The following is a 288358-nucleotide window of genomic DNA, read 5'->3' on the forward strand; positions in this document are numbered from 1 at the left end:
CACAGTGTTCACATTTCCCTTTGCAGATAATGTACATGCGGATTCAGTACATAGAAGTGGTTTATATATGTATAAAGTGATGTACTTATTATGTTCTGCTATCCGGAGGTTGTAAAGAGTTAACAAAACAGCCCTGCTTTCCATATATGGCCATAAGGTTATATGGTTAGACCACATGACCTGGTCCTGGGCTTGTTAGAGAATGAGGCTGCGTGCCCACTATGTGGCTTTCAAGCATTTTTGCCGCGGAATTTCTGCAGCGAAAACGCTTAAAAATGCTTGATAATACGTGTCCCATGGTCCCCACTGATAATCCGCATGTGCTGTGCACATGCTGCGGAAGATTATCATTGCGGAAAAATACGCAGCATGTCCATTAATTTTGCGGACACGAAGAGTAATTTCCGCCATTGACTTGCATTGAATCACATAATATCCGCATGGGCACATATGCCCATCCGGATATCATGCGGTTCAATGCGCGGATGGTACCCAGGTCTGGAGAAGAGGAGACTCTCCTCCAGACCCAGGTACCATATTACCTGTTAAAAAAAGAATTTAAAATAAAAAATAAAGATTATACTTACCTTCAGATGGCCCCCGGTGTTTTCTCCGCTACGTCTGGTCTGTTGTACGTCTCGCGATGGTCTAAAAGGACCTGCGGTGAAGTCAATTAGTCTGATGTCGGCTGATGTCGGCGGTCGCGTGACCTGTCACAAGACTAAATGAAGTCATGGCAGGTCCTTTCACACCACCGCGACCCATACAACAGACCGGACATAGCGCACTTACTGGGAAGGACCGCCTAACCACAAACACGTGGACAGGTGAATGTGGCCATGAACGGTACGGAGCCAGTCCACAACTTTTTTTGCTGACTGTTGTATTTAGCTCGGTGAAAGCACTGGCATAGAGGGAAACCCTATCTAGCCTGCATGTCATTTCTCCCAGGAAGTCCTGTAAAGATGCTTTCACTTGAAATGTGGCCTTTTAGGCTCGTGGAGGCGGAAGCTTTTCACAACCACATGCCTCATGCCTCGTGGCCGTACTCGGTCCCCAACCGTCACTATTTCTCCCAGTGTTGTCTCCGTCTTCTACAAGCGCGGGTCCCTGAACATTACTGCTGGTACTTTTCTGTGGGAATTTGCTTGCCTCCTACCAGCCTGGAATATTTCCAGCAAACTATGGTACGACGCCATGGTATTAGCACTGCCCCCAGTACCAGTAGCGAAGCCATCCCCAATTTCCTTCTCAGGAATTTTATTTGGTAGACTGAGTGGCTGCCCAAATACACTTTCTCACCAAGGAGCTGAAGATAGAGTAGCAGCAGGTGCAAGTTTCTCCAGCCTGTTAGATATTAGAGGGTGAACGGCAGCACATTGGATCAGTGGTTAGCACTGAAGACTTGCAGCGCTGGGATCCTGGGTTCAAATCCCAGCAAGGACAACATCTGCAAGGCCTTTGTATGTTCTCCCTGTGTTTGCATGGGTTTCCACCTCAGTAAAAAAAACAGCCATAGAGTGTCCGGGAACCTTTCCAGGACTGCTTCTCGGCAGGGTTGGACGGTCCCACCAGAAAATCCTGTGGTGTGCCTTGGCTTCTACCTCAGGAGAGTTCATGATAGCGCTAACTTTGCAGCTGCTATGGGGCTCTTGAGCGGGGGAGAAAGGTTATCCCTCAGAATCAAATCCTCTGGTGGGCACAATGTTTTTCAATCTGAAACAGCTTCTGAGTGGGAGTTGTATTTCACCACAGCCATATTCTTTAGCTCTGTGAAAGGACTGGCATAGAGGGAAACCGTATCTACCCCGGCTGTCATTTCTCCATCACCAGGTTTCACCCATTGTCACACACGACCATGCCTGGCTGTATGTTCAGCGGTGAGAGCCACAGATCAGGCTGCTGTGTTACAGCTTTCAACAACTCTGCAGTGCTGGGAGGTTTGTCAATTAAGCATTAAGCATGTTATCTTCAGCACAGCCTGTTGCCACTTGGCCAAGGCAGTGCTGCAGTGCTGTCAGCTTGTGCTTGATGTGGTCATTTCGAAGATGGAGGAGGAGGTGCATGAGCTGAGCAATGTGATTACATTGTTGTTAATTTGGTGACGCTGTTTTTTATACTAAAAAAAGATCCTATTGTTTTTTTTTTTTTACGTTTTTTAAGACAAATGCATTCACCTTGAAATGTCATTTTAACATTTTACAACCTTAGCTGGCGATGATGACATCGATCGCTCCAATCAGAGTACATGAACACAGGTGACACGGCGTTCACAGGGCGGTGACCGGCTTGTGACCTGCCTGTCACCTCCCTGTAACCCCCTGTGGTGCGTGCCCAGGCCCCAGCCATCTCTGATTGGTGCGATCAATGTCATCATCAATCACACCAATCAGAGTACCTGACCGGGTGGTGACCGGCCTGTGACCTGCCTGTCACCACCCTGTCACCCCCCTGTGACCGCCCTGCAGATCCTCACACTTGGTGAGGATTTCTACAGAGTGTTCACGTCTGATCACTCTGTGCTGGGCCTTGTAGTTCCACAATCTTCTGTGACACTACAAGACCTCCTCCTACCTGCTCCAGTTGCTGCTGCCGCTCTCCAGGGTCCTGGATCTCTTGCTCCAGCATCTGCTGAGCAGTTCAGGCTGCTGGATCTTCAGCTTCGGTGTCCGGCTGCTTTCCAGCGTCCTGGATCTCCGGCTCCTGTCTCCTGGGTCGTCGGTCTCCAGCTTCTTATCCTGCGGATCCTGCTCCTGAGCCTCTTCCAGAACCTGCTAATGATCCTGCTGAAAGAAGAACAGAGAAGACTTTGGTAAGTGCATCTCTGTTCTCCCCTCATCCACCCCTCTCCCCCCTCCTCCCCCCCCTCTTCCTTTTACCAATTTTTTTTTTCGTGCGTCCTGCAGCGGCCGAGCGCTGAGCAGTGTCTACGTCATTGATCAACGTCCGTGCTCGCTGCTTTTCACGACTTTTTTTTTTTTTTTTTCTTTCTTTTCTTTCTCTTCTTTTTCTTGTCCCTGTCAATCCCCCCCCCCCCACCTTTGCACCACATCCGCGCACACAGCCAGCAGCTGCCGAGAGTTGATTGGTGACATAGTTCACCGATCCGCACTCGTGCTCGCTGTTTGAACCACCTACGGTAGTTCTTTTTTTTCTCTTTCTTTTTTCAGGAAAAAAAAGTTCACACCAAGCACACTTTGATCGTCTTTTCAAAGTTCGGCCGGTCATCGAGCACTTCAACAACAAGTTTGGTAACGTGTACGTGCCCCAAAGGGACATCTGCGTGGATGAGTCCTTAATTTCTTTCAAGGGGCGGCTTGGATTCCGGCAGTACCTGCCCAGTAAAAGGTCCAGGTACGGGATCAAGCTGTATAAACTTTGTGAGAGTACCTCAGGGTACACTCACAAGTTTAGAGTTTATGAAGGGAAGGACTCCCGAATTGAACCCCCTGAATGCCCCCCTGTTCTGGGAGTGAGTGGGAAAATTGTGTGGGACTTGGTGCACCCACTGCTGGATAAAGGTTATCACCTGTACGTGGATAACTTTTATACAAGTATCCCACTCTTCAAGTCTCTCTCTGTGCGACATACCGCAGCTTGCGGTACTGTCCGCAAAAATCAGAAAGGCCTCCCAAAGACGCTAATTGGGCAGCTGCTCAGAAGGGGTGAGAGCAGAGCCCAATGTAGCGACCACCTGTTAGTGGTCAAGTACAAGGACAAGAGGGATGTCCTTCTCTTGACCACCATACATGGTGATGGCTGCACCCTCAGCACTGTAAGAGGTTCCACTACACAGGTCGCCAAACCAGACTGTGTAGTGGGGTACAACAAGTACATGGGGGGAGTTGATCTCTCTGATCAAGTCCTCCAGCCGTACAGTGCTTTGAGAAAGGCCAAGGTATGGTATAAGAAGCTGGCCGTGCACATTGTTCAGATGGCAATGCATAACGCTTTCCTTCTGTCTCAATGTGCAGGCCAGACTTCTGCGTCGTATCTTCACTTTCAGGAGACAGTTATCAAGGCCTTGATATTTGACAGTGGTGGCGGAGCGGGTCCCACTACTTCTGGAACTGAAGGACCTCGAATTGTACCGGGCCAGCATTTCCTGGGGCAGATCCCTCACAGCGGAAAAAAGGGTAAGTCACAAAAGAAGTGCCGAGTGTGCTACCAAAGAGGAATACGCAAGGACACCATTTACCAATGTGACACCTGCCCCGACAAACCTGGCCTCTGCATGAAAGACTGCTTCATAAGATACCATACCTCCATGGACTATTGAATTAATTTCTGACATATGAGAACCCGACGAACACTACACAGCTGACGTAGTGTTCGTCAGGTTGTCATACTTCAGTTGTGTAGTGTTTGTCAGGTTGTAATACACAACTGGCATATAACACTACATTATAAAATTGACAAATCAGGAATCCGTTCCAAAAAGGGGGCACTTGTTGGGCATTTCACTGTTTAGGCACATCAGGGGCTCTGAGAACATGACATGACGCCCGCAGACCATTCCATCAAAGTCTGCGTTCAAAAGCGTCACTCCTTCCCTTCCGAGTCCTTACATGCGCCCAAACAGTAGTTTTTTCCAACACATGGGGTATATGCGTACTCAGGAGAAATTGCACAACAACTTATGGGGTGCAATTTCTCCTGGTACCCTTGTGAAAATATTTTTTTTTGCATTTTTGTGGAAAAAATGTTTTTTTTTTATTTTCACAAGTCAACATTATGATTTTCTGTGAAGCACCTGGGGGTTCAATGGGCTCACCACACACCTATATAAGTTCCCTGGGGGGGTCTAGTTTCCAAAATGGGGTCACTTGTGGGGGAGCTCCAATGTTTAGACACACAGGGGCTCTCCAAACGCGACATGGTTCCAATTTGTTAGGGGACACCATGTTGCGTTTGGAGAGCCCCTGTGTGCCCAAACATTGGAGCTCCCCCACAAGTGACCCCATTTTGGAAACTAGACCCCTCAAGGCACCTATCTAGATGCATAGTGAGCACTTGGAACCCCCAGGTGCTTCACAAATTGATCCATAAAAATGAAAAAGTGTTTTTTTTTCACTTTTTCATTTTTACGAATCAATTTGTGAAGCACCTGGGGGTTCCAAGTGCTCACTATGCATCTAGATAGGTGCATTGGGGGGTCTAGTTTCCAAAATGGGGTCACTTGTGGGGGAGCTCCAATGTTTAGACACACAGGGGCTCTCCAAACGCGACATGGTTCCAGTTTGTTAGGGGACACCATGTTGCGTTTGGAGAGCCCCTGTGTGTCTAAAAATTGGAGCTCACCCACAAGTGACCCCATTTTGGAAACTAGACCCCCCAAGGCACCTATCTAGATGCATAGTGAGCACTTGGAACCCCCAGGTGCTTCACAAATTGTTCCATAAAAATGAAAAAGTTTTTTTTTTTCACTTTTTCATTTTTACGAATCAATTTGTGAAGCACCTGGGGGTTCCAACTGCTCACTATGCATCTAGATAGGTGCCTTGGGGGGTCTAGTTTCCAAAATGGGGTCACTTGTTGGGGAGCTCCAATGTTTGGGCACACAGGGACTCTCCAAATGCAACATGGTGTCCGCTAACAAATTGAATGGAAAATCGGCTCAAATTGTTAGCGGACACCATGTTGCGTTTGGAGAGCCCCTGTGTGCCCAAACAAATTTTAGTTCCCCCACAAGTGACCCCATTTTGGAAACTAGACCCCTCAAGGCACCTATCTAGATGCATAGTGAGCACTTGGAACCCCCAGGTGCTTCACAAATTGATCCATAAAAATGAAAAAGTGTTTTTTTTTTTCACTTTTTCATTTTTACGAAACAACAAGCAAATGGCGCAGAAAAACGGTGTTCTCTGGATTGCTTTTTAACCAAATTCTGAGGATTAAGATGAAAAAAAAAATATTCCTGGCCCCTGAGACCTGGGCCTATTTCTAGAAATATAACATCAGCAGAAGGCAGAATTGGAATGGAGCCTCTTGTCCTATGTGCACTGCAGTCTGTTATATACCCTGCCTGCCTATATACACTGTCTGCCTGATAGCTCTGCAGATGGATTAGTCCTCAGAGGGACTGTTTGTTAAGATGGATATGTGTAATGTATGTTTTTTCTCCCTACACTACCTAATACACGATTAAATCTCTCCCTGACACAGCAGCAGCTCTCCCTACACTGTCTGATCCGGAGTGACTGTGACGAGCATGGCGGCGCCAGGTCTGATATAGACCTGATGACGCTGTGCGGCCAGCCAATCACTGTAATGCCCACAACCAACATGGCTACGTCATTACAGTGCATGGCAGGCAATCCCTGCATGTTCATTGGCTCTCTAAAGAGCACCAAACATGCAGGGAGGGGACCCGAGTTCCCGCCCGAGCAACATGGAAATACTCGCCGAGCGCCGAGCTTGTCGAGCACCATGATGCTCGGGCGAGTACCGAGTAGTGGCGAGCGCGTTTGCTCATCACTAAAGAAGAATCATCACCGCCGCTCCATCAATGACCAGTATATTACAGTTGTCCCTGCGTGTCAGCAGCTTTTCTGTATATCACTAGTACACTGGTCTTTTCTCTGATCAGAGCATATTCAGTCTGATCACAGTGCAGAGCAGTGTGACAACAGAGGATAATGAAGCTGCAGACAGGCAAGGAAAAGTCTACTAATAAAGCTTCAATATGTTCCAGGGAGCAGTGTCCTTCCAGTGTCTCTACCTGCATGTGGGTATTAGAAACATGTGTGGCACAGAGAGATCAGTGAGAAGTCGTTACATTCACAAGATGTCAGAGCGCTTCCGTTGAAAAAATATAAAAAACAAAGGTTTTTAGGTAGATACTGACTTTCATAGCAGTCATTATCTTTCTAAAATAAGTAATCACATACATATAATCATAGTTTTTGGTGATAGATCCTCTTCAAATGCTCCTCTCTACCCCCTTCCCTCCCCATATAAAATTATGTATCCAAAAGCACAGCAGGTGCAATATATCTGCCGAATACAGATTGTACCTTAATGAAAAGTCAGTTCAGTGCTCTAGGAACTCAAATCCTTCTGCTTTGTACCGAGGCTTATTCCATGTATATACTCTAACTCACTATATAATAAATATAATATATATACAGTGGGGAAAAAAAGTATTTAGTCAGCCACCAATTGTGCAAGTTCTCCCACTTAAAAAGATGACAGAGGCCTGTAATTGACATCATAGGTAGACCTCAACTATAAGAGACAAAATTAGAAAACAAATCCTGAAAATCACATTGTCTGATTTGGAAACTAATTTTTTTAAAATTTTGGTGGAAAATAAGTATTTGGTCAATTACAAACAAGCAAGATTTCTGGCTCTCACAGACCTGTAACTTCTTCTTTAAGGGGCGCCTCTGTCCTCCACTCATTACCTGTAGTACTGGCATCTGTTTGAACTTGTTATCAGTATAAAAGACACCTGTCCGCAACCACAAACAGTCACTCCAAACTCCACTATGGTGAAGACCAAAGAGCTGTCGAAGGACACCAGAAACAAAATTGTAGCCCTGCACTAGGCTGGGAAGACTGAATCTGCAATAGGCAAGCAGCTTGGTGTGAAGAAATCAACTGTGGGAGCAATAATTAGAAAATGGGAGACATACACCACTGATAATCTCCCGCGATCTGGGGCTCCACACAAGATCTCATCCCGTGGGGTCAAAATGATCTCAAGAACGGTGAGCAAAAATCCGAGAACCACATGGGGGGACCTAGTGAATGAACTGCAGAGAGCTGGGACCAACGTTACACAGGCTACCATCAGTAACACACTATGCCACCAGGGACTCAGACCCTGCAGTGCCAGATGTGTCCCCCTGCTTAAGCCAATAGATGTCCGGGCCCGTCTGAAGTTTGCTAGAGAGCATTTGGATGATCCAGAAGAGTATTGGGAGAATGTCATATGGTCAGATGAAACCAAAGTAGAAGTGTTTGGTAGAAAAACAACTCGTCGTGTTTGGAGGAGAAAGAATGCTGAATTGCATCCAAAGAACACCATACCTACTGTGAAGCATGGGAGTGGCAACATCATGCTTTGGGGCTGTTTCTCTGCCAAGGGACCAGGACGACTGATCCGTGTACATGAAAGAATGAATGGGGCCATGTATCGTGAGATTTTGAGTGCAAACCTCCTTCCATCAGCAAGGGCATTGAAGGTGAAAGGTGGCTGGGTCTTTCAGCATGACAATGATCCCAAGCACATCGCCAGGGCAATGAGGGAGTGGCTTCGTAAAAAGCATTTCAAGGTCCTGGAGTGGCCTAGCCAGTCTCCTGATCTAAACCCTATAGAAAACCTTTGGAGGGAGTTGAAAGTCCGTGTTGCCCAACGACAGCCCCAAAACATCACTGCTCTAGAGGAGATCTGCATGGAGGAATGGGCCAACAAACCAGCAACAGTGTGTGCCAACCTTGTGAAGAAAACATTTGACCTCTGTCATTGCCAACAAAGGATATATAACAAAGTATTGAGATGAACTTTTGTAATTCACCAAATACTTGTTTTCCACCAAAATTTGAATTTTTTTTTCCAAATCAGACAATGTGATTTTAGGATTTGTTTTCTCATTTTGTCTCTCATAGTTGAGGTCTACCTATGATGTCAATTACAGGCCTCTCTCATCTTTTTAAGTGGGAGAACTTGCACAATTGGTGGCTGACTAAATACTTTTTTCCCCATTGAATATATCATATACAGTACAGACCAAAAGTTTGGACACACCTTCTCATTTAAAGATTTTTCTGTATTTTCATGACTATGAAAATTGTACATTCACACTGAAGGCATCAAAACCTAACACATGTGAAATTATATACTTAAGAAAAAAGTGTGAAACAACTGAAAATATGTCTTATATTCTAGGTTCTTCAAAGTAGCCACCTTTTGCTTTGATGACTGATTTGCACACTCTTGGCATTCTCTTGATGAGCTTCAAGAGGTTGTCACCCGAAATGGTCTTCCAACAATCTTGAAGGAGTTCCCAGAGATGCTTAGCACTTGTTGGCCCTTTTGCCTTCACTCTGCGGTCCAGCTCACCCCAAACCATCTCGATTGGTTCTGGTCTGGTGACTGTGGAGGCCAGGTCATATATATATATATATATATATATATATATATATATATATATATATATATATATATATATACATATATATATACATATATATATAGTATGCTCTATTTTTATATACAGTTTAAACCAGAAGTTTACATACACTATATAAAAAGACACATATGCATGTTTTTCTCAATATCTCACAGGAAATCTGAATAAACCTTTCCCGTGTTAGGTCAATTTGGATTACCAGAATTTTTAATATTTGCCAAATGCCAGAATAATGAGAGAGAGAGAATGTTTTAAGGCATTTTTACTACTTACTGCAAAGTCAAAAGTTTACATACATTGAAGAGGCAACAACTGTTGGCTCAATTATTAGAACAAGGAAGAAACAAAAGATGACTGTCAATCTTCCTCGGTCTGGGTCTCCAGGCAAGATCTCATTTCGTGGTATAAGCATGATTCTGAGAAAGGTCAAGAATCAGCCTACAGCTACTTGTGAGGACCTGGTCAATGACTTGAAGAGAGCTGGGACCACAGTCTCAAACATTAACACTCTGCGCCGTCATGGCGCCAAACCTGGAGAGCACGCAAGGTCCCCACATGTCTAGTTCCATTTGAAGTTTGCCAATGACCATCTGGATGATCCAGAGGAGGTATGGGAGAAAGTCATTTGGTCAGATGAGACCGAAATAGACCTTTTTGGGATCAACTCCACTCTCCATGTTTGGAGGAAGAAGAAGGATGAGTACAACCCCAAGAACACCATCACAACTGTGAAGCATGGTTGGGAAAATATCACATTTTAGGGGTGTTTTTCTGCAAAGGGTGTAAAGAATTGTGCTAGCAGGAACCAAATGGGGCTAACAGACTTGCAGGTGGAGAGACTTTGTGTGCTGGACCTGATCAGGTGACCTAGAGGGCTTCCTGGGTATAAAGGCCCTATGTGCCAGATTGCAGGGGGCATTTGGCACCAAGAGAGTGCAAGGTGTGTATGTGCACCGGAGATGACGCTGCAGACAGATATTTGGCGCCAGACTGTAGAGTGGAGCAGACGTGCTTCAGAGGGACAGCAGAGCCCAGCATGACAGGTCTCAGCCGGAGGGCTTTGCTGCACCAGAGTTGGACATCGCCTGAGAGGCTCCGGACTCCTCACAGAAGTGCCTTGAGCCCTGCGCATGTTGGTCAGAGTCAGGACCTGCGCCCCACACTGAGTAAGTTCCCGGGATCTGATGCCTGTGAAGAGCCGAGGTTTGGACCCCCTTACTCCAAGCTTGAGAGATTACCTTCGACGGTCAAGCCGAGAAAAGATGAGAGAGGACTGCGACAGCGGAGACGCACCAGCAGCAGCGGACAGTTGGGATTAGGATCTCAGGTTTGGTGGGGGCCATTTGGTGCGTGGGAGGCTAAACAGGATCTGATAAACTTTATCAAGAAGAGACTTAAGGCCTAGCGGGAAGAACCGGTGACTCCCGCTAGGGCCATATAAAGAGAAAGATAACTCATGCCTGACTCCCACGACTGGGTGCATCACACTTTTGCAAAGAACTTTACCGCTATTCAATGAAACTATTTGTTACTGTTATTCCAAGTTGTTGTTTATTATCCCTGTTACTAACCCCCTTGCATAATACTTATTATACATATAAAGTGGTTTTATCAATCCCTGACTGTTCCCGCCTTGTGTCTCTGTGCGTTGCATTCCGACACCTGTTTTACAAGGGGACAAGATGACTGCACCAAATTGAAGGGTGGATGGATAGGGTCATGTATCGAAAGATTTTGGCCAACAACCCCCTTCCCTCAGTAAGAGCATTGAAGATGGGTCATGGCTGGGTCTTCCAGCATGACAATGATCCGAAATACACAGCCAGGACAACTAAAGAATGGTTCCGTAAGAAGCATTTCAAGGTCCTGGAGTGGCCTAGCCAATTTCCAAACCTGAACCCAATAGAAAATATTTGGAGGAAGCTGAAACTCAATGTTGTCCTGCGACAGCACCGAAACCTGAAAGGTCTGGAGAAGATCTGTATGAAGGAGTGGGCCAAAATCCCTGCTGCAGTGTGTGCAAACTTGGTCAGGAACTATAAGAAACATCTGACCTCTGTAATTGCAAACAAAGGTTTCTGTATCAAATATTAAGTTCTGTTTTTCTATTGTATCAAACACTTATTTCATGCAATAAAAGGCAAATTAAGTATGTAAAAATTATACAATGTGATTTTCTGGATTGTTTTTATATTCTGTCTCTCACAGTTGAAAAATACCTACAATAAAAATTACAGACCTCTCCATTCTTTGTAGGTGGGAAAACTTGCAAAAATGTCAGTGTCAAAAAACAATTTTCCCTACTTTGTATGCTGTTACTGCAATATATCACAGATCAATAAATTCAGTCACATTGAGTGACTATACAGCTACATAACTGTATATCACGTGAATCTTAGATTTCTAATCACAGACTGAAAATCACATTAGACCTTTTTCTATCTCTATCCTTTGTGCATAAAATGGCCAGGCCTTATCTTTTATACTGGATATCATGGGTTAGATCTTGTGATCTGATTTCTGAGTTTTTTGCTTTAAGCAGTTGCATATGAATGTAGGGTGTGTCCCAAAGATTCTTATGGTAATTTGTTCCAGAACAAATAGTAGTACTGGGTGTAACAAGGGACCCCAGAGAAGCAGACAAGTCTGAGGACGGAAACTATATACATTTCTGAAGACAATATAAAGAGGTGAGAAAAAATATGTTTTTTTTTAAGTTCTTTAAGTTTTTCATGGAACTCCTAGGTCCAAGACAACCTTTAGTCTCCATTCTGTCTAGTAGGTGTCAATGGGTGCTGTTATTTGATCTGTAAACAGCGTGCTCTGCCAAAATCATTATTCTGTCTGTTAAGCCATGACATTTGCTTGTTGTTTGTTGCTCCTTGTAGAAGATAGTTTTCAATCATGAATGCACATAATGCTGCGTTCACACATCCCTGCATAATCACTTACTCTCGCAGGGAAATGGCTGTGTCACCTAAAAAGACACGAGTCCATTACAATCGTCTTCTTCAAATGAAACAGCTGTTTTCCAGCTAAATAAAGCTATTGTGCAGGGGGGATACAGTGTAATGACCACAGAAGCATTGGGCTTTTGCAGTTAAAAGCCACAGCATGACCACGACGTGTGAACTTAGCTTAAGGCTGTGTGCCCAATATGCGTTTTTTAAGCGTTTCCGCAGCAGCAATTCCGCTTCAGAAATGCTTAAAAAATGCTTGGTAGAAGGTCTGCCATGTTCCCCAATGATAATCCGCATGTGCTGTGCACATGCTGTGGAAATTTCCGCTGCGGATTATCATTGCAGACAAATACGCAGCACTACCAATTATTTTGCGGAAGCGCGGCGTTTTCGCCACCATTGACTTGCATTGGAACACATGAAATCCGCATCACTGTATATGTAGATGCGGAATCCATGCGTTTCAATGTGCGGATGGTACCCGGGTTTGGAGAAGAGGAGACTCTCCTCCAGACCCAGGTACCATTGAACCTGTAAAAAACTAATAAAATAAAAAATATACATTATACTCACCTTCTGATGGCCCCCGGTGTCTTTGTCCAGGCTTGCCGGCAGCTCGCAGTAGACTAAAGGACCTGCGGTGACGTCATTTAGTCATGTGACGGGTCGGCAGGTCCTTAAAGTCTACCGTGAGCTACCGGCAAGCTGAGACGCATCGGATAAAGACTCCGGGGGCCATCAGAAGGTGAGTATAATATATATATATATATTTTTTTACCAGTCTTTCGGTCACACTATATAAATCCATGCTGTTTGCATGGATTTATATACACCGTGTGCAGAATTATTAGGCAAATGTGTATTTTGATCACTTTGATACTTTTTATACATGTTGTCCTACTCCAAGCTGCATAGGCTTGAGAGCCAACTACTAATTAAGTAAATCTGGTGATGTGCATCTCTGTAATGAGGAGGGGTGTTGTCTAATGACATCAACACCCTATATAAGGTGTGCTTAATTATTAGGCAACTTCCTTTCCTTTGGCAAAATGGGTCAGAAGAGAGATTTGAGGGGCTCTGAAAAGCCCAAAATTGTGAGATGTCTTGCAGAGGGATGCAGAAGTCTTGAAATTTCCAAACTTTTGAAGCGTGATCACCGAACAATCAAGTGTTTCATGGCAAATAACAAAATAACTGCCCATGAATTGAGGAAAATCAAGCATGAAGCTGCAAAGATGCCATTCGCCACCAGTTTTGCCATATATCAGAGCTGCAACGTTACTGGAATGTGTGCGATACTCAGGGACATGGCCAAGGTAAGGAAGGCTGAAAAATGACCACCTTTGAACAAGAAACATAAGATAAAAAGTCAAGAATGGGCCAAGAAATATCTTAAGACTGATTTTTCAAAGGTTTTATGGACTGATGAAATGAGAGTGGCTCTTGATGGGCCAGATGGATTGGCCAGAGGCTGGATCCATAAAGGGCAGAGAGCTCCACTCCGACTCAGACGCCAGCAAGGTGGAGGTGGGGTACTAGTATGGGCTGGTATCATCAAAGATGAACTTGTGGGACCTTTTCGGGTTGAGTATGGAGTGAAACTCAAATCCCAGACCTACTGCCAGTTTCTGGAAGACAACTTCTTCAAGCAGTGGTACAGGAAGAAGTCGGTATTGTTCAAGAAAAACATGATTTTCATGCAGGACAATGCTCCATCACATGCATCCAAATACTTCACAGCGTGGTTGGCCAGTAAAGGTCTAAAAGAAGAAAAAATAATGACATGGTCCCCTTGTTCACCTGATCTGAACCCCATAGAGAACCTGTGGTCCATCATAAAATGTGAGATCTACAGGAAGGGAAAACAGTACACCTCTCGGAACAGTATCTGGGAGGCTGTGGTGACTGTTGCACGCAATGTTGATCGAAAACAGATCAAGCAACTGACAGAATCTATGGATGGAAGGCTGTTGAGTGTCATCATAAAGAAAGGTGGCTATAGTGATCACTAATTTTTTTGGTTTTTGTTTTTGCATGTCAGAAATGTTTATTTCTAAATTTTATGCACTGATATTGGTTTACCTGGTGAAAATAAACAAGTGAGATGGGATTATATTTGGTTTTTATTAAGTTGCCTAATAATTCTGCACAGTAATAGTTACCTGCACAAACAGATATCCTCCTAAGATAGCCAAATCTAAAAAAAACCCACTCCAACTTCCAAAAATATTTAGCTTGGATATTTATGAGTCTTTAGGGTTGATTACTGTTAGTTGTTGATCAATAATAAAAATAATCCTCTAAAATACAACTTGCCTAATAATTATGCACACAGTGTAGTGTGACCAAGTTGTCAAGCACTTTCCAAGTAATGCTAAAATCGCTTGGAAAGCGCTTGACAACCCACATGCGGAAATGCAAGTGAAGAACGCTTCACTTCCGCTTGTCCCTGGCAGGAAAAAAGCATGTACAATCCGCATGTACAATCCGCATGCGTTTTTTCTGCCAGGGAGATGCAGAAACGCTCAGGAAAAAATCCAGAGCATTTCTGCATCGTGGGCACATAGCCTAATACAGATTAATTACACTGTTCAAAAAAATAAAGGGAACACTTAAACAACAGAATATAACTCCAAGTAAATCAAACTTCTGTGAAATCAAACTGTCCACTTAGGAAGCAACACTGATTGACAATCAATTATTCGGTACGGAGCATTATATGGGGCCCATTATTCTGTACAGAGTATTATATGGGGTCCATTATTCTGTATGGAGCATTATATGGGGTTCACTATTCTGTATGGAGCATTATATGGGGTCCATTCTGTATGGAGAATTATGTGGCGTCCATTATTTTGCATGGACCATTGTATGGGGTCCATTATTCTGTATGGAGGACTATGTGGTGCCTATAATACTGTATGGAGGACGATGTGGTGCCCATAATACTGTATGGAGGACTATGTGGTGCCTATAATACTGTATGCATTACTATGTAGTCCCCATTATACTGTATGGAAGACTATGTGGACTAAGACTAATATTATATGGAGGACTATGTGGTGCCCATAATACTGTATGGAGGACTATGTGGTGCCCATAATACTGTATGGAGGATTATACTGCCGGTTTAAAATGAAAACTTTTGACTTCCCCCAGGACACGCACTGTGCGCTGTGAGGATTCGCCGGTTTATGAGCAATTGTAGAATTTACAATAGTTATCACTCATGTAATGTAAGCAGTCAGTGAAATCTTTGTCCTTGTACTATTCTTATATTTATCTGCCGTATCTGTGCATCATGAATGAATGTGTTAAAGGAGCCCACTGAGACTCTTTTGCTGGCTTTGTGAGAGATGGTGGTAGGGACAATGGCAGTGGTAATAGTTACTTATGATCGGCAAAGCAAATCACGCTCCATGCATGGCCCACATCCTGAATTTAACTGTGCAATATTTCTTTCACAAATATACCAGGTTGAGGAAAGTGATGGTTATGACCACAAAAGTGTCAGCTCATTTCAAACTATCTTATATAGCAAAATGAGCTCACATTGCTTTGCAAAGAAAAAAACGGTTTGCCAGAGTGCCATTTGGTTTGTGACTTTGCAACCTGCTGTAGATTTTGCAGTGACTGTATGAGCAGTATAAAGCGGAAAAGGACTACATCATGCAACAGGCAAACGGAAGTGTGGATTACTTCGAGATTTGAGATTGGCAGCTGATGAGGGATGTATGTTGTCTATTAACCCCTTCACAACATTTGACATAAGTCTACATCATGGTTGGGAAAGGGTTCCCGCCAAATTACGTAAATTTACAGAAGCTGTGCCTGCTTGATTGCCACCACAAGTTCAGCTTAAGTGAAAGCCAAGCCTTGGGTGTCAAAACCAGCAACAAACGGAGAAACTTCTCATCTTCGAGATGCTTACGAATCCGAGGTCCAATTGTAATGCCCCAAAGTTGTTGTGTATGTGCCTTTAAGAAGTAGCAGAGCTAGCAGCTACCTCATTATGTTTGCACAGTGTTCACATTTCCCTTTGCAGATAATGTACATGCGGATTCAGTACATAGAAGTGGTTTATATATGTATAAAGTGATGTACTTATTATGCTCTGCTATCTGAAGGTTGTAAAGAGTTAACAAAGCAGCCCTATGGCCATAAGGTCACATGGTTTGACCAAATGACCTGGTCCTGGGCTTGTTAGAGAATGAGACATTTTGTGTGCAGGAGTGTGCTTTCTAGGAAAGCTGGAGGAACAGGTAGGAAAGTCAGACCTCCTGTATATGAGAGGCAACAGCCTCAGCTGCAGTCAGCTGTGTGATAAAGACTGTACATATAAGCAGACGTTGGAGCTCAGGAATCACTGCACCATTGATATATCTGCATGAGTATACCGGAAAGTAACTGTGATTGCAGCACTGGGATTGCATCTCTGTTAAATCATAGTTTATCTGGGTGTACCTGTGTATTCGTGCAACAAGTAAAGTTTATCAATAGCCTATCTGGCCTCCCTGTTTTCTGGACTATTTGGAGTGCACCACATTACATCACACTATCAGGAAACAGAGGTTAATTAAGTGCACCCTGGCATTACAAACTTTATTTTCTTTTATTTTTTTCTCTGCCATAGCATAGTGGTAATATCCGCACACCACATGGTGCGTGACCTATGGCATAGAAGTGCATTATGGCATTACACAATATAGACTCCTTTCTTTATCCTTGCTTCACTCAACCTTGGGAATTTATCAATGAGATACTTGAATGCTTTTGTATTTTCATCCATTGCCTTTACAAAGTTCTTCATTAGGCCCAACTTGATATGCACTGGTGCTTACAAAATCTTATGTGGGTCAAAAAATGCTGGATGCACAATATTTTTACTCCATGGCTGAAGTGAATGTCGGAGAGTCCAGTCTCTTATTTTAGTGATATTCTCTTGCATGACTATCCCATTCACACAGAAAGCAGCAGTACTTTATGCATCCTGGAGACCAAGTAAGAGGGTATTCACCTTTAAGTCACCACAGAGGAGTCACAAATGTTGGTCATAGTTCAGGCACCTCAATAGCTGTCTCATTTTGTCATAGGTTTCTATCATGTGGACTCCATAACCAACTGGTATTGAAGGTAATGCATTGCTATTATGCAGCAAGATGGCTTTTAGGCTTGTTTTGGATGAATCAATGAAAAACCTCTATTCCTCTGAATTATCACTTTTCTTCTGAGCTTCCGTTAAACTGTTGATCTTGTTGCATGCCACAAGATCGCCCTCCATGAAGTATTGGACAAGATCATTATCACAGTTGCGGAACAAAGAAATCTGAAAATCACCCGCTAGGAGATTCCATTGCTGTAGCCTAGAACCTAGGAGTGATAAAGACTGTACATATAAGCAGACGTTGGAGCTCAGGAATCACTGCACCATTGATATATCTGCATGAGTATACCGGAAAGTAACTGTCTTACTTTTAGGCAGATCCAAATCTCTAACCAAATCTTTCAGTTCATTTTGTTTTATAAGGTGTAGTTCAGTTTAGTTAGAACCTAGGAGCTCAGCCTTAAGGCCCCATCACACTAAGCAACGCTACAGCGATATCGACAACGATATACGACCTGTCAGGGATCATTGCTGCATCGTTATGTGGTTGCTGGTGAGATGTCAAGCAGTCAGATCTTACCAACGATGCAGCAACGATGCGGCGACCCGTAACGATCTGTATAACGATGCACGCCTATGTGTTTCATGCACGCCTATGTGTTTCTGTGTCTGAGTCATCAACAAGGTCGTTGGTAAGGTGTCAACACACCGATGCATGCTACCCAGCGGGGCCTCAATGATAAAAGAAATGTCCAGACCATTCCGACACGACCAGCGATCTCACAGCAGGGACCTGGTCGCTGCTAAGTGTCAAACGTAGCGAGATCGATACTGAGGTCGCTGTTGCGTCACAAAACTTGTGACTCAGCAGCAATCTCGCTAGCGATCTCGCTTAGTGTGACAGGGCCTTTACTTTTAGGCAGATCCAAATCTCTAACAAAATCATTCAGTTCATTTTGTTTTATAAGGTGTGGTTCAGTTTAGTTTGCTGACAGAAAGTCTGGGTCATGAGAGGAAGGTGCTTCATGACACCAAGCGTCCTCTTCTTCCTCAGTTGACTCAAATGAAATAGTTTCTGGTACTTTTGGAACTGGCAGTTCATCTGTATGTGGTACTGGGCGTATCGCAGTTTGAATGTTTGGATACTGTCAAGTCCACTTCTTCCTTGAAACTCCTTTCCTAATTGGGGGCATCATGCAGAAATAGCAATTGGTAGTGTGATCAGTTGGCTCTCTCCAGATCATTGGGACTGCAAAAGGCATAGATTTCCTCTTTACATGCACATGTATTGCAGCATACGTGTGGACCCCAACTCTTGTCCTGATCTCCTATTCTGCATCGAAAATACAGGTTGTAGGTCTTCCTTATCATGGTAGTCAAGTTTCACCTTTGTGATGCAAAAGACACTTCTCCACATATGTAGCAAAAACTATCTGCTTTGTTAATATATGAATGAGGCATATCTGAAAAATATATAGAAACATGTCATTATGCTAGGAAACTAAGCTAAGAAATTCTAAAACTGCATACCTTACACAGAGAGCATTTATAAAAGTAAGTGATGCAACTGTAATTGGGATTATATCATTGGAGCTGCTTTTTTTAATTGGTCACCCAAAGATGATAGAATACTGAAGGCTCAATAGACTAAATAAATGATGTAATAGACTAGCTACTAACAATGCAATAATGATGTTAACATAATAAAGACTAAATTTTTCTATAAGCCTGCATGAAAGGTGTCATCAATAGTTGTAACGTCCTTTGAATCTTGAAAATTAGAGCCAATCAGCAAATTTAAGCATCATATTCGTTTTCAGCAGCACAAAATTCGTTGAGTTCAACTGTTTCTGTTTCTGAACCAATTTGGCTGTAGAACAATGTTATCACACACGCAGCTCCCAGGGACATCGCTGCCCTTTCCAGGAAGACTCATCACCGCCGCTCCATCAACAACAAGTATATTGCAGTTGTCCCTGCGTGTCAGCAGCTTTTCTGCATATCACTAGTACACTGGTCTTTTCTCTGATCAGAGCATATTCAGTCTGATCACAGCACAGAGCAGTGTGACAACAGGGGATAATGAAGCTGCAGACAGGCAAGGAAAAGTCTACTATCGGGTGAAGGGTCAGGCTGTGGAAGGGTACCGGATTCCCAAGTTGGTGGAGGTAAATCATCCCTCAGCCAAAAACCGGAGGTTGTGATCATTTATTGGTGCGACCCCCCGCCAAACCTGCTAGGAAGGCGCCATATAGGATAGCAGGAAGCGGAGGCCAACGCTTACCCGACACGGTCCGCGGTAGCTGGACAGAAGTTTGGTCACTGGTGGGGCACGAGAGGCCAGAGAAAGGACAGAAGGGGGTCCTGTGCCATGCTCCTGAGTTGCCTGGGGGTTGACCGAGCCCCTCACCTGGTGGACGCAGCACGGCTTGGGCAGTCATTGCTGACAGAAGTGACTTGGATAACAACTGTGAGTAAAAGACCCTGGACTGCATCATTGGACTCTGTGTGATTTCTGCTGCGCCGGCACCATCACCCCCAGCATCCACCTACACTGCCCTGTGCTGCACACCAACACCAGCCTCAGCGGTCTGCCTCGCAGCGGCAGTTATCTCTGACCGCAATCCACGGGTGGCGTAGTCGGACATTCAAAACACTGATAAATAGACTGCCACAATTTGGTCTGACCACCCTAAGCCACGGGATCGGGTTGCCACTACTACCCCCATCAGCACAGTACACCAGAAGGCCCGGATCCGGGTACTCCACTGCTCAGGGGGCGAGTCACAAGTTTTCCCACTTAAAAAAGATGAGAGAGGCCTGTAATGGATATCATAGCTAGACCTCAACTATAAGAGACAAAATGAGAAAACAAATCCTGAAAATCCCATTGTTTGATTTGGAAAGAAATTTTTTTCAAATTTTGGTGGAAAATAAGTATTTGGTCAGTTACAAACAAGCAAGATTTCTGGCCGTCACAGACCTGTAACTTCTTCTTTAAGAGGTGCCTCTATCCTCCACTCATTACCTGTAGTACTGGCACCTGTTTGTATTTGTTATCAGTATAAAAGACACCTGTCCGCAACCTCAAACAGTCAAACTCAAAACTCCACTATGGTGAAGACCAAAGAGCTGTCAAAGGACACCAGAAACAAAATTGTAACCCTGCACCAGGCTGGGAAGACTGAATCTGCAATAGGCAAGCAGCTTGGTGTGAAGAAATCAACTGTGGGAGCAATAATTAGAAAATGGGAGACATACAAAACCACTGATAATCTCCCTTGATCTGGGGCTCCACACAAGATCTCACCCTGTGGGGTCAAAATGATCTCAAGAACGGTGAGCAAAAATCCGAGAATCACATGGGGGGACCTAGTGAATGACCAGCTGGGACCAACGTTACACAGGCTACCATCAGTAACACACTACGCTACCAGGGACTCAGACCCAGCAGTGCCAGATGTGTCCCCCTGCTTAAGCCATTACATGTCCGGACCCGTCTGAAGTTTGCTAGAGAGCATTTGGATGATCCAGAAGAGTATTGGGAGAATGTCATATGGTCAGATGAAACCAAAGTAGAACTGTTGGGTAGAAACACAACTAGTCGTGTTTGGAGGATAAAGAATGCTGAGTTGCATCCAAAGAACACCATACCTACTGTGAAGCATGGGGATGGCAACATCATGCTTTGGGGCTGTTTCTCTGCCAAGGGACCAGGACGACTGATCCGTGTACATGAAAGAATGAATGGGGCCATGTATCGTGAGATTTTGAGTGCAAACCTTCCATCAGCAAGGGCATTGAAGATGAAATGTGGCTGGGTCTTTCAGTATGACAATGGTCCCAAGCACACCGCCAGGGCAATGAAGGAGTGGCTTCGTAAGAAGCATTTCAAGGTCCTGGAGTGGCCTAGCCAGTCTCCAGATCTAAACCCTATAGAAAACCTTTGGAGGGAGTCGAAAGTCCGTGTTGCCCAGCCACAGCCCCAAAACATCACTGCTCTAGAGGAGTTCTGCATGGAGGAATGGGCCAACATACCAGCAACAGTGTGTGCCAACCTTGTGAAGACTTACAGAAAATGTTTGACCTCTGTCATTGCCAACAAAGGATATATACCAAAGTATTGAGATGAACTTTTGTAATTCACCAAATACTTATTTTCCACCAAAATTAGAATTTTTTTTTTCCAAATCAGACAATGTGATTTCAGGATTTGCTTTCTCATTTTGTCTCTCATAATTGAGGTCTACCTATTATGTAAATTACAGGCCTCTCTCATCTTTTTAAGTGGGACAACTTGCACAATTGGTGGCTGACTAAATACTTTTTTTCCCCACTGAATATATCATATATAGAGGTGAGCGGTGTTGGACTCGAACTGCTCGCCAATCTCAAATTCGAGCTACTTTGGGCGGTGTTCGAGTTGTTCGACGAACTCGAACGATTTGCAAAAAATTCAGCCGTTCGAGGTTATGTTCGATAACTGTTCGTGCACCAAAAGCGTAACTGGATTTTTTCACAGTAATACTGTTAATCAATGTTAATAAACAGTTTCAGTGTAGAGTGGGCGGGGGGGAGGGGCAGGGGATGGATCTCTGCAGAAATAATGCCGATCTCCATTTTTTTATCTTTCCCGCATTTACAGTGGGGCGGTGCAGTCTGTCAGCCTATCAGCAGCGCACACACGCAGCGAAGTGCTTTTTATTCACACAAGCAAGGGCATGTGTCATTGGCTGTGTATGTCACATGTCCTTGCCCTATAAAACCCAGCCATTTTCCCCATCGCCACCATTTTCTCACTGCTGCAGCTGAGTGTTAGACGGCCCCGCTGCTGCTGTGGGCGCTATACAGTATAACTGTGTGAATTGCGAGTGAATTTCCAGTTACCTAGAGAGATAGTTTTAGGGAGTAGGGACTAGTCCTAATTGCAGCCCTTTTGAGGGCTAGGTTACAGCAGTTCATAGCACTTTTTGCCAGGCAGGTCTGTGCCAGTGTTTTTCACAGCATTTGGCAAAATGTAGCTCAGCCAATCATTTTGGGCCTGTAGCAGTGTCTGTTAGTCATTGGAGTAGCCTATCTGTGTTGCAAGCTACACCACCTATGTATCTAATACCAATTTTTTACTGCATCTAAGCCAGCCAATCCTTTTGGGCCTGTAGCAGTGTCTGGTAGTCAGTGGAGTAGCCCATCTGAAGCAAGCTACACCACCTGTGTATCTAATAACAATTTTTTACTGAATCTAACCCAGTAAATCCTTTTGGGCATAGTAGCAGTGTCTCGTAGTCAGCGGAGTAGCCCACCTGTGAAGGAAGCTACACCGCCTGTGTATCTAATTCTAATTTTTTACTGCATCTAACCCAGGAAATCTTTTTGGGCCTAGTAGCAGTGTCTGGTAGTCAGTGGAGTAGCCCACCTGTGAAGGAAGCTATACCGCCTGTGTATCTAATTCTAATTTTTTACTGCATCTAACCCAGGAAATCTTTTTAGGCCTAGTAGCAGTGACTGGTAGTCAGCGGGGTAGCCCACCTGTAAAGGAAGCTACACCACCTGTGTATCTAATTCTAATTTTTTACTGCATCTAACCCAGGAAATCCTTTTGGGCCTAGTAGCAGTGTCTGGTCGTCAGTGGAGTAGCCCATCTGAAGCAAGCTACACCACCTGTGTATCTAATAACAATTTTTTACTGCATCTAACCCAGTAAATCCTTTTGGGCATAGTAGCAGTGTCTCGTAGTCAGCAGAGTAGCCCACCTGTGAAGGAAGCTACACTGCCTGTGTATCTAATTCTAATTTTTTACTGCATCTAATGCAGGAAATCATTTTGGGCCTAGTAGTAGTGTCTGGTAGTCAGCGGAGTAGCTCACCTGTGAAGGAAGCTACACCGCCTGTGCATCTAATTCTAATTTTTTACTGCATCTAACTCAGGAAATCCTTTTGGGCCTAGTAGCAGTGTCTGGTAGTCAGTAGAGTAGCCCATCTGAAGCAACCTACACCACCTGTGTATCTAATAACAATTTTTTACTGCATCTAACCCAGTAAATCCTTTTGGGCATAGTAGCAGTGTCTTATAGTCAGCGGAGTAGCCCACCTGTGAAGGAAGCTACACCGCCTGTGTATCTAATTCTAATTTTTTACTGCATCTAACCCAGGAAATCTTATTGGGCCTAGTAGCAGTGTCTGGTAGTCAGCGGAGTAGCCCACCTGTGAAGGAAGCTGCACCGCCTGTGTATCTAATTCTAATTTTTTACTGCATCTAATGCAGGAAATCATTTTGGGCCTAGTAGTAGTGTCTGGTAGTCAGCGGAGTAGCTCACCTGTGAAGGAAGCTACACCGCCTGTGCATCTAATTCTAATTTTTTACTGCATCTAATGCAGGAAATCCTTTTGGGCCTAGTAGCAGTGTCTGGTAGTCAGTAGAGTAGCCCATCTGAAGCAACCTACACCACCTGTGTATCTAATAACAATTTTTTACTGCATCTAACCCAGTAAATCCTTTTGGGCATAGTAGCAGTGTCTTATAGTCAGCGGAGTAGCCCACCTGTGAAGGAAGCTACACCGCCTGTGTATCTAATTCTAATTTTTTACTGCATCTAACCCAGGAAATCTTATTGGGCCTAGTAGCAGTGTCTGGTAGTCAGCGGAGTAGCCCACCTGTGAAGGAAGCTGCACCGCCTGTGTATCTAATTCTAATTTTTTACTGCATCTAACCCAGGAAATCTTTTTGGGCCTAGTAGCAGTGTCTCGTAGTCAGCGGAGTAGCCCACCTGTGAAGGAAGCTACACCACCTGTGTATCTAATTCTAATTTTTTACTACATCTAACCCAGGAAATCCATTTGGGCCTAGTAGCAGTGTCTGGTAGTCAGTGGAGTAGCCCATCTGAAGCAAGCTACACCACCTGTGTATCTAATAACAATTTTTTACTGCATCTAACCCAGTAAATCCTTTTGGGCATAGTAGCAGTATCTCGTAGTCAGCGGAGTAGCCCACCTGTGAAGGAAGCTACACCGCCTGTGTATCTAATTCTAATTTTTTACTGCATCTACCCAAGGAAATCATTTTGGGCCTAGCAGCAGTGACTGGTAGTCAGCTGAGTAGCCCACCTGTGAAGGAAGCTACACCGCCTGTGTTCTAATTCTAATTTTTTACTGCATCTAACCCAGGAAATCTTTTCGGGCCTAGTAGCAGTGTCTGGTAGTCAGCGGAGTAGCCCACCTGTGAATGAAGCTACACCGCCTGTGTATCTAATTCTAATTTTTTACTGCATCTAACCCAGGAAATCTTTTTGGGCTAGTAGCAGTGTCTCGTAGTCAGCGGAGTAGCCCACCTGTGAAGGAAGCTACACCGCTTGTATATCTAATTCTGATTTTTTACTGCATCTAACCCAGGAAATCCTTTTGGGCCTAGCAGCAGTGTCTGGTAGTCAGTGGAGTAGCCCATCTGAAGCAAGCTACACCACCTGTGTATCTAATAACAATTTTTTACTGCATCTAACCCAGTAAATCCTTTTGGGCATAGTAGCAGTGTCTCGTAGTCAGCGGAGTAGCCCACCTGTGAAGGAAGCTACACCACCTGTGTATCTAATTCTAATTTTTTACTGCATCTAACCCAGGAAATCCTTTTGGACCTAGTAGCAGAGTCTGGTAGTCAGTGGAGTAGCCCATCTGAAGCAAGCTACACCACCTGTGTATCTAATAACAATTTTTTACTGCATCTAACCTAGTAAATCCTTTTGGGCATAGTAGCAGTGCCTCGTAGTCAGCGGAGTAGCCCACCTGTGAAGGAAGCTACACCACCTGTGTATCTAATTCTAATTTTTTACTGCATCTAACCCAGGAAATCCTTTTGGGCCTAGTAGCAGTGTCTGATAGTCATTGGAGTAGCCCAGCTGTGAAGCAAGCTACACCGCCTGTGTATCTAATAAAATTGTTTTACTGCATCTAATCCAGCCAATCATTTTGGGCTACTACCTAGTACCACAGTTTGGCCACTCAGCTCTGCTCGGTTTCCATCCATCATTTTTTGTGCAAGCAACTACAGAGTTGCCAATTAGTTAACCACCAAAATGAGTGGCAAAAGGCCTGCTGCTGGTGGAAAGGGGAATAGGCATGTTGGAAAGGGAAAAAAAGGTTGTGTCCGTGGGGTAGGTGGTAAAGCAACAGTAACATCTGCAGAAGAAAGACCATCTTCCAGCCAAACTAAGATGATCCCTATGTTATGGACACGCCCATCACTACAAATTCCAGATGAGGCACAAAAACAGCAGGTGCTTCAACGGATATCAAGTGCTCCTTCAAGTGGGCCCTCCTCCACCTCAACTTCAACATCACAAATACTCCAGTCCTCAGAGGTGTCACCCCAATCGCACTTGCTTCCTCACAGCTCCCAAGTCTCCAGCTGCCCGTCTGAGTATGGGGTAACACAGATGGTTGAGTCTGCAGAGCTGTTTACTCATACTATAGCCTGGGAATCAAAGGTCTGCTCCAGAGCTTCTGTGAATCCTGACAAGGAAATGATCAGCACTGATGCCCAGAATATTTATGAGTCGGATCCAGGCCCAGATGAAGAAGGTTCTGAGCATAATGTAGACCCTCGTTCCCAAACTGTAACTCCTGTTGGTGGAGACAATGAGGAAGATGATGATGAGACTCAGATACCTGATTGGAGCGACAACTTGACTTTTCGGTCAGGGAAGGAAGAGGTTGGTTCTGAGGACGACGGGTGTGAGAACACACAAGGTGATGATGACGAGGTTGGAGATCCCACTTACTGTCAACCCACAGTCAGCCAGTCGATGAGGTCAGCAGAGGAGGTGGAGGAGGATGCTAGTGACGACGAGGTTAGATTGCGCCTTCCTGGACAAAGACGGAGTACTGGAAGCACGTCAACAACTGCATCCTCAACCACAACTCTGCCTCTGACCACAAGTCGTGGTGGCTCTTCAGGCCGCATGGGCTCTAAGCCTTGCATAGCCTGGGCATTTTTTGAGATCACAAAGGATGACCCAACTCATGTTATCTGTAACATTTGTCACCAAAAGCTAAGTAGAGGCCAAAAAATCCATAGTTTGAGTACTTCATTCATGAACCGTCACATGGATATGAAGCATAAGTTTCAGTGGGAAGCTCACTGTGCTACAATGCGGCCTAGCGGGCCGGGCCAACCACTGTCTGCCCCATCTTGTGCATCCGTGGCCTCTTCATCCTCTGTGACTGGGGGGACAGCAGTCACACATGTTTTTGGACGCAGACCTGCCACCTCTTTACCCGCAACAGCCAGTGTGATTGGCAGGTTGTCAGTTCATTTGGAAGTGGAAACACCTGCTGGTGTTGAGCGCTCTCCGATATCGAGAGCACCACCTTTGGATCAAGGCAACATAACATCTGCATGCATCTTCCTCACAGACCAGCAGTTTGCCGGGACACCCTACTCAACTCAACCCCGTCTAAGCACAACAGCCAGCCCTCGGTCCCTCAGATGTGGACAAGTAAAAGAGCATTTCCTCCTAGCCATGACAAAGCTAAGAGGTTGAATTTCACCATCTGCAAGCTCTTGGCTACAGAAATGCTGCCTTTCTGCCTGGTGGACACAGAGGATTTTCGAGACCTTATGTCCGTCGCAGTGCCCCAGTACCAGATGCCCAGTCGCCACTACTTCTCAAAGAAAGCTGTGCCTGCGCTACACCAGCATGTCACACACAACATCACCGCTTCCTTGAGAAACTCTTTGTGTGACAGGGTGCATTTCACCACAGACACTTGGACGAGTAGGCATGGACAGGGGCGTTACATGTCGCTGACTGGACACTGGGTAACTATGGTGACATCAGGACAAGGGGCTGCTGTCCAAGTCTTGCCGTCCCCACGTGTTGTGCGTCAGTCCTCTTTATCTAGAAGTTCCTCCACTGCTTCTGCCTCCTCAACCTCCACCTGCACCCAAAGCCTGTCTGGTAATGCCACCCGCGTTCTATCTGCGCAGAAGGAATCCTGCACACCTCCTTACTATGCTGGCAGCAGGGCTCAACAGCATCAGGCGGTGTTTACTTTGAAATGTCTGGGAAATGTGAGTCACACAGCTGAGGAGTCGTGGTCAGCTCTGGAGACCGAGTTTCATGAATGGTTGTCTCCACTGAACCTGCAGCCAGGGAAGGCAGTGTGCGACAATGCTGCAAACCTGGGTGCGGCCCTTCGCTGGGGCAATGTCACACACGTGCCTTGTATGGCTCATGTGTTGAACCTGGTTGTCCAGCAATTTTTAGCCCACTATCCCGGACTAGATGGCCTTCTGCAGAGGACACGGTCGCTGTGTGCTCACTTCCACCGTTCGCATCCCGCAGCTCAATGACTTACATCTCTACAGAAGTCGTTGGGCCTGCCAGTTCACCGGCTGAATTGCGATGTGCCGACACGATAGAATTCAACTCTTCACATGTTGCAGCGACTGTGGCAGCACCGACGAGCCCTGGTGCAATACGTTATGACGTATAGCCTGGGCCAACGAAATCCAGAGGTGGGGCAAATCATGCTGCAGGAGTGGTCTCAGATCAGCAACCTATGCACCCTTCTGCACAGTTTTGAAATGGCAACGAAGATGTTTAGTGCTGACGATGCCATTATCAGCATGACTATTTCTGTCATTTACATGCTGGAGCACACTTTAAACAGTATTCGGAGTCAGGTGGTGGGACAAGAGGAGGGGGAGGAAGTAGAGGAGGAGTCGTATGCGGAAGGGATAGCATCTCCAAGGTCCAGACGGTCGGCAGCACCAAGGCGGCAGGCATGGGAGGAAGGTGGAGAGGGATTAACAAGGGCGCATGGTAGCAGCCAAACTGTTGAGGAAGGTGCAGGAGCCGAGGAAGAAGTGGAGGACGAACTGGCGATGGGCATGGAAGACTCATCAGATGAGGGAGAACTTGATCACATTTCTGCTGTGCGAGGTTGGGGGTGAGGGCAGAGGAAGGAAGCATGATTCTTACCTCGCCACCAACACAACAAGGACTTGGTCCTCCTGGATGCGCAAGACACATGAGTGCCTTCTTGCTGCACTACCTGCAACATGACCCTCGGATTGTCAGAATTCGAAGTGATCCCGACTACTGGGTTGCCACACTCTTAGATCCCCGGTAGAAAAGTAAATTTGCCGAAATAATTCCTGCCATAGAAAGGGATTCACGCATGCAGGAGTATCAGCAGAGGCTGTTACAGAATCTTACATCTGCTTTTTCACAAAACACCAGTGGTGCACGTTGTGAATCTCACAGTTCTAACTTGCCAACCGTGGGACTGTCGATTCAAACCGTAACAGTAACACCGTATCTGCTGGTAACAGCAATTTTGTGGAATCGTTTCACCAATTTTTTAGACCATCCTTTGCAAGGCCACAGGAGACAAGAAGTCTGACACATAGTCAACGCCTAGAGAGGATGGTACAGGAGTATCTCCAAGTGAACATCGAAGCCATGACTGTGTCACTGGACCCTTGCTCATTTTTGGCTTCCAATCTGGAAAAATGGCCTGAGCTCGCCACTCACGCCTTGGAGATCTTGCCGTGCCCTGCAGTCGGCGTTCTCTCTGAACGTGTGTTCAGATAAGCGCACGCGGCTGTCCACTGAGAATGTAGACAGACTCAAGTTCATAAAGATGAACAAATCATGGATCCGCAAGGACTTTTCTACCCCTGTGTCATCCTGGGGAGACTAAAAGCTTGAGGATTTTGGAAAATCACCTCACCAACCATTTTAAGCAACTCTGGGGCAATTGATGCCACTTAAGTGGTGTCTGTGCCACAATTTTGGGAAAAAATGGAGACTCTTTTTGGAGTCCCCTTGCTGTGTTTTACATGATGTTGGCATAGTCAATTCCAGGTGGGTCGGGTCGCCCCCCGCCTTTTAACCGTAAGAAACTACATACACTATGGCTTGGGGTAACACAGATGGTTGAGTCTGCAGAGCTGTTTACTCATACTATAGCCTGGGAATCAGAGGTCTGCTCCAAAGCTTTAGTGTCTGCTAGTCAGTGTAGTAGCCCAGCTGTGAAGCAAGCTACACCGCCTGTGTATCTAATAACAATTTTTTACTGCATCTAACCCAGCCAATTATTTTGGGCTAGTAGCAGTGTCTCGTAGTCAGCGGAGTAGCCCATCTAAAGCAAGCGACACCGCCTTTGTATCTAATAACAATTTTTAACTGCATCTAGCCCAGGCAATACTTTGGGCCTAGTAGCAGTGTCTGCTAGTCAGCGGAGTAGCCCAGCTGTTAAGCAAACTACACCACCTGTGCTTTGGACACTTAATTTTTTCAAAGGTAACGCTTCGGGCCCCAGGGACACTAAGTCAAGAGCATTGGGGAGGCGCCCCAAGGCAAAGGGGCTGGGACTGGCGATAGCACGTCTTGCGGCGGACCGCCAAGCTTGATCCTTATAAAAGCTTTTTAACTGCAGCAGCTTTAGTAGATGCTACTGGAGCTGGAATTCTATTTTATTATAAATGTAAAAACACAAACTAGTACAAGTAACGAAAACAATTTCCAGCAATATAACCAATACATAAACAATGTATATACAAGGAACCCCACCTGCTTGACAACCACCATACAACCACAGCCTATCCAAACATACCTCAAACTTCCTCCAGACTTACACCTGATTCTGCTGTGACAGAAACCAGAGAGGCAGAAGCAAAATACATATAACAAAATATAAACCACATAAACCATATGAAATAACACACAACACTTAAATCATGAGTAACACATAATAACACATAATAACACATACACTACCCCAACTCTCACTATACCCCCAACCCGAACTCTAAGTTCCGAAAAAGTCCTTCCGGACTTAGGGCGAACCCCGACAGTTTTGGGCCCGGGCCAGTCCAAGTTCATGCCTAACCCCCCTCAAAACTCCCACCCCACCTAACTAACATCCAAAGTAAAAGAACAATAAGACAACAATAATAATAACAACAACAAGAACAATAACAAAAATACCATCCGCACCAGTTCATGATACCATTCTCAAAACAAAAAGCTACGGTGAGAACTTAGCCCACCACCAGGAGGCTTGGAGCAATCCAGAACTAAGGCACCTGGAAGGAGAAACCCCTCCAGAGACGGGAGGCCCCCGATGCACCCAGCCTTTCATACTCCAAGGAGCGCACCTTCACCAGGTCACCAAGGATGTTGCTACATACCTCACCCACTGGGAGGATTTTACTGCCCGTCGACACTAAACACCGTGCATTCCATGTGAAAAACCTAACCACTAGGCTAACTAGAAAAAGAGTGCAGTGGTTCCGTCCTCCAAGGTCTCTGAACGTCCCATAGGCCCACTCAGCGTAGGAGAGGCCCGCCAGCCAATGGAAGCGCCCACCCTGTTGCATACCTCTGCATTAAAGGGACACTGAAGCAGGAAGTGCTCCATGCTCTCAAGCGTGTCAGCACAACTCTCATGAGGACAAGTCCTATCCTCGGAGTTCCTGTACTTCAAGTTGTCCCTCACATACAGCTTACCCTGAAAGCAGTGCCTTGGGCAGTCCCTGAGGGCCAGTGGCTTTTGAAAATGGGTCGATAAGATCCTCTCCTCGAGAAGTTTCCTCGTGAGAGTCCTCACCTCCCACACTCCCAAACCCCACCGGTGTATTACTTTCAAAACCGGGGTAACATAAGCCGGGAGATGCCCGTGCGGTGTGCGAAGATCCTTCACACGCCCTCCTGTCTCCCATTCCTGGAAGAAGGACTGCAACCATCCCCTACAGGAGAATACCCACAGAGGAGCCCTCTCTTTCCAGAGGTTTGATACATTTAGCTTAAGAAAGGTGCAAGCCAAGAACACCACGGGGTTGACCATATTCAACCCCCCTAGTCTCCTCGTACAGTAAGTAACCTCCCGCTTGACTAGGTTCAGCCTGTTTCCCCATAACAGTTGGAAAAACAGGCTGTAGACCCGCGTCCAGAGAGGCTCTGGCAAAATACAAATGCTGCCTAGATACATTAACAATGGGAGCAGGAAACCTTTGCACAAGCTCACCCTTTCCCTCAGGGTCAAAGACCAACCCTTCCACTGGTCCACTCTCTGGGCGGCAGTTTTAAGTCTACCTTCCCAGTTTTTGGTTGGGTAATCACCCTGGCCAAATTCAACGCCTAGGATCTTGGCATACTCTTGGGGCTCTGGGAGGGTGTCTGGGATATCAAACCTGGGATCTCCTCCCCCCAGCCAGAGACTCCCACACTTGTTCTGATTGACCATGGAACCAGAGGCCCTGAAGTAGACCTCAGACATCACTGCCCGCACCTCCTCTTCCGAGTAGACAAAAACAGAGACATCATCAGCATAGGCCACTACCTTCAGGGCGGCTTCCCGTTCGCCCGCCTGTTCCATCCTCACCCCCGCTATTGGTCCACGATCCACCCTCCTTATGAAGCTATCAATCGCAAACACATACAGCAGGGGACTGAGAGAACATCCCTGACGAACCCCAGAGCCCACCGCAAAGGCCTGTCCAATCCAACTGTTCACAAGTGGGAAACTCTCCGCCCCTCTGTACAATCTCTTCAGCCAGTCCACAAACCTCCCTGGCAGACCATACCTCAGAAGAACGGACCACAGGTACTTGTGATCAACCCAGTCAAAGACTTTTGCCTGATCCAAGGACAGCAGATACCCCTTCCAGAGGCCAGCCATACCCTGCTCCACAGCCTCCTGGACACCGAGAACAGCACTAAAAGTGCTACGGCCAGGAACACAGCAGTGCTGGGACTCCAAAAGGAGCCGTGGCGCAAACTTCACCAACCTGTTTAACAGTACTTTAGCCAAAACCTTCCTGTCCACATTGAGAAGCGCTATTGGCCTCAAGTTCTCAATGTGCGACGGATCCTTCCACTTAGAAAGAAGGATCAAAGCTGACCTCATTGATCTCGGAAGAGTGCCCGAGGAGAGACACTCATTAAAAACCTGAGTCAATAAGGGGACCAAAAGGTCCTTAAAGGTCTTGTAGAACCCCGACGTTAAGCCGTCCGGACCTGGCGATTTTTTGAGCTGGAGCCCGTCAATCGCCAGTCTAACTTCCTCCTCTTTTATCTCATCCACCAAGACATCAAGCGAGGGGTCTACCCCTGATTCAGGAATGGCCTCCGCCAGGAAAGCCGACGTCTCATCTTGATCCAGCTCCTTCCTCCCCAAGAGATGTGAGTAAAAGGATCTGATGACCTCCAAGATCCCTGATCTGGACCTGGTCAGGGATCCTGTACTGTCCCTCAGACCCGCCACTATCTTACTACTCACTGACATCTTGCAGTTTCTGTAAGGGTCGGGCGAGCGATACTTCCCGAAGTCCCTCTCAAAAACCAAACATGAGTGCCTATCATACTGACATCTCTTGAGTAAGGCTTTCACCCTGGTGATGTCCTCATGGCCACCCCCAGTCGAGACAAGTTCCTCGAGTTTCCTCCTCAGGCCCTGATACAGGAGATCCTTGTTCAGGCTTCTGAGGTTAGAAAGCTGGCGGAAGAATCTCGCCACCCGATGTTTGAAGATCTCCCACTACTCTGACTTAGTGTTACCAAGGCCCAGTAGCGGTACCTGACTTTGAAAGAAATCCTCAAAGGACTGTCTTACAGCTACTTCCTTCAGGAGTGACGAATTCAGCTTCCAAAACCCTCTTCCCATCCGAGGAGTCTCTGTAACATTCAGAGAAAACATAATCAGACAGTGGTCGGAGAATTCAACCTCTACCACCGATAAAGGTGAAGAGACTGCCTCCTCCTTCAAATAAAACCTGTCTATTCTAGACCTACTCTGACTACCTCTGAAATAAGTGTAACCCGCGTGGCCCGTGGTGTTCCGGATGTGGACATCCACTAGACGAGGCTCACTAACTATGCTATTCAAGGCGATGCTGTCGTAGGCCAACCTCCTCTGTCTTGGGGCCTCGAGACATTGTTGAAGTCCCCTCCAAAGACCACATGTCGGCTACAAAACAAAAAGGGTTTAATACTCATAAAGAGACACTTGTGGTCCCACTTAGTCTGGGGACCATAGATGTTTATGAGCCGAAGCTCTTGTCCCCTTATGAACACATCCAAGATCAAGCACCTCCCCATTTCCAACTCAATAACCCATCGGCATACTACATCTGCGGTCTTGAAAGGGACTGGCACCCCGCTATACTGCTCAGCCGCAAGAGACCAATAGGAAGTCCCGTGTACCCACTCCCTCTTAGCTTTTTTAAGGGACATGAGATCGGCCAACCTGGTCTCCTGCAAAAACAAAATGTCGGCGTCAAGCTGGCCGAGAAAATGAAAGGCCGTGAACCTAGCCGCATCAGACTTTATGCTGGTAACATTAATGGTCGCCAGCGTCAACGCTGTGAGTGCCGCCATCATGAGTGATCAAGTTGGACAGCGACCTTCTTCCCACCCCCCTTACCCTTTACATGTGTTCCATTTTCCTCCTATAGCACGCTTCAGGCACACCGACACATCCATACCTGCTGTTCCAGACACAACTTTAATGGGCACAACTGTTTCAGGCGCACCCTTGCCCTTGTCAGGAGGCCCTGAGTCAACCCCCCCCACCAGAGGCCCGGTTTCCCCGACCCCCGATGTTGCGGGCCTGGTGCCCCCTTTAGCCCCTACATCCTTGTCTGCAACCCCCAGCACCAGACCCCCCTCCTCCCCCCCATCCAAAGACAAGGGAGACTCGCTTAGGGCCTGGTACTGGTTGGAGAGCTCCACCGGAGGAAGGGAGGAAGAGCCTTCCTTTGGCACCTGGCCCCGGGTGGCCTTCTCCTTCGAGTTACCCTTCTTCCTCACCCTTTTCTTCTCCCTCTTCTTTTGCTGTTGCCACTCTTCATTCCCCCTCTCATCCACACCTTCGCTGGATGAGGATAAGGGAGCGGTGGCCCCATCTTCCCTGACCATCCTCCTGACCTCTTCGTCTATCTCACTGTCCAGGACCTCAGCTGCAAGCTCCCCCGAACTAGGGACCAGAGGCAGGGACATAACCCCCAGGTCCCTCTCCACCACTCTCCTCGGACGCTGCTCTTTCCCTCCCGCCTCAGGGGGAGGTCTGCTCCTCACCAGTCCCTTACTTCCTACGCCACCGCTAGTTCCTTCACCGGCTGGTCTGGTCCTCGCCTCCTCCCAACATTGGAATAGGAGCGTGGACAGCGACTAAACGAGTGTCCCAAGACACCACACAGGTTACACCGAATGTCCCTACAGGTTGCAGCCAGATGACCCACCCACCCACCCATCGCGCACTTCTCCACCTTGCACCCCGCGCTGAAGTGAGAGGGGCTGCCGCACCTATGGCACAACTTCGGCTGCCCCTGGTAAAAGATCAGGATTCGGTCCCTTCCCAAGAATGTTGAAGTGGGAATGTGGGTAACCGAGTAACCCGAGACCTTCAGTTTTACCATAAAGGTCCAGGCCCCCGACCAGATGCCATGCTTGTCCAGATTCTTTTTGGGAATCTGGACCACCTCCCCATACCTGCTCAGCCAGGTCATAATGTCCATCTCAGAAAGTTACTCGTTACTGGTGAGCACGGTCACTTTCTTCACTGAATTTTGGCGAGAGATAGCCTGGACTATAAACCCTCGCCATTCAGGGCAAATCCGAGCCAGCTCATACTGAGACCAGAAGAGCTCTAGGCCCTCCGATCTCACAAAGCTGACGTCGAAAAAGGTGGCACCATAGGGATGAATCAGTGCATAGATGTCATCAGCCCTGAAGCCCATCCCCAGGAAAAGCTCCACCACCTTGTCCCTAGAGGGGCATGCTTCACTGCCTTCCCACCGGAGACGGATCACATTCCTACGGACGCCACCCTGCCCTGCTGTCGGCAGAGACCACCTAACGTTCTCTGCCCCTAACTCTCGGAAGGCGGACAGACCATGTCGGTCAATCCAGAATGCTAACTCTACCTCCCTACCCTCCACTGTAATGGACTGCTCTCCCCTCTTCAGGGCGTCCAGGAGACGCCATTGCAAGAAACCTTGCCCAGAGTCCCCTGACAAGGACCCTCCACTACCCGCGGCAGCGGCCACCGCAAAGGTGCGGACATGCGAACCGCCCTCTAACGAGGCCGCTAACGAACCGGGATTCCTTGGCCTCACACTCGGCCCCTCATTCACACTCACACTCTGCCTCACAGCCTCACCTACCGCCCCTGCACCACTACCATCACCACCAGCCGTACCACTCATCACTTCTATACCTGCATCCTCACCTACATCCTCACCTTCTTCATGTACCCCATTCATCCCCACTTCATGCACCCCATCCATGCCAGCCAGAACAGGTGGGGTACTATCGGCTTTACCCAAGGTCCCGGCATCACTGGGGGGGGTGTTTCAGGACACTCACCACATCCGCAGCAATGTCCTTACTCCCCTTCTCCCCCTTTGCCACCTTGGACCCTCCAATATTCATGCGCTGGGTATCACAGGGGCCGGGATTTTGGGTGCCGGGTTTTACCAACCTCACAGGTGCAGACACCCCAGCCGGTTTACTCCCAGCACCCTTGTCCCCAGCATGCGGCCCCTCAACCGTCTGGCCAAATACGGAAGCAGTGGCTCTCTCCTCCCCCACCATCCTCCGGACCTCAGCCAAGATCTCTGAAAAAGCCGCTCCAGCTCCACCGCCACAACCCCCACCTCCCTCTGCCCGAGACCCAGAGGCCATGGGAGACAGAGACGGGAACTCCACCACACTGAATATGTCTGGCGCCACCACCAGCGATGACCATTTGCCACCCCTACTGTCCTCCGTAGGGATTGTCACACCATCACCACTCGCCTTACATTTGCCTTTACTCTCCCCACCGGACCTGCGCCGTGGACCAACATCATGATCAGGGTGCCCTTGACCAGCGGGGGTTACACAGGAGACAGCAGCAGCATCAATATCATCATTAAACACGTAATGCATACTCACCGTCTCCTGTGCCTTCTTCTTGCGTCCCTTCTTCTCCATTCCGGGTCCCGGATCTTCGTCCCCGAAACAAAAATGCTGGAGGTTCTCCAGGGACTCCAGCAACCGGATGGCCGCCATGAGCCCCCCGGACCCCGAAGACGCCTCCATGTCCTCCTCCTCTGATTTGCTGGAGGCAGGCAGCGCCACCTGCTCAGGACGCAGACCGGAAGATTTAGGAGGCTCCCCGGTAATGCTGGCAGGCTGCTTGACCGGGGTTACTGTCACCTCCTGGGACCCTGTTCCTGGATCTGCCTCTATCTTCCCTGCTGTCTTTCCAGCTGTCTTCCCTGCTGCCTCCCTCCCAGCCGCAGGTTTCTTCTGGGCAACTCCAGGTGCTGCGGTGGGCAGGACGAGGGGTGGGGCACCGGCGCAAGGCTTGCTGAGCCTTGTGGTATTATAAGTTTTGCTAGCTGTTTTTACTTTCATGTCCCTCCTGTCTCCCTCCTTCCCTCCACCCACAGACTGTACAGAGGCAGCGCCGAGAGCTGCGGTGGGTGGGACTAGGGGCGGACCGGCAGACCGGGAACTGCTGGGCTCTGCAGTTCCACTCGTGGCTTTCATGGTGGCCGCACCGAGCACCGAGGTGGGAGGGGCAAGGGGCGGGCTGACAGACTGGGGGCCGCTGGGCTCTGCAGTTCCATGTGTGTCTCTCATGGTGGCCGCGCCGAGCGCTGAGGTGGGCGGGGCAAGGGGCGGGCCGCCGGACCGGGGACCGCTGGGCTCTGCAGTTCCTCCTATGGCTCTCATAGCCGCTGCGCCGAGCTCCGAGGTGGGTGGGACAAGGGGCGGAGCCCAGGACCGCGATCCCCCGGCCTCTGTGCCCACACCCACACTATCCTCTGCTCTCACTAACAGCTCGCCTCTTCCTCCACCATGGCTGGGGAAACCCCTGGGGCAGCACCCAGTGCTGCGGTGGGTGGGACAGGGGGCAGGGCTCCAGACAAAGGTTCCTTTCCAGGCTCCTGGCTGCCATGCATAGTCCTGGGTGGGCCTTTACTGGCCGGCAGGCCCCCTTCATACGCCCCCCTTCCTTGCTGCGTGGTTAACCCCTCCTGGCCCGAGAACCGCCGATCGTTAGAGAATTTCTCAAGAAAGGGACCCCCAGCCCTCTCTATTTCCGCCTGCCTCTGCTCCACCTCGGCAATCCTATCCTTAACCCTCTGTATTTGTGTGGCGATCGCCGGGCGCTTCCTCTGGGCTGCTGCATTATATAGCGCCTTGGCCTGCCGCAGCTCCAGTAGGAGTTTCGCCAGTGCCACCTTCCCCTTCTCGTGGCACCGCAGCATCTCCACCACCCGCTGGGAGAAAGCCTCCGCCGACTCATCGGGGTCCCTCTCGGACCATGGGGCACTCCCCTTGCCTCCCTTGGGCTTGCCAGTCCCCTTGTTAGCCGATGCCGGCAGACTTTGTGTGCTGGACCTGATCAGTTGACCCAGAGGGTTTCCTGGGTATAAAGTCCCTGTGTGCCAGATTGTAGGGGGCTTTTGGCACCAAGAGAGCGCAAGGTGTGTATGTGCACCGGAGATAACGCTGCAGCCAGATATTTGGCGCCAGACTGTAGAGTGGAGCAGACGTGCTCCAGAGGGACAGCAGAGCCCAGCACGACAGGCCTCAGCCGGAGGGCTTTGCTGCACCAGAGTTGGACATCGCCTAAGAGGCTCCGGACTCCTCACAGAAGCGCCTTGAGCCCTGCACATGTTGGTCAGAGTCAGGACCTGCGCCCCACACTGAGTAAGTTCCCAGGATCTGATACCTGTCAAGAGCTGATGTCTGGACCCTGTTGCCCCAAGCATGAGAGATTACCTTCGACGGCCAAGCCAAGAAAAGCTGAGAGAGGACTGCGACAGGGGAGATGCGCCAGCAGCAGTGGAAGAACCAACTCTTACCTACGGTACCGGGGACAGTTGGGATTAGGATCTCAGGTTTGGTGGGGGCCTATTGGTGCGTGAGAGGCTAAACAGGATCTGATAAACTTTATCTGGAAGAGACTTGCGGCCTAGCAGGAAGAACTGGTGACTCCCGCTAGGGCCATACAAAGAGAAAGAGAACTCATGCCTGACTCCCACGACTGGGTGCATCACACTTTTGCAAAGAACTTTACCGCTATTCACTGAAACTATTTCTTATTGTTATTCCAAGTTGTTGTTTATTATCCCTGTTACTAACCTCCTTGCGTAATACTTGTTATACATATAAAGTGGTTTTATCAATCCCTGACTGTTCCCGCCTTGTGTCTCTGTGCGTTGCACTCTGGCACCTGTGTTACAAGGGGACAAGATGACTGCACCAAATTGAAGGGAGGATGGGTAGGGTCATGTATTGTAAGATTTTGGCCAACAACCTCCTTCCCTCAGTAAGAGCATTGAAGATGAGTCATATCTTCCAGCATGACAATGATCCAAAATACACAGCCAGGACAAGTAAAGAATGGTTCCGTAAGAAGCATTTCAAGGTCCTGGAGTGGCCTAGCCAGTTTCCAAACCTGAACCCAAAAGAAAATATTTGGAAGCTGAAACTCAATGTTGCCCAGCGACAGCCCCGAAGCCTGAAAGGTCTGGAGAAGATCTGTATGAAGGAGTGGGCCAAAATCCCAGCTGCAGTGAGTGCTAACTTGGTCAGGAACTATAAGAAACATCTGACCTCTGTAATTGCAAACAAAGGTTTCTGTATCAAATATTAAGTTCTGTTTTTCTATTGTATCAAACACTTATTTCATGCAATAAAATGCAAATTAAGTATGTAAAAATTATACAATGTGATTTTCTGGATTGTTTTTAAGATTCTGTCTCTCACAGTTGAAAAATACCTACAATAAAAATGACAGACCTCTCCATTCTTTGTAGGTGGGAAAACTTGCGAAATCGGCAGTGTGTCAAAAAACACTTTTTCCTACTGTGTATGCTGTTACTGCAATATATCACAGATCAATAAATTCAGTCACACTGAGTGACTATACAGCTACATAACTGTATATCACGTGAATCTTAGATTTCTAATCACAGACTGAAAATCCCATTTTCAATCTGGTACATCATCAGTAAAGTAATTCACTAAAATCATATTAGGCCTTTTTCTATCTCTATCCTTTGTGCTCTGATTGCCTTTCCTTACACAGTACAGGCATAAAATGGCCAGCCCCTATCTTTTATACTGGATATCATGGGTTAGATCTTGTGATCTGATTTCTGCAGGGCATTATGTGAAGTGCGTTCAGCCACGCCTGATGTTATTAGCACGTTCACTGAGTCTTGAGTCGTGTATGAGATGGTGCCGGGAATTTTTTTTGCTGGTCCTTCTGAGTCGAATCACAGATTGTTTGCATTCACATAGAACAGAAAATTTGATTCAAATACTATCCTCCGCCGATCGATTCACTCATCTCTAATAGAGATCTTAAGTAGGTTGGAAGATGAGATAGAACAGAAGTAGACAGATGGAGATATCATTAGAACACTATCCCAAGGAGAGACTGAGATCATATAACAGCTTAGCACTATAAAGCCACAAAAACGTAGGGCTCGATTCATCAAAATCAGCGTTTTTCTCGCTGGTCTTCATGAGGAGATGTGCTGGAGTCAAATGCTCCTGATTCATGAAGAGGGGTACACCTCTTCATGAATCAGGAGCATCAGATGAGTGGCGTGCACCTCTGTGCCCAATTCACCACAAATCCTACTTTAGTTCCTGCTAGAGTTAGATATGCGGCGTAGCATATGCCACCGCTTGTTATAAATTTGACGAGTAGCGGTCGCCATGCCCTGTTCCACCCACTTTGTTGGAGCTGGGTTAAAAATCGATTCAAAATTGTGCGACTTTTAAAAATCTTTTTACGCCAGCGTACAAGGTTTGATGAATCGGGCCCTTAATATTGAAATAAATCTGTAATGCTTTATTTTGCTTTTAGATTTTAGCACCACTCTCATTTGTAAGCCTGTGAAAGCCTATTATTAAATGTAGTGGCATGTCTGGGCAAACCAGTTCATTTTGCTCCAAATAGTGAAGTTGATGCATGAAGATAATGTCTAGTGACAGAACCAGAATGAGTGAAACAAGTTGGTCATTATCCTGAGGTGAGCTTAAAGACAAGTTATTTCCTTTAAGCAGTTGCATATGAATGTAGGGTGTGTCCCAAAGGTTCTTACGGTAATTTGCTCCAAGGAGAACATAAGAAGTGCTGGGTGTAACAAGGGACCCCAGAGAAGCAGACAAGTCTGAGGACGGAAACTATATACATTTCTGAAGACAATATAAAGGGGTGAGAAACAATATGTTTTTTTTAAGTTCTTTAAGTTTTTCATGGGACTCCTAGGTCCAAGACAACCTTTAGTCTCCATTCTGTCTAGTAGGTGTCAATGGGTGCTGTTATTTGATCTGTAAACAGCGTGCTCTGCCAAAATCATTATTCTGTCTGTTAAGCCATGACATTTGCTTGTTGTTTGTTGCTCCTTGTAGAAGATAGTTTTCAATTATGAATGTACATAATGCTGCGTTCACACATCCCTGCATAATCACTTAATCTCGCAGGGAAATGGCTGTGTCACCTGAAAAGCCACGAGTCCATTACAATCGTCTTCTTCAAATGAAACAGCTGTTTTCCAGCGAAATTAAGCTATTGTGCAGGGGGGATACAGTGTAATGATCCCAGAAGCATTGGGCTTTTGCAGTTAAAAGCCACAGCATGACCACGGCGTGTGAACTTAGCCTAATACAGATTAATTACACTGGTCAAAAAAGTAAAAGGAACACTTAAACAACAGAATATAACTCCAAGTAAATCAAACTTCTGTGAAATCAAACTGTCCACTTAGGAAGCAACACTGATTGACAATCAATTTCACATGCTGTAGTGCAAATGGAATAGACAATAGATGGAAATTAATGGCAATTATCAAGACCCCCTCAATAAAGGAGTGGTTCTGCAGGTGGGGACCACAGACCACATCTCAGTACCAATGCTTTCTGGCTTATGTTTTGGTCACTTTTGAATGTTGGTTGTGCTTTCAAACTCGTGGTAGCATGAGATGGATTCTACAACCCACAGAAGTTGCTCAGGTAGTGCAGCTCATCCAGGATGGCACATCAATGCAAGCTGTGGCAAGAAGGTTTGCTATGTCTGTCAGCGTAGTGTCCAGAGGCTGGAGGCGCTACCTGGAGACAGGCCAGTACACCAGGAGATGTGGAGGGGGCAACAACCCAGCAGCAGGACCGCTACCTCTGCCTTTGTGCAAGGAGGAACAGGAGGGGCACTGCCAGAGCCCTGCAAAATGACCTCCAGGAGGCCACAAATGTGCATGTGTCTGCACAAACGGTTAGAAACCGACTCCATGAGGGTGGTATGAGGGTCCAATGTCCACAGATGGGGGTTGTGCTCACAGCCCAACAACATGCAGGACGCTTGGCATTTGCCACAGAACACCAGGATTGGCAAAGTCGCCACTGGTGCCCTGTGCTCTTCACAGATGAAAGCAGGTTCACACTGAGCACATGTGACAGATGTGACAGAGTCTGGAGATGCCGTGGAGAGCGATCTGCTGCCTGCAACATCCTTCAGACCGGTTTGGCAGTGGATCAGTAATGGTGTGGGGAGGCATTTCTTTGGAGGGCCGCACAGCCCTCCATGTGCTCGCCAGAGGTAGCCTGACTGCCATTAGGTACCGAGATGAGATCCTCAGACCCCTTCTGAGACCATATGCTGGTGCGATTGGCCCTGGGTTCCTCCTAATGCAGGACAATGCCAGACCTCATGTGGCTGGAGTGTGTCAGCAGTTCCTGCAAGATGAAGGCATTGAAGCTATGGACTGGCCCGTCCGTTCCTCAGACCTGAATACGATTGAGCACATCTGGGACATCATGTCTCACTCCATCCACCACCGTCACGTTGCACCACAGACTGTCCAGGAGTTTGCAGATGCTTTAGTCCAGGTCTGGGAGGAGATCCCACAGGAGACCATCCGCAACCTCATCAGGAGCAAGCCCAGGTGTTGTAGGGAGGCCATACAGGCATGTGGAGGCCACACAATACTGAGCCTCATTTTGACTTGTTTTAAGGACATTACATCAAAGTTGGATCAGCCTATAATGTGTTTTTCCACTTTAATTTTGGAGGTGACTCCAAATCCAGGCCTCCATTGGTTAATAAATTTGACTTCCATTGATGATTTTTGTGTGATTTTGTTGTCATCACATTCAACTTTGTACAGAGCAAAGTATTCAATGAGAATATTTCATTCATTCAGATCTGGGATGTGTTATTTGAGTGTTCCCTTTATTTTTTTGAGCAGTGTAGTTAGAGAAAACAATTCAATATATAAACTAGTACTATTAAAGCAAACCTGTCATCTGGATTTTGCTAAGTAAATTACAGTAATTGTCAAGTTGGCGCTGTTACACTGATTAAAATACTACCAGATTTCTTCAATCCAGGTATCATTTTAATCAGTGTAATAACGCTGTAGCTTACTTATCAAAATCCACATGACAGGTTTCCTTTAAAAAAATAAATCTTTTATTATCAGAAGAACTATTCCATTTCCAAAAGATGCAACATGCTACAACTAAAATATTTTAGCTGATTGAGCACAATTCAATGACTGCTAAAAGTAGAGATATAAAATTTCCTTTGAAGCATAAAATAAGTGTATTCATAAGCTGAAGCTGTTTCATGTAGAATATACTGAGACTCGGCAGTGTGAGTTAGGGGACGGCAGATTTATTCCACTGATGCCTGGCTGCCCTTCTTGGTTGGCAGACTAACTGTCATAAAATATAAATATTTACTGTATATTAGTTCAATCTTTAAAATTTAAATTCACTTTAACTCATTCTGTTCTTAGTACTACTTTGCCATTGTACGCTGTGATTGCAACATCTCTGTTTCAACACACAAAATAATAGAAGCAGATCATGCAGCCGCTATGGGGCCCATGAGGCGGGGTGGGCATGGTGCCACCTGGCATTACACTTTCAACTGTATCGGCATCCTGGGGGCCATTACACTGTTTGGTGGGCTCTGTGAGATCCATTATGCTATGTGGGGGCCATTATACTGTTGCAGGGCTATATGGGGCCCATTAGACTGTTTGGGGGAATAATAGGGTCCATTGCACTGTATGCGAGCCATTATACAATGTGGAGGGTTGTGTAGGGGCCATTTTACTGTGTTGGGGTCACTGTGGGGGTATTATAGTTTGCAGGGTTGGAGTAATGTAGGGTTATCAAACTATGCGTCTGGAGGTATTCACTGTGGGAGTATCATACTGTGTTCGGGGGCACTTTTGTTGGCAACATACTTTATGGGGGCCATGAAAGGGGTATCTTAACATTAAGTGGCTTCAATATGAGAAAAATTACTTTATAAGGTCTGCAAAGTTGTGAGACATTCTCTTCTGCGACCCAGCCGAATATTATTTTTTTTCTTTTCTTGCTGAAGGGGTGGGGGGTGGCAAATGGGACTTCTGCTATGGGGCCCCATAATTTCTATGTACACCCTTGGTACAAAGTACTCCACTCTCATTATCTGGTACATAAGATATCTATAGCATTACTTATGACTGGGATTTGTCTTCTCTGGGTTCTTATTACCCATTTCTCAATTCTTCTTTGTCTGCACGAGTATGATTCTACATGAAATTGTCTCCTCTGGACCCCATCTCACTAGGGCCTTTTGTTGGTGTTTTTACAGTACACTATTGGTGAGGCACTCTCCAAGGGTACCTGTGAGATCCTTTTCGGTGTTGGATTCTGTACTCCTTTTCCTGATCCGCCAGGTGATCTACATGCCCAGTATGCACATGGGGCATCTTTCTCTTTGACAATGACCTCCTGGTACATCCCCTATTAGGGGTGAGACCCACAACACTTATTCAAAATCTACTAATCTCCACCTATGGTATAGTTTCTTGGCTTTGTTCACATTAGAGAGAGCTCATCGTATCCCTACCCAGCCATTGCCCCAAAAGGTTCTGCCTCACACCTTCATTGCAAAATTCTTGAAAATTGGGGACAGAGACATAATTCTTCATTTTGTCGCAATAAAAAGGCCCTATCCAGTTTGAGAATGCCCAGATCCATGTGAACCCAAACTTCTTGGTTGACTTACAGTTCAAGAAAACTAAATTTACTTCTGACAAGAAACTACTTAAGAAACTCAACCTTAAATACACAAGGTTGTATCCATTTTACTTTAATTTCATTGCTGACAATTGATCCTACTTCTTTGAAACTCCACAGGAGGTGCATGATTGGCTGGAGTTGAGGTGTCTGGGTAGAGTCTCACCTCGCCAGTGACTTTGAGTCCGGTTGGTACTCTTCCATTTAGGGGGTCTTTAACCCCTCAAGCTTTTCCTTGACCATACCCTGGCAGACACTATATTTTGTTATAAAACAAGTTATGCTTGGATGCAACTGTGTTATGATTGACCTCTTTTTTTCACCATTACAGGTGGACTTTAGCAGCATGAACTTATTTCAGGATTATCATTAATATTTTTGTTTTGTTGTACTCCGTTTTGTTATATGTTTAGGATGAGGGTCTCGCAGTGTTTGTGGAGTGAGAAAGGGTGGGTTGGGAACTGTGTTCTTATCTCTATTAATACTGCTGTGTGTTTTGCTCCATTTATGGATATACTGTATATAAAGGTGTTGTTTTGGATGTAATCCCTATCTTATCTGTACCTGCACTTGTCTATCCCCAAGAGTAATGCATTAATATCTACTCAAGCGGTCCTGGGTGGGTTACATTTCTATTTTCTGGAATTTTTGGAGACTGTGAGTGAAGACCAGTTTCTCTTGAAATGCAGAAACTGTCCTTTTGGGATTTGTCTTTTGAGGCCACTAGGGTGATAGCAGTCCTATAGGAGTTAGCAGTGGTTGTTTTAGGATAAGTTATGGTAGGTAATATACCAGTCTGATCCCTCTGTATGTTGATGTCCAAAAAGGAATTTTCCGTCATTTAAGATGTGTGCTCCAGCAGTGAAGGGCACACCACAGGGAACCTTCTTCTTTTATGATCCCTAAGGAGGTGACATCATTATGTCATCACTTCTGCTTCCATTGTCCATCATTAAAGATGTGCCCTCAAGTAGTGATGCCCACTACATAAAAAAAAATACTGTATACCATTGTAGGCTTTGAAATAGGTCTCCTGATGAACCTGCACATGTTCAAGAGCAAATGCATCAGGACGTGACACACTCTAGCAAAGAGATACGTATATTGTTTACTTGTGTCTTTTATTTCTCTTGGTCTTGTAAGAACAGAGCAATACCTATTATTGGATTTCTCTTCTTTCTACGTCTGTTTTATAATCAGCATGCATAAGGGTTTCATTGTGATAAGATGTTGTTGAATGGGAACATCATATCAAATAACATTAGGGTGCCAACCTCCATTGTCATGTATGGAACCAATGTAGGGAATACTAGGGAAAGATTGTTCTTCCCTTTGTGTTCATTACTATATTATTATTAGTGTTGAGCCACCCCCGTAGTGTTCGAGTTCGGTTCGGTTCGTCGAACACCCGTGTGTTCGCCGAACTGTTCGTCGAACTGTTCGTCGAACACCTTCGAACACCGTTAAAACCAATGGCAGGCAAACAAAAACACATAGAAACACATAGAAAACACCTTCAAAGGTGTCCAAAAGCTGACAAACTGCTCAGAAGACATAACTAACACATGGAAAAGTGACAAGTACATATAGTCATGCGAAAAGAAAAGAGGTGGAGGAGTAAAAGGAGGGGGAGACACAGATATAGGCATGTCATGCCCTTCTAAAATCCAAAAAGTGAGAAGCCGACACGGCCAGTCCGCTCTTGCCCGTGCCACCTCCGTGTCGCCGGGTTTGTGCCAGAGCCGCGGTGAACCCTGACGGCCAGCCCCCCTCTCCCAATACTGGTGCCTGTCCGCTGGTGGGTCGAGCGAGCCCCCCTGTGGTGGAGGCAGCTCTAAGCTTTTTAATTTAAATTGTCTCTCTAATTTGAATGAATACACTTTAAATCCATTTACAAGGATCTATTGGAGGGCAAGTCTCATGCCAGCAGCCGCGGTAATTCCAGCTCCAGTAGCGTCCACTAAAGCTGCTGCAGTTAAAAAGCTTTTATAAGGATCGAGCTCGGCTGTCCACCGCAAGGCATCCTACTGCCAGTCCCAGCCCCTATGCCTTGGGGTGCCTCCTGATGCTCTTCACTAAGTATCCCATGGTCCCGAAGCATTTCCTTTGAAAAAATTAAGTGTCTAAACTACAGGTGGTGTAGCTTGCTTAACAGCCGGGATAATCCGCTGACTAGCAGACACTGCTACTAGGCACAAAGTATTTCCTGGGCTAGATGCAGTTAAAAATTTGTAATTAGATACTCTCGTTGGATGCTGAGAAAGCATTCCATAGAGTCTCCTGGCACGCCATATATGATTCTCTTAAAAAGCTTGGGGTAGGGGTCTAGGGGACCCTTTTATAGCCAAAATCACGGCCCTGTATCGCAATACATCACCTAGGCTGAAGATAAATGGAACTGTAGCACCCTGAGGGCTCGGTTGCTACAGACGTATTGCACCTCACCCAGAGGTGTGATATCTCACTCTCAGGTAAGGATGGAGTGTGGATCAGGACCCGACACCTGCATGCATTACACCACATTGCCGTGGGGCAGGGCGACCAATATGCCCCTGAGATGGGCACGACAGTCCCTGTCCCTGGCTGGAGTGGGGGGAGGGAACACTGAGGAAGGGGAACCCTGTAGTGCAGGAGCAGGGAGGAAGCAGTTCCTGGGTGCATTGAGAAGGGAGTATAAAAGGTGGGCACCATCTTAGTTTAGTGCAGAGAAGTCTGAGCAGAAGTGGCAGGGAGCAGGGGCTCTGCATGAGCTCTGCTCCGGAGGCGGGCCTAGTAACAGAGGCCCAGGCCTGGAAGAGGGAGAAGGAAGGAAGAGGAGCGGAGAAGGCTCCAGGAACGAGGAATGAAGGGATCCCAGGGGTGCGGACGGGCGAGTCGCCACCGCACGCCCGAATCCACCTGCGTGGAGGGGTCAGGCCAAAGGGGGAGACCGGTCCCCGAACTAGTGGAGGCAGGAAACGACCCTCAGCTAGAAACCGGAGGCTCTGACATTTTATGTGGCGCAGCCCCTCGCTACACCCGCTAGGAAGGCACCACATAGGGTCAGGGAAACTGGCGCCAAGTTTACCAAGAGGAGGCCCGAGGCAGCCGGACAGAAGTGTTGGTAAGAAAGGCCAGACAAAGGACACACAAAGGGGGTCCTGTGAAGTGCTCCAAAGTTATCTGGGAGTTGTCTGAGCCCCTCACCTGGTGAGCACAGTACGACGTGGGCAGCCGTTACCTGCAGACGTGGTCTGGATAATAAGAACTGTGAGTAAAGGCCCTGGACTGCATCACTGACTCCGTGTCGTTACTGCTGCTGCCCTGCACCATCACCCCCATCCTCCGCATACACTGCCCTGAGGCTATACTCCTCCCGTGGGGAGTTATGCTACGCTCTGCTGCACCCACAACACCAGCCTCAGCGGTCTGCCCTGTAGCGGCGGTTCACTCTGACCGCAATCCACGGGTGGCGTAGTCGGACATTTAAACATCAAAACCACATAAATAGTTCCGCCACTGGTTTGACCGCCCTGAGCCACGGAACCGGGTCGCCGCCACGAAGACTACAACCACCAGCATCCACCAAAAAGGGTCCGGCTCCGGGTGTCCCAAGGCCCAGGGGGTGCGTCAGAACATTTTCATCACCTTTCACAATCACCAATGGGACAAGGCAGGGATGTCCTCTGTCCCCTCTCTTATACATCCTAGTGACGGAGCACCTGCTCTCATCAATTCGCCATAACCCTAATATTAGGTGGATTGAGGTGGGAGGCACCGAGTACAAGTGCTCTCTATTTGCTGATGATGTCCTAGTATATATCACTCAATCACATATATCCATCCCTGCTGTTATGGCTGAAATAGATCACTTTGTTACATGGTAAAATTTTAAAATCAATGCAGCGAAGTCTGAGGCCCTCGATGTCTCCCTCCCCAAATCCATATAGGATTCCATCCAGTCCAACTTTCCCTTTGCCTGGCCCTCACAGGGTATCAAATACTTAGGAATTCCTATTCATAGAGACCTCTCCCATCTATGTTATCTTAATTTTGGGCCCTTTATTGAACAATTCCATACAGACCACGGTTGGCAAGTTAGAACTGTAAGATTCACTACGTGAACCACTGGTGTTTTGTGGAAAAGCACATGTACACTGCGTTCCAAATTATTATGCAAAAAGTGTTTAGGAGTGATAAGGGAAGAATTTGTTTGTTTGTCAGTTAAACTCATTGATGGTGATGTGTGTCAGGGCTCTTTATATCACTGTAAGCAATTGCAGACACCTGTGCTAATTAGTTTGGCAGGTGTGTCCAATGAAAGGCAAGACTACTTAAGAAGGCTCTCTCACATTATTAAGCAGCCAACATTTTCTGCCAAAATGGGAAAGAAAAAGGATGTGTCGGCTGCTGAGAAGCAACAAATTGTGGAGTGTTTAGGTCAAGGCATGACTACAATCAACATTGTGCGATGATCAGGATGAAGTGTCTTGGCAATCAAGAAGTATGTAGCTGATTCACAGTACACACGTGTGCGTGCTGATAAGGGCAAATTGAGGACTCTTTCCTACAGGCAATTACGTCAGGTTGAAAGAGCAGCGGCAAAAAAGCCTTGTCATAGCAGCAGACAAGTTTTTGAAGCTGCTTGTGCCTCCAACGTCCCCCGAACCACAAGATGCAGGGTCCTTCAGAGGTTTGCAGCTGTGCATACGCCATCCTGTCGACCTCCTCTATCCACTTCACACAAGCAGAAACGGCTCCAGTGGGCCAAACATTACATGAAGACTGATTTTAAAACTGTTTTGTTCACGGATGAGTGCCGTGCAGCGCTCGATGGTCCAGATGGATGGAGTGGAGGATGGCTGGTTGATGGACACCCCACGCAAACATGGCTACAGCGCCAACAAGGAGGAGGTGGAGTAATGTTTTGGGCTGGAATCATGGGGAGAGAGATTGTCGGCCCCTTTAGGATCCCTGAAGGCGCTAAAGATGAACTCCATAATGTATGTGGATTTTCTCAAACAGCACTTCCTGCCATGGTTCAAGAAGAAGAACCGTGTATTTCACAGCAAGATCATTTTTCTGCATGATAATGCACCATCTCATGCTGCACATAAAACATCTGCATCTCTGGCTGATATGGGCATAAAAGGGGGCAAACTTATGGTGTGACCCCCATGCTCCCCTGACCTCTACCCCATTCAGAACCTTTGGAGCATCATTAAAAGGAGTGTCTATGATGGCGGGAGGCAGTTCACATCTAAGCAACAGCTCTGGGAGGGTATTCTGTCCTCATGCAAAACAATTGAAGCAGAAACCATCCAAAACCTGACAAATTCAATGGACGAGAGAGTTCAGAAGCTCCTTTCGAACAAGGGGTCCTATGTGAAAATGTAACATCACCTAGAATAAAGTTTTGAATTGAAAACTGTTTGATTTCAGTTTCTAACAACCTGCTAATGCTTATAATTTCAAAAATGACCATTTTTTTGGTCTTTATTAAAATGAAAAGGTTGATCGAAAAGTTTGGGGGATCTAAGAGTGTGGCAACCCAGTAGTCATGATTACTTCGAATTCTGACAATATGAGGGTCATGCTGCAGGTAGTGCAGCAAGAAGGCACTTATGTGTCTTGCGCATCTCGGAGCCCCAAAATTATTTTCCGGGCTAGATGCAGCTAAAAATTATTTTTAATTTTAAATCTGGTGGAGCTTATTATAGATGGCCTAATAGGATCAGTGCTGCACACTGCTACAAAGCCCAAATTATTTTCCAGTCAAGATACAGATAAACATGATTAGTAATTTGAAAGCTTAAAACGGTTGGTAGGGTGATTTTAACCAATCATCAAGCTTTTACTCTCCCCAGGATGACACAGGGGTAGAAAAGTCGTTTCGGATCCATGATTTGTTCATCTTTATGAACGTGAGTCTGTCTACATTATCAGTGGAGAGCCGCGTGCGCTTATCTGTCAGCACACCACCAGCAGCGCTGAACACACGCTCAGACAGAACGCTGGCTGCGGGGCATGACAAGATCTCCAAGGCGTAAGTGGCTAGCTCCGGCCATTTATCCAGATTGGAAGCCCAAAAAGAGCAAGGGTCCAGTGACACAGTCGTGGCTTCAATGTTTACTTGGAGATACTCCTGTACCATCGTCTCTAGGCGTTGACTATGTGTCAGACTTCTTGTCTTCTGTGGCCTTGCAAAGGATGGGCTAAAAAAGTGGTGAAATGATTCCGCAAAATTGATGTTACCAGCAGATACTGTGGTTCTGTTACGGCTTGAGTGCTGAACACTTGACGGTCCCACGGTTGACAAGTTGGAACTGTGAGATTCACTACGTGCACCACTGGTGTTTTGTGGAAAAGCACATGTAAGATTCTGCAACAGTCTCTGCTGATACTCCTGCATGCGTGCATCCCTTTCTATGGCAGGAATAATTTCGGCAAATTTACTTTTGTACCGGGGATCTAACAGTGTGGCAACCCAGAAGTCAGGATTATTTCTAATTCTCACAATTCGAGGGTCATGTTGCAGGTAGTGCAGCAAGAAGGCACTCATGTGTGTTGCGCATCCAGGAGCACCAAGTCCCTGTTGTGTTGGTGGCGAGGTAACAATCATGCTTCCTTCCTCTGTCCTCTCCCCCCAACCTCGCACAACAGAAATGTGATCAAGGTCTCCCTCATCTGATGAGTCTTCCATCAGTTCGTCCTCCACTTCTTCCTGGGCTCCTGCACCTTCCTCACTAGTTTGGCTGCTACCATGCGCCCTGGTAAAACCATCTCCCCCACCCTCACATGCCTGCCGCCTTGGTGCTGCCGACCGTCTGGACCTTGCAGATGTTAGCCCTTCCGCATACAACTCCTCCTCCTCTACTTCCTCCACCTCCTCTTGTGCCACCACCTGACTCCGAATTCTGTTTAACATGTGCTCCAGCATGTAAATCACCGGAATAGTCATGCTGATAATGGCATCATCAGCACTAAACATCTTCGTCGCCATTTCAAAACTGTGCAGAAGGGTGCATAGGTCCCTGATCTGAGACCACTCCTCCAGCGTGATTTGCCCCACCTCTGGATCTCGTTGGCCCAGGCTATACATCAGAACGTATTGCACCAGGGCTTGTCGGTGCTGCCACAGTCGCTGCAACATGTGCAGAGTTGAATTCCACCGGGTAGGCACATCGCATTTTAGCCGGTGAAGTGGCAGGCCCAACGACTTCTGTAGAGATGTAAGTCGCTGAGCTGCGGGATGCGAACGGCGGAAGTGAGCACACAGCGACCGTGCCCTCTGCAGAAGGCCATCTAGTCTGGGATAGTGGGCTAAAAATTGCTGGACAACCAGGTTCAACACGTGAGCCATACAAGGCACGTGTGTGACATTGCCCCGGCGAAGAGCCGCACCCAGGTTTGCAGCATTGTCGCACACGGCCTTCCCTGGTTTCAGGACCAGTGGAGACAGCCATTCATGAAATTGGTTCTCCAGAGCTGACCACAACTCCTCAGCTGTGTGACTCACATTTCCCAGACATTTCAAAGTAAAAACCGCCTGATGATGTTGAGCCCTACTGCCAGCATAGTAAGGAGGTGTGCAGGATCCCTTCTGCGCAGTTAGAAAGCTTGTGGCATGACCAGACAGGCTTTGGGTGCAGGTGGAAGACCGAGAGGAGGTTGAGGAGGCAGAAGCAGTGGAGGAACTTTGACATAAAGAGGATTGACGCACAACTCGTGGGGACGGCAAGACTTGGACAGCAGCCCCTTGTCCTGCTGTCACCATAGTTACCCAGTGCCCAGTCAGCGACATGTAACGCCCCTGTCCATGCCTACTCGTCCAAGTGTCTGTGGTGAAATGCACCCTGTCACACACAGAGTTTCTCAAAGAAGCGGTGATGTTGTGTGCGACATGCTGGTGGAGCGCAGGCACACCTTTCTTTGAGAAGTAGTGCCGACTGGGCATCTGGTACTGGGGCACTGCGACGGACATAAGGTCTCGAAAATCCTCTGTGTCCACCAGGCGGAAAGGCAGCATTTCTGTAGCCAAGAGCTTGCAGATGGTGAAATTCAACCTCTTAGCTTTCTCATGGCTACTTGTCCACATCTGAGGGACCGAGGGCTGGCTATTGTGCTTAGACGGGGTTGATAAGGGTGTCCCCGGCAAACTGCCGGTCTGTGAGGAAGATGCAGGCGGACATGTTAGGTTGCCTTGATCCAAAGGTGGTGCTATCGATGTCGGACAGCGCTCAACACCAGCTGGTGTTACCACCTCCAAAGAAAATGATGACCTGCCAATCACGCTGGCTGTTGCGGGTAAAGAGGTGGCAGGTCTGCGCCCCAAAACAGGTGTGACTGCTGTCCCCCCAGTCACAGAGGATGAAGAGGCCGCGGATGCACAAGATATGGCAGACGGTGGTTGGCCCGGCCGGCTAGGCCGCATTGTAGCACACTGAGCTTCCCACTGCAACTTATGCTTCATGTCCATGTGCCGGTTCATGCATGAAGTACTCAAACTATGTATTTTTTGGCCTCTACTTAGCTTTTGCTGACAAATGTTACAGATAACACGAGTTGGGTCATCTTTATCGATCTGAAAAAATGCCCAGGCTATGCAAGGCTTAGCACCCATGCGACCTGAAGAGCCACCACGACTTGTGGTGAGAGGCAGAGTTGTGTTTGAGGATGCAGTTGTTGACGTGCTTCCAGTACTACGTCTCTGTCCAGGAAGGCGCAACCTGACCTCGTCGTCACTAGCATCTTCCTCCACCTCCTCTGCTGACCTCATCTCTTGGCTGACTGTGGGTTGACAGTAAGTGGGATCTCCAACCTCATCATCATCACCCTGTGTGTTATCACACCCGTCGTCCTCAGAGCCAACCTGTTCCTGCCCTGACAAAAAAGTAAAGTTGTCGCTCCAATCAGGTATTTGAGTCTTATCATCGTCTTCCTCATTGTCTCCACCAACAGGAGTTACAGTTTGGGAATGAGGGTCTACATTATGGTCAGAACCTTCTGCGTCTGGTCCTGGATCCGACTCATAAAGATTCTGGGCATCAGTGCAGATCATTTCCTCGTCTGGATTCACAGAAGCGCTGGAGTCGACCTCTGATTCCCAGGCTATAGTATGAGTAAACAGCTCTGCAGACTCAACCATCTGTTCTACCTCATACTCAGACGGGCAGCTGGAGATTTGGGAGCTGTGAGGAAGCAAGTGCGATTTGGGTGACACCTTTGAGGACTGGAGTATTTGTGATGTTGAAGTTGATGTGGAGGAGAGCCCACTTAAAGGAGCACTTGATATCCGTTGAAGCACCTGCTGTTTTTGTGCCTCATATGGAATTTGTAGCGATTGGCGTGGCCGTAAGAAAGGGATCTTATCACATTGTCCGCTAAAAGAAGTAGACATTTTAGTTTGGCTGGAAGATGGTCTTTCTTCTGCAGATGTTACTGTTGCTTTAACACCTACCCCACGGACACAACCTTTTTTCCCGTTCCCAACACGCCTATTCCCCTTTCCACCAGCAGCAGGCCTTTTTCCACTCATTTTGGTGGTTAACTAATTCACAACTCTGGAGTTGTTTGCACAAAAAAACAATGGATGGTAACCGAGCAGAGCTGAGTGGCCAAACTGTGGTATTAGGCCAAAACTATTGGCTGGGTTAGATGCAGAAAAAAATTATATTCAATTTGCAACCTGATGGAGGTCAGTATAGATGGACTAATACAACAAGTCCCACACACAGCTAGAAGCCCAATATTTTTTCAGAGGTAGATGCAGAAAAAAATATATTCAGTTTGCAACCTGATGGAGGTCAGTATAGATGGACTAATACAACAAGTCCCACACACAGCTAGAAGCCCAATAATTTTTCAGAGGTAGATGCAGAAAAAAATATATTCAGTTTGCAACCTGATGGAGGTCAGTATAGATGGACTAATACAACAAGTCCCACACACAGCTAGAAGCCCAAATATTTTTTCAGAGGTACTGTAGATGCAGATAAAAATTATTTTTAATTTGCAACCTGATGGAGGTCAGTGTAGATGGACTAATAGAGAAAGTCCGACACACTACTAGAAGGCCAAATATTTTTTCAGAGCTAGATGCAGAAAAAAATTATATTCAGTTTGCAACCTGATGGAGGTCAGTATAGATGGATTAATAGAACAAGACCCACACACAGCTAGAAGCCCAATATTTTTTCAGAGGTAGATGCAGAAAAAAATATATTCAGTTTGCAACCTGATGGAGGTCAGTATAGATGGACTAACAGAGAAAGTCCCACACACTACTAGAAGGCCAAATATTTTTTCAGAGCTAGATGCAGAAAAAAATTATATTCAGTTTGCAACCTGATGGAGGTCTGTATAGATGGATTAATAGAACAAGACCCACACACAGCTAGAAGCCCAATATTTTTTCAGAGGTAGATGCAGAAAAAAATATATTCAGTTTGCAACCTGATGGAGGTCTGTATAGATGGACTAATACAACAAGTCCCACACACAGCTAGAAGCCCAATATTTTTCAGAGGTAGATGCAGAAAAAAATATATTCAGTTTGCAACCTGATGGAGGTCAGTATAGGTGGACTAATAGAACAAGTCCCACACACTGCTAGAAGCCCAATATTTTTTCAGAGCTAGATGCAGAAAAAAATTAGATTCAGTTTGCAACCTGATGGAGGTCAGTATAGATGGACTAATAGAATGATGCTATGCCCAAAAGATTTTACTTCACTAGGTGCAGTAAAAAAATTGGTATTCTATACACAGGTGGTATATCTTGCAACACAGATAGGCTACTCCACTGACTAACACACTCTGCAATAGGCCAAAAAGGATTAGCTTTGCTAGATTCAGCCAAATGCTGTGAAAAAAACTTGCACAGCACTGGCACAGACCTGCTTGGCAAAAACTGATAGGAACTGATGTAACCTAGTCCTGAAAAGGACTCCAATTACAATTAGTCTTTACTCCCACAACCTATCTATTTAAGAGCACAGACCTGCCTGATAAAAGTCGTAGGAAATGCTGTAACCTAGTCCTTAAAAGGACTGCAATCACAACTATTCCCTATTCCCAAGCTATCTGTATATTTGTGCGAAAATTGGCTTGAAATTAACAAGGTATAGCGCACACAGCAACAGCGGTGCCGTCTAACACGCAGCTGCAGCAGTGAGAAAATGGTGGCGACGGGGAAAATGGCTTGGTCTTATAGGGCAAGCACATGTGACATACACTGCCAATGACACATGCCCTTGCTTGTGTGAAAAAAAGCACTTCGCTCCGTGTGTGCGCTGCTGATAGGCTGACAGATTGCACCTCCCCACTGTAAATGCGGGAAAGAGAAAAAAAAATGGAGATCTTCATTGTTCCTGCAGAGATCCATCCCCTGCCCCTCCCCCCACCCCGCTGTACACTCAAACTGCGTATTAACATTAATTTTCATCATTACTGAGAAAAAATCCAGTTATGATTTTGGTGCACGAATAGTTATCGAACATAACCTCGAACAGCCGAATTTTTCTCAAATTGTTCGTGTTCGCCGAACGGCTCGAACACCGCCCAAAACAGCTCAAATTTGAGATTGGCGAACAGTTCGAGTAGAACAACGCTCATCTCTAATTATTATTAGATAATAAACCACTTGCAATTTTTCCAATTGAGATACACACTGTTTCTCTGATTTACTATATTGGTTACATATTTGCATGTTCACTTGTACCCCTATTAGTTATACGTCAGCTGCAGAGGCATAGGGAATTTACATCCAGCACGTATAGGACAGTGTGGGTAGTTTTTCAAACATGCTGTACTATGAAACTATGTATCTATAGATTATCCTCTCTGCAAATTTTATAGAGAGGATAGATAACAGTATCTCTTGTATGGCGATTATCTTCTGTGTACTTGGATATTTTATATATACAATTGAATACTTTTTGTGTCCTGAATCGGGTCTGCCGTGTGTAGAGGGTTGTTGCGGGTTTTATTGCCTCATTTATCTTCCGCACTGATTCCTGTATCTGTCTGATCATTTATGTATGAATTAATACATTTTGATATATACTATTTTTGCAATACTATGGACAATAATAATGTTGAAGACCATAAAGCAGTAATTTCTTGTATCGCAACTTTAAGATGGTTAAGTAGAGCATGGAAGCACTGTAATGAGAAGTAGGCGGGTAAAAAAGGGTATGTTTTTACATTCTAAGACAATTCTATAAATAAATGTCACTTGGTACTATGACCTACTCTATAAAATCTTCATTTAATTAAATTTTAAACAAAAGTATACCAATGTGTTTTAGGTTCTTTTTCTTAGATTTTGCCTTTTCTATATATTTTAGGTCTTTCTTTTAGTTTAAAGAAACAAAAATGGAGAGAGATGCAATTGAGGAAGCTCTGAAGAAATTAATGTTTGAACATAAAGGTATATATTTCGAAACTCGGCTTACATCACATCAAATTGTAGATGCTATAGAACATATGGAAGTTAGAGAAAGTGACGTGTTTCTTGTCACCTACCCAAAATCTGGTAAGTTCCACTAATGAATATTACTACATACTAATATGAATACTACTATATACAAATGAATATAGTAATAAAACCTTTGCTGCAAAAAAAAAGAAAACATTTTTTACTGTATATATATATTTTTAATAATCATGGCAGTAAAAGTGCATCATCATAGTAAAGAGAAACACTACCTACATTTGTCTTTGCAATCTAATACACTTTTGGAACACATCATCAAGGTGTTTTCATCAGAATTATGTTCTAAAGCATCTTGAAATGGTACTAAACATCTTGTTTATGGTACTAAAGTGGCATAAATCAAGCTAGAAATATTGCGCCAGCCCCTTACTTGACTAATGTTTCTGGCAAAGTTGCAAGATGCACCTAATCTATAATATAACAGGGGATGCGTTTCTCTGTCTGAAACCTTTATAGACTGCGCATGCATACGCGCAATCTGGCTCCAGACAGAAGACCGCATCCAGCCGTTACAGGTAAGAGGAGGAGTATGGCGCCAGAGATCGCAGTATGCGTAGGCACTGACCGCATACCGCGATCTCCGGCGCCATACTTACATACTTACCTGACCGGGAGGAGCATTGCCGCGGTGCCTCTCTTCGCCGGAGACTGGGGCAGGAGTGAGGCGTCGGATCGGCGCATGCGCATAGCGCTATCCGGCGGCATTTTACTGAAGACACATTTACAGTGTGTCTTCAGCAAAATGGCGCCGGACAGAACGGTGCTCTGGCGCCACACTCCTCTTGCGGCCTCCGGCAGAACAGGGCACAGCAGCGTTGGAGCACAGGTAAGAAAGGTGAGTATAAGTCTTTATTTTTTTTTATGTGTGTACAGTGTGAAAGGGATGAGGGGGCCACACATACCAGGATTGGGGGGATGAGGGGTACCACACATACCAGGATTAGAGTGAGGGGACCACGCATACCAGTATTGGGGTGAGGGGACCACGCATACCAGGATTGGGGCGAGGGGAGCATGCATACCAGAATTGGGGGATGAGGGGTACCATGCATGCCAGGATAGGGATGAGGGAGCCATGCATACCAGGATTGGGGATGAGGGGTGCCATGCCTTCCAGGATTAGGGATGAGGGTTGCCAGACATACCGGGTTAGGGATGAGGAGTACCATGCATACCAGGATTGGGGGTGAGGGGTGCCATGCATACCAGGATTGGGGGAGAGGGGTGCCACGCATACCAGGATGGGGGTGAGGGGTGCCACGCATACCAGGATTGGGGGTGAGGGGTGCCACGCATACCAAGATTGGGGCTGAGGGGTGCCATGCCTTCCAGGAATGGGATTGAGGGTTGCCATGCATACCAGGATTGGGGGTGAGGGGTACCATGCATACCAGGATTGGGGGTGAGGGGTACCATGCCTACCAGGATTGGGGGTGAGGGGTGCAATGCATACCAGGATTGGGGGTGAGGGGTGCCATGCATACCAGGATAAGATGGTGGGGACAGGATTGGGGTAGCACAAATACCAGGAGGGCGGCAGCACATACCAGCATGGGAGACCATATACCAATAAAAATGCTTGCCACCCAGGCGTAGAACGGGTTCAATAGCTAGTGTATTATAAGCACATGCCTCTTAATAAATCTTGTACATCATACTCTGGCGGTGCCTTCATTAACACTGGTGTACAAATTGCCAGTCCTAATGAATTGGGGCATTAGGGTATGCTCAGACACAGGGTCGCACTGGGGTGTCTGGGGCCCTCAGGGGGAATTGACTCTAAGGGCCCACCCTACAGCAATATGCAAGTATTTGTTATCTGTTATCAAAGTTATAGTGGAGCATCAACTGTAAAACACAGGCGGCTCATGCACATCTACTGTGCACATACTATAACTGGGATGTACAATTACGGCAGTTTGCATTAAAGGGGCTCTTTGGTTAAAACAAGTTATCACCCATCCATGGGCTCCACAGGATAGGTGATCACTTATTAATCGTTTGGGTCCGACCATTGGAAACTGCACCGATTAGAAGAATGGGGAAGTTTTATCCCTGACAGGACACATATCCCCAGTTTAAAATGGAGCTGCAGGTGGGATGTCTGACCGCAGCCTCATTCATTCTCTTGGGGGCTTCCAAAAAAGAGCAGCGCTCACAGCCACTGAGGGAATGAATGGATCAGTGGTCGAGTTGCACATGCCGCTCCAGTCTAATGGGGAGAAAAGCTCCACATTCTGCAAATCGATGCGGGTCCCAACAGTCAGACCCCCACCAATCAATAACTTATCACTTATCCTGTGGAGAGGAGATTACTTGTTTTTACCGGAGAACCCTTGTAAATGCATCTCTGCTGCTCTTGTCCAAGTATTTAATCTCTAAGGCCATGGCCCCACTATCAGTATTTGGTCAGTATTTTTTCTCAGACGTGGGAGCCAAAACCAGGTGAGGAACAATCCGAGAAAAGGTATAATAGAAACAAGTCACCAATTGTCCATTTATCACCCACTCCTGGTTTTGGCTCCCACTTGTGAGAAAAATACTGACCGAATACTGACCAAATACTGATAGTGGGGCTGTGGCCTAATGGAATTAACCTTCTCCTAGTTAACCAGCGGGAACAAATTACCGCCATACACAACACAATCCACTATACCAACATCAATAATAACACATACAAAAGGGACAAATACTGCCACACCATGACCAGATCACATATTACCATCACATAGCGACCGAATAATACCACATATAAGAACAAAAACCGAGACACCATGACCAGACCACATATTACCACTACATAGTGACCAAATACTACAATGCTGATCATGAATATAAACCAAAATACTAACACTGTTATTACCACCAGTGACATTATACATAGGAGTTCTGTATATAGTGTAAGTGTACAGATAATACAGTGATCACCGGTGAGATTATACACAGGAGTTCTGTATATAGTGTACAGGTAATACAGTGATCACCAGTGACATTATGCGCAGAAGCTCAGTATATAGTGTACATGTAATACAGTGATCACCGGTGAGATTATACACAGGAGCTCTGTATATAGTGTACAGGTAATACTGTGATCACCAGTGACATTATACACAGGAGCTCTGTATATAGTGTATAGTGTAAGTGTACATGTAATACACTGATTCACCAGTGACATCTCTAGGTGAAGTCCTTCATCTTCGCTCTTCTTCATCTCACACAGACCGCCATCACTTCTTCCAGTCAGGACTCATCTCTGCAGAAAATAACACACAGTTATCAATAACCGATCTCTTCTAGAGCACATTCCCACTTTTTCCTCGACGTCTACACTACACCGGTTGAAGAAAAAAAGTGATATAGTGCCTCTCTGCATAGTAATAGAACACCCTTTTGTCCCCCCCCCATGGAAAACGGTTTCTAAAAAAGTAAACTATATTACAGAAGTAATAAGGTCCCCAATTAGACCCTAAAGTGATAATGTTCCCCACTCGCCACCATAAACTTATAATGTATGTTCCTCAATCTGCCCCCAAACAATAATTAAGTCCCTTGTCCAGCCTGGCCCCCATGTCCCTTGTCCCGCCTGGCCCCCCTCCCCCGGATATATCCATCCTGGGTCCCCCCTCCCCCTGCATATATCCATCCTGCCCTCCCACATATATCCATCCTGCCACCCCCCGCATATATCCATCCTGCCACCCCCCATATGTCCCATGTCCTGGCCCCCATATTTCCAGTCTGGCCCCTCCATATTTTTGTCCTGGTCCCCATATGTCCAGTCTGGCCCCTCCATATATTTATCCTAGCCCACATGTATTCAGCCTGCCCCCCAATATATCCATCATGGCCCCCATGTGTCCAACCTTCCCCCCCAATATATCCATTCTGGCCCCCATGTGTCCAACCTGCCCCCCACCCAATATATCCATCCTGGCCCCCATGTGTCCAACCTGCCCCCCACCCAATATATCCATCCTGGCCCCCATGTGTCCATCCTGGCCCCAATATATCCATCCTGACCCCCATGTGTCCAGCCTGCCCACCCAATGCATCCATCCTTGCCCCATGTGTCCATCCTGTCCCCCATCTATCCTAGCCCACATGTATTCAGCTGCCCCCCCAATATATCTATCCTGGCCCCCATGTGTCCAGCCTGCCCTCCCTCAATGTATCTATCCGGGTTCCCATGTGTCCAACCTGCCCTCCCAAAATATTCATCCTGGCCCGCATGTGTCCAGCCTGCCCCCTCAATATATTAATCCTGGTCCCCATGTGTCCAGCCTGCCCTCCCCCAGTATATCCATCCTGGCCCCCATGTATCCAGCCTGCCCCTCCCAATATATCCATCCTGGCCCCCATGTGTCCAACCTGCCCCCCAATATGTCCATCCTGGCCCCATGTGTCCAACCTGCCCCCCCAATATGTCCATCCTGGCCCCATGTGTCCAGCCTGCCCCCCAATATATCCATCCTGGCCCCCATATATCCATCCTGGCCCCCATGTGTTCAGCCTGCCCCCCCCTGAAAATATCTATCCTGGTCCCCATGTGTCCAGCCTTACACCCAATATGTCCATCCTGGCCCCCATGTGTCCAGCCTGCCCTCCCCCAATGTATCCATCCTGGCCCCCATGTGCCCATCCTGCCCTCCCAATATATTTACCCTGCCCCCCATATATCCATCCTGCCCCCTATGATATATCCATCCTGCCCTCCCACATATATCCATCCTGCCACCCCCCCCCGCATATATCCATCCTGCCTTCCCCCATATGTCCCATGTCCTGGCCCCCATATTTCCAGTCTGGCCCCTCCATATATTTGTCCAGGCCCCCATATGTCCAGTCTGGCCCCTCCATATATTTATCCTAGCCAACATGTATTCAGCCTGCCCCCCCAATATATCCATCCTGGCCCCCATGTGTCCAACCTGCCCCCCCCAATATATCCATCCTTGCCCCCATGTGTCCAACCTGCCCCCCACCCAATATATCCATCCTGGCCCCCATGTGTCCATCCTGGCCCCAATATATCCATCCTGACCCCCATGTGTCCAGCCTGCCCCCCCAATACATCCATCCTTGTCCCATGTGTCCATCCTGGCCCCCATATATCCTAGCACACATGTATTCAGCCTGCACCCCCAATATATCCATCCTGGCCCCCATGTGTCCAGCCTTCCCTCCCTCAATGTATCTATCCGGGTTCCCATGTGTCCAACCTGTCCTCCCAAATATTCATCCTGGCCTGCATGTGTCCAGCTTGCCCCCTCAATATATCCATCCTGGTCCCCATGTGTCCAGCCTGCCCTCCCCCAATATATCCATCCTGGCCCCCATGTATCCAGCCTGCCCCTCCCAATATATCCATCCTGGCCCCCATGTGTCCAGCCTGCCTCCCCAATATATCTATCCTTGCCCCCATGTGTCCAGCCTGCCCCACCAATATGTCCATCCAGGCCCCAAGTGTCCAGCCTGCCCCCCAATATATCCATCCTGGCCCCCCCATATATACATCCAGGCCCCTCCATATATACATCTGGGCCCCCATGTGTCCATCCTGCCCCCCAAAATTTTCTTCCTGGTCCCATGTGTCCAGCCTGCCCCCCCATATATCCATCCAGGTCTCCCATGTGTCCAGCCTGCCTCTCCCATATTTCCTTCCTGGCCCCCATGTGTCCAGCCTGCCCTCCTCCAATGTATCCATCCTGGCCCCCATGTGCCCATCCTGCTCCCCCAATATATTTATCCTGCCACCCAAATATATCCACCCTGCCCCCCTTTATATATCCATCCTGAACCCCTTAATATATCCATCCGGACCCCCCATATATCCATTCTACCCCCCCAGTGACCAGCCTGCCCCCCATATATCCATCCTGCCCCCCATATATCCATTCTAGCTCCCATGTGTCCAGCCTGCCCCCATGTGTCCAGCCTGCCCCCCATATACCCATCCAGGCCCCCATGTGTCCAGCCTGCCCCTCCATATATCCATCCAGGTCCCCGTGTCCAACCTGCCCCCCATGTATCCATACATCCAGGCCCCCTTGTGTCCAGCCTGTCCCCCAATGTATCTATCCATCCGGGGCCGCAGGTGTCCAGCCTACCCCCCCTCCATGTATCCATCCATCCTGTCCCCCATATATTCATCCTGGCCCCCATGTGTTCAGCCTGCCCCCCCTCAATATATCTATCCTGGTCCCCATGTGTCCAGCCTTACCCCCAATATATCCATCCTGGCCCCCATGTGTCCAGCCTGCCTCTCCCATATTTCCTTCCTGGCCCCCATGTGTCCAGCCTGCCCTCCCCCAATGTATCCATCCTGGCCCCCATGTGCCCATCCTGCCCCCCCAATATATTTATCCTGCCACCCAAATATATCCACCCTGCCCCCTTTATATATCCATCCTGACCCCCCTTAATATATCCATCCTGACCCCCCATATATCCATTCTACCCCCCCAGTGACCAGCCTGCCCCCCATATATCCATCCTACCCCCATATATCCATTCTAGCTCCCATGTGTCCAGCCTGCCCCCATGTGTCCAGCCTGCCCCCAATATACCCATCCAGGCCCCATGTGTCCAGCCTGCCCCTCCATATATCCATCCAGGTCCCCGTGTCCAACCTGCCACCCATGTATCCATCCATCCAGGCCCCCATGTGTCCAGCCTGTCCCCCAATCTATCTATCTATCCGGAGCCCCAGGTGTCCAGCCTACCCCCCATCCATGTATCCATCCATCCTGGCCCCCATGTGTTCAGCCTGCCCCCCCCTCAATATATCTATCCTGGTCCCCATGTGTCCAGTCTTACCCCCAATATATCCATCCTGGCCCCATGTGTCCAGCCTGCCCTCCCCCAATGTATCCATTCTGGCCACCATGTGCCCATCCTGCCCCCCCAATATATTTATCCTGCCCCCTCATATATCCATCCTGCCCCCCTTGATATATCCATCCTGACCCCCCTTCATATATCCATCCTGACCCCCCATATATCCATTCTACCCCCCCAGTGACCATCCTGCCCCCATATATCCATCCTGCCCCCCATATATCCATCCTAGCCCCCATGTGTCCAGCCTGCCCCCATGTGTACAGCTTGGCCCCCATGTGTCCAGCCTGCCCCCCCATATATCCATCCAGGCCCCCATGTGTTCAGCCTGCCCCCCATGTATCCATCCATCCAGGCCCCTATGTGTCCAGCCTGTCCCCCCATGTATCCATTCATCCGGGGCCCCAGGTGTCCAGCCTACCCCCCCTCCAGGTATCCATCCATCCAGGCCCCCATGTATCCATCCAGCCCTCATGTGTCCAACCTGCCCCCCCATATATCCATCCAAGCCCCCATGTGTCCATCCTGCTCCCCCCATATATCCATCCAGGCCCCCCCATATATACATCCAGGCCCCTCCATATATACATATGGGCCCCCATGTGTCCATCCTGCCCCCCCAAATTTTCTTCCTGGTCCCATGTGTCCAGCCTGCCCCCCCCATATATCCATCCAGGTCTCCCATGTGTCCAGCCTGCCTCTCCCATATTTCCTTCCTGGCCCCCATGTGTCCAGCCTGCCCTCCTCCAATGTATCCATCCTGGCCCCCATGTGCCCATCCTGCCCCCCCAATATATTTATCCTGCCACCCAAATATATCCACCCTGCCCCCCTTTATATATCCATCCTGACCCCCCTTAATATATCCATCCTGACCCCCCATATATCCATTCTATCCCCCCAGTGACCAGCCTGCCCCCCATATATCCATTCTGCCCCCCATATATCCATTCTAGCTCCCATGTGTCCAGCCTGCCCCCATGTGTCCAGCCTGCCCCCCATATACCCATCCAGGCCCCCATGTGTCCAGCCTGCCTCCCCATATATCCATCCAGGTCCCCGTGTCCAACCTGCCCCCCATGTATCCATACATCCAGGCCCCCATGTGTCCAGCCTGTCCCCAATGTATCTATCCATCCGGGGCCGCAGGTGTCCAGCCTACCCCCCCTCCATGTATCCATCCATCCTGTCCCCCATATATTCATCCTGGCCCCCATGTGTTCAGCCTGCCCCCCCTCAATATATCTATCCTGGTCCCCATGTGTCCAGCCTTACCCCCAATATATCCATCCAGGTCTCCCATGTGTCCAGCCTGCCTCTCCCATATTTCCTTCCTGGCCCCCATGTGTCCAGCCTGCCCTCCCCCAATGTATCCATCCTGGCTCCCATGTGCCCATCCTGCCCCCCCAATATATTTATCCTGCCACCCAAATATATCCACCATGCCCCCTTTATATATCCATCCTGACCCCCCTTAATATATCCATCTTGACCCCCCATATATCCATTCTACCCCCCCAGTGACTAGCCTGCCCCCCATATATCCATCCTGCCCCCCATATATCCATTCTAGCTCCCATGTGTTCAGCCTGCCCCCATGTGTCCAGCCTGCCCCCCATATACCCATCCAGGCCCCCATGTGTACAGCCTGCCCGCCCATATATCCATCCAGGTCCCCGTGTCCAACCTGCCCCCCATGTATCCATCCATCCAGGCCCCCATGTGTCCAGCCTGTCCCCCAATGTATCTATCCATCCGGGGCCCCAGGTGTCCAGCCTACCCCCCATCCATGTATCCATCCATCCTGGCCCCCATATATTCTTCCTGGCCCCCATGTGTTCAGCCTGCCCCCCCTCAATATATCTATCCTGGTCCCCATGTGTCCAGCCTTACCCCCAATATATCCATCCTAGCCCCCATGTGTCCAGCCTGCCCTCCCCCAATATATCCATTCTGGCCCCCATGTGCCCAGCCTGCCCCCCCAATATATTTATCCTTCCCCCCCATATATCCATCCTGCCCCCCTTGATATATCCATCGTGACCCCCCTTCATATATCCATCCTGACCCCCATATATCCATTCTAGCCCCCAGTGACCAACCTGCCCCCCATATATCCATCCTAGGCCCCATGTGTCCAGTCTGCCCGTCATGTGTCCAGCCTGCCCACCATATGTCCAGCCTGCCCCCCGATATATATATCCAGGCCCCCATGTGTCCAGCCTGCCCCCATGTATCCATCCATCCAGGCCCCCATGTGTCCATCCTGTCCCCCCATGTATCCATTCATCCGGGGCCCCAGGTGTCCAGCCTACCCCCCCTCGATGTTTCCATCCATCCAGGTCCCCATGTATCCATCCAGCCCTAATGTGTCCAGCCTGCCCCCCATATATCCATCCAGGCCTCCATGTGTCCATCCTGCTCCCCCCATATATCCATCCAGACCCTCCCATATATACATCCAGGCCCCTCCATATATACATCCAGGCCCCCATGTGTCCATCCTGCCCCCCCAAATTTTCTTCCTGGCCCCATGTATCCAGCCTGCCCCCCCCATATATCCATCCAGGTCCCCCATGTGTCCAGCCTGCCTCTCCCATATTTCCTTCCTGGCCCCATGTGTCCAACCTGCCCTCCCCCAATGTATCCATCCTGGCCCCCCATATATCCACCCTGCCCCCCTTTATATATCCATCCTGACCCCCCTTCATATATCCATCCTGACCCCCCATATATCCATTCTACCTCCCCAGTGACCAGCCTGCCCCCCCATATATCCATCCTGCCCCCCATATATCCATCCTAGCCCCCATGTGTCTAGCCTGTCCCCATGTGTCCATCCTGCCCCCCATATACCCATCCAGGCCCCCATGTGTCCAGCCTGCCCCCCCATATATCCATCCAGGCCCCATGTGTCCAGCTTGCCCCCCATGTATCCATCCATCCAGGCCCCCATGTGTCCAGCCTGTCCCCCCATGTATCCATCCGGGGTTCCAGGTTTCCAGCCTACCCCCCCTCCATGTATCCATCCATCCAGGCCCCCATGTATCAATCCAGCCCTCATGTGTCCAGCCTGCCCCCCTATATATCCATCCAGGTCCCCCATGTGTCCAGCCTGCCTCTCCCATATTTGCTTCCTGGACCCCATGTGTCCAGCCTGCCCTCCCCCAATGTATCCATCCTGGCCCCCCATATATCCACCCTGCCCCCCTTTATATATCCATCCTGACCCCCCTTCATATATCCATCCTGACCCCCCATATATCCATTCTACCTCCCCAGTGACCAGCCTGCCCCCCCATATATCCATCCTGCCCCCCATATATCCATCCTAGCCCCCATGTGTCTAGCCTGTCCCCATGTGTCTATCATGCCCCCCATATACCCATCCAGGCCCCCATGTGTCCAGCCTGCCCCCCCATATATCCATCCAGGCCCCATGTGTCCAGCTTGCCCCCCATGTATCCATCCATCCAGGCCCCCATGTGTCCAGCCTGTCCCCCCTTGTATCCATCCGGGGTCCCAGGTTTCCAGCCTACTCCCCCCCTCCATGTATCCATCCATCCAGGCCCCCATGTATCAATCCAGGCCTCATGTGTCCAGCCTGCCCCCCCATATATCCATCCAGGTCCCCCATGTGTCCAGCCTGCCTCTCCCATATTTGCTTCCTGGCCCCCCATGTGTCCAGTCCCCCATATTTCCTTCCTGGCCCCCCATGTGTCTAGCCTGCCCCCCCCCATATACCCATCCAGGCCCCAATGTGTCCAGCCTGCCCCCCCATGTGTCCATGATCCAGGTCCCCCCATATGTCCATGATCCAGGTTCCCTCATGTGTCCATCCAGGCCCCCATCCCATTCTGCATTCACACACAGAAAAAAAAAAACATTCCTCTTACCTTCCTGCGCTGTTTGGTATCCTCCTCTGCTTAGATCCAACGCACTCGTAGCAGAGGCCAGTGGCTGACTTGCATGCGCCCTTCACAGCAGGCGCATGATGATGATGTCATACGCTAGCGACGTCGGACGCTCAGCTTCAGCGGGACGTGCACTGCAGCAGTTCAGGTAATGAACGCCATGTGCGCGCGTCCCTGCATATACTCTGCCTGCTCTTTTAAAGGGTCCGCGCACCTTAAAACCGCAAGCTTTTTTTTTTTACTCCTCTTATTCCCCCTCTCCTCTGCAGCAAGGGCCCATCGGGGATTTCCCTGTTACCCCGCCAGGCCAGTCTGACCCTGCTCAGACATCAATTGCACAATCATAAATAAAGAAAAAGTTTTTTTTCTCCTGCTCACCTGTCCCTTTGTGCCTGGCCACAATCCCAAAGAGTCCAATTCAATACGAAAAAATCCGGCACCAAAGCGATATGTTCCAAAGCTTTATTCCAAAAAATTCTTAGATGTAAAAACACAGGCAAACATTTTGGAGGTGGAGGGCTTGATACAGCAAAGTCCCAGGACACTGGTTTACGCGTTTCCGGGCTATGTGTGCCCCTTAATCATAACCTAGCTTTATGGCTGTAGCATGGGGAATTTAACCTAGCCGGACAAATATGTTCCACCTCCCTTGTCATATAACTTACAAAACCTCTGTATCAAACACATTTTAAAATGCCAATAAAAATCACATATACAAGTTTAAAAACAGATTACAATATTAAAACAAGGTGCTATAAATGGGATTAGTGAACGGTTCTAATAGAATAGAATCAAGTCCAAAGGTTTACTTAGGCCCTTGGGGTGGGCGGTCTCCATCATCAGGATCCAATGGGTTTCCCGACTCAGGAGTTTCTGTCTCCAAGCCCCACCTCTCCTAGGTTTGTTGACTCTTTCCATCACAAAAAATTGGAAACCCCTCAGATCTCCTCCATGTACTTGAAAAAAATGCTTGGATACATTGGATACGTTGGATGGATTAGAGGCTTCACCGTTCACTGAATCCCGGAGATGCTCATTGATACGCTGTCGCAATTTCCTCGTAGTGCAGTTTATGTATGAGAGATTACAGACATTGCAGGTAATTATATATATATATAACATGTGAACTATTACAGTTAATAAAGTTTTGAATTTTAACCATTTCTGGTTTCACTACCTTTTGGAACTGTTTAATGTTCACTGCAGCACTTTACATTTTGGAGGGGACTTTTACAGACAATAAAATACACGACAGAGCAACGATAATCACAAAAATCAACAGATACCAGGCGGAGAGAGTTACTGAATACTTCATCGATTCAGCTCCCCTCTGACCACACAGGTCAGCCTCCCCACACCTCCTTCTCAACAGCTTTTATATTGCTGATCTCTCCTCCCACAAGTCTCCTGCTGCCAAGGGACTTCCCCCAGCTTCCCAGCAGGAAGTTGAATCAGTGAAGTGTTCAGCAAGTGCTTTGTCTGCTCAATTGCTGCTACCAGGGCAGAGAGCAACAGTTGTGATGAGTTTGTCATCTGATTGCTACTTTGTGCACAGGGAACGGCAGAGCTAACAAAGCTCATTACACTGATAGCTTTATCATCTATGTCTATTCAGAGAGCTGCAACCAGAGACAAACTCATCAGAACTACTGCAGCACTTACTGATTCAGTATTCCTTCTCCTCCCACAGCCTCTCCATTCTTTGTATGTCCTCCCACAGCTCCCTCATTCTGTGTATGTCCTCCCACAGCGCCCCCGTTCTTTCTATGTCCTCCCACAGCTCCCACATTTATTGTTTGTTCTTCCACAGCTCCCCCATGTATTGAATGTCATCCCACAACTCCAACATTGTTTGTCCTCCCAAAACTCCCCCATTCTCTCTATGTCTTCCCATTGATCCCTGACTCCTCTCTCACTTACAATTTTGTGAGAGGAGACACAAACTCGCTGGGAGAGCTTTCCCAAGTGTAAAAGTGTCCCCTTTTTTAAAAAAAAAATAAAAAAAAATTATAATAAAACTATTTTTGAATAAACTAATATTATGAACTTTTCATTTCTACATACTTTTTCTAACCCTTGGGTTAGGACTAAGGTTAACCCTAGGGTTAAGAATAAGACTATGACGTGGGTTAGGACTGAGATTAAGACTAGGTTTAATAATTGGATGAGGGTTAAAACTATGATTAGGATGAGGATAAGGACTAGGGTTTAGACTAAGATTAGGACTAGGATGAGGGTTTGGACTAGGGCTAGGATTACAATGAGGGATAAGGAAAGGGTTTGGACCCTCATACACATTAGATTAACGTCTACCATAACTGGAGGGATTGGCTGGTAGTCTAATGTGTATAGGCACTGAGAATGTTGATTTTTCAGCCATCTTAAAAATAAATTCATCTGATGAACGTTGTTCAGATGACTGGTAGCTGGTTTAGAGGTTGATAATCAGGAAACTAGCGTTTCTAGGAATGCTTGTTCAAGATTATCAGATTGTCTAAATGTGCTCTTGGGGGAGGGGAGGCACAAAATACTTGTCATGTACCGAGTGCCTGCATTCCATGCTATGCTATTGTGTATAGGCATTTTTAACCCCTTCCCGTTGTAAGAGGGTGACCTGAGTGGTCATGCGCCTCTTCCCCCTGTGTGAATATAATGTTGTGCCCTATGTTTATATATGAGTGTTTTATATTACATAATGTCTGATGTGTTAGTTACAGGGTCAGTTTAAGACAGGTATAGATCGAGTATTAGATTAGGAATGGGAAAGTGCAGCTGTGGGCACTATAGGATAAGGAAGTATTTAGTTACAGGGTAGGAAACAGTCAAGGCATTCAGGAGCTGTTGTAGTGTAGGAGGAGCAGGACAGTGAACTTGTTGGACACTTCCTGTACACAAGTTGTAGTTAGATTCAGAGGGAGAGATATGACAGAGCAGTAGTTGGAGGTCCAGGGGGCACTAGGAGCACGGGCTGTAGCTCCTGCATCATCGGGGTTGTTAGAGGCAGGCCCTGGCTGTAACAGACAGACATCACCTGCCGAGTATAGGGCGAGCTCACCTCGTGAGCCCACTCCATACACCTGCTTCCGACTTGTGTAGCATATGTATGGCGGATGTCAGCAAAGCAATAATTCATAAAGAGCTTCTTAACACAACTGACATGGTACCGAATTTAAAATCTGCACCATATGTCAATTTACAAGTGATAAAAAGACCCAGCAATGTGTACACTATCTGCTAAGTATATACAAATGTATTTTAAGTTCATAACATATATATAATTCATATTCAAGCATAAGATGACTAAGAGTTAGACAGGGGAGTGTTTTTCATTAGTGGAATAATGATCGCCTATACCATTTTTAGAAAATAAATGGATTAATCGGAATCTGGAATGTAGGGGACTATTTGACCACTACAGTGAGGAAGGTGACTATGAAGGCAGTGATGTGGCAGCTGAGGCAATGAAGGAGAGGCAGCTGCAATAATATGGGTGGGTCTTCATCCATACACCGATGCCTCTTCCCTGTGCCAGTCATTGCACTGGTTGCCCATCCAATACAGCGTTCAATATAAACTTATCACTCTTACCCACAAAGCGCTCCATGCTTCAGCACCACCCTACATCTCCTCCCTCATTTTGGTCTACCACCCTACCCGTGCCCTCTGTTCTGTCATTGACTTAAAACTAAAATCCACCATAATCCGAACTTCCCACTTCCGTCTCCAATATTTCTCATGTGCTGTGCAAATTCTTTGGAATGCACTACCCAGGACAGTTCGATTAATTCCTAATACCCACAGTTCCTCATTTCTTTAGACTGGCCTATCGCTTCAACATATTTATCTAACTGTCCTAGTTTGGCCCATATTAAAATTTTCTTCAAAATCATGTTCATACCATCCATGCACTGAATAGCCTCTGTCTGTACTGTACACATACTGGCTGGCGACTAGTTCATATAGTGTTATGTATATACCCGATTTAGTATATTATGGCTGTATTATACAACATATGTACATGTTACCTTTTGTGCCCCCCCCTCTATTTACTGTAAGCTTGCAAGCAGGGCCCTCACTCCTTTTGATATCTGAGTTATGCTTATTCTGTAACGTTTGTATTGTCTGTACAAGTCCTCCTAAAATTGTAAAGTGCTGCGGAATATGTTGGAGCTATAAAAATAAAAATTATTATATTATTATTATCCCACAATCTCTTCTGTTTACTATGACATGAAGAGGCCACAAGCGAATCAGAGAACATATAAAAAGGTATTTTTTAATCAAGATATCCACTTTTAACATTTTTCTGTGAATATTTATACATGATTAGGAGATTTTATCAACAAAGTATGTCGTGACACTACCCCTTTAACTAGGAAATGGAATGTAATTGAATGGTGAATAGTAAATCTGCCAGAGGTGAAACAAAAAAAAGGGAGGCTATGAGCCAGAAATGGAGTGTGAGACCATAAAACCTGTATTGTGTAGGGAGCCTGAGGGATAAATATATTTGAATCATGTGAACCAACCTGTATAGCTGTAATTAGTAGTGATGAGCGAGCATGCTTGCCACTGCTCGGTACTCGCCCGAGCATCTCAGTACTCGAGATACTTTCGAGATGCTCGGGCGGGAGCTCGGGTCCCCGTCCTGCATGTTTGGCGCTATTTAGAGCACCAATCATGCAGGGATTGTCTGCCACTCACTGTAATGTCACAGCCATGGTGGTTGTGGCGTTACAGTGATTGCCCAAATCGATGGGAACAGTGCTCACAGTGAAACATGAAAAGCCGGCAATTCATCAGCGGCATACACCTGTACCTGACAATTTAGAACAGAAAGAATAGAGCATCACACATAGATTAGATAGATAGAAACATGTCAGTCACATTTATAAGAAGTACAGTGACAGTGTTGGTTACTGTACTTGTTATTTAGTGTTAAAATAAAGGATTAATTAAAAAAAAAATAATAGTGTTTTCATGCACCCGTCTCTTTAAAAAAGCCGGCCGGCAATTCTTCAGTGGCATACATCGGTACCCGACAATTTAGAACAGAAAGAATAGAACATCACACATAGATTAGATAGAAACATGTCAGTCATATATATAATAAGTAGAGTGACAGTGTTGGTTACTGTACTTGTCATTTTGTGTTAAAATAAAGGATTTATTTAAAAAAAAAATTGGCGTAGGGTTCCCCGTAATTTTAGTCTCTAGCGGAGGTTAAGCAGATGGCTGGGGCAGATGTTTGAAGCCTGGGAAGGGGGTAATACCCATGGAGCTTCCCAGGCTACTAATATCAGCCCCCAGCTGAATACCTAGCCTTTATCAGCTATTAAAATGGGGGACCCCCAAATAAAGTGACGTGGAGTCCCCCCTATTTTAATAGCTAGCAAAGGCTAGGCAGACAGCTGGGGGCTGATATTAATAGCCCAGGAAGGGTGCTATGAATATTGGCCCCCTCCAAGGCTAGAAATACCAGCCGTCAGCCGCCCCAGAAATGGCGCATCCATAGGACGCGCCAATTCTGGCACTTAGCCTCACTCTTCCCACTGCCCTGTAGTGGTGGCAGTTGGGTAATAGGGCTGGGGTTGATGTCAGCTTATAATTCCAGCTGACATCAAGCCCAGGTTAGTAATGGAGAGGCGTCTATAAGACACCCCCACTACTAACCCCATAGTCAAAGTTAAAAAAAAACACAAACACCCAGAATAAAGTCCTTTAATTGAAATAAACACACAATTTTTAATATTCTAAATTAAACCATATTTACCATCACACCAATTCCAGCTGAAGGCAATGTCTTCTGCAATAAAATTAAAATAATAAACAAACCTCATCCTTACCTTCCCATGGTTCCCAGGACGGCTCCAGCTCTGCTACATTCACATGACAGGCTGGATCGCAGCCGAAAGCTGCCATCCAGCTTGCCATGCCACAGACACTGAGAAGCGCAGGCATGCTTGCGGTCCTCAGTGTCTGACTGTGACGGCATCCAGATGAGCCGAGTTCATATCCATTGAACTCAGCTCACCTCATCCACGTCACTGACAGCGTGGGAAAATTCTCCTGCGCTTGCAGTGAGCGCAGGAGAATTCTCTCACGCTCGCCGCATGCGCAGGAGATTTCTCCCACGCTGTCAGTGACGTGAATGAGGTGAGCTGAGTTCATTGGACATGAACTCGGCTCATCTGGATGCCGTCACAGCCAGACACTGAGGACTGCAAGCATGCCTGCGCTTCTCAGTGTCTGTGGCATTAGAACATTAAAGAATTGTGTGTTTATTTCAACTAAAGGACTTTATTCTGGGTCTTTGTGTTTTTTTTTAACTTTGACTATGGGGTAAGTAATGGGGGTGTCTTATAGACGCCTCTCCATTACTAACCTGGGCTTGATATCAGCTGGAATTATAAGCTGACATCAACCCCAGCCCTATTACCCCACTGCCACCGCTACAGGGCAGTTGGAAGAGCGAGGCTAAGTGCCAGAATTGGCGCATCCTAAAATTACGGGGAACCCCACGCCAATTTTTTTTTTGTAAATCCTTTATTTTAACACTAAATGACAAGTACAGTAATCAACACTATCACTGTACTTATTATATATGTGACTGACATGTTTCTATCTATTTAATCTATGTGTGATGCTCTATTCTTTCTGTTCTAAATTGTCGGGTACCGGTGTATGCTGCTGATGAATTGCCGGCCGGCTTTTTTAAAGAGACGGGTGCATGAAAACACTATTATTATTTTTTTTAATTAATCCTTTATTTTAACACTAAATAACAAGTACAGTAACCAACACTGTCACTGTACTTATTATATACGTGACTGACATGTTTCTATCTATTTAATCTATGTGTGATGCTCTATTCTTTCTGTTCTAAATTGTCAGGTACGGGTGTATGCCGCTGATGAATTGCCGGCCGGCTTTTTTAAAGAGACGGGTGCATGAAAATCGGAGGACACTAGTGTGTTCCAAGTGCCCTGCTATGTTTTTCATGCACCCTCCTATATACCCTGCCTGTCTGCCTATATATTCTGCCTGCCTAACGTTTAATTGAGCACTGTTCCCATCGATTTGGGCAATTTTTGACCTTCTGCAGACCGCCAGGAGGGACCACCAGAAAAATGCTCGAGTTTCCCATAGACTTACATTGGGCTCGTTGCTCAGGTCGAGCACCCGAGTATTCCAATGTGCTCGACCCGAGCTTCGAGCACCCGAGCATTTTAGTGCTCTCTCATCACTAGTAATTAATGGTAAATGCATACCATTCATAGATATGTCAGTAGAAGTGAAGTTCTATGAGGAGAGAATGAGACACAAAAAGTAATGAGGCATCTGGAGAAAGGTATGGGATGAGAAAAAGGAGAATAACTTACCGGGCTGTGCTAGTTGTGTGAATGTAGGTAATCTGCGCTGTGGTATGGTAACAAGATCCTATCAGTAAATGCGCTGCACTTGCGTCAACATTAGAGTGTGTAGCCCAATGTGATGCCGCACCTTATGTATGGGTGGAGCTGGAATGACGTGGTCCGCGTCACTGTTAGCTCACAGGACGCATTGTCAGTAAGACCAGGCACATGCTTTAAAATGGGGCGTGGTTGGCTGTTCGCCTCTCAAGAGAGCCATAACCAGAATGACAATGTAGTGTGAATGCCCTGGTGTGTGATGTGAAAAGCACAAATGGAAGAGTGAAGCGTATATATAAATAGGGTGGCATGTAGCCACTCAAGTGGAGGAAATAGCCAGGTTATATTATGGGCATATGTTCTGTCAATAAAGGTGCAGGCCTTGATTGCATAGTACGATAAATGTACCGTATGTAAGGAAGTGTATGACTGATAGCAGAGGCAGTGGGTATAATATGCAAGTAAAACAATAAAGAGGAGGAATTATTGGGCTAGAAATAACGAATAATAATCAAATGTGTTGATAAATTAAATATCGCTGAAAATTCTAAAATAGAAAAAAAGAAGAGAGAGAAAAGAATACCAATATACAAATTGGTGCTCAGGTGGCGGTGCACTTTATCGATTCTGTGGAAAGAAATAAGACATGATGTTAGGGAAATGTAATGAAAGATATAATACAACTATACATATGAACATAATGTTAAGATATGGCGTAATATGCAGTCCATATAAAAACATTCACTAAATATATGACATCATTAGTAAGAGATGAATGTCCAAAGTCTGATAAACCTAGATTAGAGATTATGTAACATTCAGCAGGATCGTCCAACCAGAAATCGGGTTACAAAAACTCAGTGTATTATACTATGTTTAGGCCCTTGGGTTCAAAGGTCTGAGTGTGTAGATCCAAAATGCTTCCCTCTTTTGTAGAAGCTTTATACAATCCTGACATCTCCTGAGGGTAGGAACTTGTTCCAGGACCTGGAACCTAAGCTGAGCTATGGTGTGGTTGTGGTTATTAAAGTGGAATGGTACTGGTAAATGATTTCTTTTACACCAAACACTGGACTTGTGTTGAGAAATTCTATCAAGGACATTTCATGGCATACAGTGGCATGTAAAAGTTTGGGCACCCCTGGTCAAAATTATTGTTATTGTGAACAGTTAAGCAAGTTGAAGTTTAAATGATCTCTAAAAGGCCTAAAGTTAGATGTTCTTTTGCATACTTCTGACGATGAATTGTATGGGGAAGACTCAGGAGAGGTTTATTCTGATGACTCTTCCATGAATGCCATATTTGTGCTGGTCTCTATGAACAGTAGAACAATGTACCACAACTCCAGAGTCTGCTAAATCTTTCTGAAGGTCTTTTACAGTCAAGCGGGGGTTCTGTTTTGTCTCTCTAGCAATCCAACGAGCAGCTCTCACTGAAATTTTGCTTGGTCTTCCAGACCTTATCTTGACCCCCACTGTTCCTGTAAAGTGCCATTTCTTAATTACATTTCGAACTGAGCAAAGGGCAACTTTAAAACACTTTGCTATCTTAGCCTTCTCCTGCTTTGTGAGCCTCTACCATTTTTATAGTCAGAGTGCAGGCAGCTGGTTAGAAGAACCCACAGCTGCTGTTTTTTGGCACATAAGAGGAGGATGGGTTTTTATAAAGCTAGGAAATTTGCATCACCTGGCCTTTCCTAACGATGATAGTGAACAAGTCATAATCCTAACAGGCTAATTAAAGTCTGAAACCTTGGTCAAAGTTATCTGAGCACACAAGTATCCAAGGGTGCCAAAACTTTTGAATTGGCCAATTTTCCTTTTCGTAATTTTCAAAATGGAAAAGATGAAAATATATATATATATTTTTATGCTTAAAATACCAAGGAAATGTGTCATCTTTAACTTTAGGCCTTTTAGAAATCACTTAATCTTCAACTTGCTTAACTGTTCACAATAACAGTAATTTTGACCAGGGATGCGCAAACTTTTACATGCCACTGTATGTGTCATAAGTGGAACCACAAGTAAAAAAGCCTCTTATATAGAAAATCAGACCTGTGTGAGGATGGAAAATCCTGTCGTCCTTTAAGATGTTGCACTGTACACAATGTAAGCATAGAACAGTGCCTTTCTATTGTGTATGCAAAGATGTTTGACGAGGTACCTTGTGGCCAGGGTCCTCATCCACTTTTACTAACTTGTTACGTAGATTTGCCTTCTTAAGCAAGAAAGAAAAGGCTTTTGCAATTCCTCCACAGTACGATAACTTTTACCGACCAATGTTTATATATAGATTTATGAATACGGCATACACTTGGATGTTACGTGTGTACAAAAGGTAACCTAATTGTAGTTTTGTTGATATTATGATGCCTTGGTGGTGATGTTCTGGCTTCCCTTAGTAGTTGTGTCGGGTAGCTGTTAGAATCTATGTTGTTTTACTATCGGCCATCTTGTTGTGGTTTGCTGGCTTCTAGTCTTTTCCTCTGGTGCTGGGTTTCTTGGTCACGTGATCTCTCACTCTTTATTACCCAGCACCTGGCCCCCATTCCCTGCTGGACTTCAGTGTTGTTTCGCTCGTGCTCTGGCTAAGTAGCCTGGTTTAGTTCTTCTTGCTTTGGACTATTGTTATCCTGGGACTTCTTGTTCCACCAGTTTTGTTTCCTTTAATTTTCGTTTCTGCAACTAACTTTTCTGTTAGGAGGTCTCCTGCTTTTGCTCCCAGTCCTTAGATCTTTTAAGGACCCCTTTCCCTTTCCTACAGGTCTTCGTTTGAGGTCAGTGCAGGAGTTTCGGTGGGGCTATTCATAAGGAATAGGGCACCCACCTCAGCATAGGGTAAAGCAGAGTCTCAGTGCAGGGACAGCTTTTCCCTCCTATTCCTTAGTTCTAAGTTGTTGAACATAACAATAGCCACATTCTACGAATTTATTCCGCATATCATCAAATCTAGTTGATATTGTTCGTGTGTCAGTCACTATCCTCTCTACCTGGTGGAATTGTGACAAGGGGATGGATTTAAAAGTGGCCCTGGGGTGACAGCTGGAGAAGTATAGGAGGCTATTACAATGTCTGTCTTTTTGTGAACAGGTCGGCTGTGAGTGATCCATCTGTATTTCTAAGGATCATGGTCTCCAAAAAATGATTTTGTGTTGGTCATAATGAAGGGTAAATTGTAGCTTGGGCCATATGTTATTGAGGAAAATATGAAAAGAAATAAGGGTATCAGGTGGACCATCCCAAATGCAGAATGTCATGTATATAGCGTTTCCATTGGTTGACATGGTTGTTAAAAAGATGATTAATGTAAATAAACTGTTCTTCAAAAGATGAGATATATCTGTTGGCATATAGGGGAGCTACATTTGACCCCGTTTCTGTACCTTGTATTTGCAGATAGTATGTGTCCTGGAACAGAAAAAAGTTCTCTTCTAGAACTAGCATGAGCACGTCCATTCACATGTTTTGGCATCCTCCGTGAAATTGGTCTGTTTAAGGAGATCCCCCTGCTGCTTGAAGCCCGTTAGTGTGTCATCGTGGTGTACAGACTGTTTACATCCCATGTAACAAGTAGGCAGGAATCAGAGTGGACCTGTAGTGTGTATATGATGTTAGAAGTTGCTTGTGTCCAGTAAAAAGGAACGTGAGTTTTTGACCACGTTCGAGAAGTATTGCGAGTGGGAAAAGTACGGACTCTGTGGAAGTGTCAGGATTCCTGTTGTCCTTCTACAGTTTGACCACTAGTGGCTGCTATTGTTCACCTTAATAATTGTGCTGCAATCCCACTCCTTACCACTGGAGGCTGCTGTTGTGTTTTGCAATTGCCTTTTACTTAGATGGCAGATTCTGAACTTGTGGAATCCATATTGCTTCCTATTTGGGCCTACTTAAATCCACATGGCTCTCTCACTCATTGCTTGAGTATTGTGTGTAGCTGTTTAGTCTAGTTCCAGTCTCCAGCTCTTGGACTGTCTTACCCAGACTGTTCTCACCTATCTACAGATTGTTTTCTACAACTCCTTTGCTGTCTCCAAGAACTTCTGCTGCCGCTTGCTGTTCCTGCTTGTGCTCCTTCGGCCACTGGTTTACACCAGTGCTATACCGGTATACTATAGTTCTACCTGGTGGTTTTTGTAATCTCTTGTGGATTTTTGGAAGGACATATTGTATCGTAGTGATGGGATTATCTTTAATAAGGAAATCACTAACTGTCTGTTTAATCTTATAAGTAATCTGACTGGAGGGATCATGTGGTAAGATTTTATATCCATGTCTATCCTGGAGTTGTGTAATGATCTCATCAAGATAGTCTCTACGATCCATAACAACTTTGACGCCCCGTTTATCCTCCGGTTTAATAGTAAGATCTTTGTCTTCTATGGGGGCTTTAATGGCTCTAGATTCCAAACCCTAAGATTGCATGGGGAATGAAGCGTACCTCTTTCTTGTCTGAACCCTGCTTTATCCTTTTCTAAAAGGGCTATAAATGTCTCTACAGGGGACTGTCCTTGGGAGGCATGAAAGTTCTTTAAACTCTGAGGCATATGTCTCTGTAATTTATGGTAGTGGAGATCATGGTAGACAAACAAAGGGGATACACTTAGCTTGAGCAGACACCAGAGGAGTAATGCCAACTGTCCTCCAAGGGCACAAAGGTACAGAGAAGTATCACTGGCGATTCCCTACAGCAAACTGAGAGTTTTTAACTTCCACGCAAGGGTTGGTCAATTAACAGCAGGAGGGAGGTCGCCACTGGGTCTTAAAGGAAGAAGGATTAAGAAGGCGTCTGCATTGCCAAGCGCAGTGACCTTCTACAGCCAGATCCAGAGTGACTGTCTATAACACCTGGCACACCCATGACACATGTCTAGTTGGAAGGTGTCAAATTTGTAGGAGGGGCAGAAACTAAGATCCTTTTGTAAAAGAGAGACCTGTTTTTTACTGAGAATCGTAGAAGATATATTAACTACTAGGGAGGGTTGGGTACCTGTGTCCAGGTTGTGACAATAGGACCCCTGCTCTCTCCAGCATCGCCCTCAAGTCTCGTCCTCCTCTTGGTCATCCTCTTCATTGCGGACCTAAAAAAGGACTGAAGTCCCTGTTGTAACCAGATATGTCAATGTCCAAATTCGAGTAAGAAACATCTGGGGAGGCTTTGCGTTGTCTGTAGCGTCCTGAATAGTCTTGCCATTTATAAACATGGTTCTGGAGATAATCTGTGTCATGGAGAAATTTGAACCGTTTTTTATTTCTATCTCAAGGAGATACTGGCTTAGGGGTGAGGGCGAATGATATTTTGGTCTCAATGGTATCAAGTTGACTTAGTGATCAGAATGGATTTCTGTAAATGATCAAAGTCATTAGATCGAAAGAATACTATTCAGTATCTGCTGAAATGTCTGACAGTAATCTTAATTGTCCTGAAAAAAGGTTGGGCTTAGTAAAACCCTAAGTTCCCTAGAGATTCATTCTATATATATACATTTAGCAATAGTGGCACAATGGAGTCCTAAGTTGAGCAGACGTTGGAAAACTTGTTCATGAGCTCTTGTCTTGAATTCATCAGTCGGTATTTGTAGAAATTCACTGGAAAGGGAAACAAAAGCTACGATGTTCTCTGTGTCCGTTGTGCTATAGGAAAACACTTGTCTTGACATGCTGTCTTAAGGGTGCTCGTGTAAAGGAATCTTCAGTAAGTACATTATATACGGCACTCAGGTAGCGAGTGATGAGGTGCCCGAGTAGCATTCCAATCCATAGCATAAAATAGTAGTAAGACTCTGCACTCAATTGGATGCTATGCAAGAGTTGTGGATTTATTGAGAATCAAAAACAGTCCTTAACAAACTGCTACTTGAGGTTTTGCTCACTAATAGACCTTCATCAGAAATTTGCTGTATGAAATATAAATCCAAAAACTAGTAAAATATAAATGAAATTTAAAGAATACATATGTAACAAAAAACAAAATAAATAACTTATATGCATCATTGTAAAATGGAGCGAAGTGATGACAATACAGAGCTGTACGCTGTGAAGAAAAAATTGATATTATCAATATCGTGAATGATAGATTGAATGAATGAATGAATGAATGAAGAGATAAGAAAAAAACAGGAAAAAATCAGAAACAAATCTGAAATAAAACAACAGAAAAGATCAGAAAAAAATATTAAAATCAGAAAAAGCAAGAGCAGCTAAAAAATCAGAAGAACTCAGAATTAAATAGATGACAATCAAATTCTTAACTAGGAAATGGAATATAGTTGAATGGTGAATAGTAAATTTGTCAGGTGAAAAAAAAACAAGGGAGGCTATAAGACAAAGGAGAGCGAGACCGTAAAACCTGAAGGATAAATATGTTTGAATCGTGTGAACCAACCTGTATAGCTGAAATTAGTGGTAAATGCATACCATTCATAGATGTGTCAGTAGAAGTAAAGTTCTATGAGGAGAGAATGAGACACAAAAAGTAATGAGGCATCTGGAGCAAAGGTATGGGATGAGAAAAAGGACAATAACTTACCGGGCTGTGCTAGTTGTGTGAATGTAGGTAATCTGCACTGTGGTATGGTAACAAGATCCTATCAGTAAATGCGCTGGGGGAGACACTGCATGAGTCTTATGTAGCCACTCTAGAGGAAGTAAGTGAGGATATATTATGGAGATATGTTTTGTCAATATACAGTGGGTACGGAAAGTATTCAGACCCCTTTAAATTTTTCACAGGGGAGGTCACTGTGCTCTTAGGAACCTTGAGTAATGCAGAAATTCTTTTTAACCTTGGCCAGATCTGTGCCTTGCCACAATTCTGTCTCTGAGCTCCTTGGGCAGTTCCTTTGAGCTCATGATTCTCATTTCGTCTGACATGCACTGTGAGCTGTGAGGTCTTATATAGACAGGTGTGTGCCTTTCCAAGTCAAGTCCTATCAGTTTAATTAAACACAGCTGGACTCCAATGAAGGAGTAGAACCATCTCAAGGAGGATCACAAGGAAATGGACAGCATGTGACTTAAATGTGAGTGTCTGAGCAAAGGGTCTGAATACCATGTGATATTTCAGTTTTTGTTTTTTAATAAATTTGCAAAAATTTCTACATTTCTGTTTTTTTTCAATCAAGATGGGGTGCAGAGTGTACTTTAATGAGAAAAAATAATTAACTTTTTAGAATTTACCAAATGGCTGCAACGAAACAAAGAGTGAAAAATTTAAAGGGGTCTGAATACTTTCCATACCCACTGTAGGTTCAGCCCTTGATTGCACAGTATGATAAATGTGTGATGCATGTATGTAACGAAGTGTATGACTGATAGCAGGGGCTGGTTATCACATGCAAGTAAAACCATAAAGAGGAGGAATATATTGGGCTAGAAATAAGGAATAATAATCAAATGTGTTGGTAAATTAAACATCACTCAAAATTCTAAAACAGAAAAAGAAGAAGAGAAAGAAAAGGAAAGAGGAAATAGCTACTTATAATACTATTTATTACATACACTTCACTCTTCAATTGTGCTTTTCACACTACATTCACATTCTGCTTATGCCACTCTTGAGCGGCGAAGAGCCTTCCACGCCCCATTATGATGCGTGCGCCCGGTCTCCCTGACAATGCATCCTGAGCTCCGCCCATACTCTCCAAGGTTCCTGATGAATGGAGGGAGGTTTTTTTTTGCCACCAATCTCATTAATGATTTAAGTCCCAGAAAACTAATTTTTTGAATGTTTAATGGTATGACTATACTTTACCACATACAGTCGTTTTACATTCATATTACAATTTGGTTAGAGGGCAGTGATGTTATTTTAATAAGCAAGCTACGGGCTTTATTACAGTTCTTGTTTTATTTTTATTCCAAGCACAGAACATGTTGCTCTCCCAATACCTTTGACTTACACTGTACTCCAAGTCTTCCACCATTTGCTTTGTTTGTTTGCTCTATAGTCTAAACCAAGAGTCTTATAGTGAATGACACTGCATTTGACTTTCTCTTAATAAAAATAGAATTAAAAAAAGAGAGAATGATAGAGGAATAACTTACAAGCTACTGTTGATACTAACTATTAAAGAAATGCTTCTGGCAATACTTCTGCACTATCCCATACCTGGTGTATCTCTATAGGGGCTGTCTATAACTCAAAGATTCACTTTTTCTCTCTTTGGTGCGTACTATCATGCACTACACCCTTAGGGCTTGCTCTAGGTATAACGCCTGGTGTTTTTCCCTTGAGTGGTTATAAGGTATGACTTGACTTGTTCCCTAGGCTCCGGACATTGCAGGAATGTCCACAGGGAGTTTCATATGATCCAATACCACCAGAACAATAGGTACTTCTCGTTCCTCCAGCCCACTGCCTATGAACTTCTCGTTTCTCTGTCTTATGAGGGGTGTGTGGAGAATGTCTACTGCACTCCCCTATTGAACTGTACTGTTTTAGTAATTCTGTGTATGTTTTAGTCATCTGAAAATGTGTTATTTTTAGGTTCGGCAATTAGATGGCAGCAGAGGTACTGGTTGATACTGCATTAGCCTTAAGTCAGTGGGACACAGGGTTAACTAATTTGGGGGCCACCCTTAGTGAGGGAGGGAGCACTGGGAGTTTTGGTGTGGCCATGTTTTAGTTAGTCAGTGACAGTGAATGGTAAAGGACGTGGCAGGAGGACACAGAAACAAGTACAACAGAAGGGTGTGTGTGTGTCACCTACTGGGAGATTGTGGACAGCCTTATCTGGAAGGTGATCCGAGCAGTCTAGACAGCTGAGACAACAAGGACAGATGTACATGGAGAGGTCAATTTGGGAACTTCACTTTACGTGCCGTAACAGGACAACCTTAAAGGAAAGGTGGATCCAAGCAGGTCAGGCAGTGGGGCAGAAAATTGAGTTACCCCTAGGGCTGGCGCATTCCATGTTAATCTTCATATCCAAATCTGTGTCTATGTCTTTCATCACTGGTAAAGTGCCGCTGTATGTGAAGAAAACACAAAAAGACTGTATTACTTCTTACTCCCTGTATGTGACTGTTGCTGTTAGTAAAGAGGTTTTTACATTTTTAAGTTGGTCTGGTTTCCTCCTTCTGAAGACTAAAAGAGTCGGCACCCAGGATGGCGGGTCAGAAGTGAGTATGGATGTCTCCTCCACAGAAGCACCACAGCACACGCACACACAGGGACTCTCGGGTGAAGAGAAAGTCACTGAAACAGACGTGCCACTCGCCACTGACTACCACCCTGCCCGCTGCTACACTCTAACCCACCGAACACTAACTTAGGAAGTAGTTCCTTTTACTACTCACCATTCCCTCCTCCCAGATGTGGGGCTATTCCCAGAATATTAACTGTATATTGATTTACTGTATCCACAACCACCATCTATCTTCTTACCTAGCTTACCCTCTAAGTCACATACTAAACCTTGTCTTAAATCTAATTCTATATTTTCCTTATGCACTACACATTACTCACATTGTACAGTACCATATCACACATTAGTTGCATTACTTTGCAAGAAACGCATTACACTATTCGTATACTTTTAACGCTGTCTTCAGGGGCAGCAATAAGGCTGTCCACACCCTTACATTAACAGAATGGTTTCACAGAAGAAGAGTACAGGTGATGAACTGGCTGCCTGCAGGCCAAACCTTTCACCAATAGAAAACATTTGGCACATTATAAAATCATTTGGCACATTATGAAATTATGAAATATCTGCAAAAAAGACCCCGGACTATTGAGCAGCTATAATCCTGCAAGATGTTCTGTTATCATTGCCTTGTTCTAAAGTTGCTATCAGTCATTACATGTCTCACACTGGTAACATCCCCTTTTATTTAACCCCTTTCTGACGTCAGTCTGAATAATATGTATCTGCGCCCTGGGCCTATTGGGCCAGATACGTATTAGTATGCCCTGGCTGTGCTGGCCCGATCGCCACCGGGTCTCAGCTGATTCTAACAGCTGACATCCGGTACTATGTGCCAGGAGTGGTCCTTGCACTGCTCCGGGCACATTAACCCCCGAAATGCTGCGATCGAAGTTGATCGCAGCATTTCCAGAGCAAGCATTGGTATGAGCGCCCCTCTTACCTTGTATCCAGGGTCCTGCGCTGTGTGTGCTGGGTCTGGATTGTTGACATGGGCACCCGAGGTCATCATGATAACATCTGTGTCACCAGACATCAGTAACTTAGGTAGATCGTGCTCAGTGCACGATCTATCTAACTTGTGTATGCAGGGCTGACAGACTGCACAGCATAGGGGATGCTGCTGCATCCCTATGCTGTGCAAGTGATCAGTCTGCAAAAAATGAAAATCCATAGTGGGACAAAGTGTAAAAGTGCAAAAAAGTGCCAAAGTGAAGAAAAAAAAATTGTAAAAATATTTTTTAAAAAAATGAAAACATAATCCCCAAAAATATACTGTAAACATAAATAAATATTATTATGAAAAAAAAAAGAAAAAAAGTACAAATATTTGGTATTGCCGCATCCGTAACGACCTGACTAGTTAACTGTAACTGTCCCACTAGTTAGTTAACCCCTTTAGTGAACACGGTAAAAATAAAAAATAAAAAACGAAGCAAAAAACGATGCTTTATCATCGTACCGCCAAACAAAAAATGGAATAATTGGTATCAAAAAGACTAATGTATATGAAAAAGTTTGGGCACCCCTATTAATCTTAAGCTTAATGTTTTATAAAAATTGGTGTTTTTGCAACAGCTATTTCAGTTTGATATATGTAATAACTGTTGGACACAGTAATGTTTCTGCCTTGAAATGAGGTTTATTGTACTAACAGAAAAATGTGCAATCTGCATTCAAACAAAATTTGACAGGTGCATAAGTATGGGCACCCTTGTCATTTTCTTGTTTTAAATACTCCTACCTACTTTTTACTGACTTACTAAAGCACTTTTTTTAGTTTTGTAACCTCATTGAGCTTTGAACTTCATAGCCAGGTGTATGCAATCATGAGAAAAGCTACTTAAAGAGGCCACTTGCAAGTTGTTGTCCTGTATGAATCTCCTCTGAAGAGTGGCATCATGGGCTCCTCAAAACAACTGTCAAATGATCTGAAAACAAAGATTATTCAACTTAGTTGTTCAAGGGAAGGATACAAAAAGCTATCTCAGAGATTTAACCTGTCAGTTTCCACTGTGAGGAACATAGTAAGGAAATGGAACACAGGGACAGTTCTTGTTAAGGCCAGAAGTGGCAGGCCAAGAAAAACATCAGAAAGGCAGAGAAGAAGAATGGTGAGATCAGTCAAGGACAATCCTCAGACCACCTCCAGAGAGCTGCAGCATCAACTTGCTGCAGATGGTGTCACTGTGCATCGGTCAACTATACAACGCACTTTGCACAAGGAGAAGCTGTATGGGAGAGTGATGTGAAAGAAGCCGTTTCTGCAAGCACGCCACAAACAGAGTCGGCTGAGGTATGCAAAAGCACATTTGGAGAAGCCAATTTCTTTTTGGAAGAAGGTCCTGTGGACTGATGAAACCAAGATTGAGTTGTTTCGTCATACAAAAAGGCGTTATGCATGGCGGCAAAAAAACACAGCATTCCAAGAAAAACACTTGCTACCCACAGTAAAATTTGGTGGAGTTCCATCATGCTTTGGGGCTGTGTGGCCAATTCCGGCACTGGGAATCTTGTTAAAGTTGAGGGATGCATGGATTCCACTCAGTATCAGCAGATTCTTGACAATAATGTTCAAGAATCAGTGATAAAGTTGAAGTTACGCAGGGGATGGATCTTTCATCAAGACAATGATCCAAAACACCGCTCCAAATCTACTCAGGCATTCATGCAGAGGAACAATTACAATGTTCTGGAATGGCCATCCCAGTCCCCAGACTTGAATATCATTGAACATCTGTGGGATCATTTGAAGAGGGCTGTCCATGCTCGGCGACCATCAAACTTAACTGAACTGGAATTGTTTTGTAAAGAGGAATGGTCAAAAATACCTTCATCCAGGATCCAGGAACTCATTAAAAGCTACAGGAAGCGACTAGAGGCTGTTATTTTTGCAAAAGGAGGATCTACTAAATATTAATGTCACTTTTCTGGTGAGGTGCCCATACTTATGCACCTGTCAAATTTTGTTTGAATGCAGATTGCACATTTTCTGTTAGTACAATAAACCTCATTTCAAGGCAGAAACATTACTGTGTCCAACAGTTATTACATATATCAAACTGAAATAGCTGTTGCAAAAACACCAATTTTTATAAAACATTAAGCTTAAGATTAATAGGGGTGCCCAAACTTTTTCATATAACTGTAAATAAAAATGTTACCGCTGAAAACGTCATCTTGTCCCACAAAAAACAAGCCACTATACAGCTCCATCAGCCGAAAAATAAAAAAATTATAGCTCTCAGAATAAAGCGAAGCAAAAAAAATTATTTTTTCTATAAAATAGTAATTATGGTGTTAAAGCGCCAAAACATAAAAAAGATATAAATGTAAACATATTGACCCAAAGAATAAGGCTGCTTTATCAATTTTACCACACGCAGAACAGCATAAAAAAAATATTCCTGAATTGTTGGTTTCTGTTTATTTTGCCTCCCAAAAATCGGAATAGAAAGCGATCAAAAAATGTCAAGTGCCCGAAAATTGTACCAAGAAAAACGTCAACTTGTCCCGCAAAAACCAAGCCCTTACTTGACTCTGTCGGCCAAAATATGGAAAAATTATAGCTCTCAAAATATGGCGATGCACAAAAGGTTTTTTTTGTGTGTGACAGCTGGCAAACATAAAAACCCAATATAAATCTGGTATCGCTGTAATTGCACCGACCCGAAGAATAAAGTTGTCTAATCACTTATACAGCACAAGGAACGGTGTAAAAAATAAATGCTAGGGTTAGGATTGTGCTAGAGTTAGGGTTGTGCTAGGGTTAGGGTTGTGCTAGGCTTATGATCGTGCTAGGATTAGGGTTGTGCTAGGCTTATGATTGTGCTAGGGTTAGGGTTGTGCTAGGGCTGTGCTAGGGTTGCGGTATTGTTAGGGTTGTGCTAGGGTTAGGGCTGTGCTAGGGTTAGGGCTGTGCTAGGGCTGTGCTGGGGTTGTGCTAGGGTTAGGGTTGTGCTAGGGTTAGGGTTGTGCTAGGGTAGGTTTAGGGTTATGCTAGGGTTAGGTTTAGGGTTGTGCTAGGGTTAGGGTTGTGCTAGGGTTAGAGTTATACAGCCAAAAAAAACACACAGGGATTGCCTACCATGCATGGGCATGAAACATGCGGGGCTGGGACTCGAGCATGTCACTCGAGCACCCACGATACTTGGTGCATACCTGAAAACCCAGGTAAAGTCAAGTAGTGAGCACTTGCGCTCAAGACTAATTATGACAACTTATTCAACATGATGACCTAATGTTATCAAATTCTGTGTCGTACCTCTGGGTTTAAAATGTTCACTATACCTCTTGATAAAATCCTTGAGGGGTCTAGTTTCCAAAATAGGGTCACTTATAGGGGGTTTCCACTGTTTGGATGCATCAGGGGCTCTCCAAATGCGACATGGCCTTAGCTTTCGATTCCAGACAATTTTGCGTTCAAAAAGTCACACAGTGCTCCTTCCCTTCTGAACCCTGCCGTGTTTCTTCCCCACATATGGGGTATCGGCGTACTAAAGAGAAATTACATAGCAAATTGCATGATGCAATTTCTCCTGTTACCCTTATGAAAGTGCAAAATTGGGGGCTGAAAAACATTTTTGTGGGAAAAATGGGAAAATGTTATTTTTACGGCTGAATGTTATAAACTTCTGTGAAGCAGCTGTAGGTTCAAGGTGCTCACTACACATCTGGATAAGTTCCCTGAGGGGTCTAGTTTCCAAAATGGTGTTACTTGTGGGGGATTTCCACTGTTTAGGAACATCTGGGGCTCCTCAAACGTAACATGGCGTCCGCTAATTATTCAAGCAAATTTTACATTCAAAAAGTCAAATGGCGCTCCTTCCCTTCTGAACCCTGTCGTGTGCCCAAACAGTGGTTTTCCCCCACATATGGAATATTGGCGTGCTCAGGAGTAATTGCACAACACATTTTGGGGTCCATTTTTTCCTATTAGTGTTGCGAAAATCAAAAAATTTGGGTCTAAAGTAACATTTTTGTGAAAAAAGTTACAGTTGTGCTCAAAAGCTTACATACCTCAGCAAAATTTTTCCTTACTTGGCCTTGTTTCAGAGAATATGAATGATAACAATAAAACTTTTTCTCCACTCATGGTTATTGGTTGGGTGAAGCCATTTATTGTCAAAGTACTGTGTTTTCTCTTTTTAAATCTTAATGACAACCAAAAACCTTCAAATGACCCTGATCAAAATTTCACATACTCTGGTGATTTTGGACTGACAACATGCTCAGAATTTAACACAAATGGGTTTGAATAGCTATTAAAGGTAACATCCTCACCTATGACCTGTTTGCTTATAATCAGTGTGTGTGCATAAAAGCTGAGTGAGTTTCTTGGATCCAGACAGACTCTTGCATCTTTCATTCAGCCAGTGATGTTTCTGGATTGTGAGTCATGGGGAAAGCAAAAGAATTGTCAATGGATCTACGGGAAAAGGTAGTTGAACTGTATAACACAGGAAAGGGATACAAAAAAATATCCAAGGAATTGATAATGCCAGTCAGCAGCGTTCAAACTGTGATTAACAAATGTAAAATCAGGGGCTCTGTAAAAACCAAACCACGGTCAGGTAGACCAACAAATATTTCACCCACAACTGCCAGGAAAATTGTTCGAGATTCAAAGAAAAACCCACAAATAACATCAGCTGAAATTCAGGACTCTCTGAAAACTAGCGGTGTGGCTGTTTCAAGATGCAAAATAAGGAGACACTTGAAGAAAAATGGGTTGCATGGTCGAGTCGCAAGAAGAAAACCATTACTGAGCAAATGCCCAAAGTATCTTGCCTACAATACACCAAACAGCACAGAGACAAGCCTCAAAACTTCTGGAACAAGGTAATTTGGAGTCATGAGACCAAAACTGAACTTTTTGGCCACAACCATAAACGTTACATTTGGAGAGAGGTCAACAAGGCCTATGATGAAAGGAACACCATTCCTACTGTAAAGCACGGAGGTGGATCGCTGATGTTTTGGGGATGTGTGAGCTACAAAGGCACAGGAAACTAGAAAGAAAGTTGAAGAAAAGATGAATGCAGCACATTATCAGCAAATACTGGAGGCAAATTTGCACTCATCAGCCCAGAAACTGCGCATGGGACGTACTTGGACGTTCCAACATGACAACGATCCAAAAAACAAGGCCAAGTCGACCTGCCATTGGCTGTAGCAGAGCAAGGTGAAGGTTCTGGAGTGGCCATCTCAGTCTCCTGACCTCAATATCATAATATCATTGAGCCACTCTGGGGAGATCTCAAGCACGCAGTTCATGCTAGACAGCCCAGTAATTTACAGGAACTGGAGGCTTTTTGCCAAGAAGAATGGGCAGCTTTACCATCTGAAAAAATAAAGAACCTTATCCACAACTACCACAAAAGACTTCAAGCTGTCATTGATGTTAAAGGGGGCAATATACGGTATTAAGAACTGGGGTATGTGAACTTTTGATCAGGGTCATTTGGATGTTTTTGGTTGTCATTTAGATTTATAAAGAGAAAACACAGTAGTTTGACAATAAATGGCTTCACCCAACCAATAACCATGAGTGAAGAAAAAGTTTTTTTCTTATCATTCATATTCTCGGAAACAAGGCCAAAAAAGCAAAAATTCTGCTGGGGTATGTCAACTTTTGAGCACAACTGTAATTGTTAATTTTTTTTCTTCCAAATTCCAAAAATTCCCTTGCAGCACCTGAAGGGTTAATAAACTTCTTGAATGTGGTTTTGTGCACCTTTTAGGGGTGCAGTTTTTAGAATCGTGTCACTTTTGGGTATTTTCTGTCATAAAGGCCCCTCAAAGTCACTTTAAATGTGATGTGGTCCCTAAAAAAATGGTTTTGTAAATTTTGTTGGAAAAATGAGAAATCGCTGGTCAACTTTTAACCCTTATAACTTCCTAACAAAAAAAAAATTTGGTTCCAAAATTGTGCTGATGTAAAGTAGACATATGCGAAATGTTATTTATCAACAATTTTGTGTGACACATCTCCGATTTAAGTGCATGAAAATTAAAATTTTGAAAAGGCAAGTTATATCGAAGAAATTTTACCGCTATCATGAAGTACAATATGTCGCAAAATAAAAATCTCAAAATCAGTGGGATCCGTTGAAGCGTTCCAGAGTCATTACCTCATAGTGACCGTGGTCAAAATTGTAAAAATTGGCCTGGTCATTAATGTGCAAACCACTTTTGTTAGTAAAGGGGTTAAAATAAGCTCTGGAGATAAATTTTCGGTGAAAGTTCCTATCTGGCCTATAGATTTTAACAGCTGGTTTGCATATTAATTAAAATGTGGATTACGCTGGAATAAGTCATCGGATCAAAGATATCAAGGTATCATGTTATTCAACTTTCTACAGTTGCTTGAAAAAGTTTGGGCACCCCTGGTCAAAATTACTGTTATTGTGAACAGTGAAGCAAGTTGAAGATGAAATGATCTCTAAAAGCCATAAAGTTAAAGATGACACATTTCCTTTGTATTTTAGGCAAGGAACAAAAATATTGTAATTTTTTACATTTTAAAAATTAGAAAAAGGAAAATTGGCTGATGCAAATGTTTTGGCACCCTTGGAGATTTGTATGCTCAGATAACTTTGACCAAAGTTTCAGACCTAAATTAGCCTGTTAGGGTTATATCTTGTTCACTATCATCATTAGGAAAGGCCAGGTTATGCATGATGTGTGAAGTCCCTGCATGATGTGACATCAGTGAGGAAAGACTGACATTTAGTGAGTAAAGACTGCCATCTGCTGGCGGAAAGAAGTCAGACGAAACCAATTTGCAGCAGAAGAATTGCTGGGGAAGTGAATTATTGTGCTAGACCTAGCCAGGTGCCTTGCATGACAGAGTTCCTGTATATAAAAGCCCTGTATGTCAAATCGCAGGGGGATTTGGTGCCAAGGAGAGGAATGGTGCAGACATGGACCAGAGACTACGCTGAAGCCAATGTGACAAGTCGCAGCAGGAAGTGTGCGCCAGCGTGGTGCTGGTCACTATCAGAAGAGACCCAGAGACCCGACTACACCGGTCAAGACCCAGAGTCCAGGCTGTGCCGGTCAAGACCGGAACCTTCGACCTGCACCGGTCAAGTTTCAGAGGCCGCCGAGAGTCGGGACCCACCCCTCTCTGCCCCAGGCCTAGGAGACGCTTGCTGTCGGTCAAGCACCGAATATCTGCCAGGAGATATTGACCAGAGGAATACACCTGCGGTTACAGATAGACGGCATGAGTGAGCAGGGTCGTCACTTTCAGCCATAATGTATGGTACAGAGTTCGGCCTGGGTTAGGACAACAGGTAGGGTGAGTGCCGGTTGGGGCAGAGGAGGCTCAACGCTCCCTCATAGACTTTGTTAGAAGGATTTGCGGTCTAGCGGGAAAAAACGGTGACCCCCCTAAGGCCATTTTTGCAGAAAGTACTAACGTGGTAACTTCCAGAAATGGGTATACCACCCTTATATAAAGGACATTAGTATCGTTCTAGAAAGACTTTCTCCGCTATTTGAATTGTATTATTTCATAGTTTATTGCTGTTCGCACTGTTTCTACCAAGCTTAAAAAATGCTTGGTAGAATGTCTGCAATGTTCCCCAATGATAATCCGTGCACATGCTGCGGAAATTTCCGCTGCGGATTATTGAATCTGCAGCACTACCATTAATTTTGCGGAATCGCAGCGTTTTACCCGCCATTGACTTGCATTGGACCGCATAACATCTGCATGACTACACGTGCACATGCGGATATTATGCGGTTCAATGCGCGGATAGTACCCGGGTCTGGAGAAGAGGATATTTTCCTCCAGACCCGGGTACCATAGTACCTGTAGTTAAAAAAGTATTAAAATAAAAAAAAACGTATACTCACCTTTCCGGCGCCCCCCGTTCTCCTCTGAGTGGCGCTACTGTTTCCTTGGCTTCTGGCGGTGGTCTGCAAGGACCTTCCGTGACGTCATTTAGTCATGTGACGGTCAGCGGTCAGGTGATGGTCGCGTGACCATCACATGACTAAATAACGTCTTGGAATGTCCTTTTTAGAGCACCGGGAGCTGCCGAAGATACTGGACACATTCACATTGCTGAGGAGACCGGGCTCCATCTGAAGGTGAGTATAATGTTTTTGTTTTTTTTACTATTGATGCTGCATTTGCAGCATCGTAACTTGGTCACACTATATAAATCCATGCCGGTTGCATGGATTTGTATAGTGTGACCAAGTTGTCAAGCACTTTTCCAAGTGATGCTAAAATCGCTTGGAAGCACGCTTGACAACCCGCATGCGAAATCGCATGTTCAAAATGCTTCACTTACGCTTCTACCTGGCAGAAAAAACGCATGTAAAATCTGCATGCATTTTTTCTGCCAGGGAGATGCAGAAATGCTCAGGAAAAATCTGCAGCATTACTGCATAATGGGCACATAGCCTAACTCCAAATTACTGGAAATTTCACTGTATTTGAAAGGATTAAACTGTTCATTGACTGTACCTGCTTCGTGCATTGTGCATTGTACCTGCATTACATTTGGTGTAGTCGGCAGGATGCAACATTCAAACACAGAAATGGCAGACAAGTCAGTAACCAAACCCGCCAGGGACAATATACCCCTGGGGGCTATGCTCAGCAACCTTCCCAGGTTCATGGGAAGCAGTGTATTACTGTGGGATAGGGTAGAGAGACTGAAAAGCATGCAGCTCATGAACCCCCTGACCCTCACCTGTCAGGCCGAGTTAGCTCTCTTGACCCTTGATGGAGAGGCCCAGCAGTTGTTCATGTGCCACCCAACAAGGGACCGTGACACTGTGAACAAAGTGATAAAAATCTTAGAGGACATGCATGGTAACACTACTGACTTAGGGCACCTTCACATGCGGCAGTTTCGGCGGGACGAAGGAGAAAGTGAGACTGTATTTCAGTATGTAAATGCGTTGCAGAAGTGATCGCCCATATCACTAAGAAGACCCAAGATGGGTACAGAGAGCTGGGGCCATTGGATAAAGTGCTGCGGGACCAACTGGTGGCCTGAGAGACCCCTACCTGAGGAGGGCCTTAAAGGAGCATCTACGTATGAACATGGATCTGAGCTTTCTGGAAGTTGGAGTTGAAGGTCAGGTCCTAGAACGAGAAGCCCCTGTTCTGACAGGTGCGGTACAGAGCCATGAAGTGACCACCCCTGGACCAATACACAAGGAGCCCGATTGGGCTTGGGAGCTTTGTCAGGAAATATGGGATATCCAAGGTGAGCTGCGTATTATCAAGAGGACCCCCACTAGGGTCGTCCCACTTGTCCCCTCGGCATGATGTGAAGGAAGGTCAGAGTGGGAAAGCCGCTTCTCACATTCCCCATCACGCCGTGTTCTGAGCCCATCAGTAGAACGCGGTCCAGAATGCTGGACCTGCGGTGGAAGGGGACATATATTGAGAAACTGTCCAAACCAGGAGAGAAGGAGAGGGGGGCATTTTTAAACTAAGGCGTCCCACGGTTGAGGAGCATAACGTGGGGTTCCGAGCCCCTGAAGGAAGGGATAAAGACTCCAAAGATATTATCTGTGAGAGACCCATTACCTGGGCTGAATTTAATGGACAGCGCATCCGCTGCTTAACAGACACGGGATCTTAGGTGACCGCTATGCCTGAAGAATACTTTCAGATTCACTTTCTAGAGGTTGCTCACTGTTGGAAAGAGCCCCACATCTGATTAGTGGTGGCCAACCAATTGCCCATTCCAGTGACTGGAGTAGTGTGGATGAATGTACGGGTGTGTGGAAAAGACCTTGGCCGAAAAGGGAGAGTGCTGGTGGAGGGCTCCGGAGGAGGAGGAACCATTGTAACTCTGGGCATGAATGTGTTAAAGGAAGTAAGACAGTTCTTGGCTGATGTCCCAGACAGAAATAGCTGGACCCGTGCCACTCGTGATCCAGCCAGAAAGAAAGTGTTGCAGCTTCTTGTGTAAGTCAGCCAAATCCAGAAGTTAACCGCAGCCTCCCAGCACCTCCCAGCACCTCAGCAAAGTGCTGATACCCCCCTGGAAGCCATGGTGACACTGAAGGCAGACTGTACTCACTGTGATGATACTAGCTCATGTATCTTTGGAAGGGGTGGATGTCTAACTTGAACCAATAGAAGGGGAAGAAGCGATCTCTGCCTATTGGTTGCCCGTACCTTGGCTCTGTATGACAGAGATGCATACCTGTGCATTGTATAAACTTGAGTGGATCAAGCTTGCAGTTGACGCCCCGACAAGAAGTAGCTCAAATCCGCATAATGCCAGAAAACTTCACCAGAGCCGATGCTGTAGAATTAATGCCTGTAGGAGGAGATCCGTGGCCTTGGCGGTGTCACTCGATGGTCAAAAGGATAGAAGTGAACCATTCATCGGTCACCGGTCATCATCTCTTGAAGCAAACAGAGGCTAACCTCACAGACTTCTCCTCATAATATGTTGGGCAAATTGAATAACTACTGCAGCGATACTGAGGCGTTTGCATGACACGAGGATGACTTTGAATGTACCCAGGCTATCCAGCACGAGATCCCCACAGGAATCTCTGCTCCCATCCGGGAGAGGTATCGGCAGATCCCACCTCATATGTACCAGGAGGTGAAAGAACTGCTGTCACGCATGCTGTGCAGTGGGGTGATCTGCGAAAGCCAGAGTCCCTGGGCGACGCCTATTGTGTGTGTTTGGAAAACAGATGGTACAATGAGGTTCTGTGTGGGTTACCATCAGCTGAACACTTGCATTCCTACGCCCTACCCAGGATCGAGGAATCCCTGTCTGCTCTGAAAAAGGCTAAGTACTTCTACTCTCTTGATCTAGCCAGCAGCTACTGTCAAGTCCCAGTGGCTGATGAAGATCGCCCGAAGATGGCCTTCATCCTCTCTATGGGCCTATTGGAATTTAACCGGATGCCTTTTGGGCTGACAAATGCACTGGGAATATCCCAAAGTCTGATGGAGAGATACTTGGGGGATCTAAACTTCGTCCCTGATATATCTGGATGACATCATCATTTACTCCTCCACATTCGAAGATCATCTTATCCGGCTGGAACAAGTGTTAGAGAGGCTTCAAAGACATGGGTTAAAAGTCAATCCTCGGAAGTGTCACTTGTTTAAACAGGAGATTGAATACCTGGGACACACTGTTTACAGCTTGGGAGTATACCCAACCACAGAAAAGGTGGTTGCAGTGCAGAAGTGGCCCACTCCCACCACCCTGAGAGACATGAGAGCGTTTCTGGGACTGGCAGGATATTACCGCAGATTTATAAAACATTTAGCCAAGATCACGGCACCACTTAGTAAGTTGGTACGAGGAACGGCAGAAGGAGCCAAGTGGCAGCCAATTCAATGGGGTCCAAGGCAAGAGGAAGCTTTTCAGGCCTTGAAGATGGTGCTGAAGGACGCTCCTATCTTGGCTTGTGCTGATTTCGCTCAACCCTTCATGCTGTACACTGATGGGAGCCTGTACGGGCTAGGGTGGTACTGGCCCAGGTGCAGGAAGGAAGAGAAAGGGTGATCGCTTACGCCAGCTGGTCGCTGAGAGAGACTGAAAAGTATCCAGACAACTATAGTTCGTTCAAGCTGGAGCTGCTGGCACTGTTGTGGGCCATGACCGAAAAATTTGCAGAATATTTGTTGGGATCGGAGATACACATGCAGATGGATAACAATCCCCTGGCTCACCTGGAAAATGTGAGGATGGGTGCAGTGGAACAGAGGTGGGTTGCAAGAATGTCCAAATATCAGTACAAGTAAAAGCCTCAGAACCCACATGCAGATGCTCTATCCCGATTCACTTAAACAGGTACAAAGAGGGGGATGTGGATGAAGAGCTTGAAGGTGACGAGATTCCAGACTTCAAACAGTTTGCTACAGATGTAATAACCGCTCAGGAGTCTAGAGAAGAATCCAGGCCCACTCAGGTTCTGATTCGATCCAGAGATGAGTGGATACATCTGCAGACCCGACCAGGAGGCTAAGACTACTTTTACCTGCGAGCACCCTGCAGATCTTGGGCCAGTGGAAAAGGCTCTTTATGAAGAATGGCTTGCTGTGTTGAAGAATCCAGCTCCCTCGGGAGTTTGATGTCACCTAGCAAGTGGTGGCTCCTGAGGTATTAGTGATGCAGTTGGCTAGAGAGGCTCACGTGAGAGGTGCTCACTTTGGTGTGGAAAAGACCTTTCAATGGTTACAACATCTGGTCTATTGACCCTAACTGTGACAGATAGTCAAGGGGGTCTGCCGAAGATGTCGCCAGTGCAAGCTAAACAAACCCCTGAAACAGAGGGCCTCTATTCAGGCCATCCAAACCTCTGTGCCCTTGGAAGTGTTGATGATCGACTACTTGATGATCGGGACATCTCACAATGGCTATGAATATTGCTTGGTGATGACCAATCACTTCACCAAGTTCGCGGTGGTGTCCCCAACTACGGATCAGACAGCCGAAGCTGCAGCTAGGGCCATCTATCGGGACTTTATTCGCATATATGGGTTCCTGAAGAGGATTCATTCAGATCAAGGAGCTTTCTTCCAGGGATGAGTAATGGATGAGCTCCTTCGTCTATATGGGATCGATAAGTCTCGAACTACACCATATTACCCACAGGAGAACGGGGCCTTCAAATGCTTTTATCGGACCTTGTTGCAAATGTTGCGGACGTTGGAAAAGGAGGAGATGAATTGGCCTGAAATCATCTCTGAGTTGGTGTGGGTCAACAACAATTGAGTCCACGCGACTATGGGTTACATCTCCTATATGCTGTTACTTGGGCGGAGCAGACGAGAGATTACTGAACTGGAGCTTGACTTGGAAGACCCCTGCCAGAGCAGTAGTCCAAGTACTTGGATCCAAGAACACTGGCGCCGACTTCTTATAGTAAGGCGGTTGGTCGGGCAACCAGGTCGGCCCCTGACTTTGGACGAGCAGCTCCAGCCAGGAGACCAGGTGCCAAGTGACCTAAGAATAAGCTGGATCACCGCTGGGAAACAGTATCTTACAGGGTAGTCAGGACGATCGACCCGGATATTGCAGTTTACGAGGTCAGACCAGAAGGCGACGAGGGAGCATTACCTCAAGTGTTACACTAGACTATGTTGCAACTAGAGATGGCTGAACCCGAACAGTAAAGTTCGGGGTCCGTACCAAATACCTACTGTTCGGGCATTGACCCAAACTAGGACTTCACCAGGAAGTCCGTGTAACTGTTCAGGTTCAGGGCCCCGAACACCGGGTGTTCCTCTCGCTATCATCTGCATGTCAATACGAGAAACTCTGGCGGCTCTGATCGGTGGTAAGATTAATACCACCGGCCAGCGCTGCGGTTCCCACGCTGTCAGATGACAGCGTGGGAAAGGGGGCCTGAACATTGGGTGCTTGCCATGCTGTCATCAGCAGCTTCAATGACCGGCAGTGAACTCTATGACGTCACCGCTAGTCACTGAGGCTGAGCTTGCCGCAGCGGCAGCAGCTCATTCCTCAGTGGTTTCCAACTGGGGACAGTTGCATCTTGGCACTGACCCGGTTGAAAACTATTTATCCCAGACTTGGATTATGGCATGGGACAGAACTTCGGACAGGTGAGGGATATTTTTGTTTTTTATTTTTGTTTTCTCACAGGAGATGAGGGCATCGGGGATTAGGTGTTAGGTGAGTATAACAGTGTTATTGTTATTTTTAAATAAAAAAGTAACAGTGTTTTTGTGTTTTATTTCAAATAAAATAATTAATTCTGGGTGTTTGTCTTTAACAATTTGACTACAGGATTAGTAATGGAGAGGCATCTTACAGATGCCTCTCCATTACTAACCCATTTGGTTGATGTCACCGGACAATACAAAGGTGACATCAACCCCACAAATATTATCCAACTTGCCACAGCCACAGGGCAATGGGAAGAGCTGTGCAAAGCACCAGAATTGGCAAATCTAATGGATGTGCCGTTTCTGGGGTGGCTGCGGGCTGCTATTTTTGGCTGGGGGGCCAATATCCATGGCCCCTTACCAGCCTGAGAATACGAGCCCCCAGCTGTCTGCTTTAGCTTGGCTGATTGTCAAAAATGGGAGGTACCAAAACACTGCTTTTTTTATTATTTCTTTAAATAATTAAAAAAATGGTGTGGGACCACTCTATTCTTGATAACCAGCCTTGCTAAAGCTGACAGCTGAGGGTTGCAGCCCGCAGTTGTCAGTTTTGCCTGGCTGGTTATCAAAAATACAGGGGAACCCATGTGATTTTTTTTTTACATTTATTTATTTATAGCACAGGTGCTGGCAGATGAATACTCCCATCAGTCTCGCCTGTGCTCGCTGTTATCGACGTCAGCAGGCGCAGGCTGATGGATGTAGAGTCCCCATCTGCTGACGCCTGTGACTGGAGGTAAATTTTTACCTCCGGTCACTGCTGCGGGCTCGCAGTGTCATCTGACAGCATGGAAGCCGCAGCGCTCTCACAGGTGGTATTAATCTTACCACCGATCAGAACACTGGATGTTCGGGCCCCCCATTCATGTGAATTTGGTCTGTGTTTGGATAAGTTTTAATAATCTGTTCAGCTGCATCAGTCGGACCCGAACAGTCAGGGGTTCGCCCATCACTAGTTGCGACCCTGCTCCTCTGAAGCAGAAGAGAACGCTGAGACTAGCACTCCAACGGGATTGGTTGCGGTCCCCCAAAGGGAAGTCCCAGAAGATGAGGAAGGATGGATTACAGTGCCTTTGAGATCACCGGAGTTGCAAATGCCACCCTCAAGTGGGACAGAGAACGAATCAGGAATCGACGTACAGTCCTTGGCGACTGGGTCTTCAAGTACTTCAGAGGTGCCCATACAGAAAGAACCCTGCAGGACTGAGCGTGTCAATAACGGTTTATCCCCCCCAACCAGTCTAAGGTTATTTTGTTTGGTCACAGATACAGCAGAAAACCCGAGAGTGCACTCAACTGTTGACTGAACTTGGATGATCCTTTGAGAAACTTCGAACCTGCCATTTGCCCGAGGATGGGTAAGCTAAAAGGGAGAAATGTAAGAGAAAGCAATGATGCCTCTGAAAAGTCCCTGCATGATGTGACATCATTAAGGAAAGACTGCCATTTAGTGAGTAAAGACTGCTTTCTGCTGGATGAAGTCAGGCAGAACCAATTTGCAACAGAAGAATTGAAGGGGTAGTAAGTTCTTGTGCCGGACCTGGTCAGATGCCTTACATGACAGAATTCCTGAATATAAAAGCCCTGTGCGCCAAATCGCAGGAGAATTTGATGCCAAGGAGAGGAGTGGTGCAAACGTGGACTACACTGAAGCCAGTGTGACAGTGGAAAGTGTGCATCAGCAGGGTGCTGGTCACCGTCAGAAAAGAGCCAGAGACCGGACTACACCAGTCAAGACCCAGAGACCAGTCCTGCGCGAGTCAAGACCGGAACCTTTGCCCCACGCCGGTCAAGTTCCAGAGGCCCAATCACGGCCTCCGAGTGTCAGGACCCAGCAGGGCCGACACTTCCAGTCGTAACGTATGGTACAGGGGATGACCTGGGTTAGGACAGCAGGTGGGATGGAGGCCGTTTGAGACACAGTAAGCTCAATTCTCCTTCATAGACTTTGTTAGAAGGACTTTCAGCCTATCAGGAAAACCCGGGGACCCCCCCCCCCAGGGCCATTTTCGCCTAAAGAACTAATGTGGTAACTCCCAGGAACGGGTGTACTACCCTTTTATAAAGAACATTAGTATAATTCTAGAAAGACTTTTCCCCCTTTTTTAATTGTATTGTTTCATGGTTGCACTGTTTGATACTGTTAACTGTCCCTTAATTACTGCAAATTTCACTATATTTGAAAGGATTAAACTGTTCATTGACTGTGCCTGCTTCGTGCTTTCTGTGCATTGCATCCAGTTACCTGTATTACACTAGCAGCAACAGACCAGTGTGGAAAACAATCAATGGACAGTCAGGCAAGCAGATAAATGACAGCAACAGCAGCCCTAGCAGCAGCAGTATGGTCTAGGACTGTAATACATAAAGGGCATCCAGGAGATATGTAGTTCGCGTAAAGAACTGTAAGAACTGCCTAATAAGATCTGCCTCGCACTTTGAGAATTGCTGTTTTAAGCTATCTTCACCTCCAGTAATCATCCGCTAAAATGGATCCAGCAGCAATCCGTTGGAAAAAAAAATTGTGCTGATTTAACTGATTTCAGTAAGATCCGTTGTTTTTATCATTGATTTTAATGGACAACGGATCTGTTATTTAACTATTCGTTATCTTTCATTTGAAACTGATCCAGTAAGCAAAAAATGGATCCTTTTCAAATGAAAGCAAAACGGATGGCTAATTAATGGATCCATTTGTCATAGACTTCAATGTTAAGAAAACGGATCCAGCTAAAATCAGTTTTTTAAAAACAGACAAAAGTATCTGCACGTCCTTTTTGCAAACAGATTGCTTATGGATTCATTCTAAAGGATGATTACTGGTCATGTGAATATAACCTTAGACTGTATCAGCATTACATAGATTTGTTTAAAAAAAATAATTTTGCATTTTTATCTGATTTCAGCCATAAAACATCTAGCATTGACCAGAAAAACAGTAACATACAACTTATAATTTGTGTTACCAATTACTTAAAGGGATTGTCCCCTTAAGGGGGTTGTCCACTACTAGTTCAACCCCTTCTTAAAATAAATGTTTGGCCCCAATAACATAAAAACCCTATATTCACCTCCCGTGCTGGCTCCGTTCCAGCGGTGTCAACCCTTGCAGTCCCAGGGCTTTGATGCCGTGGAATGACACGCGATGCCCGGTCAATCAGCGTTGGCATTACTGTCTCCGCCTTCGGACAAATGGATCATGAAGAGGAAACCAGGGCTGCAGCTGATCCCGGACTTCCTCTTCATGTTCAGTTTGTTCGAAGGTGGAGACAGTGATGTCAGCGCTGATTGGGCACCTGATATCACGTGTCATTCCACCGCATCACTGCTCCGGGACCACTAGTGATGACACCGCTGCAACGTAGCAGGCATGGGAGGTGAGTATAGTTTTTTATTTTATTGATGCTGAACATTTAGTTTAAGAAGGGGTTGTACTAGTAGTAGACAACCCCTTTAAAAGGAACTTTGCACGATCTCATTTTTTATTTACTTCAATTTGAAAATGTACAAATAATTATTATAAACTATTGTTCTAGGCACAGTATGGACACAGCAAATTCTATCTCTGATACTTAATGAAGGGCATCGGAATGGAACGGAACATATTGACAACATGACCAGAGCACCATGGCTTGAATATAATATAGCCAATGTGAACTTCAGTAATCGTCCATCTCCTCGTCTTTTCACTTCTCATCTGCCGTATTATCTAATGCCAAGAGACCTGATGCTCAAGAAAGGAAAAGTAAATGCCATAAGTATTATTAAAAATGAAATTATTTTTCTAATTTTAATTAATGCATATAATGTCTTTGTGACACTGTGCAGAACAATAGACCCTAGTATTGTTTTCTTCTCATTTGCTAATATGGAGGTTCCTTCCTATAAGAAAGGAAGCCATGTACCGATTTACACTACTCATGTAGTATGTATTAGAAAACCTTCCTGGGTTATAAATTATACTGTAATGTTCAGTATAACATCAGAGCAGGAAAAACATTGTCAAAATGTAAATTCGTGCTCACAGAATTTTTTTAATGTTGTCAATTGACATCTGGTTGTCTGTATTAATTCAAAAAGAGCTGAGATAAAACACCACATTTACAACTTGCAGGTGTAGCACTGTTTTTGGAAGGAAACAGCCATGCTAATCCAGCGAAATTACTTTAATCTCGTTTTTTCTTCTCCTTTTTCCAAGAGCCAAATTTTTTTTTTGTAGTTTTGAATGACACCATTCACTTTACTATACAATGTACTGGAAATAGGAAAAAAACATCCAATGATGATGATGAAAAAAATGCAATTTGCAGTTGGTTTTTGAGTTTTACATTTTTTTAAAGTTGTAAAAATGTAGAAATTTGTAAAAAAAAATTAATTAAATTTTGTTTGTGTCCCCATTATTTGAGAACCATTACTTTTTAATATTTCTATGTAAGGAGCTGTGTGTCAGTTTGTTTTAAAAGTGGCAAGCTAACATCTTATATTGGGACCATTTTATAGTAAATAAGATATTTTGATGTTTATTGGTTTTATTGTTTGATTGATTTTTTTGCTTTTTATTGCAGTTTTGGTGGAGTTGCATCAACTGAAAAAAGTTTTGGTGCTTTGATTTTTTTTCCTTTTCGGTACTTACAATGCACGTTAGATAATTTCATATTTTGATTGTATTTTTAAAGACACCATATTATTGAATATGTCTGTTTCACCCTCCAGCCTGTCTTCACCTTCCTGACCAGGCAAAATATTACAGTTCTGACCAATGTCACTTTATGTGGTAATAACTCTGGAATGCTTCAATGGATCCCAATGATTCTGAGAATCTTTTTTCGTGACACAATGTACTTGATGTTAGTGGTGCGTTCAGGTCAATATTTTTGGTGTTTTTTTTGTGAAATATAGGAACTTTGGCAAAAATTTAAAAAATTTCTCAGTTTTCAAACTTTTAAATTTTATGCCCTTAAACCATTATTCAATAAGTTTATTAACCCTTTAGATGTTTCACAGGAATTAAAGCAATTTGTAAGGAAAAATCCCGCAAAAATGTTGCTTTAGCCCCAAATTTAGCATTTTCACAAGGGTAACAAGAGAAAATGGACTGTACAATTTGTTGTGCAATTTCTCCTGCTGATACCCCATATGTGGAAGGAAACTAGTGTTTGGGCACACAGCAGAGCTCGGAAGGGAAGGAGCGCCACTTGACTTTTTGAGCATTTTCAGAAACCATGAGGTGCCTAAACCATGGAAACACCCAACAAGTGACCCTATTTTGGAAACTACACTCCTCAAGGAATTTATTGAGAGGTGTGGTAATCGTCTTGATCCCACAGGTGCTTCACAGAATTTTGAGCCATGAAAATGAAACAATACATTTTTTCCACAAAAATGTTTATTTTTCCACAAATTTTTTATTTTCACATTTCCCTGTTTGGGCAGAATGCAGGGCCTGGAAGAGAAGGAGCCGCACTTGACTTTTGGAGCACCATTTTGACTGGAATAGATTGTGGATGCCATGTCACATTTGAAGAGCCCCTGACATTCCAAAACAGCAGAAACCTCCACAAGTTACCCCATTTTGGAAACTATACCTCTCAAGCAATTCATCTAGGGGTTTAGTGAGCATTTTTAAGGCAATTCACAGAATTGTAGAACACTGGAAGAGTAAATGGAACATTACCATTTTTTACACTAAAATGTTGTTTTGGCTCCAAGTTTTTAATTTTCAGAAGGGGCAATGTCATGCTAGATATGGGAAGGACCCAGCATATGATGATGAGAAAAGGGAGGAATCCCAGCAACCAGGGAAAGGGAGAGTGGAGACTCCTAGACAGATCTAACAACACCCTGACTGCCCTACCATCCCTAAATAGTTCCATACCTATCGCCGAGCAGGAAATCTTAGCTCTGGCTGATTCTAGAGCTAGGCCATAGGTACGGAGGGGGAAGGGTGAGCACTAGTCAGCCCCACTGCAACTAAAGACAAACAGGAAAACAGACAAGGTAATACACTTAGCTTTGAGAAGACACCAGAGAGATCATGACTACAATCCACAAAGGAACTCCAAGAAGAATCTTGCTGACTGCTAGAACTTCAGACCTGAACAGAAGAATTTACTCTATCACCAGCGATACTCTGGAGAAACTGAGTGCATTTAAAGATCCAGCAAAGGTGTGTCAATTAGCAGCAGAAGGTGGAGATCACCCCTGGGTCCTAAAGAGGGAGGGATGCTGAAAGGATCAAGAAGGTGTCTGCAAGGCCAAGCACAGTGACCTTCTACAGCCGGATCCAGAATGACTGTCTGTCAAACCTGACACATCTGTGACAGGCAATAGGAGAAAATTAACATTACAGTTTGTTACCAATTTCTCCTGAGTACACCAATACCCCATATGTGGTTGAAAACTACTTTTGAGGTACAATGCAAAGCTCAGAAGAGAAGGAGCGTCATATTGGAGTACAGATTTTGCTGCAATGGTTTGAGGGTTCCATGTCACATTGGCAGAACCCCATCATGCCAGAAAAGCAGACCCCAACATAAGAGACCCCACGTTACAAACTACATCCCTCAATAAATTTATTGAGGGGTGCAGTCAGCATATTGACACCACATGTGCCTCACATACTGATGGACGAGCACTAAAATGCTCGGGTGCTCGATGCTCGGGTCGAGCAAATTGGAATGCTTGGGTGCTCGACCCCAGCAACGAGCCTAATGTAAGTCTATAGGAAACTCAAGCATTTTTCAGGCAGCTCCACCCGGCGGTCTGCAGAAGTCCTAAAAATTGCCCAAATCGATGGGAACAGTGCTCAAATGACATGTGAAGAGCATGGGGAAGACCCCTGGAAGCATTTCTGACTCCCAGGTCATTGCTGTCAACAACAGTGTCAGAGGTATTAAGCCACTTTTACGGACTCACAATAAAACATACAAAAACGAAACCAAAATGGATTTTCCTGGGAAATATGTTAAGGAACATCCTTTCCAGGGTAATGACTTGTATATAAGTTTTATATCAATAAAATTCACCAACGAAAAAAACCCAGGTGTGTAACTAAATGGATACCTGTTTACCTTGTTGAAAGATAAAGGAAAACCACTCTGACTTCAATGTGTCCCTAGTCCATACCTAAAGCTGGTCCTGCCTGCCAGCGGAGGTTGGCACCCTAGGTCACGAGAATGGCGCTTCCGCTCCTCGGTGGCTGTCACTTCTGTCCCTTTTATGAGTCTACTGCTGATATACGAATAGAGATGAAAAACAGATAGTATAGATTTCCCTCAAGTCTAGACTACAGGTAAGACTTCTTGATATATATGCTGTTCTTTGGAAGTTGTTTTGCATATTTTTTGCTTTGATTATAGCAGTTCAGGTAGTCAGTATGAGCGGTCCAAACAACCGTTCCTCTCCTTCTATCTTGATAGTGTGGAAGTAACAGGGTGGAAGAATGGTGTATACACTAGATTCAATAAATTATGGTATCTAAGAACTGGTAATAGTTATATGTATATACATAAAGATAAATACATGTTTCAAATAACAGATTTTTTCTCCCGGGACACTTCAGGCATATGTGCTAAAAGGAGCAGATTCATCCTCCCGGGACCCAGCAGGATTGCCTAATCAGTACAGACCAGAACAAATAAATTAACAAGACTCAAATCTGATATATGAATCAGGCACCGAATGTTTCTGCAATCGCCTCTCAGACTAGAGACTTTTGTCTGATAAGTTATAATTAGTGTTGAGCGAACATGCTCGACACTGCTCGGTACTCGCCCAAGCATCACGCTACTCGGGATGTTCGGCGAGCACCGAGCATTTCCGGGTTACTCGGGCGGGAGCTCGAGTCTCCGCCCTGCATGTTTGGCGCTCTTTACAGAGCCAATGAACATGCAGGGATTGCCAGCCAGTCACTGTAATGCCGCAGCCATGTTGTTTGTGGGCATTACAGTGATTGGCTGGCCGCACAGCGTCACCTCGAGTATTTAAAACCGGGCGCCGCCATCTTGGACACAGTCGCTCCGGATCAGACAGTGTAGGGACAGCGCTGCTGATTTAGGGAGAGATATATCCTGCGAAATAGTTAGTGTATGGTCTGTAAAGGCTGCCAGATCAAACAAACAGTCCTTCTCAGGACTAATATCCATCCCAGATATTAGGCAGGCAGGCAGGTTGTATAGGAGATGCAGTGGTTATACCATCAAACGCTGCATTACAGTCCTGTGTGCTCCTGTTGATGAAATTGCTGGACTTAGCTCCAGGTCTTGGGGGCCAGGAAAAATCCTTTTTTTTTCATCTAAATCCTCTTTTTTTCCCCTCCTTCACACTGTACAAATACCCGTCTTATTAACCTTTTGGTGTCATCATCCCCCCCCCAAAAAAAAAGTGTGTCTCTGATTTTTCAGACACAAATATATCTGTTGAAAATAGTCTGGTGTAGGCTAGAGAAACAGAAGTGTGGTTTTGCAGTTCCACGGTTCAAACCTCTGTATTATCCACTTTTGGGCCATTTGTATCTAAAAAAAACTGTTTGAGTGTGTCGCTCACTGTTCAGCCGCAAATATATCTATTTTAAAAAGTCTGGTATACACCAGTAAATTATAACTGTGGTTTTGCTGTTCCACGGTAAAAAATCTCTATTATCCTGCTTTTGGCATTTTTTGCCGCAAAAAAAAAACTAATAGTGTCTCCCTGATTTTACAAACACAAATATATCTGTTGAAAATAGTCTGGTGTAGGCCAGAGAAACAGAAGTGTGGTTTTGCAATTCCATGGTTCAAACCTCTGAATTATCCACTTTTGGGCCGTTTGTATCTAAAAAAAACCAGTTTGAGTGTGTCGCTCACTGTTCAGCCGCAAATATATATACAGTACAGACCAAAAGTTTGGACATACCTTCTCATTTAAAGATTTTTCTGTATTTTGATGACTATGAAAATTGTACATTCACACTGAAGGCATCAAAACTATGAATTAACACATGCGGAATTATATACTTAACAAAAAAGTGTGAAACAACTGAAAATATGTCTTATATTCTAGGTTCTTCAAAGTAGCCACCTTTTCCTTTGATGACTGCTTTGCACACCCTTGGCATTATCTTGATGAGCTTCAAGAGGTAGTCACCGGAAATGGTTTTCACTTCACAGGTGTGCCCTGTCAGGTTTAATAAGTGGGATTTCTTGCCTTATAAATGGAGTTGGGACCATCAGTTGTGTTTTGCAGAAGTCTGGTGGATACACAGCTGATAGTCCTACTGAATAGACTGTTAGAATTTGTATTATGGCAAGAAAAAAGCAGCTAAGTAAAGAAAAACGAGTGGCCATCATTACTTTAAGAAATGAAGGTCAGTTAGTGCGAAAAATTGGGAAAACTTTGAAAGTGTCCTCAAGTGCAGTTGCAAAAACCATCAAGCAAAGAAACTGGCTCACATGAGGACCGCCCCAGGAAAGGAAGACCAAGAGTCACCTCTGCTTCTGAGGGTAAGTTTATCCAAGTCACGAGCCTCAGAAATCGCAGGTTAACAGCAGCTCAGATAAGAGATCAGGTCAATGCCACACAGAGTTGTAGCACGAGACACATCTCTTCAACAACTGTTAAGAGGAGACTTTGGGCAGCAGGCCTTCATGGTAAAATAGCTGCTAGGAAACCACTGCTAAGGACAGGCAACAAGCAGAAGAGACTTGTTTGGGCTAAAGAACACAAGGAATGGACATTAGACCAGTGGAAATCTGTGCTTTGGTCTGATGAGTCCAAATTTGAGATCTTTGGTTCCAACCACCGTGTCTTTGTGCGACGCAGAAAAGGTGAACGGATGGACTCTACATGCCTGGTTCCCACCGTGAAGCATGGAGGAGGAGGTGTGATGGTACTTTGCTGGTGACACTGTTGGGGATTTATTCAAAATTGAAGGCATATTGAACCAGCATGGCTACCACAGCATCTTGCAGTGGCATGCTATTCCATCCGGTTTACTTTTAGCTGGACCATCATTTATTTTTCAACAGGACAATGACCCCAAACACACCTCCAGGCTGTGTAAGTGCTATTTGACCCAGAAGGAGAGTGATGGGGTGCTACGCCAGATGCCCTAGCCTCCACAGTGACCAGACCTGAACCCAATCGAGATGGTTTGGGGTGAGCTAGAGCACAAAGTGAAGGCAAAAGGGCCAACAAGTGCTAAGCATCTCCGGTGACTACCTCTTGAAGCTCATCAAGAGAATGCCAAGAGTGTGCAAAGCAGTCATCAAAGAAAAAGGTGGATACTTTGAAGAACCTAGAATATAAGACATATTTTCAGTTGTTTCTCACTTTTTTGTTAAGTATATAATTCCACATGTGTTAATTCATAGTTTTGATGCCTTCAGTGTGAATGTACTATTTTCATAGTCATGAAAATACAGAAAAATCTTTAAATGAGAAGGTGTGTCCAAACTTTTGGTCTGTACTGTATATATTTAAAAAAGTCTGGTATACACCAGTAAATTATAACTGTGGTTTTGCTGTTCCACAGTAAAAAATCTCTATTATCCTGCTTTTGGCATTTTTTACCGTAAAAAAAAAATAATAGTGTCTCCTGTTCAGACAAAAATATATCTATTGAAAATAGTCTGGTGTAGGCCCGAGAAATACAAGTGTGGTTTTGCAGTTCCACAGGTCAAATCTCTGTATTATCCTGCTTTTTTGCATTTTTTGCTGTAAAGAAAAACAGTAGTGTCTCCTGATTTTTCAGACATAAATATATCTGTTGAAAATAGTCTGGTGTAGGCCCGAGAAATACAAGTGTGGTTTTGCAGTTCCACTTGTCAAATCTCTGTATTATCCTGCTTTTTTGCATCTTTTGCCGTAAAGAAAAACAGTAGTGTCTCCTGATTGTTCAGACACAAATATATCTGTTGAAAATAGTCTGGTGTAGGCCCGAGAAATACAAGTGTGGTTTTGCAGTTCCACGGGTCAAATCTCTGTATTATCCTGCTTTTTTGCATTTTTTGCCGTAAAGAAAAACAGTAGTGTCTCCTGATTTTTCAGACACAAATATATCTGTTGAAAATAGTCTGATGTAGGCCCGAGAAATACAAGTGTGGTTTTGCAGTTCCACGGGTCAAATCTCTGTATTATCCTGCTTTTTTGCATTTTTTTGCTGTAAAGAAAAACAGTAGTGTCTCCTGATTGTTCAGACACAAATATATCTGTTGAAAATAGTCTGGTGTAGGCCCGAGAAATACAAGTGTGGTTTTGCAATTCCACGGGTCAAATCTCTGTGTTATCCTTCTTTTTTTGCATTTTTTGCCGTAAAGAAAAACAGTAGTTTCTCCTGATTGTTCAGAAACAAATATATCTTTTGAAAATAGTCTGGTGTAGGCCCGAGAAATACAAGTGTGGTTTTGCAGTTCCACGGGTCAAATCTCTGTATTATCCTGCTTTTTTGCCGTAAAGAAAAACAGTAGTTTCTCCTGATTGTTCAGGCACAAATATATCTGTTGAAAATAGTCTGGTGTAGGCCCGAGAAATACAAGTGTGGTTTTGCAATTCCACGGTTCAAACCTATGTATTATCCACTTTTGGGCCATTTTTACCTAAAAAAAAACAGTTTGAGTGTGTCGCTCACTGTTCAGCCGCAAATATATCTATTTAAAATTGTCTGGTATACCCCAGTAAACAATAACTGTGGTTTTGCCATTCCACGGTAAAAAATCTCTATTATTCAGCTTTTGGTATTTTTTTCGTAAAGAAATACAGTAATAGTTTCTCCCTGATTGTTCAGATTGTTTAAAAGAGTCGGGTGTAGGCCAGAGAAATAGAACTGTGGTTTTCCTCTTCCACGGTTCTAATCTACTTTTTATTAGCTTTTTTCCATTGATAGTGCGGGTGTAAGCTATTTTACTTCCTTTACAATGGGCAAGGCGCGTGGCAAGGGACGTGGAACTGGACGTTCTGGTGATGGTGCGTGCAGAGAGCAGGGCCGTGACCAAGGTGAAAATGTGCCACAACCAACAGCCACATCTTCTCGCTCCCACTTCTTGATCGAATTACTAGGGAAGCACAGAACAACACCAGTATTGAGAACTGATCAGTGTGAACAGGTTATTAATTGGATAGCAGATAATACTTCCAGTTACCTGGGCACCACCTCCGGTCTGTCTTCCACACGGTCAACTCTTAGTAGCCATGAGTCTCGACCGGATACTCCTCCTCACCCAGGTGCTCCTTCCTCCCACCATGCCGAGTGTCGTCAGACAGCAACTCATCCCACACTTGGACACTCTGAAGAGCTGTTCACTGGTCCATTTCCAGATTTGTGCCCCTCGCCTGCTCCACTTGAAGTTGTGGAAAAGGAGATCCCATGTAGCGATGCCCAAATATTTGAACAGCCACGGCAACAGGAAGTCGACGCTGGCAATTTGTCACAAGAGGTGGACGATGACGAGACACAATTGCCAGGAAGTGAGGAGGAGGATCATGGTGCGCAAGTGGAAGAGGAGGAGGTGGTGGATGATCTAGCAACTGACCCAACGTGGCAGGAGGACATGCAGAGCGAGGCCATTAGCACACAGGGTGAGGGAGGCAGAGTACCCCAACAGGCAGGAAGAAGCAGTGTGGTGGCCGCACACAGAAGGCGGGCAACAGTTCCCCGTAACACCAACACGAGGGACGTTGCCAGTACAACCTGTAGGTCTTCCAGGGTCTGGAATTTTTTTAAAGACTCTGCTGACCAGCCTGACCACCACCAGCATGATCAGGCACATGGCAGCAAAGCACCCGACTTTGTGGGGCGAACACCAGGGTCCACGACCAGTGTCAGCGGGTGTCCCCACTGCTTCTTCTGCTGTTGTGCGTGCAATAGAACCCCCTGTTGTGTGTGCAAGGCAATCCCCTGTCCATACTGCATGCAAAGATGCCCCCTCCTCTCAGTCTTCACTTGTTATGTCAGTTTCTCAAGAAACAGCATCAATGTCCACGTCCCATCGCTGCGTTCAATTTTCCATATCCCAAACCTTTGAACGAAAGCGGAAATTCGCAGCTAATGCCCCACAGGCCACAGTCCTAAATTCGCACATTTCACGACTGCTTGCGTTGGAAATGCTGCCTTTTAGGCTGGTGGAAACGGAATCCTTCCGCAACCTTATGGCGGTGGCCGTCCCTCGGTACAGCTCCTGCGCATCATCCTCCTCATGTTCAGCCTCCACCTCAGATATCACCACATCAGTTACCAGCTGGAAGCACTGGAGTACTGCCTCCGCCAAGCGGCAACAGGCTGTGCTGAAACTCATAAGCTTAGGTGAGAAACCTCACACTGCTTGTGAGTTGTGGACAGCTGTGAAAGAGCAGGCACATCTGTGGCTGAGACCGCTGAACCTACATCCAGGCATAGTCATGTGTGACAATGGCCGTAACCTGGTGGCGGCTCTGAAGCGAGGCGAGAACACACACGTACCATACCTGGCTCATGTGCTTAACCACATGGTTCAGCGGTTTCTTAAATCGTACCTCGAGTTGCCAGATCTGCTCGTCAAAGTACGCCGCCTGTCAGCTCATTTTCACAAGTCGGCTACAGCTTCCGCCGCCCTTGCTGTGTTGCAGCATCGTTTGCAGCTTCCGTCACACCGACTAGTGTGTGATGTCCCCACACGTTGGAACTCCACCCTCCACATGTTGCAAAGGATTTGTGAGCAGAAGAGAGCAGTTGTGGAGTACCAGCTGCAACAAGGCCGTCGATTAGTGTTGAGCCACCCCCGTAGTGTTCGAGTTCGGTTCGGTTCGTCGAACACCCGTGTGTTCGCCGAACTGTTCGTCGAACTGTTCGTCGAACACCTTCGAACACCGTTAAAACCAATGGCAGGCAAACAAAAACACATAGAAACACATAGAAAACACCTTCAAAGGTGTCCAAAAGCTGACAAACTGCTCAGAAGACACAACTAACACATGGAAAAGTGACAAGTACATATAGTCATGCGAAAAGAAAAGAGGTGGAGGAGTAAAAGGAGGGGGAGACACAAATATAGGCATGTCATGCCCTTCTAAAATTCAAAAAGTGAGAAGCCGACACGTTCAGTCCGCTCCTGCCCGTGCCACCTCCGTGTCGCCGGGTTTGTGCCAGAGCCGCGGTGAACCCTGACGGCCAGCCCCCCTCTCCCAATACTGATGCCTGTCCGCTGGTGGGTCGAGAGAGCCCCCCTGTGGTGGAGGCAGCTCTAAGCTTTTTAATTTAAATTGTCCCTCTAATTTGAATGAATACACTTTAAATCCATTTACAAGGATCTATTGGAGAGCAAGTCTCATGCCAGCAGCCGCGTAATTCCAGCTCCAGTAGCGTCCACTGAAGCTGCTGCAGTTAAAAAGCTTTTATAAGGATCGAGCTCGGCTGTCCACCGCAAGGCATCCTAGTGCCAGTCCCAGCCCCTATGCCTTGGGGTGCCTCCTGATGCTCTTCACTAAGTATCCCGTGGTCCCGAAGCATTTCCTTTGAAAAAATTAAGTGTCCAAACTACAGGTGGTGTAGCTTGCTTAACAGCCGGGATAATCCGCTGACTAGCAGACACTGCTACTAGGCACAAAGTATTTCCTGGGCTAGATGCAGTTAAAAATTTGTAAGTAGATACTCTCGTTGTATGCTGAGAAAGCATTCCATAGAGTCTCCTGGCACGCCATATATGATTCTCTTAAAAAGCTTGGGGTAGGGGTCTAGGGGACCCTTTTATAGCCAAAATCACGGCCCTGTATCACAATACGTCACCTAGGCTGAAGATAAATGGAACTGTAGCACCGAGGGCTCGGTTGCTACAGACGTATTGCACCTCACCCAGAGGTGTGATATCTCACTCTCAGATAAGGATGGAGTGTGGATCAGGACCCTACACCTGCATGCATTACACCACATTGCCGTGGGGCAGGGCGACCAATATGCCCCTGAGATGGGCACGACAGTCCCTGTCCCTGGCTGGAGTGGGGGGAGGGAACACTGAGGAAGGGGAACCCTGCAGTGCAGGAGCAGGGAGGAAGCAGTTCCTGGGTGCATTGAGAAGGGAGTATAAAAGGTGGGCACCATCTTAGTTCAGTGCAGAGAAGTCTGAGCAGAAGTGGCAGGGAGCAGGGGCTCTGCATGAGCTCTGCTCCGGAGGCGGGCCTAGTAACAGAGGCCCAGGCCTGCAAGAGGGAGAAGGAAGGAAGAGGAGCGGAGAAGGCTCCAGGAACGAGGAATGAAGGGATCCCAGGGGTGCGGACGGGCGAGTCGCCACCGCACGCCCGAATCCACCTGCGTGGAGGGGTCAGGCCAAAGGGGGAGACCGTTCCCCGAACTAGTGGAGGCAGGAAACGACCCTCAGCTAGAAACCGGAGGCTCTGACATTTTATGTGGCGCAGCCCCTTGCTCCACCCGCTAGGAAGGCACCACATAGGGTCAGGGAAACTGGCGCCAAGTTTACCAAGAGGAGGCCCGAGGCAGCCGGACAGAAGTGTTGGTAAGAAAGGCCAGACAAAGGACACACAAAGGGGGTCCTGTGAAGCGCTCCAAAGTTATCTGGGAGTTGTCTGAGCCCCTCACCTGGTGAGCACAGTACGACGTGGGCAGCCGTTACCTGCAGACGTGGTCTGGATAATAAGAACTGTGAGTAAAGGCCCTGAACTGCATCACTGACTCCGTGTCGTTACTGCTGCTGCCCTGCACCATCACCCCCATCCTCCGCATACACTGCCCTGAGGCTATACTCCTCCCGTGGGGAGTTATGCTATGCTCTGCTGCACCCACAACACCAGCCTTAGCGGTCTGCCCTGTAGCGGCGGTTCACTCTGACCGCAATCCACGGGTGGCGTAGTCGGACATTTAAACATCAAAACCACATAAATAGTTCCGCCACTGGTTTGACCGCCCTGAGCCACGGAACCGGATCGCCGCCACGAAGACTACAACCACCAGCATCCACCAAAAAGGGTCCGGCTCCGGGTGTCCCAAGGCCCAGGGGGTGCGTCAGAACATTTTCATCACCTTTCACAATCACCAATGGGACAAGGCAGGGATGTCCTCTGTCCCCTCTCTTATACATCCTAGTGACGGAGCACCTGCTCTCATCAATTCGCCATAACCCCAATATTAGGTGGATTGAGGTGGGAGGCACCGAGTACAAGTGCTCTCTATTTGCTGATGATGTCCTAGTATATATCACTCAATCACATATATCCATCCCTGCTGTTATGGCTGAAATAGATCACTTTGTTACATGGTAAAATTTTAAAATCAATGCAGCGAAGTCTGAGGCCCTCGATGTCTCCCTCCCTAAATCCATATAGGATTCCATCCAGTCCAACTTTCCCTTTGCCTGGCCCTCACAAGGTATCAAAAACTTAGGAATTCCTATTCATAGAGACCTCTCCCATCTATGTTATCTTAATTTTGGGCCCTTTATTGAACAATTCCATACAGACCACGGTTGGCAAGTTGGAACTGTGAGATTCACTACGTGCACCACTGGTATTTTGTGGAAAAGCACATGTAAGATTCTGCAACAGTCTCTGCTGATACTCCTGCATGCATGCATCCCTTTCTATGGCAGGAATAATTTCTGCAAATTTACTTTTGTACCGGGGATCTAACAGTGTGGCAACCCAGTAGTCAGGATTATTTCTAATTCTCACAATTCGAGGGTCATGTTGCAGGTAGTGCAGCAAGAAGGCACTCATGTGTGTTGCGCATCCAGGAGCACCAAGTCCCTGTTGTGTTGGTGGCGAGGTAACAATCATGCTTCCTTCCTCTGTCCTCTCCCCCCAACCTCGCACAACAGAAATGTGATCAAGGTCTCCCTCATCTGATGAGTCTTCCATCAGTTCGTCCTCCACTTCTTCCTGGGCTCCTGCACCTTCCTCACTAGTTTGGCTGCTACCATGCGCCCTGGTAAAATCATCTCCCCCACCCTCACATGCCTGCCGCCCTGGTGCTGCCGACCGTCTGGACCTTGCAGATGTTAGCCCTTCCGCATACAACTCCTCCTCCTCTACTTCCTCCACCTCCTCTTGTGCCACCACCTGACTCCGAATTCTGTTTAACATGTGCTCCAGCATGTAAATCACCGGAATAGTCATGCTGATAATGGCATCGTCAGCACTAAACATCTTCGTCGCCATTTCAAAACTGTGCAGAAGGGTGCATAGGTCCCTGATCTGAGACCACTCCTCCAGCGTGATTTGCCCCACCTCTGAATCTCGTTGGCCCAGGCTATACGTCAGAACGTATTGCACCAGGGCTTGTCGGTGCTGCCACAGTCGCTGCAACATGTGCAGAGTTGAATTCCACCGGGTAGGCACATCGCATTTTAGCCGGTGAAGTGGCAGGCCCAACGACTTCTGTAGAGATGTAAGTCGCTGAGCTGCGGGATGCGAACGGCGGAAGTGAGCCCACAGCGACCGTGCCCTCTGCAGAAGGCCATCTAGTCTGGGATAGTGGGCTAAAAATTGCTGGACAACCAGGTTCAACACGTGAGCCATACAAGGCACGTGTGTGACATTGCCCCGGCGAAGGGCCGCACCCAGGTTTGCAGCATTGTCGCACACGGCCTTCCCTGGTTTCAGGTCCAGTGGAGACAACCATTCATTAAATTGGTTCTCCAGAGCTGACCACAACTCCTCAGCTGTGTGACTCACATTTCCCAGACATTTCAATGTAAAAACCGCCTGATGACGTTGAGCCCTACTGCCAGCATAGTAAGGAGGTGTGCAGGATCCCTTCTGCGCAGTTAGAAAGCTTGTGGCATGACCAGACAGGCTTTGGGTGCAGGTGGAAGACCGAGAGGAGGTTGAGGAGGCAGAAGCAGTGGAGGAAAAATGACATAAAGAGGATTGACGCACAACTCGTGGGGACGGCAAGACTTGGACAGCAGCCCCTTGTCCTGCTGTCACCATAGTTACCCAGTGCCCAGTCAGCGACATGTAACGCCCCTGTCCATGCCTACTCGTCCAAGTGTCTGTGGTGAAATGCACCCTGTCACACACAGAGTTTCTCAAAGAAGCGGTGATGTTGTGTGCGACATGCTGGTGGAGCGCAGGCACACCTTTCTTTGAGAAGTAGTGCCGACTGGGCATCTGGTACTGGGGCACTGCGACGGACATAAGGTCTCGAAAATCCTCTGTGTCCACCAGGCGGAAAGGCAGCATTTCTGTAGCCAAGAGCTTGCAGATGGTGAAATTCAACCTCTTAGCTTTCTCATGGCTAGGAGGAAATGGTCTTTTACTTGTCCACATCTGAGGGACCGAGGGCTGGCTATTGTGCTTAGACGGGGTTGATAAGGGTGTCCCCGGCAAACTGCCGGTCTGTGAGGAAGATGCAGGCGGACATGTTAGGTTGCCTTGATCCAAAGGTGGTGCTATCGATGTCGGACAGCGCTCAAGACCAGCTGGTGTTACCACCTCCAAAGAAAATGATGACCTGCCAATCACGCTGGCTGTTGCGGGTAAAGAGGTGGCAGGTCTGCGCCCCAAAACAGGTGTGACTGCTGTCCCCCCAGTCACAGAGGATGAAGAGGCCGCGGATGCACAAGATATGGCAGACGGTGGTTGGCCCGGCCGGCTAGACCGCATTGTAGCACACTGAGCTTCCCACTGCAACTTATGCTTCATGTCCATGTGCCGGTTCATGCATGAAGTACTCAAACTATGTATTTTTTGGCCTCTACTTAGCTTTTGCTGACAAATGTTACAGATAACACGAGTTGGGTCATCTTTATCGATCTGAAAAAATGCCCAGGCTATGCAAGGCTTAGCACCCATGCGACCTGAAGAGCCACCACGACTTGTGGTGAGAGGCAGAGTTGTGTTTGAGGATGCAGTTGTTGACGTGCTTCCAGTACTACGTCTCTGTCCAGGAAGGCGCAACCTGACCTCGTCGTCACTAGCATCTTCCTCCACCTCCTCTGCTGACCTCATCTCTTGGCTGACTGTGGGTTGACAGTAAGTGGGATCTCCGACCTCATCATCATCACCCTGTGCGTTATCACACCCGTCGTCCTCAGAGCCAACCTGTTCCTGCCCTGACAAAAAACTAAAGTTGTCGCTCCAATCAGGTATTTGAGTCTTATCATCATCTTCCTCATTGTCTCCACCAACAGGAGTTACAGTTTGGGAATGAGGGTCTACATTATGGTCAGAACCTTCTGCGTCTGGTCCTGGATCCGACTCATAAAGATTCTGGGCATCAGTGCAGATCATTTCCTCGTCTGGATTCACAGAAGCGCTGGAGTCGACCTCTGATTCCCAGGCTATAGTATGAGTAAACAGCTCTGCAGACTCAACCATCTGTTCTACCTCATACTCAGACGGGCAGCTGGAGATTTGGGAGCTGTGAGGAAGCAAGTGTGATTTGGGTGACACCTTTGAGGACTGGAGTATTTGTGATGTTGAAGTTGATGTGGAGGAGAGCCCACTTAAAGGAGCACTTGATATCCGTTGAAGCACCTGCTGTTTTTGTGCCTCATCTGGAATTTGTAGCGATTGGCGTGGCCGTAAGAAAGGGATCTTATCACATTGTCCGCTAAAAGAAGTAGACATTTTAGTTTGGCTGGAAGATGGTCTTTCTTCTGCACCTACCCCACGGACACAACCTTTTTTCCCCTTCCCAACACGCCTATTCCCCTTTCCACCAGCAGCAGGCCTTTTTCCACTCATTTTGGTGGTTAACTAATTCACAACTCTGGAGTTGTTTGCACAAAAAAACAATGGATGGTAACCGAGCAGAGCTGAGTGGCCAAACTGTGGTATTAGGCCAAAACTATTGGCTGGGTTAGATGCAGAAAAAAATTATTTTTAATTTGCAACCTGATGGAGGTCAGTATAGATGGACTAATAGACCAAGTCCCACACACCGCTAGAAGCCCAAATATTTTTTCAGAGCTAGATGCAGAAAAATTTTTTATTCAATTTGCAACCTGATGGAGGTCAGTATAGATGGACTAATAGACCAAGTCCCACACACTGCTAGAAACCCAAATATTTTTTCAGAGCTAGATGCAGAAAAAAATTATTTTTAATTTGCAACCTGATGGAGGTCAGTATAGATGGACTAATAGACCAAGTCCCACACACTGCTAGAAGCCCAAATATTTTTTCAGAGCTAGATGCAGAAAAAAATTATTTTTAATTTGCAACCTGATGGAGGTCAGTATAGATGGACTAATAGAACAAGTCCCACACGCTGCTAGAAGCCCAAATATTTTTTCAGAGATAAATGAAGAAAAAAATTATTTTTAATTTGCAACCTGATGGAGGTCAGTATAGATGGACTAATAGACCAAGTCCCACACACTGCTAGAAGCCCAAATATTTTTTCAGAGCTAGATGCAGAAAAAAATTATTTTTAATTTGCAACCTGATGGAGGTCAGTATAGATGGACTAATAGACCAAGTCCCACACACCGCTAGAAGCCCAAATATTTTTTCAGAGCTAGATGCAGAAAAAAATTATATTCAATTTGCAACCTGCTGGAGGTCAGTATAGAAGGACTAATAGAACAAGTCCCACACACTGCTAGAAGCCCAAATATTTTTTTAGAGCTAAATGAAGAAAAAAATTATTTTTAATTTGCAACCTGATGGAGGTCAGTATAGATGGACTAATAGACCAAGTCCCACACACTGCTAGAAGCCCAAATATTTTTTCAGAGCTAGATGCAGAAAAAAATTATATTCAGTTTGCAACCTGATGGAGGTCAGTATAGATGGACTAATAGAATGATGCTATGCCCAAAAGATTTTACTTCACTAGGTGCAGTAAAAAAATTGGTATTCTATACACAGGTGGTATATCTTGCAACACAGATAGGCTACTCCACTGACTAACACACTCTGCAATAGGCCAAAAAGGATTAGCTTTGCTAGATTCAGCCAAATGCTGTGAAAAAAACTTGCACAGCACTGGCACAGACCTGCCTGGCAAAAACTGATAGGAACTGATGTAACCTAGTCCTGAAAAGGACTCCAATTACAATTAGTCTTTACTCCCACAATCTATCTATTTAAGAGCACAGACCTGCCTGATAAAAGTCGTAGGAAATGCTGTAACCTAGTCCTTAAAAGGACTGCAATCACAACTATTCCCTACTCCCAAGCTATCTTTATATTTGTGCGAAAATTGGCTTGAAATTAACAAGGTATAGCGCACACAAGAGGAGGTGGAGGAAGTAGAGGAGGAGGAGTTGTATGCGGAAGGGCTAACATCTGCAAGGTCCAGACGGTCGGCAGCACCAGGGCGGCAGGCATGTGAGGGTGGGGGAGATGATTTTACCAGGGCGCATGGTAGCAGCCAAACTAGTGAGGAAGGTGCAGGAGCCCAGGAAGAAGTGGAGGACGAACTGATGGAAGACTCATCAGATGAGGGAGACCTTGATCACATTTCTGTTGTGCGAGGTTGGGGGGAGAGGACAGAGGAAGGAAGCATGATTGTTACCTCGCCACCAACACAACAGGGACTTGGTGCTCCTGGATGCGCAACACACATGAGTGCCTTCTTGCTGCACTACCTGCAACATGACCCTCGAATTGTGAGAATTAGAAATAATCCTGACTACTGGGTTGCCACACTGTTAGATCCCCGGTACAAAAGTAAATTTGCAGAAATTATTCCTGCCATAGAAAGGGATGCACGCATGCAGGAGTATCAGCAGAGACTGTTGCAGAATCTTACATGTGCTTTTCCACAAAATACCAGTGGTGCACGTAGTGAATCTCACAGTTCCAACTTGCCAACCGTGGTCTGTATGGAATTGTTCAATAAAGGGCCCAAAATTAAGATAACATAGATGGGAGAGGTCTCTATGAATAGGAATTCCTAAGTATTTGATACCCTGTGAGGGCCAGGCAAAGGGAAAGTTGGACTGGATGGAATCCTATATGGATTTAGGGAGGGAGACATCGAGGGCCTCAGACTTCGCTGCATTGATTTTAAAATTTTACCATGTAACAAAGTGATCTATTTCAGCCATAACAGCAGGGATGGATATATGTGATTGAGTGATATATACTAGGACATCATCAGCAAATAGAGAGCACTTGTACTCGGTGCCTCCCACCTCAATCCACCTAATATTGGGGTTATGGCGAATTGATGAGAGCAGGTGCTCCGTCACTAGGATGTATAAGAGAGGGGACAGAGGACATCCCTGCCTTGTCCCATTGGTGATTGTGAAAGGTGATGAAAATGTTCTGACGCACCCCCTGGGCCTTGGGACACCCGGAGCCGGACCCTTTTTGGTGGATGCTGGTGGTTGTAGTCTTTGTGGCGGCGATCCGGTTCCGTGGCTCAGGGCGGTCAAACCAGTGGCGGAACTATTTATGTGGTTTTGATGTTTAAATGTCCGACTACGCCACCCGTGGATTGCGGTCAGAGTGAACCGCCGCTACAGGGCAGACCGCTAAGGCTGGTGTTGTGGGTGCAGCAGAGCGTAGCATAACTCCCCACGGGAGGAGTATAGCCTCAGGGCAGTGTATGCGGAGGATGGGGGTGATGGTGCAGGGCAGCAGCAGTAACGACACGGAGTCAGTGATGCAGTTCAGGGCCTTTACTCACAGTTCTTATTATCCAGACCACGTCTGCAGGTAACGGCTGCCCACGTCGTACTGTGCTCACCAGGTGAGGGGCTCAGACAACTCCCAGATAACTTTGGAGCGCTTCACAGGACCCCCTTTGTGTGTCCTTTGTCTGGCCTTTCTTACCAACACTTCTGTCCGGCTGCCTCGGGCCTCCTCTTGGTAAACTTGGCGCCAGTTTCCCTGACCCTATGTGGTGCCTTCCTAGCGGGTGGAGCAAGGGGCTGCGCCACATAAAATGTCAGAGCCTCCGGTTTCTAGCTGAGGGTCGTTTCCTGCCTCCACTAGTTTGGGGACCGGTCTCCCCCTTTGGCCTGACCCCTCCACGCAGGTGGATTCGGGCGTGCGGTGGCGACTCGCCCGTCCGCACCCCTGGGATCCCTTCATTCCTCGTTCCTGGAGCCTTCTCCGCTCCTCTTCCTTCCTTCTCCCTCTTGCAGGCCTGGGCCTCTGTTACTAGGCCCGCCTCCGGAGCAGAGCTCATGCAGAGCCCCTGCTCCCTGCCACTTCTGCTCAGACTTCTCTGCACTGAACTAAGATGGTGCCCACCTTTTATACTCCCTTCTCAATGCACCCAGGAACTGCTTCCTCCCTGCTCCTGCACTGCAGGGTTCCCCTTCCTCAGTGTTCCCTCCCCCCACTCCAGCCAGGGACAGGGACTGTCGTGCCCATCTCAGGGGCATATTGGTCGCCCTGCCCCACGGCAATGTGGTGTAATGCATGCAGGTGTCGGGTCCTGATCCACACTCCATCCTTATCTGAGAGTGAGATATCACACCTCTGGGTGAGGTGCAATACGTCTGTAGCAACCGAGCCCTCGGTGCTACAGTTCCATTTATCTTCAGCCTAGGTGACGTATTGTGATACAGGGCTGTGATTTTGGCTATAAAAGGGTCCCCTAGACCCCTACCCCAAGCTTTTTAAGAGAATCATATATGGCGTGCCAGGAGACTCTATGGAATGCTTTCTCAGCATCCAACGAGAGTATCTACTTACAAATTTTTAACTGCATCTAGCCCAGGAAATACTTTGTGCCTAGTAGCAGTGTCTGCTAGTCAGCGGATTATCCCGGCTGTTAAGCAAGCTACACCACCTGTAGTTTGGACACTTAATTTTTTCAAAGGAAATGCTTCGGGACCACGGGATACTTAGTGAAGAGCATCAGGAGGCACCCCAAGGCATAGGGGCTGGGACTGGCACTAGGATGCCTTGCGGTGGACAGCCGAGCTCGATCCTTATAAAAGCTTTTTAACTGCAGCAGCTTCAGTGGACGCTACTGGAGCTGGAATTACGCGGCTGCTGGCATGAGACTTGCCCTCCAATAGATCCTTGTAAATGGATTTAAAGTGTATTCATTCAAATTAGAGGGACAATTTAAATTAAAAAGCTTAGAGCTGCCTCCACCACAGGGGGGCTCTCTCGACCCACCAGCGGACAGGCACCAGTATTGGGAGAGGGGGGCTGGCCGTCAGGGTTCACCGCGGCTCTGGCACAAACCCGGCGACACGGAGGTGGCACGGGCAGGAGCGGACTGGCCGTCTCGGCTTCTCACTTTTTGGATTTTAGAAGGGCATGACATGCCTATATCTGTGTCTCCCCCTCCTTTTACTCCTCCACCTCTTTTCTTTTCGCATGACTATATGTACTTGTCACTTTTCCATGTGTTAGTTGTGTCTTCTGAGCAGTTTGTCAGCTTTTGGACACCTTTGAAGGTGTTTTCTATGTGTTTCTATGTGTTTTTGTTTGCCTGCCATTGGTTTTAACGGTGTTCGAAGGTGTTCGACGAACAGTTCGACGAACACACGGGTGTTCGACGAACCGAACCGAACTCGAACACTACGGGGGTGGCTCAACACTAATCTCTACTTATAATTTCAAAAATGACCATTTTTTTGGTCTTTATTAAAATGAAAAGGTTGATCGAAAAGTTTGGGGGATCTAAGAGTGTGGCAACCCAGTAGTCATGATTACTTCGAATTCTGACAATATGAGGGTCATGTTGCAGGTAGTGCAGCAAGAAGGCACTTATGTGTCTTGCGCATCTCGGAGCCCCAAAATTATTTTCCGGGCTAGATGCAGCTAAAAATTATTATTAATTTTAAATCTGGTGGAGCTTAGTATAGATGGCCTAATAGGATCAGTGCTGCACACTGCTACAAAGCCCAAATTATTTTCCAGCCAAGATACAGATAAACATGATTAGTAATTTTAAATCTGGTGGAGCTTATTATAGATGGCCTAATAGAATCAGTGCTGCACACTGCTACAAAGCCCAAATTATTTTCCAGCCAAGATACAGATAAACATGATTAGTAATTTTAAATCTGGTGGAGCTTATTATAGATGGCCTAATAGAATCAGTGCTGCACACTGCTACAAAGCCCAAATTATTTTCCAGCCAAGATACAGATAAACATGATTAGTAATTTGAAAGCTTAAAACGGTTGGTAGGGTGATTTTAACCAATCATCAAGCTTTTTACTCTCCCCAGGATGACACAGGGGTAGAAAAGTCGTTTCGGATCCATGATTTGTTCATCTTTATGAACGTGAGTCTGTCTACATTATCAGTGGAGAGCCGCGTGCGCTTATCTGTCAGCACACCACCAGCAGCGCTGAACACACGTTCAGACAGAACGCTGGCTGCGGGGCATGACAAGATCTCCAAGGCGTAAGTGGCTAGCTCCGGCCATTTATCCAGATTGGAAGCCCAAAAAGAGCAAGGGTCCAGTGACACAGTCATGGCTTCAATGTTTACTTGGAGATACTCCTGTACCATCGTCTCTAGGCGTTGACTATGTGTCAGACTTCTTGTCTCCTGTGGCCTTGCAAAGGATGGGCTAAAAAAGTGGTGAAATGATTCCGCAAAATTGATGTTACCAGCAGATACTGTGGTTCTGTTACGGTTTGAGTGCTGAACACTTGACGGTCCCACGGTTGGCAAGTTGGAACTGTGAGATTCACTACGTGCACCACTGGTGTTTTGTGGAAAAGCACATGTAAGATTTTGCAACAGTCTCTGCTGATACTCCTGCATGCGTGCATCCCTTTCTATGGCAGGAATAATTTCTGCAAATTTACTTTTGTACCGGGGATCTAACAGTGTGGCAACCCAGTAGTCAGGATTATTTCTAATTCTCACAATTCGAGGGTCATGTTGCAGGTAGTGCAGCAAGAAGGCACTCATGTGTGTTGCGCATCCAGGAGCACCAAGTCCCTGTTGTGTTGGTGGCGAGGTAACAATCATGCTTCCTTCCTCTGTCCTCTCCCCCCAACCTCGCACAACAGAAATGTGATCAAGGTCTCCCTCATCTGATGAGTCTTCCATCAGTTCGTCCTCCACTTCTTCCTGGGCTCCTGCACCTTCCTCACTAGTTTGGCTGCTACCATGCGCCCTGGTAAAACCATCTCCCCCACCCTCACATGCCTGCCGCCTTGGTGCTGCCGACCGTCTGGACCTTGCAGATGTTAGCCCTTCCGCATACAACTCCTCCTCCTCTACTTCCTCCACCTCCTCTTGTGCCACCACCTGACTCCGAATTCTGTTTAACATGTGCTCCAGCATGTAAATCACCGGAATAGTCATGCTGATAATGGCATCGTCAGCACTAAACATCTTCGTCGCCATTTCAAAACTGTGCAGAAGGGTGCATAGGTCCCTGATCTGAGACCACTCCTCCAGCGTGATTTGCCCCACCTCTGGATCTCGTTGGCCCAGGCTATACGTCAGAACGTATTGCACCAGGGCTTGTCGGTGCTGCCACAGTCGCTGCAACATGTGCAGAGTTGAATTCCACCGGGTAGGCACATCGCATTTTAGCCGGTGAAGTGGCAGGCCCAACGACTTCTGTAGAGATGTAAGTCGCTGAGCTGCGGGATGCGAACGGCGGAAGTGAGCCCACAGCGACCGTGTCCTCTGCAGAAGGCCATCTAGTCTGGGATAGTGGGCTAAAAATTGCTGGACAACCAGGTTCAACACGTGAGCCATACAAGGCACGTGTGTGACATTGCCCCGGCGAAGGGCCGCACCCAGGTTTGCAGCATTGTCGCACACGGCCTTCCCTGGTTTCAGGTCCAGTGGAGACAACCATTCATGAAATTGGTTCTCCAGAGCTGACCACAACTCCTCAGCTGTGTGACTCACATTTCCCAGACATTTCAAAGTAAAAACCGCCTGATGACGTTGAGCCCTACTGCCAGCATAGTAAGGAGGTGTGCAGGATCCCTTCTGCGCAGTTAGAAAGCTTGTGGCATGACCAGACAGGCTTTGGGTGCAGGTGTAAGACCGAGAGGAGGTTGAGGAGGCAGAAGCAGTGGAGGAACTTTGACATAAAGAGGATTGACGCACAACTCGTGGGGACGGCAAGACTTGGACAGCAGCCCCTTGTCCTGCTGTCACCATAGTTACCCAGTGCCCAGTCAGCGACATGTAACGCCCCTGTCCATGCCTACTCGTCCAAGTGTCTGTGGTGAAATGCACCCTGTCACACACAGAGTTTCTCAAAGAAGCGGTGATGTTGTGTGCGACATGCTGGTGGAGCGCAGGCACACCTTTCTTTGAGAAGTAGTGCCGACTGGGCATCTGGTACTGGGGCACTGCGACGGACATAAGGTCTCGAAAATCCTCTGTGTCCACCAGGCGGAAAGGCAGCATTTCTGTAGCCAAGAGCTTGCAGATGGTGAAATTCAAACTCTTAGCTTTCTCATGGCTAGGAGGAAATGGTCTTTTACTTGTCCACATCTGAGGGACCGAAGGCTGGCTATTGTGCTTAGACGGGGTTGATAAGGGTGTCCCCGGCAAACTGCCGGTCTGTGAGGAAGATGCAGGCGGACATGTTAGGTTGCTTTGATCCAAAGGTGGTGCTATCGATGTCGGACAGCGCTCAACACCAGCTGGTGTTACCACCTCCAAAGAAAATGATGACCTGCCAATCACGCTGGCTGTTGCGGGTAAAGAGGTGGCAGGCCTGCGCCCCAAAACAGGTGTGACTGCTGTCCCCCCAGTCACAGAGGATGAAGAGGCCGCGGATGCACAAGATATGGCAGACGGTGGTTGGCCCGGCCGGCTAGGCCGCATTGTAGCACACTGAGCTTCCCACTGCAACTTATGCTTCATGTCCATGTGCCGGTTCATGCATGAAGTACTCAAACTATGTATTTTTTGGCCTCTACTTAGCTTTTGCTGACAAATGTTATAGATAACACGAGTTGGGTCATCTTTATCGATCTGAAAAAATGCCCAGGCTATGCAAGGCTTAGCACCCATGCGACCTGAAGAGCCACCACGACTTGTGGTGAGAGGCAGAGTTGTGTTTGAGGATGCAGTTGTTGACGTGCTTCCAGTACTACGTCTCTGTCCAGGAAGGCGCAACCTGACCTCGTCGTCACTAGCATCTTCCTCCACCTCCTCTGCTGACCTCATCTCTTGGCTGACTGTGGGTTGACAGTAAGTGGGATCTCCAACCTCATCATCATCACCCTGTGCGTTATCACACCCGTCGTCCTCAGAGCCAACCTGTTCCTGCCCTGACAAAAAACTAAAGTTGTCGCTCCAATCAGGTATTTGAGTTTCATCATCGTCTTCCTCATTGTCTCCACCAACAGGAGTTACAGTTTGGGAATGAGGGTCTACATTATAGTCAGAACCTTCTGCGTCTGGTCCTGGATCCGACTCATAAAGATTCTGGGCATCAGTGCAGATCATTTTCTCGTCTGGATTCACAGAAGCGCTGGAGTCGACCTCTGATTCCCAGGCTATAGTATGAGTAAACAGCTCTGCAGACTCAACCATCTGTTCTACCTCATACTCAGATGGGCAGCTGGAGATTTGGGAGCTGTGAGGAAGCAAGTGCGATTGGGGTGACACCTTTGAGGACTGGAGTATTTGTGATGTTGAAGTTGATGTGGAGGAGAGCCCACTTAAAGGAGCACTTGATATCCGTTGAAGCACCTGCTGTTTTTGTGCCTCATCTGGAATTTGTAGCGATTGGCGTGGCCGTAAGAAAGGGATCTTATCACATTGTCCGCTAAAAGAAGTAGACATTTTAGTTTGGCTGGAAGATGGTCTTTCTTCTGCAGATGTTACTGTTGCTTTAACACCTACCCCACGGACACAACCTTTTTTCCCCTTCCCAACACGCCTATTCCCCTTTCCACCAGCAGCAGGCCTTTTTCCACTCATTTTGGTGGTTAACTAATTCACAACTCTGGAGTTGTTTGCACAAAAAAACAATGGATGGGAACCGAGCAGAGCTGAGTGGCCAAACTGTGGTATTAGGCCAAAACTATTGGCTGGGTTAGATGGAGAAAAAAATTATATTCGATTTGCAACCTGATGGAGGTCAGTATAGATGGACTAATAGAACAAGTCCCACACACAGCTAGAAGCCCAAATATTTTTTCAGAGGTAGATGCAGAAAAAAAATATATTCAGTTTGCAACCTGATGGAGGTCAGTATAGATGGACTAATAGAGAAAGTCCCACACACTGCTAGAAGGCCAAATATTTTTTCAGAGCTAGATGCACACAAAAAATTATTTTGAATTTGCAACCTGATGGAGGTCAGTATAGGTGGACTAATAGAACAAGTCCCACACACTGCTAGAAGGCCAAATATTTTTTCAGAGCTAGATGCAGAAAAAAATTATATTCAGTTTGCAACCTGATGGAGGTCAGTATAGATGGACTAATAGAACAAGTCCCACACACAGCTAGAAGCCCAAATATTTTTTCAGAGGTAGATGCAGATAAAAATTATTTTTAATTTGCAACCTGATGGAGGTCAGTATAGATGGACTAATAGAGAAAGTCCCACACACTACTAGAAGGCCAAATATTTTTTCAGAGCTAGATGCAGAAAAAAATTATATTCAGTTTGCAACCTGATGGAGGTCAGTATAGATGGACTAATAGAACAAGTCCCACACACAGCTAGAAGCCCAAATATTTTTTCAGAGGTAGATGCAGATAAAAATTATTTTTAATTTGCAACCTGATGGAGGTCAGTATAGATGGAGTAATAGAGAAAGTCCCACACACTGCTAGAAGGCCAAATATTTTTTCAGAGCTAGATGCAGATAAAAATTATTTTTAGTTTGCAACCTGATGGAGGTCAGTATAGATGGACTAATAGAGAAAGTCCCACACACTGCTAGAAGGCCAACTATTTTTTCAGAGCTAGATGCAGAAAAAAATTATATTCAGTTTGCAACCTGATGGAGGTCTGTATAGATGGATTAATAGAACAAGTCCCACACACAGCTAGAAGCCCAATATTTTTTCAGAGGTAGATGCAGAAAAAAAATATATTCAGTTTGCAACCTGATGGAGGTCTGTATAGATGGATTAATAGAACAAGTCCCACACACAGCTAGAAGCCCAATATTTTTTCAGAGGTAGATGCAGAAAAAAAATATATTCAGTTTGCAACCTGATGGAGGTCAGTATAGATGGACTAATAGAGAAAGTCCCACACACTGCTAGAAGGCCAAATATTTTTTCAGAGCTAGATGCAGAAAAAAATTATATTCAGTTTGCAACCTGATGGAGGTCAGTATAGATGGACTAATAGAACAAGTCCCACACACAGCTAGAAGCCCAAATATTTTTTCAGAGGTAGATGCAGATAAAAATTATTTTTAATTTGCAACCTGATGGAGGTCAGTATAGATGGACTAATAGAACAAGTTCCACACACTGCTAGAAGCCCAAATATTTTTTCAGAGCTAGATGCAGAAAAAAATTATATTCAATTTGCAACCTGATGGAGGTCAGTATAGATGGACTAATAGAATGATGCTATGCCCAAAAGATTTTACTTCACTAGGTGCAGTAAAAAAATTGGTATTCTATACACAGGTGGTATATCTTGCAACACAGATAGGCTACTCCACTGACTAACACACTCTGCAATAGGCCAAAAAGAATTAGCTTTGCTAGATTCAGCCAAATGCTGTGAAAAAAACTTGCACAGCACTGGCACAGACCTGCCTGGCAAAAACTGATAGGAACTGATGTAACCTAGTCCTGAAAAGGACTGCAATTACAATTAGTCTTTACTCCCACAATCTATCTATTTAAGAGCACAGACCTGCCTGATAAAAGTCGTAGGAAATGCTGTAACCTAGTCCTTAAAAGGACTGCAATCACAACTATTCCCTACTCCCAAGCTAACTGTAGATTTGTGCGAAAATTGGCTTGAAATTAACAAGGTATAGCGCACACAGCAACAGCGGAGCGGTCTAACACGCAGATGCAGCAGTGAGAAAAAGGTGGCGACGGGGAAAATGGCTTGGTCTTATAGGGCAAGGACATGTGACATACACTGCCAATGTCACATGCCCTTGCTTGTGTGAAAAACAGCAGTTCGCTCCGTGTGTGCGCTGCTGATAGGCTGACAGACTGCACCTCCCCACTGCAAATGCGGTAAAGAGAAAAAAAAATGGAGATCTTCATTATTCCTGCAGAGATCCATCCCCTGCCCCTCCCCCCACCCCGCTGTACACTCAAACTGCGTATTAACATTAATTTTCATCATTACTGAGAAAAAATCCAGTTATGATTTTGGTGCACGAACAGTTATCGAACATAACCTCGAACAGCCGAATTTTTCTCAAATCGTTCGTGTTCGTCGAACGGCTCGAACACCGCCCAAAACAGCTCGAATTTGAGATTGGCGAACAGTTCGAGTAGAACAACGCTCATCTCTACCGTCGATATTCAGGTCAGACTCCACACATAAGACCTCAGGAGTGGACCTGGATGTCTGACATATGTATCATCTTGACAAACTTTGAGAAGTCCACCAAGATGGTGAGTGGCGATGACGCCATCATTAGCGTCAGCATTCCACTTGTCTGTCTTTTGCAACGCTCTCTGCAGAGAATTAAAGAGGAGGCATTGCAGCCAGAGTATGATGAGATGGATCAAGAAGCCATAGCGGTCGATTACACACAGCCCAGCCTCATCTCATCCCAACGTGCATTGGGGGACAATGAGGGAGAGGAGGAGGAGGAGGAGGCAGAAGAACAGGAGCTTGTATCATGCGCTGTAGACGGTAGTGCCTGTACAACTGTCATACCGTCGGTTCAGCGTGGGTGGCCTGAGGACAGGGGGGAGGAGGAGGAGGAGGAGAAGAGCATGGTCAGTCGTCATCTTGGTGAGGACACGGAAGTCTTGCCCGTTACCAGTCTGGCACACATGGCTGACTTTATGTTACGCTGCCTTAACCGTGACCCTCAGGTTGTCAAAATGTTGGGTGACAGTCATTACTGGTTCGTGACACTTTTAGACCCCCACTACAAGGAGAACTTTCACTCTCTTATTCCTGAGGTGGAGAGGTCTACAAAAATGGGGCAGTACCAGAAGGCCCTTGCTGCAGAACTGTTAAAAAAATTCCCATCTGAACACGCTAGAGGCAGAGGTCACAGTTCATTGACCAACCAAGGCGTACAAGCGAGAGAGAGGCAACTCCAAACCAGCAGAGGCAGGGGAACACTGTCAATGTTCTGGGACAGTTTTCTGAAACCCGCTCAGCTTACAGGCCCTGAGGCACGGGGTACTCTCACAAGGAGTAGAAAGTTTCAAAAGATTTTGAGGGAGTACCTTGCCGACCGTACCAGCGTCCTCCGTGATTCCTCTGTGCCTTTTAATTATTGGGTATCCAAGCTGGACACTTGAAATGAACTCGCTCTGTATGCCTTCGAGGTCCTGGTCTTGCCTGCCGCTATCGTGTTATCGGAGCGTGTTTTTAGTGCCGCTGGGGGAATTATAACTGATAAGCGCACTCGCCTGTCAACTGACAATGCTGACAAGCTGACCCTTATCAAAATGAACAAGGGTTGGATTGGGCCAGACTTCTCATCACCACCAAATGACAGCAGAGTAACATAAAGTCAAATCCACTGTGTTATTTCAGGAGGTGTATTCACATGCACCGCTTCACACCCACACATGGGTACACGCTTGATCATTTCGGCTGTTTTATGTTCTTCTCTTTATCCTCAGCTTCCACCACCACTATACCACCAGGGTGACCGTGGTCCATGTTGCCATTATTTAAAGTTCCTCCGTCCTTATTTTTGTCAGCTTTTGCTTGGAAGGCATAAGCAAAGACTGTGGGAGACCCACTCCCCAATAATTGGAATAATATTTTTAAGATGCTGTACAGTATGCCTCTTGTAAGGGGCATTAAAACCGTCTTGTTAAGCTACTGCGACCTCCACCACTTTTCCGAGGGGCATTAAAAGCGTCTTGTTAAGCTACTGCGACCTCCACCACTTTTCCATGGGGCATTCAAACCATCTTGTTAAGCTACTGGGACCTCCATGTTTCTTCCAAGGGGCATTCAAACCATCTTGTTAAGCTACAGGGACCTCCACGTCTCTTCTGAGGGGCATTAAAAGCGTCTTGTTAAACCACTCTGAACTCCACATCTCTTCCAAGGGGCATTGAAATGTTGTTTTTAACTAACTCTAACCTCCACGACTCTTCGAACGGGCTTTGCATTTCCTCCTAATTTTTGGCATCTTTTGCTTGGAAGGCATAAGCAAAGACTATGGGAGACACACTCCCCAATAATGGGAATAATGTTTGTAATATGCTGTACTGCATGGCTCTTGTAAGGGGCATTGCAAGTTCCTCCGTCCTAATTTTTGGCAGCTTTTGCTTGGAAGGCATAAGCAAAGACTATGGGAGACACACTCCCCAATAATAGGAATAATGTTTGTAATATGTTGTACTGCATGGCTCTTGTAAGGGGCATTGCAAGTTCCTCCATCCTAATTTTTGGCAGCTTTTGCTTGGAAGGCATAAGCAAAGACTTTGGGAGACACACTCCCCAATAATGGGAATAATGTTTGTAATATGCTGTACTACATGGCTCTTGTAAGGGGCATTGAAAGTTCATCCGTCCTAATTTTTGGCAGCTTTTGCTTGGAAGGCATAAGCAAATACTATGGGAGACACACTCCCCAATAATGGGAATAATGTTTGTAATATGCTGTACTGCATGGCTCTTGTAAGGGGCATTGCAAGTTCCTCCGTCCTAATTTTTGGCAGATTTTGCTTGGAAGGCATAAGCACAGACTATGGGAGACACACTCCCCGATAATGGGAATAATGTTTTTAAGATGCTGTACTGTATGGCTCTTGTAAGGGGCATTAAAACCATCCTGTTAAGCTACTGTGACCTCCACCATTCTTCCAAGGGGCATTCAAACCATCTTGTTAAAATACTGGGACCTCCACGTCTTTTCCGAGGGGCATTAAAACCATCTTGTTAACCTACTGTGACCTCCACGTCTCTTCAAAGGGGCATTAAAAGCGTCTTCTTAAGCCACTCTGAACTCCACAGCTCTTCCAAGGGGCATTGAAATGTTGTTTTTAATTACCTCTAACCTCCACGACTCTTCCAACGGGCATTGCATTTCCTCCTAATTTTAGTCAGCTTTTGCTTTTCAATGCAAAGGGGAAAACTAAGGGAGAACCACTCCCCAATAATGGGTAGAAGGTTTTTAGTACGCTGTAATCCACGTCTGTTTCATGGGGCATTGCAGTTCTTCATAATTTTTGGAAAGCCTTCCATTTACTGCTTAGGCCAACAGTGTACAGGAGACCCAGTTGCTTTAAATGGAAAAAACGGTTTAGTTAAGGCCCTCTGACCTCCATGTCATTTCCAAGGGGCATTGGAGTGCCTCAAAATTTTTGGTAGGCATTGCACTCACTGTATGCCCTATAACTGTGTAGCCGAACTGCTCCTTTTGTTACAGAAACATATCCTACAAGACATATGTGGTTGACTGGCCTGATATTGATGTGAATGGTCCCTGTTCCTCCTGCTCTTTCTCCTTTGCCACTACCTCATCCATCATTTATCACCTGAAGCTTTGTTTTAACGGAAGTCATAGAACTGGGATAGTAGCAGGAAAACATCCAGCAATCCTCGGAGGAGGTAGGATATGCGTCAAAACGCTGACCACCTCAGGCCTAGCCGCTACTACAAGGAAATTATATCATCGCACACTCATAAGATTAGTTGCAGTGTTCGTTTATTAGTATAGGCATAACATCAAACCAGTATCATATAGTGGCGACAATAAATGGCGACAGTAGTAGTAGACTTTTCGGCCTAATCCAGGCCTTATTCATTAAGTCGCGCTACTTGTATAGGTTGAGATGCAGAAATGTGCCAGAAGGAATTATTATGGGAAATCCTAAGTAACACTCGTTCGTATGCCTTGTGCTTATCAGCCAATAGGGGACTTCGCTTATGGTGTGGTACAGTGCTCCTGTGTCTCCATTTGGTGCTGTGGTCCCAGGTATGGCCGTTCATATAGGGGAGGAGGACAGCGTGTCTGTCTCCCTGTGCTGCAGACACGCTGTCCTCCTCCCCTATATGAACGGCCATACCTGGGACCACAGCACCAAATGGAGACGCAGGAGCACTGTACCACACCATAAGCAAAGTCCCCTATAGGCTGAAAAGCACAAGGCATACGAACGAGTGTTACTTAGGATTTCCCATAATAATTCCTTCTGGCACATTTCTGCATCTCAACCTATACAAGTAGCGCGACTTAATGAATAAGGCCTGGATTAGGCCGAAACGTCTACTACTACTGTCGCCATTTATTGTCGCCACTATATGATACTGGTTTGATGTTATGCCTATACTAATAAATGAACACTGCAACTAATCTTATGAGTGTGCGATGATATAATTTCCTTGTACGTACTGGGCACCACGTGCCCCTTCATCAGCACCTCTAACTTACTGACAGAGTGTACGCTAATTATCTATTTTAACGATTTACTAGCCACTACTACATACATGCGCTTGCATGCAGGTTGCACACTTACGCTTGCATTCCAAGAAAACAAAGCAGATGCTAACTTCTATCATCATCATCATGCTCCTCACCTTGGCACTCTCAACTCCCCTGATGGAGAAGCCAGGGCCCACCGAAGGAGTCTGGTTCTCTGGTGGGCTCGTCCAATGCTGCCCTAAAGCAGGCCGGGCTTAGAAAAGTGTGTGGGGGAAAGTTGACAGGAGAAATAGGGGCAGCTGGGGACCGTTTATGGACACCCGGCTGCCCCCAGGCGACTGGGGACCGTGTGTGGACACCAGGCCGCTGGGCATCTGGGGAATGAGTATGGATACCAGGCCGCCAACGCAGCCATGACGTGGTGGCCAGATTCTGCCTCCACATGCCTAAAATGCCCAATTTCAAGTGTAAGCAAGCAGTATGGTATTGCAGTATGGTATTGCAGCTTGGGGGTGGGTGGGTGTCAGGCTGCACACTTACGCTTGCATTCCAAGAAAACAAAGCAGATGCTAACTTCTATCATCATCATCATGCTTCTCACCTTGGCACTCTCAACTCCCCTGATGGAGAAGCCAGGGCCCACCGGAGGAGTCTGGTTCTCTGGTGGGCTCGTCCAATGCTGCCCTAAAGCAGGCCGGGCTAAGAAAGTGTGTGGGGGGAAGTTGACAGGAGAAATAGGGGCGGCTGGGGACTGTTTATGGACACCCGGCAGCCCCCAGGCGACTGGGGACCGTGTGTGGACACCCAGCCGTGGGGCGGCTGGGGACCGAGTATGGATACCCGGCCACCCCCTGGCGGCTGGGGACCGAGTGTGGACTCCCGGCCGCCGGGCGGCTGGGGACTGAGTATGGATACCAGGCCACCAACGCAGCCATGACGTGGTGGCCAGATTCCGCCTCCACATGCCTAAAAGGCCCAATTTCAAGTGCAAGCAAGCAGTATGGTACTGCAGCCTGGGGCTGGGTGGGTGGCAGGCTGCACACTTACGCTTGCATTCCAAGAAAACAAAGCAGATGCTAACTTCTATCATCATCATCATGCTCCTCACCTTGGCACTCTCAACTCCCCTGATGGAGAAGCCAGGGCCCACCGGAGGAGTCTGGTTCTCTGGTGGGCTCATCCAATGCTGCCCTAAAGCAGGCCAGGCTAAGAAAAGTGTGTGGGGGGAAGTTGACAGGAGAAATAGGGACGGCTGGGGACCGTTTATGGATACCCGGCCGCCCCCAGGCTGCTGGGGACCGAGTGTGGACACCCGGCCGCCAGGCAGCAGGGGACTGAGTATGGATACCAGGCCGCCAACACAGCCATGACGTGGTGGCCAGATTCCGCCTCCACATGCCTAAAAGGCCCAATTTCAAGTGCAAGCAAGCAGTATGGTATTGCAGCCTGGGGGTGGGTGGGTGGTTGGCTGCATATTTGCGCTTGCATTGCAAGGAATGGGGGAGGTACAATTGAACACTGCCCTGGGACAAGAACTTGCATAGGGATAGTTGCAAGTCTGCATCTTCTGATGCGGCAAGAATGACTTCTGATGGGCACACTTTTAGGCAGTGACCTGGGTGTCAGAGATGCTTCCAGGGGTCTTCCCCATGCTGTTCCCATGTCTTTTCAGCACTGTATGCATGTGTCACACAACACATGGCCTGATAAGGTTGTAAAATGTTAAAATGACATTTCCCGGTGAATGCATTTGTCACGGTTGAAAGCAATACAAAAGTGCAAAAACGCATAAAAAATGCTACTTGTGAACAGAGCCCAAGGTGTGGAGGAGTATTTTTTTTTGGGGTTATTTATTTTACCTTATACACAAGTCTTTACCCTTATCATGTTTCTGAAGTGGCCTCGACGCGTTTCCCCAAAGTTTTCCTTTGGTTTATCAGGAAGAAATCATGGCTCATTACAGCTAACTCCTCCAAAAAGGAAAAATGCTCACAAGCAATGGCATCCATATAATCATCTGTGACTAACATTTTCAGCCTCCTGATGAACCAAGGGAAAGCTTTGGGGAAACGCGTCGAGGCGACTTCAGAAACATGATAAGTGCTATACTCATTCCTCATATACAGTACAGACCAAAAGTTTGGACACACCTTCTCATTTAATGATTTTTCTGTATTTTCATGACTTTGAAAATTGTACATTCACACTGAAGACATCAAAACTATGAATTAACACATGTAGAATTATATACTTAACAAAAAAGTGTGAAACAACTGAAAATATGTCTTATATTCTAGGTTCTTCAAAGTAGCCACCTTTTGCTTCGATGACTGCTTTGCACACTCTTGCCATTCTCTTGATGAGCTTCAAGAGGTAGTCACCGAAAATGGTCTTCCAACAATCTTGAAGGAGTTCCCAGAGATGCTTAGCACTTTTTGGCCCTTTTGCCTTCACTCTGCGGTCCAGCTCACCCCAAACCATCTCGATTGGGTTCAGGTCTGGTGACTGTGGAGGCCAGGTCATCTGGCGTAGCACCCCATCACTCTCCTTCTTGGTCAAATAGCCCTTACACAGCCTGGAAGTGTGTTTGGGGTCATTGTCCTGTTGAAAAATAAATGATGGTCCAACTAAATGCAAACCGGATGGAATAGCATGCCGCTGCAAGATGCTGTGGTAGCCATGCTGGTTCAGTATGCCTTAAATTTTGAATAAATCCCCAACAGTGTCACCAGCAAAGCACCCCCACACCATCACACCTCCTCCTCCATGCTTCATGATGGGAACCAGGCATGTAGAGTCCATCCGTTCACCTTTTCTGCGTCGCACAAAGACACGGTGGATGGAACCAAAGATCTCAAATTTGGACTCATCAGACCAAAGCACAGATTTCCACTGGTCTAATGTCCATTCCTTGTGTTCTTTAGCCCAAACAAGTCTCTTCTGCTTGTTGCCTGTCCTTAACAGTGGTTTCCTAGCAGCTATTTTACCATGAAGGCCTGCTGCACAAAGTCTCCTCTTAACAGCTGTTAAATAGATGTGTCTGCTGCTAGAACTCTGTGTGGCATTGACCTGGTCTCTAATCTGAGCTGCTGTTAACCTTCGATTTCTGAGGCTGGTGACTTGGATAAACTTATCCTCAGAAGCAGAGGTGACTCTTGGTTTTCCTTTCCTGGGGCGGTCCTCATGTGTGACAGTTTCTTTGTACGCTTGATGGTTTTTGCAACTGCACTTGAGGACACTTTCAAAGTTTTCCCAATTTTTCGCACTGACTGACCTTCATTTCTTAAAGTAATTATGGCCACTCGTTTTTCTTTACTTAGCTGCTTTTTTCTTGCCATAATACAAATTCTAACAGTCTATTCAGTAGGACTATCAGCTGTGTATCCACCAGACTTCTGCACAACACAACTGATGGTCCCAACCCCATTTATAAGGCAAGAAATCCCACTTATTAAACCTGACAGGGTACACCTGTGAAGTGAAAACCATTTCCGGTGACTACCTCTTGAAGCTCATCAAGAGAATGCCAAGAGTGTGCAAAGCAGTCATCAAAGCAAAAGGTGGCTACTTTGAAGAACCTAGAAAATAAGACATATGAGTCCTCTGAACCATTGATGTCCAATTTGTATTGTTTCAGCTAAGTATCTATTTGCGCCTAGAAAATAGACCGGTTTTCTGAACAATATATATGTGCATATGTAGCCAACATTATGCTATAAATAACACAGTCTATCAATAGGTGATTTTTGAAACATGAGAAAGACGTATATTTATGTATTATACCTAATGTTGAGCGAGCACTAAAATGCTCGGGTGCTCGAAGCTTGGGCCGAACTCACCATGAAACTCGGGTGCTCGACCCGAGCAACGAGCCCAATGTTAGTCTATGGGAGACCCGAGCCTTTTTGCAGCGGCACCCCTGGCAGTCTGTAGAAAGCCTAAAAAGTGCCCAAAACGATAGTGACAGTGCTCAAAAGACATGGGGACAGCATGGGGATCGCCCTAGGAAGCATTTCTGACCCGCAGGTCTCTGCTGTCAACAACGTGGTCAGAGGTATTAAGCCACTTTAACGGGCTCACAATAAAACATTCAAAAACGAAACTGAAACGGTTTTCCTGTGAAATATGTTAAGGAACTTCCTTTCCAGGGTAAAGACTTGTGTATAAGGTAAAATAAATAACCAAAAACAAAAATACTCCTCCACACCTTGGGCTATGTTCACAAGTAGCACTTTTTATGCATTTTTGCACTTTTGTATTCCTTTCAACCGTGACAAATGCATTCACCGGGAAATGTCATTTTAACATTTTACAATCTTATCTGGCCATGTGCTGTGTGACACATGCATACAGTGCTGAAAAGACATGGGAACAGCATCCTTATCCCAGGGCAGTGTTCAATTGTACCTCCCCCATTCCTTGCAATGCAAGCACAAGTATGCAGCCTGCCACCCACCCACCCCCAGGCTGCAATACCATACTGCTAGCTTGCTTGCACTTGAAATGAGGCCTTTTAGTTTGGAGGAGGCCAAAGCTGGCCACTACCTCATGGCTGCTTCAGCAGCGAGGTATCCATACTCAGTCCCCAGCCGCCCGGCGGCTGGGTGTCCACACACGGTCCCCAGCTGCCTGGGGGCGGCCGGGTGTCCATAAACGGTCCCCAGCCACCCCTATTTCTCCTTGAAACTTTCCCCACACTTTTCTTAGCCTGGCCTGCTTTAGGGCAGCATTGGACGAGCCCACCAGAGAACCAGACTCCTCCAGTGGGCCCTGGCTTCTCCATCAGGGGAGTTGAGAGTGCCAAGGTGAGGAGCATGATGATGATGATAGAAGTTAGCATCTGCTTTGTTTTCTTGGAATGCAAGCGTAAGTGTGCAACCTGCCACCCACCCACCCCCAGGCTGCAATACCTTACTGCTAGCTTGCACTTGAAATGGGGCCTTTTAGTTTGGAGGAGGCCGAAGCTGGCCACTACCTCATGGCTGCTTCAGCAGCGAGGTATCCATGCCCAGTCCCCAGTCGCCCGGCGGCCGGGTGTCCACGCTCGGTCCCCAGCCGCCAGTGGGCGGCCGGGTGTCCATACTCGGTTCCCAGCCGCCCCACAGCCGGGTCTCCACACACGGTCCCCAGCCGACTGGGGGCGGCCGGGTGTCCATAAACGGTCCCCAGCCACCCCTATTTCTCCTTGAAACTTCCCCCACACTTTTCTTAGCCTGGCCTGCTTTAGAGAGAACCAGACTCCTCCGGTGGGCCTTGGCTTCTCCATCAGGGGAGTTGAGAGTGCCAAGGTGAGGAGCATGATGATAATGATAGAAGTTAACGTCTGCTTTGTTTTCTTGGAATGCAAGTGACGCGCCCCCTGGCCGTGTGTGGGGGAATACCGGGTCTCTGTGTAATGCTGGGGGTTGTAGTCTCCGTGGCGGAGACCTGGTCCCGTGGCTCAGGGTGGTCAAACCAGTGGCGGATCTGTTTATTTGGTTTTCAATGTTTAAATGTCCGACTACGCCACCCGTGGATTGCGGTCACTGAGAACCGCCGCTGCGGGGCAGACCGCTGAGGCTGATGTTGGGTGCGCAGCAGAGGGTAGTATAACTCCCCATGGGAGGAGTATAGCCTCAGGGCAGCATGTGTAGATGGTGAGGGTTGTGGTGCATGGGCGCAGCAGAAATGACTCAGAGTCCATGCAGTGCAGTTCAGGGTCTTTACTGTTGGTAATGAAGAAGGCCCGGCCGGGAGTACTGGCTAACATTAGAGGCCAAGTCAGTCTGTGAGCGAACAAGAATCCCCCTGGCCAGGTGGAGGTGTAGGCCTTCCCGTCTGACTGCACTCTTCCTGGCTACCTTGATGTAGTCGTGTAGTAGCCCACGTCCCTGAGTGTACCGTGTGGTGCTCACCTGTATGGCTGGTGACTTGGGGCCTTTGGTACCTTCCGCTCCTCGATGGCGGTGCCGGTCCCTTGCGTGTGACTGAACCTCTGGGCTTTCTGGGGCCAGAGGACCTGAAATCCCCTGCCGTGTGGTTTCTGCTGCTGGATGTATAATCCCCACAGCCTCGGACTCCGGTGTCCGGTTCTCTGCGTCTTCTGCCAGGATGAGCTCTATCAGCTCCAATCCCTGACCTTCAGCTCCTGTCTCCTACAGAGCTCCTTGCTTGCTGCTCTGCTCTGTCCCTTCCTCTGGAACTAACTAACTAACCCTGCCCCAGATCCAGTTTATAAAGGGCAGGTTCCTCCCCTCCCTGGACTGGGGCAGGAGGTGTTGCATGCAATAATGCTCCTGACCAGGAAAACCGATGCTCGCTCTCAGACATGGTATTTCTACCACTGTGGCAACCAGACCCCTGGGGTGCCATACAAGCACATCTATGTAGTAGCGGCTAGGCCTGAGGTGGTCAGCTTTTTGGCGCATATTCTACCTCCTCCGAGGATTGCTGGATGTTTTCCTGCCGCTATCCCAGTTCTATGACTCCTGTTAAAACAAAGCTTCAGGTGATGAATGATGGATGAGGTGGTGGCAAAGGAGAAAGAGCAGGAGGAACAGAGATCATTCACATCAATATCAGGCGAGTCAACCACACAGCGGTTTGGCTACACAGTTATAGGGCATGCAGTGAGTGCAATGCCTAACAAAAATTTTGAGGCACTCCAATGCCCCTTGGAAGTGACATGGAGATCAGAGGGCCTTAACTAAACCGTTTTTTCCATTTATAGCAACTGGGTCTCCTGTGCACTGTTGGCCTAAGCAGTGAATGGAAGGCTTTGAAAAAATTATGAGGAACTGCAATGGCCCTTGAAACAGACATGGATTATAGCATACTAAAAACCTTCTACCCATTATTGGGGAGTGGGTCTCCCTTAGTGTTCGCCTATGCATTGAAAAGCAAAAGCTGATTAAAATTAGGAGGAAATGCAATGCCCATTGGAAGAATGGTGGAGGTCGCAGTGGAATAAAAAGACAATATCAATGCCCCTGGGAAAAGTTGTGGAGGTCGCAGTAGCTTAACAAGACGGTTTTAATGCCCCTTGGAAGAGACGTGGAGGTTGCAGTAGATAAGCAAGATGGTTTTAATGCCCCTTGGAAGAGACGTGGAAGTTGCTGTAGCTTAACAAGACGGTTTTAATGCCACTTGGAAGAATGGTGGAGGTCGCAGTAGCTTAACAAGACGGTTTTAATGCCCCTGGGGAAAGTGGTGGAGGTCGCAGTAGCTTAACAAGACGGTTTTAATGCCCTTTGTTAGAGACGTGGAGGTTGCAGTAGCTTAACAAGACGGTTTTAATGCCCCTTGGAAGAGATGTGGAGGTTGCAGTAGCTTAACAAGACGGTTTTAATGCCCCTTGGAAGAATGGTGGAGGTCGCAGTAGCTTAGCAAGATGGTTTTAATGCCCCTGGGGAAAGTGGTGGAGGTCGCAGTAGCTTAACAAGATGATTTTAATGCCCCTTGGACGAGACGTGGAAGTTGCAGTAGCTTAACAAGATGGTTTAAATGCCCCTTGGAAGAGACGTGGAGGTCGCAGTGGAATAAAAAGACAATATCAATGCCCCTGGGAAAAGTGGTGGAGGTCGCAGTGGCTTAACAAGACTGTTTTAATGCCCCTTGGAGGAATGGTGGAGGTCGCAGTGGAATAAAAAAACAATATCAATGCCCCTGGGAAAAGTGGTGGAGGTCGCAGTAGATTAACAAGACGGTTTTAATACCCCTTGGAAGAGACGTGGAGGTTGCAGTAGCTTAACAAGATGGTTTTAATGCCCCTTGGAAGAATGGTGGAGGTCGCAGTAGCTTAACAAGACGGTTTTAATGCCCCTTGGAAAAGACGTGGAGGTCGCAGTAGCTTAGCAAGACGGTTTTAATGCCCCTTGGAAGAGACGTGGAGGCTGCAGTAGCTTAACAAGATGGTTTTAATGCCCCTGGGGAAAGTGGTGGAGGTCGCAGTAGCTTTACAAGACGGTTTTAATGCCCCTTGGAAGAGACGTGGAGGTTGCAGTAGCTTAACAAGACGGTTTTAATGCCCCTTGGAAGAGATGTGGAGGTTGCAGTAGCTTAAAAAGACCGTTTTAATGCCCCTTGGAAGAGACGTGGAGGTTGCAGTAGCTTAACAAGACAGTTTTAATGCCCCTTGGAAGAATGGTGGAGGTCGAAGTAGCTTAACATGACAGTTTTAATGCCCCTTGGAAGAATGGTGGAGGTCGCAGTAGCTTAACAAGACGGTTTTAATGCCCCTTGGAAAAGACGTGGAGGTTGCAGTAGCTTAGCAAGACGGTTTTAAATCCCCTTGGAAGAGACGTGGAGGTTGCAGTAGCTTAACAAGATGGTTTTAATGCCCCTTGGAAGAATGGTGGAGGTCGCAGTAGCTTAGCAAGATGGTTTTAATGCCCCTGGGGAAAGTGGTGGAGGTCGCAGTAGCTTAACAAGACGGTTTTAATGCCCCTTGGAAGAATGGTGGAGGTCGCAGTGGAATAAAAAGACAATATCAATGCCCCTGGGAAAAGTTGTGGAGGTCGCAGTAGCTTAACAAGACGGTTTTAATGCCCCTTGGAAGAGACGTGGAGGTTGCAGTAGATAAACAAGATGGTTTTAATGCCCCTTGGAAGAGACGTGGAAGTTGCAGTAGCTTAACAAGACGGTTTTAATGCCCCTTGGAAGAATGGTGGAGGTCGCAGTAGCTTAGCAAGACGGTTTTAATGCCCCTGGGGAGAGTGGTGGAGGTCGCAGTAGCATAACAAGATGGTTTTAATGCCCCTTGGAAGAATGGTGGAGGTTGCAGTGGAATAAAAAGACAATATCAATGCCCCTGGGAAAAGTGGTGGAGGTCGCAGTAGCTTAACAAGACTGTTTTAATGCCCCTTGGAAGAATGGTGGAGGTCGCAGTAGCTTAACAAGACGGATTTAATGCCCCTGGGGAAAGTGGTGGAGGTCGCAGTAGCTTAACAAGACGGTTTTAATGCCCTTTGGAAGAGACGTGGAGGTTGCAGTAGCTTAACAAGATGGTTTTAATGCCCCTTGGAAGAATGGTGGAGGTCGCAGTAGCTTAGCAAGACGGTTTTAATGCCCTGGGGAAAGTGGTGGAGGTCGCAGTAGCTTAATAAGACGGTTTTAATGCCCCTTGGAAGAATGGTGGAGGTTGCAATGGAATAAAAAGACAATATCAATGCCCCTGGGAAAAGTGGTGGAGGTCGCAGTAGCTTAACAAGACTGTTTTAATGCCCCTTGGAAGAATGGTGGAGGTCGCAGTGGAATAAAAAGACAATATCAATGCCCCTGGGAAAAGTGGTGGAGGTCGCAGTAGCTTAACAACACTGTTTTAATGCCCCTTGGAAGAATGGTGGAGGTCGCAGTGGAATAAAAAGACAATATCAATGCCCCTGGGAAAAGTGGTGGAGGTCGCTGTAGATTAACAAGACTGTTTTAATGCCCCTTGGAAGAGACGTGGAGGTTGCAGTAGCTTAACAAGATGGTTTAAATGCCACTTGGAAGAGCCATGCAGTACAGCATCTTAAGAACATTATTCCCATTATTGAGGAGTGGGTCTCCCATAGTCTTTGCCTATGGCTTCCAAGCAAAAGCTGCCAAAAATTAGGATGGAGGAACTTTCAATGCTGGCAAACAAGAGCCATGCAGTTCAGCATCTTAAAAACATTATTCCCATTATTGGGGAGTGGGTCTCCCATAGTCTTTGCCTATGCCTTCCAAGCAAAAGCTGGCAAAAAATTAGGACGGAGGAACTTGCAATGCTGGCAACATGGACCAAGGTCACCCTGGTGATATAGTGGTGGTGGAGGCTGATGATAAGGAGAAGAGCAAAATACAGCCGAAATGAGGAAGCGTATACCCATGTGTGGGTGTGAAGCGGTGCATGGGAATTCACCTCCCAAAATAACACAGTGGATTTGACTTTATGTTACTCTGCTGTCATTTGGTGGTGATGAGAAGTCTGGCCCAATCCAGCCCTTGTTCATTTTGATAAGGGTCAGCTTGTCAGCATTGTCAGTTGACAGGCGAGTGCGCTTATCTGTTATAATTCCCCCAGCGGCACTAAAAACATGATCCGATAACACGATAACGGCAGGGCAGGCCAGGACCTCCAAGGCATACAGAGCGAGTTCATTCCAAGTGTCCAGCTTGGATACCCAAAAATTAAAAGGCACAGAGGAATCATGGAGGACGCTGGTACGGTCGGCAAGGTACTCCCTCACCATCTTTTGAAACTTTCCCCTCCTTGTGAGAGTACCCCGCGCCTCTGGGCCTGTAAGCTGGGCGGGTCTCAGAAAACTGTCCCAGAATGTTGACAGTGTTCCCATGCCTCTGCTGGATTGGAGTTGCGTCTCTCTCGCCTGTACGCCTTGGTTGGGCAACGAACTGTGACCTCTGCCGCTAGCGTGTTCAGATGGGAATTTTTTTAACAGTTCTGCAGCAAGGGCCTTCTGGTACTGCCCAATTTTTGTAGACCTCTCCACCTCAGGAATAAGAGAGTGAAAGTTTTCCTTGTAGCGGGGCTCTAAAAGTGTCACCAACCAGTAATGACTGCCACCCAACATTTTGACAACGCAAGGGTCACGGTTAAGGCAGCGTAACATAAAGTCAGCCATGCGTGCCAGACTGTTAACGGGCAAGAATTCCGTGTCCTCACCAAGATGATGACTGACCATGCTCTCCTCCTCCTTTTCCCCCCTGTCCTCAGGCCACCCACACTGAACCGACGGTATGACAGTTGTACAGGTACTACCGTCTACAGCACATGATACCAGCTCCTGTTCTTCCTCCTCCTCCTCTACCTCATTGTCCCCCAATGCATGTTGAGATGAGATGAGGCTATGCTGTGTGTAATCGCCCGCTACGGCTTCTTGATCCATCTCATCATACTCTGGCTGCAATGCCTCCTCTTTAATTCTCTGCAGAGAGCGTTGCAAAAGACAGACAAGTGGGATGCTGACGCTAATGATGGCGTCATCACCACTCACCATCTTTGTGGACTCCTCAAAGTTTGTCAGGATGGTACATATGTCAGATATCCAGGTCCACTCCTGAGGTCTTATGTGTGGAGTCTGACCTGAATATCGACGGCCTTGTTGCAGCTGGTACTCCACAACTGCTCTCTTCTGCTCAAAATCCTTTGCAACATGTGGAGGGTAGAGTTCCAACGTGTGGGGACATCACACACCAGTCGGTGTGCCAGAAGCTGCAAACGCTGCTGCAACACAGCAAGGGCGGCAGAAGCTGTAGCAGACTTGCGAAAATGAGCTGACAGGCGGCGTACTTTGACGAGCAGATCTGGCAACTCAGGGTACGATTTAAGAAACCGCTGAACCACGAGGTTAAGCACATGAGCCAGGCATGGTACGTGTGTGATCTCGCCTCGCCTCAGAGCCGCCACCAGGTTACGGCCATTGTCACACACGACCATGCTTGTGAGGTGATAAACCTCACAAGCAGTGTGAGGTTTCTCACCTAAGCTTATGAGTTTCAGCACAGCCTGTTGCCACTTGGCTGAGGCAGTACTGCAGTGCTTCCAGCTTGTAACTTATGTGGTGATATCTGAGATCGAGGCTGAACATTAGGAGGAGGAGGAGGATGATGCGCAGGAGCTGTACACCGTGGGGGCAATTCTGACTGTCATAGGGCCCGCAATCCTCAGTGTAGGGAGGATGTGTTCCGTCCCAAGGTCCGACTGGGTCCCGGCTTCCACTATGTTTATCCAGTGTTCCGTCAGGGAGATGTACCATCCCTGGCCGCAAGCACTTGTCCACGTGTCCGTTGTCAGGTGGACTCTCCCAGTAACTGCGTTGTTGAGGGCACGGCAGATGTTTTGGGACACGTGCTTGTGTAGTGCGGGGATGGCACACCGGGCAAAATAGTGTCGGCTGGGGACCGAGTACCGAGGGACGGCCACCGCCATAAGGTTGCGGAAGGATTCCGTCTCCACCAGCCTAAAAGGCAGCATTTCCAACGCAAGCAGTCGTGAAATGTGCGAATTTAGGACTGTGGCCTGTGGGACGTTGGCTGCGAATTTGCGCTTTCGTTCAAAGCTCTGGGATATTGACAATTGAACGCTGCGGTGGGACGTGGACGTTGATGCTCTTTCTTGAGAAACTGCCATAACAAGTGAAGACTGAGAGGAGGGGGCATCCTTGCATGCTGTATGGACAGGGGATTGCCTTGCACACACAACAGGGGGTTCTATTACACGCACAACAGTAGAAGAAGCAGTGGTGACACCCGCTGACACTGGTCGTGGACCCTGGGGTTCGCCCCACAAAGTCGGGTGCTTTGCTGTCATGTGCCTGATCATGCTCGTGTTTGTCAGGCTGGTAGTTTTGTCACCCCTGCTGATGCTGGCATGGCAGGTGGTACAAATGGCCTTTTTGGGGTTATCAGCAGAGTCTTTAAAAAAATTCCAGATTCTGGAAGACCTACTGGTTGTACTGGCAACGTCCCTCATGTTGGTGTTACGGGGAACTGTTGCCCGCCTTCTGTGTGCGGCCACCACACTGCTTCTTCCTGCCTGTTGGGGTACTCTGCCTCCCTCCCCCTGTGTGCTGCTGGCCTCACCCTGCGTGTCCTGCTGCCACACTGGGTCAGTTACTAGATCATCCACCACCTCCTCCTCTTCCACTTGCGCACCACGATCCTCCTCCTCACTTCCTGGCAATTGTGTCTCGTCATTGTCCACCTCTTGTGACAAATTGCCAGCGTCGACTTCCTGTGGCCGTGGCTGTTCAAATATTTGGGCATCGCTACATGGGATCTCCTCTTCCACCACTTCAAGTGGAACAGGCGAGGGGCACAAATATGGAAATGGACCAGTGAACAGCTCTTCAGAGTGTCCAAGTGTGGGATCAGTTGCTGTCTGACGACAGTCGACATGGTAGTAGGAAGGAGCATCAGGGTGAGGAGGAGTATGCGGTCGAGAATCACGGCTACTAAAACTTGACCGTGTGGAAGACAGACCGGAGGTGGTGGTGCCCAGGTAACTGGAAGTATTATCTGCTATCCAATTAATATCCTGTTCACACTGATCAGTTCGCAATACTGGTGTTGTAGTGTGCTTCCCTAGTAATTCGGTCAAGAAGTTGGAGCGAGAAGATGTGGCTGTTGGTTGTGGCACATTTTCACCTTGGCCATGGCCCCGTCCTCTGCACCATCACCAGAACGTCCAGTTCCACGTCCCTTGCCACGCGCCTTGCCCATTGTAAATGAAGTAAAATAGCTTACACTCGCACTATCAATGGAAAAAGGGTAATAAAAAGGAGATTAGAACCGTGGAAGAGGAAAACCACAGTTCTATTTCTCTGGCCTACACCAGAATCTTTTAAACAGATATATTTGTGACTGAACAGACAGGAAGACACTATTACTGTTTTTTTTACGTAAAACAGGCCAAAAGCTGGATAATACAGAGATTTGACCGGTGGAATTGCAAAACCACAGTTCTATTTTTCTGGCCTACACCAGACTCTTTTAAAGAGATATATTGGTGTCTGACCAGTCAGGGAGACACTATTACATTTTTTTTTACGGCAAAAAATGCCAAAAGCAGGATAATACAGAGATTTGACCCATGGAACTGCAAAACCACAGTTATAGTTATGTGGCGTACACCAGAATCTTTTAAACAGATATATTGGTGTCTGACCAGTCAGGGAGACACTATTACAGTTTTTTTTTACGGCAAAAAATGCCAAAAACAGGATAATACAGAGATTTGACCCGTGGAACTGCAAAACCACAGTTCTATTTTTCTGGCCTACACCAGACTCTTTTAAACAGATATATTGGTGTCTGAACAGTCAGGGAGACACTATTACTGTTTTTTTTTACGGCAAAAAATGCAAAAAGCAGGATAATACAGAGATTTGACCCGTGGAACTGCAAAACCACAGTTATATTTATGTGGCATACACAAGACTCTTTTAAACAGATATATTGGTGTCTGGCCAGTCAGGGAGACACTATTACAGTTTTTTTTTCCAGAAAAAATGCCAAAAGCAGGATAATACAGAGATTTGACCCGTGGAACTGCAAAACCACAGTTATAGTTATGTGGCGTACACCAGAATCTTTTAAACAGATATATTGGTGTCTGACCAGTCAGGGAGACACTATTACAGTTTTTTTTACGGCAAAAAATGCCAAAAACAGGATAATAAGAGATTTGACCCGTGGAACTGCAAAACCACATTTATAGTTATGTGGCGTACACCAGAATCTTTTAAACAGATATATTGGTGTCTTACCAGTCAGGGAGTGTAACATACCTGGTGGCGGGCTTGCATGGTGTACCATCTCCCACTATGCTAGATCGCAAACTTGATCTTCAGTCCAGTCTGCTAGCCTGGCTTCTATTCATGCTGTCTGTTTGTCTCTGTTCTGACTGCTTAGGGCTTATAGCTGCTGTGGGCGCACCCCTAATGCATCTCCAGCCTATTGCTGTGAGTCACTGGATATTTAAACCCCCTCCACTTAGTAGGAGGGGCCTGAGCAACTCTTATCTTCAGAGGGCTTCTTGCCTCTGATGTGCCAGGTCCTGTTCTGTTTTTCCTGCCTGTCCGCCTTCCTGGAGGCTGTATTCCCAGGCCTGTCTGAACACGCTCCTAGCCTGTTCGTCCTGCCTTCTGGGGGCTGCATACCCAGACCTGTTAACTGTGTCTTCTAGCCTGTTTGTCTGCCATTCTGGGGGCCGCATACCCAGACTCACTCCTGTATCTCGCTGCAGTGTCAGTTCCTGTCTTAACACTCAGTTCCTGTCTGAACACCCTCCTAGCCTGTTACATATTTTTCTTTATGTCTGTACTTTTCCTTTTTCTGCAGAGTCTGAACCTGCACCTAACTCCTACTCGTTGTCGCTGTACTTCCGTTTGTGAGTTTGGAGTCCACTCGCTACTTCTTTGCAAGTACCTCGTGTGTATCTGGTTCTGCCTTTCCCTTCCAGTCTGTTCCGTGTGAACAGAGCCCTGTCCCCTCTGCTCTGTCTTTGCTCACCGTTTTGGCGGTTTCCCCCTTGCTCTGCCTTGCTTACCGCCCCGGCGGTTTATCTCTGCTCTGCCTTACTTACCGCTCTGGCGGTTCCTGCCTGCTCTGCCTTGTCCACCGCACCTGCAGTTTCGCTCTGCTCAGCCTTGTCCACTGCATCTGCGGTTTCGCTCTGCTCAGCCTTGTCCACCGCATCTGCGGTTTCGCTCTGCTCAGCCCTGTCCACCGCATCTGTGGCTTCGCTCTACTCAGTCTTGTCCACGGCATCTGTGGTTTCGCTCTGCTCAGCCTTATCCACCGCACCTGCGGTTTCGCTCTGCTCAGCCTTGTCCACGGCATCTGCGGTTTCGCTCTGCTCAGCCCTGTCCACCGCACCTGCGGTTTCGCTCTGCCTAACCTTGTCCACCGCACCTGCGGTTTCGCTCTGCTCAGCCTTGTCCACCACACCAGCGGTTTCGCTCTGCTCAGCCTTGTCCACCGCACCTGCGGTTTCGCTCTGCTCAGCCTTGTCCACCGCACCTGCGGTTTTGCTCTGCTCAGCCTTGTTCACCGCACCTGTGGTTTCGCTTTACTCTGCTTGATTACCGCATCTGCGGCTCTGAACCCGTCTCCCAGTCTGTACTGGACCCCACCCAGCCTGTGCTCTAACCTGCTTGTTCCTGTATTCCCCAGTGTGGGTCAACAGCCGTGTCCGGGGTCTGACCTGGAGTGGCACCTCGTCCCTCTGCTCGGTTCCTCCCTGGTGCACGGCGTCGTAGCCGTCGTGCGACCTGGGTCAGATCGGGTTGATACTTAGTTACACCCCTCCAGGCACTCTCCGGTTCATGGCACAGTGGGATCACTAATCACGCACACGCCAGTCAGTCCGGGCGTGTGCATAACAGTTTGCTCAGGCCATGGCTCCCGTTTAGCCCCACGGCCCTTCGCTTTCAGAGACATTTTGTCACGCTGTCTCTGTAAACTGGAGGTAGGGGGCCTAAGCTGACCGTAAGCTGGGGCCCTGACTAATCCCTCAACCTGGAGGTACTGTTAAAGGTACAGAGGTCCAGGCCGCCAGCGTAACCCCTACCTCCTGAAGATCCCTGCACCTCAGTAATCTAGTCCTGAGAAGGACCCCGATCACAACCAAAGGGAACAAGAAATAATATGCCCAAACACAGTATTTAGACGAGCGAGACAGTACAAGGGAAAAACCAAAACCACCTTGCATAAAACTTCTACACAACTACAACAGAGGGAACACCAACGGGAAAGGAGATAAATGATAAAGCGAGGAAAGGGAAAATACACTTCCAAATACACTTATCTCAGCAACTCCAAACACCACGATCCGCTCTGTAAGTCTGAATGAAAAGCTTTCACCGACACCTCCCAAACAGACCTGCAGGAATATGAAGGAGTCTCACTAAAGAAGCATTGATTGCAGCTGGGCGAGGCTGGACCTCAGCTAGCCCAGAGAGAGAGAGAATTAACTCCTTCACTGCCGAAAAAACACAAAGCACCAACAAGTCAGCTGCGAGAAGTCAGGCTGTGTACTCGTGACGATCTTCGTGGCAACACACCCGTGACAGTACCCCCCCTTCTACGAGGGGCCTCCGGACCCTCAGGGCCAGGTTTATTCGGGTGAGTCGTGTGGAAGGCCCGAACTAATCGGTCTGCGTTAATATCCGACGCAGGAACCCACATCCTCTCCTCAGGACCATACCCCTTCCAATGAACCAAGTACTGAAGGGACCGGCGATTAAAGCGTGAATCAATGACCCTCGATACCTGGAACTCCAAGTTACCATTGACAACCACAGGAGGGGGAGGTAAAGGTGACGGTACCACCGGCGCCACATACCTCTTAAGCAATGATCTGTGAAACACGTTGTGAATTTTAAACGTAGGGGGGAGGTCAAGACGGAATGCCACCGGATTAATAACAGAACTGATTCTGTACGGCCCGATGAACCTGGGACCCAGTTTCCAGGAGGGAACCTTAAGTTTAATATTCCTGGTAGACAACCATACCTGATCGTTCACACTTAGGTCCGGACCAGACACTCTCCTCCTATCAGCCATACGTTTGTATCGGTTCCCCATAGTATTCAGATTCCTCAGCACCCCTCTCCATACTGAAGCGAGAGATGAGGAAAATCGTTCCTCCTCCGGAACCCCCGAAGAGCCCCCCCTACTGAAAGTACAAAACTGGGGGTGAAAACCATATGCCCCAAAAAACGGGGACTTACCAGTGGACTCGCTCCGCCTATTATTGAGAGCAAACTCTGCCAGAGGTAGGAAAGAAGCCCAGTCCTCCTGGTTCTCTGACACAAAACACCGAAGATATGTCTCCAAGCTCTGGTTCATACGTTCCGTCTGACCATTGGTCTGAGGATGAAAAGCCGACGAGAATGACAAATGCATCCCCCGCCGTGCACAAAACGCCTTCCAGAACTTGGACACAAACTGAGACCCCCGATCAGACACCACCTCGGAGGGTACCCCGTGAAGCCTCACAATCTCCCCAATGAACACCTGCGCAAGAGTTTTAGCATTAGGGAGAGCCGGAAGAGCGATAAAATGTGCCATCTTGCTGAACCTGTCCACTACAACGAGTATGACCGTTTTACCCGAAGACGGAGGGAGGTCCGTAATAAAGTCCATAGACAGATGAGTCCAAGGACGCTCCGGGATCTTCAAAGGTAAAAGGGCCCCAGACGGACGGGTATGTGAGGTCTTAGAGCGCGCACAAACCCCACAGGACGCGACAAAAGTTACCACCTCTTTATGTAAGTTAGGCCACCAAAACCGACGCGAGAGGAGATCCACAGTTGCTTTACTCCCCGGGTGTCCTGCAAAAACTGAGTTATGGTGTGCCTCGATCACCTTTTGTCGCAACTGATCTGGAACGAACAGTCTCCCCGGAGGTCCAACAGGGGCGTCCCCCTGAGCCTCCAATATCTCCTCCTCCAGCTCAGAGCATACTGCCGAAACCACCACCCCCTCCTGAAGAATAGGAATCGGGTCGTCCGTATTCCCGGCCCCAGGGAAACTACGAGATAAGGCATCCGCCTTTACATTTTTAGACCCAGGACGATAAGTAACGACGAAATTAAACCTGGTAAAAAACAATGACCACCTAGCTTGTCTGGGATTCAGACGTTTAGCGGACTCCAGATATAGCAGGTTCTTGTGATCGGTGATGACGGTGACCGGATGAACTGCCCCCTCCAAAAAATGGCGCCACTCCTCAAAAGCTAACTTAATGGCCAAGAGTTCCCTATTGCCGACATCGTAATTCCTCTCAGCGGACGACAATTTTTTAGAGAAAAAGGCGCACGGATGCCACTTACCAGGGGACGAACCCTGTGACAATACTGCTCCCACCCCTACCTCGGAAGCGTCTACCTCTACAAAGAATGGCTGAGACGCATCAGGTTGAATGAGTATGGGTGCCGAGGCAAAACATTTTTTCAAGGAGGAGAATGCTTGACAAGCCTTGTCAGACCACCTAGAAAAATCCGTCCCCTTTTTAGTCATGTCTGTGAGAGGTTTAACCATGGACGAGAAATTACGAATGAACTTCCGGTAATAGTTAGCAAACCCCAGGAAACGTTGTAGTGCCTTAAGATTCTCCGGCCGATCCCACTCAAGAACTGCCCGCACTTTCCCAGGGTCCATACGAAAACCGGACGCTGAAACCAGGAAGCCTAAAAACTGGAGTTCCTGTACGGCGAACACACACTTTTCCCACTTGGCATACAGTTTATTATCCCGCAAGATCTGTAACACCTGTCTAACGTGCTCCTGATGAGACACCAGATCCGGCGAGTAAATTAAGATATCATCCAGATATATGACAACAAACTGTCCCACCAGGTGGCGAAAAATATCATTAACAAAGTGTTGAAACACCGCCGGGGCATTAGTCAGACCGAATGGCATGACAAGGTTCTCATAATGCCCCTCCGGAGTGTTAAAAGCCGTCTTCCACTCATCCCCCTCCTTCATCCTAATCAGATTGTACGCCCCCCTGAGATCCAACTTAGAGAACCATTTGGCGCCCACGATCTGATTAAAGAGATCGGGAATAAGTGGGAGCGGATACGGATCTCGGACCGTAATCCGATTAAGTTCACGGAAATCCAGGCAAGGGCGTAGGCCTCCATCTTTCTTCTTAACAAAGAAGAACCCCGCGGCCACCGGTGAAGATGAAGGTCTAATATGCCCCTTAGCCAGACTTTCAGAAATATAATCCTTCATGGCCTGCCTCTCAGGACCAGAAAGGTTATACAACCTAGCTTTAGGTAACTTGGCCTCAGGGAGCAGTTTTACAGAACAGTCATACTCGCGATGAGGAGGTAGTTCCTGACACCCATTCTCCGAGAATACATCCTCAAAGTCCGCCAGAAATGGAGGTAAGACCCAAGGAGTAACCGCACCGATGACCGTGTTCATGCAGTTTTTATTACAGAATTTACTCCATTGGCTTATCTCTCTGGTTTGCCAATTAATAACCGGGTTATGCTTAGCTAACCAAGGAAGGCCCAACACTATAGGAGTGGGAAGACCCTCCAACACGTAGCAAGACAACAGTTCTTTATGTATTGCCCCCACTTGAAGTTTTACGCCATGCACAGCTTGCAAAAAACTTCCCTGACCGAGAGGCCTGGCATCGATCGAGAATATGGGGATGGGTTTAGCCAACTCACTCAATCGCATACCTTGAACCCGGGCAAACCGAGCATCAACCAGATTAGCCCCGGCCCCACTATCCAGAAGAACAGATATCCTCTCAGTTCTCGCACCCACCACCACCTCCGCCGGTACGAGAAACTGAGACGAACCTAGGGACGAAATACCTACTCCCAGATTGCCGTCCACCACACAACCTGGGATCAACAGTTTTTTCGACGACTCTTTACTCTGCAAGGGACGGGATGGACACCCCCCAATAAAATGTCCCTTTTTCCCGCAGAGGAAACACCTTCCTGTCTTATGGCGCTCCACCGGTCCCCTTCCCCGAAATGATGTCCCTCCTAATTGCATAGGCTCCTCCGGACTGACCAGGGGAACCACCATATGAGGGGACCTTGTAGGAGGTGGAGACATTACAGGGGGTAGAGTTATCCCGCACCTCTCCCGAAGCCGTCTGTCAACGCGAATGGCAAGGGCCATAGCGGCTTCCAGTGACGCGGGAGAGTCATACTGTGCCAACACATCCTGTAATTTGTCGGATAAACCATGACAAAACTGGCTCCTAAGAGCCGGGTCATTCCACTGGGTGTCCGTGGCCCACCTACGGAACTCCGAACAGAATTCCTCCGCCGGACGATCTCCCTGCTGAATCCTACGTAACTTAGACTCAGCAAGGGAGATCCGATCTGGGTCATCATATACGAGTCCCAGAGCAGCGAAAAACCTATCCACTGACTGGAGAACCGGGGAGCTTGGGGGAAGAGAGAACGCCCAAGATTGTGGGTCCCCTTGTAGGAGCGAGATTACAATTCCCACCCTTTGTTCTTCGCTGCCCGATAACCGAGGCCGCAGCCGAAAGTACAATTTGCATGCCTCCCGGAAAACAAAAAACTTGTCCCGCCCCCCAGTGAACCTGTCAGGGAGAGCTACTTTAGGTTCTGGTCCGGCTTGCTCCAGAGGATGCAAAACCTTGGACCTAACGTCCGCCAGCCCCATGGACAAACTCTGCAACTGCCGAGCTAGACCGGCTACTGGATCCATGGTAGCTGGAGAAAAACTAAGCTGGTCGGTGAAAATGTCACGCTGTCTCTGTAAACTGGAGGTAGGGGGCCTAAGCTGACCCTAAGCTGGGGCCCTGACTAATCCCTCAACCTGGAGGTACTGTTAAAGGTACAGAGGTCCAGGCCGCCAGCGTAACCCCTACCTCCTGAAGATCCCTGCACCTCAGTAATCTAGTCCTGAGAAGGACCCCGATCACAACCAAAGGGAACAAGAAATAATATGCCCAAACACAGTATTTAGACGAACGAGACAGTACAAGGGAAAAACCAAAACCACCTTGCATAAAACTTCTACACAACTACAACAGAGGGAACACCAACGGGAAAGGAGATAAATGATAAAGCGAGGAAAGGGAAAATACACTTCCAAATACACTTATCTCAGCAACTCCAAACACCACGATCCGCTCTGTAAGTCTGAATGAAAAGCTTTCACCGACACCTCCCAAACAGACCTGCAGGAATATGAAGGAGTCTCACTAAAGAAGCATTGATTGCAGCTGGGCGAGGCTGGACCTCAGCTAGCCCAGAGAGAGAGAGAATTAACTCCTTCACTGCCGAAAAAACACAAAGCACCAACAAGTCAGCTGCGAGAAGTCAGGCTGTGTACTCGTGACGATCTTCGTGGCAACACACCCGTGACACATTTAAATCCTTGTCTGGCGAATACGTGCACCAACAAAATTTTTTTTCGCAAGCTGATGTCCAGGCGATGTACGCACCAGCCCAAATGGAGCTTTCTGAACCAGTTCCTGCAGATCCGCCACGGTACTATGGGGATCCTAAACAAAGCCGTGCGTTTGTGGAGCAATGCATGCTGCATTTCTAGTTCTACCCTCTCTATTTTCCTACCGATTGGGCTAAAGTGGCATTTATGATATCCTACCTAGCGGGTGATGCCTTGAAATGGATCACCCCCCTATGGGAAGCATGGGATCCTATCGTCCTTGACCTGCAGGCCTTCCTGGTGGCCTTTCTAATGGTCTTCGATGACCCCAATCCTGAAGCCTCTGCTAAAGCTTCCCTTCCCAATATCCCGGGGGAAAGCCCCGATGGGTAATGTGTGTGGGTAACTCACCAGTTCTCCAGCCTGAAGAGACTGCTGCCCACCCAGAATCCTCACAGGATGACTACGCTCCACAGAATACTTCTCTTCCCAACCTCAAGAGGCAGTCCAGACGTGCTAGGCGTAGAGGCAAGCCATCACGCCAGTTCTGTCCTCCCAAAGACCTCCTGTTCCCCAGCCTGTAGAAGCAGATACCTGCACGGAATCCATGAAGGTTGACCATGTTCGGCAGGCAAAGCAGAGGCCGGAACTCAGTCACGAAATCAGATTGCAGTCCCGCTGCGGTTGTTTGGGACCCCCTGGCGGTCTTTGTCCAGTGAAGGTTGGAGAATCCCAAGACATTAAGCCTGTAGGAGAGGCTGCCCTGGGCGTTAGTGTTTCCTCTCCACAGATGACCATGACTGTCTCCATGGCAAGTAAAAGCCTCGGATTAATTGGAAGTTTCGGGCTTAAAGCCTTGAAGAGTCAGTGTCTGATTCCCGTCCGAAAACTCCAGAAGCCGGTTTGGGCATTGTCAGCAGAAGGACGAGCCCTACTCAGAAACAGTCAAAAGATGTCTGTACAAATTAAGCTCCAGATTGGAGCATTACACTTGAAGCTTTTCTTTCAGGTGCTGACTGGTTTACCCACAAGTCGTCCAGAGCCGAGAGATCTAGTGCCCGCTCAGGTCTGGAGACCTTGCATGGTGTATCTTGGGGGACTGTTAAGGTACAAGGGGTGTCCAGTCCCCATATCTTCAGGACAGTCAGCAATGTTTTCTTCTTCTTCACCAGATCTGCTAGTCGCTGAGTCGCTGTGCACTGAGGTCTCCGAAGGAAGAGAAGCGGAGGCAATGTCCCCACACAATCTCGACGATTGTACCAATGATCTGGCTTCAGGTACCGTCCCGCCTCACAGACATATCATCTCTGAAACCAGTTTGAGGATGGTCCCAAAGCATGGACCCTCCATCTCTAATAAATCTGGCCTTACGTCCATCGAGTCGGTGGATACCCCCAAGTCTCTGCACCCCTCCAACCAGGCCCAGGACCTCCAGTTGCCTCCTGACTCCTCCGGGGTGCTACCTGATAACAAATGGAGAGAGACTTTCCTACACCCTGTACCTGATAGCTTGCCCGCTTCATCCAGTGAGCTTGACCAAATGTACTCCGGAGCTATGGTTACCCCCGAGTCTCTGCTCTCCTCCAACCAGGCAGAGGACCTCCAGTTGTCTCCTGAACCCTCCGGGGTGCTACCTGATAACAAATGGAGAGAGATTTTCCTACACCCTGTACCTGATACCTCGCTCACTTCGTCCAGTGAGCTTGACCAAGTGTACCCCGAAGCAGTGGTTACCCCCGAGTCTCTGCACCCCTCCAACCAGGCGGAGGACCTCCAGTTGTCTCCTGAACCCTCCGGGGTGCTACCTGATAATAAATGGACAGAGACTTTCTTACACCCTGTACCTGGTACTTCACCCACTTCATCCGTTGCTGAGGATGGCTTGATTGGAGGAAGCATCCTAGTTACTAAGATGATGAGACCAGTTTTGTTTCCTCTAGTGGACAGAAGAGGAAATCCTCTTGAAGAGATGGATTGGCCTCGCAATTCTCTGCGGAACACTCTTGCAGGCTTGATGAAGAGGGGGCGTAAGGGGGGGTGTACTGTAACATGCCTGGTGGCGGGCTTGCATGGTGTACCATCTCCCACTATGCAAGATCGCAAACTTGATCTTCAGTCCAGTCTGCTAGCCTGGCTTCTATTCATGCTGTCTGTTTGTCTCTGTTCTGACTGCTTACGGCGGCGGCCCGGTTACTTCTTGATTCTTATAGCTGCTGTGGGCGCACCCCTAATGCGTCTCCAGCCTATTGCTGTGAGTCACTGGATATTTAAACCCCCTCCACCTAGTATTACGGGCCTGAGCAACTCTTATCCTCAGAGGACTTCTTGCCTCTGATGTGCCAGTTCCAGTTCTGTTTTTCCTGCCTGTCCGCCTTCCTGGAGGCTGTATTCCCAGGCCTGTCTGAACACGCTCCTAGCCTGTTCGTCCTGCCTTCTGGTGGCCGCATATCCCGACCTGTTATCTGTGTCTTCTAGCCTGTTTATCTGCCATTCTGGGGGCCGCATACCCAGACTCACTCCTGTATCTCGCTGCAGTGTCAGTTCCTGTCTTAACACTTAGTTCCTGTCTGAACACTCTCCTAGTCTGTTACCTGGTTTTTTTTATGTCTGTACTTTTCCTTTTTCTGCAGAGTCTGAACCTGCACCTAACTCCTACTCGTTGTCGCTGTACTTCCATTTGTGAGTTTGGAGTCCACTCGCTACATCTTTGCAAGTACCTCGTGTGTATCTGGTTCTGCCTTTCCCTTCCAGTCTGTTCCGTGTGAACAGAGCCCTGTCCCCTCTGCTCTGTCTTTGCTCACCGCTTTGGCGGTTTCCCCCTTGCTCTGCCTTGCTTACCGCCCCGGCGGTTTATCTCTGCTCTGCCTTACTTACCGCTCCGGCGGTTCCTGCCCGCTCTGCCTTGTCCACCGCACCTGCGGTTTCGCTCTGCTCAGCCTTGTCCACCACCTCTGCGGTTTCACTCTGCTCAGCCTTGTCCACCACATCTGCGGTTTCGCTCTGCTCAGCCTTGTCCAGCGCATCTGCGGTTTCGCTCTGCTCAGCCTTGTCCACCACACCAGCGGTTTCGCTCTGCTCAGCCTTGTCCACCGCACCTGCAGTTTCGCTCTGCTCAGCCTTGTCCACCGCACCTGCGTTTTCGCTCTGCTAAGCCTTGTCCACCACACCTGCGGTTTTGCTCTGCTAAGCCTTGTCCACCGCACCTGCGGTTTCGCTCTGCTCAGCCTTGTCCACCGCACCTGCGGTTTCGCTCTGCTCAGCCTTGTCCACCGCACCTGCGGTTTCGCTCTGCTCAGCCTTGTCCACCGCACCTGCGGTTTCGCTCTGCTCAGCCTTGTTCACCGCACCTGCGGTTTAGCTCTGCTCAGCCTTGTCCACCTCACCTGCGGTTTCGCTCTGCTCAGCCTTGTCCACCACACCTGCGGTTTCGCTCTGCTCAGCCTTGTCCACTGCACCTGCGGTTTCGCTCTGCTCAGCCTTGTTCACTGCACCTGCGGTTTCGCTTTACTCTGCTTGATTACCGCATCTGCTGCTCTGAACCCGTCTCCCAGTCTGTACTGGACCCTACCCATCCTGTGCTCTAACCTGCTTGTTCCTGTACTCCCCGTTGTGGGTCAACAGCCGTGTCCGGGGTCTGACCTGGAGTGGCACCTGGTCCCTCTGCTCGGTTCCTCCCTGGTGCACGGCGTCGTAGCTGTCGTGCGACCTGGGTCGGATCGGATTGATACTTAGTTACACCCCTCCAGGCACTCTCCGGTTCATGGCACAGTGGGATCACTAATCACGCACACGCCAGTCAGTCCGGGCGTGTGCATAACAGGGAGACACTATTACAGTTTTTTTTTACGGCAAAAAATACCAAAAGCAGGATAATACAGAGATTTGACCCGTGGAACTGCAAAACCACAGTTATAGCTTTGTGGCGTACACCAGACTCTTTTAATCAGATATATTGGTGTCTGAACAGTCAGGGAGACACTATTACTGTTTTTTTTTTTACGGCAAAAAATGCAAAAAGCAGGATTATACAGAGATTTGACCCGTAGAACTGCAAAACCACAGTTATAGTTATGTGGCGTGCACCAGACTCTTTTAAACATATATATTGGTGACTGACCAGTCAGGGAGACACTATTACAGGTTTTTCTTACGGAAAAAAATGCCAAAAACAGGATAATACAGAGATTTGACCAGTGGAACTGCAAAACCACAGTTCTATTTTTCTGGCCTACACCAGACTCTTTTGAACAGATATATTGGTGTCTGACCATCAGAGAGACACTATTACAGGTTTTTTTACAGCAAAAAATGCCAAAAACAGGATAATACAGAGATATGACCTGTGGAATTTTAAAACCACAGTTCTATTTTTCTGGCCTACACCAGACTCTTTTAAACAGATATATTGGTGTCTGAACAGTCACAGACACACTCAAATTTTTTTTTTTTGGGGGGGGGGGGGGGGGGGATACCAAAAGGTTAATAAGACGCATATTTGGACAGTCTGACTGAGGAAAAAAAAAATACAGGATTTAGATGAAAAAAAAATTTTTTTTCCTGGCCCCTGAGACGGGGGTGATAAGTCTAGCAATTTGACCAACAGGAGCACACAGGACTGTAATGCATCGTTTGCTGGTATAATCACTGCGTCTCCTATACAGCCTGCCTGCCTGATATCTGGGATGGATATTAGTCCTGAGAAGGACTGTTTGCTTGATTTGGCAGGCTTTAGAGACCCTACACTACCTATTTCGCACTATATATCTCTCCCTAACTCAGCAGCACTGACCCTACACTGGCTGATCCAGAGCGACTGTGTCCAAGATGGCGGCACCCGGTTTTAAAAACTCTAGGTGACTCTGTGCGGCCGGCCAATCACTGTAATGCCCAAAAACAACATGGCTGCGGCATTCCAGCGCCAAACGTGCAGGGCGGAGACCCGAGCTCCCGCCCGAGTAACTCGGAAATGCTCGGTGCTCGCCGAACATCCCGAGTAGCGTGATGCTCGGGCGAGCAACGAGCAGTGTCGAGCATGCTCGCTCAACACTAATTATAACTTATCAGACAAAAGTCACTAATCTGAGACCTATTGCAGAAACATTTGGTGCCTGATTCATGAATCAGATTTGAGTCTTGTCAATTTATTTGTTCTGGTCTGTACTGGTTAGGCAATCCTGCTGGGTCCCGGGCGGATGAATCTGCTCCTTTTAGCACATATGCCTGAAGTGTCCCAGGTGAAAAAATCTGTTCTTTGAAACATGTATTTATCTTTATGTGCATAAATATAACTATTATCAGTTCTTAGCTACCATAATTTATTGAATCTACCGTATACGCCATTCTTCCACCCTGTTACTTCCACACTATCAAGATAGAAGGAGAGGAACGGGTGTTTGGACCACTCATACTGACTCCCTGAACTGCTATAATCAAAGCAAAAAATACGCAAAACAACTACCAAAGAACAACATACAGTACAGACCAAAAGTTTGGACACACCTTCTCATTTAAAGATTTTTCTGTATTTTCATGACTATGAAAATTGTACATTCACACTGAAGGCATCAAAACTATGAATTAACACATGTGGAACTATATACTTAACAAAAAAGTGTGAAACAACTGAAAATAAGTCTTATATTCTAGGTTCTTCAAAGTAGCCACCTTTTGCTTTGATGACTGCTTTGCACACTCTTAGCATTCTCTTGATGAGCTTCAAGAGGTAGTCACCGGAAATGGTCTTCCAACAATCTTGACGGAGTTCGCAGAGATGTTTAGCACTTGTTGGCCCTTTTTCCTTCACTCTGCGGTCCAGCTCACCCCAAACCATCTCGATTGGGTTCAGGTCTGGTTACTGTGGAGGCCAGGTCATAGCACCCCATCACTCTCCCTCTTGGTCAAATAGCCATTACACAGCCTGGAGGTGTGTTTGAGGTCACTGTCCTGTTGAAAAATAAATGATGGTCCAACTAAACGCAAACTGGATGGAATAGCATGCCGCTGCAAGATGCTGTGGTAGCCATGCTGCTTCAGTATGCCTTCAATTTTGAATAAATCCCCAACAGTGTCAGCAGCAAAGCACCCCCACACCATCACACCTCCTCCTCCATGCTCCACGGTGGGAACCAGGCATGTAGAGTCCATCCGTTCACCTTTTCTGCGTCGCACAAAGACACTGTGGTTGGAACCAAAGATCTCAAATTTGGACTCATCAGACCAAAGGACAGATTTCCACTGGTCTAATGTCCATTCCTTGTGTTCTATAGCCCAAACTTGTCTCTTCTGCTTGTTGCCTGTCCTTAGCAGTGGTTTCCTAGCAGCTATTTTACCATGAAGGCCTGCTGCACAAAGTCTCCTCTTAACAGTTGTTGTAGAGATGTGTCTGCTGCTAGAACTCTGTGTGGCATTGACCTGGTCTCTAATCTGAGCTGCTGTTAACCTGCGATTTCTGAGGCTGGTGACTCGGATAAACTTATCCTCAGAAGCAGAGGTGACTCTTGGTCTTCCTTTCCTGGGGCGGTCCTCATGTGAGCCAGTTTCTTTGTAGGGCTTGATGGTTTGTGCAACTGCACTTGGGGACATGTTTTTCTTTACTTAGCTGCTTTTTTCTTGCCATAATACAAATTCTAACAGTCTATTCAGTAGGACTATCAGATGCGTATCCACCTGACTTCTGCACAATACAACTGATGGTCCCAACCCCATTTATAAGGCAAGGAATCCCACTTATTAAACCTGACAGGTCACACCTGTAAAGTGAAAACCATTTCCGGTGACTACCTCTTGAAGCTCATCAAGAGAATGCTAAGAGTGTGCAAAGCAGTCATCAAAGCGAAAGGTGGCTACTTTGAAGAACCTAAAATATAAGACATATTTTCAGTTGTTTCACACTTTTTTTTTAAGTATATAATTCCACATGTGTTAATTCATAGTTTTGATGCCTTCAGTGTGAATGTACAATTTTCAAAGTCATGAAAATACAAAAAAAATCTTTAAATGAAAAGGTGTGTGCAAACTTTTGGTCTGTACTGTATATACCAAGAAGTCTTAACTGTAGTCTAGACTTGAGAGAAATCTATACTATCTGTTTTTCATCTCTATTCGTATAAAAGTCGCTGGCAAGGACTTGACCTGTTGGAGATGTCACGGTCCTGGACACATAGCCGCCCATTGTCTTATGTCCTTTGAACAGATGGACTGCAGCGTGGGGAGGTGCTGTTCGTATTATGCCTGCCCAACCTGTAACATGGACTGTCAGCCCGATGAGAGGCCACAGGCATGTCCTGTAGCAATAAATGGGATACTGGTGATGGGACTCTTGGACTCAGGGAGTTTGGTGACTCTGATAATGGCCTCACTTCCCCACTGGTTGATCCCCAGGAAAAACGTGAGTGTCAAGGACTACCCTGTTGCCAGAGTGACTATAAAAACTAACTGCGGCGCTGAGTTCCATGAGGTAGGAGTAGTTAAGGATCTGCTACACCCAGTGATAATAGGGTGGGAGTTTATCCCGTTCTGGGAATTATGGCAGAAAACAGGCGTACCACGTGACTCAGGAAGGAGCCGGTCCCACAATGTTGAATCCCCAACGCAGTCTGAAATGGATAAATTCCACCTGTGTGTTCTTGCCGGTGACGAGGGCGAAACTATCACCCAAGAGGCAGAGATTCCTGATTTGCGGATTTCTGGGAGGAATTTTGGTACTGCTCAGATGCAGGATCCCACATTGAAAAATGCATTTCATAATGTGTCTTTGATAAATGGGGTTGCTTAAGAGCTGGGGGCTGACACCAGGTTCCCATATTTCACACTAAATGAGGAACTACTTTATTGGGTCACTAAACCAAGAGGCAAAGTGGTAGAGCAGTTGGTGGTGCCGGGTCCCTATAGGCATAGGGTGTTAGACCTGGCCCATTCTCATATCTGGGGTGGTCATTTGGGAGTATAAAAAAACACAAGAATGGGTCTTGCTGCATGTCACAGAGAAATTGTTAGTTACTGCCGGTCCTGTCAGCTAACTACTCCCGTGTCCCACTTCCGGAGCCATCTAGTGCCATTGCCTATTATAGAGATCCCATTTGACCGGATCGCCATGGACCTTGTTGGGCCCATGGTCAAGTCCGCCAGGGGGTACCTATACATCCTGGTAGTGTTGGACTATGCAACTCGGTATCCGGAGGCGGTACCATTGAGAAACTCCTCTGCCAGGAGTATCGCCAGATAGCTTGTGCACATTTTCTCCCGGATGGTCCTGCTAAAAGAGATCCTGATGGATTAAGGAAACCCTTTTATGTCTAAAGCTATGAGGGAGTTGTGTAAGGCTCTCCAGATTACACAACTCCGGATTTCTGTATACCATTCGCAGACGGATGGCCTGCTGGAGAGATTCAACAAGAACTTGAAGTCTATGCTGAAGATGGTCATGGAGAAGGATGGGCGAGACTGGGATTGCCTTTTGTCATACCTGCTGTTCCGCATTAGGGAAGTGCCACAGAGCTCTATGGGATTCTCACCGTTTGAGCTTCTATACGGATGGCACCCTCTGGGACTTCTGGACATAGTGAAGGAGACCTGAGAAGCAGAGGTTACACCCCGAGCATCATCGAGCATGTGGCCCAAATGCAGGACTGGATCATGAGGGTCATGCCAATTGTGAAACAGAGCCTTCTACAGGCACAAGAAGCCCCGGCGGGGGTCTACAATTGGGCCGCAAGGCTGAGACAATTCTGCCCTGGAGACTGGGTATTAATATTAGTACCCACGGTCAAAAGTAAATTTCTGGCCAAGTGGCAAGGGCTGTACGAGGTGGTCGAGAAGTTGAGTGACGTCAATTATAAAATCCACCAGCCAGGAACAAGAAAGCTGTACCGGATCTACCACATCAACTTTCTTAAGCCGTGGCGGGACAGGAAACCGGTGGAAGCTATGTGTCTGTGGGCCAATCCTGAAGCCAGGGTCGAGGATGTCACAGTGGCACGAACACTATCACCAGCCCATAAACAACAGTGCCGAGAACTGCTGCAGAGTAACTGAGATCTATTCTATATGCAGATTGTGGAGCATGAGATCTTGATGGAACCGCATGTACGGGTGAACCAGAGGCCATATCGAATCCCTGAAGTCCTCTGCGAGGTGATCTCCAAGAAGGTGCGGACAATGTTGAGCCTGGGCGTCATCGAGGAGTCAAAGAGTGGCTTTTCCAGCCCCATTGTTCTTGAACCGAAGCTGAACGGAGAATGGCGCTTCTGGAACTATTACAGAAAACTATACGAAGTGTCTAAGTTTGACGCCTAACCGATGCATTGGGTCGATGAACTTATGGTAAGGCTGGGGCATGCCAGGTACATCACTACCCTGGACCTAACAAAGGTGTACTGGCAAATTCTCTTGTCCCCTGGTGCCAAGGAGAAGACTGCCTTCTCTACACCGACGTGTTTTTTGAGTACACCAGGATGCCGTTCGGTCTGCAGGGAGCCTTCCAGAGGGCCATAAACTGGTTCCTAGCCTCGCACAAGAAGTACACTGCCGCTTACCTGGACGACATTGTGATCTTCAGCCCAGATTGGGGAAGTCACCTACAGAAGGTCTAGGCGGTACTGGGTGCGCTGAGGAAGGCTGGCTTTACCATAAACCTGAAAAAGTGGGCTATGGGAAAATAAGAGGCAAAATACTTGGGCTACATCGTCGGAAGGGGTGAAATAAAACCGCAAGTGAAGAAGGTTGAAGCAATCCAAAAGTTGCCGCAACTGGCCTCCAAGAAGCAGGTTCGGGCGCTTCTAGGAATTTTGAGATACTATTGCCAGTTTATCCCGAATTTCACCATGATAGCTGAACCCCTGACCAAGCTGCTTAATGGGATGAAGACAGCGATGGCCAAATGGTCTGAGGGAGCGGAGGGAGCGTTCCAGGAATTGAAATTTTCCCTGTGTAAGCAGCCGGTCTTGATTGCTCCTGACTTCAATAAGGAGTTTGTGGTCCAGACGAATGCATCGAAGGTCAGGTTAGGAGCCGTGTTGTCCCAAGAAGTGAACGGGGAGGAACATCCCATCTTGTATTTGAGCAGAAAACTGTCTGCCTGTGAGAAAAACTATACCATCGTAGAAAAAGAGTGCCTGGCTGTCTAGTGGGCAGTTAACACCCTGAGGTATTACCTTTTAGTCCAGAAGTTCAGGTTAGTGTCAGACCATGCACCCCTTAGATGGATGAGGGAAAGGATGGGGAAGAATTCCCGAGTTACTAGGTGGTTTCTAGCGCTCCAGGACTTTAGTTTTCATGTACAGCACAGGCCCGGGAAACTACATGATAACGCAGATGCCCTGTTCAGACTTCCCTGTTTAGCAAGTGAAGGTGCCAAAACCCCCAGTGTTGGGCAGAGGGGAAATATGTGACACATGGAAATCTTCTCTTGCATAGTAGATGCAGAGAGGGTTAATCAGATTAAAAAGGGCTTGTTTTATAGTGTCCATCGTGCGGGCAGGAGGCCATTCACCATATGCACACCCCAGGGTATGGTCTGGGCTTTAAATAGCCAGCCTTGTGACTCAGGTGCGGTTCAGTATCTGGAGGACAGCTCCAGGGAGAGGAGCTTATGTTTGTTTCTGCTAATATGAACCTTGTGGTTTTTGCTAAATTCTGAGTGGCCGGACCCCGGCCGGTGCAAGGACGTTGCTGGACATTTTCTCATTATTGTTTTGCCGTGATGCCAGATGGGCTGTGTTTATTTTTATGAACTCTACATTGGTTTATGCCATTTAATAAACCAACTGAAAATTTTAAGAGACAGTGTTCTGTGTCTACCCCCATATGCAGCCGAGTGAGCAGATCTACCACAACACATACACCCTACACCACTGCATCACTGTGCCATTTTTCAGCCATGAATAGTCTCTGTCTCCATTTTTACCATGAATGTCATCCTTTTTTCTATGTTAAAAAATACTGATGGTGGTTTCCCAAGCTTCTCTCAGTCAGCATAAATCAGACAGAAAATAGATGTCATCTATGTGCTGTTTGTAATTTTTTTGTTGCACTGTCCTTGTCACTTGAATAGGAGAGTTCTGCCTGCAAAATGGACTACAGTAGGATATGTCTGGTTGTTTTATGTAGTCAATGTGCTATAAGTGGGAAAAAACTGACAGCACACAAGTGGCAAACACTGACCTGTGAATAAATTTAAAGAATATATTTCAGTTAGGCCACGTTCACATGTTCAGTATGTGGTCAGTATTTTACATCAGTATTTGTAAGCCAAAAACCAGTAATGGTTGAATAATGCAGAAGTGGTGTGTGGTGTTTCTATTATACTTTTCCTCTGATTGTTCCACTCCTGATTTTGACTTACAAATACTGATGTAAAATACTGCCCTAATACTGATCGTGTGAATGTCACCTAAATAGGAAGCTGCACATCTGTCAGATGAAAATCTTTGAAAGCTGTTGTCATTCATATGTTCCATTCAGGTGCATTAACGTTGACAGATTATTAATTTTAGTAATATCACTATTTTTTCACAAGGTAACCCCAGTAAGAATTGTTGCTTAGTAGTTTTTGTGGCAATAGAGGCGATAATGGACACTAACTTAAAAATGCATGGAAAACATGCAAAAATGTCTCAATTACAAGTATCTGGCATGGAATGGTTTAATTGCTTCAGATAACTACTTTGTGTTTTACATGTTAGGTAATTGGTAAATGACGGTTAACCATGCAATTGTGAACTTAGTGCGTTTAAGATATCCTTATTTCTTTCAGATTGTCTATGTGTGTCGAAACCCAAAAGATTGCCTTGTGTCTTATTATCACTTCTACAAAAGATTTTCTTCATTTAATTTTACAATGAATATTGAACAATTTATGGACCTCTTCACATCTGGGAGAGGTAATTATCAAATCCTGTTAATTTGGTTATATGCATATTTAAGGTTTGTAAACAAATATACGCGTATGTATGCACACAAAAGTATTCTAAAAAAGGAAATAAAGATTCAAATGTAACTATACTGGTCACTGGAATATGTTGTTAGGGCAGAAAGAATCTGCTCATAGGTACCCTTTCAAGAGGACCCTCCACTGGACTTTTAAACTTAATCAAGTTCTTCCTCAAATTGCCACTGTTCCAGTTATTCTGGAACAGTTTTTCTTTTTCTTCTGCGTCCATCCATTCCAAAGCTACGCCTCCTTAAAATACAGATGCAACTTGTACCCTCAACCAACTGGACATATATCATGGAAGTTGTCTGTGGGAATTTGCTTTTTAACCTCTGTTGCTGGCCAATAAAAACAAGCCTTACTCACAGAGAGGTCCTGTGGTATACACAGAGTTGGTTAAAGGTAAAATTTGCATCTTTATTCCCAGGTGACCAAATTTTGGAACTGAGAAGCACAGAAGAAAAATAAAACCTGTTCCAGATACAGTGGAGCCGCACCAATTAAAGGAGGTACATGGTCTGAATATAAAAATCCTGTGAAAGGTCCTCTGTAACATCAGTATCCAGCCTGTTTTCACCTTCCTGACCACGCCAAATTTTATAGTTCTGACCAGCGCCAATTTATGAGATAATAATTCTAGACCACTTCAACATATCCCATTGATTTAAAGAATGTTTTTTTGTGACATGTTGTACTTCACGCTAGTGGTAAATGTTGGTTGATATGATTTGTGTTTATTTAGGAAAATATCGACAATGTGATAAAGTTGAAATTTTCAAACTTTTAATTTTTATGCCCTTAAACCAAATAATTATAGCACATAAAACAAATCATAAATAACATTTGCCCCATGTCTACATAACATCATCATCATCATTTTTTAAACAACATTTTTGTTTTGTTAAGAAGTTAGAAGGGTTAAAAGTTAATCAGCAGTTTTTCATTTTTCCAACAAAATTTACAAAACCAATTTTTTTACCGACCACATCACATTTGAAGTGACTTTGAGGGGCATTTGTTACAGAAAATACCCAAACGTGACACCATTTTTAAAACTTACCCCTCAAAGTGCTCAAAGCCAAAAAGTTTATTAACCCTAAAGGTGCTTCAGAGGAATTAAAGCAATGTAGAAGGAATAAATGAACATTTTAATTTTCCCAGAAAAATTTTGTTTTAGGCCTAAATTTCTTTTTCACAAGGGTAACAGGAGAAAATGTACAATACAATTTATTGTGCAAATTCTCCTGAGTATACCAATACCCCATATGTGGTGGAAAACTACTGTTTGGGCGCATGGCAGGGCTCAGAAGGGAATGATCACCATTTGACTTTTAGAGGTAAAAAATAGCTGGAATAGATAGTGGACACCATGTTGCATTTGCAGAGCCTCTGATGAGCCTAAACAATGGAAATCTCACATAAGTGATAGAAACTACACCCCTCAAGGAACGTACCTAGAGGTGTCATGAACATCTTGAACCCACAGGTTATTTACAGAATTCTATAACATTGAACCATGAAAATGAAAAAAAAAAAAAAATTTCCCGCACAAATGTTGTTTTAGCCCCAAATTTTTCATTTTCACAAGGGTTACAGGAGAAAACAGACGATACAATCTGTTGTGCAATTTCTCCTGGGTGCACCGATACTGCATATGTGGTGAAAAACCTCTGTTTGGGCATATGGCGGGGCTCGGAAGGGAAGGAGCACCAATTGATTTCTGGATTGCAATTTTGGCTGGAATAAATTGCGGATGTCATGTCACATTTGAAGAGCCCCTGTCATGCCAAAACAGCAAAAAAAAACACAAGTGTCCCCATTTTGGAAACTATACCTCTTGAGGGATTCATCTAGGGGTGTAGTGAGCATTTTTAAACCTCAGGGTGGGGTGAGTAAATGGAAAATTACCATTTTTTTTTAAATACATGTAACACAAAAACTTGATTTAAACAATAAGTCTTTTTTTTAAAACAGTTTCCCTTTATTAGATATTTACAATGAAAACCTCCAGTTTTTAAAGGTTTCCTTTTAATTTATGTCCCATAATGCGACAACCTAACAGCTTGTATGCCTTAAATTGTAATGTTAAATTTTATATATGGTTATTAAAATTCTATAAAGAATAACTCATTTATGTACAGTCCTAGGTGGCTCGTGGTTTGATCATGTTAGAGACTGGAATACACACAAAGATGAATTCAACATTCTTTTTGTGACATATGAGGAAATGGTTAAGGTAATTTCTAGACATATTTTTAAAGATGAAGGTTTTATGGTGCTTTTTTGACCATATTTCACAAATATTTTGGGAAACATATAACAAAACTGGGAGATTTACAACCAAGTGGGATTTACTCAAAACTCATGTACTTCAAGGTATTTAGGTATAATTGTTAGAAAAAAAGTAATAACAATAATAAAGCCTTTTTGCTAAAGCATAATACACCTCATAAGTTTTTAAAAAAGGAAACAACATTTTGTCTAGAGTGGCAAATCATTATTATTAAACTTAGCCCCCTGTTTTCCTATCCTCATATTTACATATATACAGTGCTTTTCACCATTATTGGCACCCCTTCATTTTTTTCATAGACTGTACAATATCTTCAGAAATAAATGGAAATATATCAAATTTATATCATCAGGATTTTTTAATTAGTGGTCCAAAGTGATACAACAATAAAATATTGTTTTTCAACTTCCATGCTGCAATTTCAAAGAATAAACAGAATAAACAGCATGTGCAGCAATAAAGGCACCCCTAACTAATACTTGGTTGCCCACAATTTGGCATTGCTGACACCCTCCAAACGTTTCTTGTAGCCATCTATAAGCTTCAACTCATATTATTATTATTATCTCCCACTCTTCCTTTGCAGTTTGTTCAAGCACTTGAATGTTTGCAGGGTTCTTTTCCCAATGGCAGATTTCAGCTCAAAGATTTTCAATGAGATTGAAGTCAGGACTCATTGCTGGCCATTTTAAAACAGTCCATTTTTTCTTTTTCAACCATTCCTGTGTACTTTTGGATGTGTGCTTTGAGTCATTGTCTTGCTGGAGGACCCATGATCTTCGACTCAAACCAAGTTTTCTTACACTGGGTAGGACATTTCGCTCTAAAATCTCTAGATAATTGTCTGAATTCATGATTCCTGTGGTACAGTCAAAGCCGGCATACCAGATGCAGCAAAAAAACCACAGCTTTATGGATCCTCCACCATGCTTAACTGTTGGTAAGGTGTTCTTTTTCTTATAAGCTTCATTGTGCTGTCTGTAAACAAACTGTTGCTTTGCATTGCCAAAAGCTCTCTTTTTGTCTATTTTACCTGTCCGCAGAATATTTTTCCTGAGGGATTGTGGTTTGTCAAGGTACTCTTTGGCAAAGATCAGTTTTTCCTTTTGATGTCTTTTCTCCAGCAATGGTTTCTTCCTTGACCTTCGCCCATAAAGCTCTGCTTTGTTTAGTGTGCGGCTTATGGTACTTGTTGAAACCATGACACCAGACTGTTCCAGATTGACTTTCAGGTCTTTGGATGTTTGGCGTGGTGTTTTTTCCACCATTTGCACCCACCTTTGAAGACATCTCTTGTCAATTTTCCTCTTTTCTCCATGTCCAGGGAGGTTCTTGACGGTTCCATGATGCTTGGCAAACTTCTTAATAACATTGCACACTGTTGAAACTGGGATACCAAGGTCTTTGGAGATGGCCTTACACTCTTTGGAAGTCTTGTGTTTGCTAATAATAGCGGTTCTGATGTCCTCAGACAGCTCCTTTGTCTTCACCATTGTGTCAAAGGAACAGGGCCTATCATGTGGCTTTTTAAAACACCAAAGTCATCATTCATTGGCTAATTCATGTCACATGGGCACCGACAATTAATCACAGGTGAATCTCTTATGTGATTTACCACAGGCGAGTCAAAATGTGTTTTCATACAAAATTAATGTAAAGGGTGCCAATACCAGTGACACAGCAAGCTTTAGGATTTTCTATTTTTCCCTCCCATTGTTTTTTGTTTCAAACTGTTTATCATTTGCTCTTTTGTATTTAACACGAATGCATTATGTACTAAACTTCATTGCTGACAATAATGATGAGCAGGACTGTATAAATATGTATTATAGTGCCATACTACATCTATACACGTGGACAAAAATTGTCAGCACCCATCTGTTAAAGTAAGAAAAACCTAAAATGGTAACTGAAACAATTTATTTTTTTAATATGGACTAATGAAAATTAGACATTATATGCAATTTGTATTTCTAAATTGTGGTACAACAGAAAAAAAGATAATCAATGAAATTGGCTTGGCCAAAAATGATTGTACCTAGAAAAAATTTAAAATTATTTGACCGTAAGGACAGGTTAACCCCTTTACGACCTAGGTCGCCTACCCCTGTTTGATGTGGGCTCTGGTGATGAGTCCGCATCTCTTCCGGCACATGACAGTTGATTTCATCAGCTGATATGTGACCCTAACAGCCCTTGGTGGAATCGCGATCCATCTGCGACTGTTAACATGGTAAATGCTGCTGTCAAACTCTGACAGCGGAATTTAACATGACCGCGCTGAAAGCGCGTCACTAGCTTCGCCCATTGGCACCTCTGTCACATGATCGCGGGGTGCCTATGGGTTGGCATTAAAATCCGGGGTCTGCAGGAGACCCCTATGGTTGTCATTGCCAATTTGCTATTAGCGCCGCCCCGTGGCCGACGTTCATAGCAGATGAGCAGAAGATCGCAGCTTCAGGTCTCCTATGCAGACTATTGAAGCTAGTAAAAAGTAGAAAAAAAATGTTTATAAAAATATAAAAAAAAATGTAAAAGTTCAAATCACCCCCCTTTTGCTCCATTCAAAATAAAACAATAAAAAAAAATACACGTTTGGTATTGCCGCATTCGGAAATGCCTGATCTATCAAAATAAAAAAAGAATTAATCAGATTGGTAAACGGCGTAACAAGAAATAAAATCAAAATGGCAGAATTACTTTTTTTTGGTCACTGCAACATTGCAATAAAATGCAAAAACAGGCGATTAAAAGATTGTATCTACCCCAAAATGATATGAATAAAAACGTCATCTCAGCACAAACAATAAGCCCTCACCCAGTCCCAGATGACGAAAAATGGAGACGCTACTGGTTTTGGAAAATGGCACCGTTTTTTTATTTTTATTTTTTTACAAAGTTTGGATTTTTTTTTCACCGCCTAATTAAAAAATAACCTATACATGTTTGGTATATGCAAACTTGTAATCACCTGGAGAATCATAATTGCTGGTCGGTTTTAGCATTTAGTGAACTTGGTAAAAATCACCCCAAAAAACAATTGTGGAATTGCACTTTTTTTGGCAGTTACGTCGCACTTGGAATTTTTTCCCCATTTTCCAGTACACTATATGGAAAAATCAATAGCGTCGTTCATAAGTATAGCTTGTCCAACAAAAACTAACCCTCACACGGCCATATTGACAGAAAAATAAAAAAGTTATGGCTCTGGGAAGAAGGGGAGCAAAAAAATGAAAATGCAAAAATGGAAGAATCCAAGATGGTAAAGGGGTTAAACTAAGGTGTGTCCTGTAATTAGCATCACAGGAGTCTGCAAACTTGTAATCAGTCAGTCTGCCTATTTAAAGACATGGTCCCACAAAGTACATTTTAATCAACAGATCTTGTAGTAAAAATAATTTCCATAATTGGATGTGTTAAAAAAATGTTCCTGTGCTGAGATAATCTTATAAATGTGCCCCTGATATGTAATGGCTGTGTCTTACCATACAGGAACATGGCCTGAACATAGCACAGCTCCTGGAGAGGGGAGGAAGCAAAAGAGAGTATACAGACACTACATGATGCGATCCCATGCAGTCCTGTCTGTATACTCTTTTGCTTCTTCCCTGCCCAGGAGATATACTATTTTCAGACTGTTGATTAAAATGTACTTTGTGGGTCCATGTCTTTAAATAGGCAGACTGACTGATTACACGTTTGCAGACTCCTGTGATGCTAATTACAGGACAAACCTTAGTTTAACCCCTTTTTCCCTGTGCATTTGCCCGACCCAAACCAGGGCGGCTCCGTGCGATATCATTCTCAACAAAGGACTGCTTTATTCACTGGTGAGCTGACTCTCCCTTTTCCCTTTCCTATGCTTAGTATTCACTAGAACCTCCAATGGTGAGGATAGGCTTGGCCGCCGGTAGACACCAGATACCACTCCAAGGAAGTCCCCGGGTCTGCAGCAGCTGACTGGAGGGTCAGAAGCATTGTATGAGGTACAGAGATGCAAAACAGAGGTGTTCTTAGACGGTCCAAGGTTGGGGCAGGCAGCACAGGATCAGTAAACTTAATCAAGGTCTGCAGCAGAGAAATTTAGCCGGGTCGGTAATGGGTAGCGGAATACTGAAGAAAGCATAAACGTAAACCAATGGGGTAGGAGGTACCAATATTAGGGCAGGGAGTAATAGGAGGAGCTGCTTGATAAAGGCCTTGCTACCAAGGTATAGGCCGGGGAAGCTAATCTCTACAGGACACAGCAGGGTTAAATTCTTGCAGAGACCAGCTGTGCCCCCCTAAGGCTAGATGAATGGCATATGCAACAGTGCTGCAAGAAGAAAACTCAGCAGCATGACCTGATGAGGGGAGAAACTACACTGCGAGTAAAGGAGCGCTGTGGAGGCTTGTGAGTTACCGCCGTGACACATGGTCAAACACAGTCATGACATAGGGCTTAACAGGGATACACATAAAAGATTACCTTAGCAACATTCAGGATAACATTCAGGACAATTTGTGAGGTTTTGGGGCTGCTTTCCTGCATCTGGCAAGGGTGTCTAAAATCTGTGCAGGGTACAATGAAATCTTGACTATTAAGGCATTCTGGAGTAAAAGGTGCTGCCAAGTCACAGGTCATGGCTCCTCCAACAGGATAATGACCCAAAACACACAGCTAAAAATATCCAATAATGGCTAAGAAAATAATATTGAACTATTTTTAAGTGGCCTTCTATGAGCCCTGATCTAAATCCTATTAAACATCTGTGGGAGGAGCTGAAATATGCAGTCTGGAGAAGACACCTTCTTATCTGAGACAGCTGGAACAGTTTGAACACAGGGAGTGGGGCAAAATACCTGTAGACTGGTGCAAAAGTCTCAATGAGAGTTACAGAAATCGTTTCTTTACAGTGATTACCTCAAAAGGTTGTGCAACAAAATATTGTCTATTTTTGCCCAGGCCATTTTCATTAGGGGTTTTCCTTTAATGTTTCTGTTGAACCACTATTTAGAAGCAATTTCTGATTTTCATTAGTTGATATTCAGAAATCTTTTATTGATCATTACTATTGTCAGTTACAAGATATTTCAATGACCAATGTGGCATTATTTTTTACTTTAACAGAAGGGAACCAACAATTTTGTCCACATCTGTAGGTACTAATGACAGCAATAAATGTCCTGTAGCTCCACATGCAGTCCACATGTAAGCAGTTTATATGCAAGCAGACTCTAAGCACACCAAAATTTAGCAAAAGCTGACTCATCACAATCCAAGAAAGCATTCTCTATGGACATGTCTCACAATGACGCAAGACGTATGTGACACCTTAAAGCATTTTTATGTAAAAACAGGACAGTGGGAGTTGAATTGGTACTTTCACACATTGCTAGGGCCTTGAGTTGGTAGGGCCTTGAGTTGGTAGGGCATTGTTTACGCTACACATCACCAATTTAACTAAACTATGCTAATACTAACAGCCATGCTCATGCGAGTACACCAAGATAGTTTGGTTTAAACTTGGGAAAATCACAAAAATAAATGGTTTTCACATCCTGCTTTACCTGTGTTTTTTTCACCAAAAATGCTAAAAAAACTGATAGCAGTTTTTTGCACTTACTCATTGCTTTCTATGGGTGAAAAAAATGCTGCAAAAATGCTGAAAGAATTGACATGCTGCTGTTTTCAAAAGAGCAGCAGTTTTCCAATTCAGTCTGGAAAAAGAGCAAATGTGTTCATGATATTTCAGAAATCTCATAGCTTTTGTTGGTACTGTAAAAAACCTTTTTTAATTTGCATTAAAAAAAAACGCAACAAAAATTGAAGCAAAAACGCAATGTGTGAATATAGCCTGTCAGTACTCTAGGTTTTCATGGAAAAATGTCAGCAACTGCTCACCCTAGTTTTTAAATGTTGGAAATGAAAAAGCTTAAAAAATGAGTACTTTATATTTTTTCAATACTTGATTTTTCTTCAATGACACATTATCTTTAAGTTGAAGATACAACCTGGTATTTAATAAGACTATTGATCCAATTTTATTTACCCTACATGTAGTTAAGTTGTATTTTTTTTAGTGAGATAATTATACATCACTCCTCATGAATTATGTTATTAGTTTTGTTGTCTTGTGCAGATCAATTACTGGTCAATCGCTTTGTACTAACTCCTGAAATTTGTTAAGAGCATTAAAGAGGTCATTTCACCAGGTTTAGCATGCTAAACTGGCCACATCATGAAATAGTGGCTACTAATGATGAGAGAATGTGCTCGCCACTACTCGGTACTTGCCCGAAAATCACGGTGCTTGACAAGCTTGGCGCTCGGCGAGTATTTCCGGGTTACTCGGGCAGGAACTCAGGTCCCCGCCCTGCATGTTTGGCGCTCTTTAGAGAGCCAATGAACATGCAGGGATTGCATGCCATGCACTGTAATTCCGTAGCCATGTTGGTTGTGGGCATTACAGTGATTGGCTGGCCGCACAGCTTCATCAGGTCTATGTAAGACCTGGCGCTGCTATGTTCGTCACAGTCTACCCTGGAAACAGGCAGAGTAGGGAGAGATGCTGCTGAGTCAGGGAGAGATTTGCTTCTTTATAGTTAGTATAGGCATTCCACAACATATATATATACATCTGAAGTAACAGTCCTTCTGAGGACTAATCCAGCTGCATATATTCAGTGGTGATAGGAGGAGTTAGGCAGGGTATGTGACAGACTGCAGTGCATATAATGCAAGAGGGCCCATAGAACGTCTTGTCTGCTGCTGCTCTTATTAGATATTTGTAGACATAGCCCCCTATATCAGGGTCAAGGGCAAATTGTTTTTTTTCTTAATCCTGGTTATTTGCTTAAAAAGAAATCCAGAGTACACCATTTTTCTGCTCTACTGTATATGCTTGTTAGCACTGCAGAATACAGCCAGATCGGTTACATATTTCAGTGATAAAAATCCAGAAATTTGAACTGAACCTGGAAAATATTGGCCTCCTTTTCCATTCTGTTGCAGTGTGTCTGTCAAGCTATTCACACTAGGTCTCTGTGAAGAATAATATTAGTAAATTACAGGCCTGCTATTTAAAACCGCGGTTCTCTGTCAGACGTATCATATCTAACTGCGTTCCAAAATCAGCCATTTCTCTTGAACATGGAAAATATTGTCCTACATTTAAAATGGGCAAGGTGCGTGGCAAGGGACGGGTGAGTGGACGTGATGGTGATGGTGCATGCAGCGGTCGAGGACATGGCTGTGGGCAAGCTGAAATTGTGCCACAACAAACACCCACATCTTGTCACTCGACCTTCCTGTCCCAATTACTAGGGGACCGCAGTACAACACTATTGAACCCAGAGCAGTGTCAAAAGGTTGTTGATTAAATAGAAGATAATGCTTCAGGTCACTTTGCCACCACCACCACCACCACCCTGTCTTCCACACGGTCAAGTCTCAGTAGCCGTCTGGACCGCATATTCCTCACCCTGATCCTTCTTCCTCACACCATGCCGAGTGCCCGGAGACAACTGATCCCACACTTGGACACTCAGAAGAGCTGTTCACTTTTCCATTTGTAGATTCGGGCCTCTCACCTGGCCAGCTTCAAGCGAGTCAAGAGGAGAATGCGTGTAACGATGCTCAAATATTGGAGCAGCCACGGTCACACGAAGGCAACGGTGAGAAATTACTGTCACAAGAGGTGGATGATGATGATGCGACACAATTGCCAGAAAGTCAGGAGGAGGATCAGGGTGCGGAAGTGGAAGACGAGGTGGTGGATGATATAGTAACTGACCCAACCTGGCAGGGGCACATACAGAGCGAGGACCGCAGCACACAGGGGGAGGGAGGCGTAGCAGCACAACAGGCAGGAAGAAGCAGTGTGGTGGCTGCAAACACAAGGCAGGAAAGCATTCCCAGTAATGCCAACACGACGGAAGTTGCCAGTACAACTGTTAGGTCTTCCCGAGTCTGGTTGTTTTCTAAAGACTCTGCCGATAACCACAAAAAGGCCATTTACACCACCTGCCAGGCCATTATCAGCAGGGGTAGCAAAACTAGCAGCCTGATCAGGCACATGGCAGCAAAGCACCCGACTAAGTGGGCCGAACCCCAGGGTCCAGAAACAATGTCTGCAGGTGACACCACTGCTTCTACCGCTGTTGTGTGTGCACACCAATCCCCTGTCCATGGTGCATGCCAAGATGCCTCCCGCCCTGCACATGTCGTTGCACACTCTCAACTAGCACCATCAGCAACAACGTCCTTGTCCTTGTCCCAGTGCAGCATTCAGTTGTCCCTGCCCTAGTCCTTGGAACGCAAGTGCAAATATGCAGCTAACGGCCCACAGGCCACACTACTAAATTCACACATTTTGCGAATGCTTGCGCTCGAAATGTTGCCACAGACGGAAGCTTTCCACATCCTATGGCGACGGCCGTCCCTCAGTACTAGGTCCCCAGCTGCCACTATTTCTCCCGGTGTGCCATCCCTGCATTACCTGAGCAATTGTCGCACAGCATTAGCCGTGCCCTCATCAACGCAGTTACTGGGAAGGTCCACCTAACCACGGACACGTGGACAAGTGCTTGTGGGCAGAGACGGTACATCTTGCTGATGGCACACTGGGTTAATATAGCGGAAGCCGGGACCCAGTCCGACCTTGGGACGGAACATGTCCTCCCGATGCCGAGGATTGCGGGCCCTGAGACAATCAGGGTTGCCCCCACATTCTACAGCTCCTGAACCTCCTCCTCTTCAGCATCCATCTCCGAAATGACCACATCAGTCACAAGCTGGAAGTGACGCGCCCCCTGGGCCGTGGGGTACTTGGTGCCGGGCCGGTCGTTGCTAGGGGAGATGTCACAGTGGCGGTGACCCGGTCAGTGACCCAGGGCGGTCAATCAAAAGGGGAATATTATTTACAGGGGATTTATAGTTCTTATATACAGTTTGTGACACCACCTGTGGTATGCAGCTCTATTGAGGTGCCGCTGCGGAGCAGGTCCTCTGGAGCTGGTGTAAATGCAGCAGAGTTGGTTCAGCTCTCCACAGGTAGTGCTTAGCTCCAGGGCAGTGTAGATGTTGTTGTTATGGTCGTGGTGCAGTGTAGTGCAGGGGGGTGATGGCGCAGCAGTAATAATTGACAGAGACGGTGGGGTGCAGTCTTCCGGATTTACTCACAGTTCTCACTCATAACATCCCACGTCGTGCTGCGTTCACCGGGCACGGGCTCAGCCAACCCTCAGGTACCTCCGAAGTACATAACAGGACCCCCTTTGTGTGTTCCTTCTCCCTGCACCTCACACCTAGTGTCCCAATCCAGTGACCGCGGACCTTGCCGGGCGACGTCTTCTCTGTCCCCTGGGTCCTCTATGGCCACCTTCTTGGTGAGACAGATGTGGCTCGTGGTTGCAGTACCTGAAATACTGCAGCCTCCGGTTTCCTAGTTGAGGCTTAAAGAACTCCGCTAGTTTAGGGACCGGTCCCCTCTGTGCGACCTGACCCCTCCACCTCCTGGCAGATTCGGGTGTACGGGTGGCCTCCAGCACTACCCGTACCCCTGGGGTCCCTTCCATGTTCCTGGAGCCTTTCTCCTGCTCCTCTCTCTCTTCAGTCTTGGGCCTCTCTGGCCAGGCCCTCCTCCTGAGCAGAGCTCCTACAGAGCTCCTGCTCCTCTCACTGTCCTCCCCTGACTGAACTCAACTCCCAAGATGGCTTCCCTCTTTATACTATTCCTAACAAGTGCTCCCCTGATTTACTTCCTCCACCCACACCTATTACATGGTTCTCCCTACTTTGGTTCCCCCACTCCAGCCAGGGACAGTGCCCAGCAGGAGAGCGATGCATCTTGCCCTTCCTGCTGGTCTGGAGTAGTGTAGTGTTGGATGCAGGTGTTAGGGTCCCGGGCAGTACTCCTTCCTTACCTGAGAGTGAGATACCACACCTCTGGGGGGGATGCAGTACCTCTGTGGTGACTGAACCCACAGGGGTGCCACAGAAGCACTGCAGCACTGCCTTGGCCGAGCAGCAACAGGCTGTGCTGAAGCTAATATGCTTAGGTGACAAATCACACAATGCTGTAGAGTTGTGGACTGCTCTGAAAGAGCAGGCAGATCTGTGTCTGACACCGCGGACTGTACTGCCAGGCATGGTCGTGTGTGACAACGGCCGGAACCCGGTGCCGGCTCATAAGCGAGGCGAGCTCACACATGTACCATGCATGGCCCATGTGCTTAACCTTGTGGTTCAGCGGTTTCTCAAAACCTACCCGGATCTGCTTGTCAAAGTACGCCGCCTATGTGCCCATTTTAGAAAGTCAGCTAAAACTTCCGCCGCCCTTGCCGTGCTTCAGCACCATTTGCAGCTTCTAGCTCACCGACTAATGTGCAATATTCCCACACAATGGAATTCTACATTGCAGATGTTGGGAAGGATTTGTGAGCAGAAGAGGGCAGTTGTTGACCACCAGCATCAACAAGGCCGTCAGTATTCAGTTCAGACCCCACACATAAGACCTCAGGAGTGGTCATAGATGTCAGACATATGTACCATCCTCCAAAACTTTGAGGACTCCACCAAGATGGTGTGCAGCGATGACGCCATAGTAACGTCACCATCCCGCTTCTCTTTCTTCTGAAACGCTCTCTGCGCTCACAATTAAAGAGGATGCATTGCAGGCGGAGCACGATGAGCTGGAGCAAGGAACCATACAGGGTGATTCCACACAGCCCAGCTTCATCTCATCTCAATGTGGGTTGGGTGACAATGAGGAAGAGGAGGAGGAGGAGGAAGAACAGGAGCTAGTTTCCTGCGCTATAGACAGTACTACCTGCACAACTGTCATACTGTCTGTTCAGCGTTTATGGCCTGAGGACAGGGGACAGGAGGATGAGGAGGAGATCATGGTCAGTTTTCCTCTTGGTGAGGACATGGAAGTCTGGCACACATGGCTGAGTTTATGTTACACTGCCTTTTCCGTGACCCTCGCGTTGTCCAAATTTTGGGTGACAGACATTACTGGTTGGTGACACTTTTAGACCCATGCTACAAGGAAAATTTTCTGTCTCTTATTCCCGTGCCGGACAGGCCTAATAAAATGGAGCAGTACCAGAATGACCTTGTTGCGGAATTATTAAAAAAATTCCCATTTGAAAATGCTGGCTGCAGAGGCCACAGTTTGTTGGACAACCAAGGAGTACAGGTGAGAGAGTAAGATATCTAATCCAGCAGAGGCAGGGGAACATTGTCAAAGTTCTGGGACAGATTTCTCAGACCCTCCCATTGCCCAGGCCCTGATGAGCGGGGTACTCTCACAAGGAGGGCAAAGTTTCGGAATATGCTGAAGGAGTACCTTGCAGACCGTACCAACTTCCTCCGTGATTCCTCTGTGCCTTATAATTATTGGGTATCCAAGCTGGACTCGTGACATGAACTGGCTCTCTACGCCTTGGAAGTCCTTGCCTGTCCTGCCGCTAGCATTTTGTCAGAGCGGGTTTTTAGTGCCGCTGGTGTAATTATAACCGATAGGCGCATCCGCCTGTCAACTGAAAATGCTGACAGGCTGACTCTGATAAAAATGAACAAGGGCTGGATTGGGCCAGACTTCTCAACACCACCGAATGATAGCAGTGTAACATAAGCTCAAATACAGTGTCTTTTTTTTGGGAGGTCTAACGCTATTCCCATGCACCTCTGTCTTCACACCCAGACATGGGTATACGTTTCCTGATTTTGTCTATTTGCTCTTGTCCTCCTCCTTCTCCTCATCCTCATTTTCCACCACCATATCATCACCATATCTACCATATCACCATATCTACGTCTCTTGCAAAAGGCATTGAAGTTCCTCCAAATTTTTGGCAGCCGTTGCATTCACTGCATAGGCAAACAGTATGGGAGACCCCTTCCTAACAATGGTAGCATTTTTTTCAGGAGGCCCTCCGACCTCTATGTCTCTTGCAAGGGGCATTGGAGTTCCTCCAAATTTTTGGCAGCCATTGCTTCACTTCATAGGCAAACAGTAGGGGAGACCCACTTCCTAATGGAGCATTGGTTTCAGGAGACCCTCCGACCTCTACGTCTCTTACAAGGGGCATTGGAGTTCCTCCAAATTTTTGGCAACCGTTGCTTCACTGCATAGGCAAACAGTATGGGAGACCCACTTCCTAATAATGGAAGCATTTTTTTTTAGGAGGCCCTCCGACCACTACGTCTTTTACATAGTTACATAGTTACATAGTTTATAAGGCCGAAAAAAGACAAGCGTCCATCGAGTTCAGCCTATTTCTTGTGCACTGCAGCTATTCCGCAGCGTTGATCCAGGGGAAGGCAAAAAAAACCCATGCGGTATAGGCCAATTTACATCATTGAGGAAAAATTCACTTCCCGACTCCAATCTGGCAGTCAGATTAAATCCCTGGATTAATTAACTATCACTAAGCATAAGATGTAATTTTATTGTTCTCAAGAAAGGCGTCCAGGCCTCTCTTGAACTCATTAAGTGAGTTGGACATCACCACTTCCTCTCCCAGAGAGTTCCAGAGTCTCACGGCTCTGACCGTAAAGAATCCCCTTCTATGCTGGTGCAGGAACCTCCTTTCCTCCAGACGCATAGTGTGCCCCCTCGTCTTTGTCACCATCCTTGGTATAAACAGGTCATGGGAGAGCTCTCTGTACTGCCCCCTGATGTATTTATACATGTTTATGAGGTCTCCCCTAAGCCTTCTCTTTTCCAACGTAAATAGGCCTAATTTTGACAACCTCTCTGGGTATTCTAGTTCCTCCATTCCCTTTATTACCTTAGTCGCCCTCCTTTGTACCCTCTCTAGCTCCAATATGTCTTTCCTGAGCACCGGAGCCCAGAACTGTGCACAATATTCTAAGTGCGGCCTTACCAGCGCTTTATACAGAGGAAGAACAATGTTCTCATCATATGCCCCTATTCCTCTTCTGATGCATGCCATGACTCTATTTGCCTTCGCAGCTGCTGCCTGACACTGGGCACTCCAATTTAATTTGCTATTAACCAAGACGCCCAGGTCCTTCTCCATGTCAGATTTCCCCAACGGTTTCCCATTTAATATGTATGGGTGACTGCTGTTTTTCTTTCCCATGTGCATGACCTTACATTTATCGGCATTGAACCCCATTTGCCATTTTTTGGCCCAACTTCCCAATTTATCTAAATCCTCCTGTATCTGTGCCCTATCCTCATCTGTATTAACTACTTTACAAAGTTTAGTATCATCTGCAAATATTGCTATTTTACTATGCAACCCTTCCACTAGATCATTAATAAATATATTAAATAATATAGGGCCCAAGACAGACCCTTGAGGCACCCCGCTAGTAACCCTGACATACCCTGAGCTTACTCCATTGATAACCACCCTCTGCTTTCTATCACTCAGCCAGCTATTTACCCACTTGCACACATTATCCCCCAGACCAAGCATTCTCATTTTATATATCAACCTTTTGTGTGGCACGGTATCAAACGCTTTGGAGAAGTCAAGGTATACAACATCCACTGACTCTCCCCGGTCCAACTGTGAGCTCACCTCCTCGTAGAAGGCGATCAGGTTTGTTTGGCAGGAGCGATCCCTCATGAATCCATGTTGATATGGAGTTAGACAGTTATTATCATTAAGATATTCTACAATAGCATCTCTAAGAAATCATTCAAACAATTTACCCACAACAGACGTTAAGCTTACTGGTCTATAGTTCCCAGGGTCACTTTTAGACCCCTTTTTGAATATTGGTACCACATTTGCTTGGCGCCAGTCTAGTGGGACAGTCCCTGTCCATAAAGAGTGCTTGAATATAAGATACAGCGGCCTGTCTATCACATTACTTAATTCTTTTAGTACCCGGTGGTGTATGCCATCTGGGCCTGGTGACTTGTCTATTTTGATATTATTTAGGCGTTTCTGAACTTCCTCCTGGGTTAGGTGGGTGATATTTAGTGGAGGGTTTACTTTATCACTCTGAATTTCCTCCGATAAATTGTTTTCTTTTGTGAAAACAGTGGAGAAGAAGCTATTGAGTAGGTCTGCTTTACCCTCATCGCCCTCTATAATTTTACCCAGGTTATTTTTCAATGGGCCAACTCCATCAGTTTTAATCCTTTTACTGTTTATATAGTTAAAGAACAGTTTGGGATTCGTTTTACTTTCCTTGGCAATTAGTCGCTCTGTCTCCTCTTTTGCTATTCTTATTTGTTTCTTACAGATTTTGTTTTTTTCCCTATAAGATATTAGCGCTTCCTCGCTGCCTTCTTGTTTAAGTTTACCGAAAGCCCTTTTTTTGTTTTTCATTGCCCTCTTGACTTCCTTATTTAGCCACATTGGCTTCCTCCTATTCCTAGTCCTTTTATTCCCATAAGGTATGTACCTTCTACAGTGACTATGTAGGACTGTTTTGAAAATTTCACATTTTCTATCCGTGCTCCTATTACTGAAGATACTATCCCAGTCTATAAGGTGAAGGGCATCTCTTAGCTGATCAAACTTTGCCCTCCTGAAGTTCAGTGTTTTTGTGACTCCCTTGCTGGGCACCCTACTGAAGCACATGTGGAATTGTATAATGCTGTGGTCACTATTTCCCAGGTGCCCCCCGACCTGCACCTCAGTTATTCTGTCTGGCCTGTTAGTTAATATTAAGTCTAAAAGGGCCGTCCCTCTAGTTGGTTCCTGCACAAGTTGTGACAAATAATTGTCTTTGATAATTGACAGAAACCTGTTTCCTTTCTGAGATCTACAGCTTTCGGTTTCCCAGTCTATATCGGGGTAGTTGAAGTCCCCCATAATAATCACCTCGTTATTTTTTGCTACTTCGTCTATTTGTCTCATTAATAGACTTTCCGTGGCTTCTGCTATATTTGGTGGTTTATAACAGACTCCTATGATAATTTTATTATTGTTTTTTGCCCCATGTATCTCCACCCATAAAGACTCGACCTCCTCATTTCCCTCCCATACATCCTCCCGTATTGTAGGCTTTAGACACGTCTTTACATATAGACAGACTCCACCCCCTTTCCGACTTCTTCGATCCCTTCTAAACAGACTGTAACCCTGTAAGTTAACTGCCCAGTCATAGCTTTCATCTAACCATGTCTCGGTTATTCCCACTATGTCATAGTTACCTGAAGATATTTCTGCTTCCAGTTCATCCATCTTGTCAGGCTCCTGGCATTTGCTAGCACGCAGTTTACACGATTTTGTTTTGTTCCAATCTTCTCCCTGTGGATTGTATTTGAAATTTTCTTACCTCCCTTCCAAGTATCTTGTCTTGGACCTTCTTTGTCGCCCTTCATATCTTTCATTAGTATGTTCTCTGGTTGCATGTTCGTGTCCGGCGTTTTTCTTCCCATCCCCTCTTCTTCTAGTTTAACGCCCTCCTGATGACTGTTGCGAGTCTCCTGGCGAATGTGTGTTTCCCGGGTTTGTTGAGGTGTAGTCCGTCTCTGGCAAGGAGTCCGTCATAGAGGTAATCTACACCGTGGTCCAGGAATCCAAATCCTTGTTGTCTGCACCATCGTCTCAGCCAGTTGTTCACATCAAGGATCCTGTTCCATCTCCTGACGCCATGCCCGTCTACTGGAAGGATAGAAGAAAAAACTACCTGCGCATCCAGTTCTTTTACTTTCTTCCCCAATGCTTCAAAGTCCTTGCAGATTGTCGGTAGGTCCTTCTTTGCCATGTCATTGGTGCCAACATGTATCAGAAGAAATGAGTGAACATCCTTGGAACTGATGAGCTTCGGTATCCTATCGGTAACATCCTTGATCTTTGCCCCTGGGAGGCAGCATACTTCTCTTGCGGTTATGTCCGGTCTGCAGATAGCTGCTTCTGTTCCTCTCAGTAGTGAGTCTCCCACCCCCAACACTCTTCTTCCCTTCTTGGCTGTCCTTTTTCTTGTCGCTTCTGGGTGTTTCTGGGTACTCTTTTCTTTTTTGCTTGCTGGTAGTTCCTCATCCTTAGGTGTGCCATCTTCGTCCTCCACAAGTCCTTGGAATCTGTTTCTCAGTTGTGTGGTTGGTGGTGTCTCCATGGTCTTCTTGCTTCTTTTGGTCACTTGCCCACACTTGTCTGCCTCTGGAGGTTCTCTGACGCTCCCTTCACTTTCCGTGACCAGTAGTGATGCTTCTGTTCTGTCCAGGAAGTCTTCATTTTCCTTGATGAGTTTTAATGTCGCAATTCTTTCTTCCAGTCACCTTTTCTTCTAAAAGAGCCAGTAGTCTACACTTCTGGCAGGTGAAGTTGGTTTCAGCTTCTGGTCGATATGTGAACATGTAGCACATGTTGCAGCTCACCATGTAGGTTGTCACATCTGCCATGCTGCTCCTTGTCCCTGCTGACTTGATGTCTGTCTTCTTTCTTGTGATACCCTAGGATAAACAAATTAAACAAATTCGCGCGCCGTAAGGAGCGCGGTTTGGCGATGCTTTCCAAGCAGCTGGTCCCGGCTGTACCCAACGATCTTCTAGCTGAAGGAGACTCTTTGCTTTTCCCAGAAGGCACCTGGAATATGCAAATTGTCCTCTTCAAGCTTCAATCCCTGGTTTGGCGATGCTTTCCAAGCAGCTGGTCCCGGCTGTACCCAACGATCTTCTAGCTGAAGGAGACTCTTTGCTTTTCCCAGAAGGCACCTGGAATATGCAAATTGTCCTCTTCAAGCTTCAATCCCTGGTTTGGCGATGCTTTCCAAGCAGCTGGTCCCGGCTGTACCCAATGATCTTCTAGCTGAAGGAGACTCTTTGCTTTTCCCAGAAGGCACCTGGAATATGCAAATTGTCCTCTTCAAGCTTCAATCCCTGGTTTGGCGATGCTTTCCAAGCAGCTGGTCCCGGCTGTACCCAACGATCTTCTAGCTGAAGGAGACTTTTTGCTTTTCCCAGAAGGCACCTGGAATATGCAAATTGTCCTCTTCAAGCTTCAATCCCTGGTTTGGCGATGCTTTCCAAGCAGCTGGTCCCGGCTGTACCCAACGATCTTCTAGCTGAAGGAGACTCTTTGCTTTTCCCAGAAGGCACCTGGAATATGCAAATTGTCCTCTTCAAGCTTCAATCCCTGGTTTGGCGATGCTTTCCAAGCAGCTGGTCCCGGCTGTACTCAATGATCTTCTAGCTGAAGGAGACTCTTTGCTTTTCCCAGAAGGCACCTGGAATATGCAAATTGTCCTCTTCAAGCTTCAATCCCTGGTTTTTGCAAGGGGCATTGGAGTGCCTCCAAATTTTTGGCAGCCGTTGCTTCAATGTTCACTTCCTAATAATGGGAACATTGTTTTCAGGAGATCCTCTCCTTTCTAATGGGAACATGTCGTTACTGTGACCCAGCTCTATGTGTCTTTAAATTGTTAGTGGGGTTTTGCCTAAATTTTGGCAGCCATTAGCCTCATTGCATACCCTATAACTGTATAGCAGACCCTTTCCTTTCTAATGTGAACATGTCGTGCTTGTTACTGTGGCCCAGTTCTATGTGTCTTTAAATTGTTAGTGGGGTTTTTCCTAAATTTTGGCAGCCATTGGACTCACTGCATACCCTATAACTGGATAGCAGACCCTCTGTTATGATCTGCAACATGTACTAAGGAAAGATAGGGGAAAGCTGTCCCTAGAGTAAGACTAAGCTGAATCCCTACGATGTAGCGGGCTGCCTGTTCCTAGTGAACAGACCCGCTTTAATCCTCGGCTAGTCTGAATGAAGACCTATAGAATTAAGGGAAGGGACCCTAAAAGAACTAAGGACTGGGACAAAAATGGGACACCTCCTAAACAGAAGTTGTTGTAGAACACAAAAGGCAAACTGACAAAAATGTACTAGAGGTCCCAGAGGACCAAGCGAACTGACAGAGAAAGGCACTGAAGCACCAGGCTAGCAAAACAGTCAAACAAAACACTGAAGTCCAGCACAGCCAGAAGGGCGGAGCTGGAATATAAAGGCAGATGGTCACGTGACCGCAAAACACAAGATAGAAAAAAACTAACAGGAGGGTTCTAACAGTACCCCCTCTTTTATGAGGAACCTCCGGCTCCTCCAGGCCTATCCGGAAACCTCCTGTGGAAAGCTTTAACAAGCCTATGAGCAGAGACATCATCAGTCCTTACCCAGGAGTTGTCTTTGGGACCGAAACCCTTCCAGGAGACAAGATACTGTAATCTCCCTCTATGCCATCTAGAATTCAAGACACGCGAAATTTCAAATTCGCCGTCTTCCACCACAGGAGGAACTGTGACAGTGGCATCCCTATCAGATACGTCAGCCTTTTTCAACAAGGAAACATGAAACACAGGATTAATCTTCCAGGAAGTAGGGACATCCAACCTAACAGCAGACGGGTTAACAACCTGAAGCACTTTAAATGGACCCACAAACTTAGGACCCAGTTTTTTAGAGGGAATCCTCAACCGCAGGTTCTTCGAGGACAACCAAACCATGTCACCCACAGTAAACAAAACTTTTTTACGTTTCCTGTCAAAATACTTCTTGAACTTCTTGTTAGCCTCTTGAAGGTTGCAACGTACATTAGTCCAAACTCTCTCCAAATCACCGGAAAAATTCTCCTCCTCCGGCACCGCCGACCCTAATTTGGAGAACAAACCAAAAGACGGATGTCTCCCAGTACAACAAAAAAAGGAGAACACCCAGCAGAAGAGGATGTATGATTGTTAAGAGCAAATTCTGCGAGAGGCAGAAACTCAGACCACACCTCTTGATTGTCTGCCACAAAACAACGCAAAAACTGTTCAACATCCTGGTTCTTTCTTTCAGTCTGTCCATTAGACTCAGGATGATAACCAGACGAAAATGACAAATGGACTCCCAACCTGTCACAAAAAGCACGCCAAAAGCGAGCCACAAACTGAGGTCCTCGATCAGAAACAATATCTGTGGGAACACCATGGAGTTTGACAATCTCCTTAACAAACGCCTTAGCGAGTGTCTTGGTGCAGTGCAACTTAATGAATGGAACCAAGTGACACATCTTACTAAAACGGTCCACGACCACCCAGATGACAGTAAAACCCTCAGACACAGGAAGATCAGTAATAAAATCCATTCTGAGATGTGTCCAAGGCGCACTAGGAGCTTCCAGAGGGCAAAGCAACCCCACAGCAGGAGTATGTGAAGCCTTTGACCTAGCACACACAGTACACTGACGCACCCACTTGATGACTTCCTTCTGCCATCCTGGCCTCCAAAAACTGCGACTGATAAGTCTCTTAGTTTCCGAAATTCCTGGATGACCTGCCAACCGAGACTCATGATACTCCACAAACAAATCTCTCCTAAAGGCTCTAGGCACGAACAACCTCCCATGGGGAGTGTTAGATGGAGCATCATCTTGAGCTTTCAGAATCCCATTCTCCAAAACGGAGTCCAAAGCCGCCACCACAACTCCTTTCTGTAAAATGCTCTCCTCCTCCTCGGCACCGACCGTAGGAGAGAAGCTGCGAGATAAAGCATCGGCTTTAACATTCTTAGTACCAGGGATATAGGTAACAGAAAAATGAAACTGAGAAAAAAAAAGTGCCCACCTAGCTTGACGGGCATTCAAGTGCTTGGCAGCATCCAGATAGATCAGATTCTTATGATCTGTGAAAACCTGAATAGGAAATCTAGCGCTTCCAAAAAATGACGCCAATGTTCAAACGCAAGTTTAATAGCCAGCAACTCCCGATTTCCAACATCATAATTCAGTTCAGTTTCCGAAAATTTCCTCGAAAAGAAGGCACAAGGATGTACTCCAACCTTGTTCTCCTGAGACAAAACTGCTCCGACCCCAACGATGATGCATTGACCTCGACCAAAAAAGGCTTGGTCTCATCAGGCTGCATAAGGATAGGTGATTAGCCCAGGTGATGGGGATGACTCGGTACCCGGGCCTTTGCCTGGCCTTTGGGTATGTCGCGGTGGTCGGCTCCCGAGCCCGTACCCTTGGGTCAGCTTTAAAAAGGGGATTGTATACTGGGATAATAGGTTTGTTAGTTTTATGAAGGTTCGTGACGCCACCTGTGGTTTCTGGTGAGAATCACCAGTGCTGCGACAGTCCACTGAGGCCGGTGACAAGGCAGCTCGATGGTATAGCTCCCCACAGGTGGAGGTAGGCCTCAGGGCAGCGTACGGAGAGGGGTATGCAGGACAGGCGAGACACAGCTGGGTCAGAGCAAGAACGGGGACGGACACAGTAGTCACTTCAGTACCTTTTACTGGTGGTAATTCAGGCACATCCCGGAGCACTGTAGGGTGAAGGGTGCATATCAGGATCCGCCCCAATGAGCGGGTGTAGGGCCTCCTGTTTCTTGCCTCTGCGTAGTACGTTTCTGACCTGCCTGGAGCTAGGCCTAACTTTATCTCTGTCCTGCACCGGCTGACGTTGTGGTAGGGCCTTTTCTTGGAATGCACGCTCCCAGCTTACGGGGCCTATGTGTCTCCTGGCTCTGTTAAGTATCAGCTCTCTGGTGAACCTGGGACCTGTAGTTCTCCAGGAATTCCGGTTATGCCTTACTGGGTCGTAGAGATCCCGGTGTCCAGTATATGTTTCGGGGTGAGCTGGGTAAGCTCCTCTGCCCCCACTGCTACTCACTTTCCACTCGCCTTCAGCCACGCTCGGGCCCTCACTAGGCTACTCACACTAACGGCAGCTTGCTGCGCTTCACCGATCTTATGGCGCCGGCACACCTTAAGCTCACTATTCTGAGCTACAACTGAGTCTGAATTATGCTCCACTGCAGGCTGACCTACTGCAGGAACTCTCTCAACGGACTTGACTAGACTGAGCTTGACTCTGTATTCAGGTCTGTACTTGCTGAACTCTCCAGAGGAACTCCTAACTGCCTAGCTCCACCTTTCCTATTTATATCCCTAACGGGCTCCCTCTGCTGGTCTGAGGTGGAAGGTGGAGATGTGTGGATGTTTATGGGGGCCTCTTGTGGAGGAACCCATCAATGCACTCTTCTAGGATCTGTGATATCAAGCGCAGCTGGGCGTCACATAGGGGCAGAACTGAACCTATCTTTAAGATACTCAAACGCTTCAATGGCCTCAGTAGTCCACTGGGCCGTATTCGCACCTTTCCTGGTGAGATCGGTTAGAGGTTTAACAATTACAGAAAAATTCTTAATGAATTTCCTGTAATAATTGGCAAAACCCAAAAATCTCTGTATAGATTTCAAACCAATAGGCCTAGGCCATTCCTGCACAGCCTTAACCTTCACAGGGTCCATCTCAAAACCCTTGCTGGAGACAATGTAGCCCAAAAAACTAATTTTCTGCACAGCAAGCACACATTTCTCCAGCTTAATAAAGAGTGAATTATCACTCAATAACTGCAAAACTTCACGTACACTCTGCCAATGGGATTCCAGATCTGGCGAGTAAATCAAAATGTCATCCAAATACACAACCACATTCTTACCAATCAAAGGTCTCAGGATGTCATTAATAAGGTTCTGAAAAAATACAGGTGCATTATTAAGACCAAAAGGCATCACCAGATTCTCAAAATGACCTACCGGAGTGTTAAAAGCAGTTTTCCATTCATCACCCTCCTTCACTCGTAACAAATTGTATGCCCCCCGGAGATCAATTTTGGAGAACCACTTGGCTCCCACTAACTGGTTAAACAAGTCAGGAATTAACGGCAATGGGTAGGAATTGCGTACGGTAATCTTATTAATTTCACGAAAATCCAGACATGGACGTAAACCGCCGTCCTTTTTTTTAACAAAGAAGAATCCAACTGCCACAGTCGACTTAGAAGGTCTAATGTGACCAGCAGCCAGGCTAGTCTCTATGTACTCCTCCAAAGCCTTTCTTTCAGGGATGGTCAGATTAAACAAGCGACTCTTGGGAAGAGTAGCACCCTGAACAAACTCAATGGCGCAATCATAATCCCTATGAGGAGGTAAAACTTGTGACTCCTCCTCCGAAAAAACCCTCCAAAAATCTTGAATACGAACCGGTAATTCCCCTTTTTCCACAGCCGCAATGCGACCATTACAACATTTATCATAGCACTTCGGACTCCAAGACTTAATCACTTTAGTAGACCAGTCCAATAAAGGATTGTGCAGTTTTAACCAAGGCAATCCTAGAACAAATGGAGAGGACAAATTATCCAAAACAACCAAGTCCAAAATTTCTTCGTGAACTCCATTGATAGTGAGGAGAAAAGCAGCAGTCTTGTGAGTAATACATTTCAAAGGAGTGTTATCAATTGCAACCACAGAAATAGGTGATGACAAAGGTTTGGATTTCAATTTAAGATTTTCCAAAAACACTTTATCAATCACATTAAGTCTCCCTGCAGAGTAGTACTCCCAGAAAGAAATACTCCTGCAGAGCGTAAACAAGCTATACGGGCGTAACTGACCTTTTTTTTTCCTTTACTTAAACCACGCTCACAATACTTAATCAAATGGTCAGCTTTACCACAATAAAGACACAAACCCTCGGCGAATCTCCGGTCTCTTTCCTGAGAGCGGAGTGACATCGCTCCAACGTCCATTGTTTCTTCGCTGTCAGAGCAGATTTTCTGGGAATTAGGACCTGATGTTACAGGAGTTTTTACATCATTCACCCTTGACCTCAGTCTCCTGTCCACACAAACAGCTAACTGCATAGCTTCCTGCAGAGTCTCAGGTGCAGGGAATGCAATTAGCAAATCCTTAACCCTTTCACTCAGACCAGCAAGAAATAAACATCTCAGCGCAGAATCATTCCATTTAACTTCTGAGGCCCATCTCCTGAAGTGTGTGCAATAATTTTCAACATCATCTGACCCCTGATTCAAACGTCTAAGTTCTGATTCAGCAGATGAGATTCGATCAGGATTGTCATATAATAGCCCCATAGCAGAAAAAAATTCTTCAACAGACCTTAAACACGGATCATTAGGTTGGAGAGAAAAGGCCCACCCCTGTGGTTCTTTGCGCAAAAGTGACATAATAAAACCAATGTGCTGTGATTCATTCCCAGAGGATCTTGGTCTCAAACGAAAATATAACAAACAAGCATTTTTAAAGGAAAAAAAATCTTGCTGTTTACCATAAAAAACATCAGGCAGTCCTACCTTGGGTTCGACAAAATGCGCTCCAGAACAGCTACTCACGTGTTGCTGGAGCTCGGCTACCTCCAGAGACAATCCCTGCAAGCGTGAGCCAAATCCTGGACGGAAACCATACTGATCCCCGAATTTCATTCCTTTTAGATTTTTGGGCTGGACTTACTGTTATGATCTGCAACATGTACTAAGGAAAGATAGGGGAAGCTGTCCCTACAGTAAGACTAAGCTGAATCCCTACGATGTAGCGGGCTGCCTGTTCCTAGTGAACAAACCCGCCTTAGTCCTCGGCTAGTCTGAACGAAGACCTATAGAATTAAGGGAGGGGTCCCTAAAAGAACTAAGGACTGGGACAAAAATGGGACACCTACTAAACAGAAGTTGTTGTAGAACACAAAAGACAAACTGACAAAAATGTACTAGAGGTCCCAGTGGACCAAGCGAACTGACAGAGAAAGGCAGTGAAGCACCAGGCTAGCAAAACAGTCAAACAACACTGAAGTCCAGCACAGCCAGAAGGGTGTAGCTGGAATATAAAAGCAGATGGTCACGTGACCGCAAAACACAAGATAGAAAAACTAACAGGAGGGTTCTAACACCCTCTTCTTTCTAATGGGAACATGTCGTTACTGTGGCCCAGCTCTATGTCTCTTTAAATTGTTATTGCCTTTTTCCTAAATTTTGGCAGCCGTTTGACTCACTGCATACCCTATAACTCGATAGCAGACCCTCTCCTTTCTAATGTGAACATGTCATTACTGTGGCGCAGCTCTATGTGTCTTTAAATTGCTAGTGGGGTTTTCCCAAATTTTGGCAGCCCTTGCAGTCACTGCATTACCACTATAGGAGACCCACTCCTTTATAATGGGAACATTTTTTTTACTGAGACCCTCCTCTATGTCTCTTTAAAGGGGTTTAGGGGGTGCATCCAAATTTTTGGCAGCCCTTGCAGTCACTGCATACGCAATAACAGTATAGGAGACCCACTCTTTAATAATGGTAATAGCAAAGCATAGCCGACTGCTGGCCCTTTAAGAATAGTAAGGCTGAAAAATAGTGTTTGTGACTTTCAGAGTCCCTCCTTCATTAATGAAACAGGATGTGTCTGATAATGTTTCACACACCACATGGCCAGATAAGGTTGTAAAATGTTAAAATGACATTTCCCGGTGAATGCAGTTTTCACCATTGAAAGCAAAGTAAAAGTCCAAAAACGCATCAAAAACGCTACGTGTGAACATAGCCCAAGGTGTGAAGGAGCATTTTTGTTTTTGTTTATTTATTTTGCCTTATACAGTTGTGCTCAAAAGTTGACATAGCCTGGCAGAATTTTTCCTTACTTGGCCTTGTTTCAGAGAATATGAATGATAACAAAAAAACTTTTTCTCCACTCGTGGTTATTGGTTGGGTGAAGCCTTTATTGTCAAACTACTGTTTTCTCTTTTTAAATCTTAATGACTACCAAAAACATCCAAATGACCCTGATCAAAAGTTCACATACCCTGGTGATTTTAGCCTGATATTAACATGCACAGAATTTGACACAAATGGGTTTGAATGGCTACTAAAGGTAACATCCTCACCTGTGACCTGTTTGCGTGAATCAGTGTGTGTGCATAAAAGCTGAGTGAGTTTCTGGGATCCAGGCAGACTCTTGTATCTTTAACCAAGTCACTGACGTTTCTGGATTGTGAGTCATGGGGAAAGCAAAAGAATTGTTAACGGATCTATGGGAAAAGGTAGTTGAACTGTATATCACAGGAAAGGGATACAAAAAAATATCCAAGGAATTGATAATGCCAGTCAGCAGCGTTGAGACAGTGATTAACAAATGGAAAATCAGGGGCTCTGTAAAAATCAAACCTCGGTCAGGTAGACCAACAAAAATTTTCAACCACAACTGCCAGGAAAATTGTTCGGGTTGCAAAGAAAAACCCACAAATAATATCAGCTGAAATTCACGACTCTCTGAAAACTAGCAGTGTGGTGTTTCAAGATGCACAATAAGGAGGCACTTGAAGAAAAATGGGCTGGATGGTCGAGTCGCCAGAAGAAAGCCATTACTGCGCAAATGCCACAAAGTATCTTGCCTACAATACGCCAAACAGCACAGAGACAAGCCTCAAAACTGCTGGAACAAGGTAATTTGGAGTGATGAGACCAAAATTGAACTTTTAGGCCACAACCATAAACGTTACATTTAGAGAGAGGTCAACAAGGCCTATGATGAAAGGAACACCATTCCTACTGTAAAGCACGGAGGTGGATCGCTGATGTTTTGGGGATGTGTGAGCTACAAAGGCACAGGGAACTTTGTAAAAGTTGAAGGAAAGATGAATGCAGCACGTTATTAGCAAATACTGGAGGCAAATTTGCACTCATCAGCCTGGAAGCTGCGCATGGGACGTACTTGGACATTCCAACATGACAACGATCCAAAACACAAGGCCAAGTCGACCTGTCATTGGCTACAGCAGAATAAAGTGAAGGTTCTGGAGTGGCCATCTCAGTGTCCTGACCTCAATATCATTGAGCCACTCTGGGGAGATCTCAAACGCACATTCATGCTAGACAGCCCAGGAATTTACAGGAACTGGAGGCTTTTTGCCAAGAAGAATGGGCAGCTTTACCATTTGAGAAATTAAAGAACCTCATCCACAACTACCACAAAAAACTTCAAGCCGTCATTGATGTTAGAGACGGCAATACACAGTATTAAGAACTGGGGTATGTGAACTTTTGATGCTTTTGGTTGTCATTAAGATTTAAAAATAGAAAACACAGTAATTTGACAATAAATGGCTTCACCCAACCAATAACCATGAGTGGAAAAAAAAGTTTTATTGTTATCATTCATATTCTCTGAAACAAAGCCAAGAAAGGAAAAATTCTGCGGGGCTATGTAAACTTTTGAGCACAACTGTATATGACGCGCCCCTGGGCCTGTGTCGCGCTGCGTTGCGCACGCGGGAGCTTACCCGGAGCCGGATCTCTTGAGGGTTGTAGTCTCGTGGCGGCGACCCGGTCCGTGCCCAGGGAGTCAAACTGAGCGGCGATGTACTAGCAGTAGATGGTTGGTGACTACGCCACCCGTTGAATGCAGCTATGGAGCTGCCGCTGCAGGGCAGACCGCTGAGGCCGGTGGAAGGATGGTGCAGCGTGGATGGTATAACCCCCAACGGGAGGGGTATGGCCTCAGGGCAGCCGACGTGGATGATGGGGGTAGCAGGAACCACTCAGAGACGGTGCGGTGTAGTTCAGGGTCTTTACTGGTGACAAAGATAGACCCTCCCGGAGTACTTGCTAGTGATAGGGGCCTGGTCAGTCCTTGAGCAGATGGGATTTCCCCTGGCCAGGCGGAGTTGTAGGCCTTCCCAACTAACTGTACTCTTCTGGCTACCTTGCTAGAGGCGGGAATAAGTAGCCCACGTCCCTGAGTGTACCGTGTGGTGCTCACCCGTATGGCCGGTGACTCAGGGCCTTCTAATGGCTTCCGCTCCACGATGGCGGTGCTGGTCCCACGCGTGTGACCGTGCCTTCGGGCTTCTGGGCCAGAGGACCTGAAATCCCCTGCCGGTCGGCTTCTGCTGCTGGGTAAGAGTTAGTACCCACAGCCTCGGACGCCGGGTCCGGTAAGAAAGCTTCTCAGTCAGGGCGAGCTCTGCAGCTGCCAGCCCCTGACTCGTAGTAGTATTGCTTCTGCTGTTTCTTGTCTCTACTCTCCTTGACTCCAGGCTCAGGCCCCAGGACAGGGCCTGCCTGTGGAGCAGAGCCCATAGAGCAGCTCTGCTCCCTGTCTTCTCCTCTCAGAACTCCCTACCCTGCCTCAGCCCCAGGTTTATATAGGGGAAGTCCTTCCCCTCCCAAGACTGGGCAGGAGGTGTGGCATGCACAGGATCCCTGACCAAAGGACCTCCCACCTGCTCTCAGACGTAATATCTCTATCACTGTGGCAACCAGACCCCTGGGGTGTCACATTCCCCCCTAGTGAAATTTAGTACTCCGGGACTAAACATATTTTTTTAGAAAAACATAACAAGGTATAACAATAACAATACAATAAGAAAAACACATAAGATGGTTACGGCGTGTCCGCAACCGGGTGCAGTTTTGAAAAGCAAGGTGTCCATTTCACCAAAACAGGGAGACGTAACCAGGTAGGGGTCTGTCCTACCCCGAGTCCTTAACAGTCTTTTAGTCCATCCTGGGTTACGCTCCACTAACTGTACAAAGGATTCCCGGTAAATCCACCAAGGACTCCTATAAATAACTGGAAACACATAATATTTACAAGATATGGCCGCTCTCAGTCCTCGGCCAGTGGGGATAAGGATTGGCTGCTCACAGTCCTCAGCCTGTGGGGAGATGGGATGGCTGCTCACAGTCCTCAGCCTGGTTAAGGATAGGGGACACACGGGAACAGTTCACACTTGTCCCAACGGGGACCATATTTTAATTAGCAACACAAGTACCCCTACGGGTAACTATGTACAGTTCCACTTTACCGTACTTCAGTAATGGCATCCTCCTGCTCCTTCTTGTGTGTAGGCTTCAGACCCGTCCGGGTCCTCTTGGCCTTCCTCGTATTGGTAGTACTGCAGCTCCTCCTCAGTCAGACGGTGTACATGGAGGGCGTACAGTCCTTTGGCACCCTTATGCCGGGTGAAAGTAACCACATCACCCGGATAGAGATCACGTCTGCGGTGCCCGTCCGGGCTGGCATGTTGTGCGAAAAGATCTGCGCCCAGGGGTGGCACTGTGGAGGTTGAGGGCGCCGTAGGGGCGGCAGCGCCCGGGGGTACTCGGCCTTGCGACCAGGCCGGGGGTGCTTTGGAAGTAGAGGGCACTGTTGGAACAGCGGCGCCCTGGTTCACTAGGCCTTGCGACCGGGCCTGGAGAGGGTCGCCGTTGATGACGCCCAGGGTCAGAGAGTGCGACTTTGGGCCTGGGCGCGGGCTGGTGGTGGTAGTGCCCAGGGCTGGAGGGCTTGGCCGCAGGGCTTGTTGCGGGGGCTGGAGCAGGTCGGTGTCTGCAGCGCCCGGAATCGGCGGCTCCACCAGGGGGCCCGGGAGCAGGCTGACGCTGGCAGCGTCCGGGACAGGGAGACTCCTCTTACCTGCTCCCGCGACCGCTCCTGCGTCACGCGTCTTCTCCCGGCACTGGTCGGGGCCGGCGACGACTGGGGCACTGCCGATGCTGGGCAGCTTAGTCTGCTGCCGGTCCGCCATCTTGCTGTCCGTTCCTGGTGTCCTCCTCCCCCCTAGTGGACCGTGGCCTACCTTCCGGAGATCCTCTTCCGTAGGCCGCGGCTCCGCAGTCAATCGTCGGGGTAGAGGACCTGGCGTCGCGCTCCTGTGACGTCGGCGTCTGCTGGGCTCCTTCCAGGACCTTACGCAACGTCCGGACGTGAGGCGGGGCTTCAGTTCTCGCGCGCTTTCGGAGTCCACGCCCCTCTTCTTCCCGCGCGGCGTCTCCAAGATGGCGCCGGATGGCGGGAAAACTCCTCGGATGGCGGGAAGAAGGCAGAAGATGGCGCCGGATGGCGGGAAAACTCCTCGGATGGCGGGAAGAAGGCAGAAGATGGCGCCGGATGGCGGGAATCTTCACCACTGGTAAGTTTGAAAAGTCTCTTTTTCAGGCACGCAGTACCCGGTGGTTGCGGGCACGAAATCCTGCCGACTACGCCAAAGTTGACGCGCCCCTGGGCCTGTGTCGCGCTGCGTTGCGCACGCGGGAGCTTACCCGGAGCCGGATCTCTTGAGGGTTGTAGTCTCGTGGCGGCGACCCGGTCCGTGCCCAGGGAGTCAAACTGAGCGGCGATGTACTAGCAGTAGATGGTTGGTGACTACGCCACCCGTTGAATGCAGCTATGGAGCTGCCGCTGCAGGGCAGACCGCTGAGGCCGGTGGAAGGATGGTGCAGCGTGGATGGTATAACCCCCAACGGGAGGGGTATGGCCTCAGGGCAGCCGACGTGGATGATGGGGGTAGCAGGAACCACTCAGAGACGGTGCGGTGTAGTTCAGGGTCTTTACTGGTGACAAAGATAGACCCTCCCGGAGTACTTGCTAGTGATAGGGGCCTGGTCAGTCCTTGAGCAGATGGGATTTCCCCTGGCCAGGCGGAGTTGTAGGCCTTCCCAACTAACTGTACTCTTCTGGCTACCTTGCTAGAGGCGGGAATAAGTAGCCCACGTCCCTGAGTGTACCGTGTGGTGCTCACCCGTATGGCCGGTGACTCGGGGCCTTCTAATGGCTTCCGCTCCACGATGGCGGTGCTGGTCCCACGCGTGTGACCGTGCCTTCGGGCTTCTGGGCCAGAGGACCTGAAATCCCCTGCCGGTCGGCTTCTGCTGCTGGGTAAGAGTTAGTCCCCACAGCCTCGGACGCCGGGTCCGGTAAGAAAGCTTCTCAGTCAGGGCGAGCTCTGCAGCTGCCAGCCCCTGACTCGTAGTAGTATTGCTTCTGCTGTTTCTTGTCTCTACTCTCCTTGACTCCAGGCTCAGGCCCCAGGACAGGGCCTGCCTGTGGAGCAGAGCCCATAGAGCAGCTCTGCTCCCTGTCTTCTCCTCTCAGAACTCCCTACCCTGCCTCAGCCCCAGGTTTATATAGGGGAAGTCCTTCCCCTCCCAAGACTGGGCAGGAGGTGTGGCATGCACAGGATCCCTGACCAAAGGACCTCCCACCTGCTCTCAGACGTAATATCTCTATCACTGTGGCAACCAGACCCCTGGGGTGTCACATATACAAGTCATTACCCTGGAAAGGATGTTCCTTAACATATTTCCCAGGAAAATCCATTTTGGTTTCGTTTTTGCATGTTTTATTGTGAGTCTGTAAATGTGGCATAATACCTCTGACAACATTGTTGACAGCAGTGACCTGTGTGTCAGAAATGCTTCCAGGCGTCTTCCGAATGCTGATCCCATGTCATTGCCTTCTGCAGACCGCCGGGGGGAGCAGCCGAAAAAATGTTCAAGTTTCCCATAGGCTTACATTGGGTCGTTACTCGGTCTGAGCACTCGAGCATTCCAGTTTTCGTCACTCAAACAACAAGTACCTGAGCATTTTAGTGCTCGCTCATCACTAGACAACAGCAATCTTATTCAGGGCCTTTATCTGTGCATACTAATAAAGTACAATATGGTAGCCATTGAGTAAATCAATTGTTTCTGTTCTTAAGTACTTTATTATTGAAAGCTTTAGAATTGTATTATTACTGAAAGCTTGAGAATTGAATTATCTTTCAAGACCACTAAATATACAGTTGAAACCAGAAGTTTACATACACTATATAAAAAGACACATATGCATGTTTTTCTCAATATCTGACATGAAATCAGAATAAACCTTTCCCGTTTTAGGTCAATTAGGATTACCATTATTTTTTTTACTATTTGCCAAATGCCAGAATAATAAGAAAGAGAGAATGTTTTAAGGCATTTTTATTACTTACTGTAAAGTCAAAAGTTTACATACATTTCATAAGTATTTGGTACCATTGCCCTTAAACTGAATGACTTGGGTCAAATGTTTGGGATATCCTTCCACAAGCTTCTCACAATAGTTGGTCAGAATTTGGGCCCATTCCTCCTGACAAAACTGGTGTAACTGATCCAGGTTTGTAGGTTGCACTTGCTCGCACCTGCCTTTTCAGCTTTGCCATAAATTTTCAATAGGATTGAGATCAGGCCTTTGTGATGGCCACTCCAAAACATTGACTTTGTTATCCTTAAGCCACTTTGTTACCATTTTGGCCGTATGCTTCAGGTCATTGTCCATTTGGAAGACCCATTTCCGCCCAAGCTTTAACTTCCTGGCTGATGTCTTGAGATGTTGCGTCAGTATTGCTACATAATCTTCTTTTCTCATGATGCCATCTATTTTGTGAAGTGCACCAGTCCCTCCTGCAGCAAAACAACCCCACAACATGATGCTGCCACCCCCGTGTTTCACATTTGGGATGTTGTTCTTAGGCTTCCAAGCTTCTCCATTTTTTCTCCAAACGTAACAATGATCATTATGCTCAAAAAGTTCAATTTTAGTTTCATCAGACCACAGGACCACCTTCAGGTATCTTGAAATTGTACCCAAGGATGAGACAGACTTGTGCAAGTCCACATTTCTCTTCCTGATATCTTGGCTAATTAACTCAGATGTTGCCAAAAAAATGATCAGAAGCTTCCAATCACATGACAGCATTATATGGGCAGTCCAGAATTGTTTAAAGGCATAGTAATCTTAGTGTATGTAAACTTTTGACTTTGCAATAAGTAATAAAAATGATTTAAAACATTCTCTCTCATTATTCTGGCATTTGGCAAATATTAAAAATTATGTTCAATGTCAGATATTGAGAAAAACATGCATATGTGCATTTTTATATAGCGTATGTAAACTTCTGGTTCCAACTGTATATCTTCTGAATGAGCTCATGAATTAAATCTATGTGATATTTCATATCTCAAACATGAGTTAAAGGATGGTTATACTGTAATACTAATGATAACTTACAAATTCACATTAAGTATTCTCTTTGTGTGTATTCTTGTAGCTTTTCTTTTTCATTTCAGGACCTTAGATCTGCTGTGCTGAAAATATGTAAATTTTTAGACAAAAGTCTTGATGTGAAAGCAGTTGACATGGTGGTGGGAAAAGCAACGTTTAAAACCATGAAAGATGATCCAGACGCCAATTATACATTTTACCCAACCAAGCTTATAGAAGCCAGTGAAAATGGATTTCTTCGTAAAGGTAAAGTGGTTAATATTTAGCTAAACTCAGTAAGTTATATATATATAAGCATTCAGGTTTATATATAGCTTTAAGATTTATGTACATATTTCTATAACATCAGTAAAAGATACATAAAATCATATTGGGTTGGGATTCAAATGCAAATATTTGACTTAACTAGAAAGTCTTTTGTCAGAATTTGTCTGAAAAAAAATTGGGGGAACTGGCATTCCTTAAGGGGGTGGTCCGAAGGAACAAGTAAATTTTATCTAAATACCTATCTATTTGATGCCATAATCTAAGCTATTTTCTAATATACTTGCTTTAAAAGTTGAAAAACTGTTAGTCTATTTTTTTTTTACTTCCTGTATGATGACGTTTCATTTGCGAGCCAATGATGCATCCTGGGATACCCAAAGGAAGCGCCATCAGAGCAGGGGCAGAGGCTGCAGTCACTGTTACAGTCTCTGCCCCCTCCCTGAAACGAAGCGTCAGTGATGCTCGTTTCAGTGATGGGGCTCGTCCTTGTGCAGTTCACTTTGCGATATACACAGTGACAGCCTCCACTCTTTTGTCAGCTCAGATCTTCAGTAATGAACAAGCAACACAACGGTTTGATTTGAAGAGAATTGATTGTCTGAAAATTACAAGTATTTCAAAGCTTCCAATTGCCCTGTAAAGACATGGGACTGTATTGAACCTCTTTCAAGGTCTTTAAGACCAACCAACACAGCCTTAGTAATATCAAGGTGACCTCAACATATTTTATATGACTATCAGTAAACAGATGGTAATTGGTGGTAATCAACAACCTATTTAACAAACTGTACAGACAGACTTATTATGTTTTATAACATTGAAAAAATGGGTAAGAAAAATTATCCCTTTTAGGGGCAGATGCCTGTTGCGCTATTGTTTTCTACACAGGCAGCGTTCACAGAAGAAGCCATGATGTTTTGACAAAATTTGTACGAAAATTATTCCCTTTTAGGAGTAGCAGCAAGTTTGTTATTTAGAGAAATGAGGACGCATTAGTTCTTTAACAAGACTTCCAAAAAATATCCTTTTTTGAAATCAGCAGTAGGTTTTTTTGTATGGAAAGTGAAGAAGTAATGGCTTTTTAATAAGCTCTGCAAAAATATCCCTGTTCTGGTACCAGAAAAATGTATAATGTTTGTAAATTGAAGAAGCAAAGGCTTTTTTTTAAATCCTATGCAAATTTCCATTTTTTTGGAGCTATATCATGTTTATTTCCCTTATGCTGGATAGTGTTCTCAGCAGAAGTACAATATAGCTATAGAACACAATAGAGAGACAAGAGTTATGTGGCAGGTTTATCAGCAGTGGCAGTGCCAGCAACTGCACTGTATAAAATACGATGGAATAGGCAAGTAGAGCTCTGGCTATGTAGAGCCGGCATTGACAGCTCCATCAGCAGCACAGTACACATATAACATGATGGATAGGCAGGAGATGCCCAAACTTTGGGGGACATTCACACTGGTAGCAGCAGAGCAGTATAGAATAGATGACAATAAACAGACATGACAATGCTATGCCAATCTAACTATTGGCATCAGCCATAGGTGAATGAAAATTGGCACTGATTCATGCCTTATTAATTTTCACAAATGTAGTATTTTCCACAATTGTAGTAGACAATCTGATGTGCTTGAGCATGAAAAGCTACTTCCCATGCTAAATACTCTTTTTGACAGTACATGGTAGGCTGGCCAAAACAGTATACCCATGGCAAACTGTGCCAGTTTTTGCCACTGGTCCAGTGTGCTGACCCCAAATCCAATTGGGAGGTGTAGCATCGGCGTCTCTGCCTCCTGTACGGCAGAGACGCCGCCCCCCTTACCGCCGCAGTCCTGCTCCGGCGTCTTCTGGCCTCCCTGCAGCTGCTGCTAGTGCATGCAGCTTCCCTGGCCCTTGGGCTTAGGGCACGCGCGCGCTCCCGCCCTCTTAAAGGGGCGCGCCATCCTAAAAAGTCCCTGGCCAATGGCCAGAGGACTTCCCCTATGAAAGGCACCTCCCCCAATATGGAGGTTCCCGTGCGAGGTTGTAGCTTTGTGTTTGATACTCTGCTTCAGCCCTCAGGTCCCGCTGCTAGCCTGACTACTAGTCCAGCCCGCCAGCCTGACTTCAATTCCAGCCTGCCAGCCTGACTACAAGTCCAGTCCGTCTGCTTGTCTACTCTCCAGCCCGCCAGTCTGTCTACAGTCCAGTCCGCCAGTCTGTCTATGGGCTCTGTCCACCTGCTTACCTGGAAGCCCCTGCCCGTCACTTGCCTTGCCTGCCTGACAGCCTACCTAGGGGCTCCTGCCTGTCACTTGCCGTGATCACCTGACAGCCTACCTAGAGGCTCCTGCCTGTCACTTGCCGTGACCACCTGACTGCCTACCTAGAGGCTCCTGCTCGTTACTTGCCTTGCCTGCCTGACAGCCTAAATAGAGGCTCCCGCCTGTTACCTGCCGTGCCTACCTGTCAGCCTACCTAGAGGCTCCTGCTTGTTCTTGCCGTGTCTGCCAGTCCGTCTGTCTGGACCCCCCGTCAGCCTGCTTGCCGTGCTCATCTGCTGTACCGGTCAGTCCTTGCCATCTGACCCGTGGAAGTCACCTGCTCTCTTACAAGGTCGTCCCCAGAGTATCACCTGGTCCCTCTGCTCGGTCCCTCCCTGGTCACGGAGTCGATTGAGCTGCCGTACGACCTTGGTCGGTCCGAGTTGATACCTAGTTACGCCCCTCTGGGTCCCTCCTTGCACCGCAGCACAGAGGTTCCACCACCCGGATCCGTAACAGGAAGCAAATGAGGCAATCTGAGACCCGTGTTTCGTACTTCTATTTCCCAAATGCCTAGTGACAGTGATGGTGCTGTTTGTGTATATCACATTTTTATTGCCAGATATTGTGGTATGGTTTTTCTTTTTTTTTACAGTCAAAAGTCCATAGCCACTTTTTCTTTTATCATGCATTTTTCACTATGCTGTACGTAATTAACTTTTGACACGGTTATCTACCACAATTCTCCCTTCCGTAAAAGGACTAAACAAGAAACACTAGGAACATGTCCAAATTGCTAGCAGCAACAGGCTGCAGTGTTATTGTGGCATGTGTGTGTAACACAGGTGTTGGAATAAAACGCACAGTGACCAAGAGGCAGGAACAGTCAGGAGTTGATAAAACCACTTTATATGTATAACAACTATTATACAAGGGGCTTAGTAACAGGGGTAATAAACAGCAACTTGGAATAACAATAAGAAATATCTTTCAGTGAATAACAGTAAAGTTCTTTGCAAAAGTGTGATGCACCCAGTCGTGGGAGTCACCACGTGAGTTCTCTTTGTATGGCCCTAGCGTGGGTCACCAGTTCTTCCCGCTAGGTCGCAAGTCTATTCTGGATTAAGTCTATCAGATCCCGTTTAGCCTCCCACGCAACCAACCGGCCCCCACCCAACCTGAGATCCTAATTAGTGTTGAGCCACCCCCGTAGTGTTCGAGTTCGGTTCGGTTCGTCGAACACCCGTGTGTTCGCCGAACTGTTCGTCGAACTGTTCGTCGAACACCTTCGAACACCATTAAAACCAATGGCAGGCAAACAAAAACACATAGAAACACATAGAAAACACCTTCAAAGGTGTCCAAAAGCTGACAAACTGTTCAGAAGACACAACTAACACATGGAAAAGTGACAAGTACATATAGTCATGCGAAAAGAAAAGAGGTGGAGGAGTAAAAGGAGGGGGAGACACAGATATAGGCATGTCATGCCCTTCTAAAATCCAAAAAGTGAGAAGCCGACACGTTCAGTCCGCTTCTGCCCGTGCCACCTCCATGTCGCCGGGTTTGTGCCAGAGCCGCGGTGAACCCTGATGGCCAGCCCCCCTCTCCCAATACTGGTGCCTGTCCGCTGGTGGATCGAGCGAGCCCCCCTGTGGTGGAGGCAGCTCTAAGCTTTTTAATTTAAATTGTCTCTCTAATTTGAATGAATACACTTTAAATCCATTTACAAGGATCTATTGGAGGGCAAGTCTCATGCCAGCAGCCGCGTAATTCCAGCTCCAGTAGCGTCCACTAAAGCTGCTGCAGTTAAAAAGCTTTTATAAGGATCGAGCTCGGCTGTCCACCGCAAGGCATCCTACTGCCAGTCCCAGCCCCTATGCCTTGGGGTGCCTCCTGATGCTCTTCACTGAGTATCCCGTGGTCCCGAAGCATTTCCTTTGAAAAAATTAAGTGTCCAAGCTACAGGTGGTGTAGCTTGCTTAACAGCCGGGATAATCCGCTGACTAGCAGACACTGCTACTAGGCACAAAGTATTTCCTGGGCTAGATGCAGTTAAAAATTTGTAATTAGATACTCTCGTTGGATGCTGAGAAAGCATTCCATAGAGTCTCCTGGCACGCCATATATTATTCTCTTAAAAAGCTTGGGGTAGGGGTCTAGGGGTCCCTTTTATAGCCAAAATCATGGCCCTGTATCGCAATACGTCACCTAGGCTGAAGATAAATGGAACTGTAGCACCCTGAGGGCTCGGTTGCTACAGAGGTATTGCACCTCACCCAGAGGTGTGATATCTCACTCTCAGGTAAGGATGGAGTGTGGATCAGGACCCGACACCTGCATGCATTACACCACATTGCCGTGGGGCAGGGCGACCAATATGCCCCTGAGATGGGCACGACAGTCCCTGTCTCTGGCTGGAGTGTGGGGGAGGGAACACTGAGGAAAGGGAACCCTGTAGTGCTCGAGCAGGGAGGAAGCAGTTCCTGGGTGCATTGAGAAGGGAGTATAAAAGGTGGGCACCATCTTAGTTCAGTGCAGAGAAGTCTGAGCAGAAGTGGCAGGGAGCAGGAGCTCTGCATGAGCTCTGCTCCGGAGGCGGGCCTAGTAACAGAGGCCCAGGCCTGGAAGAGGGAGAAGGAAGGAAGAGGAGCGGAGAAGGCTCCAGGAACGAGGAACGAAGGGATCCCAGGGGTGCGGACGGGCGATTCGCCATCGCACGCCCGAATCCACCTGCGTGGAGGGGTCAGGCCAAAGGGGGAGACCGGTCCCCGAAACTAGTGGAGGCAGGAAACGACCCTCAGCTAGAAACCGGAGGCTGTGACATTTTATGTGGCGCAGCCCCTCGCTACACCCGCTAGGAAGGCACCACATAGGGTCAGGGAAACTGGCGCCAAGTTTACCAAGAGGAGGCCCGAGGCAGTCGGACAGAAGCGTTGGTAAGAAAGGCAAGACAAAGGACACACAAAGGGGGTCCTGTGAAGCGCTCCAAAGTTATCTGGGAGTTGTCTGAGCCCCTCACCTGGTGAGCACAGTACGACATGGGCAGCCGTTACCTGCAGACGTGGTCTGGATAATAAGAACTGTGAGTAAAGGCCCTGGACTGCATCACTGACTCCGTGTCGTTACTGCTGCTGCCCTGCACCATCACCCCCATCCTCTGCATACACTGCCCTGAGGCTATACTCCTCCCGTGGGGAGTTATGCTACGCTCTGCTGCACCCACAACACCAGCCTCAGCGGTCCGCCCTGCAGCGGCGGTTCACTCTGACCGCAATCCACGGGTGGCGTAGTCGGACATTTAAACATCAAAACCACATAAATAGTTCCGCCACTGGTTTGACCGCCCTGAGCCACGGAACCGGGTTGCCGCCATGGAAACTACAACCACCAGCATCCACCAAAAAGGGTCCGGCTCCGGGTGTCCCAAGGCCCAGGGGGTGCATCAGAACATTTTCATCACCTTTCACAATCACCAATGGGACAAGGCAGGGATGTCCTCTGTCCCCTCTCTTATACATCCTAGTGACGGAGCACCTGCTCTCATCAATTCGCCATAACCCCAATATTAGGTGGATTGAGGTGGGAGGCACCGAGTACAAGTGCTCTCTATTTGCTGATGATGTCCTAGTATATATCACTCAATCACATATATCCATTCATGCTGTTATGGCTGAAATAGATCACTTTGTTACTTGGTCAAATTTCAAAATCAGTGCAGCGAAGTCTGAGGCCCTCGATGTCTCCCTCCCCAAATCCATACAGGATTCCATCCAGTCCAACTTTCCCTTTGTCTGGCCCTCACAGGGTATCAAATACTTAGGAATTCCTATTCATAGAGACCTCTCCCATCTATGTTATCTTAATTTTGGGCCCTTTATTGAACAACTCCATACAGACCACGGATGGCAAGTTAGAACTGTAAGATTCACTACTTGAACCACTGGTGTTTTGTGGAAAAGCACGTGTACACTGTGTTCCAAATTATTATGCAAAAAGTGTTTAGGAGTGATAAGGGAAGAATTTGTTTGTTTGTCAGTTAAACTCATTGATGGTGATGTGTGTCAGGGCTCTTTATATCACTGTAAGCAATTGCAGACACCTGTGCTAATTAGTTTGGCAGGTGTGTCCAATGAAAGGCAAGACTACTTAAGAAGGCTGTCTCACATTATTAAGCAGACTACATTTTCTGCCAAAATGGGAAAGAAAAAGGATGTGTCGGCTGCTGAGAAGCAACAAATTGTGGAGTGTTTAGGTCAAGGCATGACTACAATCAACATTGTGCGATGATCAGGATGAAGTGTCTTGGCAATCAAGAAGTATGCAGCTGATTCACAGTACACACGTGTGCGTGCTGATAAGGGCAAATTGAGGACTCTTTCCTACAGGCAATTACGTCAGGTTAAAAGAGCAGTGGCAAAAAAGCCTTGTCATAGCAGCAGACAAGTTTTTGAAGCTGCTGGTGCATCCAACGTCCCCCGATCAACAAGAGGGTCCTTCAGAGGTTTGCAGCTGTGCATACACCATCCTATCGACCTCCTCTATCCACTTCACACAAGCAGAAACGGCTCCAGTGGGCCAAACATTACATGAAGACTGATTTCAAAACTGTTTTGTTCATGGATGAGTGCCGTGCAGCACTCGATGGTCCAGATGGATGGAGTGGAGGATGGCTGGTTGATGGACACCCCACGCAAACACGGCTACAGCGCCAACAAGGAGGAGGTGGAGTAATGTTTTGGGCTAGAATCATGGGGAGAGAGATTGTCAGCCCCTTTAGGATCCCTGAAGGTGTAAAGATGAACTCCATAATGTATGTGGATTTTCTCCAACAGCACTTCCTGCCATGGTTCAAGAAGAAGAACCGTGTATTCCACAGCAAGATCATTTTTATGCATGATAATGCACCATCTCATGCTGCACATAACACATCTTCATCTCTGGCTGATATGGGCATAAAAGGGGACAAACTTATGGTGTGACCCCCATGCTCCCCTGACCTCTACCCCATTCAGAACCTCTGGAGCATCATCAAAAGGAGTGTCTATGATGGCGGGAGGCAGTTCACATCTAAGCAACAGCTCTGGGAGGGTATTCTGTCCTCATGCAAAACAATTGAAGCAGAAACCATCCAAAACCTGACAAATTCAATGGACGAGAGAGTTCAGAAGCTCCTTTCGAACAAGTGGTCCTATGTGAAAATGTAACATCACCTAGAATAAAGTTTTGAGTTGAAAACTGTTTGATTTCAGTTTCTAATAACCTGCTAATGCTTATAATTTCAAAAATGACCATTTTTTTGGTCTTTATTAAAATGAAAAGGTTGATCGAAAAGTTTGGGGGATCTAAGAGTGTGCCAACCCAGTAGTCATGATTACTTCGAATTCTGACAATATGAGGGTCATGTTGCAGGTAGTGCAGCAAGAAGGCACTTATGTGTCTTGCGCATCTCGGAGCCCCAAAATTATTTTCCGGGCTAGATGCAGCTTAAAATTATTATTAATTTTAAATCTGGTGGAGCTTAGTATAGATGGCCTAATAGGATCAGTGCTGCACACTGCTACAAAGCCCAAATTATTTTCCAGCCAAGATACAGATAAACATGATTAGTAATTTTAAATCTGGTAGAGCTTATTATAGATGGCCTAATAGAATCAGTGCTGCACACTGCTACAAAGCCCAAATTATTTTCCAGCCGAGATACAGATAAACATGATTAGTAATTTGAAAGCTTAAAACGGTTGGTGAGGTGATTTTAACCAATCATCAAGCTTTTACTCTCCCCAGGATGACACAGGGGTAGAAAAGTCATTTCGGATCCATGATTTGTTCATCTTTATGAACGTGAGTCTGTCTACATTATCAGTGGAGAGCCGCGTGCGCTTATCTGTCAGCACACCACCAGCAGCGCTGAACACACGTTCAGACAGAACGCTGGCTGCGGGGCATGACAAGATCTCCAAGGCGTAAGTGGCTAGCTCCGGCCATTTATCCAGATTGGAAGCCCAAAAAGAGCAAGGGTCCAGTGACACAGTCATGGCTTCAATGTTTACTTGGAGATACTCCTGTACCATCGTCTCTAGGCGTTGACTATGTGTCAGACTTCTTGTCTCCTGTGGCCTTGCAAAGGATGGGCTAAAAAAGTGGTGAAATGATTCCGCAAAATTGATGTTACCAGCAGATACTGTGGTTCTGTTATGGTTTGAGTGCTGAAAACTTGACGGTCCCACGGTTGGCAAGTTGGAACTGTGAGATTCACTATGTGCACCACTGGTGTTTTGTGGAAAAGCACATGTAAGATTCTGCAACAGTCTCTGCTGATACTCCTGCATGCGTGCATCCCTTTCTATGGCAGGAATAATTTCTGCAAATTTACTTTTGTACCGGGGATCTAACAGTGTGGCAACCCAGTAGTCAGGATTATTTCTAATTCTCACAATTCGAGGGTCATGTTGCAGGTAGTGCAGCAAGAAGGCACTCATGTGTGTTGCGCATCCAGGAGCACCAAGTCCCTGTTGTGTTGGTGGCGAGGTAACAATCATGCTTCCTTCCTCTGTCCTCTCCCCCCAACCTCGCACAACAGAAATGTGATCAAGGTCTCCCTCATCTGATGAGTCTTCCATCAGTTCGTCCTCCACTTCTTCCTGGGCTCCTGCACCTTCCTCACTAGTTTGGCTGCTACCATGCGCCCTGGTAAAACCATCTCCCCCACCCTCACATGCCTGCCGCCTTGGTGCTGCCGACCGTCTGGACCTTGCAGATGTTAGCCCTTCCACATACAACTCCTCCTCCTCTACTTCCTCCACCTCCTCTTGTGCCACCACCTGACTCCGAATTCTGTTTAACATGTGCTCCAGCATGTAAATCACCGGAATAGTCATGCTGATAATGGCATCGTCAGCACTAAACATCTTCGTCGCCATTTCAAAACTGTGCAGAAGGGTGCATAGGTCCCTGATCTGAGACCACTCCTCCAGCGTGATTTGCCCCACCTCTGGATCTCGTTGGCCCAGGCTATACGTCAGAACGTATTGCACCAGGGCTTGTCGGTGCTGCCACAGTCGCTGCAACATGTGCAGAGTTGAATTCCACCGGGTAGGCACATCGCATTTTAGCCGGTGAAGTGGCAGGCCCAACGACTTCTGTAGAGATGTAAGTCGCTGAGCTGCGGGATGCGAACGGCGGAAGTGAGCACACAGCGACCGTGCCCTCTGCAGAAGGCCATCTAGTCTGGGATAGTGGGCTAAAAATTGCTGGACAACCAGGTTCAACACGTGAGCCATACAAGGCACGTGTGTGACATTGCCCCGGCGAAGGGCCGCACCCAGGTTTGCAGCATTGTCGCACACGGCCTTCCCTGGTTTCAGGTCCAGTGGAGACAACCATTCATGAAATTGGTTCTCCAGAGCTGACCACAACTCCTCAGCTGTGTGACTCACATTTCCCAGACATTTCAAAGTAAAAACCGCCTGATGACGTTGAGCCCTACTGCCAGCATAGTAAGGAGGTGTGCAGGATCCCTTCTGCGCAGTTAGAAAGCTTGTGGCATGACCAGACAGGCTTTGGGTGCAGGTGGAAGACCAAGAGGAGGTTGAGGAGGCAGAAGCAGTGGAGGAACTTTGACATAAAGAAGATTGACGCACAACTCGTGGGGACGGCAAGACTTGGACAGCAGCCCCTTGTCCCGCTGTCACCATAGTTACCCAGTGCCCAGTCAGCGACATGTAACGCCCCTGTCCATGCCTACTCGCCCAAGTGTCTGTGGTGAAATGCACCCTGTCACACACAGAGTTTCTCAAAGAAGCGGTGATGTTGTGTGCGACATGCTGGTGGAGCGCAGGCACACCTTTCTTTGAGAAGTAGTGCCGACTGGGCATCTGGTACTGGGGCACTGCGACAGACATAAGGTCTCGAAAATCCTCTGTGTCCACCAGGCGGAAAGGCAGCATTTCTGTAGCCAAGAGCTTGCAGATGGTGAAATTCAACCTCTTAGCTTTCTCATGGCTAGGAGGAAATGGTCTTTTACTTGTCCACATCTGAGGGACCGAGGGCTGGCTATTGTGCTTAGACGGGGTTGATAAGGGTGTCCCCGGCAAACTGCCGGTCTGTGAGGAAGATGTAGGCGGACATGTTAGGTTGCCTTGATCCAAAGGTGGTGCTATCGATGTCGGACAGCGCTCAACACCAGCTGGTTTTACCACCTCCAAAGAAAATGATGACCTGCCAATCACGCTGGCTGTTGCGGGTAAAGAGGTGGCAGGTCTGCGCCCCAAAACAGGTGTGACTGCTGTCCCCCCAGTCACAGAGGATGAAGAGGCCGCGGATGCACAAGATATGGCAGACGGTGGTTGGCCCGGCCGGCTAGGCCGCATTGTAGCACACTGAGCTTCCCACTGCAACTTATGCTTCATGTCCATGTGCCGGTTCATGCATGAAGTACTCAAACTATGTATTTTTTGGCCTCTACTTAGCTTTTGCTGACAAATGTTACAGATAACACGAGTTGGGTCATCTTTATCGATCTGAAAAAATGCCCAGGCTATGCAAGGCTTAGCACCCATGCGACCTGAAGAGCCACCACGACTTGTGGTCAGAGGCAGAGTTGTGTTTGAGGATGCAGTTGTTGACGTGCTTCCAGTACTACGTCTCTGTCCAGGAAGGCGCAACCTGACCTCGTCGTCACTAGCATCTTCCTCCACCTCCTCTGCTGACCTCATCTCTTGGCTGACTGTGGGTTGACAGTAAGTGGGATCTCCAACCTCATCATCATCACCCTGTGCGTTATCACACCCGTCGTCCTCAGAGCCAACCTGTTCCTGCCCTGACAAAAAACTAAAGTTGTCGCTCCAATCAGGTATTTGAGTCTCATCATCGTCTTCCTCATTGTCTCCACCAACAGGAGTTACAGTTTGGGAATGAGGGTCTACATTATGGTCAGAACCTTCTGCATCTGGTCCTGGATCCGACTCATAAAGATTCTGGGCATCAGTGCAGATCATTTCCTCGTCTGGATTCACAGAAGCGCTGGAGTCGACCTCTGATTCCCAGGCTATAGTATGAGTAAACAGCTCTGCAGACTCAACCATCTGTTCTACCTCATACTCAGACAGGCAGCTGGAGATTTGGGAGCTGTGAGGAAGCAAGTGCGATTGGGGTGACACCTTTGAGGACTGGAGTATTTGTGATGTTGAAGTTGATGTGGAGGAGAGCCCACTTAAAGGAGCACTTGATATCCCCTTCCCAACACGCCTATTCCCCTTTCCACCAGCAGCAGGCCTTTTTCCACTCATTTTGGTGGTTAACTAATTCACAACTCTGGAGTTGTTTGCACAAAAAAACAATGGATGGGAACCGAGCAGAGCTGAGTGGCCAAACTGTGGTATTAGGCCAAAACTATTGGCTGGGTTAGATGCAGAAAAAAATTATATTCAATTTGCAACCTGATGGAGGTCAGTATAGATGGACTAATAGAACAAGTCCCACACACAGCTAGAAGGCCAAATATTTTTTCAGAGGTAGATGCAGATAAAAATTATTTTTAATTTGCTGCCTGATGGAGGTCAGTATAGATGGACTAATAGAGAAAGTCCCACACACTGCTAGAAGGCCAAATATTTTTTCAGAGCTAGATGCAGACAAAAAATTATTTTGAATTTGCAACCTGATGGAGGTCAGTATAGATGGACTAATAGAGAAAGTCCCACACACTGCTAGAAGGCCAAATATTTTTTCAGAGCTAGATGCAGACAAAAAATTATTTTTAATTTGCAACCTGATGGAGGTCAGTATAGATGGACTAATAGAGAAAGTCCCACACACTGCTAGAAGGCCAAATATTTTTTCAGAGCTAGATGCAGATAAAAATTATTTTTAATTTGCAACCTGATGGAGGTCAGTATAGATGGACTAATAGAGAAAGTCCCACACACTGCTAGAAGGCCAAATATTTTTTCAGAGCTAGATGCAGAAAAAAATTATATTCAGTTTGCAACCTGATGGAGGTCAGTATAGATGGACTAATAGAACAAGTCCCACACACAGCTAGAAGCCCAAATATTTTTTCAGAGGTAGATGCAGAAAAAAATTATATTCAGTTTGCAACCTGATGGAGGTCTGTATAGATGGATTAATAGAACAAGTCCCACACACAGCTAGAAGCCCAATACTTTTCAGAGGTAGATGCAGAAAAGAAATATATTCAGTTTGCAACCTGATGGAGGTCAGTATAGATGGACTAATAGAGAAAGTCCCACACACTGCTAGAAGGCCAAATATTTTTTCAGAGCTAGATGCAGACAAAAAATTATTTTTAATTTGCAACCTGATGGAGGTCAGTATAGATGGACTAATAGAGAAAGTCCCACACACTGCTAGAAGGCCAAATATTTTTTCAGAGCTAGATGCAGACAAAAAATTATTTTTAATTTGCAGCCTGATGGAGGTCAGTATAGATGGACTAATAGAGAAAGTCCCACACACTGCTAGAAGGCCAAATATTTTTTCAGAGCTAGATGCAGATATAAATTATTTTTAATTTGCAACCTGATGGAGGTCAGTATAGATGGACTAATAGAGAAAGTCCCACACACTGCTAGAAGGCCAAATATTTTTTCAGAGCTAGATGCAGAAAAAAATTATATTCAGTTTGCAACCTGATGGAGGTCAGTATAGATGGACTAATAGAACAAGTCCCACACACAGCTAGAAGGCCAAATATTTTTTCAGAGGTAGATGCAGATAAAAATTATTTTTAATTTGCAGCCTGATGGAGGTCAGTATAGATGGACTAATAGAGAAAGTCCCACACACTGCTAGAAGGCCAAATATTTTTTCAGAGCTAGATGCAGACAAAAAATTATTTTTAATTTGCAACCTGATGGAGGTCAGTATAGATGGACTAATAGAGAAAGTCCCACACACTGCTAGAAGGCCAAATATTTTTTCAGAGCTAGATGCAGATATAAATTATTTTTAATTTGCAACCTGATGGAGGTCAGTATAGATGGACTAATAGAGAAAGTCCCACACACTGGTAGAAGGCCAAATATTTTTTCAGCGCTAGATGCAGACAAAAAATTATTTTTAATTTGCAACCTGATGGAGGTCAGTATAGATGGACTAATAGAGAAAGTCCCACACACTGCTAGAAGGCCAAATATTTTTTCAGAGCTAGATGCAGATATAAATTATTTTTAATTTGCAACCTGATGGAGGTCAGTATAGATGGACTAATAGAGAAAGTCCCACACACTGCTAGAAGGCCAAATATTTTTTCAGAGCTAGATGCAGATATAAATTATTTTTAATTTGCAACCTGATGGAGGTCAGTATAGATGGACTAATAGAGAAAGTCCCACACACTGCTAGAAGGCCAAATATTTTTTCAGAGCTAGATGCAGAAAAAAATTATATTCAGTTTTCAACCTGATGGAGGTCAGTATAGATGGACTAATAGAACAAGTCCCACACACAGCTAGAAGGCCAAATATTTTTTCAGAGGTAGATGCAGATAAAAATTATTTTTAATTTGCAGCCTGATGGAGGTCAGTATAAATGGACTAATAGAGAAAGTCCCACACACTGCTAGAAGGCCAAATATTTTTTCAGAGCTAGATGCAGACAAAAAATTATTTTGAATTTGCAACCTGATGGAGGTCAGTATAGATGGACTAATAGAGAAAGTCCCACACACTGCTAGAAGGCCAAATATTTTTTCAGAGCTAGATGCAGATAAAAATTATTTTTAATTTGCAACCTGACGGAGGTCAGTATAGATGGACTAATAGAGAAAGTCCCACACACTGCTAGAAGGCCAAATATTTTTTCAGAGCTAGATGCAGAAAAAAATTATATTTAGTTTGCAACCTGATGGAGGTCATTATAGATGGACTAATAGAACAAGTCCCACACACAGCTAGAAGCCCAAATATTTTTTCAGAGGTAGATGCAGATAAAAATCATTTTTAATTTGCAACCTGATGGAGGTCAGTATAGATGGACTAATAGAGAAAGTCCCACACACTGCTAGAAGGCCAAATATTTTTTCAGAGCTAGATGCAGACAAAAAATTATTTTGAATTTGCAGCGTGATGGAGGTCAGTATAGATGGACTAATAGAACAAGTCCCACACACTGCTAGAAGGCCAAATATTTTTTCAGAGCTAGATGCAGAAAAAAATGATATTCAGTTTGCAACCTGATGGAGGTCAGTATAGATGGACTAATAGAACAAGTCCCACACACTGCTAGAAGCCCAAATATTTTTTCAGAGCTAGATGCAGAAAAAAATTATATTCAATTTGCAACCTGATGGAGGTCATTATAGATGGACTAATAGAATGATGCTATGCCCAAAAGATTTTACTTCACTAGGTGCAGTAAAAAAATTGGTATTCTATACACAGGTGGTATATCTTGCAACACAGATAGGCTACTCCACTGACTAACACAGTCTGCAATAGGCCAAAAAGGATTAGCTTTGCTAGATTCAGCCAAATGCTGTGAAAAAAACTTGCACAGCACTGGCACAGACCTGCCTGGCAAAAACTGATAGGAACTGATGTAACCTAGTCCTGAAAAGGACTGCAATTACAATTAGTCTTTACTCCCACAATCTATCTATTTAAGAGCACAGACCTGCCTGATAAAAGTCGTAGGAAATGCTGTAACCTAGTCCTTAAAAGGACTGCAATCACAACTATTCCCTACTCCCAAGCTATCTGTAGATTTGTGCGAAAATTGGCTTGAAATTAACAAGGTATAGCGCACACAGCAACAGCGGTGCCGTCTAACACGCAGCTGCAGCAGTGAGAAAATGGTGGCGACGGGGAAAATGGCTTGGTCTCATAGGGCAAGGACATGTGACATACACTGCCAATGACACATGCCCTTGCTTGTGTGAAAAAAAGCACTTCGCTCCGTGTGTGCGCTGCTGATAGGCTGACAGATTGCACCTCCCCACTGTAAATGCGGGAAAGAGAAAAAAAAATGGAGATCTTCATTGTTCCTGCAGAGATCCATCCCCTGCCCCTCCCCCCACCCCGCTGTACACTCAAACTGCGTATTAACATTAATTTTCATCATTACTGAGAAAAAATCCAGTTATGATTTTGGTGCACGAACAGTTATCGAACATAACCTCGAACAGCCGAATTTTTCTCAAATCGTTCGTGTTCGCCGAACGGCTCGAACACCGCCTAAAACAGCTCGAATTTGAGATTGGCGAACAGTTCGAGTAGAACAACGCTCATCTCTAATCCTAATCCCAACTGTCCCCGGTACTGTGAGTGAGAATTGGAAATGACGGCCCCGTTCACTGGCATGATTCTTCCGCAGTTGCTGGCGCGTCTCTCCTGTTGCAGTCCTCTCTCAGCTCTTCTCGGCTTGACCGCCGACGGTAGTCTTTCACGCTTGGGGTAAGGGGGTCCAGACCTCGGCTCTTGACAGGCGGCGTCAGATCCCGGGAAGTTACTCAGTGTGGGGCGCAGATCATGTCTCTGACCAACATGTGCAGGTCGCAGGGCGCTTCTGTGAGGAGTCCTGAGCCTCTCAGGACTGTGGTGAGGCCTGTCGCGCTGGACTCTGCGGTCCCTATGGAGCACATCAGCTCCACTCTGCAGCCTGGCGCCAAATCTTTGGCTACAGCATCTTCTCTGGTGAACATCCGCACCATGCGCTCTCTTGGCGCCAAAAGCCCCCTGCAATCTGGCACGCATGGCCTTTATACCCAGGAAACCCTCTGGGTCACATGATCAGGTCCATCACACAAAGTCTCTCTCCCTGCAAATCTGCTAGCACTATTTGGTTCCTGCTAACACAATTCTTTGTTTTACTTTCAGTTTCAGTTTGTTCTAGCAGAGGTGGTGTTCACTTACAGATACTTAGTCTCTCTTGTCCATCTCTCTACATGTGGATGATAAATTTTGACATTTTAACAGGTGTGCAAAATAAAAAAAAAGAATAGTAGTCTGTGAAACAGAAATTTGAGAAAGGCAGACCGTTATTAAATGTCTAGATTAAAAAAAATATATATTTTTAAACATACTTATTCCCTTTTTCTTAGAAAGGACTGGACATGAAATGCTAAAACTCAGTAAAGTAAGTTGTGACATGCGCACTTTCTGCAACAGACACTGAGTTTAGATATTTTTTAAAGAATTATTGTGTTGGCTTGCAGCTTCTGCTTGAAGAATGAATACAAATATGTAATTGAAACACAGCAACTTCTAGCTACAATAAATCACTGTTTGATCAATCATTAGCACTTCTGCTGGTACCTCTCATTTCTCTCTCTCTCTTTTTCTCTTCTCTTTCTCATTCAGACTATTACACAAATCTTCTTCACTGTTGCAGTTGTAAACCCAAACTTTTGTAGTTGTCTAATTTTGGATTGCTTTCTCTTCCTATCTCTACTGCAAAGCTGAGAGCTGTGATGTTCTTTCACTATTCAGGTTTACCACCATATGACTGCTGCATTCCCTGCTTTAGCTTTTATACCGTATATGATAGTCTTTTCTGATTGGCTGAGCTATACTAAGTGAAATTATTGCTGCAAGGCATTATGGGGAAGCCCGCCTGGCTGCTGCTGAGGTCATGTGAACTTTCTGTGGCTGATGCAGCGTTCTCCAATGCACTTCAGGTGAAATATACCATTTATTTAGTGTAAAAAAGCACGTTTTCTGGAAAGGTCTTCTTCAGATAAAATGATAAGACCAGGTATGGCAGAGGAAGAGACTTGCAAATTTTAAATAGAACAAAAAGACACAAAGAGTGTAAAATTAGCATAATGGCTATGGTGGACACATCTTCAGTGTATTGTACAATGAGATAGAGAAGTGTGTCACCTAGAACCACAAAGGACTGAAAATGGAGCTACATATGCTGTTGCTTTGCTTGTAAAATTGCAAATGAATTATAGCTGGGTGAAGCGTAGGCACTTAGAATGGTACATCTAGCATATGTTGACTAGCAGAAACAAACTAATAATGGCAATATAGCTTGGATATCATAAGTTACCCAATACCACAAATTTAGTTTCTAGCATTTCAGCGCTACTAAGCAACATGACGGAGGCACTAAATATTTAGTGATACCTCGTTACTGTATTTACTTATATGATAACCGCTGTCCATAACCTGGAAGATCAATTGACCTAATATAATTTACTGTTATTTCTTTTACTGTATTAGTATCACCAGGATCAGTGTTACAATTGTACAATAGACTGAAAATGTGTCAACGTACAACCAATACTCTAATTTTACACTCCTGGTAGCTTTTTGTTCTATTCAAACTCTACAAGTCTCTTCCTCCGTCTTTTTATCACTGTAGTTACCTGACTGTTATTAACACACCTACCTGTTCCCATATGATGTCTTGCTATATGCCATGCTCTTCTTTTTTGTTCAAAAGCTACACCACATTTTGTAAAATGGCAATGGGCATTTTTGGTGAAATAAATCAGAAATTGTTCGAATTCTCTGGGTTCAGAGAATTTTAAAAAAATTCAAAAATAATTACAGTAGATTCACATCGACTAATTCATCTTTACCTGCTGAGTTCTTGGAGTTTTTCTGGCAATACTGCACAGGAAAAGGTATTGGAAATAGCATTGTCTTGTTAAAAGGATCCATTAAGGGTGAAAAAAAGTGAAAAACCGAAAAGCAGAAATACTGCTAAAATAAATAATGTATACTCACCCTTCATTCTAGTACTGGTATACTGTTTACTTTGGCCAAACATCTAACATGTTTTTTGCTGCACATGATGCCAAAGTCAATCACTGACCACCAGGGTTTCTTACTGTATAACTCTGAAAAAATATTGACCGAATACTGACCACATACTGATAGTGGGGCCGTGGCCTAAACAGTATACCAGCGGGAGCATCAGGAACACTGCGCTAGAACGGAGGGTAACTATATTTCTTGTTTTAATAGTACTACTGTCTGTGGGAAGCTTCTTACTTAAAGGGATTGTCCACCTTTGGGGACAATATTTTTATTTCATAGTTACATTGGGGCTAACACTCATTTTTGCAATTGGGTGTCATTAAAGACGTTGTCCACTACTTTTACATTGATGCCCTATCCGCCGATCAGCTGTTATTGGTGCCGGCCGCGGCCGGAAGTGCTCCCCTGCGGGGCTCTGCTGTCAAATGGTAGTGCCCGCCGCGGTGTACTGCACATCCGCCTCCTATTCAATTGAATGGGAGGCTGATTTGCAGTACACTGCAGCGGCCACTACCACTTGACGGCGGAGCCCCGCAGGTGAGCACTTCTGGCCGGCAGCGGCCGCCGGCACCGATAACAGCTGATCGGCGGGGGTGCAGTGTGCGGGACACCGGCTGATCATACATTGATGCCCTATCCTATGGATAGGGCATCAATGTAAAAGTAGTGGACAACCTCTTTAAAACTTTTGCACTGTTTGCTTTCTATAGCCGTTGTATCATGTGCTCTTTTGCTGTCTGCAGAATAAGGTAACTGGGTCGGCCATTTTATCTTTATATCATCAGATGTGTTGCGGACATGATTTTGTGGCACTTAGTATTATATAGGTATGACAGGTTTTTCTCCTGCTCTTGTTAGTGCAGCTTTCCTCATAGACCACACAACTCTCCTGTCCATAATACAAAAACCTGATTTAAACAATGTCATTTTTTGATTTCATATTCCCTTTAAATTGGGTATATACTTACGCAAAAATGGGAATAAAAGTGTGTGTTTTTTTAATATAAACAGTTAAATTTCACATTTAATTGTAAGCCATTGCATTCTCTCAGTTTTTCCCTTTATTCTTAACCAGGGATTGTTGGTGACTGGAAAACTATCATGACGGTGACACAAAGTGAGATGTTTGATAAAGTGTACAGAGAGAAGATGGGAGATCTGCCAATCAAGTTTTCGTGGGACCTTGATGAAGAATCTACAACCTAGAGTTCTGCTATCTTTATAATAACAGTATATAAAATCTTTTTGGCTGAAATCACTTGTAACAGATTGTGATGAATAAGTTCTGTTGACTGTCTCATTTATGTGACTGGAACTTGCAGAAATCCATATGCTTGCCACAAAAAATACCTTATGCATAGAACTGTATGTAAGATGCCGAAATTTCAACAATAAAATCTGCCATATATGAATCCACTCAGTTTTTGCTGACTACATTTGCTGCTAGAAGTTTAAGACTGTATTCACATGTTACAGCTGCTCTATGATTTTTTTGCTTTGATCGCTGAAGAAACACTTTTATTGCCTTGATACTGAAAAATTTGGGGAAAATATTGTTTGCTGTTATAAAAGCAGCAAAAACAATGCAATGCGGCGACAATGTGTGAGAATAGAAAAAGGGTAAGTTCCTACATCACTGTTAAAAATTGCATTATTTTTTGTGCATTTTTTTATTGCAGATATGCTGTGGATTTGCAACAGATTTCACATTTTGCATTCAGCATGTGAATGAAATTTATTAAAATTTCTCATCAACATTGTTATTACTATAATCTACAGAAGACTTTCTGCGTGCAAATCAGCAACAGTCAATCTATATGTATCACATGGGATATTACCATAGTTACATTCACACACCTATGTATATTTTGACATCTGTGTAAAAAGGGCCATTTTTCTCTCAATGTGTCATCCGTTTTGCCTACATGTTACATTTAATTTTTTTCTCATCTGTTTTTAAAAATTAGCAGATGTAAACTATCTGAAGCTTTATGTATACATTGACTCTTAACAATTGATCAGTGAAAAACAGATGAAATACGGATAGAGAACTGATGTAAAAAAAAGTATGTTTTCCATTTCTCATTTTTGGATGTGTGTATGAATCAATTAAACTCTATGGGTTTATGTGCTGTTAACGCGCCCCCTTGGTTGTGGGGTACTCGATAGCCGGGGCATTCGTTGCTAGGGGAGATGTCACAGTGGTGGTGACCCGGTCCATGACCCGGGGCGGTCATTAAAAGGAGAATTTGGGAAAGGGGATTATAGTTTTTATATAATGTTCGTGATGCCACCTGTGGTATGCAGCTATATGGAGCTGCCGCTGCGGTGCAGAACCTCTGGAGCCGATGATGACGCAGCAGAGTTGGTTCAGCTCTCCACAGGCAGAGCTTAGCTCCAGGGCAGGAAATGGTGATGTTATAGATGTTGCTGTGCGGTGTAATGCAGAGGATGGTGCAGTTAATAATCAGCCCACAACTTAATGGTGGTTTCCTCTTATCTTTACTTGTGGTGGTTAGGCAAACCGGGGCATGGGTACTAGCTGGTAGTAGAGGTGCGGGCGGTCTGGAAGCAAGCTGGGAATCCACCTTGCCAGGTGAAGTTGTAGGCCTTCCCCTTGCGCTAATCTCTTTGGCCCTGCTGCTTGTAGCTATGCTGTGGCCCTCGTCCCTGAGTAAAACGTCTTTGTTCTCACCCGTATAGCAGGCAGCTCGGGCCTTCCTGGAGTGTCACTCCCACGTGGTGCTGCGCCCTCCGGTTTCTGCTGCTGGGCCTTCAGTGCCTCACAACCTCGGACTCCGGTGTCGGGTTCTTCTGCGCTTCTCTCCTCTGGGGTAAACTGCCGTTCTGCTCCACTCCCTAGGTCTTTCTTCGTCGACGTCCTGACTTCAACTCCTCTCACTACTCTAACTAACCCCGCCTCCAGATTCCAGTTGCTAAGGGGAGGAGCTCCCCTTGCTGGTCTGGAGCCAGGAAAGTGTTGCATGCTAGTATACCTGACTAGGGGACCCACTGTGGCAACCGGACTCCTGGGGTGCCACATTCGCCCCTAGTTAACTTCAGTACTCCCGGACTGAGGATACCCCTCTTTTTTTTTTTAAATTAACAATCAACAATAACAATTCACATTACAAACAGTTTGCAAAATCTCAAAAAGCAAAAACTACAAAAACCCAAGCAAAAACGTACAGCAGTCACTGCGGCGATTAGTCTTTACACCACAATCTGGGTAACTGCAATTTGGCTGGTGGGAACCGCATCAACCCACTTTGTGTATCGTCCATGGGCGTGGCTTCAGGGCACTCTTTCAGTGGGCCTGGTCTTAAGCCACGCCTGCGGTTTATTTTCTAGGCCAATCAGTAACTATAACCAACATTGTCCTGACCACACCTAGTCCTGTGGTCCAATTGTCCATAAATTTAACCAATATATATATCTTGCATTATTTAATGATTACAACTATTTATAACATACTCTTTAGTTCTCTTACACTTTAGTTCCTCCAGCGGGCAGGGAGCTGACCTTTAGTACTCCAGGTCGATTTACGTAGTACATTTGTTGTCACTGACCTACCCTGGTCCCTAGTGTCTACCCCTGGTGTGGTGGGTTCAGTGTGAACTACACTACAGGTAGTCTGAGGTATCACCGGTAGGCTGGGTAATCTCCTACGAATTCTTTGGCTCACCCTGGGTACGACAGGTTCACTGCTAGCAGAGGGTAGATTCTCTTGATCTGCTGTTGATAGTAACATAGTAACATAGTTTGTAAAGCCGAATAAAGACTTGCGTCCATCAAGTTCGACCTATTAGTTCTGTAATTGCTAAAGTTGATCCAGAGGAGGGCAAAAACCCCAAATGATTTGGCCAATCTTCACCTGAGGAAAAATTCCCTCCCGACTCTGAAACCAGCAGTCAGAATAAATCCCTGTATCAACCTACTATTTTATTTTATTTTTAAGTATATGCTGAAATCTGCCTGGTATCTAGAAATGCATCCAGTCCCCGCTTGAACTGGTGTAGTGAATCCGACATTACCGTCTCCTCACTCAGTGAATTCCATATTCTCACTGCTCTTACCGTATAGAACCCCTTCCTATGCTGGTGCTGAAACCTTTTCTCTTCCAGTCTTAGTGAGTGCCCTCTTGTTACCGTAATATCCCTCCTTTTGAACAAATCCCGGGCAAGATCTCTATACTGTCCCCTAACATATTTGTACACATTTATTATGTCCCCCCTCAACCTTCTCTTTTCCAGGCTGAATAGTCCTAGTTTTGCCAACCTCTCTGGGTATTGCAGTCCCTCCATTCCCTTTATTAATTTTGTTGCCCTCCTTTGTACCTTTTCAAGCTCATTTATAGCCTTTCTATATATTGGGGCCCATAACTGAGCACAGTATTCCAAGTGTGGTCTGACCAGTGCTTTGTACAGTGGAAGAACAATGTTCTCATCCTTTGCAGCTATACCTCTTCTGATACATCCCATTACCCTGTTTGCCCTTACAGCAGCGGCCTGACTTTGGGCACTCCAATTTAGTTTGCTATCAATCAAGATACCCAAGTCCTTCTCCATCTCTGAATTCCCCAATGATTTCCCATTCAGTGAGTACTGGTGACTTCCATTTTTCCTTCCCATATGTATGACCTTACATTTCTCCTCGTTAAACCTCATTTGCCATTTAATGCTCCACCTACCCAGCTTATCCAAATCCCTCTGTAGGTCTGCACTGTCCTCTTTTGTATTAATTGTTTTACATAACTTTGTGTCATCTGCAAATATTGATATTTTACTATTTATCCCATTGACTATGTCGTTAATAAAGATATTAAATAACATTGGGCCTAGTACAGACCCCTGTGGTACCCCACTAGTGACGCTTACCCAATCTGAGTATATTCCATTTATAACCACCCTCTGCCTTCTATCCTTTAGCCAGTTAGCTACCCACTTGCAGACATTTTCCCCCAGCCCCATCATTCTCATTTTGTATACCAACCTATTATGTGGCACGCTATCGAACGCTTTTGAGAAGTCGAGATACACGACATCCACTGGTTCCCCCTGATCTACTCGAGAGCTAACCTCCTCGTAGAAGTCAATCAGGTTTGTTTGGCAGGAGCGATTCCTCATGAATCCATGTTGGTTCGGGATTAAAAGATTATTAGCATCAAGATGCTCCGTAATTGCCTCTTTAATGAAGCTTTCAAAAATTTTGCCCACAACGGACGTCAGACTCACCGGCCGATAGTTTCCGGCGTCACTTTTCGCTCCCTTTTTGAATATTGGCACTACATTCGCCTGTCGCCAATCAAGTGGCACAGACCCAGTCTCAACAGAGTCCTTAAATATAAGATATAACGGTCTGTCTATCACATTACTTAGTTCCCTTAGTACCCGTGGGTGTATGCCATCAGGTCCTGGTGATTTGTTTATTTTAATGTTACTGAGGCGTTTCTGTACCCCAGCTTGGGTTAGATTTGTCATACTTAGTGGAGGATTAAGTTTGTCACTTTTCATTTCTCCTGTTAGTTCGATTTCCTTTGTGAAAGTTGTCGAAAAAAAATTATTTAATAGATTAGCTTTATCCTCATCTTTCTCTATGATTTTGCCTTCCTCACTTTTTATCGGTCCAATATTATCCGATTTAATCCTTTTACTATTTATATACGTAAAGAACAGTTTGGGATTTGATCTACTTTCCCTAGCAATATGTCTCTCTGTTTCCTCCTTCGCTATTTTAATTTGTTTTTTACAGGTTCTCGTTTTTTCCTTGTAACACATTAGTGCTTCCTTACTGTTTTCCTGTTTTAATCTCTTGAATGCCTCTTTTTTGCTATTTAACGCCCCTTTTACGTTCTTGTTCAACCATATTGGTTTCCTCTTATTTCTGGCCCTTTTATTCCCATACGGTATATATCTCTCGCACTGAGTATTCAGAATTCTTTTGAAGGTTTCCCATTTACTATTCGTATTCCTTTGATTAAGAACTTTGTCCCAGTCAATAAGTTGAAGGCTTTCTTTCAGCTGATCAAACTTCGCCCTCCTAAAGTTTAATGTTTTTGTTGTTCCCTTATTGATAACCCTACTGAAGGGCATTTTGAAGTCGATAATATTATGGTCGCTATTACTTAGGTGCCCCCTATCTGTACCTCAGTTATTCTATCAGGCCTATTAGTCAATATTAAGTCCAACATGGCCTTCCCTCTCGTTGGTTCCTGCACTAGTTGGGAGAGATAATTATCCTTAATATTTGTCAAGAACCTTTTTCCTTTCTGAGATCTACAGGTTTCTGTTTCCCAGTCAATATCCGGGTAGTTGAAATCCCCCATTACAATCACTTCATTATGTTTTGCTACTTTGTCTATTTGTCCTAATAGCAGATTCTCATTCTCCTCTGTTATATTTGGTGGCTTATAGCAGACCCCCAGTAATATTTTATTATTATTTTTAGTTCCCTCTATCTCTACCCACATGGACTTGACCCCCTCTTCTCCCTCTCCTATATCTTCCCTTAGTCTGGGTTTTAGACATGACTTTACATGTAAGCAGACTCCTCCGCCTTTCCCCTGTTTCCGGTCCCTTCTAAATAAACTATAATCTAATAAATTTCCCGCCCAGTCGTAGCTATCGTCTAGCCAAGTCTCTGTTATACCTACGATGTCATATCTCTCCTCCGATATAAGCGCCTGCAGCTCATCCGCCTTATTGGTCAGGCTTCTTGCGTTGGTCAGCATGCAAGATAAAACTTTGGGGTTATTTAGCATCCTATTCTTCTCTAACGATCTAACTGTACTATCCCCACCCCCCTCTCAACCCTCATTATATTCACTTCTCCCCTTCCCCCTTGCTTGCCTCACATCCCACCTATTTCCTTGGTTCCCCCCCGTCTCTAGTTTAAAAACTCCTCCAAGCTATTAGCCATCTTCTTCCCCAGCACCACTGCACCCTCCCCATTGAGGTGCAGCCCGTCCCTACGGTAGAGCCTGTAGCCGACCACGAAGTCGGCCCAGTTCTCCATGAACCCAAACCCTTCTGCCTTGCACCAACTCTTTAGCCACTTATTCACCTCCCTAACTTCCCGTTGGCGCTCCTGTGTGGCTCGCGGGATTGGTAGTATTTCTGAGAAAACTACCTTGGAGGTCCTTGCCCTAAGCTTCCTACCTAGGTCCCTGAAATCATTTTTAAGGACCCTCCATCTACCACTCACTTTGTCATTGGTGCCGATGTGGACCATGACCGCTGGGTCTTCGCCAGCCCCACCCAGTAACCTGTCAACCCGATCCGCGATGTGCCGGACTCGAGCGCCAGGGAGGCAGCACACCGTTCGGCGATCCCGGTCTTTGTGACAGATTGCCCTGTCTGTCCCCCTAATAATAGTCACCCACTACCAGAACCTGTCTTGCCTGCCCTACATTTCCCCCCTCCCCCTCATTACTGGAGCATACACTCCCCCGGCGGTCAGAGGATCTGTCGTGCTCCAATAATGCCGGTTCTGAACCAGCCTTCCTATACTTCTTCCCTCTATCCCTCCTAACTGTTATCCAGCTCCCTGCCTGTTCAGCCTGCACTTCCCCTCTATACTCCACCCCCAGTATTGACCCATTGAGTGTCTGCTCGGTGAGCAGCAAACTCCGTTCCATGTTGTCGATGCTCCTCAGTACCGCTATCTGAGCACTTAGATCCAGAATTTGGGCTTCCAAGTGCACGATATGCTCACATCTCTCGCAGCATTATGGATCCTCGAGCGGTTGCTCACGGAATGCATACATTGCGCAAGATGTACACTGCACGGCTCCGGCCAACATGGACGTCATTCTAAATATGGGGATACAGTCAGTATATATATACAAGTACAAAACACAATTATTTATATATAGGTGTATGGACGGGGATCAATTAGGGATGTGCAAGTGTATCAATTAGATATCGGCGGGGGATCAGTTAAGTATCAAGTATGGACGGGGGAATCAGATAAGTAGGTCAGGTGGATTAATTAAGTAAAAAGTAAAGTAAAGAAAGAATGAAATACAGTCAGCAATTCAGTCCTAAGTCCTCCCTTCCAAACTCCTTGAATCCAAAGTCACTGAAAAACAAGTCACACACTTACTTTCGTTCGCACTTACGCTCCGGACACACGCAGCTCGTTCACACTCGCAAACTAAGAGATTTAAAGAGTTTTTTCTTTTTTTTTTTTTCTTCCTTTTCCAGCAATGTACCCTTCACCTCAATGCACTTCCAAAGGACCACAGAGCATCTGTCTCTGCGGTCGACTGGTCTTCCAGATGTTCTGTAGCCTCTGCAGCTTCCGGTGAGACCGCTTGGAGGAAGGTCAGGACCGGTACCACAATTGTTCTGTTCACCTGCGTCCAAGACCGGGGAAATGCTCCAAGGACTGTCTGGACCGTTTCTTCCACCTCTTCTGTGGGCTGAGGGCTGTCTTGGTCTTCTTCTCTTTGTTTCAACTGTTCAGGACACATCTTCAAGTGGTCTCTTGAGACTGCCGCTGAAGTTTCCCCTCCATCTTTACTGATGAGGCACACTTTGGTGTTATCGTAATTTGAGGGTAGGACGGTGTATGGCTCAACCTCCCACTGGTCATCTAATTTGTGGACTCGTCTCTTCCTTTGGAGTACTTGTTCTCCAGGTGACAAGGGAACTGCAGGTGCGTGCTGATTGTAAGTTTTCTCCTGCTTCTGTCTCGCCTGGGACAAACTTCTCTCCACACATTCTTGCACCTTGCGGTATTGTTGCGGCCGCTCTGTATCCCAATCTGCATCTGGTGATGTCGTCTCTGGTGTTAAAACTCCCATGTCTAAGTCAATGGGTAGCTTACCAGGTCTCGCTCTCATCAGGTAAGCGGGTGTACAGTTGGTGTAAGTTCACCGGGATGTGGTTATATAGGTTCACCAAAATATGGTAGCTTCTCTGGCCACAGGCTACATTCTTCAAGGGGCAACGTCTTCAACAGGTCTATTACCACCTGGTTCATCTTCTCACACAACCCATTGGTCTGGGGATAATACGGCATCGTCCTTTTTTTCTTGCAGCCGTACAAGTTACAGAATTCCTGGAACACCTCTGCTTCAAAGGCTGGACCTTGGTCGGTAAGTACCCGTTCAGGGTAACTGTGCAGGTGACAAAAGTGCTGTTGGAATGCTTTGGCTGCCGTCTGAGCCATCTGGTCTTTCACTGGCACTACTACCAAGAAACTGGAGTAGTGGTCTACTATGGTGAGAGCGTAGATATAGCCTGACTGGCTTGGGGCTCTCTACACGTGGTCCAAGGCTACCAGTTCAAGTGGTTGTTTGGTGATTATGGGCTGTAGGGGAGCCCTCCGGCTATCACGGTCTTTCCGTCTCAGGTTGCATGGACCACATTCTCAACACCATCTCTTGATTGCTTTCCTCATGCCATCCCAGTAGAATCGCTCACGTAGCAGGACTTCCAACTTCTGCCACCCGAAGTGTCCTGCTCCATCGTGATACGCTTCTAAGACCATTGGCGCATCCCACCTCAGGACTACCACCTGCCAGACCAGTTCGTGTGTCCGGGAGTTGATACTTCTTCGACACAGCTTTCCCTTGTAGATGAACAGTTTGCCGTTCTCCTTCCACAACTGTTGGGACTCCTGTGGCGAATCTGGATCAGGGTGAGAGTCAGCTTGTGTCAGCAACTCCTTTACCAGGCGGAAAGCTGGGTTGCTATCCTGCGTCTCTGCCCATCCATGATGGGGCAATGGGTTGAACGTGGCCTCTCTGCTGGCAGAGTGCTTGTCCCTCACACAGTGGGAGCACTGGGTCACCCTGTGACGATGGAAAGCGGGTAGCTCTATCTCCTCCAGATCTTCCGGGTCCTCTCCCCCATCTGGCAAGTTGGGCATCCTGGACAGCGCATCAGCATTAGTGTTTTTATGCCCCACCCGATAATTGATGGTAAACTCGTAGTTAGACAGTCGGGCCATCCATCGTTGCTCTAGGGCACCAAGCTTCGCAGTCTCCAGGTGCGTCAGCGGGTTGTTGTCTATGAAGACTGTAAATCTGGAGGAGGCAAGGTAGTGTTTGAAGTACTCTGTTACAGCCCAGACTATGACTAAAAACTCCAACTTGAAGGAACTATAGTTGTCGGGGTTCCTTTCCGTAGGACGAAGCTTCCTGCTGGCATAGGCAATCACTCTCTCTCTGCCCAGCTGTACCTGGGACAGCACCGCTCCCAATCCCACGTTGCTGCCATCCGTATGAAGTATAAAGGGTTGGCCATAGTCGGGGTTGGCCAGGACTTCGTCTCCAATAAGAGCCATTTTCAGTCGAGTGAAAGATTCGTCTACTGGTTTACCCCATTTGAACGCAGGTTTTGGGTTCTTGACCTTCTTGGACTGGCCCACTAAGAGGTCCTGCATGGGTACCGCTATCTTGGTGAAACCCTTGATGAATCTCCTGTCGTAGCCTACCAGCCCGAGGAACTGCCGCACTTCCTTGATAGTGGAGGGTCTTGGCCTGTCGTTGATCACAGTGACTTTTTCAGGGTCTGGTGCTACACCTTCGGCGCTTACCACATGACCTAGGTACTGCACCTTGGGCTTCAACAATTGCCACTTGGACGGCTTTACCTTCAGGCCATAACCAGATAGGGCTTCGAACACCTCGACTAGGTGCTCCAGTTGGTCTTCATATGTCTTCGAGTAGACAATTACATCGTCTAGGTACAGCAGGATGGTTTTGAAGTTTTTGTGTCCCAGGCAACACTCCATTAACTGCTGGAAGGTTCCTGGGGTGTTGCAGAGCCCGAATGGCATGCAGTTGAACTCGCTGAGGCCCATTGGTGTTGTAAACGCGGTCTTTTCTCGGTCCTCCCTTCCCACAGGAACCTGCCAATACCCACTGGTGAGATCCAAAGTGGAGAAATAATTAGCAGATCTTAGTGCAGCCTATGATACATCAATTCTGGGTAATGGGTAGACGTCCTAATGTGTAATGCGGTTAATCTGCCTGTAATCAACACACATCCTCATTGTACCATCTTTCTTTCTGATGAGAACTAATGGAGCTGCCCAGGAGCTACAACTATCTCTGATCACCCCAGCCTCCTTCATCTCCCGTAACATTCCTTTGGCACATTGATAGTGAGCTGGGGGTACAGGCCGGTACCTCTCTTTAATGGGCGGATGATCTCTTTTGGGGATATGATGTTGGACCCCTTTTACCTGCCCAAAGTCTAGTGGGTGTTTGCTGAAGACTCGCTCATACTCTTGGACCACCCATTGTACTCCATGCTTGTGGTGCAAAGGGGTGGAGTCATTGCCTACTTGTAGCTTCTGACACCAATCCCCCATCTGCCCCTTGGAGCCGTTATCCTCCGCCGGTTTGGATGGAGGCAAGGGTTCCACTGCCTTTATTGCATTGTTACTGACAGTGAACAGCTTAGCAAGGGTAGCATACAGGGGTAAATGGACCTCTTTCTCGCCACAATTCAGGATGCGTATCGGTACTATGCCCTTGCGGACATTGACTACCCCCCTGGCTGTCCAAATGGTGGGCCTACTATCAGAGTACACAGGTTCTACCAGGGCCTGATAATCTTTACCCCTGAGACCGATCGCTGCCCGACACCATATTAACATTTCACTCCTAGGGGGCATTGCAATGGGGAATGGATCACTCATCCTGACACTGCCAACTTCTCCACCAGACAGCTCTACCTGTTGTCTTTTCATCAGGGCTCTGATCTCCTTCTGCAGAACTCACTGCTGACTGGAACTGGCAGTCTCTGCGACCTGCTGCAACGAAAGAATAATTTCCCCAAGACAATTCTCTATCACATTGGTGCCTATAGTTATCATATGATGACTTTCTCGGCTATCAATATCAACAATAATCATTCCTTGTGATGGCAGTTCTACTCGGCCAACTTTTATGGTCACCTCTTTATACCCCACCTGAGGCAAGGGCTGACCTTTGCTGGCATAGATAATAAGATGTTCATCTGGACGGCGGGTAATGTCTGAATCAGTCCAGTATTGTTTATAAAGGATATATGGCATCGTTGTCACCTGGGACCCAGTGTCCAGCCGTGCGTTCATTGGGATGCCATCAAGCACAACAGACAGGACCGGTCGTCCTCCCACGTACTTGTCTCACCAGCTTTGTGGGCCTGGTCGTCTTACTCCTGGGGGTTGGTCCTCTGCCCCAGGGATTGCTAATTTAAATTACAGAATCTTGCGTAGTGCCCCGCCTTTTGACAGCGGCGGAAGATGGATTGTCCGTCCTGGTCATAGCGATCGCTGTTCCTACCTCTGGTCGATGGAATTCTTCTCTGTTGTCACCACAGGACGTCATCTGGACTGGAAGCCAGCTGGATCTTTTCCTTTGGAGACACTTGCATGGCTTGCATGGTTTTAGCTAGTGTAGCCACACTTTTGGTCAGCTCCTGGACCTGAAGGCGTAGGTCTGCAGATGGGTCATTGTCTAGACTCTGCACATCAGCCTCCACAAGTGCTGGGGGAAAGGACACCACCTCCTGGTGGTATGTGATAGCTGGACGCCGGAGGGATGCAGTGCCGCCTGGGGTTGGTTCTCGCAGCACCTGGATGGCTCGGTCTTTAAATTTCGCAAAGTTCAGATCAGGATTTTGCAGAGCCATAATGCGCAGCTGTGTCCGGTGAGTGTTAAACAGGAGCCCCTCAATAAACTGCTCAGCTAGCAATCTGTCCTCATCTCGCACACTGTCAGGGTCTACCTGTTTAATGGCCCGCAGCGCCTCCTGCAGGTTTAGAGCATAGTCCCGTACACTGTCCTGCACCCTTTGTTTGCACCCGTAGAACTTCATTTAAATTTCTGCTGCAGTGCAGGTGTCAAAGGTATCCTTCAACCGGGCCAGTATTTCCTTGACAGTGCCTTTGTCCCTGCCCGGCCAGGACTTCACCTCTCTCTGGGCTGCACCGATTAGCTGTCCTATGAGGATGCTGACTTTTTGCTCCTCAGACAGGGGGTACACTTTAAACAAACTGCACAGTCTGTCTCTCCTCAAAGTCGTTCAGGGTGTGCGACTCCCCTGAGTACTGGGCATTACAGTGGCGGCGGCCGCGGCTGAATCCTCTCCTCGGTTGGGCATCCTCTTCCTCCCTAGTGAACCTCAGCCAGGTCCTGGGCGTCTTCTGACGTACCAGTATGCTGCTCTGCAGGCGGAAGGATCTCTTACCCGGCGGTTCCGGATCGGGACCTCCTGCGTCCCCTCGGCTGACGGCAAATGACGTGATAACACAGTTTAGTACAGTCGATGGCACACATGACCCGGTTATACCGGGCTTCGTGAATCCTGTTCGTGAAGCCATGTTCACGCACCCCCTGGGCCGTGGGGTACTCGATAGCCGGGCCGGTCGTTGCTAGGGGAGATGTCACAGTGGCGGTGACCCAGTCCGTGACCCAGGGCGGTCAATAAAAGGGGAATTTGGGAAAGGGGATTATAGCTTTTATATAATGTTCGTGGCACCACCTGTGGTATGCGGCTACATGGAGCCGCCGCTGCGGTGCAGAACCTCTGGAGCCGATGATGACGCAGCAAAGTTGGTTCAGCTCTCCACAGGCAGAGCTTAGCTCCAGGGCAGGAAATGGTGATGTTATAGATGTTGCTGTGCAGTGTAATGCAGAGGATGGCGCAGTTAATAATCAGCCCACAACTTAATTGCGGTTTCCTCTTATCTTTACCGGGGCATGGCTACTAGCTGGTAGTAGAGGTCCGGGCAGCCTGGAAGCAAGTTGGGAATCCACCTTGCCAGGTGAAGTTGTAGGCCTTCCCCTTGCACTAATCTCTTTGGCCCTGCTGCTTGTAGCTATGCTGTGGCCCTCGTCCCTGAGTAAAACGTCTTTGTGCTCACCCGTATAGCAGGCAGCTTGGGCCTTCCTGGAGTGTCACTCCCACGTGGTGGTGCTGGGCCCTATCGTGCTGCTGAGCCTCCGGGCGTCTGATGGGGCCAGGAGACTTGCAGTCTCCTGCCCTCCGGTTTCTGCTGCTGGGCCTTCAGTGCCTCACAACTTCGGACTCCGGTGTCGGGTTCTTCTGCGCTTTTCTCCTCTAGGGTGAACTGCCGTGCAGCTCCACTCCCTAGGTCTTTCCTCATCGACGTCCTGACTTCAACTCCTCTCACTACTCTAGCTAACCCCGCCTCCAGATTCAAGTTGCTAAGGAGAGGAGCTCCCCTTGCTGGTCTGGAGCCAGGAAAGTGTTGCATGCTAGTATACCTGACTTGCTTCCCGGCATGGCATCACCCCTTGTGAGGGAGGCAATGCCACTGTGGCAACCGGACTCCTGGGGTGCCACACTGTCACTTGAGAAAAAAATTGAGTTAAAAATCCCTGAGATCACTTTATTCTTTAGCGGTTTTCCACTTTGTACTATTTCACTCCATCGCAGAGATATTCAGATTTACTGCTTTTGGAGCGCAATATATGAAATCTTTGCTTGTAGTGCAATTAGGCGTTTCTTCTAAGATTTCCCTGGGGGAATGTACTTTCACCCCTTCCTCTTAAATGCTGCCAGTAACAGCTTCTGAGACTGCTACACTACTAGATGAGATACCAAGCTGTGATTGAGAGCATATGGGAGATGTGAAAGCACATTTACCCAGATGAGGTGGAAGTAACCTCAAGTTAGAGTGCAAGCAGAGATTTCACATACTGCGCTCCACAAGCAACAAATGTGAATATTTCTGCAATGGAATCAGGCAGTGCAGAATGGAAAAAATTGGCAGAATCAGAGGAGCTTGAGGATTTTTACAAGTTAATTAATAGTGATGAGCGAGCACTAAAATGCTCGGGTGTTCGTTGCTCGAGTGGAGCAAATTGGAATGCTCGAGTTCTCGACCCGAGCAACGAGCCCAAAGTAAATCTATGGGAAACTTGAGCATTTTTCTGTCACCCCCTCCCCCAGAGGTGTGCAGGGGGCCTAAAAAGTGCCCAAATTGATGGGAACAGTGCTCAAATGACATGTGACATGGGAACAGCATCTCTGACTTCCAGGTCACTGCTGTGAACAATGTTGTCAGAGTATTATGCCACTTTTACAGACTCACAATGAAACATGCAAAAATGGAACAAAAATGGATTTTCCTGGGAAAAATGTTAAGGAACATTCTTTCCAGGGTAATGAATTGTATATATGGAAAAATAAATAACCAAAAACGAAAATTCTCCTCCACACCTTAGGCTATGTCACACTAAGTGTTTTTGATGTGTTTTTGCACTTTTGCATTGCTTTCAATGGTGAAAAATACATTTAACAGTAAATGTCATTTTAAAATTTTACTACCTTATCTGGCCATGTTGTGTGTGAGACATAGTCAGACATATCCTGTTTCATTCATGAAGGGGGGACTCTGAAAGTCACAAAGCCTATTTTTATAGGGCCATCAGTCGGCCCTTACTATTCTTAAAGGGCCAGCAGTCGGCCCTCACTATTGTTAAAGGGCCATCAGCCGGCTATGCTTTGTTGTTCCCATTATTAAAAGTGGGTCTCCTATACTGTTCTCGCGTATGCAGTGACTGCAAAGGCTGCCAAAACTTTTAATGCACCCCAATACCCCTTTGAAGAGACATAAAGGAGGGCCTCCGTAACAACATGTTCCCATAAAAGAGCAGTTCTGCTATACAGTTATTGCGTATGCAGTGACTACAACGGCTGCCTAAATTTTGGAAATGCCCCAACACCAATTTAAAGACACATAGAGGAGGGCCTTAGTAACAAAACGTTCCCATTATAAAGGAGCAGTTCTTTTATACAGTTATTGTGTATGCAGTGACTGTAACGGCTACCTAAATTTAGGAAAAAACCCAATACCAATTTAAAGACCCATAGAGGAGGGCATCCGTAACAAAATGTTCCCATTATAAAGAAGCGGTTCTGCTATAGTGTAATTGCGTATGTAGTGACTACAACGGCTGCCTAAATTTTGGATGCACTCCAATGCCCCTTGGAAGAGATGTAGAGGAGGGCCTCATGAAAAAAATGTTTTCATCATAAAGCAGCGGGTCTCCTATTATGTTCTTGCATATACAGTGACTGCAAGGACTGCCAAAAATTTGGACGCACTCCAATACCCCTTGGGAGAGACGTACAGGAGAGACTCATGAAAAATGTGTTCTCATTATAAAGGAGAGAGTCTCCTATACTGTTCTTGCATATGCAGTGACTGCAAGGGCTGCCAAAAATTTGGATGCATTCCAATGCCCCTTGGAAGAGACATAGAGGAGGGCCTCATGAAAAAAATGTTCCCATTAGAACTTCCTGTTCCTGCACTGGCTGCTTCAGTGATGTAGGAAATCAGCTCCTGCAAACCCTGTCATTAAAACGACTAATCCACAGCCGCCGAGGTCCAGAATACCCACAGGAGAAGAGGGGGAAGTGACCGGCATGGACAGGTACTTGCTGTGGAGTACGGGGACTGGAGATGGCCCCGGGAACCGTGGAGATGAATCGCTCCATCAGGAGAGTATCATGGTGCTGTTGGAGAAGACTCCCCATCCCCCTAGGAGAGATGCTGCAGGAGAACAGAGAGGAGCACGCAGGAAGGGGGAGAGGCAGACAGAAGGCAAGAGAGACAGAGAGGAGATAAAAAGAAAGTCCTGGATGCAACACAGGAGGCTTATATAACAGCAGGAGACTGCCTAACAGAGGGCACCATGGAAGACTATGAGGGAGATAACAATGTAGCCTTTAGTGCAGAGTGGGGGGAGGAGCAAACTCCTCATGCAGAGAATGCCTGGCAGGGAGAACACAGCCAGAGCACTAGTGATTCAGCCTTATCAGCCTGGGCTGAAGGAGGTACAGAGCATAGAATGACCAGCTCTGAGCCCAAAGGGAAACGCAGAGGCTCTAGCCACAAGGCCAACATTGGGAACAAACCCCATGAGTGCATCATAGACTATGAAAAAATGGCCAGCGAAGTCGCATCACGTATATCACAGGACATTAAACAGGTCATGACCTCAGCAATACAAGCCTCCCTGTCTAAGATGAAGGCAAGATTTGAGATGCAGGACAATAGGATGCAAGAGGCTGAACAGCGAATAGCAGACTCAGAGGATGCAATAAAGTCCATGTCAAATCAAATAAGGGCCCTGACTGACCTAACAGACATGCTCAGAACCAAGTTGGATGACCTGGAAAACCGCTCTAGGAGGAGCAATTTAAGAATTGTGGGCCTCCCAGAATCAGTAACGGCATGGCAGCTAGACAACATTTTTGAGGTCGAGCTACCCCAGGCACTAGGTATCAAACATAACTGGTGAGTAGAGAGAGCACACTGTGTGGACCCCCTGAGAGATCAAGAGGGAATAAGAGGCAATATCACATCCAAGACCCAGACAGGCCATTGCCAAGTACCTGGATTATAAGCACAAGGAAGAGATTCTAAGAGCATTCAGAGAAAGGCGCCGCACACTACAAATCAATGGACACAAGATTTCGGTCTTTGGAGACTACTCGGCAGAGGTGACGAAGAAGAGAAAGGCATTAAGCAAGGTGTGCACGGCCCTATACCATAAAAAGATACCTTTTCAACTTCTATATCCCGCTACTCTGAAGATGAAGAGTCCAGATGGTACCTTCAAGTTCTACAAGGACCACATAGAAGCAGAAAGATTATACCTATCGGAGAGAGAGAAAACCGAGGAAACACCGAGAAGAGGGAATGATTTCAGCCCAAGAGAGTCAAGGAACAGATCACAGGCCGAGAGAGGTGCAGACGGAGACAGGTCTGGGGAACAAAGATCACTAGTCGGAGCTCGCAAGATATCAAATAAAGGTCCCTGAAAAAGACTCAGGAAAGATAAAGAAATTGCTACGTGTTGACTAAGCTTCAACAGCGGGAAGAGATCCCGACAAAATATATATATATATATATATATATATATATATATATACACATATATATATATATCTCTTCTCCCCCTTTTTTTATTTTATTTTTTTCCTACTATTATTTAACATGATATGTTGCTCTTCGCAGGACAAATCTCGAGAAAGGTCGTATTACCTTTTCTTTCTGAAATTAAAATTTAAGAGATTGGGAGGGGGAGGAAGAGGAGGGGGCTGAAAAGGGTAGAGCTCGGGGAAAGACACAAGAATAAGAATGAAGGGGCTATGGGATGCAAGTCGTTTGGCCAGCAGGGGCATACATAGGAATCATAGGGCCCCATAGCAGAAGTTCTAATTGGGCCCTCCTCCACAAAAAATAAATAAATATTTGTCTGTGTCACAGAAGAGCAGATCTCACAACTTTGCAGCCTTTACACAGTAATTTTCCTCCTGCTGAAGCCCAAGATTCCTCATTCATTGCCCCCATAAAGTGTGATTCCAACAAAAGTGCACCCCAAACACAGTATGATACCCCCATGGTGCATTCCTCCTCATTAGCCTCCGCATGCACAGTATAATGACCCTATTGTACCCAACTTCAACTCCCAAGGCAAAGTATGGTGACCCCAACACAGTATGATCCCCCAATTGTGACCCCCAAAGCTCTCCATAAACTATAATGTGCCTCCAAACAGTATAATGGACCCCACACAACCCTTCACACTGTATAATTGCTTTCATACAGTATAATGGCCCCCTACATAGCCCTCAAAATATTATAATGGCTCCAAAGCCTTCCATAGAGTATAATACACCACCAATAATCCTCCATATAGTATAATGCGCCCTCCATAATCCTCCATATAGTATAATGTGCCCCCATAATCCTCCATATAGTATAATGAACTTCCCATGGTCCTCCATAGAATATAATACACTCCCCATAGTCCTCCATACAGTATATTACACACCCCATAGGGTAAAATGCAGCCCCCATATAGTATAATGCACCCCACAGTCCTGCAGTATTATGGGCACCACGTACTCACTGATTTTACCACAAAAAACTGGGAAAACGTATTGACTTGAGTATAAGCCTAGGGTGAGAAATGCAGCAGCTATTGGTAAATTTCCCCATCCTGGTATGAGTGGCACCCCTTCATCCCCCAATCCTGGTATGTGTGGCCTCCCCAACCCTGGTATGTGTGGCCTACCCATTCCCCCAATCCTGGTATGTGTGGCCTCCCCAATCCCGGTATGTGTGGCCTTCCCAGTCCCCCTATCCTGGTATGTGTGGCCTCCCCAACCCCCCAATATTAGTATGTGTGGCCTTCCCAGTCCCCCAATCCTGGTATGTGTGGCCTTCCCAGTCCCCCAATCCTGGTATGTGTGGCCTTCCCAGTCCCCCAATCCTGGTATGTGTGGCCTCCCCAATCCCCCTCAATCCTGGTATGTGTGGCCTCCCCAATCCCCCCCAATCCTGGTATGTGTGGCCTCCCCAATCCCCCTCAATCCTGGTATGTGTGGCCTCCCCAATACCTCCCCAATCCTGGTATGTGTGGCCTCCCCAATCCTGGTATGTGTGGCCTCCCCAATCCCCCCCAATCCTGGTATGTGTGACGTCCCCAATCCCCCCCCCAATCCTGGTATGTGTGGCGTCCCCAATCCCCCCCCCAATCCTGGTATGTGTGGCCTCCCCAATCCCCCCCAATCCTGGTATGTGTGGCCTCCCCAATCCCCCCAATCCTGGTATGTGTGGCCTCCCCAATCCCCAACAATCCTAGTATGTGTGGCCTCCTAAATACCCCCCAATCCTGGTATGTGTGGCCTCCCCAATCCTGGTATGTGTGGCCTCCCCAATCCCCCCCCAATCCTGGTATGTGTGGCCTCCCTAATCCCCCCCCAATCCTGGTATGTGTGGCCTCCCCAATCCCCCCCAATTCTGGTATGGGTGGCCTCCGCAATCCCCCCCAATCCTGGTATGTGTGGCCTCCCCAATCCCCCCCAATCCTGGTATGTGTGGCCTCCTCAATCCCCCCCAATCCTGGTATGTGTGGCCTCCCCAATCCCCCCCAATCCTGGTATGTGTGGCCTCCCCAATCCCCCCCAATCCTGGTATATGTGGCCTCCCCAATCCCCCCCAATCCTGGTATGTGTGGCCTCCCCAATCCCCCCCCAATCCTGGTATGTGTGGCCTCCCCAATCCTGGTATGTGTGGCCTCCTCATTCCCCAATCCTACTATGTATGGCCCCAATCACTGCACACATAAAATAATAAACACTTATACTCACCTTCCTTTCTCACCTCTGCTCCAGCACTGAGTCCTATCTGCTGCAGTTCAGCTCTGCGTGCTCTCAGAAGCCGAGGTGAGCTGCTGCTGCTGCCGGCACATTCACGCTTCTCCATGCCGGGACTATGGGTGTGGAGAAGCGTGAATATGCTTTCTCTTTAGCAGCGGGCACTGACAGCAGGAGCCGGGGCTCAACGCTCCTCCTTGGCCACTACTTGAATGAATGAATATTCCCTCTTCACCACGCCCATGGGAGTAGAGAAGAGGGAATATTCATGTACCTTTAGCAGCGGGCACACGTGATAACTGCAGCAGCCGGCAACCGCGTGTGCTCGCTCCTCCACCGCCGCAACCCGCTCCTCCGCCGCCGCAACCTCCCTCCCCCCAATACTCACCTATCCTCCTGGTTCCCACGCTGTTTGGGGCCCTCCCGGCTCACGGGCCCCCTTCCGTTCACAGGCACCATAGCAGTGGCGTGGTCTGTGGTCTGGTGGCCAGATAATGGAAGTCACAAAAAAATATGTAAAATATTATAGATATGTTTATGGGAAAGTTGTTGATATATTTGGGGGAGGGGAGGGAGGGATAAATTGCAGCTCTATCACCAACCAAAGATCAGACAGTAGGTTTGTAAAACTCTCACAGAAATTTCAGGATAAGAACAACATACCACTAGACTATGGTTAAGATCGTATCATGGAACGTTAAAGGACTCAAGTCCCCGGGAAAGAGAACAATGGTCCTGAGACACTTGAAGAAACTAAAGACGGACATAGCCTTACTGCAGGAATCACACTTGGGGAGAGAAGACTTTTTTAGGATGCAGAAAACATGGGTGGGTCCGATATATGGATCTCCGGCACAAGGGAGGAAAGCCAGCACATTGATACTTATGAGCAAACACTTAAATCATTCTCTTATTCTACAAGAAGATGACTCGGAGGGAAGGTGGCAACATTTAGTGATAACAGGACCATCGGGTACTCTGAGCATACATAACGTATATGCACCTAACACAAAACAAGAGGAATTTTTTAGACAATTAGAAACAAACATTGCTAAAGATAATGAAACACACATAATAGTCGGGGGGACTTTAATGGGGTTCCTAACCACAGGGAAGACAGGAAACAAAAACCAGGAAAGACTTTAATGATAGGGGAGAATGACGGACATAAGGACATGCCATGGGAGGGTTCGGGTCTAAAAGACGTATGCAGGTTAAAACATCCAAGTGAGTGGGAATTTACCCACTACTCAAATCCACATGATAGTTGGTCGCATATCGACTAGTGATGAGCGAGCATGCTCGCCACTGCTCGGTACTCGCCCGAGCATCTCAGTACTCGAGATGCTCGGAGCTCGCTGAGTACTTTTGAGATGCTCGGGCGGGAGCTCGGGTCCCCGTCCTGCATGTTTGGCGCTATTTAGAGCACCAATCATGCAGGGATTGTCTGCCATTCACTGTAATGTCACAGCCATAGTGGTTGTGGCATTACAATGATTGCCCAAATCGATGGGAACAGTGCTCACAGTGAAACATGAAAAGCCGTCAATTCATCAGCGGTATACACCGGTACCTGACAATTTAGAACAGAAAGAATAGAGCATCACACATGGATTAGATAGATAGAAACATGTCAGTCACATATATAATAAGTACAGTGACAGTGTTGGTTACTGTACTTGTTATTTAGTGTTAAAATAAAGGATTTATTAAAAAAAATAATAATAGTGTTTTCATGCACCCGTCTCTTTAAAAAAGCCGGCTGGCAATTCTTCAGCGGCATACATCAGTACCCGACAATTTAGAACAAAAAGAATAGAGCATCACACATAGATTAGATAGATAGAAACATGTCAGTCACATATATAATAAGTAGAGTGACAGTGTTGGTTACTGTACTTGTCATTTAGTGTTAAAATAAAGGATTTATTAAAAAAAAAAATTGGCATAGGGTTCTGTGGCGCCCCTGAGGGTTCGACCGCCACAAGGATGCCGCACCTCTTTAATGGGGTGTAGTGTTCCTCCTCTGAGGTAAGGACAGTGTGATGGTCAGGACCCTACCTCCACATCCAACACCACACTTCTCCCACCAGAGGGGGCTAGTAGGCACTAGGTGCTGCCCCTGCTGGAAATTGGGAGACGGGGGAACCAAGAGATAGGGGAACCAACTAGTAGGTGAGGGTGGAGGATTCACATTTTAGTGACACTTTAAATTTCATATTTAATACACAGCCATTTTGGTTCTTGGTTCTTTGATCGTTCTTTGATCGTGACTTCCCTCGCTGAGGGTGGATCCTGTGTGGACCTGCAGAGGATGGAGACACGGCCCTCGTACCCTGGCCTTGGGTCGAGGGGCAGGTTGCAGACAATGAATGTCTCAGCCCGGTCAAGGACCATGACCAAGAAGGCCCAGAGCTCAGGAGTGTAGCTCCACCGCAAATGGATCCCGGGGGGGGATGCAGACGGAGCGGTGTATGCCACCTGTCCCTGCCAACCTGATCTATTCAGAGGGATTCCGGCTGCAAGAGGGGTATCGGCCCCCGACACCTGACCTTGCTACTCTACGTCCTGGTCAGGGAAGTGTGGTAGGCCCTGAGGATCCCACCGGGTAATGGAAGGAGCGGAGCTGCCACCCGGCCTATCTACACACACACAGACAGGAAAGGACCCGGTCTGAAGTCTAGGAACACTCTGATGTGGGGTCCTGATTGAACACTGGACTTTCTCGGAGGTTGTCAGACCCCCCCCCCCCGTCTCTGGTGACCGCAGAACTCTGCAAGGAGCAGGGAGAAGCCTTTCAACTGCAATCTCCACCGTGAGTTAAAATCCTGTAAGTTAACCCCTATGGCCTCCGGACTCTTTATTCTGCATTACACCGCACTATGCAGCACCAGAACTCCTATACTACAACCCCCTCCATCCTGTCTCTCTGCCCTGAGGCCCTGCTCCACCTGTGGGGAGTAGTAACAACGACGGCTGCCATAACGTCCTGCCTCAGTGGACTGCTGCAGCGCTGGTTGCCTTCACCAGGTGCCACAGGTGGCGTAGTCGAGATCAGCCACTCAACCCGGATAAGCCCGTACCATCCTTTTTAGTGTGACGGCCCTGGGCACGGAGCGGGTCCGGGCCACGGTTGCACCCCATCGACAACACAGGACCCGGCTCCGAGTCCCCCATCTCCCAGCGTAGGGCTTCCAGCGTCGCACAGTTCCCCGTAATTTTAGTCTCTAGCGGAGGTTAAGCAGACGGCTGGGGCAGATGTTTGAAGCCTGGGAAGGGGGTAATAACCACGGAGCTTCTCAGGCTACTAATATCAGCCCCCAGCTGAATACCTAGCCTTTACCAGCTATTAAAATGGGGGACCCCCCCAAAAAATGTCGTGGGGTCCCCCCTATTTTAATAGCTAGCAAAGGCTAGGCAGACAGCTGGGGGCTGATATTAATATCCCAGGAAGGGTGCCATGATTATTGGCCCCCTCGCAGGCTAGAAACATCAGCCGTCAGCCACCCCAGAAATGGCGCATCCATAGGATGCGCCAATTCTGGCACTTAGCCTCGCTCTTCCCACTGCCCTGTAGCGGTGGCAGTGGGGTAATAGGGCTGGGGTTGATGTCAGCTTATAATGCCAGCTGACATCAAGCCCAGGATAGTAATGGAGAGGCGTCTATAAGACACCCCCATTACTAACCCCATAGTCAAAGTTAAAAAAACACAAACACCCAGAATAAAGTCCTTTAATTGAAATAAACACACAATTCTTTAATGTTCTAAATTAAACCATACTTACCATCATGCCCATTGCAACTGAAGCCAACGATCTCCTGCAATAAAAATAAAATAATAAACCAACCTCATCCTTACCTTTCCATGGTTCCCAGGACGGCTCCAGCTCTGCTACATTCACATGACAGGCTGGATCGCAGCAGAAAGCTGCCATCCAGCTTGCCATGCCGCAGACACTGAGAAGCGCAGGCATGCTTGCGCTCCTCAGTGTCTGGCTGTGATGGCATCCAGATGAGCCGAGTTCATGTCCAATGAACTCAGCTCACCTCATGCACGTCACTGACAGCGTGGGAGAATTCTCCTGAGCATGCGGTGAGCGTGAGAGAATTCTCCTGCGGTCACTGCAAGCACAGGAGAATTCTCCCACGCTGTCAGTGACGTCCATTGAACTCAGCTCACCTCATGCACGTCACTGACAGCGTGGGAAAATTCTCCTGCGCTTGCAGTGAGCGCAGGAGAATTTTCCCACGCTGTCAGTGACGTGCATGAGGCGAGCTGAGCTCATTGGACATGAACTCGGCTCATCTGGATGCCGTCACAGCCAGACACTGAGGAGCGCAAGCATGCCTGCGTTTCTCAGTGTCTGCGGCATGGCAAGCTGGATGGCAGCTTCTGCTGCGATCCAGCCTGTCATGTGAATGTAGCAGAGCTGAAGCTGTCCTGGGACCATGGAAAGGTAAGGATGAGGTTGCTTTATTATTTTACTTTTATTGCAGAAGACATTGGCTTCAGCTGGAATGAGCGTGATGGTAAGTATGGTTTAATTTAGAACATTAAAAAATTGTGTGTTTATTTCAATTAAAGGACTTTATTCTGGGCGTTGTGTTTTTTTTAAATACTTTACTAGAAATTCATGGCGGTCATGTCTAATATTGGCGTGACATCATGAATTTCGGGCTTAGCACCAGCTGATAATATCAAGCTGGCCCTAACCCCTTTATTACCCAGTGAGCCACCGCACCAGGGCCCTGGATGAGTTGGGTACAGCGCCAGAAGATGGCGCTTCTATGAACGCTCCATTTTCTGGGGTGGCTGCGGACTGCAATTTGCAGCGGGGGGGGCCCAGAAAGCTTGGGCCTTCCTGCACTGTGGATTCCAGCCCCCAGCTGCCTAGTTGTACCTGGCTGGACACAAAAATAGGGCGAAGCCCCACATATTTTTTTTTTAAATTATTTCATGAAATTCATGAAATAATAAAAAAAAGGGCTTCCCTATATTGTTGTGTCCGGCCAGGTACAAATAGGCAGCTGGTGGTTGGGGGCAGCCCGTTCCTGCCTGCTGTACCTGGCTGGACACAAAAATAGGGCGAAGCCCCACGTCAATTTGTTTTAAATTATTTCATGAATTTCATGGGGACATCGCACACCAATCGGTGAGCTGGAAGCTGCAAAAGCTGCTGAAGCACGGCAAGGGCGACGGAAGCTGTAGCTGACCCTCTAAAATGGGCACACACATGGCGTACTTTTACAAGCAGATCTGGCAGATACAGGTAGGTTTTGAGAAACTGCTGAACCATAAGCACTCGCAAAATGTGTGAGTTCAGTAGTGTGGCCTGTGGGGCGTTGGCTGCGTATTTGCACTTGCGTTCCAAGGACTGGGGTAGGGACAACGGAACGCTGCGCTGGGACAAGGACATGGATGTGGTTGCTGATGATGGTAGTTGCGAGTGTGCAACGACAGATGCAGGGCGAGAGGCATCTTCTCATGTGCCATGGACAGGAGATTGGCGTGCACACACAACAGCGGAACAAGCAGTGATGTCACTTGCAGACACTCTTTCTGGACCCTGGCGTTTGGCCCACCTAGTTGGGTGATTTGCTGTCATGTGCCTGAGCATGCTGGTGGTGGTCAAGCTGATTGTTTTGCTACCCCTGCTGTTGCTGGCCAGGCAGATGGTGCAAATGGCCTTTCTGGGGTTATCTTTAAATAACAAACAGACTCGGGAAGACCTAACAGTTGTACTGGCAACTTCCGTCGTGTTGGTGTTCTGGGGAACGGTTGCCCGCCTTGTGTCTTTTTCCACCACACCGCTTGTTCCTGCCTGTTGTGGTGCTACACCTCCCTCCCCCTGTGTGCTGCTGTCCTCGCTCTGCATGCCAGGTTGGGTCCACCACCTCGTCTTCCACTTCTTACACGTGTTCCCCTCTTGCCCCGCTTGAAGCTGGCCGGGCAAGAGGCCTGAATCTATAAATGGAAAAGTGAACAGCTCTTCGGAGGGTCCAAGTGTGGGATCAGTCATCTCCGGGCGCTTGGCATGGTGGAAGGAAGGAGGATCAGGCTGTGGAATATGTGGTCCATACTCACGGCTACTGATACTTGACCGTGTGGAAGACAAGGTGGTGGCGGTGGTGGCAAAGTGACTGGAAGCATTATCTGCTATCCAATCAACAACCTATTGATACTGTTCTGGGTTCAATAGTAGTGTGCTGCGGTCCCCTACTAATTGGAACAGGAAGGTCGGGCGACAAGATGTGGGTGTTTGTTGTGGCACAATTTCAGCTTGCCCACGGCCTCGGCCTTTGCATGCACCATCACCAACACGTCCACTTCCCCATCCCTTTCCACACGCTTTGCCCATTTTAAATGGAAGACAATATTTTCCACGTTCACTACAAATGGCTGGATGTGAACTGAAGTTATATGTGATACGTCTGACGGACGCCCACAGTTTTAAATAGCAGGCTTGTAGTTTCCTATTATTGCCAGCGACCACGTGTGAATAGCTTCACTGACACACTGATGCCAAACTGTAAATGGAGGACAATATTTTGCACGGTTGCTACAAATGGTAGGATTTGTACCGCAGTTATATGTGATACGTCTGACGGACGCACACGGTTTTAAATGGCAGGCTTGTAGTTTTCTATTATTGCCAGCGACCACATGTGAATAGCTTCACTGACACACTGTTGCCAAACTGTAAATGGAGTACAATATTTCCCACGTTCCCTACAAATTTTTGGATTTTTATCGCTGTAATATGGGATCATGTCTGATGATGGAAAAGATCTGTCTGTATTCTGCAGTGCTAACAAGCAAATGGAGCAGTAAAATGTTGAACACTATTACTTTTTTAGAAAATAATCAGGATTAAGATAAAAAAATTAGTCCTTTCCCCTAATATCTGGGGCTATGTCTATGGATATCTGTAACAGCAGGAGCAGACAGAACGTGCAATGTACATTATTGTGCTGTATAGTGTTCACAAATTTCTCTGCCTGCCTAACTCCTGCTATCACCACTGAATATATGCAGCTGGATTTGTCCTCAGAAGGACTGTTAGTTCAGATAGATATGTATCCTGGTGTGGAATACCTATGCCTAACTATTACATCCCCAATTCTTTCCCTCACACAGCAGCACCTCTCCATACTCTGCCTCTCTGAAGGTTAGACTATGACAAGCATAGCGTCACCAGGTCTTACATAGACCTGATGATGATATGCGGCCAGCCAATCACTGTAATGTCACAACTAAGATGGCTACAGCATTATAGTGAGTGACAGACAATCTCTGCATGTTCATTGGCTCTCTAAGGAGCGCCAAACATGCAGGGCGGTACCTGAGCTCCCATTTGAAATACTCGCCGAGCTCCGAGCATCTCGAGCAGTGAGATGCTCGGGTGAGTACTGAGTAGTAGCGAGCATGCTTGCTCATCACAAATTAACTAAAATTTTTGAACAAGTGACAGGTACTCATTTAGAAAAAAAAGCACTGTACACAAATGTGTGAATGTGGCCTTAGGGGAATTTACAAACTACAGATTCTGTTGCAGAAAATTGTGCAACTGTCCCATTCATTTGAAACAACTCTATTAACCTGAATTTTTGGAATTGCGTATGTTCACTGCACAAAAAGTACAGTGTCTTACAGTTCCAGCAAAGTGGATGGAATTTATAAACATCGCACGCCCAATGTGTTTTTTTTACGCACGCATGAGCTGATATGCAGTGCGTTTTTGAATTCTGCAACATATCAATTTCTCTTTCAGGTATGCTGAGTTTTATATTTAGATTTTCCCAATAGAATAACATTAGATGTAAAAAATCCGCAGGCAAAAACTCATATTCGTTATTAGTGCATTTCTGCATGTAAACAACACATGAGTGTATCAATAAAGTTTTGTCACAGACAAGTACCAGAAAGTATCAAAAATAAAGCCTCTTCTTTGATGATGAGCTGATGCGCGAACGTGCTTGACACTGCTCGGTTCTCGCCCAAGCATCACTATGCTCGACAAGCTCGGCGAGTATTTCCGGGTTGCATGTTTGGGGCTCTTTAGAGCGCCAATGAACATGCAGGGATTGCCTACCATGCGCTGTAATGCTGTAGCCATGTTGGTTGTGGGCATTACAGTGATTGGCTGGCGGCATAGCATCATCAGGTACAGTTATATGAAAAAGTTTGGGCACCCCTATTAATCTTAAGCTTAATGTTTTCTTAAAATTGGTGTTTTTGCCACAGATATTTCAGTTTGATATATGTAATAACTGTTGGACACAGTAATGTTTCTGCCTTGAAATGAGGTTTATTGTACTAACAGAAAATGTGCAATCTGCATTCAAACAAAATTTGACAGGTGCATAAGTATGGGCACCCTTATCATTTTCTTGTTTTAAATACTCCTACCTACTTTTTACTGACTTACTAAAGCACTTTTTTTGGTTTTGTAACCTCATTGAGCTTTGAACTTCATAGCCAGGAGTATGCAATCATGAGAAAAGCTACTTAAAGTGGCCACTTGCAAGTTGTTCTCCTGTTTGAATCTCCTCTGAAGAGTGGCATCATGGGCTCCTCAAAACAACTGTCAAATGATCTGAAAACAAAGATTATTCAACATAGTTGTTCAGGGGAAGGATACAAAAAGCTGTCTCAGAGATTTAACCTGTCAGTTTCCACTGTGAGGAACATAGTAAGGAAATGGAAGAACACAGGGACAGTTCTTGTTAAGGCCAGAAGTGGCAGGCCAAGAAAAACATCAGAAAGGCAGAGAAGAAGAATGGTGAGATCAGTCAATGACAATCCTCAGACCACCTCCAGAGAGCTGCAGCATCAACTTGCTGCAGATGGTGTCACTGTGCATCGGTCAACTATACAACGCACTTTGCACAAGGAGAAACTGTATGGGAGAGTGATGCGAAAGAAGCCGTTTCTGCAAGCACGCCACAAACAGAGTCGGCTGAGGTATGCAAAAGCACATTTGGAGAAGCCAATTTCTTTTTGGAAGAAGGTCCTGTAGACTGATGAAACCAAGATTAAGTTGTTTGGTCATTTAAAAAGGCGTTATGCATGGCGGCAAAAAAACACAGCATTCCAAGAAAAACACTTGCTACCCACAGTAATATTTGGTGGAGGTTCCATCCTGCTTTGGGGCTGTGTGGCCAATGCCGGCACCGGGAATCTTGTTAAAGTTGAGGGACGCATGGATTCCACTCAGTATCAGCAGATTCTTGACAATAATGTTCAAGAATCAGTGATAAAGTTGAAGTTACGCAGGGGATGGATCTTTCAGCAAGACAATGATCCAAAACACCGCTCAAAATCTACTCAGGCATTCATGCAGAGGAACAATTACAATGTTCTGGAATGGCAATCCCAGTCCCCAGACCTGAATATCATTGAACATCTGTGGGATCATTTGAAGAGGGCTGTCCATGCTCGGCGACCATCAAACTTAACTGAACTGGAATTGTTTTGTAAAGAGGAATGGTCAAAAATACCTTCATCCAGGATCCAGGAACTCATTAAAAGCTACAGGAAGCGACTAGAGGCTGTTATTTTTGCAAAAGGAGGATCTACTAAATATTAATGTCACTTTTCTGGTGAGGTGCCCATACTTATGCACCTGTCAAATTTTGTTTGAATGCAGATTGCACATTTTCTGTTAGTACAATAAACCTCATTTCAAGGCAGAAACATTACTGTGTCCAACAGTTATTACATATATCAAACTGAAATAGATGTTGCAAAAACACCAATTTTTCAAAAACAATAAGCTTAAGATTAATAGGGGTGCCCAAACTTTTTCATATAACTGTATATATAGTGCCATGCTCGTCACAGTCTACCCCGGAATTAGGCAGAGAAGGGAGAGCTGCTGCAGCGTCAGTGAGAGATTTGCGCGTTTATACTTAGGCTAGGTATTCCACAACATATATCTATATCCATCTGAACTAACAGTCCTTCTGAGGACTAATCCAGCTGCATATATTCAGTGTAGATACCAGGAGTTAGGCAGGCAGGCAGGGTATGTGGCAGACTGCAGTGCAGGATACAGCACAAGAGGGTCCATTGAACATCCTGTTAGTATAGGTATTCCACGACATATATTTATATATATCCATCTAAACTTACATTCCTTCCGAGGACTAATCCATCTGCTTGTAATCAGTGCTAGGCAGGCAGGCAGTGTATGTGGCAGACTGCAGTGTATGATATAGCACAAGAGGGTCCATTGAACGTCCTGTCTGCTGCTGCTGTAATAATTACAGATATTACAGAGAGACCAGTTTTGGGTCTTCAGGGAGAACTGAAGGTTATTCTTTACCCTGCGCCCCTGATCGTCAGGGGAGGAGTTCCAGCGAGTGGGAATAAACATTTCCCTTCTGTGAGGGGGTCCTCAGACCTGGGCATATTCCTTACCCCCCCCTAGCCCCAGAATGGTTTCCTGTTGATACCTTCTTTGACAGTTTAGGACTGATATATGACAAACCCGACAGGATCCAGGTCGCTGAGGCTAAGATCACGAACCTGGCACAAGGGGGTCGCACAGCTGAGGACTACTGTACTGAGTTCCGGCAGTGGTCCACTGTAGTTCTGTGGGACGATGCTGCTCTCAGGTGCCTGTTCCGTGAAGGCTTTCTGAAACCCTTAAGGACGCCCTGGTCCTCCAGGACGCTCCTTGTTCTCTGGCGGAGGCCATGACCCAGGCCATGCAAATGGACTGTAGAAGCTGTGAGAGACATGATGAACAGCAGGCTGCCCATTATATTTCCCTGGAGCAAGGCCATTTACCAGAGGTGGAACCATTGGAGATCAGAGTTGCCTGTCTTGGTGTTGTGGAGAGAAGATGCAGACAAGATCTCAGACTCTGTCTGTACTGTGGTCTCTCTGGACATTTTCTCAAGGTTGCCCTGCTCATCCTCTGGCTACCAAACCTCCAGGAGAATGTCTGAGTCTGGATGACAGCCGAGGAGGTCACCCAGACTCCCAGGTACCTTTTTCTTCCTCCTCTAAAGTACTGATAAATACTGTGTGATCCTTCAAGAACCAGGTGTTATCAACATTGTCGTTCATCGATTGTGGATCTGCTGCTAACTTTATAGATTCAGGACTTGTTCTGAAGTTAGGGTTAGGGACAGTTAGTTTAGAAATACCCTTGCAAGTCTTCGCCCTTGACAAAACACCATTATCCAGGAATTTGGTCAAGAAGGTTACGGTGGATTTCACGCTTGAAGTAGGAGCTCTCCACTCTGAATCCCTCTCATGTTTTGTGTTGGATAATTTATCTGCTGGGTTGGTACTGGGGCTTCCATGGTTGCAGATTCACAATCCTGTCATTGATTGGTGTCAGAGGGAGATTGTTAATTGTTGCAAGAAATGTCTAAAAACTGTGCAAATATGCTCCGCTAGTCTGAAGGATCTGCCGGGGTACCGTACAGACTTCGGAGATGTGTTCTCAGAAAAAGAGGTGTAGATACTACCTCCCCATCGTCCTTATGATTGTGCTATTGAGCTTATTCCTTGTGCCAAACTGCCTAAAGCTCACCTTTACAATTTGTCCGGGCCTGAACGGGCCGCCATGAAAGAATATCTTAACGAAAGTTTAAGGAAGGGGTGATATCCGTCTTTCCTCCTCTCTGGTAGCTGCCATTTTTTTCTTAGTAAAAAAGAAAGATGGGGTCTCCATCCTTACCTCGATTTCCAGGAACTAAACAAAATCATGGTTGAAAATACGTACCCACTTCCACTCATCCCCGACCTATTTAATCAATCAGCTTCTGGGGGCCAGGGTATTCTCTAAACTTCATCTTAGAGGGGCTTACAATTTGATACGCATCCGGGAGGATGATGTGTGGAAAACTGCATTTTTAACGTTTGAGGGTCTGTTTGAAAACCTTGTCATGCCTTTTGGGTTATCCAATGCACCTGCTGTGTTTCAAAATTTTATGAATAACATTTTCTCTGATTGCATTGCAGAATTTATCTGGATGATATTCTAATTTTCTCGCCAGATTTGGACTCTCACTAGGAACATGTCCGGGTTGTGTTACAAAGGTTAAGGGAGAACTCTTTGTTTGCTAAATTGGAGAAATGTGTTTTTTCTGTTCAGGAAATTTCATTCTTGGGGTTCATCTTCATGGTCTGCAGAAGGGTTTAAGATGGTCCCTGGAAAGGTAAAGGCCATAATTGACTGGGTTCAGCCTCGTGATCTTAAGGCTTTACAGCATTTTCTGTGATTTGCCAACATTATAGGAAATTTATCAAGGGTTTTTTTCAGATTGCTAAACCTCTTACTGACCTTGCACATAAGGGGGCAAATCTCAATATATTGTTAGAACCCTCCTGCTTGTTTTTCCATCTTGTGTTTTGCGGTCACGTGACCACCTGCCTTTATATTCCAGCTCCGCCCTTCTGGCTGTGCTGGACTTCAGTGTTCGACTGTTTCTCTAGCCAGGTGCTTCTGTACCTTTCTCTGTCAGTTTGCTTGGTCCTTCTGGGACCTCTAGTACCTTTTTGTCTGTTTGTCTTTTTGTGTTCTGCAACAACTTCTCTGTTTAGGAGGTGTCCCATTTTGGTCCAGTCCTTAGTTCTTTTAGGGACCCCTCCCCTTATGCTATAGGTCTTCGTTCAGACTAGCTGAGGACTAAGGCGGGTCTGTTCGCTAGGAACATGCAGCCCGCTACATCGTAGGGATTCAGCCTAGTCTTACTGTAGGGACAGTTTTCCCTTATCTTTCCTTAGTGCATGTTGCAGATCATAACAGATATGATCACCGAGTGCTATCAAGGCTTTCGAAAAAATTAAAAGAGTGTTTCATGTCTGCCTCCATTCTGAGCCAACCGGATCTCCAAGAACTATTCATTGTAGAGGTGGATGCTTCGGAGGTCGGAGTAGGGGCGGTTTTGTCACTAGGGCCCAAAACTGTGACTAACTTGCGTCCATGTGCTTTCTTGTCTGAGAAATTTTCGCTGGCGAAAAGAAATTTTGATGTTGGGAATCGTGAGTTACTTGCTGTATAATTAGCCTTTGAGGAATGGAGGCATTTTTTGGAGGGGGCAGTTCATCCAGTTACTGTGGTCACTGATCACAAGAATCTAGCCTATATTGAGTCAGCTAAAAAGTTAACTCCTAGACAAGCCAGATGGTCCTTGTTTTTCTCAAAGTTTAATATTTTGATTACATTCAGACCGGGGTCTAAGAATGTGAAAGCTGACGCATTGTCTCGTCATCTCGATCCAGTTTCTCCTCCAGAACCTCCATCCCCCATTATTCCTCAGGGTATTGTGGTTTCTATGGTAACCTCAAAATTGGAGTAGGAGATCCGTAATGCCCAGTCATTGGCTCCTCCCGCTACTCCAGAGTCGAAATTATTTGTGCCTGTGTTCCTAAGATTGCATGTGTTACAGGAATTTCATGATTCCGTCTTGAGGGGTCATCCTGGAGTTACTGCTACATGGAAAGCCACTGCCAGACTTTTTTGGTAGCCATCCATGCTTAATGTAAATTGCAAAGGACTTGCACAGGAAATCGTGTGTCCACAAGAAAAAAAATAGTTCCATATAATGTATAAGATCCTTCGGCACAACTGTAATCAATGAAGCAAAGAGGATTGTAACATGCCAAAAAAGATTTTTCTTAAATTGAGAGCGACACAGAAATGAGACAATCACCAATGTTTCGGCTTTTGCCTTTGTCAAGGTTATCTAAACATAACGGCATGAGATTTATGAGCACCGGATAAGGTAAGCATTCCAAACAACCATGGGTGGGCTCCTTTGTATTCTTCAGTATTCCCACAGAGGCACTGAATCCTTTATGAGAGCTTCTTTTCCCTTGGTTAACTCTTTTGTTCCCTTATGGAGGTAGAGACTTTACCTATGGTCTCCGGTAACCTGACAGTCCTATAGCTAATGCACCTCATGCTCCTAGCCTTTGAACCCTTTTACATTCATTTAGTTTCCTAAAAATTATTATTTAGGATGTGTTACTATTTTCTTTATGAGCTTTTCATATATATTTTTTATGTAATTGTTTCTATGCACTGAGTATTGCAATCACCATATACTTATATGTATTCTTATGTGTAGATAACCTTGAAAAAGGCAAAAGCCGAAACGTTAGTGATTATCTCATTTCTGGGTCGCTCTCAATTTAAAGTAAAAATCTTTTTTGGCATGTTACGATCCTCTTTGCTTCATTGATTACAGTTGTGCCAAAGGATCTTATACATTATATGGAACTACATTACATCTGCTTGTAAAGTCTGCGCACGCGCTAAAGTTAGTCATAGCCAGCCGGGGAATTGGCTCCATTGCCAATTCCAGAAAGACCATGGACTCATTTGTCCATGGATTTCATCACGGATTTGCCTTTGTCTGATGGGAAAACTGCTATCTGGGTGGTAGTGGACTGATTCAGCAAACAAGCTCATTTTGTTCCCTTGTCTGGATCACCTAATGCAGAAACACTCTCCAGGTTGTTTATTTCCCATATTGTAATGTTACATGGTATTCCTCTTAACATTGTGTCCGATAGGGGAGTACAATTTGTCTCTAAATTCTGGAGAGGTTTTTGTATTAAACTCGGGATTGACTTGTCATTTTCATCTGCCTACCACCCTGAGACCAACGGTCAGACTGGGAGGACAAATCAATCTTTGGAACAAATTTTAAGGTGCTTTGTGGCGGCTCAGTAGGAGGACTGGTCTTCGTTTTTACCTCTCTCTGAGTTAACAGTCGAGTTAATCAGTCTACTGTAACCTCTCCGTTTTTCTGTAATTATGGGTTTCATCCCCATTTTAGTGAGTTTTCTAGGATTAGTTCTGAATGTCCTGGGGTGGAGGTCACCGTACAAAGACTTGGGGATGTTTGGAAAGAGGTTCAAAATAATATTGGGACTGCTCAGACTCGCCAAAAACTGAAGGTCGATAGAAGACGTTCGGTGGGTCCTGTTTTTAAGATTGGGAATAAGGTTTGGTTGTCATCCAGTAACATTAAACTTAAAGTGCCGTCGGCAAAGTTGGGTCCAAAGTTTATTGGTCCTCATGAGATCCTTGAGGTGGTCAATCCAGTGGCATTCAGATTAAAGCTTCCTCCATTACTTCGCATCCCTAACGTCTTCCATAAATCCTTATTAAAGGAGTTTGTTCCCTCGGTATTGTCTCCCTCATCCTCGCCTCCTCCAGTTTCAGTCGACGGTGGCTTAGAGTATGAGGTTCAGAGAGTGGTGGATTCTCGTAGAGTCAATAATTCCCTCCAATACCTCATCCACTGGAGGGAATATGAACCAGAGGAGAGATCATGGGTCCCTGCTCGAGATGTGAAAGCAAATTGGTTAGTCAGGGCCTTCCATCTAAAGTTTCCTGGGTAGCCTGGGGGTCTGGTGGCCCCCCCTTAGAAGAGGGGATACTGTCACAGTTCCACCCCACAATGTGTCTGGGATGCAGTTACTGACAGCTCAGCCGTCCAATCTTGTACAGTGGCATGCTGGAGCTGTCAGTACTGTGACTGACAGCTCGACCATCCAATCTGGTACATGGGCGTGCAATAGCTGTCACTGTGGTGATTGACAGCTGTTAGAACTCTCCTGTTAGGTTTTTTCTATTTTGCTGGTCACATGACCTTTTTGCCTATTTAATATTTAATCCTGCTCCGCCCTTCTGGCTATGCTGGACTTCATTGTAATTTCTACTCTTAAGCTAGCCAGGTGCTTTGTAACCTTTCTCAGTCAGTTTAGCTAGGTCTTTTGACCGTTATGTTCTATGTTGTGTGTTTGTCTTTTTACTGCTACAATTTCTGCTAGGAGGTGTCCATCTTTCTCCCAGTCCCTAGTTCTTGTAGGGATCCCTCCCTCACATCTATAGGTCTTCGTTCAGACTAGCTGAGGACTTTAGCGGGTCTGATCGCAGGATCAGGTTCCCCGTTACATCGTAGGGATCTAGCTTAGTTCTATTGTAGGGACAGATCTCCTGTCTTTTCTTAGTGCTTGTAGCCTATCATAACAGAAAGTCCAGCCCAAAAATATCTCTAAGGAAAGACCTCCAGTTTCCATCATGGTGTCGGTTCAGGATTTGGCTCAACACCTGCAGGGACTCTCTCTGTAGGTGGCCGAGCTCCAACAACACGTGAGTAGCTGTTCTGGAGCGCATTTTGTGGAGCCAAAGGTACGATTGCCTGATTTATTTTTTGGTGAACAACAAGATTTTTTTTCCTTTAAAAATGCTTGTTTATTGTATTTTCGTTTGAGACCCAGATCCTCTGGTGATGAATCACAGCGCATAGGGTTCATAATGTCACTTTTGCTCAAAGAACCTCAGGGATGGGCCTTTTCTCTCCAACCTAGTGATCCGTGCTTTAGATCAGTGGATAGTTTTTTTTTCTGCTTTGGGGTTGTTGTATGATGATCCTGATCGTGTCTCATCAGCTGAGACGGAATTGAGACTTTTGAGACAGGGATCAGGTAATGTGGAAAATTATTGTACTCACTTCCGTCGGTGGTCTGCTCAGGTGGGGTGGAACGATTCAGCTCTGAAAAGTTTGTTTCTTGCTGGGCTAGGTGAAAGGGTTAAGGATCTGCTTATTGCTTATCCTACACCTGGAAACTTGCAGGAGGCAATGCAATTAGCTATACGGGTGGACAGGAGACTGCGTGCAAGGGTTAATGAGAGTAAATCCTTTGCCATGTCAGCTCCTAGTCTTGAGAGGGTCTGTACTGACATTGGAGAGCCGATGGAGATTGGGGCGATGTCACCCCGCTCTCAGGAAAAAGACCGCAGGTTTTCTGAAGGTTTGTGCTTTTATTGCGGAAAATCTGACCATTTCATTAAGAACTGTGTGCTTCGTATGAGCAAAGAAAAAAAAAAAGGTCATTTACGCCCGTATAGCCTGTTTAAACACTAAGGGGGTATTTCTTTCTGCTACTACTGCAGCTCAGGAAGAATTAACTGAATTTCGGGTATTTGTGGATTGTGGTTCTACTCTGAATGTGATAGATGGGGGATTCTTGGAAAAACTTAAATTAAAACCCAAACCTTTGTCATCCCCTATTGCCGTGGTTTCTGTCGATGGCTCTCCCTTGAAATGTGTTACTCACAAGGTTTATGGATTTCCCCTCACTATTAATGGCATTCACCAAGAAAATTTGGATTTGGTAGTATTAAATAATTTGCCTTCTCCAGTAATTTTGGGGTTACCCTGGTTAAAATTGCACAATCCTGTACTGGATTCGTCTACTAATGAAATTAAGTCCTGGAGCCCTAAGTGTTATGACAAGTGTTGTAACGGGCGCATTGCTGCTGTGGATAAAGGGGAATTACATGTACCTATTCAGGATTTTTGGAAAGTTTTTTCTGAGGAGGAGTCGCAAATTTTGCCTCCCCATAGAGACTATGATTGTACCATTGAATTTGTCCCTGGAGCGACTCTTCCTAAAAGTCGTTTATTTAATCTTACTATTCTTGAGAGAAAGGCTTTGGAGGAATACATACAGACGAGCTTGGCCGCCGGTCATATCAGACCCACTAAGTCACCTGTGGCTGTTGGATTTTTTTTTGTTAAAAAAACGGATGGCGGTTTACGTCCTTGTCTGGACTTTCGCGAGATTAATAAAATTACTGTACGTAATCCCTACCCACTGCCATTGATTCCTGATTTGTTTAACCAGTTAGTGGGGGCCAAGTGGTTCTCTAAAATTGATCTCCGGGGGCATACAATTTGTTGCGCATGAAGGAGGGTGATGAATGGAAGACTGCTTTTAACACTCCTGTGGGTCATTTTGAGAATCTGGTTATGCCTTTTGGTCTTACCAATGCACCAGCATTTTTTCAGAATCTTATTAATGACATCCTTAGACCTTTGATCGGCAAAAATGTTGTTGTGTATTTGGATGACATTTTGATTTATTCGCCTGATCTGGAGTCTCATTGGCGGAGCGTACGTGAGGTATTACAGTTTTAATTGACAATTCGCTTTTAGCTAAGCTAGAGAAATGTGAGTTCGCTGTACAGAGAATTAGTTTTTTGGGCTACATTATCTCCACTGAGGGCTTTGAGATGGACCCGGTGAAAGTTCAAGCTGTGCAGGAATGGTCTAGGCCTATTGGTTTGAAATCGATACAGAGGTTTTTGGGTTTCGCCAATTATTACAGAAAATTCATTAAAAAATGTTCTATTATTGTTAAACCACTGACCGATCTCACCAGGAAACGTGCTAATACGGTTCAGTGGACTACTGAGGCCCCCTCTGAGGGTTTCACGGTCATCTGGGTGGTCGTGGAACGTTTTAGCAAGATGTGTCACTTGGTTCCCTTCATCAAACTGCCCTGCGCTAAGACACTCGGTAAGGCCTTTGTCAAGGAAATTGTCAGACTCCATGGTGTTCCTACTGACATTGTTTCTGATAGGGGACCTCAGTTCGTGGCTCGTTTTTGGTGTGCCTTTTGTGACAGGTTGTGAGTTCATTTGTCGTTTTCATCTGGATATCATCCTGAGTCTATTGGCCAGACAGAAAGGAAGAATCAGGATGCTGAGCAGTTCTTGCATTGTTTTGTGGCAGACAATCAAGAGGGGTGGTCTGAGTTTCTGCCGCTTGCTGAATTTGCTCTTAACAACCATATATCCTCTTCTGCTGGGTGTTCGCCTTTTTTTTTGTTGTTCTGGGAGACATCCGTCTTTTGGGTCATTCTCCAAATTGGTATCGGCTGTGCCTGAGGAGGAGAGATTTCCGGTGATTTGGAGAGAGTTTGGACGGATGTGCGTGGTAATCTTCAGGAGGCTAACAAAAAATCTAAGAGGTACTTTGACAGGAAACGTCAAGAGGTTTTGTTTACGGTTGGTGACATGGTTTGGTTGTCCTCTAAGAATCTGCGGTTGAGGATTCCTTCTAAAAAATTGGGTCCCAAGTTTGTAGGGCCCTTTAAGGTGCTTCGGGTAGTTAAACAAACTGCTGTTAGGTTGGAGGTTCTTACCTCCTGGAAGATTAATCCGGTGTTTCATGTTTCTCTATTGAAAAAAGCTGATGTATCAGATAGAGACGCCACTGCCACTGTTCCTCCGGTGGTGGAGGACGGGGAATATGAAATTTCCCGCATCCTTAATTCTAGACGGTATAAGGGGAGTTTGCAGTATCTCGTCGCTTGGAAGGGTTTCGGTCCCGAGGATAACTCATGGGTGAGGGCGGATGATGTTTCTGCTTCCAGACTTGTCAGAGCGTTTCACAAGAGGTTTCCTGATAAGCCTGGTCCTAGGGGATCCGGAGGATCCTCTTAGAAGAGGGGGTACTGTTAGAACTCTCCTGTTAGGTTTTTTCTATTTTGCTGGTCACATGACCTTTTTGCCTATTTAATCCTGCTCCGCCCTTCTGGCCATGCTGCACTTCATTGTAATTTCTACTCTTAAGCTAGCCAGGTGCTTTGTAACCTTTCTCAGTCAGTTTAGCTAGGTCTTTTGACCTTTATGTTCTATGTTGTGTGTTTGTCTTTTTACTGCTACAATTTCTGCTAGGAGGTGTCCATCTTTCTCCCAGTACCTAGTTCTTGTAGGGATCCTTCCCTCACATCTATAGGTCTTCGTTCAGACTAGCTGAGGACTTTAGCGGGTCTGATCGCAGGATCAGGTTTCCCGTTACATCGTAGGGATCTAGCTTAGTTCTATTGTAGGGACAGATCTCCTGTCTTTCCTTAGTGTTTGTAGCCTATCATAACAACAGCTCAGCTGTCCAATCTGAGACTGGGAGGCACTGGCTATCTTCAGGTGTTCATTATCCCATTTGAATGCCTGGCTACTTAACTGAGCTGTTCCCCCCAGATCTCTGCCAGACGTACATTCTGCTAGTGTGTGGTTTGTTCTTTGTGCCTTGAGTTCTGTTTATTGATCTTCTGTTGCCTGACCTTGGACCTTGTTCTGACCATCCATCTGTTTAACCCCTTCTGCTCTGATCTGCTTTCCTCCTGGTAATCTGATCTACCTGAATACGCCTTTGCCTCTTCCCTCTGTTTATGACGTACCCTCCTGGCTTTGACTTTGGACTCCTTGAATATCCCGTCTCACGGCCTGGCTGTGAAAAGTGACTCAGTGGCACATAGGCTTTGTGACTTTCAGAGTCCCTCTATCATAAATGAAACAGGATGTGTCTGATGATGTGTCACACACCACATGGCCAGATAAGGTTGTAAAATGTTAAAATTACATTTCCCAGTGAATGTATTTGTCTTAAAAAATAACGTAAAATAAATAAATAAATAAAAACATAGTAGGATCTTTCTTTAGTATAAAAACCAGACTTGTCAATGTAACATCAATAAAATCACATTGTTCAGTTCCTGCACCTCCTCCTCCAGTTTGGCCTCCATCTGCAAAATGACCACATCAGTCATAAGCTGAAAGCACTGCAGCACTGCCTTGGCCAAGCGACAACAGGCTGTGCTGAAGATAACATGCTTAATGCTTAGGTGACAAACCGCCCACCCCTACAGAGTTGTTGAAAGCTCTAACACAGCATCCTGATCTGTGGCTCTCACCGCTGAACATACAGCCAGGCATGGTCGTGTGTGACAATGAGCGGAACCTGGTGATGGAGAAAGGACAGCCAGAATAGATACAGTTTTCCTCTATGCCAGTCCTTTCACCAAGCTAAGGAATATGGCTGTGGTGAAATACAACTATCACTGAGAAGCAGTTTCAGACTGATAAACATTGGGCCCACCAGATGATTTGATTCTGAGGGCTCACCTTTCTCCCCTGCTCAAGAGCCCCATAGCAGCTGCAAAGTTTGCGCTATCATGAACTCTCCTAATGGAGAAGCCAGGGCCCACCCAAGGATTCTCAGGTGGGACCATCCAACCCTGCCGAGAAGTAGTCCGGGCTAAGAAAAGTGTGTTTGAAAGTTCCCGGACACTCTATGGCTGCTTTTTTACTGAGGTGGAAACCCACGCAAACACAGGGAGAACATACAAAATCCTTGCAGATGTTGTCCTTGCTGGGATTTGAACCCAGGATCCCAGCGCTGCAAGGCTTCAGTTCTAACCACTGAGCCACTGTGCTGCCGTTCACCCTCTGATATCTAACAGGCTGGAGAAACTTGCACCAACTGCCACTGTATCTTTAGCTCCTTTGTGATAAACTAATGTATTTGGGCAGCCACTCAGTCTACCAAATAAAATTCCTGAGAAGGAAATTGGGGATGGCTTGGCTACTGGTACTGGGGGCAGTGCTAATACCATGGTGTCATACCATAGTTTACTGGAAATATTCCAGGCTGGTAGGAGGCAAGCAGATTCCCACAGAAAAGAACCAGCAGTAATGTTCAAGGACCCGTGCTTGTGGAAGGCGGAGACAATACCGGGAGAAATAGTGGCGGCTGGGGACCTAGTATGGACACCCGGCCGTCGCCACCATGAGGTTGTGGACAGCTTCCGCCTCCACTAGCCTAAAAGGCCACATTTCAAGTGCAAGCAGCTGCCCAGAAATGTAGCAGTTTAGTATTGCGGCCTGTGAGTGGGTGGGTGGGAGGCTGGTTGCATACTTGCGTTTGCATTCCAAGTAACAGAAAACTAAGTAGATGGTGGCTTCGATCATCATCATGGCCTCACCTCGGCACTATGAACTCTCCTGAAGGAGAAGCCAGGGCCCACCAGAGGAGTCTCCGGTTCTCTGGTGGACTCGTTCAACCCTGCCGAGAAGCATCCCTGGCCAAGAAAAGTGTGTGGGAAGGTTCCCGGACACTTTATGGCTGCATTTTTTATGTGGATTGGACGTGCTTATGTATGTTATTTCTCAAACCGCATTGCAGATCAGGCCATTGTCCAACTCTGTAGTCATGAAATTAAAGGCACAAAGAAAGATGTTTTCATGTCGAAGCACCATCGACAAGTGCGAGCTGATGTAGGATGGTCTGCCATTGCTTATGCAACAAGCTGCTTTAGAGGACTTCCTGGGAGAAATGAGACCCGGAGTAGATACGGTTTCCCTCTATGCCAGTCCTTTCACAGAGCTAATGAATATGGCTGTGGTGAAATACAACTCTCACTGAGAAGCAGTGTCAGATTGAAACATTGGGCCCACCAGAGGATTTGATTATGAGGGATCAACTTTCTCCCCCGCTCAAGAGACCCATAGCAGCTGCAAAGTTTGCGCCTATCATGAACTCTCCTGAACGAGAAACCAGGGCCCTCCCAAGGATTCTCTGGTGGGCCCGTCCAACCCTGCTGAGAAGCAGCCCTGGCTAAGAAAAGTGTGTGGGAAGGTTCCCGGAAACTCTATCGCTGCATTTTTAATGTGGACTGGTTCCGTACCATCCCTGGCCAAATTCACCTGTCCACGTGTTTGTGGTTAGGTGGTCCTTCCCAGAAAGTGCACTGGGGAGGGCACGGGTAATGTTGTGGGACCCGCACTTGTGGAAGGCGGAGACGACACAGGGAGAAATAGTTGCGGCTAGGGAACGAGTCTGGACACCCGGCCGCCGCCACCATGAGGTTGTGGACAGCTTCTACCTCCACGAGCCTAAAAGGCCACATTTCAAGTGCAAGCAGCTGCCCAGAAATCTGGCAGTTTATTATTGCGGCCTGTGGATGGGTGGGTTGGTGGCTGCATACTTGCGCCTGCATTCGAAGTAACAGAAATCTAAGGAAATGGTGGCCTCTAACATCATCATGGCACTATGAACTCTCCTGAAGGAGAAGACAGGGCCCACTGGAGGAGTCTCCGGTTCTCTGGTGGGCCCGTCCACTTAAGTCCACTGGGGAGAGAACGGGTAATGTGGTGGGACCTGTGCTTGTGGAAGGCGGAGACGACACCGGGAGAAATAGTGGCGGCTGGGGACCGAGTATGAACACCTGGCTTCTGCCATGAGGTTGTGGACAGCTTCTGCCTCCACGAGCCTAAAAGGCCACATTTCAAATGGCCAAGAAATCTGGCAGTTTACTATTGCGGCCTGTGGGTGGGTGGGTGGCTGGCTGCATACTTGCGCTTGCATTCCAAGGAATGGGGTAGGGTCAACTGAACGCTTCGCTGGGAAAAAGACATGGCTGGTGATTGTTGCAAGTCTGCAATGACAGGTGCATGGCGTGAGGCATCTTCGTATGTGCCAAGGATCACTTATGATGGCCACACTTTTAGGCAGTGACGTGAGAGTCAGAAATGCTTCCAGGGGTCTTCCCCATGCTGTTTTCATGTCTTTTCAGCACTGTATGCATGTGTCTGATGATGTGTCACACACCATATGACCAGATAAGGTTATAAAATGTTAAAATGACATTTCCCAGTGAATGCATTTGTCTTTGTTGAAAGCAATGCAAAAGTGCAAAAACGCATCAAAAACGCTACGTGTGAACATAGCCCAAGGTGTTCAGGAGTATTTTTGCTTTTGTTTATTTATTTTTCCTTATAGTCATTATCCTGGAAAGGATGTTCCTTAACATATTTCCCAGGAAAATCCATTTTGGTTTAGCTTTTGCATGTTTTATTGTGAGTCCGTAAAAGTGCCATAATACCTCTGACAACATTGTTGACAGCAGTGACCTGGGCATCAGAAATGCTTCCAGGGGTCTTCGCCATGCTGATCCCATGTCATTTGAGCACTGTTCCCATCGATTTGGGCAATTTTTAGGCCCTCTGCAGACTGCTGGAAAAATGCTTGAGTTTCCCATAGACTTACATTGGGCTCGTTACTCGGTCCGAGCACTCGAGCATTCCAATTTGCTCAACTTGAACAACAAGTATTCGAGCATTTTAGTGCTCGCTCATCACTACTCTTCATTTAAAACATGACAAATGAAAAAAATGACAAACTGCAGCGACAGAAAAGCAGAAAAACACATGTAAAAAAATGCACTCAAACGCACTGAAAAAATGCATAGTAATCTAATTTAGCCAATAGGTGCAGATGACCCGCCCCCTGGGCCTAGTGTGGACGTGTGTGGGATACACGGAGCCGGATCTCTGGGGGTTGTAGAATCCGTGGCAGTGACCCGGTCCCGTGGCTCAGGGTGGTCAGGCCGATGGCGGTATTTTGTGGGGGTTTTAGGTTAATTGTCCGACTACGCCACCCGTGGATTGCGGTCAGTGCGGACCGCCGCTGCAAGGCAGACCGCTGGGGCTGATGGTGGGTGCAGCTGAGGTAGTGTGACTCCCCACGGGAAGAGTGGAGCCCCAGGGCAGTGTAGTTGATGGTGAGGGTGATAGTGAACGGGAGTCCCAGCACTAGTAGTGCTGGTGCAGCGATGAAGCAGGAACGACTCAGAGTCTTTGCAGTGCAGTTCAGGGTCTTTACTGGTGATATTAAGGCAGACCCTCCCGGAAGTACTGGCTAACATAAGGGGCCTGGTCAGTCTGCGAGCAAACAGGAGTTCCCCTGGCCAGGTGGAGTTGTAGGCCTCCCCGTCTATCTGCACTCTTTCTGGCTACCTTGCTGTAAGCGGGTAGAAGTAGCCCACGTCCCTGAGTATACCGTGTGGTGCTCACCCGTATGGCTGGTGACTTGGGGCCTTCTGTTAGCCTCCGCTCCTGGATGGCGGTGCTGGTCCCTTCCTTGTGACTGAGCCTCCGGGCTTCTATAGCCAGAGGACCTGGAATCCCCTGCCGGCTTGTTTCTGCTGCTGGGTGGATATCAGTCCCCACAGCCTCGGACTCTGGTGTCCGGTACTTGGTTTCTTCTACCAGGGCGAGCTCTTCTCAGCTCCAGCCCCTGGTCTTCAACTACTGCTCCTACAGAGCTCCTGCTGTAACTCTCCCTGTGTCTGGAACTGTCTCCAGGCTCTGACTGACTCCCTAATCCCGCCCCAGACCCAGTTTATAAGGGCAGATTCCTCCCCTCCCAGGTCTGGGCAGGAAGTGTTGCATGCTTAGGGCTCCTGACCAGAGAAACCTCCCACCTGCTCTCAGATGTAATATTGCTATTACTGTGGCAACCAGACCCCTGGGGTGCCACATTCCCCCCTAGTGAATTTTAGTACTCCGGGACTAAACACATTTTTAAGAAAACACAAATACAGGGTATAAACAATAATACAACAACATATATACAAGAAGCTTTAGTCTTTAGAGGTCACGGCGTGTCCGTAACCGGGTGTCCATATCACCCAACAAGGTGAAGTCTTGGCACAGAGTAGGGGACCTGTCCAAAGCAAACCCCAAGCGTTGGCCCTGGGCGTGGCTGCAAGGCTGAGTCTAGCTACTTTGGACCACAAGGAGGCCACGCCAGACAGGTTTTCTCTTCCACGGCCATCTTCGAAAGAGGCACCAAGGTGCAACTATCTACATGTAGTTCCGGTTATTCAGCGTCCATAACCTGTCAGTCCAAATAAACCTGCAGGGTAACTAGAGAAACATAATTAGTAACCAGGTAACAAAAACATAAACCTTTTTCAACATTTGCAATTTACAGATTACATTTTAGATTCTCCAGCGAGCGGGCATCTGTCCTCTAGTGCTCCTGGTGGACCTACGTAACTCACTATCTGGTTCTGCACTACAGGGTGTAGAAGGTGCTGCGGGTAGGCCTGGCAGCTTTCTGCATACTCTTTGGCTTACTAGGGGCACGGCAGGCTCACTACTAGCAGAGGGTTGATTCTCCTGGGCTTCTGGTATGGATTCTTCTGCCTCCTGGGCCGGCTGCTCTTCTGACACTACCTGTTCTTCTGTAGGCCCTTGAGGGGCTGGCTGGAGAAAGGTGAGGACGGGTACCACGACTGCGTTGTTGATTTGAGTCCAGGACCAGGGAAAGTCTCCGAGTACGGTACTGATAATTTCTTCCCTTTCCTCTGCGGGTTGAGGGTTTTCTTGATCTTCTTCAGGGCTTTGCAGCTGCTCGGTGCACTTCTTCAGGTGGTCTCTGGAGACAATGGCTGTGGTCTCTCCTCCATCCTTACTGATGACACATACTTTTGGGTTTTCATGACTTGAGGGCAGTACGGTGTATGGGTCCTTCTCCCACTGGTCGTACGACTTGTGGAGCCGCCTCTTTCTCTTCAAGACCTGCTCTCCAGGTACCAGGGGAACAGTGGGAGCATACTGGTTATAAGCCTTCTCTTGCCTTTCTCTTGATTGAGACAGACTTCGCTCGACGCTTTCCTGTACTTTCCGATACTGCTGCTGCCATTCTGTATCCCAGTCTGCCTCTTGCGAGGTGTCCTCAGGTGTCAGGACTCCCATATCCAGGTCAATAGGCAGCTTACCAGGTCTTGCTCTCATTAGGTAAGCCGGGGTACAGTTGGTGGAGCCTACGGGGATGTGATTGTACAAGTCCACCAAATCAGGCAGTTTTTCAGACCACAGACTGCGTTCCTCCAGGGGCAACGTTTTTAGCAAGTCTATCACCACCTGGTTCATTTTCTCACATAGTCCGTTGGTCTGAGGGTGATAGGGCGTTGTTATTATCTTCCTGCAGCCATACAGATTGCAGAACTCCTGGAAGACCTCCGCTTCGAAGGCTGGTCCTTGGTCCGTCAGCACTTGCTCCGGGTACCTGTGTGGACGGCAGAAGTGCAACTGGAAGGCCCTGGCTGCTGTTTGGGCCATTAAGTCCTTGACAGGGACCACCACTAGAAACCGGGAGTAGTGATCTACGATGGTGAGGGCGTAGACGTACCCAGATTTGCTTGGAGCCAGTTTCACATGTTCCAGGGCTACCAGTTCCAGTGGCTGCCTGGTGATGATGGGCTGCAGGGGACTCTTCTGGCTGGCACGGTCCTTTCTTCTTAGGTTGCACGGGCCACAGTCTCTGCACCACCTCTCGATGGCTCCTCTCATGCCTACCCAGTAGAACCGTTCACGCACAGCTTTTTCCATCCGAAGTGTCCTGCTCCGTCGTGGTACGCCTCCAGAACCATAGCCGCGTCTCGTCTTGGGACCACTACCTGCCAGGTCAGCTCATGTGTTCTAGAGTTGACCATTCTCCGGCACAGCTTCTCCTTGTAAAGAAACAGCCTGCTTTTCACCTTCCACAGTTACTTGGTCTCCTCCGGAGCGTCTGGGTCAAGACGGGCATCAGCCTGTGTCAGCATTTCCTTCACCAGACGGACTGCGGGATCACTGTCTTGTGTCTCCGCCCAGCTGTAGTGGGGTAAGGGATTGAACGTGGCAGAGCGCCTGTTCCTTACACGGTGGGAATACAGGGTAATCCCATGACGGTGGAACGCAGGGAGTTCGACTTCTTCCAGTTCTTCTGGATCTTCCCCTACGTCCTGTAAGTTTGGCATTCTGGACAGGGCATCCGCGTTGGCATTTGAGCGTCCCGCCCGGTATTTGATGGTGAATTCATAGTTGGACAGGCGGGCCATCCATCTCTGCTCCAGGGCACCAAGTCTTGCAGTGTCCCGGTGTGTCAACGGGTTGTTATCCGTGTACACGGTGAACTTGGAAGAGGCAAGGTAATGCTTGAAACGTTCGGTCACTGCCCACACCACTGCCAGGAACTCTAGCTTGAATGAGCTATAATTCTCAGGGTTCCTCTCCGTGGGCCGTAGTTTTCGGCTGGCGTAAGCGATTACCTGTTCTTTCCCCTGCTGGATCTGGGACAGTACGGCTCCTAGCCCGATGTTGCTCACATCCGTGTGGAGTATAAAGGGCTGGCTGTAGTCAGGGTACGCCAGGATTTCATCCCCCGTGAGGGCCATCTTCAGCTGGCGGAAGGACTCTTCTTCCAGCTTTTCCCATCTGAAGGGCGGCTTCTGGTTTTTGGCCTTCCTGGATTGGCCTATCAGGAGGTCCTGCATAGGAGCTGCCATTTTGGTGAAACCGGGAATGAATCTTCGGTAGTAGCCTACCAACCCGAGAAACTGCTGCAATTCCTTTATGCTGGAGGGTCTTGGCCAGTCTTTAATCACGGTGATCTTATCGGGGTCGGGAGCCACTCCGTCAGCACTCACCACGTGTCCCAGGTACTGCACCTTTGGTTTCAGCAGGTGACACTTGGAGGGTTTCACCTTGAGGCCGTAGCTTGCCAGGGCATCAAACACTTCTGCCAGGTGTTTTAGATGGTCCTCATAGGTTTTGGAATAGACGATGACATCGTCCAGGTATAACAGGACCGTCTCGAAATTCCGGTGTCCCAGACAGCATTCCATCAACCGTTGGAAGGTTCTTGGTGCGTTGCAGAGCCCGAACGGCATACAGTTGAATTCGCTGAGGCCCATCGGGGTGGTGAATGCAGTCTTCTCCTTGTCTGCCTCTGCTACAGGAACCTGCCAGTACCCGCTAGTAAAATCCAAAGTGGAGAAGAAGTTAGCACATTTTAATGCAGCTAAAGATTCTTCTATCCTAGGTAATGGGTACGCATCTTTGTGTGTGATACAGTTGACCTTTCTGTAGTCTACACACATTCTCATGGTGTTGTCCTTCTTTTTCACTAGAACTAGTGGAGCTGCCCAGGGGCTACAGCTGTCCCTGATTACCCCAGCCTCCTTCATGTCCCGCAACATCCCTTTTGCATGCTGATAGTGTGCAGGGGGTACAGGTCGGTATCTTTCCTTTATGGGCGGATGGTCTCCTGTGGGGATGTGATGTTCTACCCCCTTTACTTGCCCGAAGTCTAGCGGGTGTTTACTAAAGACTCTTTCGTAATCCTGAACCACCCGGTAGACTCCCTGTTTTTGGTGTGAGGGAGTGGAGTCAGTACCCAAATGCAGTTGCTGACACCAGTCCTCCATTTGTTTCTTAGAGCCGTTACCTTCCTCTGGTTGAGATGGAGGCAAGGGTTCCACGGCCCTTACAGAATTTTGGTTTGTGGTGAACAATTTGGCTAGCATGGCATACCGGGGCAGGTATACTTCTCTCTCCCCGATATTTATGATGCGGACGGGCACCCTCCCATGGCGTACATCGACCACCCCCCGTGCTGTCAAAATGGTGGGCCTACTGTCTGAGTAGACGGGTTCTACCATTGCTTGGTAGTCTCTACCTCTTAGACCAATAGCTGCCCGGCACCAGATCATCATCTCACTTTTCGGGGGCATGGCAATAGGGAACGGGTCACACATTCTCACGCTACCTATCTCACCACCAGATAGTTCCACTTGTTGCCGCTTCATCAGTGCCGGATCTCTTTTTGGAGCACACGCTGCTGGCTGGAACTGGCGTTCTTGGCAACCTGCTGTAAAATGAGAATCACCTCTGCAAGACAATTTTCAATCACATTAGTTCCCAAGGTTATTCTAGGGTGACTCTCATGACGGTCAATGTCCACAATAATCAGTCCTTGTGCCACCAGCTCGACTTTACCGACCTTAATGGTCACCTCTTTGAACCCCACCTGCGGCACGGGCTGACCATTGCTGGCGATGATACTCAGGTCATCATCTGGGTAGCGGGCTATGTCCGAGTCATTCCAGTACCGCTTAAAGAGCACGTAAGGGATGGTAGTCACTTGTGACCCAGTGTCCAGTAGGGCACTCATAGGAATGCCATCCAGTACCACAGGCAAGACCGGACGTCCCCCTACGTATTTATCACGCCAGTTCGATGGGCCTGATGATCTTATGCCTGGGGGTTGGCCCTCTACCTCAGGTTGTGCTCGTTTAAATGACAGTACCTCGCCATGTGTCCGGGTTGATTGCAGCGGCGGCAGATGGGTTGTCCGTCCTCGTTGTATCTGTCGCTGGGTCTTCCTCTGGACGTTGGGATCCTCCTCTGTCGGTGCCACGGGACGTCCTCCAGTCCGGATGCCAGCTGGATCTTTCCTGGAGCGGAAACCTGTAAAGACTGCACGGTTCTGGTTAGCGAGGCTACGCTTTTGGTTAGCTCTTGGACCTGATGGTGCAGGTCTGTAGCCGGGTTGTTATCCAAAGCCTGCGCACCAGCTCCTACAGACTCTGTAGACAAGGGCGCCGCCTCCTGGTGATAGGTAATAGCAGGGCGCCGGTGGGTTACAGCACTACCCGGTGCCGGTTCTCGGAGCACCCGGATGGCCCTGTCTTTGAACTTTGCAAAGTCTAAACCAGGGTTCTGCAAGGCCATTGCACGTAACTGGGTTCGGTGGGTGTTGGACAGCAGACCCTCAATGAATTGCTCAGTTAACAGTTCATCTGCATTCCGCACACTGTCAGGGTCTGCCTGTTTAATGGCTCACAGGGCCCGTTGCAAATTCAAAGCATAGTCTCTTATACTGTTTTGGGCCCGCTGCTTGCACCCATAGAATTTCATTTTGATCTCTGCTGAGGTACGGGTATCAAAAGTGTCCCTCAGACGGGTTAAGATTTCTTTTACAGTCTCCTTGTCCCGGACTGACCAGGACTTTACTTCACGTTGGGCTGCCCCGGTTAGCTGGCCTACCAATATGCTCACTTTTTGTCCCTCTGTCAGGGGGTACACCTTAAACAGGCTGTACAGTCTCTCTTTAAAGTCGCTTAGGGTATGCGACTCCCCTGAGTACTGGGGCAGCCAGGCCGCTCCGGGGATATAGGGCATTGTAAATGGCATTACTGCGGCAGCGGCCGCGCTGGTGGTAGAAGGTCCCTCCGTATCCATCATCTTCCTCCCCCCTAGTTAAGTGTGGCCTACCTTCTGTTGCTTCTTCTCCGTAGGCCGCGGCTCCGCAGACGATCGTCAGGGTGGAGGACCTTGCGTCGCGCTCTGGTGACGTCAGCGTCGCTCTCTCTCCCTTCCAGGACCTTGCGCAGCGTCGATGCGTGAGGCGGAGCTTCGGGTCTCGCGCGCTTTCGGCGTCCACGCCCCTCTTCTTCCCCCGCGGCATCGCGAAGATGGTGTCCGATGGCGGGAAAACGACTGCGGTTGGTGGGAAACTTTTGAAGATGGCGGGAGACTTTTGAAGATGGCGGGAAACGGCTCCGGATGGTGGGTAACGGCTCCGGATGACGGGGACCTTCACCACGGCAGGTATGACAGTCTTTTGAAGGTGCGCAGTACCCGGTGGTTGCGGGCACGAAATCCTGCTGACTATGCCAAAGCTGACTCGCCCCCTGGGCCTAGTGTGGACGTGTGTGGGTTACCCGGAGCCGGGTCTCTGGGGGTTGTAGAATCCGTGGCGGTGACCCGATCCCGTGGCTCAGGGTGGTCAGGCCGATGGTGGTATTTTGTGGGGGTTTTAGGTTAATTGTCCGACTACGCCACCCGTGGATTGCGGTCAGCGCGGACCGCCGCTGCAAGGCAGACCGCTGGGGCTGATGGTGTGTGCAGCTGAGGTAGTGTGACTCCCCACGGGACGTGTGGAGCCCAGGGCAGTGTAGTTGATGGTGAGGGTGATAGTGCACGGGAGTCCCAGCACTAGTAGTGCTGGTGCGGCGATGAAGCAGGAACGACTCAGAGTCTTTGCAGTGCAGTTCAGGGTCTTTACTGGTGATATTAAGTCAGACCCTCCCGGGAGTACTGGCTAACATAAGGGGCCTGGTCAGTCTGCGAGCAAACAGGAGTTCCCCTGGCCAGGTGGAGTTGTAGGCCTCCCCGTCTATCTGCACTCTTTCTGGCTACCTTGCTGTAAGCGGGTAGAAGTAGCCCACGTCCCTGAGTATACCGTGTGGTGCTCACCCGTACGGCTGGTGACTTGGGGCCTTCTGTTAGCCTCCGCTCCTGGATGGCGGTGCTGGTCCCTTCCTTGTGACTGAGCCTCCGGGCTTCTATGGCCAGAGGACCTGGAATCCCCTGCTGGCTGGTTTCTGCTGCTGGGTGGATATCAGTCCCCACAGCCTCGGACTCCGGTGTCCGGTACTTAGTTTTTCTACCAGGGCGAGCTCTGCTCAGCTCCAGCCCCTGGTCTTCAGCTACTGCTCCTACAGAGCTCCTGCTGTAACTCTCCCTGTGTCTGGAACTGTCTCCAGGCTCTCACTGAATCCCTAATCCCACCCCAGACCCAGTTTATAAGGGCAGATTCCTCCCCTCCCAGGTCTAGGCAGGAAGTGTTGCATGCTTAGGGCTCCTGACCAGAGAAACCTCCCACCTGCTCTCAGACGTAATATTTCTATTACTGTGGCAACCAGACACCTGGGGTGCCACACATAAATGCGGCAGAAAATCTAAAACATCAAAAACTCACATGGTAAAGTAGCCTAAAAGCTTGGTCACACTTGCGATGAAATTGGACAAGTGCAATCAGATAAAAAAACGGATTGCACTCGGCCCAATGTTACTCTATGGAGCAGCTCACATCTACGATTATTTTCTAATATCGATTTGGCATGCAAACACTATCACAGCATGCTGTGATTGAGTCCGAGAATCGGATTGCATGCATCCATACAAGTCTATGGGTGCGTGTGAAACATTGCACTGCACTCGGATATCACATGAATGCAGTGCGATTCCCGTGGACGCCGGCAACAGAGGAGATCGAGAATTACTTTGATAAGAGCAGTTTTACAGCACATTCACAACAATTTTGCTAATAAAACAGGGTTGGATTTGCCATAACCAAATTTGTAGTTTGTGCAGAGACCCAGGGGCGGACATATTATTGGTGCAACCTGTGCGGCCGCACTGAGGCCCAAGAGGTAAGGGGGTCTGTTTCTACCTCCAAAGCAGGAGCAATTTTGCATTTTCAGGATCTTTTGGGCTGCAAAGGGGCCGTATATTGTTTTTGTGACTCGCCCCCTGGGCCGTGGGGCACTCGGAGCCGGGCAATCGGGAGACAATGGGGGTAGTAGTGGCAACCCGGTTCCGTGGCTCAGGTTGGTCAGACCATTAGTAGTCTGCGACGCGCTGTTGATGTGTCTGACTACGCCACCCGTGGATTGCGGTCAGTGCGGACCGCCGCTGCCAGGTAGACCGCTGGGGCTGATGATGTATGCAGCTGGGATAGTGTGACTCCCCACGGGAAGAGTGCGGCCCCAGGGCAGTATAATGGAAGATGGGGGTGATGGTGCAGGACGTCCCAGTACCGTTAGTGCTGGAGGAGCAAGGAGCACACAGACAACAGGTTGCAGTCCAGGGTCTTTACTAGAACAGGTGAACTGACCCACAAACAGGCCCGGCTAGGAGGGGGCCTGGACGTCTGAGAGCAAACGGGAAATTGGCCCTGGTCAGGGTGAGGGTGTAGGCCTACCGTGCTCTCTGCGCTCCTTCTGGCTATCTCCTCCTGGTAGGGTAACAGCCCACGGTCCCGAGCTCACCGTGTCCTCTCGCCCGTATGGTTTGCAACGTGGGTTCCTTTCTACTCCCGGCCTGGTACGGCTTTGCTGGTCCCTTCTGGTGTGGCGGAACCTCCGGGCTTCTTAGGCCAAGGAACGTACAGTCCCCTGCGAACTGGTTATCTGCTGCAGGACGTGGAATCCTCACAGCCTCAGACACCAAAGTCTGGTAAATTGAGTTCTTTGTCTGCCAAGACAGGCTCACTTCGCCTCTTGTCTCTGGCTTGTGGCTCTCCTACTGCCACACTTCATCTTAGGGTGCAATACAACTGTCCCTCTCTGCTCTGGGACAACTCTCAATCCTGAGACAGGTCGTCCAGTTCTCCCTAACCCTGCCCCCAGTTCCAGCTTTTATAGGGGCAGCCTGCTCCCCCTACTGGCCTGAGACAGGAGATATTGCATGCTAATGTTCCCCTGACCAGAGAACCTCCCCCTTGCTCTCAGACACAGCTTTATTATATTTGTGGCATCCAGGCCAGGGTGACACATTCCCCCCTAGTAGAATTTAGTACTCCGGGACTAAACAGTAAACAAAGATAATATACATGACTATAAAACATTAGTAGACAAACGACGCACAGGTTGAGTTCTTAAGATCACAGTGTGGTCTGTGACTGGGTGTCCATATCACCAATACAACGGGGAGCCTTAACCAGGTGGGGGTCTATCCTACCCCAAGTCCTTCACAGTCTTAGTTCATTCCTTGGTTAGGCTCCGAACGCAGTCCATACAAAGTCCCGGTTATTAAAAGCTCATAACCTTTGAGTCCATACGGTAACTGCAAGAAACTGAAATACACTATTAATAATCACGCAGGTAACTTGGCAAACATTTCAACATTTGGCAACAGGGTTATTTACATTTTTAGTGCACCCTATATTCTCCAGCGAGCGGGTATCTGCCTCTTTGTGCTCCTGGTTGACCTGCGTAACCCACTGTCTGGTGGTGGACCGACCTGGCTTTCCCCACTAGCGTTAGGGGTACAGCTACCAGCTGGACTTACAGGCAGGGCAGGCAGCTGTCTGCGGGTCCTTTGGCTTACCGCAGGCATGGCAGGCTCACTGTCAGCAGAGGGTTGATTCTCCTGGGCTGCTGGTACAGGCTCTTCCGCCTCTGGAACTGCTTGCTCTTCTTTGCCTTCCGGCTCTGGTGTAGGTTGTTGCTGTGCCGGTTGCAGGAAATGCAGGACGGGTACCACTATTGCATCGTTTATTCGAGTCCAGGACTGAGGGAACTCTCCGAGAACAGTGCTGATCATTTCTTCCTTGTCCTCTGCGGGTTCAAGGTCACTTTGATCGTATTCTGCACTACGGAGTTGCTCGGGGCACCTTTTTAGGTGGTCTCTGGAGACGGTACTAGTGGTTTCTCCTCCATCCTTGGTGATCACGCACACCTTCGGGTTGTCATGATCAGACTGCAGTACGGTGTAAGGTTCCCTTTCCCACTGGTCGTCCAACTTGTGAAGCCTTCTCTTTCGCTTCAGGACCTGCTCACCAGGTTCTAGGGGACCAGCAGGGGCGTGTTGGTTGAAGAGTTTTTCTTGCCTCTCTCTCACCTGGGCCAGGCTCTTCTCCACACTCTCCTGTTCCTTCTTGTACTGCAGTTGCCTTTCCGTATCCCAGTCCGCATCCGGGGAGGTGTCCTCAGGTGTTAGGACTCCCATCTCCAGGTCTACGGGCAGCTTACCTGGTCTAGCTCGCATCAGGTAAGCCGGGGTGCAGTTTGTAGCATTCACCGGGATATGATTGTATAAGTCTATCAGGTCCGGTAGTTTTTCTGGCCACAGGCTGCGTTCCTCCAGGGGCAACGTCTTCAGGAGATCAATGACTATATTGTTCATTTTCTCACACATCCCGTTGGTTTGTGGATGGTAAGGCGTTGTCCGAATCTTCTTACAGCCATAGAGGTTGCAGAACTCTTGGAAGATTTCAGCCTCGAACGCTGGACCCTGGTCTGTCAGGACCTGTTCCGGATACCCGTGTGGACGGCAGAAGTATTACTGGAAGGCTCTGGCCGCTGTTTGGGCTGTCAAGTCCTTTACCGGGACCACCACTAGAAAACGGGAATAGTGGTCCACGATTGTCAGGGCATAGATGTATCCTGAACGGCTTGGAGCCAATTTGACGTGGTCCAGAGCTACCAGCTCAAGAGGCTGCATGGTGATGATGGGCCTCAAGGGTGTCTTCTGGCTGGCGCGGTCTTCCTCCTTAGTTTACAAGGGCCACAGTCTCTGCACCACTTCTCTACAGCCCCTCTCATGCCAACCCAAAAGAACCGTCCTCTTAGCAGGAACTCCAGTTTCTTCCAACCGAAGTGCCCCGCTCTGTCATGGTAAGCCCCCAGGACCATAGCTGCATCCCGCCTTGGGACCACGACTTGCCAGGTCAGCTTGTGCGTCCGGTGGTTGACAAGCCTTCTGCACAGCTTGCCTTCATAGAGGAACAGCTTGCTCTTCTCTTTCCATTGCTGCTTGGCTTCCTCTGGGGCATCCGGATCTAAGCGGGCGTCTTCCCGGGTCAGCAGATCTTTCACCAGGCGGATGGCAGGGTCACTATCTTGGGTCTCGGCCAAGCTGTGGTGAGGTAGGGGATTGATCATAACGGTTGTTAGATCTTCCTCCTTCACGCGGTGGGAGTATTGAGCGGCTCCATACCGGTGAAACGCGGGGAGTTCTACCTCCTCCAGCTCTTCTGGGTCTTCGTCACCTTCAGGTAAGTGAGGCATTCTCGATAGGGCGTCAGCGTTGGCATTGGTTTTGCCTGCCCAGTACTTGATCACAAAGTCATAATTGGAGAGACGGGCCATCCACCGCTGTTCCAGGGCACCAAGTCTTGCACTGTCTAGGTGTGTTAACGGGTTGTTATCCATGTACACAGTGAACTTTGCGGAGGCCAGGTAATGCTTAAAGCGTTCCGTTACGACCCACACCACAGCCAAGAATTCTAGCTTGAAGGAGCTGTAATTCTCCGAGTTCCTCTCGGTGGGCCTCAGCTTCCGGCTGGCGTACGCGATCACCCTTTCTCTGCCTTGTTGGTTTTGTGACAGTACGGCTCCCAGTCCCACATTACTGGCGTCTGTGTGGAGAATAAAAGGCTGGCCATAATCAGGGTAGGCCAGGATCTCATCCCCTGTGAGGGCCATCTTCAACTGGCGGAAGGACTCCTCTTCCGGTTTATCCCACTTGAAGGGTGGCTTTTGGCTTCTGGACTTAGACTGTCCTATCAGGAGGTCCTGCATAGGAGCTGCCATCTTAGTGAACCCGGGGATGAACCTTCGGTAGTAGCCTACCAACCCGAGGAATTGCCTCACTTCCTTGATGTTCGAAGGGCTTGGCCAGCTCTTGATTGCCGTGACCTTGTCAGGGTCGGGGGCTACTCCTTCCGCACTTACCACGTGCCCCAGGGACTGGACCTTCGGTTTCAACAGGTGACACTTTGATGGTTTCACCTTCAGGCCATAGCCTGCCAGGGCTTCGAACACCTTGGCCAGGTGCTTTAGATGGTCCTCGTAAGTCTTCGAATAGACGATCACGTCGTCCAGGTAAAGGAGGACCGTCTCGAAGTTTCGGTGCCCTAGACCGCATTCCATCAGCCTCTGGAAGGTCCCTGGTGCGTTGCAGAGCCCGAAGGGCATACAGTTGAACTCGCTCAGTCCCATCGGGGTGGTGAAGGCGGTCTTCTCCTTGTCAGCCTCTGCCACAGGAACATGCCAGTACCCGCTAGTAAGGTCCAAAGTAGAAAAGAAGTTAGCTGATTTTAGTGCGGCTAAAGACTCTTCTATTCTAGGCAGCGTATATGCGTCTTTGTGGGTGATACGGTTGATTTGTCTATAGTCCACGCACATTCTCATGGTGCCGTCTTTCTTTTTTACCAGAACCAAGGGGGCTACAGCTATCTCTAATGACCCCAGCTTCTTTCATTTCTCTTAGCATGCCCTTTGCGTTCTGATAATGTGCAGGGGGTACAGGCCTGTGTCTCTCTTTTATTGGTGGGTGGCTCCCTGTGGGGATGTGGTGTTCTATCCCTTTTACTATGCCGAAGTCCAGCGGGTGCTTACTAAAGACTCTCTCGTACTCCTGTACCACCCGGTAGACTCCTTGTTTTTGGTGGAGGGGAGTGGAGTCAGCACCCACATGGAGTTTCTGGCACCAGTCCTCCTTTTGTTTCTGGGAGCCATTACCCTCCGCCTGTGGAGATGGAGGCGAAGGCTCCACGGCCCTGATAGCTTTGTGTTCGACAACAAACAGTTTGGCAAGTATAGCGTACCTGGGTAAGTGTACCTCTCTCTCCCCAATGTTGAGAATGCGAACGGGCACCCTCCCATGTCGGACATCAACCACCCCCTGGGCTGTCAAAATGGTGGGCCTGCTGTCTGAGTACACGGGTTCTACCATGGCTTGGTAGTCTCTACCTCTCAACCCGATTGCAGTCCGACACCAGATCATCATTTCACTTTTGGGAGGCATGGAAATGGGGAATGGGTCACTCAGTCTTACGCTACCGATCTCACCACCAGACAGTTCTACCTGCTGCCGTCTCATCAGGGCTTTTATCTCCTTGTTGAGGACTCTCTGTTGGCTGGAACTAGCATTCACCGCCACCTGTTGCAGAATTACAATTACCTCTGAAAGCCAATTTTCAATCACGTTAGTACCCACAGTTATTTTAGGGTGATTTTCACGACGGTCAATGTCCACAATAATCACTCCCTGTGCAGGCAGTTCAACTTTACCAATCTTAATGGTCATCTCTTTGAACCCCATCTGCGGCACGGGCAAGCCATTGCTGGCGATGATGCTCAAGTCACTGTCTGGATATCGTGTTATATCAGCATCAGTCCAATACTGCTTAAAAAGTACATAAGGGATAGTGTTTACTTGCGATCCGGTATCCAGCAAGGCGCTCATGGGGATACCGTCCAGCACCACGGGTAAAACAGGGCGCCCCCCAACGTACTTATTAGGCCAATTGTAAGGGCCTGGTAATCTTATGCCTGGGGGTTGGCCCTCTGCCCCAGGTTGGACCCGTTTAAATTACAGTACCTGGAAATGTGTCCGGGCTGGTTGCATCGACGGCAAATGGGCTGTCCATCCTCTGCGTAGCGGTCTGTGGGCCTCCCTCGGAACGACGGGATCCTCCTCTGTCGACGCCACGGGACATCCTCCGGACTTGAAGCCAGCTCGATGGGTCTTGACGGGTCCACTTGTAACGCTTGGGCGGTCCTGGTCAACGCCGCGACGCTCCTGGTCAGCTCCTGGACTTGGTGGTGCAGATCTTTCGACGGGGCTTGGTTCAGGGCCTGTGCATCAGCCCCCACGGAGTCCATAGAGGAGGGCGCCGGGGGTTTATAGCGCCACTTGTTGCGGGTTCACGGAGCACCCTTATGGCCCTGTCCTTGAATTTAGCAAAGGTCAGGTCAGGGTTCTGGAAGAACATGAGGCGCAGCTGGGTCCTGTGGGCGCTAGACAGCAGACCTATGAACTGTTCTGTTAGTAGCTTATCCGTATCCTGCACGCTGCCAGGGTCAGCTTGTTGGATGGCTCTCAAGGCTTCCTGCAAATTTAGGGCATAGTCTCTGATGCTGTCCTGTGTCCGCTGCTTACATCCATAGAACCTCATTTTAATTTCAGCGGAGGTACGTGTGTCAAAGGTACCCCGCAGCCGGGCCAGAATACCCTTCACAGTTCTTTTCTCCTCAGCGGGCCATGACTTTACCTCCCGCTGGGCTGCGCTAGTTAACTGCCCTGTCAGTATGCTAACCTTCTGTTCCTCTGTCAGGGGGTAAACTTGGAACAAACTGTACAGCCTTTCCTTAAAGTCAGTTAGGGCATGGGGCTCCCCCGAATACTTAAGCAGCCAGGCCGCTCCAGGGATGTAGGGCAGGGAAAATGGCATCACCGCTGCTGCAGCTGCGCTGGTGGTAGTGGGCGCCTCTGTGTCCGACATCTTCCTCCCCCCTAGTTAAGCGTGGCCTACCTTCCGATGATCCTCTTCTGTAGGCCGCGGCTCCGCTGGTGCTGCTCTGGACGAGTACCTTGCGTCGCATCCTGGTGACGTCAGCGTCGCTCTCTCTCCCTTCCAGGACCTTGCGCAGCATCGGTGCGTGGGGCGGAGCTTCGGGTCTTGCGCGGTTTGGATGTCCACGCCCCTCTTCTTCCTGCGCGGCGTCCTGAAGATGGCGTCCGATGGCGGGAAAACGGCTGAATATGGCGGGAACCGAGAGAAGATGGCGGGAGACGGCTGAAAATGATGGGAAACGGCTCCGGATGGCGGGAAACCCCTTCTTCAGGTACGTGTACAGTCTTTTTCAGGCACGCAATACCAGTTTGTGGCGGGTTGGTTACTATCCTGCCGACTACGCCAAAGCTGACTCGCCCCCTGGGCCATGGGGCACTCGGAGCCGGGCAATCGGGAGAAGATGGGGGTAGTAGTGGCAACCCGATTCCGTGGCTCAGGGTGGTCAGACCATTGGTAGTCTGCGATGCGCTGTTGATGTGTCCGACTACGCCACCCGTGGATTGCGGTCAGTGCGGACCGCCGCTGCAAGGTAGACCGCTGGGGCTGATGATGTATGCAGCTGGGATAGTGTGACTCCCCACGGGAAGAGTGCGGCCCCAGGGCAGTATAATGGAAGATGGGGGTGATGGTGCAGGACGTCCCAGTACCGTTAGTGCTGTCCCTCTCTGCTCTGGGACAACTCTCAATCCTGAGACAGGTCGTCCAGTTCTCCCTAACCCTGCCCCCAGTTCCAGCTTTTATAGGGGCAGCCTGCTCCCCCTACTGGCCTGAGACAGGAGGTATTGCATGCTAATGTTCCCCTGACCAGAGAACCTCCCCCTTGCTCTCAGACACAGCTTTATTATATTTCTGACATCCAGGCCAGGGTGACACATTTGCACAGGGGCCCTTTTCTGTCTGTGTCTGCCAGTGCAGAGACCAAAAGTGATGTGACAACGTAGTGGTTGGAGCAGGTGGTCTGAATATTATGTACCGATACAGTATTGAGATCCTCGCTTGGAAAGGTGCATTTCAGCTGTGGTTTTTGATACCGTACGATTATTACCGATACATTTGGCTATGTAGCATCGGAGTCTCTGCCTCCTGCCGGGCAGAGACGCCGTTCCCCTCACCGCCGCAGCACTGGTCTGGCGTCTTCCGGCTCCCGTCCTGCTGCTGATATGGCGCGCACTGCATGCAGCTTCCCGGGCACTGTGCTTATGGCGTGCGCACGCGCGATCCCTCCCTCTTAAAGGGGCCCTTATTACAGCACCTTCTTCAATATGGAGGTGTCTGTGCACTGGTTTTTGTTCTGTGTGCTAACACTTGCTTCAGCCCTCAGGTCCCGCTGCCTGTCAGTCCTGCCCACCAGTCTGCCAGTCAGTCCTGCCCGCCAGTTTGCCTGTCAGTCCTGCTCACCAGTCTGCCTGCCAGTCACCTGCCATGCCCACCAGCCTGCTTACCTGGAAGCATCTGCCTGTTACCTGTAGTGCATGCCAGCCTGCCTACCTGGAGCACCTGTCTGTTCCCTGTTGTGCCTGCCTGCCAGCCCACCTAGAGCACCTACCTGTTACCTGTCATTCCCGCCAGCTTGCCTACCCGGAGCACCCATCTGGCTATCCGCTGAACCAGCCTGCTTATTTACCCAGACCACCCGTCAGCCTTCCTGCCGTGCTCATCCACTGTACTGGTCAGTTCCTGCCATCTGACCCGTGGGAGTCACCTGCTCTCACACAATGTCGGTCCCAGAGTGGCACCTGGTCCCCCTGCTCGGTCCCTCCCTGGTTCACGGAGTCGATTGAGCCGCTGTGCGACCTTGGTCAGGCCGAGTAGGTACTTAGTCACGCCCCTCTGGTCCCTCCTTGCACCGAAGCACAGAGGTTCCACCACCCATAACAACTGATATCATTTAAGAAACTAGTCTAAATAGTAAATGATTAGACCGGGTAACAGAACTTTAATTGTTGCCTAGAAATGGCAGCAGTTGCTGTGTAAGAATTAAATGGTATATTGCAGGTTCAACGATATAATAAACCAGAAGACAAAAGTGCACATCTTGTCCTTATTGTCTTTTGTCATGTGTTAAACATACATTGTCAGTTTAAGACATAGCTGCAACCATAGGCGGACTATAATGAGGCCAATCTGGGCTATTGCCCAGGGACCGAGTCTCTAGAGTGGCCCATGGCCAGAATGCCTTTATTATAATGTTTATTGTGCCACCATCAGTGGCGCGTGTCTCTGGGCAAGGAACTTTCCTGAAGCTCCGCTGTCGGCAACACAGAATGGCTACTCAGCTTCAGGGGAGCTCCTGTCGCCTTTTCTGTGACGTGCCTCAGCCGGCGCTGTCACAATGTAATCACATCAGCATGTATGTTTGTAATAGCGGGTTGCATAATAGCTAATTATATATTAATAGTGGAAGCAAGTCCTGAGGGGTAACAGACGCCGGGGGATTGTGGACGGGTAAGTAAACACGCTGGCATCCCTGCAGGGAGGAAGAAGAGGACACATGCAGGGGCACCGGCGTGTTCTAACATAAATCGTGCAGTGTGCAACACGCTCTACAGCAAATTTTGGCAATACCCTAAGCCACATCCATTTACCATTTCTTTTTACTCCGGCAAGAGGAGATATCAGAGGGGGTGGTGATTATTTCATTTTTGCAGCATTTTTTATTCCTTTTCCCCATTATTTGAAGTATTTTTGGTGCAGATGTGAACTAGTGTTTGTAATGTGTTTTTTATAATGCAGAACAGCTTTGATTCTGCACTTAACAAAGCAACTCTGACAAGGAAAGGTAGAGGGCACCACCATAAATAAAGTTGTGATATACTTATCACATGCCCAATACAGGACATGGAAAAAGCAAGGAAAAAGGTGTGCAAAGACGAGGATTACCTGACTAAAATATATATATATATTTATTAAATAACACACAAAAAAACATTAAAAACACTTAAAAAGCACAAATGGCCGGACCACAACATTATAGTGTTGAAGTCTAATCCACCCATCTGTAAGATGGTACATACGAGTCCAATAAACAATAAGCCATGGTATTATAAATGTGAAATTCTGCCAATAAAACTCTGGAGTCTGTACTAAGAGCACCCTAAACTGCGGGGAGCCAGATTTAAATCAGCATGACGTCAGCAGCCATACCTCATTGACAGAGCAGTAGGAAGAAGAAAAGCTGCTCTGTTGGTGTGAAGCAGCAGAATCGCTGGCAGAAGGGTTCCGTTATTGCTCTGAGCCAAAACCGGATAGAATAAGCAGGTAGTTAGCCACTATCTGCTTATCAGTTCTTAGCCCAATGAGCAAAAAATTAAAATAGTCCTGAATAACCCCTTTAAAGGTATAGGAAATTTGAAAACTGAAGGAAAAGCATGCTCAGCTTCTTTTATATTCATTGTTCACTACAGTGTAAAATAACTGCAAAAGTACGATCACCATTTAAACAGTGTGCTCGGTACACTCTTCTCAGGATTTTGGGGGTTCTAGCATTTGGTCTCCCAGCTGCAATGATTCCACCGCTCAGTGTGTCTTAGTACACAGTGATTGAAAACCCAGTCGTTCAGCCTGGTGCTGGGGCATGCTGAACTATCTGTGCAGTGATTGACAGCTCAGTCGTCCAGTCTAATAGAGGGGTGTCTTGAGCTGTCTGTGTTTTGATTGACAGCTCGGCCATCCAATCTCAGACTGGGAGGTGCTGAGCTCTCGTCATGTGCTCCCTGTTCCCTTTATTGCTCAACTGTTTAACTAGGCTGGCAGTCCCATATAGCTGCCACTCCTAGCTTCAGCTCAGTGTGGTTTGTTTCCTCTGTGCCTAGTGCTTTGCTTGTTGAACTATATCTGCCTGACCTTGGACCTTGTTCTGATCATTCATTTGTTTAAACCCTTTGATCTGATCTGATCTCCCTCTGGTATTTTGACCTCGGCCCATTACCGGACTACGACTTTGTCTCTTCCTTCTGTTTATAACGTACCCTCCTGGCTATTGACCTCGGACTCCTTGACTATCCCGACTCACAGCTTGTCTGTGACAAGTGACTCAGCTTCACACCAGCAATAAACATTTACTATAGATCCTATCTATAACTCTCAAAATCATTTTAAAACATTGTCCATGTTCAAACACAAAAAAGGTCAGAACTTCAGTATTTAAAATTTCTGAGGTCTGGGAGTCAGGGGACAAAACATGATGTAATTCCTAGAAGGAGACAAATTGCAGAATGCAGCATTGGAGGGGAACCATGATTCAGAAAGTGAGCATCAGAGATCCGTAAAGTCTGCTGGTAAAAGATGCTTATCATTCACCTACTGTGATAGGAGCAAAACAGGGAAACTGGAATTTTTGTGATATCTTACTGATTATTTTCTAAACAGAAGAAATTATCCTTATTCTGCATATAAAAGCAAATCAGAAACAATTGTTAATAATGTGGGTTCCTAGCCACTTAAAGTCATGATGCTTACCCTATCTTTGATCTGCTGTGCTGAAAATCTGCAAATTTGTGGAAATAAACCTTGATGATCAAGCAATAGACATTGTGGTGGAAAGAGCAACTTTTAAGAGCATGAAAGATGATCATCTTGCTAATTATGCATTTCTTCCAGACAAAATTTTAGAGAAAAATAAAAGGGCTTTTTTAAGAAAAGGTAAAGTAAAAACAAAAGGATTGCCCGAGAAAAACAAGCAAGCAGTATAAATATATATATAGAGAGATATATGTATATATCTATATATATATTATATATATATATATATATATATATATAGATATAGTTGACGCACCCCTGGGCCTACTTGGTGTAGCGTTGCGCACGCGGGGACTACCCGGAGCCGGGCCTGTTGGGGGTAGTAGTCTCGTGGCGGCGACCCGGTCCGTGCCCAGGGAGTCAGACTAAGCGGCGGTATATTAGCAGTAGATGTAGGACGACTACGCCACCCGTTGAATGCAGCTATGGAGCTGCCGCTGCAGGGCAGACCGCTGAGGCCGGTGGTAGGATAGTGCAGCGTAGATGGTATAACCCCCAACGGGAGGGGTATGGCCTCAGGGCAGCCGACGTGGATGATGGGGGTAGCAGGAACCACTCAGAGACGATGCGGTGTAGTTCAGGGTCTTTACTGGTGACAAAGATAGACCCTCCCGGAGTACTGGCTAGCGGTCGGGGCCTGGTCAGTCCTTGAGCAGATGGGATCCCCCTTGGCCAGGCGGAGTTGTAGGCCTCCCCAACTAATCGTACTCTTCTGGCTACCTTGCTAGAGGCGGGTAAAAGTAGCCCACGTCCCTGAGTGTACCGTGTGGTGCTCACCCGTATGGCCGGTGACTCGGGGCCTTCTAGTGGCTTCCGCTCCACGACAGCGGTGCTGGTCCCACGCGTGTGACCGTGCCTTCGGGTTTCTTGGCCAGAGGACCTGAAATCCCCTGCCGGGCGGTTTCTGCTGCTGGGTCTGGGTTAATCCCCACAGCCTCGGACTCCGGGTCCGGTAGTAACTCTTCAATCAGGGCGAGCTCTTCAGCTGCCAGCCCCTGATTCCTTTTAGCCTGCTCCCACAGAGCTCCTGATCTTTCTTTCCTATGCTGCTTCTCTTCTTCTCAACTCTTCTCTTCTCTAACCCTGCCTCAGCCCCAGGTTTATATAGGGGAAGTCCTTCCCCTCCCAGGACTGGGCAGGAGGTGTGGCATGCATAGGATTCCTGACCAAGAGACCTCCCACCTGCTCTCAGACATAACACTGCTGTTACTGTGGAAACCAGACCCCTGGGGTGCCACATATACAGTACAGACCAAAAGTTTGGACACACCTTCTCATTTAAAGATTTTTCTGTATTTTCATGACTATGAAAATTGTACATTCACACTGAAGGCATCAAAACTATGAATCAACACATGTGGAATTATATAGTTAACAAAAAAGTGTGAAACAACTGAACATATGTCTTATATTCTAGGTTCTTCAAAGTAGCCACCTTTTGCTTTGATGACTGCTTTGCACACTCTTGGCATTCTCTTGATAAGCTTCAAGAGGTAGTCACCGGAAATGGTTTTCCAACAATCTTGAAGGAGTTCCCAGAGATGCTTAGCACTTGTTGGCCCTTTTGCCTTCACTCTGCGGTCCAGCTCACCCCAAACCATCTCGATTGGTTTCAGGTCTGGTGACTGTGGAGGCCAGGTCATCTGGCGTAGCACCCCATCACTCTCCCTCTTGGTCAAAAAGCCCTTACACAGCCTGGAGGTGTGTTTGGGGTCATTGTCCTGTTGAAAAATAAATGATGGTCCAACTAAACGCAGACCGGATGGAATAGCATGCCGCTGCAAGATGCTGTGGTAGCCATGCTGGTTCAGTATGCCTTCAATTTTGAATAAATCCCCAACAGTGTCACCAGCAAAGCACCCCCACACCATCACACCTCCTCCTCCATGCTTCACGGTGGGAACCAGGCATGTAGAGTCCATCCGTTCACCTTTTCTGCGTCGCACAAAGACACGGTGGTTGGAACCAAAGATCTCAAATTTGGACTCATCAGACCAAAGCACAGATTTCCACTGGTCTAATGTCCATTCCTTGTGTTCTTTAGCCCAAACTTGTCTCTTCTGCTTGTTGCCTGTCCTTAGCCATGGTTTCCTAGCAGCTATTTTACCATGAAAGCCTGCTGCCCAAAGTCTCCTCTTAACAGTTGTTGTAGAGATGTGTCTGCTGCTAGAACTCTGTGTGGCATTGACCTGGTCTATAATCTGAGCTGCTGTTAATCTGCGATTTCTGAGGCTGGTGACTCGGATAAACTTATCCTCAGAAGCAGAGGTGACTCTTGGTCTTTCTTTCCTGGGGCGGTCCTCATGTGAGCCAGTTTCTTTATAGCGCTTGATGGTTTTTGCAACTGCACTTGGGGACACTTTCAAAGTTTTCCCAATTTTCCGGACTGACTGACCTTCATTTCTTAAAGTAATGATGGCCACTCGTTTTTCTTTACTTAGCTGCTTTTTTCTTGCCATAATACAAATTCTAACTGTCTATTCAGTTGGACTATCAGCTGTATATCCACCAGACTTCTGCACAACACAACTGATGGTCCCAACCCCATTTATAAGGCAAGAAATCCCACTTATTAAACCTGACAGGGCACACCTGTGAAGTGAAAACCATTTCTGGTGACTACCTCTTGAAGCTCATCAAGAGAATGCCAAGAGTGTGCAAAGCAGTCATCAAAGCAAAAGGTGGCTACTTTGAAGAACCTAGAATATAAGACATATTTTCAGTTGTTTCACACTTTTTTGTTAAGTATATAATTCCACATGTGTTAATTCATAGTTTTGATGCCTTCAGTGTGAATGTACAATTTTCATAGTCATGAAAATGCAGAAAAATGTTTAAATGAGAAGGTGTGTCCAAGCTTTTAGTCAGTACGGTACACTGCCTGCCTATACACCCTGCCTGTCTGATATCTCTGCAGATGGATTAGTCCTCAGAAGGAGATTATGTTAAGATGGATATGTGTAATGTACAGTTTTTCTCCCTACACTACCCAATACACAATCAAATCTCTCCCTAATGCAGCAGCAGCTCTCCCTGCACTGTCTGATCCGGAGTGACTGTGACGAGCATGGCGGCGCCAGGTCTGATATAGACCTGATGACGCTGTGCGGCCAGCCAATTACTGTAATGCCCACAACCAACATGGCTACGGAATTACAGTGCATGGCAGGCAATCCCTGCATGTTCATTGGCTCTCTAAAGAGCGCCAAACATGCAGGGAGGGGACCCGAGTTCCCGCCCGAGCAACCCGGAAATACTTGGCAAGTGCCGAGCATCTCGAGCAGTGAGATGCTCGGGCGAGCACCGAGCAGTAGCGAGCATGCTCGCTCATCACTAATAAACACCCTGTAAAAAAATTATGTGGGTGTTGCATCACAGACCACAGTCACCCTGGTGATATGGTGGTGGAGGATGAGGAGAAGGAGGAGGACAAGAGCAAATAGCCAAAATCAGGAAGCGTATACCCATGTGTGGGTGTGAAAAGGTGCATGGGAATACACCTCCCAAGAAAAGACACTGGGCTTGAGTTTATGTTACACTGCATTCCACGTATCCAGCTTGGATACCCAATAAATATAAGGCACAGAGGAATCACGGAGGACGTTGGTATGGTCAGCAAGGTACTCCCTCAGCATCTTCCAAAACTTTGCACTCCTTGTGAGAGTACCCCACCCCTCAGGGCCTCTGCGATGGGAGGGCCTGAGAAAACTCTCCCAGATCTTTGACAGTGTTCCCCTGCCTCTGCTGGATTGAAGTTGTGTCTCTCTCGTCTGTACTCCTTGGTTGTCCAACGAAGTGTGCCCTCTGCCGCCAGCGTTTTCAGATGGGATTTTTTTTAATAGTTCCGCAACAAGGGCCTTCTAGTACAGCCCCATTTTTGTCGACCTGTCCGCCTCAGGAATAAGAGATATAAAGTTCTCCTTGTAGCATGGGTCTAGAAGTGTCACCAACCAGTAATGACTGTCACCCAAAATTTTGAGAACGTGAGGGTCATGGGAAAGGCAGCGTAACATAAACTCAGCCATGCGAGCCAGACTACTAACAGGCAAGACTTCCATGTCCTCACCAAGAGGACGACTGACCATGCTCTCCTCCTCCTCCTCTCGGTCCTCTGGCCATCCACGCTGAACAGATGGTATGACAGCTGTGCAGGTAGTACTGTCTATAGTGCATGAAACTAGCTCCTGTCTTTCCTCCTCCTCCGCTTCCTCATTGTCACCCAATCCACATTGGGATGAGATGAGGCTTGGCTGTGTGTAGTCACCCTGTATGGTTCCTTGCTCCATCTCATCGTGCACTGCCTGCAATACATCCTCTTTGACTGTGAGCAGAGAGCGTTTCAGAAGACAGAGAAGCGGGATGGTGATGCTAATTATGGTGTCATCGCCGCTCACCATCTTGGTGGAGTCCTCAAAGTTTTGGAGGATGGTACATATGTCTGACATCCATGTCCACTCCTGAGGTCTTATGTGTGGAATCTGAACTGAATACTGATGGCCTTGTTGACGCTGGTACTCAATAACTGCCCTCTTCTGCTCACAAATCCTTCCCAACATCTGCAGTGATTAGTTCCAACGCGTGGGGACATCACACACCTATCTGTGAGCCGGAAACACGGCAAGGGCGGCGGAAGCTGTAACTGACTTTCTAAAATGGGCACACAGGCGGCGTACTTTAAGAAGCAGATCCGGCAGCTCCGGGTAGGATTTGAGAAACCACTGAACCACGAGGTTAAGCACATGGGCCAGGCATGGTACGTGTGTGAGCTCGCCGCGCCTCAGAGCCGCCACCAGGTTCCGGCCATTGTCACACACGACCATGCCTGGCTCTAGGTTCAGCGGTGTGAGCCACAGATCTGCCTGCTCTTTCAGAGCTGTCCACAACTCTTCAGCATTGTGCGGTTTGTCACCTAAGGATATTAGCTTCAGCACAGCCTGTTGCCGCTTGGCCGAGGCAGTGCTGCAGTGCTTCCAGCTTGTGACTGATATGGTCATTTCGGAGATGGAGGCTGAAGAGGAGGAGGAGGCTGAGGAGGATGAGGTGCAGGAGCTGTAGACCGTGAGGGCAACCCTGATTGACCTAGGGCCCGCAATCCTTGGCGTCGGAAGTACATGTTCCGTCCCAAGGTCCGACTGGGTCCCGGCTTCCACTATGTTTACCCAGTA

At 46.7% G+C, this 288358-nt stretch overlaps 1 protein-coding gene across 3 annotated transcripts; it reads left to right on the plus strand.

The window, feature by feature from the left end:
* Window positions 1-11672: 11672 nt before the first annotated feature.
* Window positions 11673-220859, plus strand: LOC141259632 (amine sulfotransferase-like). Of its 3 annotated transcripts, XM_073675893.1 has the most exons (8): window positions 11673-11827; window positions 56612-56799; window positions 102256-102464; window positions 167171-167297; window positions 169489-169583; window positions 201265-201445; window positions 217775-217809; window positions 220519-220859. In XM_073675893.1, the coding sequence occupies exons 2-8, from the start codon at window positions 56640-56642 to the stop codon at window positions 220546-220548; spliced, it is 837 nt and encodes a 278-aa protein (XP_073531994.1). In that variant the 5' UTR covers window positions 11673-11827; window positions 56612-56639; the 3' UTR covers window positions 220549-220859. The 3 variants fall into 3 exon arrangements, with proteins under 3 accessions (XP_073531994.1, XP_073531991.1, XP_073531993.1); XM_073675890.1 differs by lacking the exon at window positions 217775-217809; XM_073675892.1 differs by lacking the exons at window positions 11673-11827; window positions 217775-217809 and adding an exon at window positions 40257-40429.
* The last annotated feature ends 67499 nt before the right edge of the window (window positions 220860-288358 follow it).

This window comes from Phyllobates terribilis, unplaced genomic scaffold (genome assembly GCF_046119375.1).
Source record: "Phyllobates terribilis strain yellow unplaced genomic scaffold, ASM4611937v1 Scaffold_3__8_contigs__length_932513732, whole genome shotgun sequence".
In the NCBI taxonomy this organism is placed as follows: Eukaryota; Metazoa; Chordata; class Amphibia; order Anura; family Dendrobatidae; genus Phyllobates; species Phyllobates terribilis.

Bases quoted from the DNA above. Each gene is read 5' to 3' on its own strand.
- LOC141259632 (XM_073675890.1), top strand. From the start codon at position 56,640: ATGGAGAGAGATGCAATTGAGGAAGCTCTGAAGAAATTAATGTTTGAA. The intron at 102,465-167,170 runs GTAAATGCCATA...TATTTCTTTCAG, and splicing joins TGATGCTCAAGAAAGGAAAA to ATTGTCTATGTGTGTCGAAA. The intron at 167,298-169,488 runs GTAATTATCAAA...ATTTATGTACAG, and splicing joins CCTCTTCACATCTGGGAGAG to TCCTAGGTGGCTCGTGGTTT.